This window comes from Spermophilus citellus (genome assembly GCF_964194105.1).
Source record: "Spermophilus citellus genome assembly, chromosome: 13".
Lineage (NCBI taxonomy): Eukaryota > Metazoa > Chordata > Mammalia > Rodentia > Sciuridae > Spermophilus > Spermophilus citellus.
The window spans coordinates 110,823,333-111,111,690 of NC_138193.1; the positions used below are offsets into that span (position 1 = coordinate 110,823,333).

The following is a 288,358-nucleotide window of genomic DNA, read 5'->3' on the forward strand; positions in this document are numbered from 1 at the left end:
AAACTTAAGGCACAGAGGTGTTAAGCCCTTTCTAAAACTCACAGCTATTTGGTGCAAAAGTCAGAATTAGGATTCAGGTATTTGGTTTCCAGCCACATTTCTTCTCTAGCATTTTCTTTCAAAGTTAAAATAATGACCTTACTTAGTAGTTTTCTTGTAACACCTTTCTCTCTGTATGGTTGTTTCTTTTTTCAATTATACACACCAGCCTGGTGTGGTGGTGCATGCCAAATAATATAAAAAAAGGGCTGGGTATGTGGCTCAGTGGTTAAGTGTCCCTGTTCAATCCCCAGCACCAGAAATAAATAAATAAACCAAAAAACACTCAATCAACCAATCAATTAAAGACACTTTCTTTTGACATACTGGGGATCAAACCTAGCACCTTACACATGCTGGGCAAGAACTCTACCATTGAGCTATACCCTCAGTCCCTTTTAAAATTTTATTTTGAGACAGGGTCTCATTAAATTGAAGAGGTGGCCTCAAACTCTGGATCCTCCTGCCTGAGCCTCCTGGTTTGCTGGGATTACAGGCAAGCATCACCAAGCCAGGTGCATTGTTTATTTTTTACAGTATCCCACACAGTTCCTTGAACATAGTAACTACTCAGTAAATATTTTTAAAAGTTATGAATCTGGGAATTTCTTTTATAGGATGGCTGTTATCTGAGGTAGGATGGTGAAACATTACATATAATTAGTTCAATTATTCCCCTTTCATCCCTATTTAATACTGGTTAGAAGGCTTGCATCTAACTTATGCTCTCATCACTGAGTCATTAGTATAAAATGTGGGACTGTTTCCTTATCAGAATGATGAAGGTGTAGTTTTTTTTTTTAAATAAAGATATACTTGACAAATATAGTGTATATTTTTACAGTGTGTGCCAGGTGATGTTTTGATATACATTGTGAAATGGCTAAATCTATATATATATATATATATATATATATATATATATATATATATATATATATTTGCATACTGGGGATTGAACCCAGGGGTGCTCTGTTACAGAGCTGGGGCCTTCCAAGAAACTGAGGCAGCTCCAAGACTCCACTCTTCAAAGCCAATTCTTGCAATCAAGTCAGAAAGATTTAAAACATGTTGCTCAGAGTAACAAGAACAAGTTTATTGAAGGGCTAGGAAAAGGGAAAGGGGACACTCTGAGAGGAGAGGGACATGTGCCTCTCCTACACTCCAGTTTGAGAGGGGATCCCAGAGAAGTTTCCAGAGTCCCACTCAGGTCCACCTCTTGACTTTTGCCTGGCAGCAGGGTGACATCAGACTTTCAAGTCCCCACTGTAATGGCAACTCTAGGTCACCTTGGCCCATGCTGAATGGTTATAATCTGATTTGTAACCACACATTCTTACAAATTTTATAGTTAAGAGGAACTGTCCTTATCTCTCAGAGTTTCAGGATCTGGTCACAAAAGTCTCCTGGGTTCCTCCCACCAACTTTATCTGGAGCCTGCATTTCTCCTTCAGTTAATAGGTAGTTTGCTGAGGAATGTGACATATCCTGTCCATTTAGGCCACATAAGGCTGCAGGTAAATTGCTTCTTAGAAAAGAAAGAATGTGTACAGTAGGCCCATTTTATAGATTTATTCTCTTTACTTCTTGTTCCCACCATCCTCATCTGTTCCCTAGTAGTTTTACCCCTGAGGTATATCCCTAGCCTTTTTTTTTTTCTGTACTGGGTCTGAACCCAGGGCCGCCCAAATGCCAGGCAAATGTTTAACCATTGAGCCACATCACCAGCCCCAAACCCCAGTCCTTTTAAATTTTTATTTTGAAACAGGGTCTCCCTAAGTTGCTGAGGCTGGCCCCAAACTTGTGATCCTCCTCCCTCAGTCTTCAGAGTGAAAGGAAAGTGACCACAACACTCGGAGTGACCAAAAGATCTTTATTGCAGCAGTGCAACAAAGAGAAAAGAAGGAAGAAAAGAGAGAGAGAGAGAGAGAGAGAGAGAGAGAGAAAGAAGAGATGAACAGGGAGAGTGCAAGAGCAAGAGAGAGACAGAGAGCGCGAGCAAGAAAGATAAAGAACAAGAGAGAACAAGAGAGAAAGAGCAAGAGAGAGAGAGAGAGCAAGAGAGAGGGGGGCCTGGCAGGAGGGAGTTTTTATAGCCCAAATCTAATGGGGCCCTCTGGGTCTGCAAGCTGCCTTGTTGGCCCAAGTGGGGTTGAGTGCTCAGCCTTGAGCGGGACTTGACACAAACAGGTGATAAAGGACCAGATAGAGGGGGGTTTGAGTGTGTGGGCTATCTTGCAGCCAACATCTGTTCAGCCTGCCCTGCAGACAACACAGTTCAGCCTGCTCTGCACCCAACACAGAGTAACTGGGATCACAGGCCAGTGCTATCATGACTGTCTCTTGTAACCGGATTGAACTCAGGGACACTCAACTACTGAACCACATCCCCAGCCCTATTTTGTATTATTTATTTAGAGACAAGGTCTCACTGAGTTTCTTAGCGCCTTGCTGTTGCTGTGGCTGGCTGTGAACTTGTGATCCTCCTGCCTCAGCCTCCTGAGCCAGTGGGATTACAGGCATGTGCCATGACACCAGGCTCAGATATATTTTTTAAAATATTTTTTTTAGTTGCATCTCTGTTTATTCTATTGGTTCTCTGGAGAACACTGACTAATGCAGTATTTCTTGCACTTCACTTTGTATCAACCAGAGTACTGAGCTCTTTAGCAAGGTATGCTTTTATCACCCGTGAAACTGGTGGCAATATTATGTTCGTTTCACATGGAAACAGAGGCTGAGAAAGACTTTGCCCAAGATTTTGTAGCTAAGGAGTGAGTGCTGGAGACAGAACCTAGTCTGTCAGACTCCAGAGCTATCACTTATCACCATAGCATTCTGCCCCAGACCTTACGACTGACACACACCAGTTTCCCAGATGGCTGAAATCCTCCCTCTTCTAAAAATTAAGGTAAATAATTTCATGTAGTCACGTCTAATAGAGACAATGATCTCCACCAAAAAAAAAAAAAAAAAAAAAAAAAAAAAAAAAAATTCAGCCCAAGGAAATTTCCTTTTGCAGACAGTATTTGTTCTAGCTCTGGGGCTGTATCTTTATGCTGCCTACTTTAGGTTGCAATATGTTTCCACACCCACCTTTTAAGTTTTTAAAATGGAATTTTAATTTTTTCCTTCAGTTTGTATGCTGAGCCACCTGTACACTTCCTCTACACTTTCCCAAAGTGGAGAAAAGGAGGGGTGGGGAAGAGGGTTATTCTAAGATTATGTTAATAGAGATTATTGGGATAATACATCTCAATGAGCACTTTATTGAACAAGCTTGCCTTCTAATTGGTTACAACTCCCATTGAAACACTATCCCAGAGAGAAGGAAGGTCTTGGTTCTTCATTTTTCCTTACATCCTCTATTCAGGGATGAAACTATCAAATGAGAATTACGTGGACCAATCTAAGAATATTAGACAGGGATTGTAATGATTAGGTAATTCCCCTCTTTTCAGAGAGACAACTGAGGTCTCACTGTGTGTGTCCCTATCTGAACTGTCTTATCCTAGACCCTAGTGTGGTCATCAGCTATGGGAATTTCTAGACAGGGTGTAAACGTGAGGAAGAAGGCCTAGTGTTTAAGTGGTCAGATCTGGAGATTACTTGGCTTCCAATCCCCTGCTATTTAGCTCTTGGTCAAGTTAGTTAATTTTTCTGTAACTCAATTTCTTTGTTAGATCAAAAGTGTCTATGGGACTAAATGATTATCTTACCTTTAAAATATCTAAAGCAGTGTTTACAGCATTGAAGTATGAGGTTAAACGCTAATTAAATGTGTTATTTCTACCTCCAAATTCAAATCCCTTAATTTTGAGCTTTCCTGATAGTCTCCTATAGCACTTCTTTATCCTCTTTTTGAGTTTTTCTAGTAATTGATGCTGGCATTTTCAAGGAGCTCAAATGTTTTACTTTTATTAAGTTTTGGTGAAATAGAGCAAATATACTCATATGACATACAAACGCCCTAGGTTGATAGTGGACACGGTTCCAGAGTGTGGGGAGAACCCGCATGGGTGCAGAGATGCTCGGAAACCACCTTTCTTTCTGAAGGGGCGGGACCTTCAACGTGCAGCTGGCCACCGAGGACTTTTAACACAGAAGAGATGAGACCTGTTACCAGTCGCAGGCGGGTCCGGGCTGGGGGAAGGCCCAGGTGGGGCTGCAGGTGGCCAGAGGGGTGGACCACAGCCACTGTTCTCCAGTCCGGGCTTTTACACAACAGTCTGGGCACAAAGGGACTTCTTAGCTACGCCACTTTTTGGTTTGTCGCCCTCCTGCTCCTGGCTCCAGCTTTGTCCCCAACTTGCCCGTGGGTTGGCTGAGCTGCTTCGACACGTGCCCCCCTTTGTCTAGCCGCTACTCCGCGCCCTTTGTAGTCCAGAGGCCTCATAGAGAAGGGTGGGGGCGCCGCCGACCCCCGGGGCGGAGAGTTAAGGAGGCGAGGGGGGAAGGCACCGCCACTCGCCCGCGCAGTCCTCGCGCGACGCCCGGGGCCGCGCCTCGGCCCCTCGCCCGGGTCCTCGGCACGGGGAGGGGCGCGGCGCGGCCGGCGCCCTCTGATTGGCTGCGGGCGTCGGGGCGCCGCGACGCGATTGGGCCGCGGGGCTGTCTGGCGCGAGAGCGCGTGAGGTGGGGAGGGGGCGCTGGAAGCTGCTGGAAGTCGGGGGGCGGGGGATGCGGCGGGCGGCGGCGGGAGGGGCCGCGCCGGTGCGGGCGGGCGGGCGCGGGCGGCGGGCGCAGGGGAGGGGCGAGCCGGGCGCCGCCCCCGGCCCCTCCCCGGCCCTCCCCACGCCGCTCTCCGACCGCGGGCGGCCCAGGGGCGGTCGCGCCGCTGCATCCCCATCCTCGTCGCCCGGCACAGCGCGAGCCGGCGAACGGCAGCGGGCCGGAGCGGGCGTAGCGCCGAGCCCCGGCCATGGCCACCACCAGCACCACGGGCTCCACCCTGCTGCAGCCCCTAAGCAACGCCGTGCAGCTGCCCATCGACCAGGTACCCGGCGTGCCCAGGGCGTCGCGCCCGGGCCGCCCCGAGTCCCCCGCCGGGCGGGAGGGGTGGGGGTGGGTGTCACGCCGCCCGCCGCCCGGCGGGGAGGGGGCGCCCAGCCTGGCATTGTCGCCTCGCCCGCGAGCGCCGGCCGCCTCCCTCGGGCCGCGGCGCGCCCACCCAGCCCCCCATCGCGGCCCCGGGCGGGGGTGGGCGCGCGGCGTCGCGGGCGACAGCCAGCCGGGAGGGCTCCGCGACCGACGTGCGCGCGGGCATGCCGTCCCTCCCCGGCCCCGCGGTCCCCGGCCCCGCAGGCTGCGCTCGGGGCTTCGGCGGTCCGCGCCCGGGCTCGGCTCGCGCCCCGGCGTGGCTGAAGGGACACCGGAGGCAACAGTTTGGGGGGGGGGCAGAGGTTATGGAGAAAAGTCAGAGCGAGTTCACGAGCCGGGCTCTGCAGCCGAGAAAGTTGCAACCTTGTAGACAGGAGCAGCCACCCTGTCCCCTCAACGACCTGGAACAGCAGCTGACACCGGCCGGGGCGACGGGCGTTTCATCGAGGCCATCGAGTCCGACTGTGGGAAGGGCCTCGGGATTCCCGAGAAGTGAACTGTATGGTGATGGGGAAAGCAGCGCCATTTTTATTCAGAAAGTTTGGAAGTATTTTGTCCTGAGGGTGCGATTTGGGCAGGCGGTGGTACGGTCTGGTGAATCGTCTGGCCCCAGGCGGAAGGTGGTGGCTTTGGGGATTCTGCCGGCCCTTCTTCCTAGTGTTCTTGATCTGAAGGGTTTGCACTTCACTGGGGATACTGGCTCACGGTCCTCAGCCCCACTAGGGATCTGGTCCAGACCCCATCTCAGCGAGGTGGGGAGGACTTCTCTGGGCTTTACTGTTTCAAATAAAAGCCTGAAGTAGGCGGAAGGAGTGTTAAAAAGAAATTCTGCCCTCTGTTTACGTCTAATTGCAGCGTACCTTCCGGTGAATTGTGAAGTACCTGTCCCCCACGTACCTTGAACGGCACTTACGGTGTCCATCCCATGTAGAGGGCCACTAATGAAATTGTGGGTTTTGCAGAGAGAGTCTTCTCTGTTTATTAATAAGTTAATCAGGACTTAAGGTTTTGGGTCTTCTCATCCCTGTGGAGGACTCTGTTTTCCAAACTGGAGTGTGATGCTTGGTCTGTGAGAGTACTGTTGCTGACTTAACCAGGTTGCTGCCCGTGTTTGTGGGCCAGGGTCTGACGAAAAATTTTCTTGCTGATGAGAAGCCAGGGAGAAATGAAGCAAGGCTTGTCATACCTTTTCATTTCTTTTAGGAGATAGGTATATCTCGTCCCTCTCCCTTTCCCTCCCTGCAGTAGTCTTCTTGACTGTGGTGAAATGTTCTTTACTATGCTAATGCCTTTAGAGGTATATGGTGCTTATAACTTTTTAAATGATATAATATTAAAGAACTTATTTAAACATTGCACTAAAGCAGGAGAATCAAGGGAAGATGGCAGGGCCTAAATTTCTTTTTGAGTGTGCTGCTTGACTAGTTAAAGGTCTTGATTTTGTGTCTTGAACAACTTTCATTTTAATGGAACTATTCTAAATTTGTGTAGTCATGTATAGCCCTGAGTTTGGGTGTCTATTTGTGTAGTATTTTGAGTTATTTTCTCTGCTCTTAGCAGGTCTTAAGGATATTGAGTTAATACCACACAACTTTTTATAGTGAGAATAAATACTTTCTTTGAAGCATCAAATAATTGACCTTTTTATTGACGAAACTCTTGCAATAACTGAAAATTCATGTTGTAAAATTAGATGAATAGTCCTTTAGCCATTATTTTAAATTAGGGCGAAGCAAAATTTTTATAAACTAAATAATTGAGAGAAAACCTCAGAATTGGTTGTGATCAAATAGTGTGTGACTCAACAGGAAGCAGTCAGGAAATGAAAAGTGTAATAGTATATAACTTGTCAGCATGTTAATTTTGTATGTGCTAGTAGTGTTTTGAAAATTCAGGAAATCATTCAAGCACGTACTTGATGTCAGGAAGAAAGGGACTGTAGGGTAATAAGACAGTTAACTTTTTTACTAGAGTGGGGAATTTTTTTTTTATTTTTTATTTTTATTTTTTTTTAAAGAGAGAGTGAGAGAGGGGGGAGAGAGAGAGAGAGAGAATTTTTTAATATTTATTTTTTAGTTCTCGGCATACACAACATCTTTGTTGGTATGTGGTGCTGAGGATCGAACCCGGGTCGCACGCATGCCAGGCGAGCGCGCTACCGCTTGAGCCACATCCCCAGCCCTTTTTTTTTTTTTTTTTTAAAGAGAGAGTGAGAGAGGAGAGAGAGAGAGAGAATTTTTAATATTTATTTTTTAGTTCTCGGCGGACACAACATCTTTGTTGGTATGTGGTGCTGAGGATCGAACCCGGGTCACACGCATGCCAGGCGAGTGCGCTACCCCTTGAGCCACATCCCCAGCCCTAGAGTGGGGAATTGATGGGATGACAGCAGTCATTGGTGTTTGTGGAGCATAGGAATGCACCTTTCAGGACTAAGCAGCAGAGAAAGGAAAGAGTGCAGTGAGAGCCAGGCCAGGGAGGGAGAGGCAGCAAGAGATCTTGCTTTGGACCCCTGGATTGTTTAGTCTTCACTGAGAATTCCAGAGTGACCTTGAGGGAGCCCTAGTATTTTTCAGTAGGCCTTAAATTTAAATAAAAATATAAAATCTAGTATCAGGTTGAGGTTTTGTGGTTCTTAAAGATAGCCAGGCAACTTTGTAGAATAATACTTTGTAGGTGGATATGATTGAGGGAATATTTTGAGAGTGGGTTTTGAGGATGGATTTGGACTGAGGGAGAGCTGTGCCAGAGAAAAAGAGCAGATGTGCCACCTAGCAGATGTCAGATACCTCTGGATGGAATTGTGTCCTTAGTATGTTGCTGATCCACAGTGCCTTTTTAAGACACCAAAGTGAATAGTAAAATCAAAAGTCCAAGTCAACATATTTTTTAGAGTGTTCTCTTTCAACATATTGTGTCCTCTGTTGTGGTTTGCCTAGTACTCTTGAGTTACCAGATGAGGTTGCTACTGGCCTTTCCCCTCTTCATCCTTCCCTAGCCTGCCTGCCTGCCTGCCTTCCACCTATCCATCCATTCATCCACTTTTCTTTCCTTATTTCCCATGATGCTGTAATTACCATTATAGATGGAGTGAATTTCCCTAGTGATGTGATGTCCAGGATGGTGTGCTTGGCATAAGGCCAGTTAAGGATGAGTCATTGGACGTAGAGTCCTGTTTTTGGGACAGGTGTTACTGTTTTAGAGTTAATGTGCTGAACTCTTGGGGCAGGGAGAGGGGCAAGAGAGGCAGGCACTGAAGATACTTTGAAAGGTTTGGAGGAGAGAGAAGATGGATGAGGGCAGAAGAAAGAACCCAGTTAGGAATCCTGCAAATTTAGTAATTATAATGCCTAACACTTGACAGTTTTCAGAGCTCTTTCACTACATTACATCCTCACACCACCTTGGGAAGTAAGAGTCAAAGCCCCAAATATTTAGCTTCAGGTATGTCTGCGTGACATGCTATTAAGCCCTTGTATACAAGGTCAGTTTCAGTATAGTTTTAATATATGGCAAATACTTTTTTATACCTTCATTTTAGATCTGGGCCACCAGGTATCTTTTGGAGGGGAAGATGAGAGCATGAACTTTTCACACCCCCACCCCCATACTCGTGCACTGGCCCTTATGGTTTGGATAGGGAATGTGCATGTAAGAGAAAGCAGTGTGGAAGCCTATGAAATCCTTGTTCCTTTGTGGTCAGTTTGCTGATTGCCATTTCCTGTAAGCCCCCACCCTCCCTCCCTGTGCCGCAATTACAATGAAATGAAGCGACGGATCAGGGAAGAGTAGTTTAAAACTTCAGCTTTTTTAATTCCCCTAATTCCCTTATAGGTCTGAACTGTGATGAATCCCATTTTATAGACGAAGAAATAAGTAAAATTCTCAGTGTAGATTCTTTAAAGAGTATGACTTTTAGGAGGAAAGGGACATGCCATGAAGCAGGCAAACCAAGGATTTGTTTTCTTTGAATGTTGCCAGTTGACTGCTCTAAGTTTGGTTCTAGGTTTCGGTTGTAATATTTAACTCATCTGCCTCTCCTGCTTTTACCATTATAATGAGAATCAGTTTCCATCACAGAAACCCTGAGATGCTGCAGTCTGTTGTGGAAGATTCCTTTCAGTCAGAAAGGCATATGGGATTGAGAATCGCCTTGTCAGTTAACAATTTTAGAAACACCACTCTACATAAATGTTTCTTCCTGTATAAGACATGTATTGGGCTTATTTTAAAAATTAACTGATAAAGATGCCCCATGTTAGAGGGAATATAAACAAATGGGAGGAGAGTGGACTAATGCTCTTGAAGCAGTTTTCAGCAATAAAGAGCTGAAACTGACTCTGTAACCAAAGCAGTCCACCTCAGTCCACCTGCTAGGCAGTGGTGCTGCTGTATCTGTCCCTGCATTCCTCTTCCTCATCAACAGGAAGCACTGGTGTGGTGGTGTGGTGGAGAGGTGGGTTTGGAGCCACACTCTGCAAACCTTGTGCCATTAAGCAGATGATTGTTTATTTTTTAAGCCCCAGTTTCCTCACCTGAAAATAAGGATAATAATAAGTATTAGATTCTTGCAGGTTTTTGTGAATGTTAAAACAAAAATCTATGTGAAATGCTTGGCTCCTAGTAGATGTTGCACAGTTCCTCCTCCTTTACAAATTATAAAATATTTAGAATTTACTTTATATTTTTATTTTGAGAAATTAATACTTGTTCGTATATTGCATTTTTAATCCTTAGGACCTCATTTTTAGGAAGGGGAGTATAAGATTCAGGTTCAGTTCAAACTATACTACAGAGCAATAGTAACAAAAACAGCATGGTACTGGTACCAAAACAGGCGGGTGGACCAATGGTACAGAATAGAGGACACAGTAACCAATCCACAAAACTACAACTATCTTATATTTGATAAAGGGGCTAAAAGCATGCAATGGAGGAAGGATAGCATCTTCAACAAATGGTGCTGGGAAAACTGGAAATCCATTTGCATCAAAATGAAACTGAATCCCTTTCTCTTGCCATGCACAAAAGTTAACTCAAAATGGATCAAGGAGCTTGATATTAAATCAGAGACACGGCGTCTGATAGAAGAAAAAGTTGGCTATGATCTACATACTGTGGGGTCGGGCTCCAAATTCCTCAATAGGACACCCATAGCGCAAGAGTTAACAAATAGAATCAACAAATGGGACTTACTCAAACTAAAAAGTTTTTTCTCAGCAAAAGAAACAATAAGAGAGGTAAACAGGGAGCCTACATCCTGGGAACAAATCTTTACTCCACACACTTCAGATAGAGCCCTAATATCCAGAGTATACAAAGAACTCAAAAAATTAGACAATAAGATAACAAATAACCCAATCAACAAATGGGCCAAGGACCCGAACAGACACTTCTCAGAGGAGGACATACAATCAGTTAATAAGTACATGAAAAAATGCTCACCATCGCTAGCAGTCAGAGAAATGCAAATCAAAACCACCCTAAGATACCATCTCACTCCAGTAAGATTGGCAGCCTTTATGAAGTCCAACAACAACAAGTGCTGGAGAGGATGCGGGGAAAAGGGTACACTTGTTCATTGTTGGTGGGACTGCAAATTGGTGCAGCCAATTTGTAAAGCAGTATGGAGATTTCTTGGAAAGCTGGGAATGGAACCACCATTTGACCCAGCTATTCCCCTTCTCAGTCTATTCCCTAAAGACCTAATAAGAGCATGCTACAGGGACACTGCTACATCGATGTTCATAGCAGCACAATTCACGATAGCAAGATTGTGGAACCAACCTAGATGCCCCCCAATAGATGAATGGATAAAAAAAATGTGGCATTTATACACAATGGAGTATTACTCTGCATTAAAAAATGACAAAATCATAGAATTTGGAGGGAAATGGATGGCATTAGAGCAGATTATGCTAAGTGAAGCTAGCCAATCCTTAAAAAACAAATGCCAAATGACTGCTTTGATATAAGGGGAGTAACCAAGGACAGGGTAGGGACGAAGAGCTTGAGAAGAAGATTAACATTAAACAGGGATGAGAGGTGGGAGGGAAAGGGAGTGAGAAGGGAAATCGCATGGAAATGGAAGGTGATCCTCAGGGTTTTACAAAATTACATATAAGAGGAAATGAGGGGTAAGAGAAGAATAATACAAGTGGAAGAAATGATTTACAGTAGAGGGGGTAGAGAGAGAAATGGGGAGGGGAGGGGAGGGGAGGGGAGGGGAGATAGTAGAGAATAGGATAGACAGCAGAATACATCAGACACTAGAATGGCAATATGTAAATCAATGGAAGTGTAACTGATGTGATACAGCAATCTGTATATGGGGTAAAAATGGGAGTTCATAACCCACTTGAATCAAACTGTGAAATATGATATATTAAGAACTATGTAATGTTTTGAACGACCAACAATTAAAAAAAAAAGATTCAGGTTCAGTTACATGCCCACACAGTGATTAAAGTAGGATTAAAATTTAGTTTTGAATTTGGTGATAAAAACAGTTTTCTGCTTCCTTACTGCTTAGCAAACTCTTTGTTTCCAGCTTAAAACTGCTGTGTTGGATGTTATTGCCCCTTGTAAGTACAAAAAGCCCTGGTCTCTGTTTATTGGGTCTGTTCAGGCTGACTTTCCAGGGAGATCCTCAAAACAGCTTGCTCGTAGCTTTGGTCTGCAGTCAGGTTTACAGGTGGGCTTCTACCAGGATACAATGTGAGATTTCTTTAAAATAAAACAAGCCATAGAAATGACTCTCAGCAGAGCGGTCAGTTAATGACTTCATGACTAACATGGGTGCAGATGGAAGTCCTGCTTTAGCCAGGAAGTAGGGTGTAGAACAGGAGGAGAGGCAGCTGATGTATGGAAGGATAGAATCAGGACTGAGGAGGCCCCTCTCCCAGGAGCTAGTGACGGATCCCTTCTGTGGCTTGTCATAGTCCCCCCTACCCCCAGCCTTACAAGCTGACATCCAGTCCCTTTTGCACACAAACCTTTTTGTGAGTCTCATCTGATGTAACTGCTTCCTTACTTGAGCCCCAAGTGAGTTTTGGGTCTGGCACTGTTCTGATGTTTGCATTCTGCTGAACGTTGTATGTATCAGTCAGGCTCCTGGAAGGAGACAGATTGAACCAGGGAGCTGAAGAGACTTGAAGAACTCTTTACAGAGATGTGGGAAGGTTTGGGGAACTCACCAAGAAACAGTAGTTCCCAAACCAGCTGCACTAGGCCAGAGGGCCAGGGGAAGGAAGGAAGGAAGGATCACAGCCCAGGAGGCAGTGGAAGCCTCCAGCGAGGGAGTCTGCCAACCTGCACTGAGCCTGAGGGTCGTGGCACATCTGTCTCTCCTCCTGACCTTTGGTGTCTTGCTGGTGTCTCCTTTTGAGGACTGGGTAATGATGCTTTGGGAGCACAGCAGAGATTAGACCTGGAGGGGAATTTATGTACGAGCCAGAACTGTGTTGCTTCAGTGTTATTCATTTCTCTCCTTGATAAATGCAACTAAAAATCCTGCTATCATGTTCTTTTATGCACATCCTCATTCTCTCTCCTCAGTCATGTTGTTTGAAAGAGTAGGTGACTCTTGCTATTTTCATTTTCCTAATTTCCATTCACCCTGAAAACCGTCCCTATCAGGCTTCTGTCTCCAGCATTAATAGCCAAATCCGGTGACAAATATTGAGAAACACAGCACTCCTCAGTCACTTCCTTGCTCACAACTCTGCACCGCGTCCATGTTGCCTATTGCTGTTTTTCCTGAAGTGACTCTGGGATGACTTGTATCAAAAGCCATTTGGTATTGTTATTAAAAACATACCTTCCCTGGCTCTACCCAGATGGACTAAGTGAGGGCCAGGGAACCCTCACCTCCTTTCCACTCCCCACCACCATTAGAGGCTAGGGCCAAATATCTTAGGCTCTTCATATTATTAAAAGGTTATAAAAATTGGGCATGGTGCTGCATGCCTATAATCCCAGTGGCTTGGGAGGTAGAGGCAGGAGGATCGTGAGTTCAAAGCCAGCCTCAGCAACAGTGAGGCACTAAGCAACTCAGTGAGACCCTGTCTCTAAATAAATTACGAAATAGGGCTGGGGATGTGGCTCAGTGGTCAAGTGCCCCTGAGTTCAATCCTGGGTACCCCCCCAAAAAAAGTTATAAAATATGATGTGGGGTTGGGGTTGTAGCTCAGTGCTTGAGCATTGACCTAGCATGCATGAAGCCCTGGGTAATCCCCAGCACTGCTCCCTCTACCCCCTGCCCATGTATTTTTTTTATCATGTTTGCATGTAACACCCCAGGTACGTCACTCCCCAGGTGTAATGGTGTGGTTGACAATATCACAAGATTTAGGAAAAATAAAATTCATAATGTACTCCTTTCTAAGCAGAGTAGCCCTGAAATGTTTAATAATGTATGCATTTGTCAGTCCTATTACTGTATCCTGTGTGACTTTTTCCACCAGCCCATACATAGAAGCCGTGGAAAGCCTAGGATTGGGATGCCAGTGAGAGGCCTGCCTGCCTTGGGTGAGGCCCACTCCATCCAGTCTCACTGTGAGCTGTTTTTTGAGAATATGAAGCGCTGCCCTGAAGGGCGCCTAGAACCCCTAGAGCAGGGCTGTTCACCCCTGGCCCTGGTGATGCTCCCTTTCTCTCCAGAGAGGCCGAGTAGATTGCCCAAAGCCACGCATGAGCGGAGTGTGACTGCTTGCCTGCTGCTCTGGGGTGTTCTTGCATTCTCAGTTATGTACAGTTTCTTCAGTACAGGTGTCTTTCTTTTAACTCTTTGTGACATCCCCTTCCCCCATTTTGGCCTGGCAGATTTTTCCAATATTCGGCTAAAGACTGTGCCTTCTTGTTGAAGCTTTTGACATGTCTTCTCCTTTTCCAACCATTGGCATTCCATTTGGGGCTTCTTGTGTGTGTGATCTGTCTGTGTGTGCAACATGCGTACTCCAAGTGTGTGCAGTGCTGCTACCTTGGGCTGTGAGCGTCCCTGGTGGTCTGACACCTTGGATCCTTTGCAGAGAGCTGTCTCTTACATCCTGTGTGGCATTTCTGCAATGAGGCCAGGTCTGCGAGACGCGCTGAGAGAAGAGAGAGCTGCAGTCCTGCCCCCTCCAGAGCCGTGGACTCTCAGCCCTTCTTGTTTCTGCCATTAAAAGCCAGGGCCAGCCAGAACTGCCTTTCCTAGCAAGGAGTTCTGGGGAATATTCTTGTGGGCTTCTTGCTCCTTTCCAAGGCTCCTAGTTAAATGTGGATTTCCTTCTGACTCTAGGAAGCAATGTTCAAGGATTCTTCTTACCTTTCCAGGCTACTAGACTTCCCTTTTTGGTCAGGGCCTTCAGAGCAGTGACCTCGGGTCCTTTTCCCATCTTAATGAGCTCTGATGACATCTGGAGCATTTAATTATTTTTTCCCCTCCAATACTAGGGATTGAATCCAGGAGCATTTCTACCCTGAGCTATATCTCCAGTCCTTTAAAGAATTAAAACAATTATATATTTATTTTTGTGGTACTTGGGATTGAACCAAGGGATGGTCTACCACTGAACTACATCCCCCGTCCTTTTTAGTTTTGAGGCAGAGCCTTACTAAGTTGCTGAGGCTGGCCTCGACCTTGTGGTCTTCCTGCCTCAGCCTCCTGAGTAGCTGGGATCACAGGTGCTTGCCACTGTGCCAGCAACATTTGTTTTTTTGCTTACTCAACAAGTCTCTTTACCATGCTATAAATTTCTTAAGAATAGGACCCTTTGTATCCCTCTGCTCGGGACTTGGCTTGGGGTATGTTTGGAGGAAGTGGCACTAATGTGATGAAGGGCAGAGATTGGCTCAGATTCTGATTGTCACTTGTTAGCTTTGTGCTTTGGCAAGTTGCTGATCCTTTGTTAGCTAGCTGCAGTTTCCTGGTGTATAAAATGGGGCGTGTAGTAGGGCCCACTTCGCAGGGTAGAGGTTAGCACTGCAGAGGTAAAGAGGCAGAGGCTGAGTGTGGGCTGGGGATTACTGACGACTGTGATTCTCTTGCAGGGGCTGGAGGCCACAAAATTGTATCTGACCTTAGCCAAGTCCTCAGTTCATGAGGGGTCTACTGGAGTCTTCTCAGTCAGATATTTGACAAGTATTTGAGTGTCTAGCATGGCTGGCAGTGTGCTAGACAAGGGACACTGAGGAGAGTGACTGTGGTCCCATGAGGTGATTGTAAATTAGAACACTGCAGCTCCTTGAAGGAGTTGGTCAGATGGAAAAGAGTCCTGCTCAGGGAGACGGAGAGGCTAGGGACATTCCTGTTGCATCTAGGGCTTCCCTGGCTTCCCCTGGCACCCATGCCCTTCTGGGCTGGAAGGCAGGTTGGGACTGAGAACAAGGAGCCCCACTTCACTGGCCAGGAGCCGCTGGGCTGATGGAGCAGCCCTCGGACTTTCGGTGTGTGCCTCTTGCTCAGCGCTCAGAGGCCCTGGTTGGTCAGGCTTCCTGAAGGACAGATGTACAGCAGATCCTTCTTTTGAGGGAGAAGCCAGTGGTATAAACCTTTTTGGCTGACTTAATTTTCTTCTGTTAGTTTCCTGGGAAGCCAAAGATATGCAAACATTGAGAAATTTTGGGGTGTGTGACTGATTGTTCAAAAAAGAAATGAAGGTAACTCTTGAGGTAAGTCAGTAGTTGCAGCTAAGTGATCACAGTGGCTGGAAAGGGAAGCTTCATCAGCGTTTTAATCAAGAGATTCAAACAAAAGAAGCCCTCTGATCACACAGTTGTCTTTATCTGTAAAGAACAAAGGACTGCCACTTCAAAAAGGACTCCTTTGGCATATCTTCCCCACTCTCAAATCCACCACGTCCTCCTCATCCTCCAAGTCTCCCATCTAGTCCAGGGCAAGCCTGACTCTTGGCCCCCATCAGGTGAGTGATTCATCAGGGGATCCTCCCAGGCCAGATCTAAGGCAGGTGAACTGATGTCCTTGAGAGAAGAAAGCCAGGGGACTGGCCAGCTGCCAACCAGAGAGACCACCCTCTTCTGATCAGTTTGCCTTGCTCCGGTCAAGACATGGGATAAAGACATAACGTACCTCCTGCTTTAATCTGTAATTCTGTAGAAAGTTTTTTAGTTTTTGGAGGTCCTTTTGGGCCAGAGTAGATGTTTGTGGAAAGTTAGAGTTATAAATAATATATATTAAACATAAACATTTTAGGTATATTTAAGTTGTTCAGTCACATGTATGCTAAAGTAGCTCCTTGCTTATGCAAACGAACAAAAGATTCGGACTCGTTTAATTTTCTTTTTGAACTAAATTGTAGGTAGACTATACTGCATACATGATAGATATCCAGATGATACTTCCTTGTGGATACTGAGTGGAGAGAGAGGTATTCCACCTTTTGCAAAACCATTAGTTTCAAAACCACCTATCTACTGGGTGTTCAGTAGAACGTGATTGAATAGAACACATCTCATTTAATCAAGATAAATATTGATACATGCAATTATGTTCTAGAAATTAACTATAGATAGAAAATTGCCTGAAACTAGCAGTACTTCTTAATAGTGAACCATAGCAGTCTGTTTATTTAAGGTGTAGCTTAGCTGACCAGGTCATGGGGTTAGATGAAGTAGCTAATGCCATTTCCATCCCCTGTCGAGACGCCCAGAGGGTACCAGACACGGTACATAAACGAGTGTTAATATTGGTGCCTCGTTTTCTGAGTTGTGCACAGCACGACCATCTGGAAGCTACGTGCAGTCTGAAGGGAAAGCCTCTGCCTGCTTTTCGACTGATCGCCATAAAGAGATGTTGGCTTGCTGCTGCCCAAGTTGATTTTTCAAAGGAAGCTCGGATCTGGATTTTTTTTAATGGAAATACGATTTTTAAAATTCTGGAAAAAAACTTCAAGTTTTTTCTTTTTGAGCCCACATCTAGGCAGATCTCCCAACCAAGAGTTAGGTAGCAGGTTCTATTAGAGTTGATGGTGGTCAGTCCACTCTGAAGTACAGGGTTCTGCTCTGAAACTTTCTAGATTATAACCAGAGCAGGGCAAGTAGGACCAACAAGGAAGGGTTCAGAAGACATGTCAAGCAGTAGCTGACAATGACATTTTTTTATTTTATTATTTGATCATTTCATCCTTTTTCATCCAAAAAATTCAGATTACATTTTATCTGGCTCTTTTCATTTGGAGAGGGTCATGTCCTCAGCATAATCTCGAAGGTTAATACCTCATTACAGTGGAAGGCTGGAATTTTACACTACTATTATTCTTTTTGAAGATTCAGTGTTACAATTGTTAACTGGTATACATTGTTGAGGCTATTTTATGGAGTGTAGCATTTTGAAAAAACAAGTCTGGCTAGTGGGGAATAATAAAATAACTCGGAAAGGTCTAGATTGTCTTACAGTGTGAGTGTGGTGGTGCACGCCCGTGGTCCCAGCTACCCAGGAGACTGAGGCAGAGTCATTGAGAGTTGGAGATGAGTCTGGGCAACATAGTGATACCTGTCTCAAAAAAGAAAAGAAAAAGAAAAAAAAAAGATTGTTTTATAAGCCCTATCAGTTTTTCCAGTTTTCTTAACTGTTTTGGCCAGAGTGTTTTATCATGTGATAGCTACTTAGCTTTGGGGTTTAACTTTAATCTGTAGTCTGCTTCATGATGACCGTGAGCCTGCCTTTGCCTTTTCTAACAGTAGAACTGCACAGCTGTTCGTATTAGCTACGTCCCAAGAATAGAAGTGACAAAGATTTTTGGTGCATGAATAGAGCCAAGAGGATGAGGGCAGAGAACAGGTTGGAGGCACCCTATCTAGTACTTAGTATCCTAGAGATAGTCAAGGGAGTGAGCCATAGGAGAAAATTTAAATTCTAGGTGCCATAATTGTAGTCCCTGTGCATTTCCTGTGGGATCAGGCTGCATAGATCTTTTCCTTTTGTTCTTGGGAAATGTTGTAAATCTGCGTAATAACTTGGCATCAAAACATTGAACTTCAGCTTTCCATTAAACCTGGATGGAGATTCTGATAACACTAATCAAAGTTGAACAGTGGGGTTTGAGTATTGTTAAATTGTATGTAGTTGAATTTTTGATTTGGATTGGGGAGATTCATTTATAAAGCCTGTCTCTTTCTAAGATATAGGAAATATAAATTTATGGAGAAATATGAAGTTCCAAGAATGTTTTTGGCATAGATTGAGAGTTTTACTTCATAGGACTGTAAAATGATCTATAATTTTTTTAAAGGAATATAGCAGTGGGTAGGAAATACTTGAGTAGATTAAAAAAATCCTACTTGGAATATTAAAAATAAAAGGATGTTGGTACAAAGATTAAACTAGTATAGTACAGAAGGCTGGTCTTGGATTGTTTTCCTTTTTCTATTTTATTGCAAGTAGGAACTTCTAGAAAACGATGAAAATATTAGGTGACTTCATTTTGTCCCCACCTCCAGATTTGGTAGGTGCAAAACAAAGGAGAAAGGCAGTGCAGGTCAGTGTGCCCTGACTAGGTTGGTCACACGGATTAGCAGGCAGGTCCATTGTTTTTTTATGCCACCTGTAATCAGTGGGTGCTGGGCGTGGGTAGAAGAGGACATGCAACTGTTTTTTGTGTTACTGTCAGTTAACGTATTGGGAAAGATGGACTATTATAAAATCAAGACCTTTCTCTGAAATTTGACATCATGTAGGCTCTGTAGTACAGAGGACAAAATTTGGTAAGTTGGCATTATTCTGGGACTTGTAGATTTGGAGAGTTTTGTTTTTAATGAATGTTGGTGATTTTAGAACATTTTTGTTTAAAAGGAAAGTGATGGGTTTAGTATTATTCATTTTTTTGGTATCATTTCAGATGTTGAGAATTACCAAGGGGTTTTAGTAGGTCCTGGAGAGAAAAAGATGAACAAGTGCTCTCTGGCCCTTTAGCTTCTAGTCTAGTGGGATGGGAAGACTAACAGATATTTATAGTGTGTCAATGAGTGTTAGAAGACAGATGTGTTGGGATGAGTTTGGATAAGGCTGCTGTGACAGAGTCCCAACATTAATCCAGCTACTTAAAGATGATAGATGTTTTGCCCATGTCCCCCCCCCCCCCAATAACAGTTTTGATGTAAACAGTCCACAGTGTGGGTAACTCCGCTCCACCTGGCTATACTCTAGAGACCTGTGTGCCTCCAGCCTGTGGCTTTGTAACTTGAGGTCTCATTCCTAGCAGCCTGGTTGAGGCTCGCTCACTTAGGACAGTGGGCTTTTTGCATTTTGATTTGCATTTCCCTAATGATTACTGATGTTGAGAATTACCATATGATCCGGCAGTACCACCACTGGGCACCCATCCCAAGAAAATGCTGAAGAGACACCTACAATACCATGAGTATTGCAGCACTCAGCACAATAGCCAAGAAATGGAAGCAACCCAAGTGTCTGTCAGCCTATGAATGGATAAAGAAAATGTGCACACACATGAGGGAATATTATTCAGCCATAAAATGGAATCAAGTTTTGTTGTCTGCAACCGGTGGGTGGGACTGGAGGACATTATTTTACATGAAAGAAGCCAGGCATTGAAAGATACATGTACCACTTACCTCAACCATGTGGAATCTAAAAGTATTGACCTAGAACTTGAGAGTAGAACGGTGGTTACCAGAGACTAAGGAGGAGGTTAGGTAGACGGGAGTGGTGGGCAGAGGTTGATCAGTGGATGCTGATTTGTAGTAGATCCTGGTGGTAGTCTGGTGGGCTAGTGCACAGTGGGGTGACTGTAGATAATGATAATGATCTATATATTTCAAGAGGCTAGATGAAAGAATTTTGAATGTTTCACTGTAAATAAATGGTAAATGAAATAGATATATTTAATCTGATTTAAACATTACACAATGTGTACATGTATTGGAACATCACATGGTACCCCATGGATGTGTACATATTTTTGTTTCTATGTATCAGTTAAAAATATAAAGTAAAAATAGAAAGTCTGGGCTCTACCACAGAGTTGGGTTGGTATCTGTTAGTTTTCAAATCACTGACAGGTTCACAGGCTACGGGAGTGCTAGGGGACTGGGGGACCAGGAGGGTTTCAGCTTCCTGATGAGAAGGCAGAGATTGTCGTAGGTCAGCACATACACTATCACTTCCACTCACATTTCTTCTGTGAGAGCTATGTCATATGGTAGAGGTCACTGCAAGGAGATGGATTGGGGTAGAAGTGGGACGGTGGCTGGGAGCCTTGCCCAGCTACAGTTCTGTTACAAAGGAAGATCATGGCAGGCCTCAAGAATAAATTTTCTTGGTATCCTAAAGAGAAAGTGTGAACAACGCCCCCCCCCCCCACTGTCCCCCAGGGATTGAACCCACAGGCTCTCTACCACTGAGTTGCATTCCCAGCCCTTTTTAAAATTTTGATACAGTCTTAAGTTTCGCAGGCTGGCCTCAAACAAGATCCTCCTGCTTCAGCCTCCCAAGCCTCTGGGAATATGGCTGTGTGCCACTGTGCCCAGCTCAGTACTGGCTCCACGCTAGATTAGGAGAGTGTGCAAAGTAAAGAAAGGGCAGGCTCACTCTTTCAGTAAAGATGGGTGGGTCTCCTGGCTTTGTGCTAGGCTTTGTTTTTTGTTTTTTTTTTTAAATTTATGTATGTCTTTTTATTTTTTGGTTTTGCTTGTTTTGTTTTTGTTTTGTTTTGTTTTTAATTGGTTGTTCACAACATTAATTACTAATAGGGCATTATGTAAAATTGTGGATGTGTAACCCACGTGATTCTGCAATCTGCATTTGGGGTAAAATTGGGGGTTCATAACTCACTTCAATCTAATGTATGAAATATGATATGTGCTAGGCTTTGAATTTCAGAGAGGGTGAAGTGGGCTGGAGTAGATGAGGTAGCTAATTAAAACGTGTTTCCTGTGTTAAGATTGTGGTGCCTGAGGTCAGGGTTCAGGAGTCGGCTTACATTCCCCTTGCCACACCTTCCAGCTGTGTGAGGCCGGGGGCCTGGCTTCTCCTGGACAGGGCCTAGTGCGAGGGAGCACTTGGCAGACATCACTGTGGCCACCTTGTTGCTCCTTTGTAAAGCACTGCTCCTGGGAAACAGAATCTGCTGTGGGTGGGCTGGTTGTTGGTCATCTGGCTGCTACTTGAACACTCAGATGTAGAACCTGTGTCCTGTGTTCTCACCTGCAGAGGGATCGTCCCATGCAGGCTGGCATGTCACAGAAAGCCAGAGCACCCTGGAGGACACCCGGGGTCCAGGGAATGGGAGTGCTCCCTAAAAAGCAGTACTGACCATGGTGGGGAGTCCATACCGCTCTGCGTAAAAGGTGGGGTGCGTAAGTGCTGAGTGGCTACTGGGCTTTCTGTCATGTGGACACTGTGCATGTCACTACTTAGTGCTGTCACTTGGAACTGTGATGTTATTTTACAGCTTACTCCTTAGACTAGATAGAAGCCCCTTGCGGGAGGAGCTAGTCACTCCCCTGACTCTCCAGCACTGGATGAGCTGGTAGTGTTGGCTTGTTAGTGGATAAGTAATGGCTTGAGAATGGCATTGTGGAAAGGAGGTGGATTTTAGAGTCAAAAAAAGAAATTTGCTTTAAATTCTTCCTAGTTCAAGGACAGGATACCAAAAAGTAAGTACCAAGAAAAAAAATGTGGACTAATACATCCACACTTAAAGTTTCTAACAGTAGTAATTAAAATAGTTCTGCATAATCCAAGAACCAAGCTACACAAAATAACACACCCTGAATATTTCCTTTGATCTATATTTTACTGCATTTCTTTTCTCTGCATTAATAGGTAGTGGAGAAGAAGTCAGGTCCTGCTGAGTGATGGAATATTTACAAATGTTAATATTAGAGTGCATTTTCTAATTGAAAAGCAATGACAGGGCTGGGCTGGGGCTCAGTGCAGGGCGCTTGTTTAGCAAGTGTGAGGCGCTGGGTTCGATTCTCAGCACCACATATAAATAAGTGAATAAAATAAACATCATCAACATCTAAATTATTTTTTTAAAAAAGCAATGACAAAGTAGGAGGAATTAATATCGAATAAATACAGTGAAGCTCATTTTGGAGAGGTCTGCACGTAAACAGCAAGTGAATTCTTGGTGGAGAATAACCCTACCTTCTACGCCTGACATTTAAGGTGCAGGTCCCAGTTCCACATCAGATCACTCACAGCCAGTCAGTAGCCGACTTCTGTTCCTCCTGATGGGCGTCCTTGTTGTCCTCCCAGCAGTGTGTTTTGCAGGTTATGCAGCCCTGCCACACCCTGTGTGTTCCCACTGCCCTGCACACCCCTGTGTGTTCCCACCGTGCCTGGTGAGAGGCAGGTTGTAGCTGATGATGCTTACCACCATCACTGTGGATGGTGTCTCCTGCCAGGCAGCTTTTCTGACCTCTGGGCGACCTTACCAGTAGTGAACAATGCTAGGCCATTTCAATCTTCTGATTCCAGAAAGAGCACTTGTATTTTGGAAAACACTAGTCCCACCCCCCCCAATAATTTTTTTTCCTAAAACTTTTGAATTAATTGCATGTGCTTAAGGGGTTGGAGTAGTGGACTAAGCATGGTCATTGGGTTTGGCCTCAGCTTAAAATTCTGGCTCCCATGCTGTGTGACTATAGAAAATTACTTGATTTTTCTGATATTTTGTTTCCTTGCTTTTAAAATGAAAAATTTCCTCATATGAAAAATAGTGTTTTTCCAGGAAAGCAAGAGTATTTTCAATTAATGGAAGCCATCGTAACTGCTTAATAAATGGCATTTACTACTTATCATCCTTTTAGAATGAGGGGAAATTATATGAAATAATTTCCACTTAGTGCTGCACTGTGCTGGCGTACGTTGGCTCCTCCTGTGTCCTGATTGCTCCATTAGTCCTCAAACGACTCTATGTAGTTTTTGTTATGGATTTGACAGCGATGGCCCACCTGCCTGATGGGCAGCTGGTGAGTGGGAGGCCCTAGGCCAGAACTTGGATTGAGGACACATTTGCTGTGAGGCTCTTATTCCAGTGTGTGCATATATGTTGATAGGTGCTTATTTTTTAAATATCAATTTTAAGTTGTAGTTGGATGCAATACCTTTATTTTATTTATTATTTATTTTTATGTGGTGTTGAGGATCGAACTTGGGCGTGCTAAGCAAGCACTCTACCACTGAGCCACAACCCCAGCCCGATAGGTACTTATTTTTGAAATGAGCAAAAACATATAATGAAAAGTATATTTTGTGGGTTTCTGAGTTAGATGTTAATAAAAGACTCAGTTTTTTTTTTTTAGAATTATGTGTTGGTTTTATAAATTACTTATTCTAGAATGCAGAATGGAACTTTTAAAAACTGATAATATAAGTAGGCAAAAAAAAAGTTATTGCCTTTGTTTATGCTGGGGAGTATAAGATTTTAATGATCACTGTTTCTCTTTTGGGAGGGAATTAATTTCCACAGACTTAGTTTTAGGCAAATAAACAGATTTAAAAACCTTTTCTATGTAATTTTCTGACCCTTAAACTTGCTATTTTAAATATTTCTTTATAATTTTTTTTTTTGTTACAAAATTAACAATTTCCATTGTAGAAATTGGGAAAGTATTTTGCTAACTTAAATCTTGAATTCAAATCCGTAGGGGGAAAGTTCCGTCAGTACTTTCAGTCCTTACTTTTCTCCCTTGGGCAACTCCCTTCAGGAGGCTCCCTCTCATCCCCTCTGGACTGGTTGCACCTTCTGCTCTGCTGACTGCAGGTCTCTACTTGTTCTGACTGTGTACAGTAACAAAATGCTTTATTTTCTGAATCCTGTGCCATTCCTTCTTTGGTTAGACTTCTGTTTTGCTGAAGCATATGTCTAAATAACTTCCTAAGAAATTAAACTTTCTAAGTAAATTTCAGTCTTAAGTGTTTGGAGATGTCATCACGGAACTGCAGGTTGTCAGTAACTCCCTGTATAACTTAGGGGTTGTGCCATTACTTTACATCATGCTGCTGGAAGCATGATGCTAGTCTAGTTTTTGTGGCTTTGTAGTTGATCTGATTGTTCTTGAAGATTACTTAAGTTCTTCTGTTTATTTTTGATATTCTTACACTGCATGTTATTGTGTCTCTATGGATAACTTGGTAAATTTTTGTAATGCAAAGATTCATGCTCTTTAGTTCTGGGAAATTTGCTGATTTTTTAAAAAATATTTTCTTCTTTGTTGTTTTCTTTCTGGAATTCTTTATTTGTTAGATGTTGGACCTTTTGGATAAATTCTGTCATGACATGTTCTGTTGTGTTACCCATGTCTTTGAGAGACTTCCTCCTATCATTAACCATTTGACAGGTGATGACTGAGCCTTTAGAGAATTCCAGTCCCTGATGCCAAGTAGAGCTCCAGTTGGTTGTCTCTATTGAACCTTGCCCCAAATGCAGATTTTTAGAGCAAAAGAAATGTTATTATCTTAAGCCACCATGTTCTAGAGTAATGTTTATGTTGAACTTTTTTTTTTTTGCGGGGGGGGGGCGGGTTCCCAAAAACCCAGGGGTGCCTAACCACTGAGCCACATCCCCAATCCTTTCTATTTTTTACTTTGAAGCAGGGTCTTGCTAAGTTGCTTAGGGCCTTGCTAAGTTGCTGAGGCTGACCTCAAACTTTGTATCCTCCTGCCTCAGTCTCCCAAGGCAGGTGTTACAGGTTTGGGCACTGAGCATGGCTAATGTCATCAAAGCTTTCTTTTTGGCAATTATGTTTAAAAAATGTTGAACTTTAATTTCTATATGGTGGAATGCACAGAGCCTCCATGTACAGTTTGAACAATACTCACAAATGTGTGTACATGTCCTCTGAAAACCTTGTGAAAGAAAATGTGGTAGACCAAGGTGAGAACAGTGCAGCATTAGAGGATGAGTTGAAAAGAAATTGGCAGGATCTCTTTTATATTTGGGTATAATCTGAATATGACAGGAAACTATTGTACTTTATTTTAGAATAAACCCTTTATTTTAGAATAATTTTACTTCAAACAAAGTTGTAAAGATAGTACAGAGAATTCCCATAAAGTAGTCCTCTGATGTAATCCTTTTGTTACTATGTTACATTAGTATGGTCATTTACCACAACTACTGAACCAGTGTTGGTACATTATTAACCAAACTGTATACTTTGTTTAGATTTCTTTATTTCTTTTTGGTGGGTGGGGGTGGGGCTGCTGGGAATTGAACCCTGGGCCTTGTGCTTGCTAAATAAGGACTCTACCACTGAACCACATTTCCAGCTCCTTTTTAAAAAATTTTATTCTGAGACGTTTTTTGCTAAGTTGCCTGGGCTGTTGGTGGACTTGTGCTGCTCTGTCCTGAGCCTGCTGAGTGGCAGGATCACAGGTGTGCACCCCTGCACCTGGCTGGGTGGTTCATTGGGATTGGGGCTTCAACAGAGAGCTTTGGGGAACACAGACCCTTAGCCTGTAACAGGATCCTTTTTGTGTTCCAGGATCCATTGCTGTTGCCACTGCATTGAGTCTTCTTGTCTCCTTAGGTTCCTCTAGATGGTGACAGTTCCTTAGGCTTTCTCTGTGACAGTTTTGAGGGATGTTGCCGAATGTCCCTCACGCTGGGTTTGTCTGAGGTTTTTCTACAGTTTGTCTGGGCATGTGTTTGGGGTTGTATTAAACTGCAGTAGAAATATTGTGTAGGCCATTGAAGACTGAATCTGACCTCAGGGAATGTGGCAGGGCTCAAGATTCAATTTGGGGGTTACACTTTGTATCTTTAAATAATTCCATTGTGCTTTCAGGCTACGGATTTGGTTTGGTAGAATAAAGTGCACAGGCATAATTTGGTCAGAGTGATGAAAAAGACTGACATCACACAAATGTAAATAAAAACGATGAGAAACAATGTAGATAACCTTTTAATCAGCATTGGTGGCCTCTCTGTATGATTTTGAGTCCCGGCTAGTATAGCAAGTTGAGCAGTGGACAATTTAGTTTGATTTGATTTAGATACTTCAAAACTACTGGGAGAGAGGCAGTGTCCGTTTCTTCCCCAAGGAATAGTGTGTGTCTGGCCTTGGGGACAGCCGCGTACCAGTGCCTTGTGTCTCCTCCTTTCCAGAGGGTAACCAGTCAGGAGCAGGGGCTTCCCTGGATGTGGGTGGTGACGGCTCTGGCTTTCATGCTTGTCCAGGTGGAAGCCAGTCTTGGTGCCTCTGCCTATGTCCTTCTGCCCTGCCTTCTCCCTTGTCCACTGGGGAGGGCTGGCTTTCTGTCTTGAAGTCTCTCATTGTGATGATGAAGATGGGGAGACTATAACATTTATATTATTTGGCTACATAATAGAACTTTAACATATATGGCAGTTTTGAAAAATGATATTACATTTGACCATAACCATTGAGAACTTAAATTTTAAATTGCTACATAGAAGCAGACCTATTATTTTTATTTATTTTTTATTTTTAAAAATATTTATTTATTTATTTATTTTTAGTTCTCGGCGGACACAACATCTTTGTTGGTATGTGGTGCTGAAGATCGAACCCGGGCCGCACGCATGCCAGGCAAGTGTGCTACGGCTTGAGACATCCCCAGCCCTTATTTTTAGAAAATAAAAATTTAAGTTAATATTATTAGAGGAATTTATGGGTCTTTCTTTTTCTTTCCCCCCAAACTCTTTATTTATTTTTAGAGAGTTTGTACTGGCCCATCATCCCTTTTCTGGGGAGTTGGTTTTAAGAATCAGTTTTGCAGTGGCTGGGGCTGTGGCTCAGCGGTAGCGTACTTGCCTGGCATGTGTGAGGCACTGGGTTTGATTCTCAGCACTGTATATAAATAAATAAAATAAAGGTCTATCAACTACACACACACACACACACACACACACACACACACACACACATATATTCAAGTTTGCAAAATATCTACAAGCATTGTGTACATAGAGGGTGATGAAAAAACTGTCCCCGTCTCTGGCTTAGGAAAACCTCTTCCAACTTTGTGTGCCCCTTCTAGACCCTCGTTCCAGAGAGGAGCAGCTTGGAGATAGGGTACGGTCATTTCTTTGCTTTTCTTCAAACAACAGATGTGCACGTGTGTGTGGTAAAAATGACAGTTTCTCATCTTCGCCATTTTCAGCATACAGTTCAGCAGTGATGAATGCAGTGCACCGTCGCACATAAGATCTCCACAACTTTTGCATTTTGCAAAACTGAAATTGTATGTTCATTGAATAGCTGCCCATTTCCTCTACCCCAGCCCCTGGGAACCACTGTTGTACTTCCTATTTTTATGAAATTGACTATTCTAGATACTGCATTTAAGTGGAAACCTATAGTGTTTGTCTTTTTCTGACTGATTATTTCAGTAGCATGATGCTTCAAAGTTTATCATATGTATCATGTTGTCATATGAACTTGAATTTTCTTCTTTTTAGAGGCTGAATAATATTCCATTGCAATAAGGTCTTATTCAAGTGTGAATGAATTGACAACATTTTATTTATGATTTGCAATTTTTTGAACCTCATGTAGCAAATTTTTCTTTTTGTGTCCATCATAAAGGTATGCTCTTGTATTGTCTCTTGTTTTTGGTACCAGAGATTGAACCCAGAGACATTAACCACTGAGCTACATCCCAGTCCTTTGTAATTTTTATTTTGAAACAGAATCTTACTAAGTTGCTTAGGGCCTTGCTAAGTTGCTGAGGCTGGCTTTGAATTTATAATTCTCCTGCTTCAGCCTCCTGAGATGCTGGGATTACAGGTGTGCAACTGTGTCTGTCTTGTATCGTCTTTTTAAAAAAACAATTTTCCTAACTTTAAAATATGTTATATTTACAGAAAAGTTAAAAGTATAGTTCAGACAATTTTTTTTCCCCTGAACTGTTTGGAAATAAATTGCTGACTTGATGTCACATCACTTCTGAATATTTTTGTAGCATTTCCCATAAATAAGGGAATAATTCTTTATAACCCCCAGATGACCATCAGAAATTAGGAAATATATAATTTCTTCCTCAGATCTTTAGACCTCTTTCAGATATTACCACTCATCCCACTAGGTCCTTTTTAGCAACCGAATCCAATTCAGCGTCACAGTTTGCATTTATTTCTCAAATCTCTTTAATCCCCCTGTGTCTAGGACGTCCCTTTGTTGAACTGGAACATATCCTTTCCTTTTTTTTTTTTTAAAGAAAGTGTGTAAAATTGGTTTTAATTGTTTTCTAAATATTTGGTAGAATTTTCCAATAAAACCATCAAGGCCTGGACAATTTATTTTTTAGAACATTTTAAATTAAAGATTTAGTAATTCTCAGCAAATAAATAATAGTAAATTCAGATTCCTGTTGGGTGAATTATAGCAGTCTGTGCTTTTTATGGAGTTGGTACCTTTCACCTAAGAAATCCCTATTTCTGGCATAAATGCCCTAGGGGGACCTGTGGTCATGGGGTCTAGGGATGTGACAGTGCTTTGTAACTGCATGGACAAGGAGTGCTGAGGGGGACACACACACTGTCTCCATCTTGATAAAAGAGATCATTTTATGAAATATTTTTATGGGTGTGTGTGTAGGTTTTTTTTTTTTTTTTTTTTTTTTTTTTGGTGATAGAGAGGACTGAGGCCAGGAACTCGTGTGCTGAGTTATAATACCCAACCCTGTAAAAAAGTTATTTTGAATATGGTCTTGCTAAGTTTCCCAGGCTGGCCTTGAACTTGCTGGCCTCCTCCCTCTGTCCCCCAGGTAGCTGAAATTACAGGTGGTGCCACCTTGTTCCTGAAAGCCGTGGTCATTAATTAAGGGTAATGCATGGACAGAAGTAAAACAGGGTCAGAGCCTCTTGAGAGAGGTCCAAGACAAGAAGATAATTCAACAGGCAATTACTTTTTAAAAAACTAATATTTATTTTTTTATTTTTATTTTTTATTTTTATAAGGTGCTGAGGATCGAAACCAGTACCTCACATGTGCCAAGTGAGCATCCTACCACTAAGCCCAAGCCTCAGCCCACATGGTGTATTTTTTTTAAAATTGTTTTTAGTTGTAGATGGACACAATATCTTTGTTTATTTATTTTATGTGGTGCTGACAATTGAATCCAGTGCCTCACACATTCGAGGCAAGGACCAGCCCCCACGTGGTGTATTTTTAACGGCTTTATCAAGATATGATTTGTTCTGGGCATGGTGGTGCTTGCCTGTAATTCCAGCAGCTTGGGAGGCTGAGACAGGAGGATCACAAGTTCAGAGTCAGTCTCTGCAACTTAGTGAGGCCCTAAGCAACTTATTGAGTCCCTGCCTCAAAATAAAAAATAATAAGAGCTGGGAATGTGGCTCAGTGGTTAAGTGCTCCTGGGTTCAATCCCAGCTATCTGGAGACTAAGGCAAGAGGATCAAAAGTTTGAGGCTAGCCTCAGCAATTTAGTGAGGCCCTAAGCAATTTAGCAAGACTCAGTCTCAAAATAAAAAGAGCTGGGTTTGTGGATCAGTGGTAAAGAGCCCCTGGGTTCAATCCCTGATTAAAAAAAAAAAAAAAAAAAGCAAACTAACTCTCCCCACAACAGGGAGTTAAAAAAAAGCAACAAAAAAAAAAAAAAAAGGGTATATAATTCAGTGGTTTTAATATTCTCACAGAATTGTGTAACTATCACCACTGATGAATCTGGACCACTTTCATCATGAAAAGAAAGACCACTACTAATGTACTTTCTGTCTACAGAGATGCCTGTTCTAGACGTCTCATAAAATGCCTTTGTGTCTGGATTCTTCCACTTTAATGTAGAGTTTTCAGGGGTTCTCCATGTCTTGGCATGTATCAGAATGCATTTCCTATTATTGCCAGATAATATTCCAGTATATGGATATTCTACATTTATTTATTCTTTCTCAGTGAGAGAGATGAATACCCTTAAATAACAACATTGGGGTGTTTCCACTTTTGGCTATTGTGAATAATGCTGCTGATAACACTTGTGTAGAAATTTTTGGGTGTATTTAAGTTTTCAGGTGTTCTTGCATATGTATGTGGGAGTGGAGTTTCTGGGTTAAACGGCAGCTCTGTGTTTAGTGTTTTGAGGAGCTGGTTTCTAAAGTGGCCTATTCTGTCTTACTTTCTCACTAGCAATGTGCGAAGATCCCAATTTCTCCACATTCTATCAACACTTATGATTATGTGTGTTTTTGATTGTAGGCCATGGTGGTGTGGGTAGTATAATGCATAACATTTTATGATTTTTAAAAAAGGAATTGCCTGTTGAATTATCTTCTTGTCTTGTATTGGACCTCTCTCAAGAGGCTCTGACCCTGTTTTACTTCTGTCCAGCTGTCCAGGCTGGCAAGCTGTGGTGGTGGGGGACTAGAAGCATGCTTGATGAGGGGTTGTGCTTACTATCCTTAAGAAACTAAGGCGTAGAGGTCCTAAGTGCCATAGGTGCTTGGTCAAGGCTGGAGTGAGGGTTCATATTTACAGTTCATGAGGTGATGAGCTGGGACCCAGCATCACCACTCCCATTCTTGTCCCTCCTCAGCACGCCTGAGGCGAAGGGGAGCCATGCTGGTTCACCGTGGGTCAGCGTCGGCACTGACCTCTGGCCTGGACTCGCCACACGTTGCTGTGTGGTGTGAAGCCAGAGACTTGCTTACTGAAGTTTCAAGCAGTAGCAGAAAGAGATGACGTATGTCATCGGCAGTATCCCCAAGTTTGTGATAATGTGTTGATCTCAGGAGGTAAGTGAGCTTTCGGTGTTTGACAGCACATGTCTGTGTCGGGGACTAGGTGCTGGGGGGTCAGGCAGCCAGGCCAAAGCCATTAAATATCCCCATCCTCTTGGAGGGTGCATTTCAGTGATTATGTAATGATTTGTCATCAGATCATTTAGAGAGTATGACATCAAGAAGAAAAGTAACCAATTTTAATCTTTTGGTAATAGTGTCTGAAAACTTTAAAATTGGGAAAAAGTGAGAAATTAAAAATGGTTACATGAGAGCAGTTGGATTCTAGTGTTTAATGTTGAGTGTTCCGAAGGCCAGGTGTCCGGCTCCACGCTGGGCATTGGGAGATAACCCTTTCGTGTCAACAGGATCCCTTATGAAAAGGGCCATGCCAGGCACCTGTAAATTGCCCTTGCATTGAATTGAGATCTGGTGACAATGAGGCAGCTCCGGAGCAGAGTGAGTACTTCAGTTCTTCAGGAGCACCATTTGAAGCCTTGTGAAATTAGTATGAGAGTTGGAATTGATCTTTTTCTTTTGTTAATAGGTTGGGTGCTTTTTAAAAAAATTTTTTTTAAGTTATTGATGGACATTTATTTTTTATTTATTCATTTATATGTGGTGCTGAGACTCGAACCCAGTGCCTCACGCGTGCTAGGCAAGTGCTCTACCACTGAGCCACAAACTAGCCCAGGTTGGTGCTTTTTACACAGTTGGGTGCCCAGAGATGAGTGATTTCACGTTAAATTGGGAAAAGATCATTGTTTTTACTTAAGCTGATGCTTCTGATAGTCATAGCAGGAATGAACCAACAAGTGAATTGTATTAGCAAATATAATAAGTGAGTAAAGAGGTTTATATGAGAATTTTAGATAGGAGTAAGAACCATGAAGTCAGCAAAGTAGGGTCTGTGGTGACAGCAGATGGCGTGAGGCTTTGGCGTTCACGTCTGGAGCTGTGGAGGGACCTTGGGACAGAGGTGTGAGGGTGGAGGTGTGTGTGCCTTCTTGGTGCAGGTAGGCAAGGCCCTGATCTTGCGAGAGGTGAGTGTGGTGTGTAGGTCGACGTGTAGTTGAGGACACACAGTGCCAGGGGACACAAGACTAGGGAGGTGGGGGTGCCCTGGTTCTGTGGGGCAGTGGAAGAGTTAGAGTTTATTTTTGTTATGATGGGCAGTCTAGTTAAGTAGAGTATTTTAAAGCTGAGGATTGATGGCTGCATTTATTGAGTTCCAGAGGATAGTTGCTGAGAGAAACTCTCTGGGAAAAGTGATGGGGATTTTTACTAAAATGCTTCTAGCTTTTCAATCATGAAAATGATGGATGGGAAGAAATACATTTAAGCATTGCACATCTGTGTTCCTCCCCAAATTGCTGGTCCAAAAAGCATGATCTGTGCCAGACATGAAATACCCTTCCCTTAAAAAAAAGTGACATTGTGAGGTTTCCAGTTCAACTCAGGCGATGATCAGTGCTAAATGTTTGTAAAATTAAAACATCTGTGGAGGTATAAGTGACACACCATGAACTGTGCATATCAAAAGTGTACAATGTGATGTTTGACATGGGTGTCCACCCACTGCGATAACGATGATAATCACATCTGTCACCCGCCAGCTTCCTAAGTCCCTTACTGGTACCTCCTCCCTCATACCTTACTGGGAGCCGCCGCCTCCCTCAGCGCCAGGCAACATTGATAGGCTTTCCCCCTGCAGATGAGTTTGCATGTTCTAGAAAGTCCTGTAAGTGGATCGCACGGTAGGCACTCTTCTGGTTTGTTTGTTTTTTTTTTGGCTTCTTTCACTCATTTTGGAGCCTGCCGTGCTGTTGGTGTCAGTAGTTCCCTCCTCGGGTTGCTGAGTGGTACCTGCTGTGCGGACGGATGGAGCAGTGTGCTTTTCCAGTCTTCATGGCTTTTCCCCTTCAGCATGTCTTCTATTTGCTAGTGTGATTTGTGACCATCTGGGAGACATTTAAATGAGCATCCACACTCTCCCACCCTCAGCTCTTCTGATAAGAGGGGTTACCTGCTCCTGTCTTCATCCCATTGCCAGTTCAGGGGTGAAGTGCTTGGTTGTTCATTTGCCAGAACAAGTTTGGCATTGCTGTGAGTGGGAAGCAGACCCATCCTTTCTTGTGTCTGTGTCCTGTGTGATATTTTGGATGTGTGTATATTGAGCTTTATTTATTTTTGATTTTGATTATATTTTTTTCAGCAAATTACCTTACTTTAGCTCCACAGTATAGCAGTTGTGAGGGCAGTAAATCTAGTACCTTTTAACTTCACAAGGGAGTTAAATAAATTCCTTCCTAGTGCATAGGTATTTTATATAGTTGGTTGGGACTAAGATGAAAATAAGATAAGCCTCCATTAATCTGAGAAATAGAAGATACTTCCTTTCATCTGTGGTGTCTTGATTAAGTCACATGCTTTCTGCTTCTGTTCCGTGCACTTGGAAAAGCTTTCTGCTTTTTTTTGTTTCTATGGATGATCTGAGAATATACTTAGGGATTTGCCAGTTGATCAGCCCCTGGAGTCTGGCTTTAGTGTGGAGGAGTTGTTTAGGGGATGCCTGGGTCTAGCCTTGCAGTTTTCTGTGCCCCTAATGGGGGAGAAAGAAAAGAGAATGTTGTGTCTGAGGAGCAGCCGGTATAGGGGGAGAGATTCTTTGCTAGTGCGCACAGTGGGATCAGGTTGGGCAGTTGCCTTGTAGTTCAGGAGACAGGACAGTCCTGAGAGGCATGCCACTCGTCTGTCCTTTGTGTGCTCACAGAGCTGATCTTCCTCCACCCTGAGACTTGGAGATCACGGTTGTTACTGTTGGTTGTCTCTCTAGTTGCTGGCTGCTGGGATTTGTAAGTGCATCTTTATGATTACTATACTTAGTTTAAAATTTCTAGTTATCAGGTTTCTAATTATAGCAATTGATATTAAGAGCTTTATGGCCTTAAGAAAGATGGAAGATAAATAGAAATTGTATTCTTGGTAGATGATGCCCCTTGATTTTTTTTTTAGCAGATGCTTGAGCCAGGAAGTCCACTCAGGGGTGAGTAGAAATGCCTGAATGAATAAAATTTGTTCCTGAGCCCTGAGAAGCTCCCAGTCTGAAGGGAAAGTCAGACTAATAGTCCAGAGAGTGAGTTAAGTGATGGTTTTAAAATATTGTGGAATAAAGGTTCCAGTTGCTGAATGGAAGTGATCTCATTAAAATAGGGAGCCCAGGAGGAAAGAGGCAGGTTTGGTGGTGGGATGACGTGGGGCAGGTGCAGGGATCCAGTTCGGGATATGTTCAGTGTGAATTGTTTGTTGAGGGACAATCTGTAGATGACTGGTATAATCTATGGGCTGATTTATAAAGATTGTGTCCCCAATTTGTAGGTTTGAATTCCTTTGTACTATTAATGGAGAGGTCACAGTTCTTGATTTAAATGTTGTATATTACCTTACCAAAGTTGATTTGTATTTTTCTAAATAAACAGTGGAGTTTAATTACTTTTTGCTTAAAAAGTTGTTTTTCTGTGTCTCTAGAAATGTTTGAAAATGCTCATTATTATTTTTGGTACTGGAGATTAAACCCAGGGACTGTTAACTACTGAGCTACATCCCCAGACCTTTTTTTTTTTTTTTTTTTTTTTTAAAGAGAGAGAGTCAGAGAGAGAGAGAATTTTAATATTTATTTTTTAGTTATCAGTGGACACAGTATCTTTGTTTGTATGTGGTGCTGAGGATCGAACCCAGGACGCATGCATGCCAGGCGAGCGTGCTACCGCTTGAGCCACATCCCCAGCCCAGACCTTTTTTTTTTTTTAATATTTTTTTAGTTGTTGAAGGATAATATTTTTATTTTAATCTATTTATTTTTATGTGGTGCTGAGGATTGAACCCAGTGCCTCAAGCGTGTGAGGCAAGCACTCTACCACTGAGTACAACCCTAGCACCCCTAGACATTTATTTTTTATTTTGAGACAGGGTCTTGGTGTTACTTAGGGCCTTATGTGTTATGGCTGGTTTTAAACTTGTGTTCCTCCTGCCTCAGTCACTCAAGTCACAGATTACAGGTGTGCGCCACTGTTGCCGGCAAATGCTCATGTTCTTTAAGACATAGTTGCTGTTGCATAAAATGTAGTGGGACAAAACTAGAATTGCACATTCAGTGTTAGGAAAATTAGGTAATTACTATCTTAAATCCTGGTGCTGCTTTGTTTAAAGTGTGTTTAACTTTTTAAAAAAAATCATCTATTTAGGAGTAGATGATAAATACCAGTACTGTAAAATATAAACAGATCGGAACACAATGAAACATAAGTCTCCCTTTGTCCCTATCTTTCCCCACCTATGGGTACCTTCCTGAGCCCTTCTCTGGATATGCAGGGACACTGCTTCCAGGATCCCTCATATCAGTAGCTCACACATGCAATCACAACTGCATTCTTTAATCTGTGCATTCTGATTTAATGTGTCTTCCTCTTAAGTTGCTCCTCATTATTCCCAGGTACCTTTCCCTTTAGTGTGTCTCATGTATATGGCAAAGTCCACAAGCAAAAGCCCAGGCTCTTGGCAGTGCCTGTCTTGAGTGAGGACACTCCCAATGGTCTCAAGCCTCATTTTTCATTGATCAGATGCAGCACTGGCACATTTTCTGAATCAGTGGTAGGCACTGATTGGCTGAGGGCACAGGACCAGGGGAGGGTCTGCTTTTCTTGTAGTGAGTGGCTGCCTGGTTATGAACAGAGCCAGGGTTCTCTTGCTGCTAAGAGGTGTCTGGAAGCTCTTCCTACCCAGTCCTTAGGGCTGCCTTGGTCTCGAAGTTGCTCCTTGTTTCCAGTTCTGTTGTCTCAGTGCTGCCCCCGTGCATGGTGTAAACACGCCGGTCCCCGGGCATCCAAGTTGCTCTCCAGCAGCAGTGTATGAAGTAGACTTTCACTGCCAGTGGTGTGTGTGTGTGTGTGTGTGTATCCGGGGGTGTGTGGTGTTGGGGATTGAGCCCAGGACCTAGTGCATGCTCGGCAGACCCTTTACCACTGAACCACATCCCTCACCTTCATTACCAGTGTTTTATTTTTTGTTATTGGGGATTGAACCCAGAGGTGCTTAACCACTGAGCCACGTCCCAGCCATTTTTAATTTTGATTTTGAGACAGGGTCTCGATAAGTTGCTCAGGGCCTTGCTGAGTTGCTGAGGCTGGCCTTGAACTTGTGATCCTCCTGCCTGGGCCTCCCCAATCACTGGGATTACAGGTGTGCACCATGATGTCCAGCAAACTAGTGTTTTAAGAGTGGTGGTTTCCTGTGTGGACAAATGGAAATGTGGGGTGACAGTCTGAGATCTTGCCGCCAAGCTGGGAACTGGAGAGATGGCTGAGACTGATCCCAGGACCATGCTGGACCTCACCTCGGTGGTGCAGACACTCCTGCAGTAGATGCAAGATAAATTTCAGACCATGTCCAACCAGATCATTGGAAGAATTGATGATATGAGTAGTCGCATTGATGATCTGGAGGAAAACAACAGACCTCAGGACACAGGCCGGGGTGGAAGAACTGGAAGGTGAAAACAAGATACCTGCCACATGAAAGAGTCGAAGGTTGCTGATCACCCTGAAATCTGGAACACAGTTTTTCCAGCCAAGAGAAGACTGAGTGGCTTTTTGCAACTAAATACTAAGTGTGGACAGGTTCTATATTACAGTGTGTTCTTACCACATACTGTAGAGTGAGGTTTTAGAGCAATTTTTCTCCCCAGTTTCTCAAACATGGTATCTTCACATCTTGGAAATTTGTCAGTTGTGCTCTTAATTATTAAACACTAAAATTTTGGCAGTTCCTAAAAAAAAAAAAATGTGGTTTCCTTATATGCTTGACAATAGCATGTGCTTTTGAAGTTTTTTATTTTGCCATTCTGATTTTAATTTCCATTTCTCTTATTACAGAGTTTTCTTTAAATGTCTGAGTCATTTGTAATTCCTTTTCAGAGACTAGATCATGCCTGTGTTCTTTTTTTCTATAACAGTGTTTCTCTTTATATGTATCAAGAAAATTTATATATATTATATATATACCTATTAAGGAAATTAGCTTTATATATTGAGGAGCTTTATATATAAGGAAATTAGCTCTGGGTGATGTGACTTATAAATATTCCTTTAAGTTTGTTGTTTGTGTTTAACTCTGATTATTGCATCTTGCCATGAGGGAGTGTTCTTCCTCCTCTGTCCCCAAGCCTCAGTGATTAGCACAGACTTCTGTGGCCAGAAGGGCTCTGGGGACTTCTCCCCACCAGCCCACAAGTAGTTGGTCCTACAGAGACCACATCGAGGTACCCTCTGACTCAGTTCAGTTCTGACACACGTGCTGGAGGTAGTGCCAGCGCCCATCCGTTAGGCGCTCTGCCCGCAGCTCGGCTGCCCTCCCCAGAGTAGGGCTTCCCTGTGCCTCCCACCCCGTGGATCGGGTTCCCACACCTCCTCCTTGAGTTCTGAGTGGATCACAGAACTCAGGGAAACACTTCTGTTTACTGGATTATTATAAAGATAATGCGGAGGATACAAATGAAGAGACGCACAGGGGAAGCATGTGAGAGAGTGTGGCACTTTCAGGACCTCTCTGGGTGTGCACCCTTGCAGAACCTCCTTGGGTGCAGCTAGTCAGAAGTTTGTGAACCCATCCTCTGGCTCTTTGTGGAGACCTCACTGTGGAGACATGACTGCAGCAAGGGTAACTGCGTCTAAATGGGCTTGGACAGAAAGGGTGTGACCTCGCCGCTGACAGCAAGCTGTCTGCACATTCCTCCCTCAGCTGATGGGGGCAGGACCCCTGTGGAATGAGGAGGGTCTCATGACCTACTTTATTTTTATTTTTTTTTAAACATCAGAAATTTATTAGTTGCTCAAAACCTTACATTGATCTTGACATATCATATATCATACATTTGTTTCAAATGGGGTATGAGTTCTTATTATTCCCACGTGTACAGATTGCAGGATCACATTGGTTATACCGCCACGTTTATACATTCTACCATACTAGTGTCTGTTGTATTCTGCTGCCCTTCCTATCCCCCTCCCCTCTCCTCTCCTCCCTCTATCCCATCTACCATAACTCATTTCTCTTTCTCTCTCTTTTTTTTCCTCCCCTTCGCCTCACATCCTCTTATGTATTTTTGTATAACAATGCTGGTCTCCTTCCATCTTCCATGCAATTCCCCTTCTCTCTTCCATTCCCTCCCACCTCTCATCCCTGTTTGATGGTAATCTTTTTCTCATGCTCTTCCTCCCTGCTCTGTTTTGAGTCGCCCCCCCCTTATATCAAAGAAGACATTCGACATTTGTTTTTTAGGGATTGGCTGACTCCCTTAGCATAATCTGCTCTAATGCCATCCATTTCCCTGCAAATGCCATGATTTTATTATTTTTTAGTGCTGAGTAATATTCCATTGTGTATATGCCACGTTTTTTTTTAATCCATTCATCTATTGAAGGGCATCTAGGTTGGTTCCACAGTCTTGCTATTGTGAATTGTGCTGCTATGAACATTGTTGAAGCTGTATCCCTGTAGTATGCTCTTTTTAGGTCTTTTGGGAATAGTACTAGAAGGGGAATAGCTGGGTCGAATGGTGGTTCCATTCCCAGCTTCCGAGGAATCTCCATACTGATTTCCAAATTGGCTGCACCAATTTGTAGTCCCACCAGCAATGTACAAGTGTATCCTTTTCCCCACATCCTTGCCAGCACTTGTTGTTGTTTGACTTCATAATGGCTGCCTTTCTTACTGGGGTGAGATGGTACCTTAGAGTGGCTTTAATTTGCATTTCTCTGATTGCTAGAGATGGTGAGCATTTTTTCATGTACTTGTTGATTGATTGTATATCTTTCTCATGACCTACTTTAAAAGGGTAGTTTCAGGAATTTCTTTATGCCTGACTCCAAAATGAAGTCAGGGAAGATTAGTGTTTTTATGACCTGCCTTGTGAAAGAGACCTTCTGGTTTCCATGGCCTGCTTGGAAAGGGAACTATGAGCCCGACACTGTGCGCAAAACCCAAGATATATGTATCATGATATCACACCACTGGCACGATATCATACCACCATCATGATATCACGCCACTATCATCATACCACCATCATGATATCACACCACGATCATATCACCCCACTGTCATGATATTACACCACTATCGTGATATCATACCACTGTGTTTGGCTGTCTGTAGAATGCCAGTTATATTTTACTTATCTGTCTGTTCATCATTCTAGCTTCTTAAAAAATGTACTTTACTATTGCCCAAATTATGTTTTTTTGCATGTATCAATATGTAATAATGAATTCCACTAATATTTGTAATTATAACGCAACAATAAAATTAAAAATAAATTTTTAATGGAAAAAATGTACTCTCTGAAAGAGAAAGTCTACCTTCTTTATAAATTCCTGGATATTCTCATGTGTTTGTATTTGTCTATTTTAAAGTTAATTTTTCTTAAACCTATTGCCATTTCTATTAAATGTACTTTATAATTAACCTAGGGAAAAACTAACATTTTAATGATATTGAGTCTTTCTATCCAAGTATTTTTTTTTAGTTTACCCAAGTGTTTTTAAATCTTTTTCTGGTATTTAAAATTTTGCTTTTGTAGTTTCCCCCCCCCCCCCTTGGGGGGCACTAGGGATGAACCCAGAGGTGCTACATCCACAACCCTTTTTATTTTGAGACAGGGTCTTGCTAAGTTGCCCATGACCTTACTAAGTTGCTGAGGCTGGCCTCGATTTGTGAGCCTCCAGAGTTGCAGGGATTGCAGATGTGTGTCACCACACCTGCCCTAGATTTGTGTTTTTAAGTTTTTTCAGTGACTTAAATATTTCCTGTTCCTATTGTATTTGGAGTTTTGATCTTCAGTTATGTCTTCTAACTTCTTGTCTGATTTCTGACCTGAATCTGAGAGGTCAGTGAGTTGTCTTAGGGCAGCTGCTAATGAGTCCTCCTCCTGCCATCTCACCTGCTTGCAGTTGTCCATGATGCTCTCCTCGCTTTATGGAACACCAGAGGGTTAAAACCGTCACACGGCAAGAGTTACACTGGTGTGGTCAGGTGACATTTGCTTTTTTTTTTTGTTTGTTTGTTTTAATGATTCCTCAAATAATTTGAAACATGGTCAGTCTCTGAAGTTGATAGATGGGGTGTTTGCTTCTGAGCATGCACCGAGCCCTCCTTCCTCTCATCTGCTTGTGTAGTCATGATCTACCCGCGGTGACACTGGGTCTGATGCTTGCTTGCTGCATGAAAAATCCCATCAAGTTTTTTTTTTTTAATAATTTTATTTTTATGTGGTGCTGAGGATGGGACCCAGTGCCTTACACACAGTAGGCAAGCGCTCTGCCACTGAGCCCCAGCCCCAGCTCCCCCATCCAGTATTATTGTTATGTTTTCTGATAAAGTATTCCAGTTAGCAACTTGGAAAACTGTATTTGGAAATTACTCTGACATTGAATATTTACATTGTTGAATAACAGTATTTCATTTGCAATATGATGTATTTAGTCAGGAGGTTGTCTCTATAGAGATTCTCTTGGTATGGGTATTATTTAAAACATTTGTTTCTAAAATGGAGGTCAAACTAGAGCTTACAGAGTCTTAGTCTGAGGTTGAATATGATAGTTTTTAAATTTGAGAACAATAATTTGAGAGTAGGAATAGTGTTTAATATCTAAAATTGTGTTAGAAGGTTTTTGGTTTTTTTTTTTAATTTTTTTTTTGTCGTAGATGGACACAGTATCTTTATTTATTTTCTTGTGGTGCTAAGGAGGGAACCCAGTGCCTCACACGTTTGAGGCAGGCGCTCTACCATTGAGCTACAGCCCCAGCCCATTTAGTTAAGCTTTATAAAGAGAAGGAACAGTGTATTAAATGTGTCTGGATTCTAGGGCCAGTGGGACATTTATGATTCTTGGCTTTAAGTTGAACATTGTACCTACTGGTACTGGGATTACATAGAAAGTCCTGTTTTCCAGCTTTCTAAGGTGGGATGCATTTGAGACAAGAACAGAACTCTTCTCTTACCCTGCTCTCCAAGCAAAATATTAGGACAAGCTGTTTGTTCATCTTTTTCTTTCTTTTTTTTTTTTTCCATTTATACTTACTTAAATCTTTTTACTTAGAATTTTTTTTTCATGGCTTTTCAATGTTTTTGGTGTCAGAGTAAGTAATAACTTCCTAAGGAATATTTTGCTTTTTAAAAGTAAGATAGGGTCTGACAGTGATTTTAGAACACTAAGCATGGGTATTTTAGAATTTAGAAGTTCTTGTATCAGAAGCAGAGAAACGCCTACTTTTCTTTCTTTAGTGTGTACAAATGAACTGCACAGAGTTGATGGAGAGTCTGGAAATGGTGCTCTCCAAGTAGCATTTGATAAGTTGAACTGGCTTATTGTGGAAAAGAGGGTTGTGGAGCTGGGTTTGAGGAGCTGTCCTTTGGGAAGATGATGAGGCTTATTTTGTATCCTTCTAGAGAAGACACAGTAGGAACACTTCCTTCAGAGTTGAGTGTCGGTGCTTCTTCAGTGCCAGATTCTGTGCTCTGCATGGGAAGTGCAGACAGGAACACCGGCTCTTCCTCCAGCAGGTGGTGGCAGGTCACCTAGATGCTGTGGAGGGGAAGTCAGTAGTGTGGTGTGACCCTAGAGAGGGCACTTGTCTTGGTTTGGCTAGGCAGAGAAGCCAGGTGAATGGCAAGGAGACTTCTCAGAGGAAGTGTCACTGAGGCTGACCACTAGGCCTCAGAAATGACAACCAGACATTTTAGCTTAGCGGGGGATCAGGGAACACAAACAGAGGAACTGCCACTGACTGTGGTGCGAATGTCTTTGGCAAGAGCGGTCAGTGAGGTCAGCAGGCAGGGGCCAGAGTGGGTGTGGGGGAAAGGCGACAAAGTGGCTGGTTCTCACTGCGTCCCTGCTTGTGGCATCAGTAGGAAGTACATATAGAAACATGTTTAAGAGACTCTGGAGACAGCTCCTGCTTGTGTGTTTGAAGCCAAAGGCTAGAAAGAGTCTGAAGATGGCACTGTGGTCCTCGCAGGTGGCAGAAGTGGGGTTGTAAGCCCAGGTGGGGGGAGCAGTGGTGGCCGCTGAGGCCTGCCAGGAAGAACATTCCTAAGTGTGCTGGCTTCCGGTTGGAGCAGACTGACTTGTGGAGTGGCAGAAGGGTGACCATCGTCCACAGCACTCTCCGAGGGCCCTTCTGATTTAGGATTTTGTGTGTTTAAACTTGCATAATGAACTTGTTAATACTGATTGATTCTCAGTGCTACGAATTGCCTTCCTAACTTAACTTGCATATATAAAACAACATTTAGAATTTATATCTCAGGGCAGACTCAGGAGTATTTAGGCAGCAGGTACAGTTTTCATGTTACTTTTTTTTATTGTGAACATGATACAATAGAGGAAAGATATAAAACATGAATAAAGAATGCAGGCTGCCAAAACAAAAGTCTGTTTTTGCATGATGTCCTGGGCCATGGCTCAGTCCCATTTCCCAGCTTGCCTCCCATTTTGGTGGGGTGTTTACTCACTTTGCCTGTGAATGTAAGGAGTGACATGTGACAGCTAGCGACCTGTGTCCTGTGTTTAGACTTGAGCTCTTTAGAGACAAGTGCCTCTTTCTGTGCTCTCATGCTCCCCATTCGATGACGAGGTGCAGCAGTGATGGGGGAACCAGGACCTCTGAACCCCTGAGCCAGCAAGGCAGAGCAGGAGGTCTGCTTTGGACTGCCGTGGGACCTTCTGCTTTGTTAGAGCTGTTTACTATAGCACCTTGTGTTACCATAACTAATCGTGAAGTCTAACAAACTAAGAAATCAATATCCGTGTAACTGCCTTGGGCCAAAAATAAAGCATTAGCAGCCCACGAAAGTCTCTGTATGTCACTCCCTTTTGTAAATTATTCCCCACTCTGTAGATGATGGCTTTGGTGACTTCAGTGATAATCATTTACATGTTCTTCTTTATAGTTTTATCGCTTATATAGGCATTCCCAGACAATATGATTTATTGCTTGCTTTTTGAAACTTTATGAAATATGTTTATATCTTGTATGTATTCTATTGAATGGATTTTAGAGATGTGTGACCTTGTTCATTCAACATTGAAGTCAATGCATACTATTGTAAGAAGTGACAGTTCTTTCATGTTCATTGTTTGCCTAGTTTCCCATTGTTTTAATATGCAACAGTATATTTGGCCATTTTGCTGTTAGTGGTTTTTTCCTTGCATTTGGCTGTTATGAACAACACTGTACTTGAACATTCTTGTACGTGTGTCTCCTGGTCCCCGAGTGTTTGGCCATAGCTGTGTCTTCCATCCTGTGAGGAAAACCAGGCGGCTCTCTGCAGCAGTCATCGGCTGCGCAGGAGGAGTTCCATTACTCTGCATTCATCTGCCCTTGATGATGTCAGACTTTAAAATTTTAGCAAGCCGCTGGGTGTATAGTAGTTTTGTTTGACTTTAGTTTGTATTCTAAAATTTTAAAAAGTGGTTCTTTCCTTTACCTTTGGGCTCTGTCATCTCTGCTTGGCTTTGGTATTGTTTTGTGGCAGATGATGTTGCTGGATGAAACCTTTGTTTTCCAAAAACTACACGTGAGTTTGGCCTGGGGAAGTAAGGGAAAAAAAATAAAGAATTCAAGGTTGCATTTCAAAAATGAGGAGAGATTCTGGGGCTGGTATTTCTAACTAGCTGTCCAGGTGGTTAAGATGCAGTTAGACTTTGGCAGGCAGAATCCCATGGTACCTGGAAGCAGAAGGGGGTTCTAGGTATCTTGGGCTTCTGGCTGTTTGGCTTATTCTTCTCCACGCTCCTTTCTATCTGAGTGGGGTCTCAACTGCCATTCATCTTGGGAGGGATGGGCTGAGAATGAAAGCATGTTATCTAGAATTCATGTATAGTGGTAGAAAATTAGCATTAAAATATATTTTGTATTCCATCAACAGAGATGTGGATGTAACAGATTTTGTTGGTTGCTTTTATTGATTTGTCATGGATTGTAATCATTTTGAGCTGTCTTGAAATTAAAGTGTTTTTTTTCCCTAAAGGTATTTTAAGTCAGTTCTTGGCATATTGTTAAGTGTTTGATACCGAAAGGTAATTAACAAATTTGTTTGGCATGTGTGTCAGTTTAAGTATTTTTTCATAAAAGGAAGAAAAAAGTTTTTTTACCTTTTGAAATAAAGTAGACAAGATATAATGGTTTATCCATTAGAAGTATAATGAACTACAAATGCTGGTCATACATATAATTTTAAACGTTGTTGTAGACAAATCAAAAGTAAAAAGAAGCAAAACTAATGTTTATAATGTGTTTTATTAATGAGTATAAAATATTACTTTTACATGTAATCAATGTGAAGTTATTAATGATGCTTTACATTCTTTTGCTTTTCATACTACATTTCCAAAGTCTTGTGTACACTGGCACTTGAACACATCTCTTTTTAAAATATCCACAGACAAGTGCTCTTGGCCACATGTGGCTGATGGCTGTTAATTAACAGTGCAGATCCATTAGCAAATCGCACAGGTATAAATGCATGGTTTGATTAGCATTTTGAATACCCCAGAACCTTCTGTGTGTTCCAGTAAGGGAGAGGAGATGTAAAGCAGAGAAAATGCAGTCTGTTGTGCAGACAGAATGTGAATATGTGAAATTTTCACATTTCTTTAGTCACATATTATAGTCTAGACACTTAGTAAAATGAGAAAATGGTAAGATCAGGTTTAATTTGGGACTAAAAAGAAAAAAACACAAGATGAGAGCCTGGAGGGCAAGGTTTCGATCCTGCTGTGCTTGCTCTTTGCTCTTAAGTAGAGATGATTTTGACGTCAATGAGCACCAAGGATAACTTAGGTTTAGGAATGGAATGTGGTGTATCACTGAGAATCATAAGACCTTAGTACTGGGAGCACTGAGGTGCTGGGTTTAAAGTGGGGATTGCAGAATTCCTGTTTTCTCTCTGATTTAATCACATTTGAGCCATTTTCTGGTTTTTAAAAAACCCACGTGGATATATGTTCAGATATTCTTGTTTTACAGTTGTGTGTGTGGTGCCAACAGCAAAAGCACAGCTCTGAGAGGAAGTGGCTGTTGGAAGAGACACTGTAAAGAAGGTGAAAGGCAAGCTCAGGGCTGTGACAGATGCTCTTTGCAGCTCAGTTTCTAGATTTTTCTTTCTTTTTGGTGGGGGAGCAACACTGGAGATTGAGCCCAGGGATGTGCCACCACGGAGCTACCTCCCCAGTCCTTTTTTAAGTTTTTGTTTTGAGACAGTGTCTTCCTTAGTTGTCCAGACTGGCCTTGAACTTGCTATCTTCCTGCCTCAGCCTCCTCCTAAGTTGCTGCTGTTATAGGCAGACACCGTTGTGCTTGGCTTGGATAAATATTCTTTTTTTTTTTTTTTTCTTTTGGTGGTGCTGGTAATTGAACCCAGAGTATTGCACACACTAGGCAAATACTCTCCCACTGAGCTACATCCTCAGCCTGAAATAAATGTTCTGTTAAAAAAAAAAAATGAAAAATTCAACATAGTAGAAAATAGGCAGAGGAAGCTAAACATCTAATAAACATGAAAAATGCCTGGCTCTAGTAATCAGGGAAATACAAATTAAAAAAACAGTGAGACAACATTTTATATTCATTAGCTTGGCAAAAATCAAAAGTCTTGACAGTACCACCTGTTATCAAGTGAACAAAGGAGTCCCAGTTTTGCAACATCTAGTCTCTAGATGTTAAAGAGTTTGCTAGTGTCATCATGATGAAGTAGCCAGTAAAATTAGCACGTTTTATACACTTTTGTTGGAATTTGAAGGAAAGCTTGTCCTCTATAAATGACTTTTGGATATGAATTTGTTCTGTCATCTCTAGGGATTGCATATGCCTTCTATTGTTCACGGAAGTGAAGGCATGAAGAAGGAAGTGAGGAGGGAAAGGTTCAAGGCCAAACTGACCCATAGTAGAAGGTAGCTGGGAGCACCACCATGGCCATGTGTGAGTTTTCCACTAGGGCTGTCACACAGCAGGCTTATTCTCATGCAAAATGTCCATTTCTTCTAGATATTTAGAAGTACTTAATATATTTAAAAGTAGAAGTAGTAGAATAAAACTAAAAAAAAAAAAAAAAAAATAGGGACCAGCTGAACTCAGACTTCTGTGGGACTGTAAACAGCCCCCTGCTTCCCGGGAGAGCAATTGAACGTTGCCAGGTGGAGCCCAGTTGCTGACTAGAAGCCTTCCTTCTGGTCAGACACGCACTGTAGCCGCCTGTGCCAGCATGGATGAATAGCAGCAATGTTCAATTGTAAGAGTTTACGGTTAGATTCTCACCATTTTTATAAAGTTAATCTTTCAAAGCAATCCAGTAAGTAAACTATATAGGTGGTGAGAGTGGAAATGTGCAGGAAGCTACTAGCCATCTTAAGGCTGGCAAGTACTCTTATAGGTGGGGAGTGGAGAGGACAGGGTCGGAAAGGAGGGCTTTGCACCAGAGGCTTTGCTGTTCAGAAATGTGGGGAACCCTGGGCTGTTTCCAGTTTGCATCTTTCTTCATTACCTCCCTCCTATAGGTACCGCCTCTGTTGGCTTGCTATCCAAGTTTCCTGGGTCTGAGCGTGTGGAAGCAGAGTAACCTGTGGTTGGTGACATGGGCTCTTGAGTAGGGATGTGCCTGGTTGTGGATTATGTGCTCATTCCTGTGGTTGAGCATGTTGCACATGCCTAGCACACACTTAGGACGTGCTGAGCACCTACCATGAATGAGGGTGGTGTGTATTAATTAATTAATGTCTAGCATGTGGTCAGTGCACAGGAGGCTGCCAGTGAGTACAGATGAATGCATGTTTAATGAACGGGTGTTCATAGATGGGGTTTCCCTCCTGTCCTGCAACTCGCACTTCATTTACTAATACGCTTGCTGATCTTACCTGTTAGAGAGGACAGATCCATATACTTCCCTTTACCACATTTAACAATCTTTTTTAATTGGTAATATCTGTGACTTATATGTTAGTTTCTTTTTCCACATGATGTATTTTTTCTTTTGATTTCTTTTTTTTTAAAGAGAGAGTGAGAATGAGAGAGAGAGAGAATTTTTTAATATTTATTTTTTAGTTTTTGGCGGACACAACATCCTTGTTTGTATGTGGTGCTAAGGATCGAACCCGGGCCGCATGCATGCCAGGCGAGCGCGCTACCGCTTGAGCCACATCCCCAGCCCTTCTTTTGACTTCTTGAAGTTCTTTCTACATATTTTTAATATGCTTTATTATGTGTTTCATGGGGGTATGTGTATATTTTTCTTTGACATTGTTTTAGTTATATATCAAGTCAGGAAAAACTAGCTAGGTTATGCTGCACTAACAGGCCATCCCCAGACCTCACCAGCTTAAATCACCAAGTCTGTCTTGCTCTTTGTGTAATCATGGGCGGATGGAGGGGCCTGCTTTGCTCTCATTTCTGGAACATTGACTACAGAAAGATGGTCCTGAAGATTTCTTTTCTGGCAGTTGAGAGTTCTGGTCCATGCATCATCTTAGCCAGCCGATCCCCAGTGGAGGTGAAATGCAGTGCCTCTTGGTGGTTAATGCACACGTCTTTAGTTAGGGTTGAAAAAGAACATTTCTTAGATCTGAATGAGACATTGACATTTTTAAATTTGCATACCTTTTTGTCCAATTTGCTTTTGGTAGTTCATAATTTTCTCATGGCTATGTAAAAGTTTTCAGTATATTAAATAAATGTCATGTTTTGTAGATATTTTCCCCCACTTTTTGTTTTTTGCTTTTTTTTCTTTGCATTTTCCCGTATGTAGTTAAAAAATCTTTGTATATTCAAAATCTACCGGTCTTTTTTATGTCTGTTTTTTTTTTTCCCCTTGGGAAAGGCTTTCAAATTTCCTCTTAAGGAATCTCTTAAACTTCTTTCAAATTTATTTTGACTTATTATTAAATTCTTTGAATGTCTTTAAAAGATAATCTTGTTGCTATTACTTTGAAGTTTTATGAGCCACTAAGTACTCAGGTGGCTTTCAAACTCCGTGTCAGACACTAACTTACGTGTTAAATTGAACCCAGTCCCTCATTGTTGAAAAAAATACTTCCCTTACACTATGTAGAATAAGCACCCCTCTGTCCTATCTAAATCATGGCTTTTCTAAGTATTTTTAGATGCAGTTTTTTTTTAAAATTTTGTTGTTTTTTAAACAAAAATTTCTTTTGTAAGAAACAGATGTGTTATAAATAAGTCTTCAAAAGGTTTCAGGTTTTCGCTGTTGCCCTCTTTCTCCTTTGCCTGTGCTGTCCACCTTTGCCTCCCACTCCCGCATTACTGAATGCAGTTTGAAGGCTCATTACTTCAGGGGTTAGGTCATTTCAATTCGATAAGACGTGCCTCAGTACTGGGGAGGAGGGTTCCAGAATCCCCCTCACATACCAAAATTCATGGCTGTCAAGTCTCCTATTTAAAATGGTGCAGTATTGAATGTGACTTCCTGTATACTTAGCTCATCTCTGGATGATTTACAATCTTAATACAATGTAAATAGTTGTTATACTACAGTGCTTAGAGAATAATGACAAGAAGAACAGTCTGTGAGTGTTCAGTACACACACACACACACACACACACACACATATACACATTTTCCACCCATGGTTAGTTGAATCTGGTGATTGTGGAACCTGCAGGTATGGAGGCATGTCTTTATTTTCAATAAAATAGTTTTTGAAAGAAGAACATAAAATCTTTTTAGTTTACTTCTTTCCACCTGGAAGAAAACTTATATAGAAAGATAACAGTAACAGGCCAAAACAAGTGTACAGTAATTCCACACGGCATATTTTTGATCATGTTTATTAGCTATGTGAAATGGCCTTTTGTGGGTTTTTTGGAAACAGAACAGCCATACCTAGGAGATAGCATGTCTTTCAGAATCTTGCCTGTAGCAATTGAGTGTGATCTTCAGACTGCCTCTGGAAGCAGAGGCTGGGACAGCGCAGGCTCAGTCAGACTTGGGCTTAAGTCTTCCTTTATGTGACCTTGAGCTTGGTGCTTAGTTGGTTGAGTGGCTTGGGGTGGCAGCTCCCCGTTCTTGGGACTGGATGATGGAGTTAGTGTGAGGAGCACAGTGCGTGGTGGGTAGCACGACCCGCAGCCCTGGGGTCCTGAAGGAGGACCTGTTGGAGGCGCGTGCCTACCTGCACTCTTGCTCTTTCTCCCTCCTCAGAATCCATTTGCCTTTCCAGCCCCACCTGATCTCAGCGACTAAGACAGATAGGATTTCTGTGTGGGGAAGTTTTACATTTAAGAACTTTCAGAGGAGTTATTGGAATTTTGGGTGTGTACGTCTTCTAGTCTCTCCTAGCCAAGTAACAGATAATCTGGGCTTTTCCATCTGGCTGTCCTGCACATCTTGATAGGAATGACGCTGCTCCCCCTCCTTAGAGTTGTACCACTGACGACTGTCCCAATCTTATTCTTCACAGGCAGTTACAAGGCCTGTGGGCCAGGGTTGCCTTCGGGAAGCCTCCCCTCTGCAGGGGGGGGTGGGCGCTGCCCTTTCCTTGGGTTTTCTAGGCCTTAGCACTGGATTCCTGCTCCAGCTCTGGACTGGGACTGTTCCTCATCCTTCCTGAGCAGGACCACATTCTGTGCATCTTCCTGTCTCCCGCATGGTTACCTGGGCAGCTGGTGGGTAAATGTATGAATTCTTAGTCAGGCTCCCTCCACACTGGGACTTAAATCTTCTCATCTATAAGATATGGCTCTGGGGAGTTGTCAGCTACTCTCATCACGATCACCAGTGGTGGCCAGATCAGGAGGCTCCTTTGGACTTTTGACACTTGGCAGTGACCATGGCTGCTTGAGCATTTGCCCCCACTCCAGGACTATTCATTCTTATACTTCTGCTTGCTCCTCTGTTGCTCTTGGTGCTTGGCCTTGGGTGTGAGCTTTGCAGGTCTCTGGGATTTTGCCTAAGGTTTCCTGTCATGCTGAGCTGTGTTTGCACTGTGCCAGCTTGTCCCCTGGGCACTCCCAAGCCAAGAACAGCTAAGATAGAGTCCATTTCCCCTAAACTGCCCTTGCTGCCCACCTTCTCCCCAGCGTCCATCAGCTGTGAGCTGCCTTTCCCACGCTCTAGTCCCTGTCTAGCTACCCACCCTGACCCTCTTCTTTAGCTCACTTCTCTCCCAGCAAGTCTAGGCCTCTGTCCTCCGGGCATTGGAGCAGTGGCCTCCTACAGTGTTTCTACATGCACTTTGTTCTTTTCCTTCCTATGCAGAAGCAGAGTGCAAATCACATTTTCTTAAAAGAAAAAAAATTGTCAGTGGTTTTTCAATGCTATGTTTTATAGCCCCTCCCTCCCTCTCATCTCCATCCCCTGTTCATTTCTCTCCTGCACTTTTTTTTTCTTTTTTCTTGTGGTGCTGGGGTTGAACCCAGAGCCTGTGCATGCGAGCGAGCACTCTACCAACTGAGCTGTATCCCCAGCCCTTCATTTGCACTTTTAATCACTGAGTGCTTCCTTAATGTTGTAGGGTTTCCCCCCTTTTTCTTACTGTCCAGCATGATGGTTCTCATGCCTTGAGGATTGTAAGAATGTGTGCACGTGTGTGTGTTAACAAAGACATTCGGGCACCAAAGATTTTGGTTAGAGTAAGATCTGATCTCCTTTTCTTGATCTAAAAAGATGACAGTTTGAAAATAGATGGTCACAAAGATTCTATAAAATCCGTCTGATATGTCAGTAGTTCTGAAATGTTTCTATAGTAATCATATATTTTTTTTGAGTGTATGTGGTAGTAGCAATTGAATGGGGCTAGGGGGGGCAGCTGCCACTGTGCTACATCCCCATCCCTTCTTAAATTTTGAGGCAGGGTCCCTCTGAGTTGCAGAGGCTGGCCTTGTACTTGTGATCCTCCTGCTTCAGCCTCCCCTGTTACTGGGACGACAGGTCTGCGTCACCATGCCCAGCTTCACAGTTTTTGTTTGTTTCTTTGTTTTTAATATTTTTAGTTGTAGATGGACACAGTACCTGTATTTTATTTATTTCTTTTTATGTGATGCTGAGGATAGAACCTAGTTCCTCACATGTGGTAGGCAAGTGCTCCACGACTGAGCCACCACCCCACCCCCCACACTTTGTTTTAAATTATATTAATATACAAATATGGGAAGAGAGAGAAGGCTGAGGGAGAAGGAGGGAGGTTCCTCAAACAAAGGGATTTGGAACTCCCTGCGCTGTGGCCCAGCATTTCCACCTGCTTGGTGACATTCACCCTCAGGCTTCTCCTTTGCGATGTCCTTAACCACTATCTGCAGACTTTTCAAAGAGGCTGTCTAATATTGATTGAAATCCTGTGCACATGTTTCCTTTGTATATTAGATATCAGAATCACCCTGGGCGGGTGCTGGGCCTGGGCGTTTGTGCGTGCCTGTGGCTGCCCCTTGGGCATGCACGGCGAGGGACTTATAGGTGTCAGACCTTATTTTCCTCAACTCTTGGGTAGACGGTATTAAATTCTTTTTCTAAAATTTCTTATTAGGAAAGAAATTTCTTTTTAAAGAATTTCTTCAAAATCATATCCTAATATTTTTTTTTATTCAGAGATTTGAAAGAAAGAATTGATATATTTGGAAGTTTTTGGACTGTAAAAAGCTATGGAAGTGCGAACAGTTTTTAATATCAAGAATGCTGACTTTTCTGATGTATTTTACTTTGGGTTTGATTTTTCAAAATGCTGTTGGAACCCTTTAGGAGCATAGGCGCTGCAGCCTGTCCGGGACACTGGGCTCAGGCGGGTGTGTCGGAGAGCTGTGCCTCTCGGGGGCAACGTGGTGTCTGGTGCTCACAGATTGAGGGACACAGCTTCCCGGACATCCTGTGAGAATGTGCCTCGCAAGAAAGAAATGGTGGGTTTCCTTGAGGCTCCACGTGCCCGTGAAAACCATGTTTGGAGCCCTTCTGTGGAGCTCTGGGAGAGAGCAGCCAGGGCCCCAGAGCCTTCGCCTCTCCCGGGGCTTTTGTGGTCGCTGGCCATTGTGAGGCCATCTGGAGGTGCTGCTGGGGACTTGGGGAGGTGCTTCCCTGTGGCTTTCTGAAGGCCGCAGGTCTGTTGTCAGTCCTCTTGCTGTCCCTGAGACTAAGCCGCCAGGGCCCTTGGTTCACAGGCATGGTGTTTAGACTGCACAGGCCCCACTCCCACTGTCAGGATGCCCTGGAGCACTGTGGAGGCCAGCTCTTCTTCCCCCAGGAGAGTTAGTGCAGGGCTCCAACGCCTGGGCTCCCTCTGCCACACAGGTGCTCTTCCAGACTCCCCGACCTGGGCCCATCTGACCGTGCCAGGTGCAGTGTGCACAGAGGGTGTCCAAGCTTGAGGTTCCTCCCTGGGCAGGCTGGATTTTTGTTTGTTTTTTAAACTGGAAGCTCTTAATTTTATGTAAACATGATGTTTTTGTCCTGAGAATTTAAATATACCATAAAATGAAAAATTCAAGTCTGTTGCTAATGCAAAATTTTGATTTTTCTTTACAGGTCAACTTTGTAGTGTGCCAACTCTTTGCCTTGTTAGCAGCCATTTGGTTTCGAACTTATCTACATTCAAGCAAAACTAGCTCTTTTATAAGACATATAGTTGCTACCCTTTTGGGCCTTTATCTTGCACTTTTTTGCTTTGGATGGTAAGTATTACTTTGATCACGTTTAAATGAAGACTATTTGGATATATTTGAGAATTGAGCTGCTGAAGATACATTTAAGAGTTTTGTTCTTTTATTTGCTTATAAAGTTTTCTCTCAAGACTTAAATTTTTTATTTTTAATAGCAGAACAAAGAGTGGGGAGTGGGCTCTCACTCTTTGGTTGGTCTTAGAGAGGAATTTACTAAATTGTAACTTATGAAAAAGGACGGATAAAAAAGGATGTAAAAAGACATTTTCATCTGGTTGGGTAGTTCTTTGCAGCATTTTGCAAATCTTTTATGCCAAGACCGAACATTTTAAATGGCTGTGGTGCTGGTGATGGTTTTCTTTCTCTTTTTTCTTTCTTTCTTTTTTTTTTTTTTTTTTTTTTTTTTGGTGCTAGTGGCTTCTAAGAGTCTGGTAATGTCCATATTGAGAGAGCTCTCTTACCATTGTTTAGATTCTACCGTTGGCAAAAAGAGTATGCTCTTGGTGAAGAAAAGTTATTTATGATGGAGAGCTTTATTTATGTCCTTCGTGTGGGCCTGGGTGGTCCTTCAGTGAGCCCCTTCTCTATCTTGGGCTACCTGAGAGCCTTCATCCAGAACAGCGCCTCCTGGGTGCCAGGGAGAGCATCTTAATCAGGTGGACTCTTGGTGAAGGGCTGCTTGGTGCCTTCCTCTGGTGTCCTTTCTAGGACACTTACCTTGCGTGTCACTTGCTGATTGCTCACCACTCCAGGAGGATGCCAGGCTGCTTGAGAGCAGAGTGCGGTGAGGTGGAAGTGCACCCGCGTGATCTGTCCCAGCCACTTGCTCCTGCGGAGTGTGGCACCTGCAGTCTGACACTTCTGTTTGTTCTGGGATGATGTAGCATTCTGGAGTGTGTTAGTATTTCTTAGTCTAATTTTTGCCTCTGGCAATTGCAGGTGTTTCCTAGAAACTCATGAAAAGTCACTGAGGAATAATTTATTGTGTCCCTGCCTGCATGGCCCTGTGGCCAGCCTTGAGTCAGGGTGCTGTCTTGGGCATGCATGTGTGCAGGAGGAGGTGTGAGTTGATCTCCCAGGTGGATCCAAACATGGTCTTTTCCTTCCTTGATGACATCAGATTTGTGTCATCAAAGTTTTCTTGGGTAGAAACCAAGGCTTCTGGTAAATCATGCAATGGGGGAAAAATATAAACATTAATGTGTTTATATTTATTTATGTTTATTTATAAACACCCATTTAAAAAACTTTTTATTATGAAAAATTTTAAGCACAGGAGTACACACTCTCAGGTGCCCATTAACAGCTTCAACAGGTATCAAACCTACCATTCTTACTTATCCCAGTTTATTTTTCTAGAGTGAAGTACTTTTCTGCCTATACATTTTACACATAAGTAACTTGGGTTTTCAATATGTACTTGTAGAATGTTCTCATGAGGGTTGGAGGAGGTTGGCCAGGGCATATCACTCAATTTGTGGCCTGTGGCCTGTGGCAACAGTGGATGATGATGCTGGGGCCCTGTAACATAGAGGTAGGGCCGGTAGGTTTCTCTGCTTCACTGTTCTTTACTGAGGAAGCACTTCCTTGACATGCAAGCTGCCTTGGACGCTTCGTAACATGGTGGCACATGATACCTGGCTTTAATATTGGATAATAGCAAGGGTTTTTTTTGGTACTGGGCATTGAACCCACGGGCGCTCTACCACTGAGCTACATCCTGAACCCTTTTTAATTTTGAGACAGGGTCTTGCTAAGTTGCTGAGGCTGACTCAAATTTTCGATCCTCCTGTCTCATCCTCCTGAGTTGTTGGCATTTCAGCAGGCACTGCCATGCTCAGCTATGTAATCTTAGTATTTCAAGTTATATGTGATAATCAGGATTTTTAAAAATTGAGTTTTCCTTTCTTAAAGGAGAAATCCATTTTGCCCTCCTTCCCTTGGGAAGAGAGGTGTTGATGCCTCTGCATCATGTGTAAGATCACTCTTTGCTAGTTGAATTTAGCTAGTGAGAAGTGAAATATTTTTCTCATTTACATTTTAGCACTTTGTTTTTCAGACTTAAAGGTAATCATCTGCTACTGGTTTTTACAGCTTCCTTTTGGAAGGACATACATTTGTACTCTGTAATGATTGAGTATTTTACCTACTTCTGCTTGTTCTCAATTTTTTTTAAACTATCATCTGTAAGGTTTTTTAAAAAAAACCTGAAAATTAGTTAATAGTTAAAATCATTTAAATACCTTTGGTAACTGTATAGGGTAATGAAATGAAGCTTAGACTTTGAAGTCAGATAGACCCGATAAGGTCTGGGGGCCTTGCCTGTAGTAGTCTGACTTTGGACGTGTTATTTGACCCCTGTTAGCTTCACTTGCTTCTGTGTAAAGTGCAGTCAGTGATTATTCTGAGCACTAAAAGCCAAGGTGCTACAGCAAACGCTGTGAGCAGGGGCCATTACTCAAAGTCACTTATGTGTCACAGGTTGAGTGTCCCTTATCAGAAACGCTTGGGACCAAAAGTGTTTCTGGTTCCATAGTTTTTGAAATAGTTGAGCATCTCAGATCCACAAACCTGTCCTCTGGAATGCTCTGGAGGCAAGCCGTTGGGAGTGAATTTGTAGATTACAAATGCGCAAGCTGGGTTCCTGTCACCTAGTTGGTGATCCAGATTGGAAATTTTTGTGCTTATCCAATTTCTTTGTTAGTGTTTATCATACAGTATTGGAGTCGTGTTCTTGTTTTATTTGTGTTTCTCTCTAGACTGGAAGCTCTCTGAGGCCAGAAATGGTGTCATCTATTCTTATATTTCTAGTGTCTACCACAGTGGTTTTCAGAAAATGGCATTTCAGGGGACGGGGGTTATAGTACAGTGGTAGAGTGCTTACCCCAAAACCTGGAGACCCTGGGTTTAATCGCCAACACTTCAAAATAATAATAATAATAATAATAATAATAATATTCAATAAGTAGTTGAAAAAATCAAATGTTTTCAGCCTTTTTAAAACTTGTGCTCTATTAAATAAATTTATGTCTATCTTTAGTGTGATTTGAAATTCAAAATAAATAACATGTGTTAGTTAAAAACAAATTAAGGCTAGCTGGGTGTGGTGGTGCATGCCTGTAATCCCAGTGGCTCTGGACTGGAGGCTGAGATAGGAGGATCACAAGTTCAAAGCCAGCCTCAGCAATGGTGAGGTGCTAAGCAACTCAATGAGACCCCGTCTCTAAATAAAAAATACAAAATAGGGCTGGGGATGTGGCTCAGTGGTTGAGTGCCCCTGAGTTCAATCCCTTGTACCAGAAAATAAAATAAAATAAAAATAGGGCTAAGCATGTGGCTCAGTGGTGGAGCATTTGCCTAGCATGCATGAGGCCAGCATGGTTCCATCACCAGCGCCTCTATCAATCAGCCAGTCAGTCAATAAAATACTAATACAACTGAAGTAAAAAATAAATTAAAATTTGGGGAGAAAGCATTTATTTTTAAAGTGCTCACACAGCTGAAAAGATTATGATGCACATTCTACCTCAACCCGCCCCTTGAAGAATCAACCAGTGGACAGGTTGGCCAGAGACAACACAAGTTTTCTTGTTGACTAGAATACCAGCTGGGTGTCAGACCTTAGTTTCCTTAACTCTGAAATTATGAGGGTTGGTTAGAGAGCATCTTAAAATTCTTTTTCTAATTTTTTTTCTAGAAAAGAAAACTAAAGAATTTCTTTAAAATTTTCTAATTTTTTTACTTTATTAATAATGCTTACTAGTTGGGTGCTTTCCCTGCCAGGTAACCCGGTCAGTGCTTTCCTTGTATTCGCTCAGTCCTGAAAGACCCAAGTGGCAAAGCACGAGGACATCACAAGTGCAGTGACCATTCGAACAGCAGCTGGTGCTGGATGTGGAGGTGCTCTAGACAGCTGCCCACGCGTTACACTGCACCCACAAGATTGCCAGGCAGGTCGTCAGAATGGCGATGCCAGGAGAGTGGGCACCTGAAAGTGACAGTAGGCACCATAGTGCTGTTTGAGAAATAAAATCATTGGCCTCAGAGTTTTCATGTCTTGTATTCCAAGGAAATTTACTCATAGAAAAGTAAAACTTTCCCCAAAGAATACTACAGCTTATTTTCTTTTCTCTTGTTTAAGATAAGTACCTTTAATGAGCTGTACTCTCAATTTTAAAAGCCCCTGAAAGAATCTAGCAGGCCCTTCAACATGTTTGCTCAAGTCTGTGAGTGAGTTGTTGTGCTGGCAATAAATAGGATGTGGATGATTTTGAGAAGGGTGTGTGTTAACCATGCTTTTCTTTTAAGCCTCTTTATATTTGAATTTGTACTCCTAAAGGTCTTCAGCCATCTCCTAGCGCTCTGACCACGGCAGCACTGCAGGCCAGCATTGTGTCCTGTGTGTGAGAGGCAGGAGCAGAGTGGCCTGCCTGGCCCAGTGGGCAAAGGGAGTTGCTCCTCTGTGCCTGCCTTGGACCTTCTTCCTTACGTATGGAAAGTGTGTTCAAATATTTAAGTAACTTTTCTATATCAGTGGTGGCAGTTATTTCATAATGATTAAGTTAAAAAGTGATTCTAATCATAGGTTTTAGACATTTATTAATACTTCAGTTGTACACAGTGATTTGAAATTTTTATCATGAATTATTGATGCCACCAAAGGAGAAAGATTGAAAGAGGGTGCACGTACATGCGTGACCTCAGTGATGGTGTGATGGATTTTAATCCCAGAGATCCTAATCCTATGTTGCCTGAATTTTGTGAAATGAATGGATAAATTCTCTCATTTGTTGATTTCTACATTAAGATATTAGAAAATGCTTCCATGTAAGCCAGAGTGTCTTGTAGATACATTACAGCAAATTATCAGATGACAAATGTATTCTAAATTTATTAGAATTGTTTTGTGAATAGATTTGGGCATACTCATTTTTTAGTAAGTGCTAATACTCAGTACTTTTTGTTGTTTTGTGAGTACAGTTGTTCAACAGAGAAAGGCAGAGTCAAGCTAGGGTTGGAGAAGGCAGCTTGGGAACAGCGGATGTTGTGCAGGGCTTCCTTGAACGCTGCCCTTCACTCACTGGCTTGAGTAGGAGGAAGGCTGTGGTCCTTGAGCCACAGACCCCACCCTGCTTCCTGTTGCTGGGAGACATGGAATCCTGGGCCACTGAGTGTAGTGTTTAGGGGTTGGTTTCCAGCTTCTGGGGCTGAACATGGGACTACTTCTCCAGTGAATTTTTGGCTTGGTAGGTTTTATTCCTTATTTTTTTAATCTGGGAATGTTCTGGGTTCTGTCTAAGTATTTGTTAGCTTAAGTTATTTGAGCTCGATGTCTGTGACTTCTTCTAATAGGACTCTTACTTTGTTACAGGTATGCCTTACATTTTCTTGTGCAAAGTGGGATTTCCTACTGCATCATGATCATAATAGGAGTGGAGAGCATGCACAAGTGAGTACTCAACTCAGAATTTTATTTGTTATACTAAAAATAATTCTGAATCATGATTCCTTAAGGGGAAAACTGCCGAGTTGGTGCTACGCATCACTTCCAGTCACTTAGAGTGCAGCTGCTCACCTCTGCATTGCTGGCATGTTAGGGTGGCTAGTTCTTTGATGTTCAGGACTGACCTGTGCACTGAAGGACCTTTAGAAGATCTTGGCAGCACCCCCCAAGTGTGACAACCATGAGTCCAGATGTTTTCAGATGTCCTGTGGTGCCATACTGCCTCAACTAGTCGATAGGTGACAGCAGTGAAGTGGGGTGGAGTGAATGAATTGGAGAGAGACTTGGGTAATTTAGGATGGGTAGTGTGGGTAGAAAATAAGGAAGTCCCAGCTTCCATACTTTACTCGAAAGTGGGGGTCATTTTGAGGATATAGAGCATTTCAAGTGGGTATTTATTCAGCCCCTAAAACAATGTTTGGTGTATAGTAAACACTCAATAAGTATTTGTTGAGTAAATAATGTTGACTTTAAGTAACTGGAGACATGTAATGGCAGTTGGATAGCTAGGTCTACACATATTGGGATCTGGATGGGAGGATTATAGATATAAATTTGGAAATAGAGATATGTAAAAGGTACTTAATGTAAAACCCAGGGACAGAGCATACTAGCAGTTCCTGCTGGAGTGTTCTATAATACCTGACAAGTGATATATAATATTTGTTCATTATTTTTCAAAATTTGGAAACACAAATGTCTGCAAGAGTTTTGCACAAGAAATCAGCCCAGCAGCTTTTGATGAGTGCTTTTCTAAGTCTCACTTTATTTTGCATGGTCTGTGTTTACACTATTCATCACCCTTCTGTTGTGTTCTTCACCAATCAACGGTTAAAAGTTCTTGAAGTTTGAGTTAGTTTTTTTTTTTTTTTAATATTTATTTTTTAGTTGTAGTTGGACACCGTACCTTTATTTTATTCATTTATTTTTATGTGGTGCTTTTTTATAGGATCGAACCCAAGGTCTCGCACATGCAAGGCTGAGCCACAATCCCAGCCCTTGAATTAGTTTTTATAAGAGAAAAAAGAACATTTTGGTGGTGTTTTAGGTGAAGCAATCTGTACCTTTATGATCCTGTTTTTAAAACCTTGTATAGATGGCTGGTTCAAAGTAAAACTGCAGTACCCTTGATATCTGATAAAAACTAGCTGTATGTTTTTCATCTGGAGATGGTAGGAGGAAAACCAGATTATGTTACTGAAAACAGGATTTATGTGCTACTTACTTGCTAAAGCAGAAGTAATATGCCTTGGGGTTAGAAGGTTAGTTAATTCATAGCAAGAAAAAGGAACTTATTTCTTTTCTGAACCAATAGAAATCTGTGAAGTTAACTTTCTAGTACTTTGGATGAGTACTGTTCAATATGGTAGCCACTAGCTACATGTGGTTAATGTTAATTTAACGTAATATGTTAATTAAAACTTACAGTTCAGGTCCTTAGTTACACTAGTCACATTTCAGTTGTTATACAGCCACATGTGACTAACATAGAGAACTTTTCTGTTATTCAGAAAATTCTATTGGATAGTGCTGCTTTAGAGACAAATAGTTGGGTAAAATCTTTATGGTAAGACAGATAGTTGTGTGTTTTTTCTTTATGTAAGTTTTCGGAGAGAAAATGATAGTTGTGTATATGTAACTGACATTTAGAACAGAATTCAGGTGTTGGAATCTGACATTGCTGATGGAACAGATTAGGATGAGTTGGGTTTTGCCATCCTAATTGTTATTAGGAAACAAATAGCAGGGGAATAATTAACTGGAAAAAATGTGTGTTTTGGTATTTTAAGGTCTCTTCTGTTTCATTTTATACCCATTTATGTTTTTGTGTTTGACTTTACTTTTTCTTTCTTGTTACTCATATATGCTCATTTAAAAATTTTTTTTTTAGTTGTAGATGGACACAATGTCTTTATTTTTGTTTGTTTATTTTTATGTGGTGCTGAGGATCAAACCCAGGGCCTCACACATATGAAGGAAAAGCTCTGCCACTGAGCTACAACCCAGTCACACTAGATGGATGGGATTTGAACATTCTTATGTGTTGCTCAAAGTTATTGTCCATGTATTATACAATTCTACTTACATCTTTCAGTCTAGTTTTATGTGGTGTGCATATTTTTTGAACAGCCGGGTTTTAAATATTTAAAACGAATAATTTGTACTTCTCCGAGTACTCAACAGTTTTAAATTTCTTGAATCTATCTGCTTTATGATCTTTATGAGGTGTTTATTGTATCGTTGTTCTCTAAAACAGATCCGTGTGTAAATTAAAATCTTTTGACACAATATAAGCTTGATTTTTTTTTTTTTTGTAGCTCCCTTCATTCAACATTCATATACAGGCTGTATTATTCTGGTCCATATTAGGTAATTTACTTGTGAAACTTAACTTATTCTAATATTCAGTGTTTTTTTTAATAGCCAATATTTTCAATAAACTTTAAAAATTTTGAGGAAAAATAATTGAAAAGTTTAGGTGATAAAGACTAAGGAAAAATATTTAGGGAACAGAGTATTCTTACATATCTTATTAGTTAGTTTGGGCTTTTGTGACATAGTACCACAAACTGATAAAAAACGGAAATTTCTCTCACAGTTCTGGAGGCTGAGCAGTCTAAGATCAGGCTCACAGATTTGGTCTGGTGCAGGCTGGCTTCTGACTCATAGTTATTGAGATTCTCTTTGTAACCTCACGTGGTAGAAGGAGCAAGAGAGCTTTCTAGGTCTCTTCTCTATGGGCATCAATTTCATTATGAGGATTCTGCCATATGATCCAATCACATCCCCACGACTCCACCTCCAGATAGCCTCACATTGGGAATTAGGTATCGAGACTGACATTTAAGCAGTGATACAAACATTCTGTAGTGCTACACATTGGATATTAATTCTTCTTAATTTAAGAGAGAGCAATGTTTGCCTGATTCACACAGCAGACTTTGTAAAGGACCAAATAGTGAACTTTGGCTATAGGCTTGTAAAACATATACACTCTACTGTTATGGCTCAAAGACAGCCACAACAAATGAGCATGGCTGTGCTTCAGTTATGTTTTATTTACAAAAGAGGTTGTGAGTTGAATTTGTTCAAACATGAAAACTAAGATTTTTTTTTTAAAGAGAGAGTGAGAGAGGGGGGAGAGAGAGAGAGAATTTTTAATATTTATTTTTTAGTTCTCAGCGGACACAACATCTTTGTTGGTATGTGGTGCTGAGGATCGAACCCGGGTCGCACGCACGCCAGGCGAGCGCGCTACCACTTGCGCCACATCCCCAGCCCGAAAACTAAGATTTTTAAGAGTGGGAAGCAGAGAGACTCTTTATACCAACTTAAAAAAATATGTTATAAGTTTGGTTTTTGCTAAGTGTAATTTTAAATGTTATATGGCACAAATAGTAGACAATCTGAGCTTTGTTTATTAATGGCTCACTTTGAATTACTGTTCTAAACCAGATAGTTTCCTAAAGAGATGGTGGAAATGTTTGCCTTCCTCTTGGTATAACTTATTTTGGTAGAAGGGAAGTGGAGTAATGAGGTTAGAGCTGATATTTAACACTGAAAGTGAAGAATATGTTATTCAAAACAACAAAAAAGGAATATGGTAAAAGTAAAGGCTTATAAACACATAAATTGTTATTTTATTAGAGATGAACAGTCCAGCTGGGCACGGTGGCCATGTTTGTAATCCCAGCGGCTCAGGAGGTAGAGGTAGGAGGATCACAAGATCAAAGCCAGCCTCAGCAATTTAGTGAAGTGGTAAACAACTCAGTGAGACCCTGTCTCTAATAAAATGCAGAATAGGGCTAGGGATGTGGCTCAGTGGTCGAGTGTCCCTGAGTTCAATCCCTGATACTCAAAAAAAAAAAGAGAGAGAGAGAGAGAGAGAGAGATGAACAGTCTAATAGTGAAAATTTTAAATTGATTCACAATAGCAACAAAAAGAAGAATATGCTTAGGAATAAATTTAATGAAGCATGAGACAACTACACTGGAATTGAAAAGCACTGCTGAGTCTAAGTGAAGTTAGCCAGTCCCCAAAAGAACAAATGCCGAATGTTTTTGGGGGTAGGGAGGGAGAGCATAGGAGGAATAGATGAATTCTAGATAGGGAAGAGGGTGGGAGGGGGCAAAGAATTAGCAAGGATGGTGGAATGTGATAGACATCATTATCCAAAGTACACGTATGAAGACTTGGAAAAAAAAAAAAAAAAAGAAAAGCGCTGCTGAGAAAATAAAGAAGTCCTAGATAAATATACCATGATAAATATATGAAGGTATACCATGTTCATGGATTGGAAGTTGTTAAGATGGTATTTTATCTGTATTTGATTAATAAATTCAGTGCATTCCTGTTAAAATTCTTACAGATATCTTTGTAGATGCTGACAAGATGATCTCAAATTTTAAGTGGAAACACAAAGGACCTGGGTTAGCCCCTAAAGAAAAAGTTGGAGGGCTTACAGTACCTCATTTCAAAACTTACCTTAAAGCTCTAGTAATTAAAATAGTGTACAACAGGTGTGGGGGTAGACATGCATATTAGCTGAGCAAAATATGGTCAAATGATTATTGACCAAAGTGCTAGGCCAGTTCACTGTGCCAAAGGATTATCATTTCAAAAGTGGTACTATGACATTTGAACAACACACGCAAACAAATAATCTTTACCTTTACCTTAAAACACACACACACAAATTAACTTAAAATACATTGGAGACTTTCATGTGAGACCAGAAATTCTACCATTTGTAGGAGGAAATATTTTTGACAGTGGATTAGGTGAAGGTGTGATGATATTAAAAACATGAACAACAAAAGTAAAATTGATGGTTTTGACTTTATTTAAAATGAAACAGTTTGCTCTTCAGAAGACACTGTTCATAAACTGAAAAGGCAAGCCACAGACTAAAATAAGTTTGCAAAAATTTATCTGCTAAAGAATTGTACCTGGGGGCTGGGGTTGTAGCTCAGTGGTGGAGTGCTTCCCTTGCATGTGTGAGGCACTGGGTTCAATTCTCAGCACCACATAAAACTAAATAAGCAAAATAAAGATATTGGGTCCATCTACGCCTAAACAAAAAATATTTAAACATAAATTGTATCTGGAATATTTAAAGAACTATTACAGCTCCATATTAAGCAAACAACCCAATCAAGAAAGGGGCAAAAGATTTGAATAGACATGTCATAAGAAAAGATAAACAAATGCAACATAAGCATATGATTACATACTTGGGATCATTGGTCATACAAATTAAAACCACAGCAAGATACCACTTTACAGTCCCTAAGAAGCAGGTGTGGTGATCACATAGAGAAAACAGGACAGGAAGGTATAATGGGGCAGCCCAAGAGGGGAAGAGTTTGGCAGTTTTTTTTAAAAAATTAAGCACATTTTTATCATACAGTTGAGTAATTCTGCTCCCAGAGACAAAAACATATCCACATAGATGCTCGTGTGTGCATGTTCAGTAGCCATTGTGTGCATTCACAATAGCCCAAATTGGAAACAACCCAGATGTGCAGGTCTTTCCGCTGGGCGGAGCGCTGCTGGTCAGTGAGCAGGAGCCTGCCACACAGGAATGGCACCTGGAACCTTCATGCTGAGTGGAAGAACAGGCCAGAGCCCACGTGTGCGGAGTTTCTACAAAAGGAAGACTGTAATGAAAGAGGAAATTAGTGGTTGCTGGGAGCTGGAGCTTGGATTGAGGATTGACTGAAAATGGAAATGAGGGAATTTGTGGGGGCGGGGGTGATGGAAGGATTCTTAAACCGAGCTTAAGGTAAATTTACTAAAATCCATTGAATTTACATTTTATGACATGTAAATTTTACCTCAGTAAAGCAGATGAGAGGCCCTGGGTTCCTGCCCCAGTCCCTGCCTCCCCAACAAAAATGAGCATTATAAAGGGAATTACGTACAGAAAGATCAATATTAAAATTGAGGTACCATTTGGAAATGTTTGTTTTAAGGATTTTTAAAATATTTTCTCATTTTAGCAAATTTAGAAATGTTTATAGGCATCCACATTTTTCCTGAATTTAGTTATAAGAATGAAGGGTCAAAAATAACATTGACCCTCAAAGGGTGGAAACCTAGATGTTAGAGGGGAGACCTGGTAGCGCCCATCTAGTGTTGGAAAGGAGAGGGTTTGTTTGGGCTTTGGATTACTCAGACAGGATTGGATCACTAGTTGAAATGTGAAAAGGCACATTTTTGGTCCAAGGAAGGATGACCTTGATAACAGTGTGATTTGTGGAATATTTCTTTGTCCTTGAGACATTTAAATAGATGCTTTGGGGACAGCTTGGTTTGAATACTGTAGGGGACAGTGCCAGCTGCCCTCCAGATTCTCTTCTGAAAGTCATTCCAGATAAGCTGTGGTTGGAGCTTTCTGGAACCCCAGAATGTGAGATGTTTATGAGTGCCAGTACCTTTCCCCCCTCATACCTATAAAAAGCCCTAAATAAAGTTGAGAGTTCCCATAATTTCAATTTTGACTTTCTCCCTTTTCTCTGCCTTATGCCTCAGTTCATGCACTGCTGCTTTTGGATAGCAGTACTTCATTGTTTCCTGATGCCACCAGAACACATGGAAGGGGAGCTGCCGCGGGCCTCTCGCTCTATGACTGGACAACTGGAGCCAGGCCTGGGGGCTGGGGATTGTGGACTTGTACCCCTGTCCATTACTCCAGGTGTGCTCTTTTAAGTGATTTCATCCTGTGATTAACACTCATTCCTGGCTGTCACAGCCAGTGTGCCCTTTACCCTTTTTGTGAAATGAAAAGCTGTTGCTATTAAAGGAATCACTCATAGCACCTAACAGGAGTCTTTCTAGATAATCAGCAGGACTAGGAAGTACAGGTCGGCTCTTCCTGTTGGTCTGGACATCCTGCTGTGCTTTAGAGCTGTCTCCAAAGTGTGTGCTCTCAGTTTGCCTGGGGAGAGGACTTGCCGCTCTTTCCTGACCTCACCTCTGCTCTTTCAGGGACCATGCCTTGCTGCAGTCTGGCTGGGCACAAATCACGAGTCACTGAAGCAGGAACAAACTTTTATTTCCAAACTCCGCACGGCACGCGACACCACACCAACCGGAAATCCTTCCTCCCGCACTTCCCCAACCAGTGGGAACTCTCCGGGAATCCCCCCAGGAGAACTCCACAGTAGCAGGCTGAGATGGACAGCAGGGGTCTAATATACAATTGAATACACACCATTATCATCTCAACCACTCTGGCAAAAATGCCATGTGTCATTCCAACTTGGCTATGGCTCTCAGCAGTGCCTCCTGGATGGCAGCAGCTGAGGTCCATTGGCCTGGTGGTCTCTAATTGGAGCTTGGGCCCAGAGGCTGGGAGCTGTGTCACCTCCTGGTCTCTGTTCCCTTCCATTCATCTGCCTTAGGACACTTTCTGCCCCGCTCTGCCCCTTGTATGAATTCCGTCTAGCTCTTTCCTGTCCATTCCTTTTGGCCTCAGTGGTCACAGGACTTCTGACTCTGGAGCAGGGGGAGGTGAGTGATGGGATTTGCTGGGGCTTCAAGCTCTAGTGGCTTTGTCAGTGGGACAGGTTTCTCAGGTATGATACGTAGGTGAGAACCAGGGTCACAGCAAATCTCTTGGGGTGCACGGATATCAGCCTCATTTTGTGGGAAGATGACCTGGTGGTTTTGTGGTGGGCAGGACCCCAGCAGGGGCTGTTGGTTGTGCGGTCAGTCTGTTTTGTTTATTGACGTCTGCATCTGTTCTTTTCACCAGACTGACTTGCAACCCTTGCCCGGGGTGCCAGGCTGTCCCTCAGCCTCTTCCCTCAGGGCTGAGGCTGGGGGGAGGTGTGTGAGTGCACACTTTAAGCCTGTGCAGCTTAAAGTAGAAATGGCTGACCCACCCAGGAGCCAGGAGAACAGGGGCAGGGTGCTGTGAGTCAGGGCCTCAGCTGGCCAGAGTGGTAGCCTGGCAGGGCCTGATGCCAGCCAGTAGCCTGCGGGAGGGCCAGAGTGCAAGGCCTGGTGGTTTACTAGGCAGCCGATTGTAAGAGATTATGGGAAGTGTGTGTGAGTGTGAGGTAGGCACAGAGGAAAGGCGAGCTTGGGGAGGGGACAGTGTCACCTCAGATCACACTTGTGAGTGCCTCCCTCTCTTGGGCTGAAGAGCATTGTGTAATAGTCCCCTGTGCTGTCAAGGGAGAAGCAGATGCACCACATTCCCCATCACGTATGAGGAATGTCGACGGGCTGACTTCCTTTGTCTGGCATTTGCTTAGTATATATGATTTAAAAACAGACACATGGCCTTTCTTACAGAAATACACGGTCTGGTAACGGACACACTCCCCACGTGTCTATTAACGTATGGCCCAGCTAGCAGCATTGAAAGGCCTGGTAGTAGGTGTGCTGTGCGTGCGTAGAGCTCCTCCAGCTGAGTGCTGGCTTCATGGTCACGCACCCCTGATTGAAGTTAGTGTGTATGTCACTCTTGGTCTGCCCTCCCCTGTGGATGTGGGTGAGTTGGGGCATGAACCCTTCACTCATACGCTGTTCCACCCCCAGGGCCTAGCAGCGTGCCTGGTACCTGGGGGACTCTCCGTGAGTCAGAAGAATGCGTCCAGGCTGGAGCGTGCTTTCCCTGTCCTTGGCTGGCCACTTGGCCTTGTTCTCCAGGCTGAGCTGCTTTCCTTCCTGGGAGATCCTGTCTTCTTCCGCAGGAGCTTTTCACTGTGCTCTGTCTGGAGAGCCCTTCCCCCTCCCACCGTCTCTCACTGATCTTTGAGATTTTGCCCTCATAGACTACAAGTTCTGTGACGTCGTCTTGTTTTATTTTCCGGGTGTGGTGCAGTACCTAGGAGATTGTACGTTCTCAGTTTGCGGAATGAGTGAATGGACGGAACATGACTTCTGTGTGTCAGCAGACCTGTCAGGTAACCTCCCGGATCTCATTCTGTCCAGCCACAGCCTCTGCTCCTTGAGGACCACTGGCTCATCACAGGCCTGCCCCCAAGGAGTCTGGCCAGCAGTCGCTGCTCCTCCTGCCTTCCTCCGCACCCGGGAGCGCTCCCTCACCTGATTCTTGTATCTGAAGCGTCTGCTGCTGGGCTGTACTTCTGTTCCTGTTTCCAGGGGAGCAGAATTGGGAGAAGCAGTGGGCTAGGGTAAGGAGGGGTGCCTGTAGGGAGCTCCCTACCTAGGCCATGGGAGAGGGAGGGAATAGCAATGGGTTTCAGGCACAGCGAATTGGCATTAGGAAGACAGGGCTTTGTGTATTCTACTGTGCTGAAGAGGAATCAAGGCACCTTCTTGTATTTCATTTTTTCTTTTTTAACTTTTCTATGGGAAAATTTTGAGTTCCAAAAAATAGTCTTGAGATGTTTGGAACACAGCACAAGGGAACTGCCATTGTTTCAGTCTAAATAGCAGAAACGTGGGCCATTAAAATGGAAGAGTGGAGAACCTTCTTTGCCATGAGAAATGGAACTGAAATATTTCTTTGTAATGTTGCAGTTGATTTAAAAAAAAATCTTTAGTTGCAGATGGACACAATACCTTTATTTGATTTGTTTATTTTTATGTGGTGCTGAGGATAGAGCCCAGGGCCTCACAGTGTGCTAGGCAAGCGCTCTGCCACTGAGCCACAACCCCAGCCTGCAACTGTTTTTCAACAACACAAATTATGTAAAAAATGTGAAAGATGTAAGTATATGCAGTCAATTGTGGGTATCTAACATGTTGCCCCCTGGTGGGGGATTATTCTGAGAGAGCTGCAGGAAAGTGACTTCAAACCTCCCCTCAGGTGCCTCAGCTTCCCTCAGGTTGGATCAGTCTTTATCCTGTGACTAAAGATGTCCAGAAGCTCAGGGGTAATGGCCGTGTGGTGCACACCTCTGAACTTGGTTGAGGGCGGTCGTTCATGCAGCAGTACTTTTTGCGCTGACAGTGGTGTCAAAGGCAGCGAGGAGGAGGAGGGATGACTGAGTCCCAGCCATTGACTGTTCAGTGGAGTAAGACAGAAACGGTCACACTACAGGGTGAGTATTTTAAAATATTAGGAAGTAGTAACGTGGTATTTTCCTCAGAAGTCCATTTTATTGACGTTAAAAAAATTGGCGCAGCGTAGTAGGACATGAGAAAAGATCAAACTCGAGCTTTGGCTTCCACAGGGTGGCCTTAGTATGGGTCTTAGGAGCACTGTTTTGAAGCCAGAGAGGAGTTGGGTTTCAAGCTCTGCTAGATTTCCATTAGCTTTGGGATGTGGCCTTCCTGGGCCTGCAGTGGACTCGGTGCCATGTGCAGGAGCACGGTGTGTGCACTGCATGTGTGGGTGGCTCCGTGAGCCCTTGCTGGGTAGAGGTTTGACTACCAGGACCCCGGGTTTGAACTTCTGGATGAACTGTTCTCGGAGGTCATTCTTGGTAGGAAGCATTTCTTTTCTGGGTCTTTTGACTGCTTGATGAAGCCAGCACGGGCTTGTTGAAGGTGCTCATGCTGTCCTGTGACCCCTGTCTGTATCACAGATCCTTGTTGCTTCTCCTCAGAACATGGACACCTTTTCACACTGTTGTTGAACACATAGAAGGTAGCTGCTCAGTACTTGAAATTATCTCTTCCTTGTCTCTTGAATGTAACTGTTTTCCAGATAGCATCTATGCTGGTGGCTTTGAGTGCCCTGTTTGATGGGTGGCTTGCAGTGAGGTGGCTGTCCTGTGTCTCTCTCCCTACTTGCTTTTCCCATCCTGGGCTCACTACAGAACAGTGGACATGACTGGCCAGTGGGTGGAGCTAGAGAAAGTAGGGGCCACCTTAGCTCATGTGGCCTTTTTCTCCACCCACCGTGACCCTGAAAGGCAGATAGCATCAGGGTCTGCCTCAGCACATCACCCATCAGGGCTGAAGAGGCTCCTACATTGCGGGTTCTTAGATAAAGATGTGTCACAACTGCCTGGACTGTGTTAGGAGTGAAGGAGGATCTTGGAACTGTGGTCTGGCAGGCAGAAGCCTGAAGCCATTTGAAAATTTGCTCTCATGAAGCTGATTAGCTGTGGTTAGTTGCTCAGCAGACCCTGAGGGGGACAGTATTACCTTTAGTGAGGACAATCCCATGAGACATAATAAAATGTGCCAGGAAAGAAAGTGGACTTTACGTCTTTTTCTTTTATACTCTTTGTGGACCATATTTAAAAGCCTTTCAAAGGTTTAGAATAAAGGTACAGGTACTTTTGGTATTCCTGATACTAAACTAAAACTGTTAGCAGTGCTAAAATTGATTTGTAGTCTCATCTTGTCCTCATGATTGTTGCTATTCCAGCAGTTCTGTGTCTGCCCTGTGTTTGCATCATCATTCTATCCTGTTAACGATCCTCAGAGGTGGGTGTGGAATATCATCTCACCAGAAGTGGGCATAAGTGGTGGCTGAGGTTGGAGCCTGATTCCATTTGGCCTGTGCTGTCCATCATTGTGCCATGTTAGTTTTAATATTAACTGTGATTATGAAAACATGTTCTTCAAAAAATACCCTAATTGGCCTGTGATCACAGCTGAGGCAGGTTTGAGACTCACCTGGGAAACTTAGGGAGACCCTGTTTCAAAAAAAATAAAAAGGACTGAGGTGTAGTTCATGGGTAGAACCCTGGGGCAGCAAGTGTGAAGGCCTGAGTTCCAGCATTACCAAAGGAAAGAAAATACCTTAAATAGATCGAGGAGAAATGGAGGCGCCAAGACGGTGACTGGGCCCTTGTTGGGTGGGGGTTTGTAGGGTTAGTTATTCTTCCTGAAAGCAAATGTGCGGGTGTCCCTTTTCAAAAGTCTGCAGTTGTCATTTGGCATATTGTGTTTACAGTGTAGGCTTTTCAGATACTGTTAGCTCCCATAGGGAGTCACTTGGCCTAGGGAATTTCTGAAAATCTGTAGAACATACTATTCTTGCATCAGATCGAAGGACATGGCTCAGATTCCTTTATACTGTTAGTCACTATGGAATCTCTTGGGGGTTTTTCAGTTCTAAACTTTATTTCCAGTTGTAAACTGAGTCCCTGTTAAGGAGTTGCCATTCTTGAAAACACGAGGTGAGCATTTTTTATTGAGGTCTGGGCTTGTGAATGAAGTAGGGGTTACATTCACGTAGAGATGCTTGGCAGACTCCAACACCCTCTTTGGTAAAGAAAAGGTTTACTTTGGGTGTTTTACTGTGTCTAAATGTATTATAATAGAAAGAAACCTGCATGTATTACTTATGGGCTGGGGGCTCTACCAGGTCAGGAGTCAAAAATGTTTGTTTAATAGCTAATATGCCAAAGTATCCAATTAAAAATAAAAGAACTTTGAAGATGTTATCTAATTGGATGATATGTCTTTCTGGTCTTGAAAATACCATTATTTTAAAATAATGAGGTAGTTGTAATAATTAAAAATAAGAGTATTATGGTATTAGGTACTTCCTAGAAACTAATCTTACTTTTATATCATGGTCTTAAGTCTGGTCAGGATATTAAAAGAAAAAATAAGAGTCCATCCTTGTGGATAATGAACACTGTCCTTCTGTGACCTTCCTGGACCCCATGCTATTTACATAAAACCTGTGGTCCATGTGGAAGTGTGGTGGGAAGAAAGCATGAGTGACGGCTATTTTACATGATGTGAGAAACTGGGGCTTGCTGGATGAGAGCTCCACCTGGGTGTGGCACTCCTAGGTGGCCAGCCCTGGGGAGTGCGGGTTCCATACTGGAGGCAGTGTGGTTTTACAGGAAGCCTTTGGACTGACTTTGGAACTTGGTGGTTTGACTTCTACAGGCCAGGCACTTTGTTGAGTTTTTGGGTTTTTCTTTTTGTTTTTAAAACAAATATCTTGTTTACCTGTTAGGTTGATCCTATGTGGTAGGAGGTGGTATTTATCTGTACATGTGATGAAACTGAGATTCTTATCACTTGATCCAATCACTTGAACTTGGTCATGAAACTAGTAATTGGCTCCAGACACAGAGGTACTCACCTATAATCTCAGTGGCTCAGGAGGCTGAAGCAGGAGGATCTCAAGTTCAGAGTCAGCCTCAGCAACTTAGTGCAACCCTAAGCAACTCAGTGAGACCCTGTCTCAAAACAAACAAAAAACCCAAAAGAGGATGGGGATGTGGCTCAGTGGTAAAGTATCCCCTGGGTTCAGTCTTGGTTAATAAAACAAAAACAAAAACAAAACTAGAAACTGGCAGCTCTGGAAGTCTGTGGTCCAAGGAACTCACCCTTGTTGCTGGGATGGTTAGATTGCTTTTTTAATGAGATTCTTTTAAAATGATTTTAAAATTTAAGTTGGAGAAACATTTTTTATTTGCTTACCAAATGGCAGAAAAATCTTGATTTTTTTTTTTTTTTGAAAGAGTAAGATACTGTTGAGGTATTGTATGACTGGCATTTTCTTAATCTTTACCAAAATGTGGTATTGGAGGGTCTTTTAATCTTTAGAATTTATTTAAAAATGTCCAGACTTTTATATTTATAAGTGATTTGCTTGAGGTTGATTATTAAAATACTAAAAAACTGACTTCAAAGTAGTATTTTAATGTCATTTGACTAAAATATAATTTTAAAATACTTTTAGATAGATGATCTTTCTTTTCTTTCTTCTTTTTGTTTGGTACTAAACTGCTGAGCCACATTCCCCAGTCCTTTTTATTTTTTAGGGTCTTGCTAATAAGTTGCTGAGGCTGACTTTGAACTTGTGATCTCTTCTTGCTTTTGGCTCCCGAGCTGGCCCCGTGTGACATTGTCTTAATGACAGCTTATCAAACAAAAACTTCTTACGTAGAGCATGTGTTGAAGGACAGACAGTGGTCTGAAGAGCCCCTGGCTTTTTGGTGAACTGCTGTGGCAGGTGAGCTGGGAGAGCATTGCCTGTGGGAAGGAGGGGGGATTACTGGTGTGTCCTGGCCTAGGAACTGACCTTGGGCTTTGCAGATCAGGGTTCCCTGGTGTGCTTTGCCATAGGGAGAAGGTGACAGACCCAGGATGGGGCGGCCGGTATTTGAGAGCTTGTGGTGGGACGCTGTGCTTTCACAGCCCAGGAGGTCAGAGGCTGTTGCGAGAGCAGGAGATGAAGTTTTGCCCTGTTGTCACATTTTTCTTAGACACTGGAGCTTTAAGATGTTTAGAAATGACCTTAAGTTAGGCACTTTGTGTAGCTACTCAAATTTTAAAGTATGAAATCTAAAATCTAAATCTATAGAATTAGGATGATTGAATTGAGCACACTTAGCTCAGAATTCATTTTTGCTCTAGGAAATTGAAGGAGGGGGATCAATTGAAAATAATGTACAAATATAGAAACACATCATTCTCTGTTTCCAGATTATTTAAAACTGTGCAGGATCTTTTTTTGAAACCAGTCTCTGATCTCTCTGGTGTTTGATTCCTGGTCCAGTGATTGCATTTGTGTGCATTTTATGTAAGAATCCCATTTTTGTTTTACACTTAATCGCTTTCATTCCTTGTTTAAATTGTGTGTTTTTGATATCTTATTATCCTGTTTCTTTTCATTCTCATCCTTACATATTTTAAAACAAACAAACAAGCTCAAACAGACAAGGTTTCATTACTCTAAAGGACTGAGCTCCCCGGGGAAACACTAGGGCTGGTTTGATCTTAGGCAGATGGAGCGACACCCGTCCGTCCATGGTGGTTTTCCCAGCCCAGTCCCTCTGTTGTGAGAGTGCGCCCCGTAGCATCCTGCTCCTTGAGACGCTGTCTTCTGGCCGTCACCTGCCATTTTCTATCCTTGCCTGGTTCTTAACGTTTGGGTTCCTGTGTGTCAGTGGGCAGTGTGGGGCCCTGCCACCACCCACAGGGACGCACAGCCTCCCTACCCAGCAGGGTCCTGCCTTGCACTGGATTCTGAGTAACTGTCTGTGGCACAGATGCTGGAAGCTTCTGTATGGCGGCCAGAAGGTCAGCGGGATGTGTGGAGCCTTGCAGGTGAGATGAGTGCTGCTCCGTGACCTCTGGGTTAGGAGACTCTCGTTACCATAGTGACTGGGATGGCAAGCTCTTTCTGTGTGTTGCTTTCAGGAATCCAGTAGGGTTGTCTTCAAGTTCTTACTTAATACGTGGTCTTCTGTTTTCTGTAGATTTCCTAAAAGTAGTTGAATTCAGTTACAAATAAAATCCAGCAAAACAAGGTGAAATCTGTGTAACTCATCACAGCTTTAGTTACTGATAGAGTCTTATTAATAACTAAATTCTATCAGCCCCTAGCATTTGCAGACACTACTGCTATGTCCGTTAACTGACCCCTCTCCTGGCATTTTGTATATGATTGCCCTGGCTAGAGACTGTGACCTCGGCTTTCAGTGGAGAAAAACAGAGTTTGAGTATGTTTGCAGCGTGTCCTCTGTAAAAACTAAGTTGGTACCAGAGTCTGCATGCTGAAGCCACTTGTACCTGGCCACCAGCCTCGGCTCTTCCCATCTCACTGCTGTGTGGATCCTCCCTGTGAATCTCAGTGTTCTATCCTTTTAGGGTTGATTTCCTTTATCATTGCTTGGTTTGTGTGCAAGTAACATGAATGATCTTAGTTTGGTATTGAGTTGAGAAGCTAGAGCTATTCATTCTTTTTGTTTTTAATTTAAATTTTTGAGATGAGGGGAGGACCTTGCACATGCTAGGCAAATGCTCTACCACTGAGCTACCCCCCAGCCCCGAGGGTGGTTCATTCTAATTCCCAAGTTAGTTTCGTGGTTTATCTGGGCCTCGATTGGGTCACGTTAGTGGTTCTTGGTGCTTTCCTCGTCCTGCTCCAGGCGTGGCAAGAGGACTCAGTAGCAGCACTTCTCACCTCTGTGCAGTAAATGGTTTTATCAGAAGTTTGGGGAGTGAGACAGTGATTCTGATATGGCTTACCCTCTCTACACCTGAAAAACAAAAAATAAACACAAATGGTCCTCGCTGTCCTTGCTCGCTCACTGTGCCTGCGACCGACCGTCACGGCGGTTCCCCTATCTCTCCACCACCACTTTCTTCTTACCACTCCTCCAGTCTTGGGGTGCAATCTGACTGCTTTTTTCTTTGTTTCCCTGACTGGGGTGACTTGCCAGCCTCTTGATGAGTTGCTTGACAGTTTGGCCCAGAGACCCTGGAAGTCCCTGAGATCCTTTGGGAGGTAATAAAGTTGAAACTGTTTTGATGTCGACACTTGGACGTTACTGTCTGCCCTCTCCACCTCATTCTCTCCAGGTGGAAGTGGGGCTTTTCGAAGGCAATGGAAGGCTTGATGTTGCAGCAGAACTGTTTTAGAATCCAGCTGTCTATTTTGAGTTAGACGCTAAAGAGAATGTAAAACAGCGCCATTCTTTCCACTAATTTGCTTTTATTTTGGAATATATTTTTCAAAGAAATGTTATTTATGTTGGCCTGTAATAGATTTACTGTCATTTTTATTAACAAATATTTGAATTAAGAAATATTTCTAAATTCTCAGTTTTGTCGGGATGATAAAGCCCAGCAGTTCTCACCTCTGTGAGTGGGTGTGGAGGGGCGTCCCTTCGCTCTCCTGTCCTCCTGCACGTCACCGCTTCTGTTCTGGGGTGCACTTGTCGCCCCCAGGCACCTCATCTTGGGTGCACATGGGCCTCTATTGCGCATGGGCAGCCCTGTGGAGTCAGGGAGAGCAGGCTGAAGCCTCCAGCGCTCTTGAAAGTCATTGTAGTGACACTTTTTCACTTCCCTTTCCTGTTCTTTTCAGAGCTTAGTCTGAATTGTAGCCACCTTGTTCAACCCATTCACTTCTCCCATCCTTGGCAGACAGTATAGATCTGTGATTAAAAGTTGTAAGATGAGGATACAGACAACTGGAAGGTTCAGAGGCAGCTGGAGGAGATGGGGAAGCGACCACAGGGTGGGAGCTGGGAGCTGTGTCTGCAGCTGCCTCTGGGCTGAGGACGCCCCCACTGCGGCTTGTCCTGCACATTCCTCCCCGGCCCCTGCCCTGTGCATCTAAGTCTGAACTCACCCTCGGCCCTGGGTCTCCTGTCGCACACTCAGGCTCTCTGGCTGAGCTCTCCGTCCAGACAGCCAAGCCAGATGGCTGGACGACACCCTCCCCACTCCTCCTCCCGTGGGCAGCCATCACAAGAGCTGTCTGTGCTTCTCTGGCTCTTGGGCCACTTTGAGGACCTGGCATTAGTGAAGCATTCAGAGCTGCACCTGGCAAGTGTTAAGCAGCACCTCCTGGCAGGTAGGGAGGGAGTGCTCAGGAAACAGCTGTGAGCGTGTGCTGCTGTTCTCTCCCTCCTGAAGTCCCCTCACTGCTGCCCCTCAGCTCCTCCTGTGTCTGCTGTTCCCTGGTTCACACCTGGATACCCTCCCTGTGCTCTGCTGTCTGTCTGATTTTGCCTCCTTGGCTTCAAGTCCCATATTGTCCCTGCTGGTGTGGCTGCTTAATGGTGCCCTTGTGACAGCCCCGCCTGCTTTTCCACTCTCCACCAAGACTGCCCACCATAATGAGCCGTTTGTCGCTCCACACACATGCCCCACTGTTTCACATTCGCTCCTTTGTATTTGCAAGCAGCACTGCCCCCGCATAAATTCCTGCGGGGCTTTCACAGCCCTGTCCACTGTGGCTTGGGGGGCGGAGACTTTTCCCCTCTCCCAGGTAGGACCAGTCGCCTCTGCCCCTGTGTGATGTGCTTCACCTGCGTTGTGCATACCTGTTCTTAGACACTGGGGCCCTGGTGACAGTCCCGCCTCCAGAGCCACACCTTTCTCATCCTTGTTCATCTGCACAGTGGGCTTCTCTGGCCTCAATTTTCTCATTTCTAAATTGGGAGTAAGAACAATGTCTACCTTGTGGGATTGTAATGAAAACTGAATGAGATACTGCATTTCATTAAATAGAAGATGCCATTTATTGTCAGATAAACCATTATTTTATGTCCACTAAAGAGGATTTCATGGCATCAGTTGAGAAGGGAGTCTTGATTTTACAGATACTAAGATGCGAAAATAGATGTGTATCAAATGAGGTGAAATAGAGGACACAGAGGCCCAGCAGAGGTGTGCCATGTGCCTGACGACTGTCCGTTTCCCTTTCTAGACTTTGTTCTTAAGAACACGAGGACTAAGTCTTGCTTCATATTGTGTCCTCAGACCCTCACCAGATAGTCGTAGGTAATCAAGATACAGCGACTGCTTATGAGCTGCCCATACCTGCAGAGGGCACACTGATATGTATCCAGCCTCCAAGTCCTGACTTCTCACCATCTGAGCTGCTGGGCTCCTGCTCAGCTGCGGGGTTATCTTCCTCCTCTTTCTCCTTCTCAGACCACTTGCATTATGAGCCAAAATTTGGAATGCAAAGAACTCATGCATTCTTGTCTATTTTTTAACTATACAGAATTGTTTGGGAACCCCCGCCATAATTTTCTACATAAATGTTTTATAAATACTTTTCCTGAAATATAATGGAAGAGAGATGAGTGATTTGTGTGTGTGTGTGAGAGTGAGTGTGTGTGTGTGTATGTGTGTGTGTGTGTGTGGTTATGGAGTGGGAGATCTGGGCAGGAACACTGCTTATTGAAATGTACCCTGAAGGATTATACAGGTGCCTTATCATCTGGTTGTGGTGGCTGTAGACCTTGGAATTGGGACGTGGTTGGGAGACAGAGGAAGTTTTCTCAAAACATTTTTTTGAGTCCTGGTTTTAGCAGCACCTAGAATAAGGTAAAATCTTGTTGTGTGTTTTTGTGGATAATTGCCTTTCTCAGTTGCCCCAATCATTATTGTCAGGCATGATTTATGTTACTAAAAGCTTTAAATTTTGGTTCCTGAGTATTTTTTGAGATACTAGATAAAGCTGGATTGGGAACTATTAGTTGGATGATATATTGAACTACATCAAGAAATCTTAAATGTTGTTGTAAACTATAATATTATTCTTCGTAATCTGAAAGACAAGGTAATCTTACTTAATACCAACAGTCAAAAACCCAATTTTGTTGTATATTTGAGTCAATTTTGGAAATTTTCTTCATAAATGACAGTTAAATGTCTTAATTATGTTACTAAGCCAGGTGTGGGAGCAAAAGTTGAATTTTGTGAAGAAAGAGCTGAATAAGAGGTAGGTGGTTTGGTATGTTTTTGTCATCTGTAAACAAGAAGAGGAAAGAACAGAATGGCTTCATACATCACTATCACTATTTATGTCTCCTTTAGTGCATACAGCTAAGCCTCTTGCCTTTTCTCATGAATAGTGTTTGTAAAAGAACAGACAAAATCCTTTACAACTTTATGTATGTAAAACTTTGAGATCTCTTTATTCTCACTCAGAACACCTGGTCAGACAAGGCAGGGCATGTAACTCGGCACGGCTGACTTCTAAGGAATAGCAGTCTTTATTAAGGAGCACAGGATTATCTTCAGATCTCTAGAAAGGAATCAAATGTGTGTTTTGGTCACTACATCCAAAAACCTGGTGTTGCTGTCTGTATTCAGGGAAACGTCTACTGAGATCTATTTATCAATTAAGTGGTATTAGATGCAAATTGTACGATTCTGTTCTCTCAGTAGGTATTTCTCTTCACTCTGTTGATCGTGGTGCTTATTTACACGGAACAGAGGAGGAAAGCCAGGTGTGGCTCTAGGGTCCCCGCCCCGTACCACAGTATTTCTGTTGTGTGCACTGTACAGAGCTGCTTTTCTGGCCCCCAAATCTGCTCTTTGGCTGAAGTGCAGATGTGTGGGTGCTCTCCAGGACAGGCCAGGCAGAACCAGGGAGGGTGTCTGCTTCGAGTTGGAGCCCTTGTCTTTTTTTGCAGTGGGGGTACTGGGGATTGAACCTGGGGGACTTTACCACTGAGGCATATCCCTTGCTCTTTTTATTTGTTACTTTGAGATGGGGTCTAAGTTGCTCAGGACCTCACTAAATTGCTGAGGCTGGCTTTGAACTTGTGATTCTCCTGCTTCTGTCTCATGCGCTGCTGGGATTAAAGGCATGTGCCATCACTCCTGGCTCAAAACAAAATATTATCCTTTCATATTTAGTTTTGGTACCTAAAAGTGCCCAGCATCGAAGATATGGTATTATTTCTTGGGTCTTAAAATACAGATTAACCTACAACTTTCACATACTTTTTAACATAAGAGTATTTTTAAAATCTGATAGATCTGAGTTTTATGTGCCTCTTGATATACATGACAGAAGGTTCTGAGAAGGAGCAGGTAACTAAAACATGCTTCAGTCAAAATAAGTTTCCTCATACAGTAGTGACAGGCTCCAGGAGGTCACAGGTTTTTTGTTTATTATGTAGGTACAAAGATTGAGGTTTATGGATGGAAGAAAATACAGAAAGTGTCCTTCATGAAATAAAAAGGTTACTGCTGTGCTCATTAGCCGCAGAAGACAAGCAGGGTCACCCCGCTCTCTGATGGTCTTTGGGGATGTTCCCCTTCCTCCGACATCCTACTCAGCCAGCAGCATTCCAGACTTGCCCTGTTCAGTCCTGGCGGCTCCTTTCCATGTTGCTTCCTGTCACTTCTTTCACTGAGCCGCCGGAAGTGCAGAGTCCTGGCAGCAGTCTGTACCCCTTTTCCTGCTGCTCTGACCCCCAGTCCTTGCTTTGCATCCTGCTGTCATATGCTTTTCCTGCTTCTTTGTTTGAGGTCTCTGTGATGTTAATTAACTTTTTGGATGCACATTTGTGAATTCATTCCGTCAGTATCCCCATATCTGCTTTGTGCCACAGTGTGTTCTCTGTTGAGGTGAACTGCTGCCAGTGTTCAGATGGCGGAGACAGACAGTGGGTAGCTGAATTCGGACATGGGGTTAGTTCAGAGTGGTGCCAATGAAGTGTCATGAGAGGTTAGCTAGGACCCTAGAAGGGCTCTCTTGTAGAAGGGTTGAGAACTCAGTGGGGAAGAGCCAGAGAAAGTGCACTTTGGGAGATGGGATAGCTTTCGTGGGATTCAGGAGTCGGGTGTTTGCAGGGCTGGTGAGCCTGGGCCTGGTGAGCCAGGTGCCCAATGGTGTAAGATGAAGTCAAGGCGGCGGGCTGGGCCAGACTATAGTTTTCAGTGCAGTGGGAACCTCCAGGGAGCTATAAGCAAGGTGGTGTTTTTTGTCAAAGTACTATTGCTACTGTGTGTAGGTAGAGGGCGAGCATGGTAGCAAAAATACCGGTAGGAGAATACTCCAACATGTAGACAAGAGATGTTGGTGGCTTCAAGTAGGAAGGCCTCTTTGGAGATAGAGGTGGAGATGAAGGGTCAGTTTTAGAGGCAGACCTAAGAGGATTGACCACTGAGTGTGGGCATGAAGAGAAGGGGGGAATCGCCTTTTCTGGACTCAAACAGCTGATGAGTCCTGCTGTTATTAAGGAGGTGAGAAGGTGGAGGGAGAAATACATTATTGGTCAAGAACCTTTGGGCCAGGTGAAGTTTGGGAGCCTTCTTAGACATTTGGGGCAGTGTCTAGGTGGATCAGTTGGACAGGTCTGGAGTTCAGTGCAAAGGCAGATGGCCTTGGAATTCAATGAAATCATCTAGGAAGAGAGTGCAAATCCACAAGAGAAGAGGGCTGAGGCTCCGTTCAGCCACTCGTCTGAAGTCCTTCTAGGAAGAGGTCAAGCCAGCACCCAGCCAGTGCCAACCTTTACTCCAGTTCTGACCTCAACTTATGTGTTGAGACACCCAAATTTTAAAACTTGACTGGTTCTTAGTTTTTGAAATGTTTATATGTTCCCTTGGAAATCCTTAGTGCTTTTTTTCCTACCAGCACGTCCTTCGTCTTTACTCCATCCCCATTTCTTATGCTGCAGAGCTCTCCTGGCTTCTAATCTCTTTCTCTTACAGTTCACTTTTATGGATTATTCTCCGTTAGTCTCCTAAAAACGATTTCATCATATTACATCGTCACATGGAAATCCTCGCGAGCTCTCTCATGTCACAGAAGAGTAATTAGCATGCGCATTCAAGGAGTTCAGGTCCCTTCAGAATGTCCTGAGCTCCTTCTCACCAACCCACTTGTTTGCCATTGTTTTCCCCAGTTTTTGCTAGATAAATATTGCAGTGGTACCACATGATATGCCGACTCATGGCTCGGAGCATTTCATGGACAGGGAAGACTCTTTCTGTGTCTCTTGCACTGTGTGACGCAGTCTCCATGTTGCCATCTTGGAGGAGCTCGGGCACTGCTGGAGTCTGTGCCATCTCCTCACCGGTCTGTTCTGCCACGAGCTCATCTTTGCCCTGCCCTCTTCCTTGCAGGTGTCTGTTCAGGCCCATGTTCCATGCCGTGGACTTCACAGAAGGCCCACCGTTGGCCAGACTCAGCGCTGGCCCCTCAGAAACTGAGATTTTTGAGCTCTTGGAGGAGCTCAGTCTAGTGAAGGATGAGGATGTGCGATAAACCAGTTTATCACAAAACGTGATAGACATTCTGGATGGAACACAGTGGATTATAGGGACGGATGGGATGGTGGCATTTTGATAGCAGCAATACAGTTTTTTGGATGTCTGATTCAATTGCAGGTTCTTGAAGTGGACAGGTTGTATCTTGCTGTTGTTTCTATTCAGTCCTGTAAAAGGCACGTGTATTGTGTCAAAGTGACATTTTTAACAAACCAACTCTAAGGAAAAAGATGAGAAATGCTGTCTTCAATTGTAAAGACTGGCTGCTGGGTATCTGTGAAGAGGGTATGTTTGAGTGTGGGAGCAGTGGGAGGGCCTTGAAACTTGGCCCTTAGAGACTACATGACATGGCTGGTTAGTTGATTTATCACCTGCTAGTAATTAGTTGTGATAATGTAATAGAAACAGTGTGTGTTAGGATGTATTCCTGCACACAAAGAGTGAGAAGTGTTCCGTTTCAAATTTATAAAAATTCCATCAAATACAAGTGGATTGTTACTAAAAGTCAGGGAATTACCAAGAAGAGTTTAGAAATTCGATACTCTGGGGCTGGGATGTGGCTCAATCGGTAGCGCGCTCGCCTTGCATGCGTGCAGCCCGGGTTCGATCCTCAGCACCACATACAAACAAAGATGTTGTGTCCGCCGAAAAGTAAAATAAATAAATAAATACTTAAAAAAAAAAGAAATTCGATACTCTGATAGTGGTTTTAAGATGAAATTCTGATATTTTCAGGTAATTGCAGCAGAGTAAACACAAATATTTCTGCTTTCTTTTGAAATTCCGTGTTCTGAAATTCCACTTAAGGAGTGTAAGCTCACAAGGAGGCTGGAATTCCAAGTGCTCACAGAGGGTGGTGATGCCAAGGAGCCAGGCTATTGGTGTGGCTGAGCCCAGTGCTGAACACTGGAGGAAACAGCCCTCTGGCTGGGAGAGCGGCCTCCTGCCTGCAAGGGTGAGCCGGTTACCGGCAGAGACCGAGCCTGTCTGGTTGGCCAGGTTTTACCCTTTGACTGGTAAACTCTGTACACCTACAATTTTCATAAAAGTATAGCAGAGACAAGCTCACTTTGGAATGCTGACTTCAGAATAATAGCATACATTCAGATGGTATCTCATGGAAGAATAATTCTTCAGATTGCCTTGCACGTATTACTTCATGAAAGTGGACCAACTTCACTAATGATAAATTCTTCAATAAAATACATGAGTAAATTTTAAGCAATCTAGATCTCTGATTTTGTTAGATTTCAGATCCTCTTTTGAACTATACCCACGAATAGGATGTTCATGGTTCATTTCCTTTATTCCATTCATTTTTGGGTCAACACATTTTTTATGTCAACATTTTCACTAACATGACTTATATTTTTAGGTTAAAAAATACATGTCTATATTTAGCATGTTAGTAAATTGTGTGTCTACTAATGTCATGTGTGTGGTATTTTTTCTAGTTAATTATTACTAAGATCCCATAAATTATTTGCTGAATATCTCTCAGATTAGTGGCATCTTTAAGTTTAATGTGTCCTCACTTTATTTTCTACCCCAATAGTATTTACCCCCTTATTAATTTGAGGTTTTAGGTTTATGTTTGTTACTGTTTAAATAGATAAGAAATAATGGGCTAGGATTGTGGCTCAGTGGTGGAGCACTTACCTAGCACGTGCAAGGCTCTGGGTTTGATCCTCAGTACCATATAAAAATTAAAAAAAAAATAAAGGTATTGTGTCCAATTACAACTAAAAAATAAATATTTAAAAAAGAAATAAAGGACAGTCAGGTGCATTGACGCACACCTGTAATCCCAGTGGCGTAAGAGGCCGAGTCAGGAGGACTGCAAGTTCAAGGCCAGCCCCGGCAACTTTGCCCTAAACACTCAGTGAGATCTGTCTCAAAATAAAATATAAAAAAGATCTGGGGATGTGGCTCAGTGGTTGAAGTGTCTCTGGAATCAATCCCTGGTACCAAAAGCAAAACAAAACAAAGAAAAAGAAAAAAGAAAGGACAGACATTGTGGCATGTGCCTATAGTTCTGGCTACACAGGTAGGAGAAGGCAGGAGGATCACTGGAGCCCAGGAGTTCAAGATTAGCCTGGGCAACATAGTGAGAGCCTGTCTCAAAACATAAAAAGAAGTAGATGTTCTAGCTAGATTGCGTGAGTTATAATTTAAATTATTTAATTGTTGAAATGGGGTATTCTAGAAACAGAAATGTGTAATTGTGCTTAGAAATTTCAGAATAGCTTTCGAGAGGAATGGCCTTAAGATGTGGGTTTGGAGAATTATTGGCTTAGAGGTAAGTAAAGTCTCTTCACGGTCACACAGATACACACAGGATGCAAGTTGATATGCCGAGAGGTGAGAGAGGCTTGTACCTAACAGCACACATTAGACCGACCCTGTCTTTAGAGTTTCTGTGAGCCCCTAGAAGTTTGAACCTGATCTTTCCTTTCTGTCTAGACCACTGTTTCCACTTGGTAGTCCCCAAAACATGGAGGAAAGGGAGAGAAAACAAGCAAGGCTCAGAATGGCATAGCAAGAAGTAGTTAAACAAGAACAAAATTGTCTTTAATTACTTTGCTCCATTCCACCTTAATGTAAAAACAACACTGATTGAAAATTGTACCTAACTTGAGATGACACTTGTGGTAACTTAACCTTCCCCCATCCTTGCTGGGATTCCAGTGGTCTACCCAAGTGATGGGTACTTTGAGTGTTGCTGAGCTTCTCTAAGCACCAATAGATTTCTTGTTTTACTGGTCTCAAAATATACACATGTAAATGTGTATCATTCTTCCATAAAAATCAAAGAAAAGACTTAATTAAAAAAAAAACTGTCTGGGGATGTGGCTCAAGCAGTAGCGCGCTCGCCTGGCATGCGTGCGGCCCGGGTTCGATCCTCAGCACCACATACCAACAAAGACGTTGTGTCCGCCGAGAACTAAAAAATAAATATTAAAAATTCTCTCTCTCTCTCTCTCTCTCTCTCTCTCTCTCTCTCACTCTCTCTTAAAAAAAAAAAAAAAAAAACTTGGCCAGGTACACTGGCACACACCTGTAATCCCAATGGTTTGGGAGGCTGAGACAGGAAGATTTCGAGATCAAAAGCAGTCTCAGCAATCATAAGACACTAAGCAATTAAATGAGACCCTGTCTTTAAATAAAATACAAAATAGGGCTGGGGTTGTAGCTTAGTGGTAGAGTGTTTGCCTAGAATGTGTGAGGCCCTGGGTTCAATTTTCAGCACCACATATAAATAAATAAAATAAAGGTCTATTAATAACTAAAAAAAAATGTGTGTGTGTGTGTGTATGTTAACAACTTATATATGTGTGTGTGTATAAATAGGGCTGGGATGTGTCTCAGTGGTTGAGTGTCCCTGAGTTTAATCCCCAGCCCCCCCCCCATTAAAACAAACAAAGAAACAAAAAACAAAAACCTGGATTCCAGACCATTCTTTTTTTTTTTTTAGTTATAGATGGACACAGTACCTTCATATTTTATTTATTTATTTTTACGTGGTGCTGAGGATTGAACCCAGTGCCTCACAAGTATGAACAAAGCGTTCTACCACTGAGCCACAACCCCAGTCCCATCCTGAACCATTCTTTTTTTTTTTTAATATTTATTTTTTAGTTATTGGCGGATACAACATCTTTGTATGTGGTGCTGAGGATCAAACCCAGGCCGCACGCATGCCAGGCGAGCGCGCTACCGCTTGAGCCACATCCCCAGCCCCTGGACCATTCTTAAGAAACATGGATTTTATTCTAGTGTGGTGGATAGCTGTTAGAAGTCTTGAGCACCTGCATGCTCTGTGAACCGCAGATTAGGGGTGAGAAGACAGGTAGACTAGTCAGGACATTGTGATGATGGTCCTAGCCTGGATGAGCTTAAGTAGAAACTATTTGGTCCAGGGTGAATTTTGAAGGTAGACTTGGGTTTGAGTCATATTTGATGTGAGATAGGAAAATAGCTTTGAAGATTGGGCATGGGATGATAAGTCATAAAGATATATTAAGATGACTTTAGTATTTGGGGCAGAGCAATTGGGTAAAAGAATGATCCCTTTACCAAGAGACGAGTGGGAAGCTTCTAGTTTGAGATACCATTAGACAACCAAGTAGAGAAGTTACGTAGTTTGTTGCTTTGAGTTTGGGCATCAGTAGACATGTCCAGTTAGACATATAGAATTTGGGAGCTATCCTTATTGAGCGGGTATTTTAAATGATGGGATAGATGAAATCCTGGGAAGATGAGTATAAATGGACAAAAGAAAGAAACTGGACCCTGGGGCCCCAGGATGAGAAGGAATCTGCAAAGGGATTCTATAAAATTTGATTGTTTCCAAATAATTTTTTTATACTTTTTTTTTTAAAGAGAGAGAGAGAGAGAGAATTTTTTTTTAAATATTTATTTTTTAGTTTTTGGCGGACACAACATCTTTGTTTGTATGTGGTGCTGAGGATTGAACCCGGGCCACACGCATGCCAGGCGAGCACGCTACCACTTGAGCCACATCCCCAGCCCTCCAAATAATTTTTAATCTACTTTATTTAGATATACTTTACTAAAGTATATCTGTTCCGTGAATCTGGACAGATGTGTAGATCACCACCCCTCAGGCTTTTCACTCATCCCCAAAACTTGCTCTATTCCCTGTACAGCCAACCCCCGCTCCCTGCAGACAGTGATCAGTTATCACCATAGTTCTGCCCGCTCTAGAATTTCAAATAATCTGAATCATAGTCTGGTCTTTTGTGTCTAGCTTTCTTTTCTTTTTTTTTTTTAACTTAATGTTAAAGAAATTCATTCATGTTGTGTTTATTAAAAGTTTGTTCCTGTTTGTTGTCGAGTAGCATTCCATTGTCTGGATGTACCACAATTCATGTATCTTTATTCCTACCAATGGACATTTCAGTTATTTCAAAATCTGGGCTATTAGGAATAAAACTCATAGAACATTCTTATAAGAGTCTTTTTGTGGATATGTTTTTATTTGGAAAAGGAATTGCTAGGGCAAAAGATAAAAGTATTTTAATCATATAAGAGATTGAGAAACTTTCCAGAGTGGTCATAACACTTTATGCCTGCTACCAAAGTGTGAGAGTACATCTCACTGTCCTGTGGTATTGGTCTTATCTTTCCTGCCACCTGATTTCTCTGATGATTAGTGATGAGGCGTGCATCTTTCTTGTGCTGATTGACTAATTGTGCATCTCTTGGCAGATATTTTATTCAAATCTTTTACTGCTGGACTTTTCTTGTTATAATTCTTTCTGTATTGTGGACCTCTGTCCTTTGCCAGGTAGATAAGTTCTGAATTTTTTGGAAAAGCAGAACCTTTATATTTTGATGAAGTCAATTTAGCTTTTTTTTAAAAAAAAAAAAAATTATAGTATTTTTGTTGTTTTTGTTTGTTTGTTTCTGTTTGCAGTGCTGGGGATGGAACCCAGGGCCTTGTGTGTGCTAGCCAGGCACTCTACCACTGAGCCACATCCCCACCTGCAGGATAACAACTTTTTAAAGATCACACAGGCAAAAGAAAAAGGTTGGTATATAAGCTTGAGAATCTCGAAAAGTAAACTGTTTAATTTGACTTCAGCACAATAAAACAAGTATTTGTTGTTAATTTTTTATTCCCCCCTTCATTCATGTATTTGTTTATTCGGTACTGGGACTGAACCTCAGGGTTTTGTCTGGACTTTTGGTGAGAGCTCTGCCCTGAGCTGCATCCCCAGCCCATGTCCCATCAGAATTCAAAATCTTTGGATGATCTTACCTGTTTTCCTTGCTTGGGAAGAATTCTTCTGTGTCCTCAGCGTTTTGAGTTCATTAATTCCCTGAGCACCTTGTTTTTTCCTGAACAATTTTAGTTGTGTCTGATACCTAAATGAACAGCTGTTAGAAATGTCATTTTAGCTTTTGAAGCAAAGCAGTAATTCAACATGTGTATTTTTTCATGAATTAAAAAAATGTTCTGTTCTGGAACTTTTCATTTGCTGTTGACTTAATTTTTATATTAGTAATAATTGTATTGGAACACTTTTAGCTACACAGAGCAAGAATACCATGTCAGTGGTACTGTGGTGTAAACTGTAGAAAGTATCACCTCTCAAAGCTAGAAGTTTTGAGGCAGGGCAATTCGTTTTAGCTAATTTAGGATTGATGAGAGCATCAAAAATGCATATTCTGCTTAATTTTGTATTTTGCCATCCCAGCACATTGAGTATTCCTTAAGCGTTCTCCTCTTATCAGCGGAAGTGGCTGCTATATTCTCATATGTCAGACAGTAGCAGATGCCCCATGTTCAGAGTGAGAATTGCCCAGAATCTGTGCATCATGTCTCACTGACCAGATCTAAGCTTCCTGTCAGTTGTCAGGAGGGTTGGGGCACTGGTGGTGTCAGAGTTGGTGGGACGGACTCATCGGGCATCTGCCCATTAGGAGGAGAGAGCCAGGCTGTTGTCTAAATCCAGCTCAGGTTTGTCCAGGTCTTATTTGTTTGTGCATATTATTTTTTGAAGATGTTCAGTGAAGTTCATACTTGGACCATAGCACTTAAAATGCTCATGTGCACATTGGCTAATACATCTGCTTTTTCTGCTGATGTATGAACTTAAAGAATCAAAGCTTTGCCCAACATCCTTCCTGCAATCTTTCTCAAAAGATAACAAAATTTGATGTGCTCTTTATCAGTTGCAAAGAGTAGAAAAGAAGCTCTCCACCTATAATTTTTTCTGGAATTAGGGTTTTCCAGAGACCAGGTTTCTGGTTCTGCTGTGCCGTCCTCATGCATGCAGCGCGTTGCTGGGGCAACTGTCACATCCATGTGCAGGGCCCAAAGAACGATAAAAGTGGGAAGAGCCATGCTGGCTGTCTCGCTCCCCTTTTCAAGAACACCTAGCCTCTGTGGTGGACGGGTAATGTGAGCCAATTTTAAATTTTCTAGTAGTCATAGTTTAAAAAACTGCAAAGAAATACATTGTTTATTTTAGTAATATGTTTTATTTTACCCAGTATATCCAAACCATTACCATTTTTAAAGTGAGTCAAAAAAATTATTAGATATTTTAATTTTGTTTTTATTATTGGTCTTCAGAATCTGGGGCATATTTTCTAATTATAGCAGATCTCAGTTTCAAGAGCTCAGCAATCACATGTGGCTAGTAATTAATCAGTTAACAACTAACTGACTTTTGAGGAAAAATATATGTAAAAGTACACAGTTGGGCTTTTGCATATGTGAGCCCCATATCTGTGGATTCAACCAATTATGAATAGAAAATATTTGGAAAAAATGCTTTTGTACTGAACATGTACAGACTCTATTCCTTGTTATTATTCCCTAAACAACACAGAGTAGCAGCAATTTATATAACATTTATATTGTACTAGGTATTATAAATAAGGTAGAGAGGATTTAAAGTGCACAGAAAGATGAGTGTGGATTATATGCAAATCCATTTTATATAAGAGACTGGAGAAGCTGGATTTTGTTGTCTCTGGGGGATACTGGGGGATAGTGGTATACATGAATTTATTATGTAATTATAAATTTAGTGGATTTTTTCCACATAATTTACAGATAAAATGTGTAATCCTCTTTACTATAAATTTTACACAGCCAGTTGACACCCATAGAATGCTTCTGGACTTTTGCCAAATTCTTGGTGTAAGTACTTCCACTTTGATAAGATTTAAAACCACTAACTTTAAATTCATAAATGCAAAGTTTTAAAGAAATTCTCAGCAGCAGACATGTAGTATTTCCACCATTACATCTTTGTAAGTAAACTTTGTTGTAAGTGTATTAAGTGAAATAAGAAAGTGAAATTGGCACTTCAGAGAACATGTACACATTCTAATGTGTTCTGCAGAATCGCCTGCCCAGAAGAGGCTGTTCCAGTGGTGTCCACTAGCTATGTTGGAGTAGCCTGTCTTCCCCAGCCACGGGGACCATGTGTGCTTTAACTTGCTAGTCCTTCATTGGACAGATATTTTCATCCTAATATGCATTTCCAGGCTTTTACTGTTTATTCCTGTCCTGAGTTTCATTTATTTTTCTAAAGGAACTGGTGGTTAGTTTTTTCTTCTATAATTTTTCTCTTTATGTTGTCATCCATTTTTTACTTAAATTCTTACTATTTCACATTGACTTGCAGGATTTGTTAAAAACATTAACCTATAGATAGTAAATAATTTTTGTTACATATTTAATCTTTCGTCCTTGTCATCTGTAAGTTTCTATGTTTATGTCAGACTAATGTTCAGGCAATTGTGATTTTTGTTGTGCTTACAAAGTTATTTCCACAGTAGGATTTTGAGGGTGTTTTCTTGTTTCTTATTATTTTACTTTTTAAGGTATTGTTTTAACACTTGGGTCTTCCATAATCTTACTGGATTGTTTTTACATTTGTGCATGCTGTGAACTGGGAAACTTTCTGAAATATGAGCTAATTTTTTAACCTCATCCATCTCCCCACTAATTAAATGTGCCAGCATTATAATAAACAGGCTCTCCATTTTACAATGAGTCTTTTTCTGAACTTTCTCCCAAAGTTTGCTCAATCTTTTGATCTATTTTTGAAACAATACTACATTATAAATTACCATGGCATATTCTCTTATCTGCTGGGCTAGGACAAGTCTTCCTTGGCTTATGTTTATTTAGTTTTCCGGAGGACCTTGGAAATCAGCTAGTTTGGCCCCACCAAAAGTATCGTTGGAATTTTGATTAGGATTGCGATGCTAAATTTAGAGACCAGTTTCAGTAGAGTGGACTTCCGTGTTTCCTGCGTCATCCACCTGAGTGGGGCTGGAGCTGTGCTGACACATGTGTTCTCCTTCCTTCATCAGCACCTGTCTCCTGCTCCCCTTGTGGGCTAGATACTGAATGTTTAGGTAGACTTTTTTTTTTTTTAATGTTAAGGAAGTGACTTTTTCCCTTAGTTCACTAAGAGTTTTGTGTTGAAATATATTTGAATCTTCATAAATGCCCTTCTAATCTATTGTTTCCTTTGATGTATCACTGTGATTTTATACACACACACACACACACACACAAAATATTCCTTCCTTTTTCCTAATATATAATTACTAGTCCTCATAGAATCATAAAATACGCTTCTCTGAGATAGCTGATTATTTTAATGACAGTTATGGTTTTCCTTGGTTGTGTGTATCAGCTAGGCTTCGGTGGATATTTTGCTTGGGGTCTTATATGGCTGCTGTAAATGTTGGCCAAGGCCGCAGTCATTTGAAAGCTTGACTGCTTCATATCCACCATGGTTTCCTTGTGTGTCTGAGCTGATATTGGCTGAGCAGTTGATGATCAGATGAATTGTTGACTGGCACTTCCTTGTGGCCTCTGCATGTGGCCTCAGCCCTCTCACCTGTGGTGCCAAGGCTCAGAGAGAGCACTCAGGGCCAGCCTTTCAGGAAGACCAGAGCTAAACCTGCAAGCCTTCCTAGGATGTAGCCTTAAGATTTCAGAAACTAAATGCCCACTGTATTCTGTGGATAAACCAAGTAATTGAGTCCCGCATAGGTTAAAGAAGAAGAGAATTATGTTTCTGCTCTTTATTCTAAGAGCAGCGTGTGCAACAGGGGGGTTGTCATGGATGGCAGCAGTCTTCAGAGACAGTCTCCATAGTCCACATATATACCATGAGAAAAGGACACTTGCTGTCTTCCCAGAATCCTCAGGGTCTTGTCTCATCGCAGCATCAGGCTCATGTGCTCTGACTTCTCATCCGTGTCAGATCTAGTATGAATGAGCCTCTCTGGGGTGGGACCTCAAGTACAGTTCTCCATGGAGGAGTTGAAGAGGGAGGTTTTGCCTCTCGAACACCTGGTGTTTAGTGGTGAACAGTGGTAGATAACTGCAGAAGATGCTTCTGTTCAAAGAAGGTGGGAATGGAAGGCCCCATCAGTCTGTGGTCCAGAGCAATTGTGAAGTCCAGACAGATGTGAATTCCTTCCTTTTTCATAAAAATTAACCTGCTTTACAGTTGAAAAGCTCTCCTAGTCTACTACCTACCAGTAGAAAATTGGGGACCCAAATCAATCAATCTGTCTATCTATTTCTCTCTCTCTCTCTCTCTCTCTCTCTCTCTCTCTCTCTCTCTCTCTCTCTATTTATTTTGCTTATTGATTTTTTATGTGGTGCTGAGGATTGAACCCAGTACCTCACAAGTGCGAGGCAAGCTCTCTACCGCTGAACTATAACCCCAGCCCCTCTCTTTTTGTTTTGAACTATTTATAATGCCTTTAAAAAACCTTTTGGGCTTCCTGTACTTTTAATTACAATCTATTACTTTAGACAGAAACCACACTCATAAACCTCTTTAAGTCAATATCCTTGCCACCATGGTCTGAAAGTCAGAGTGTCCAGGAACAACAATACACCTGGGTTCTTGAATGCCTTTCTTGTTGCTTCTTCTGCCATCTTGGAGCCTGCAGAAGCCTGCTGGGAACGGGACTTCTCATGGGCAGGTATGGAAGGCTAGGGTGCAAGACCATTTTTGCTGTCTGTAAGCAAGGAATTCTGGAACCAAAGAGCACAGAGCTCTTCCTAATACTGAAGGTGTTTAGGCCTGAGATAAAAATGAATTATACTTGGGCAAGAAATATGCTTAAATAAAAACACAGTGACTCTCAGTGACCAGCCGGACAAAACCAGAGTTATCTGGGCAAAGAGAACTCATGCCTGTGGTGTGGTTCATGCCAAATTCCAAAGCCACCCTTTGAAATGCTAGGGCCTCTTGAAAGGGAATCTGTGATGTGTGATGCCGTACTGTCTGGGGGTTTAAAGTAATGAAAAGTAAATAAAAGTGGATGGCGGGAGACTTCCTTTTGTAACAGATGGTTGACAAGCCCTGCCCTGGAGATTGTCAGAAACTAGCTTTTACTGGAGAACTTCTGTGAAGGTGTGCCTTTTCAGTCTTGCTGAGGGGTCATTGGAGAAGACACTTGACTTCGTCTTCACCTTGACTAAGAACATTTTGCTGACTGGAGGGCCTCCCCGTTTTGTACATCCCCATTAACACCTGAACACTCATTTTACTTTCTGCCTGGGTCCGCACCTTGCGATGGCACCTGAAAGAATCAGGCTAATGCTGACCTTAGGTGTGTTTCCTGTTCTCTGCTTCGCAGCTGCCTGCTTAGCCTTGCTCTGGCTCCGTCCAGCTCCCTCTCTGGCCTTCCTGCCTAAGCCCACATCTCCTGGGGCTTTTCTGCCTCTAAGCACAACCCAGTCCCCAAACCTGTGCTGTGTCTCATGTTTTTGTTTCCAAAGTGCTTCACAGTCTGTTGTGATGATGTCACTAGATCAGAGCACAGTGGCTTTAAAATAGTGACTTGTTTTGCTGTGTTTCTGTGGCTCGGGAAAGTCAGCTGAATGGTCCTCTCTTTCTTCTGTGCCATTGGCTTATTCGCTCACCGCCTGATGACTCTCCAGTCCCCCTGCCTGGTGTCTGCCCCCCTTACCCTTCTCCACAGTCTCACGCTGCAGAACCCCCACATGCAGTGGTCTCATGAGTGTCACTTTTCTCTCATCACAACTAACCATCAAAAGAACAAGAAGTAGCAACTGTCAGGACAATTAGGGGCCGTGTGTGGAATTCACAGTATGTTTCATATAATCTGGTCAGTGTGGTTAGAAGACTGGCCCAGACTGAGGTGGACAGAGAAATAGACTGTCCCGGGGCTAGGGATGTGGCTCAAGCGGTAGCGCGCTCGCCTGGCATGCGTGCGGCCCGGGTTCGATCCTCAGCACCACATACCAGCAAAGATGTTGTGTCCGCCAAAAACTGAAAAATAAATATCAAAAAGTTCTCCCCCCCCCCATCTCGCTTAAAAAAAAAAAAAAAAGAAAAAGACTATCCCGTTGTCAGGAAGCAGGCAAACTTGCAGAAAACTTATGATGAGAGATGTTGTCACTAGGAAATGAGTGGTTTCTAGAAATTATTTTAAGTTTTAGTTTGTGAGCGCTTGGTGATCACATGTGCACACAGGTGTAATGATTGTGAGGTGTAATGATCATGGTTTGTTAACTTCGTACAGCATTTGAATTAGGAAATCGTCCTCCCTTTGTCCTTGTTCAAAGTTTGGGAAAAAAAACAGTTTCATAAAATCACCTAAATTGCCTACATGAGAAGCTTTTAGTTTAGTCAAATACACTACTTTTCATTTTCATTTCTCTGTATTGTATATGTTTAGAAGGTCCTTCCTGAATTGAGAACATTTGAATCTTTGGCCACAGTTCCTGTTTGATATATATTTTGTTTTATTCTGTAGTCCATTGTCATAGTGTGGAGTGAAGGCAGAACTTCCTCACATTGTAGACTCATGTTTTTATTGCACTGTATAATGTTATATATTCTAAAATATGTTCCTGCTCTTTTCTATTGATATGTGAATTATTTTTCATACTGTTTATTATAACTCCAACCCAGATGTCTTAAATTGGTGAAGGTCACTAAGTGTTCATACATCTAAATGTGGCTAAATGCCACCTAACCCACACCAAAGATGTATGATTATGATTTTAGATTACTGAGGACATTTTTGGACTCCTGTTAAGAATTTGTTTTAATGTATATCTGAGCCAAGTATTTTTGTGCTAAATTTTGTTTTCTAGAATATAAGAATCAGTAGACACAGCAGATGTCAATAATTACAATTTTATGCTCGTAATTATAACTTTCAAATATGTAACTTGATGTGTGGATGTCTTTCACAAGTAAATGAATAAAGGCAGTAATTGATTGCATTTACCATTGAAGATGTAGCCAAGTAAACTAAAGCAGATAACTAGGGAAGAGTTTTCTTAATTTATGAAGTTACTTGAGCTAGCTGCAACTGCCTGTAACCAGCCTGTACTCCCAGCAACCTAGGAGCCTGAGGCAGGACAGTCACAAGTTCAAGACCAACCTTTGTCACTTAGTGAGACACTGTCTCAACAAAAGTAGGGCTGGGCATATAGCTTCCTGGTAGAGTGCTCTTGGGCCCGTTATTTGAAAGTAGATCTAGTAAGATTTAATCATTCAACCATATCATTTAATTAATGAATTACTTTAAAATATACTCTTTAAGTGACTTTTTTATCATTATTAATCTGGCTTTTCTTTTTTCTTTTTTTTTTTTTTCCAGATACTGTTTTGTGTTTGCTTTGGGGTACCTCACAGTGTGCCAAATCACTAGAGTCTATATCTTTGATTATGGACAATATTCTGCTGATTTTTCAGGGTAAGATTAAAACTTTGATTCAGCACTCCAATTTATCTTTTGTAACTCTTGGTTAAAATAAAACAAAATATAGTTGCATTTACTAGTTCCAGTGAAAAACTATCATTAAACATTTGAGTTCAAAATTCCTTTATGAATTTAGAATTTTTCTTATCATAGTTGGTTTCTTTATAATACTTTATGTCACAAAATATTATTCTAAATATATTACAATTTAATTTCTTACATAACATTCTGATATTGAAAGCGTTTTCTAATTCTGATAGAGATTTCAGCAATAATTAATGATTCTGGAAATTTAGCCCCCTGGAGCCCATATTCTTGCTGCTTGCCCTCTCCCTCCCCCACCCGCTCACCCCCTTACCCCCTCTCCCCCTTCCCTCTCCCTTTCCCACTATCTCCACTCCACTCATCCGACATTAGTTTCAACAGTAGTGGAGGTGCCTTCAGGCTTCCGTTGCCGCAGAGGGGGCTCATTCCCTCCCTGGCCAGTTAGGTCTGTCCTGTTCTGGTAGCTGTTGGAGTTTCTGTTAAGACACCCTGCTGCACAAGCCCTTGTCTCCTGATTCACTCCCCCTTCTACACAGGGGTGTCTTCATTCACAGTGGGCCAGGTGGGGAGGGGGAGAATTTAAACCTCAGTGTTCTTTATGTCAGGCTCTACAGCTTTCTCCATGGACAGCATACAGAAGATGCTAGGTCAGTCTTGAGTCATTGGACAGCACAATAATCAGTAATAGATCCAATTTAAGAATAAGTAAATTGGAAAAAAATTAGACAAAACAGGTTATAATACTTCTGGAGAAAAAAATTGCTTGACAATAGTAATGGGCCCAAATTGATGAAAAAAAAAATCACTTCTGTGAAACAGAAGATGACCCATCTTTTTCTCCCTAAAGAGACCAAGTGGGTTTTACTGTACACATATAAAAGTAGTCTTGAATGGAAGTAGGTTGCATGAGAAACAAAACCAAGTGAAAACAGAAGGATGCCATAAAAACCAATTAAACCAACTAACTAGCAATTTCACTCAAAATGAGTGAAATTGAGATGCATACCTAGAACGCAGAAAAGGAAAACAGACTGTCAGTCTTCTTATGAGTAGTAGGTGTTCTCGAAGAAATTGAGCTGTGGCTGGGTGCAGTGGCCATGGGTATAATCCCAGCTGCTCTGGAGGTTGAGATAGGAGGATGGCAAGCTCAAGGACAGCCTGGGCAGCTTAGCGAAACCCTGTCCCAAAAAGGGGCTGGGGATGTATGTAGCTCAGTGGTAGAGTACCCTTGGGGTCAGTCTTTAGTTTGACTGTGTGTGTGTGTGTGTGTACACATGTGTGTACAAACATATGTATATGGATGAATGAATAGATAAGTAGAAAGAAATTGAGCTCCTAAACAGAATCACACGTTGTCACATGTTGTCATCATAGTGTAATGAAGTTAGGAAGTATTTAAAATGTATCATAGTCACTGCAAAAATTAACCTAAGAATAGTGATCATGTTGCCCTTATTCATCTTATATCCTTAGTGTAGTAGCACACAATTGTATTAAATATTTAATTGAATTAGAAATAATACTTAAGGGAAAAAGTAGAAAATACAATAGGAAAGGGAAAAACCCAAATAGGGAAACAGGAACCATGCAGACAAACTGAATCGAGAGGTGAATTCATAGCTTTGAATACTTGCATTGTAATAAATGAGAAATAAATTAGGCATTTAATATAAAATAGAAACAAAAAGAATTTTCTCAACTAATTTAGTTTATGAATGTTGAAAACAGAAATGTTAACATCAGCAACTAAGCTGACAGTGCCGTGCAGTCATTACTTTTCAACCCCTGGAGTCCTAGGACTCCATGGTAAGTTCTGCAGGCAGTGCAAGAGGATAAGGAGCTAAGCCACTGAGGTTCTAGGTCTCCCAGTCTTGTTTCAACCCCAATTAAGGTTTTGCTAGTTAATATTTTAGGATTCTACATACTTCATTAAGAAGTCTTTTCTTTATTTTTTAAAACCACCAGATATAAAAGTAATTTAGTATAATCCAGTTGAATTGATCATACAACCAAGTGGGTTGATGCTAATACAGCTTTGTGTGACCAGTCCAGAGAGACCCTTACTACCTTTTCTTCAGTTTGAAATTAGTCATTACCCTTTTCATTTCTCTCATCTGCTGCTCCAAACTCTTTTCATTTTCTAGTCCTCCACCTAACATCTCACCCTATTAGCTAGTGATAGGCTACCTGCTGTTACACAGTCACATAACTTCAGTGGAATAACATAAGACTTTACTTCTCATTCACGTTACAGTTCACTGAGCATGGCGCTTCCATTCCACACAATATCTTAGGGGACCAGGTCCTTTCTTTCTTGTATTTCCACCTCCTTCAGGCTCTCTGGCAACTTCTTCTAAGTTGATGGGGCAGGTGGTGTCTTTGCACAACGTATGTACACATACAATTCAGGATATGTTTAAAACATTAATTAGAAAAGGGGAACTTTTTAAAAAAAAATATTATTGTAGTTGTCAGTGGACCTTTACTTTTTGTTTACATGTGGTGCTGAGAATCGAACCCAGTGTGTCACACATGCTAGGTAAGCACTAGCATTACTGAGCTACAACCCCAGTCCAAGAGGAACTCTTTTTTAAAAGATATTTTTAGTTGTAGATGGCCACAATAACTTTATTTTTTGATGTGGTGCCGAGGATCGAACTCAGTGCCTCACATATGCTAGATAAGTGCTCTACCCGTGAGCTACAACCCCAGCCCCTAAAAGGGTCTGTTAATAGAAGTTTCTATTTATGGAAAGATTGAAAGCTGAAATTGTTAGAGCTTAGATTAGCCTTAGAAAATAGATATAAGAGCTGGGTACTGTGGCACATGTCTGTAATCCTAGCGGTTGGGGAGGCTGAGGCAGGAGGATCATAAGTTCAAGGCCAGCCTCAGCAAAAGCAAGGCACTGGGCTGGGGATGTGGCTCAAGCGGTAGCGCACTCGCCTGGCATGCGTGCGGCCCGGGTTCGATCCTCAGCACCACATACCAACAAAGATGTTGTGTCCGCCGAGAATTAAAAAATAAATATTAAAAATTCTCTCTCTCTCTCTCTCTCTCTCTCTCTCTCTCTCTCTCTCTCTCTCTCTCTCTCTCTCTCTCCCTCTCTCCTCTCTCACTCTCTATTTAAAAAAAAAAAAAGCAAGGCACTTAGCAACTCAGTGAGACTCTAAATAAAAATACAAAAAATAGGACTGGGGATGTGACTCAATGTGAGTTCAATTCCCAGTACCAAAAGAAAAAGAAAATAGATACAAGAGAAATATAAATCAACAAAATAGTTTTCCTTTATACCAACAATAATCAATTAGAAAACATAGAAGTTTCAGAAGCAATAAAAACTAAGAAATATCTAGGAATACATGTTTTAAAAAAGGAGCAGGATTTCTGTGTGAAAACTAAAACTTTTATTTTAGGACATTGAATACTAACTTGAGAATCATTCATTTATAAGAATAGTAAAATTCAGTTTTGTAAGGATGGTAGGTAATTTTCCTGTTGTTAACCTGACACTGAATGTGGTAAAAGTTGGGGTTTTGATAGAGATAAGATAAAGTGATTGAAAAGTTTGTCTGGAAGGTTAAATTCTTGAGAGTAGTAAACTCAGTATAAAGATTGCTACTGTCTATAAAATAAGAATCATTAAGCCAGGTGCAATGGTGCACACCTGTAATCCCAGTGACCTGAAGAGGAGGCAGGTGCATGGTATGTTCAAGGTCAAGAACTTGTCTTAAAGTAAAAAGGACTGGGGGTGTAGCTCAGGGGTAGAATACCCCTGGGTTCAATCCCCAGTAACCCCCCTCTCAAAAGGACAAGAGTCATTAAAATACTATGGAACTGACATAGGAGTAGACAAATCAAGAAAGCCAGGGTAGCGGACCTAGAAGGAGAGACCCAGGGATTTAAGAATAAAAATACAGAATAGCAATGGTGGGATCAAAACCAGTGGGCAAGCCTGGCCCAGTTCTTCAGTACCAGGACATCAGGAGGAGGAGGGAAAGGCACATCCTTACCTCACATGGAGATTGACAAATTGTAGATGGAGGCAAGAGCAGTTTTTCTGGCAGAAGGATAATGAATTCTGATTGAAATATGTTGATTTTTGTGATGCCAAAGAGATTTTTTAATATGTCTACCAAAAAAAGCTATGTGTGACATAATTTTCCATTCAAATCCAGACTCTGTCTCAGCAGAGCAGACGGAAACAGATGCTCAGTAAGCTACTCGCTGTGGCTTAGCTGGGCCTGTCCTTGGTGGGGGTGGTGTGCCTTCTGGTAGGTGCTTTTGTAGGTGACAGTTCTGTTAAGCACATGCAATGACAGGCCCTGGTCCCAGAACTGCAGATGTGATTGTCCCCTTCATTACTCTCTTCAGCTGTATCTAGGTGCAGAGTCTAAGTTTGGGGATCTCTTCGCCTTCTGTGAAAGGAGGACAAAGGCCCTTGCTGCTCTTTGTGACCCTCCTCTGCCTCGCAGTGCACCCAGAAGCAGCTGTCAATGGGGTGACTAAATTATTCAAGTGCTCGCAAGCCGTGGTGTTCCACCTGTCCTGGTTCATCCTGTGGGAGTATCTCCCAACCCCTTGACCTATATTTGTCTACAGGAACTATCCTGTGTAGCTGCTGCTAATAGGGCTCAGGTGACTGTGGGTGAAGAGACACAACCTGTTTATCATTTGTCTGTCCCCCACCCATGCCTGGGCTTTTCCTCTGAGTTTATGGATGTTACAAGGCAGTGCAGCATAACCTCTATCAGAAACATACCGTGCTGAGGGGACCAGGGGCTGAAATGGAGTATCAAATTCCTTGCATGTATAGTTTTATCAAAATGAACCCAACTTCTATGTATAACTATAATGTTCTAATTAAAAAAAAATAAACACAGTGCTTCTTAACACAGGCCTGCAGAGCCCCTCACAGCTTTTCAGGTCTGTCTCTCCTGTTCTTTCTTTGGCAGTATTTTTTTTCACCCTGTTCTCTGCTTGGAACAGCTTTCCAACCATATCTTCCTGTTGAAACCTCCCAAATCTTAAAGGACTGAATCAAATAACTTATTTGAGATATTTCCCCCTTGGCTCTGTCGGTGTGAAGTTTCACTCACCTCTGCACATTTCTTCAGTATTGTGCTTTGCACTTGACACTTGTTTATGTAGTTACAGTAGCCCCTTTACCCATAGGAGGCACCCCAAGACCCACAGGAGGTGTCTGGAACCACAGTAGCACCAGACCCTCCATGCACTGTGCCTCTTCCTATATCTACAGAGCTGTGATCAGCTTTGACATTCACTAAGGGAAGTACCTTACAGCTTTTCTTGGGCATATCTGAAATTCTGTCAGCACTACTTGTGTACTTGTGGACATTATCAACTAAAGTAAGACTTACTCAGGCACAGCTAGGAAAGGACTGATGGATTGGTGATGCATGCAGCATGGACAGAGGAGTGGCTCGCAACCCCAGTGAGACACAAGGGAAAGGCACAAGATTTCATCCTGTTACGTAGAACTACATGTAGTTTAAAGCCTAGGAAGTGTATATTTGTGGAAATTTCCATTTGGTGTTTTCAGATTTTGTTTGGCAATTGGTAATCAAAACTACAGAAATCGTAACCGAGGGTGAGGAGGCCACTGCACTCGTGCCCCTGCTGATGCTGCTCTAGGCAGGAGGCCTCTTTAGGAGCAGCGCTGCCACGGGATGGTTGTGTCCCTCCAGTGCCTTGCTCTCGGTAGCAGTTCCAACATGGGCTAGAAGAAGGCTGGATGTCGGACAGGGCTAGCGCTTAGCAACATCTGTGACTTAGATACTGTCTAAGAGCTTTGTTGTATTGCCATTTCATTTAACCCCACGGTGGCAGTATGGTCCCCTTTTTATAGACAAGGACAGTTGTGAAAAATGTTAACTAAGGCCCTCTTCCACGAGGGTGAGTGGTGGAGTTGGGTTTGTGTTTTCTGACCTCAGTGTCCAAATGCCTCCTCAGCACATCCCACGTGTCCTCCTGTGGGCATCACTCTGGGCACACCTCGCCCCAGCTGGCTCCCCTTCTCTATGGTCTCCGCTCCCTGCCTTCCTCCCCAGTCAGCCCTGTTCTTATAGTTGATATCCCTGTTCAAAAACCTTGGTGGCGTCGGGTGTTGATCTCAGCATCAGATGCAGTGTCAAAGCTCATTCAGCCCTGTTTGCCTTTACCTTCAGAATATACCTGGAATGGACTGCAGACACCTGTCCTGTTCCCTGGTCTGAGCCACCGTCCCTTCCTACCTGCCCTCTACCCCTCTGTCACTGTTCAACCCAGAGTCAGAATGGTTCTGTTTAAAACCTGATCACCTCATGGCCTAAATTAGCCTGCCAGCTCTGTTTCCTCCTGCCTGTCTTAGTGTCCTGTCCTCCTCAATCCCTGTGCAGTCAGACTCTGTCCATGGGCTGCTGAACTTGCTTCTCTCTCCTGGATATTCACCCCAGGTGTCCATGGGCTTGTTCTCTGTTAGGAGCCACTTTCCAGATGTGGCCAGTGCCCACCTGTGTCCTGCACTCCCTGCTTCTTTTACTGTGCAGCTCTTGGTGACATCTGGCATGCTGTATGTTTACCTGCTTCTTCATTATAATCTCTGTCTCTCCACTGCTGTCCACCACGGGACGGACTTTGTCTTGTCCACACTCTGTCTCCAGCACCTGGAGTGGTGCTTGGTGCATTTTAGATGCCCACTAATGCTTGTTTTCTAGATGAGAGAACAGGTAGATGATGTGTGCAGGACTCTGATCTCAGCGAGCCTTCCAGCCTGCGTTTGGCATTAGGCAAGTGGGGTTGGTTTGGTGTGAGCCCCACTTTTTGTGGATAAAGAGTACTTGTGTCCCTAGGGATGACTGAGAGTGGGTGATTGACAGTTTGCCTTGTGCTGAGGTGATTGATATCCTAGTCTCAAGCTGACCATTTACCTAGTAGGTCTCTGTAGAAGCTTTGTAAGATTAACATACAAGCATCACTTGAGTTCCATCCATAGTCTGGGAGAGATAATGGAGCACTTCTTCAGAAAGCATGTGTTCATTTAACCCTTCCTTCTCCAATAGTGTATAACGACAGCTGAGGGTCCATTGTTATAGAACCACTTCTACTATTCTTGTTCTTTGTAGGGAAACATGTAAATATTTTTAAATTTTTTTACAGCCTTTCCTCCTTTTTGTTTTAGAAAGTCTGGAGTTTCAAAATTCTGTACCTCGTGAGTATTTTAATTTATATTAGCTGAAACTGTTCCATTAGTTTATTTATTTGACTAGTTAGATTCCATGTTTTCCTACATTCCTAGCAGAGTCTCCCTGGAAGAAAATTTCTGTAATACTATTTAAATACAGTGATGCTGTGACACACAGAAGGAAGAGGAAGTCCCACTGACTCTTCCTTGGTGGGTCCTGGAGCCCTCTGCTCCCCTGCCTGCCCTCCAGCTCCCAGCCTACCCCTGGGAAACAGGCGTGGTTATCTCAGGCTTTCCTGGGACCTGGGAGGGGAACATGTCAAGAATGCCTTTCTACACAAATCCAGTGGAGAGTTAAAAGTATCAGTAAAGGTGAGAATGAAATAATTGGGAGAGTTACTCTGATTGTCCTGAAAAAGATATTTGGGAACATATTGTGCTGTTGAAATCTGCAGCTTGCTTCTGTGGCTAGTTGTGTTGGTTTTACTGGGGGGTGCCTCTCTGTCCAGCAGCGTCTGCTGACAGGGCAAGGCCCACACATTCCCTTGGCTCTGTTCTGCCTCCTCGTGGTGCCTGTGCTGGGCTGCAGTCATCTGTTTACCTGCCGCTTGCTTCTTAACTCTTCTTAGACCTTTTATCCCACCCTGACTTTCCCTTTGTAGTCACTCTATGATTAATTTTACCTTCTGTTCTTAAATTCACCATTGCCCTGAAGACAGGTTGTGAGACCCTGGGTTGGATCCTCAGCATCACATTTAAAAAAAAAAAAAAGATATTGTGTCTATCTTTATCTTTAAAAAATAAATAATCAATTAATTAAAAACAAAGGGAATGTTTGGGGCTGATGATCACCAGTAAAGGAAACAGAAACAACTATGAGAGGGTTTCATAAACCAGGCAGTACTTTGTGTATCAGGTGTCAGTTTCTGAAGGCACAAAGATATGGCAGCGTTCCTGCTGTTGAATAGTTCATGGGTATTTTTGTGGTGACAGAGAAGTAAACAGTCTTACTTTAGTATGACAAATGCTTTCAATGGTGACAGTGGACAGATGGAGAGGAGTGTCACTGCCTGTAGGAGACACCTTGGGTAGACACCTAGCAGGGTCACTTCATTTTGTGTTTTTACAGTATTCCTGTCTGGTACCAGGCTGAACTGTGTGTTGGAGGTTCAGTATGGAGGGCGTTGGGCTTCCCTGCTTCATGGGCTTCTAAAGAGAGAGATTGCTGGGCACAGTGGAGCACCCTGTAATCCCAGCTACTTAGGAGGCTGAGACAGGAGGATTGCAAGTTCAAAGCCAGCCCAGCAATTGAGCGAGACTCTGACTCAAAATTTCAAAAAAGGACTGGAGATGTGACTTGGTGGTAGAGCACCTCTGGGTTCAGTCCCCAGTATCACCACCAAAAAAAAAAAAAAAAAAAAAAAAGAAGAAGAAGAAGAAGGGAGACACTTTAAAAATAACCATTGTAATTTAATGAATATAAGAACTGCAAACATGAGAAACACCTTGAAAGAAACAGACAAGAAGCTGAGATGAGGTGGAATGTGTGAGTGTGGGCATCTGTGCAGCTGATGAGGTGGAGTGTCTGAGTGTGGGCATCTGTGCGTGGAGCTGTTTGACATAGGGCCTCTTGGACAGAGAGTAACTTTCAGGCTGAAACTTGAAGGAGGGGCTGTAGGTCTTTTTGCATCACAGCTCCAGAAGAGTAACCCACATGCACCCATGTGCCAACTCTTCTCCCAGCTGAGCATGACATCCTGAGGTTCTGCATCCCTTGCATCTGGTGAAATAGAAGTTGCATGAAGGTGCAGAGTGTGGTTGGGGACATTGTGGACAAGTATTCAGAAAGCATTTTGAACATCTTACATATGATACCTGGAAGCTTACCATGTCACTGAGTTGATTAAATTTAATAATTATCAGTTAATTATGTTTTAAGGTGACTTGAGGATTAGACTTTAGAACTGAAATGGCTTTCATAATTTACTGGTAGGATAAACTAAGAAGAGAATTAGGCAGGGTGAGAAAAATGGTACTTTTTTCCCAGGGGAATGGAAGAGGTAGAGCAGGTTTATGGTCCTTAAGATCATGCTGGGCAAGCACTCCACCCCTGAACCACACCCACATTCCTATCTGTGCTTCCTGTGTAGCTCATTTTTTTCCTTTCCAAATTATCCATTTAATTAGAACACTTTCAAAAAATGGGGGAAGTGTTGCCATTGGCTTGCAACTTGATTTTGAAGTCCTCTTTTCCTTCAAATAAGCCTCAGCTCCTGTGCCTGGCCTGCCCTGCTCGGTGGCTGGCATGCACTACTTTGAGAGCAGGGAAGGGGCAGCAGTCCCTGTTCTCTTTTCCTTCCTCCCTGTGCTGTTGCCCTCACCTCTCCCACTTCTCACCCAGAAGCCCTTGTCTCCCACCCCTTCGCCTTTCCCAAGCAGTCATGTCCTACCTTCCCCCACCCGGGGCTGGAGGCAGCAGCTGGCAGTGTGGTGTTGAAGGAGGTGCTGGGTCACAAGAGGCCAGGTGTGTGACCTCTGGACCTCCTTTTCTGGGGCATGAAATGAAGAGATAGGACCTTATCACTGGCTCATAGAAGACCCCTGGTCTTGGAAATCCCTTTTATGGTAGAAATGTCATCATTTTGTAGTCCCTAAGAGGAATGAACTCTCTTTACATGCCTTTAGTGCTTGGACTTTCCTCATTTAAACCTCCTGCCTTTTGTCTGTTGTAGCCCGATGATGATCATCACTCAGAAGATCACCAGTTTGGCTTATGAAATTCATGATGGTAAGAATTCTGAAATTAATTCTTCATTTCTGAATATAGTCCCATTCAAATAATCTTTTGCTTGAGGTACTACCACAGTTCTCTGCTCCCCGCAGAGTGCCAGGACAGCATGGGGTGAGGTGGGGGTTTGACAGGGCTTGGGCTGCCTGAGCAGGCTTGCTGCCCTGGTGGCTTCTTTGTTCTGCTTTGTTGGCTTGTTTGCAGTCCTGCAGTTGGAACTTGGAGCCTTGCAGACGCCGGGCAAGTGCTATACCCTAGAGCTACATCCCAACCCTACCTTGATTTTTTTTTTTAATATTTATTTTTAGATGTATGTGGTCACACAATATCTTTATTTCATTTTTATGTGGTGCTAAGGATTGAACCCGGCAATCACGTAACACAGAACGGGTCCAAGAGAGTCTCCTTTAAGCCCATTTCTACTTTCCTTGGCTCGTTTGCTACTCTAAAATGATAGTAGCCTCCCCGGTCAGGATAGCAACCCAAATGGACACAGAAGCCCACGACACCAAAGGCGTGGAAATGCTGACAAAACAGCACAAATATGACATGGAGCATGGCTTGGCCTCCCCAATGGGGCTGTTACCGTGGCCCCTTCCTGGTAAAAGGAGCAATGTCCCTGCCCACAGAATGGGAAGGAGTTTTTCTAAAAAATACTGATCCTCATTTCAAGAGAGAGCCCTTGGTTTCTTTTTGTTTTGTTTTTAAGAAAATGGTGGACAGGGGCTGGGATTGTGGCTCAGTGGTGGAACGCTTGCCTGGCATGTGTGAAGCTTGGTTTGATCCTCAGCACCACATAAAAATAAATAAATAGAGATATTGTGTCCACTATAACTAAAAAATATAGAGACTATTAACAAAAAAAAAAAAAAAAGAAAGAAAAGAAAAGAAAGAAAGAAAATGCTGGACAGCAGAGTTTCTGATCTGGGGAAGAAAGCAGAGTTTAAAGTCCCAGAAGTCTTCCTTGGCTTCTTCCTGACCACTGTTCACCTTTCTCTGGTCTACAGTTTTAAGGCTTTTTCCTTTTGATTACAAAATGTAGGTTTATATTCACTGAAGGAAATTTGAGAATACAAATTAAATCCAAAGAAAAAAATAATGATCCTTTGTGTCTCTCTGCCAGAGCTCTTCAGAGCCAGAGCTGCTTTGTACTAATGTTTCCTTTGTGTTCTTAGGAAGCCTGGTTCTCTTTTAAATATTTTTGTTGTTGTAGTTGGACACAGTACCTTTATTTAATTTATTTATTATTTATCTGTGGTGTTGAGGATCAAACCCAGTGCCTCGTATGTGCTAGGTGAGCGCTACCTCTGAGCCACAACCCCAGGCCCCTGGTTTTCTTTTTATATAATTATCAAAAGTAAATGTGGGGGCTGGGGTTGTGGCTCAGCGGTAAAGTGCTCGCCTGGCATATGCAAGGCCCTGGGTTCAATCTTCAGCACCACATAAAATAAATAAATAAAATAAAGGTATTGTCAACTACAACTAAAAAATATTTTTTAAAAAAGGTAAATGTGCAGTTATTTGCCCATTCCCTAATTGTTGGTAGTTTGTTTCTTTTTTTGTCCCCCCCCTATTATGTACAAGGCTGTGGTGATCCATAGTATAGTTCAAATCACACCTTTGTGTCATTTCCTTACATTAGAGTCCTGGTGCTTTTCTCCACTGGTGGAGAGGAAGATGACATGGGTTTTTCTTAGTAGTTCATTTATTTTTTATTTATATTCTTTCTCCCTACCAGAATATAAGTGCTGCAACTCTTACATTCTGTTTTCTTCTGCTTTTACCCCAGTGCCTAGGATAGTTCCTAGGCATTTTAGATTCCTAGGCCGTAGGATAGTTCCTAGGCATTTTTTTTTTAAAGAGAGAGTGAGAGAGGAGAGAGAGTGAGAGAGAGAGAATTTTTAATATTTATTTTTTAGTTCTCGGCGGACACAACATCTTTGTTTGTATGTGGTGCTGAGGATCGAACCCGGGCCGCACGCATGCCAGGCGAGCGCGCCACCGCTTGAGCCACATCCCCAGCCCCTCCTGTGGCATTTTAAGACTCACAATTTTCTTCTTATCTTTGTTTTGTATACACACATAATAATATTAAAATGTGTTACATAATTGAGATCATGTTATATGATCACATTTTCATTGTTAATGAAATTACAAATCTGTCATCATCATTAATCATAAAGGTAGCATTTTATACATTAATTGAATGCTTGTTTCTTGTATGGTTTGTTTTTCATGTTTTCCTGTCCGCCTTAATGTGTTTTGGTTGGTTTGGTTTTGATTCTTAGGGGTATATTAACATTGTATCATATTTGCTGTAAATATTTCCTAAGTCTGTTATTTGCTTCTTAATTTAGTCCCCTTTTGGTCTTTAGATTGGATTTAGGGCATATATATTTTAAAGGATATAGATCTAGTAAACTGATATGTAGCCATAGCAATAACTTCCTATTTGGGAAGAAATATATATTTGAATACAATTTTGATTTGAGTTTTCGTTCATTGGAGTCATGTGGGGTAAGGAAATTATTCCTTGCTTTATGTTGAGATTCTACTTTGTAGCACAGATGTTTAGTGATTTAAATCATCCAATAATCAAAAAAAAATTAAGGCTGCTTTTTTGAAAAGTCGTAGCATTTACTGTTAAGAATAATACATTTGTAAGTTTAAAAAGTAGCAGCATGGGGCTGGGCCTGGGGCTCAGCAGGAGCACACTTGCCTGGCATGTTTGAGGCACTAGGTTCGATTCTCAGCACCGGATATAAATAAATAAAATAAAGGTCTATCAACAACTAAAAATTTTTTTTGTTGTTTAAAAAGTACTAGCATATCGGAATTTTTAAAATTTAGACAGCAGTCATGTTAGTGGCTTTGTTTGCTGACAGTGTGCTGTTTATCTTATAGAGACCTGGGTATGTTGGACTGCATGATGGTCCTTTCACATGATTGAAACTGTTGCCATGAGAAAGAAAGGGACAGTTGTTGAATATAGCATGAATTTCAAGTGATGTAAGCATGAATGGGGAAAAGTGCCCTCTTGGGAGAATTCATAATTGATAAAATCACCTGTTTGTTTCTCAGGGATGTTTCGAAAGGATGAAGAACTGACTCCATCACAGAGGGTCTTGGCTGTAAGGTTTGTGCCTTTGTATTATGTCCTGCCACGTTGGTGGACCACCTCTGCCTAGAATATGCATCACTTGTGCGGCCAAGGTTTCTTGGTCCTTCTAGAGGTATCTGGTTCAGGAAAGCCCAGGCAAGCCCAAGCTGCTTCCCTCTCCTACCTTCCTGCCACTACACATTGCCATGTGAGACTAGCTCCCCTAGACCCTTGCCCCTGGGTATTCATAGAGTACACAGCTCCTGTGGACCAGGAGGCCATCTGCTAAGTTTTTCTCCCTGGGACTCTTGAGTTCCTTTAAGGCAGATGATACTATGTCTCCCACGTAGTAATTATTAGTAGTAGTCGTAGCCACCATTCGTAGACCAGTAACTTGATAGCAGGCATTGGCCAAGACAGAATATATCAATATAACACACAAGTGCCACATTTTGAAAAAATGAAGGACCATTCAGATATTGCTTATTGTTAACTTGAGGCATTAATTCTGGCACAGGCTGCTTCTTCATTTGTTACCAATACTCTGAAGCATAATCTAAAGAATAGCTTAATGTCTGGCAAGGTCTGTCTCAACTAATATAGTTAGAGATCAGATACTCAATTTACTTAAAGAAAAATTTCCTATGGAATACTTATTCCTGAGTCTTCAGCTGGTAAGTACACATCTGCTAGCAGAATGAGATGACGTTTGTGACAGTAGACAGACCTGTAACAGATGTTCCCCTTGGATCCCAAGGAGCATGCCTTAGGATTCTTCTTATGTTTTCCCCACCTTTAAAAATGTTCTGTTTTATAGATAAAAGAAATTGTGGTATGTATACACACACACACACACACACACACATTGGAATGTTACTCAGCCTTAAAGAAGAATGAAATTATGGCATTTGCTGTTAAGTGGGTAGAACTGGAAAATATTGTGCTATGCGAAATAAGACAGTCCCGAAGAACCAAAGACCGAAAGTTTTCTCTGATATGTGGATACTAATTCACAATAAGGGTCAGGGCCTAGGGAAGAATTGAGGTAATTTAGATTAGACAGAGGGGAATGAAGGAAGGAGAGGGGGCTGGGGGGTAGGAACGATAGTAGAATGAATCAGACATTATTACCCTATGTACACATGACTACATGTAGACCTGTGTAACACTACGTCATATACAACCAGAGAATGAGAGGTTGTATTCTATTTATGGATATTGTGTCAAAATGCAAATTCTTCAAAATTAAAACCCCCCTCCCAAAAAGGAAAAAAATCAGCATTAAAAAAAAAATGTTTTATTCTGATGTTCTCTTCTTGTTACCAGTACCCAGCTCCTCGAGGGCACTGACTGATGAGGGTTAATTGGATCTGGTTCTCCAGCCTTTCCGAGTTCCTGGTCCAGCACCCTGTGCTCTGTTTCCCCTTTCCCTCTTGAATAGCCACCTGACGGACCCCCAGACCTGGTTCAGTTCAGCTCTCCCCCGCCAAACAGTGGAGGGAGCTGGGGGAAGACCCTGGCTGTGGCTGTTCTGGTTTTGAATCTGTCACGGGCTGTCAGTGCCGTCCTTCGTTTCCGCAGCTCTCCCTCTCTTGTGACATTACACAGTCTCCTTTCTCCCAGACTCCCCAAGCTTTATTTTTTGGAGAAAATAAAAGCAGCTCTACTTTATCCTACGATCCCAGAGCCTATTAGGTGGGCTGGGAACGTGGCTCAGCAGAACTGTGGACCTACACGGGTGGGGACCCATCCTTAGCACCACAAAAACACAAAGCAAACGAAAGTGCCCCTCAGAACCGCCTGAGATCTGAAAAGAAATTCTCTACTTTCTTTCCTAGAGCCAGGAATTAACTGTCTGTAATCTACTGTTCACTTCCACACTGACTCTGCCCCGTTCCTCCTTTTTTCTCCCCCTCCGTGTGGATCATTCCCACCAGCCTAAGGGAAGAGGCTGGCTTCAGGGTGTTGTTGTTTACATCCCCCCACCCCCTTTCTCTCACCTGCCCCTGCAGTCAGTTTTTTGTCCCCGTTCTTTCCACGTTGCTCATAGTCTTAGCAAATTTCACTGTTAGCTTGTTTTTTGTGGTGTTCAACCATTTGGTGGTAGTTGCCTGCTGACCCCTGACTTTGAGATGCCCTCCTTGCCAGCCTTCCAGGATACTGCATCATGTGATCTTCCTCTTCCATCTCTGTTCCTTCATCTCCTGCACTGTTGGTGTGCTCCACGACTCAGGCCAGATATCTCATGTTTTTCCAGGTGCTCACCTGCAGCCCAGTTCCTCTGCGTACCACCTACGTGTTGCTGTCTCTCCTGAGCCCCGGCCTCATTATCAGTGTCTCTGCACTGACAGTGATAGCCGTGTTCAGCACAGAACTCTGGTCTGTCTCTCTTCCTTCCCCCACTCCTGTTTCTCACCATTGTTGCCTTGTAGTTAATTACAGTGCCCGCCATCAGTGGTGCCTTTCGGGAGGATTTTCTTAGTATAAATGCACTTTAGCAGTGAGTCAAGGTCCTTTCGACTTGATGTCCTCCTGTCTCTTGAACCTGACCATGGCTCACCGTTCCCACTGCTCTCAGCCCTGCCCAGACCCTCATTTTCTACTTGGCAGGTTTTCTAACTTAGTCTCCCTATTTCCCTAACTTAGTCTTTCTATTTTCTTTCCTGTCCTTTGTAGCTTACTTTCTACTTAGCAGCCAGAGAGTCTTTATGTGCTTTGGGTTATATTATTGCCTTTCCTGATGAAAACCTCCAATGGTTTCCCATGTAATTTAGAATAAAATTTCAGACATCTAACCACAACACATAAGGCCCAATAGGAACCCAGAGAGCTACCACATTTCTTTTTTTTTTTTTCTCTCTCCTTTCCTGGTTTTGCAGTTTGAACCCAGGGCCTTGCACATGCTAGGCAAGTGCTCTCCCACTGAGCTACATCCCTAGCCCTGTTTATATTTTTTATTTTGAGACAGCTTCATTCTAGGTTGCTAAATCTGGCCCCAACCTGATATCCTCCTGCCTCACCCTCCCAGGTCACTGGGACGACAGGTGTGCACTCTTAACTCTACAGACCACCCTATCAAAAATTCCTTCCCTACCCTCCTTTCACTTTCTAGCCCCTCGCATGTCCTTGATTTTCTTCCTAATATGTATTACTGTCAGATTTTACACAGCATTATTTAATTGTCACTCTCCCTCTCCCCCAAACATAAAGTCATTAAGGACATGAACTTTGGTTTGTCAGTCATCTGAAAACCTATCACCTAAGTAGTGATTTACTAATTAAAGTGATTCTTCCTTCAGAGACATTTGACAAGGTCAAGAGGCATTTTGGATTGTCTCAACTGGGGGTGGTGTTACTGACATCATATGGGTACGGGCCAGGGTTGCTGTCAGACGTTCTGTGTGCACAGGGCAGTCCCCACAACAAGGAATTGTTGCCAAAAGATGTCTGTAATTCAAGTGCTGAGAAATCTTAACGTAAGACCACGCATAGCTGGTATCACGTCAGCATTGATGGAATGAAAGAATGAGTACTTGATTTTGTATCATAAAGAAGTATCACGGGGCTTCAGTTTTCATTTTAATAGCAGAGATTATGTCAGTGCACAAAACTACTCATTCAACATGACAGTTGAGTGGGAAGCACTTCAGCAAGTTTCCTGGTTAAGCATTTCTCCTGTCCTTGTGCATTGCAAGACAGTGAGATTGAGCCGTGCTGGGTCAGCCTGACCCAGGTTTGGGTCTAAAAGAATTGATGCTAAGAGTGGAGCTGTGCAGCCGGGGGACATGGAGTGTCTATGTTCCTCAGAGATTGAAGGTGCCTGTCTAGTGTTTGGTGCGGTGGGAAAGTGTTTTGTGTCAGTATTATGCAGGACAAGCCAATGGTGAATGCTAGAAACATTCTCACCCATCAGCTTTGAGCTCAAAGGGGAAAATATTTAAGATTCCAAATACTTAAATGTAGAACAATAATTCTGAAAAAATTATAAAAGGAGTTTTGGCTGTTCATCTAAACAGTGTCAAAGGGCAGGATGTAGTGTGTTGTTCTATAGGTTAGTTTTACATAAACATAATTCATTCTCTCTCTCTCTCTCTCTCTCTCTCTCTCTCTCTCTCTCTCTCTCGTTGTCCAGAGTGTGTTTTTAAGAGTGATCATGTCTCATTTAGAGAAAAGATCATAGCTTGTTCAAGAACACTGTTCACTGCCCCCAGGTTCTTCTTTTATCTGTGATGGTTTGTAACTGGCAGCAAACAGTAGACTTGCTTAGTAGAACTGGTGTTAAGAAATAAACACATGCCCCTTACTCATTTATATGATAACGTGTAGTCTGTAGTTGTTTGTATTGAGCACTCACTTTTACCCTGCTGTTTGCATTGAGAACTAGGATGTACTTCTTTTTGTCCTTTATTTATTTATGTTTTTGTACTAGCGATTATGCCCAGGAATGCTCTACCACTGAGCTATATCCCTAGTCCTTTTTATTTTTTGAGACAGGGTCTCTCTAAATTGCTTAGGGCTTTACTAAGTTGCTAAGGCTGCCTCTGAACTCCTCACCATCCTCCTACCTCAGCCTCCTGAGTTGCTGGATTACAGGTGTGCACCATTGCAACAAGCTTCTGACTTCCTAATATTATAAAGTACCACCTTCTCTTTGGAGCACTTAGCATTTCTGGAAATAATATATTTATGTATTTGATCATCTATTTTCTGTAGCTGGTAAGTAAGCTTCATGATGCAGAATTTCCATTTGTTGACTGCTGTATCTGAAGACACTGGAGCATGCTGGGCACATGCTGGTAGTTGATACCCACATGTATTTGTTGAATGAGTGAGCAAGTGACTAGGAATAGATGACTCTAAGCCATGTTGTGTCTGTCTTAGGTTTCTTTCTCAGTGAGAAATCTATGTAGAAATGTAGTTGCTAATACAGGTGCTCATAGAAACTCTCAAACCCAGAAATACTGTTGGGCCTTACCACATCCCAGTCTTTTAAGTTTTTACTGTGTGGGTGCAGATGAAAATTTAATCTTTTATTGTGAACATGGTGAAAACAGAGAAGTAGATGATATTATTCCTGTGAAATCTTTCAAACGGTTTCATCTCACAGTTGCACGTCTTTTCCTTGCAGGCGCATGCCAAGCCTCCTGGAGTATGTAAGTTACAACTGTAACTTCATGGGCATCCTGGCGGGCCCACTCTGCTCTTACAAAGACTACATTACTTTCATTGAAGGCAGGTCGTACCACATGACACAGTCAGGTGAAAACGGAAAAGAAGAGGTGCAGTATGAGAGAACAGAGCCATCTCCAAACGTAAGACCACGACATGTATCTGGAGCTTTTATGAAAACACGTGTTCATTCATCTTATTTTAAAATGATGATGTTTTCACATTTTGAATTTCCCTATTTCTTTATAAATATTTTTCAAGATAAACGATTCTTCACATTATACTTAGTAGTGATGCCTTGTAGAACCTCCTGTCTGGGCCTTTGAGCTGCTGGGATTACAGGCGTGCTATGCTATACCTGGCTATTTTAATAGATTCTGATGCATAAATCTTGGTGCATATGTCCGACATGGACATGAGGTGACTATGTTTAAAGGAATGCTTTAAATATTTAGACCCATGGCATCTATTTGTGGTCTGTCTGTGCCCCCAGATCTTAGGGATCTGTTTGGCTGACAAGACTTAGATAATGTATTTAGTCCCAGGTAGAAGTGCAGTCATGATTAAAGAACAGACTCTCCGTGCTGAATCCCTTAGTGAGAATGACGTGGTGTAAGGGTGTGGCGTTGTTTTACATGAGAGCCCTCCCTTCTGGACTGGACCTGGATCACCTTCCAGGCTGCTGCCTTGGCCTGTGCCTTGTGATTCGCATGTAGGAAGCACTGTTCTCCTTTTGTTTACCTGCTTTACCCTCCTCATCCTAATTGTTGCCAGTCAAGATCTTGTTCCTTTTTAAATGGCTGCTTCACATGAAGCTGTTTCTGGTCCCTGCAGTAAAGTGATGCTAGTAATTCTCACTTGGCCGGGCTCTGCAAAGCCCCTCCCTGGCAGCTGCTACGCAGCCTTCCCAGCAGTCCTGGGAGGTGTTCGCTCTCCTCACTGCCTTGGGGGAGAGTACTGACAGGAAGGCGCAGCCCTTAGACCAGGCTTTCCTGGGTGGCTGGAGGAGAATTGGAATTCAGACCCAGACAGCCTGGCTCTGGAGTTTGTACTTAAATGGCCTCCCAAATGAATACAATTTTATGTCCTTTGAACTGCAGTTGTGTTTGGACTGCACAGTTAGAGCATTTTAAAGAATGCTCTAAGGCATCCAGGCTTCCTATAGGCTTTTCCCCTTGCATTCAATCAAGTATTCCCTGGGAAATCATAGGCTAATCAGAAAGTTTGTGTGATGGAGAAGAGGGGCTCCTGTGCTTCCTCTGCATGTGGCTTGGAGCAAAGGGTCACCACCTTTCCTCTCAGAGCCACCGATCTGCATGTGTGCAGGCAGCAAAGTGTGAGTGAAAAACTGTGGAACCTTTTGCAGAACTTCTTCTGTACCATGTGGCTCATTGGGTTTCGTGCCAGAAGGATGTTTTATTCAGCATATTTTTCATTATTGGTTAAGTACTAATTGAGAAATGCCAGATCAAACTAGGTTGGATTCAGACTTGAAATTGGAATCTCTGCCACTGAGTATTTCATGTGTCCATTCTGAGACTTAATCCTTCAGAGGCCTCACTTCTGTAACAGAAAGTGAAGGTAATTATAGTTGGCCCTTGAGATCTGAGGATTCTATAGGCACAGGTTGAACCAGAAATATTTTTTAATTGCATCTGTATTGAGCATGTCCAGATTTGTCCTTACTCCCTCATCAATACAGTATTACAGCTATTTATCAGCACCTTGTGGTAGCTGTTGTAAGTTATCCAGAGATGATCTGAAGCATATGGGAGGATGTGCATAGCCTCTATTCAAATATTACACCATTATATATAAGGTGCTTGTGCATCTGCAGGTTTTGGTATTTGGAAGGAGTCCTGGAACCCCTGTGGACACTGAGGGAGAACTGTACAGACAACTTGCATGGAAACCTGGGGGTCACGATGCTGGACACTTAGTGATGGGTTCAGCTTTATCATGTGAGCACATGAGTTAATGTTGAGTCCCTTTCTTCATGTCTTCCCCACTTTAGGGAGTATCTGAAGAGCAAGGAATTTTGTAAAATATTTGAAAAAATATCAAGAACTATAAACATGTGAGTGTAGTAGTGAATCAAACCCAACAATAATACAGGCTTATATCACCTCACTTTATTTGTGTGGAATTTACTCTTATAAAATCTTGCTTTCCTTTTGGGCTATAGACATTATCAGAAGTTGTTGACAGTGACAAATATTATTTTAAAATTTCTCATCATTTTAATATATTTTGTGTAAATTCCATAGGCATATAGTTGGCAAAGTCAAATAGCAGTAATTACTTATAAATCCCTCAAGTTGCGTTTGGAAGCTCTTTGTGCCTCCATGGGCTATGCATACTCTTAGAGTCCAAAGTAGGATAGTCAGGTAGCCAGTTGGCTCTTTGGTTGGTTCATCCCAGTTGTCTTTATCTACATTAGTTAATGTAGGACAAAGTAATAGTTGATTTTAAATGAAGTTATCTCAACGTGGCAGCTTGGGTGTCGCAGTCTATGGATATCATGGTGCCCCCACGGAGTTTCTCACATTCCCTTGATCAAAATTAATTGCATAGTTTCACTCGGCTCCAAGAGGCTGAGAGATGCATCTTGAGCTGGACTTGCCTGTGCCTAAGTGCCATTTCCTCTGCTCTGTGGAGGAGGATAGCTCCCAGGCAACACTGGCCAGCCCCCTCCTGATGTCTGTGGGCCTTTGCTCTGGGGCTGTTTGGTTTCTAGAGTAAGAGATCTCCCAATCTTCTGTGCATCACAGACTTGACTGGTGGTCATGGAGGGGGGCAGGAGCAGGGGCAGAGGGTATCCCTTGGGAGGTGGACTTTTTCCAGGCTCTCCACGTTCATTCTAGCATCTTACCCAGCCTACTCCAGACCTGTCTCTAAGCCTGGATATTTCCAGCGTCCTGCTAGAAAGATGGAGGGGTATCTGCCTCTCTAAGTTAAGGCATCTTCTCTGTGTAAATCAGGTGTATATGGGGGTGGTATACACACACCACATACTCCCACTTTGCGAAGCAGGTGGCTAGAGAAACCTGGCTAAAACTGCCTTTCCACAAGCTCTTCTCCCAGGTTTAGGCCTCCTGCTTTTCCCCCAGCTTTTCAAAGATACCTGATGCCTGCACTGATTGGTTCTCACTGCTATCTATGCCTCTTGGAAGTTGAGATCACATCTATGGTACTTTAATTTTCTTTTCTTCCTTCTTTTCCTCCCTCCCTTCCTTCCTTCCTCCCTCCCTCCCTCCCTCCCTTCCTTCCTTCCTTCCTTCCCTCCCTCCCTCCCTCCCTTCCTTCCCTCCCTCCCTCCCTCCCTCCCTTCCTTCCTTCCTTCCTTCCCCTAGACATAGTATAATGGCCACAGTATTTTATACCTCATTTTTAGGCTAATATATAGGGTCATTTATGTCATCTGACTTCATTTTCAATTTTTAGTTTTTCTCTGTTTTTTAAAATGCCTTTATTCAAATGTATAGGTAAGCTATTTGGAGACTGTATAAAGAAAGAGTAGCCTTGCTGAGTGTGATGGTACATACCTGGAATCCCAGCTTTTTGGGAGACTGAGGCAGGAGGATTTTTTGTTAAGAGGCCAGGGAAACTTATCAAGATCCTGTCTCAAAAAAATAAAAGAGTTGGGATGTAGATTAGTGGTAGAGTGCTTGCCTAATGTGGGAGCTTAGGTTTAGTTCCCAGTACAAAAAGGTGCAGCAAGAAGTCCTTGATCAGTGAGATCCTGTCTCTAAATAAAATACAAAATAGGGCTGGGGATGTGACTCAGTGGCCGAGTACCTCTGAGTTCAATCCCTAGTACCCCCCCTCCCAAAAAAAGTCCTTGAGCCCTCAATACCACGAAGGAGCAACTAAGAATAAAATGAATAGTTTTTTTAAGAACTGCAAAGAATTTAACATATGCTTTTTTGGGAGGGGCAGTGGGGGTGTACCTGGGATAGAACTCAGGAGCACTAAACCACTGAGTCACGTCCCCATTCCTATTTTATTTAGAGACAGGACTTCACTGAATTGCTTAGCACCTCCCTTTTGCTGAGGCTGGCTTTCAACTTGAAATCCTTCTGCCTCAGCCTCCCAAGCCACTGGGGTTATAGGTATGTGCTACTGTGCTCAACTAGCATATGTTTTAACTCTTGCCTTTGAGTTACTCTTTTGGCATTGTTACAAAAAAATAGTAAAACATAGATGTTCTTTTATAAATTACTTGATTTGAATTTTACTTGGCTATTTATAGTACAGAGCACTCTAAATCTAGGTATTCTGTTATACATTTCTTTATTTGGATATAGCTTTTTCTTTTTTCCACTTATGTCTTTTCCTTCATGACCTGAACCATCTCTTTTATACTGAATGAGTTTGAAATATTCTGGTCTTCTAAAAGTACAGAAGTAGTATGAATTTTAAATCCACAGAACACCAAGAGATCTGGGGTATAGTTCATTGGTAGAGCACTTGCCTAGCAAGTTCTGAGCCCTGGGTCTTCTCCCTAATACTGCAAAAAGAAAAAAAAAATTTTTTTCACCATTAAAGAAATGTCTATTATATAAATAATGTTCATGAAATGCCTAGAACCTGGAAAGTATATGAAGCACAATAAAATATTCACATGTGTAAATACACATAAAAATATAAATATACATACACACATAGATGTTTATATATTTATATAGAAAAAAGATACAAGTGGAAAAAAGATAAAGGAATATATATATATATATGAATGTGTGTGTGTGTGTGTGTGTGTATATTATATCCAGATAAAGGAATGTATAACAGAATACCTGGATTTAGAGTGCTCTGTACTTTAAATAGCCAAATAAAATTCAAGTTAAGTAATTTAGGGACTGGGGATGTGGCTCAAGTGGTAGCGCGCTCGCCTGGCATGCGTGCGGCCTGGGTTCGATCCTCAGCAGCACATACAAACAAAGATGTTGTGCCCGCCGAAAACTAAAAAATAAAGATTAAAAAATTCTCTTTCTCTCTCTCTCTCTCTCTCTCTCTCTGTCTCTCACTCTCTCTTTAAAAAAAAAAAAGTTAAGTAATTTATAAAAGAACATGTTTATTTTAATACTTTTTATAACAATGCCATGCCAAAAAAAAAAAAAAATGATTCAAAAGCAAGAGTCAAAGGACTTAACAGCATACCACAGGGACACAGCCACATTAATGTTTGTAGCAGTATAATTCACAATAGCTAAACTGTGGAACCAACCTAGATGCTCCTCAGTAGATGAATGGATTAAAAAATGTGACATGTATACACAATGGAATATTACTCAGCAGTAAAAGAGAATAAAATCATGGCATTTGCAGGTAGATGGATGGCGTTGGAGAAAATAATGCTAAGTGAAGTTAGCCAATCCCCCCGCCAAAAAAATAATTAATGTTTTCTCTGATATAAGGTGATTGACCCATAATTGGGTAGGGAGAGGGAACATGGGAGGAATAGATCGGGCAGAGGGGTGGGAGGGTAAGGGTGGGGTCAGGGGGTTAGCAATGATGATGGTGGACTGACATCATTATCTAAAGTACATGTGTGAAGACATGAACTGGTGTGAACACACTTTTAAATATACAAACAGATATGAAAAATTGTGCTCTACATGTGTAATAAGAATTGTAATGCATTCTACTGTCATTTAAAAAATAAAAAATAAAATCAATAATAAAAAAACGATACAGTTCCCTCTGCCAAATGTCCCTGTGCTAAGTAGGAAAATAAGCACAGCCCAAAACAAAAAGGACAAACAAGCAAGAGTCAAAGCGTGTATGTCTGTATGTTTGTTTGTCTATTTATGATTGTGTACACATACACACACACATTTTAAAAACAGAAGAGAGGGCTGAGGTTGTGGCTCAGCGGTAGAGCACTTGCCTAGCATGTGCGAGGCCCTGGGTTTGAACCTCAGCACCACATAAAAACAAACAAAATAAAGGTATTGTGTACAACTAAAAAGTAAATATTAAAAAAAAAAACAGAAGAGAATTGGGGAGATAAATCTGGAGGTGTCAACCTCCATGTCCCCCATCCCCCCTTCTCCCGTCACAGATGCAGCCAGGTCTGTACCTTGGGCAACCTGCCTCCCAGGAAATTTGCAAGTGTTTCTTAGTGTGGAAATGAATTTAGCAATTTGTGATTCCAAATAACATACATTAATATCAATTTTAACTTTTACATAAAAATCTACCAAACGTTATAGTGTTAATATTTTTTGGTATCCATTTGCATTCACATCTTTAGCCTTTTGCATGCTTTTAGATTTTTTTATTCCCTGAAAGTTCTGAAAACACAAACTGGGGTTCTGGTCTGAGTTGTGGTTTCGTTCCTGCTGCCTCCTATGGGACAATGGGTCACCTGAGACCCTGAGTGCTGTGCAACTCCTGCCTTGGGCTGGTGCTGGTGGAGGATGCGAATCAGTGATAACATGTAAGAGCTCTTCAGGGGGTTTGGATACAGGTGGTGACTCTGCCTCACACCTTGCAGGAAGCCGTGGTTCAGAAACTCCTGGTGTGTGGGCTCTCCTTGCTCGTTCACTTGACCATCTCCAACATGTTGCCTGTGGAGTACAACATCGACGAGCGCTTTCAAGCCACAGCTTCATGGCCAACCAAGATTACCTATCTGTACGTGTCTCTACTGGCTGCTAGACCTAAATACTATTTTGCATGGACCTTAGGTAAGTAACATGTAAATAGACTTCTCTGTTTCTGTGTTATAATGTATCTTATAGCTAATCATGAGAGTGTCTTCATTGTTTTGTTTTTTTGTGATGGGGCTTCTATGTGTTGCCCAAACTGGCTTTATATTCTTAAACTCAAGCTGCCCCTGCCTCAGCCTTCCCAGGAACTGGGCCTACAGGCACACCAACCATACCTGGCGCAAGAGTACCCTCTTGAGGATGTATAATTAAAGACCAATTCGAAAAATGGGAGTTGTCTGGGTAGAAGACACAAGCCCCACCATTTACATATGGGGATATACTCTCTCCCCTCAAAATCTGAGTATATTAAGCTTCCATTAAGATTAAGTAGATTGTTAAACATATGATAAGGACTTTATCAGCAAAGTGAACAAAATTATATTGGTACACTGAAAAGAGGTTGTTGGTTATCCCCAACAGGTAAAGCAGGTATTAGAGAAAAGATAACCCTCAATTGTGGTTTTTACGATTGAATGTGACTTTAGCATGTGAAAAATGGCTAGTTTTTTAAAAATACTTTTTAGTTGATGTACTTTTATTTATTTATTTACTTACTTATGTATGGTGCTAAGGATTGAACCCAGTACCTCACGCTGCTAGGCAAGTGCTCTGCCACTGTGTCACAACCTCAGCCCTAAAAAATGGCTAGTTTTACATGCATGAGCCAAGAATTGTGGAAGTACCTAATCTTTGACAGGTGTAGCTGGGGCCACACAGGAAGGAGGAAACTGGGATTGAGAAACAGTGCTTTCCCAAGATCCTGCCACCCTGCTGAAAGGAGCCTTAGCAGACCTCTGAGGCTGACAGCTGAGGCCAGCTCCTGTCCTGGTAAAGAGACAGAGATACATGTCCCAGGACAAATCAAAACCTCTTGGATATGTGTCATCTTGTGCTTGGACTCACTGGTTACGGACCCTCTGTTCTCAACACTGTGTCCATCTGCCTTGTGTTTGGTACTTGGTGGCTGAGTGAACACTTGAAGAAGCATGTCAGTCACCTGATGCTGGGAGCAGGCTGAGCACTGGCATTTACTACGTGCTTTGTTTAGTGGTGAACAAACACTTCTGAAGATGTTTTTTTACACCTGTGAAACCACTTAAATTCTATCTATAAACTGGGTATAGTAGTGGAGCAGTCCTGTAATCCCAGCAGCTCAAGAGACTGAGGCAGGAAGACCACAAGTTCAGGCCAACATCAGCAATTTAGTGAGACCCTGTTTCAGAATAAAGAGGACTGGGATTGTAGCCCAGTGGTAGAGCACCCCTGAGTTCGATCCCCAGTACCACCAAAATAAATAAATAAATAAGTATTCTGTCTTTAAATTGAGACTGAATTTTCTCCATACCCACCCAGCATTTGTAGGATTTCATTAAGAAATGCATAAGAATGCCAGACATGGTGGTACAGGCCTGTAATCCCAGCACTGTGGGAGGCCAAGACAGGAGGGTCGAAAGTTCAAGGCCCATGTGGGCAATCTAGTAAGACCATCTCCAGATACAGAAACCAAAAGGGCTGGGAGTGTAGCACCACTGAAAGTGTTTGCCCAGCACATGGGCCCTTGGGTTCCATTCCCAGTATCACACATGAAAGAGAAAAAGAGATTCATTACTAATTATTTCTTTGCTGATTGTGACAATTAGAAGAAACCTTGAAATGAAAAATTAGAAGATTAGAAGATTCTATACCCCCATCCCAATATTTGGTTTGATAAGCCAGGAAAAGATTATTTTCTTTTTTCCCAGTTCCTCTTTGAGGAAATAATTTGATCAGAACAATTTGAAGTGGAGCTACATTCAAAGAATTTTTGCCGTGAGCTTATAAGGCTATTTATTCATTCAACAAATGCTTTAACTTTGTAGTGTGCTATACTATTATAGGTGCTAGTGATGGTTAACATCTGCAATCTAATTTGCAGTTTGGGATCAGGCAAGGAGCAGAGTGAGGCTTATTTCAGCATCTGAATGGGCCCATCCCCTCTCCTCCCAAGCCTTGTTTTTTTTTTTTTTTTTAATTGTCCATTTGGTTCTTAAATTGGAGTTCTGTGATATCTGGAGGTCCAGGGTATTTGCAGGAATCGAAGATTTCCAGTATCATCCTTTAATATAGTTTTTGCATTATGATCATAATTTTTAAAAGAAGAATGGATCATGTGGGTAATTACTTTGGTGGGTTCTTGTAAATAAATGTTTTTAAATTTAGTTTCTTTGATACTAAATGGCTACCTCAACAGTAATGTTTAATTTTTCATTTCAAGGTTTCTCAAAATAGGAATCAGGCTTCTAGATTTCCCACCTGCCCTCTTCTCACCCCTTCAAATAGATCATTTCTTGGAATTTGAACAGTTTTTTGCTTTTAACTCAAGTTGGCATAGCCCTGACTTGGTCTGTATAGGGACAGGTCAAAGTTGAGTTGATGCCAGTGGTTGGCTCTTTGGAGTCATGGGTCACTCACCTCACCTCACCCTGAGGAACCTCGGGCCACCTGAGGTGCAGGCCAGGCTCTTGTTGGGGGCTGGGTAAAGGTAGGCCTCACCTGCCGTTTGGTCTCTGAGCCAGTCCCCTTGGGAGAGGAGCCATTGGTGAGGAGTTACTTCCAGATGGCAGCAGGCCAGAAAAGATGGCAAAAGTGAGCAAGTTAAGAAACCAGAGGTGGCAGCCTCCATGGAGCAGGGCCTCAGCGCAGACGTGCTGCCGTGCTGGTTGTGAGTGTTGCCCTATCAGTAGGCTTACCTGAAAGGCTCCTGTATCAATAGGCTTACCTGAAAGGCTCCTGTATCAGTAGGCTTACCTGAAAGGCTCCTGTTTACTGGACCAAAGGAAGCTAAGCTCTTTAACCCTGACAAAGGGATCAGTCTAGCTCATGTGTTCTTTTTTCCTCCAAAGTGTAAATTTCGAAAATCCTGTTTGATATACTAAAACACTAATATGGAATGAAAACAACTTAAGGATGGGGTGCATAGCTATAGTCTTCGGTTGGTTTTTGGTGGATTTCAGCTTACTCTTGGTTGTAGCAGAAACAGCATAAGTTATAAAGTTTTCCAATTGATTGGGAAAGGGCTTATTTGAGGGAGAATTCAAGCAGATATGTAAATCAAAGATAACTAATTGAGCATTGTGGTGAAAAGGATTAAAAAACAGATTTTGGAGACGTAGAGTGGATTCTAATGAATAAGAAAGAAGAAAATTGAAATGAAAACATGCCTCATCTATATATTCTTCTTTATAGTATAGTCAAATATGTGTCTAAAAGGAACATGGTGATCTCACAGTGGAGCATCTCCTAGCAGTTTGGTGCTGAATGCTTTTGGCTGTGTTCCAGGAAGCATTCTAGAGTTTCAAAGTTATTTTCTACACACTGTATGTACCTTTAGCCTGTTGGTGCCAGCAGGTCTTAAATTGCACCTGCCCTTTACTCATGCTTAATGTGTTATGTTTCATTGATTATTCAAATTGCCCTTATTGGGGTAGTTATTTTCAATGTGTGTGATAATGTTTCTAACCTTCCTTAAAATTAGAATACATCTATTTATACTGTTTATTAGTAAGAGATACATAAAGCACAACACACATCTGGGAGGATATAGATTGCTACAAAAGTTCTTAATACTTTTTTTTTTTTAACTTTGCTACAGCTGATGCTATTAACAATGCTGCAGGCTTTGGTTTCAGAGCATATGACAGAAATGGAGCAGCTCATTGGGACTTGATTTCCAATTTGAGAATTCAGCAAATAGAGGTGAGTAAATCATGAAGAAGTTATCATTCTGTCACTCTACCAGTATTTACTGATGACCAGCCCTGTGCCAAGGAACCAAGGAATAAGATGGGTACCAGAGGGCCCTCCACCAGTGCCATCAGGTTTCTGATCAGAGAGGGCTAGGCATATAGTGTTCTTCAGACTGGGGCTTAGCTTAGTGCGGGTGTCTGAGGGACAGATGTCTTAAGCAGGAGACTGCCAGGTACTCCAGGTAGGAGGAACAGCCTGAGAAGATGAGAGGTTTAGGCAGTTGTGAGGGCTCCTTGTGCTCAAGGTGTGCAAGGTCAGGTATGCCCAGCACGGTCTTAGAGGCCATATGAGGGGTTTGAACTTTCTTGCAGGAGCAGTGGTGGAGCACTGCGGGTATGTTACAGGGGCAGGTGAGTGAGCTGAAACCAGAGACATGTTCTAGAAGGATCCAGCATGTAGAACTTGTTGTCCTTACAGGCAGAGATCTGCTGGGAGATATAGTATTAATCCAAGATGCTGGTGCCTTAAACTAGGAAACTCCCAGAGGGAATAGAAAGAAAGGAGTTCTCAGAGCGCTGTGTGTGAGACTCAACAGAACTTGGTAATGAATTGGAACCAGTAGAGAAACAAGGTGCAGGTCAAGCATAGCTGCTTTAAGCAACCAGGGTTATGGTGATGCCTCTCCCTGAGATAGGAAACAAAGATGCACAGGTTTGGAGAGAGAGAGAGTGTGTGTAAATCTCAGACTCGCTAAGTTGTCCAGCAGGCAGACAAATGGTCAATCAGCAGAGACACCTGAGCCCAGAATTGTAATTTGGGAACTCGAACTCATAGCCCTGGGGGAAGCTAAGAGCAAGGCCAGCAGAGACCACTGAGAGAAGAGAAGGTGCATCTGAAAGAGCACTTGAGGCCAGACAAGGAGGCCATCAGGAAAATAAGCAGGGAGAGGAGGGAAAGCCAGGCAGATGCTTCGCCAGCCTGTGAGAAGCTTTATTCCAAACAGGAGAAATTGCAAGACTGTAGGTAAAACGTCAACAGGGAACTTTATGAAAATGGCCCAGGCTGGACCCACCCAAGATCCCAGGCATGGTCAGCAGGCTCGAGGCACTGCAGTGAGGAGCTGAGGGAAGCAGAGCGCTGGCCCTGGGGAAGTTTCCCACGGTAACTAAACCTGAGTGGGGCCTCTGGGTCTTTCTCAGTTTAGAGGGAATGTGGAATAGAGAGGAGTCAGTCAACTGTCAGATCCAGAATTAGGAAATTTCACAGGACATAAGACATATGACCTGTGGGGTTGTTTTTTAAAACATATTAGTGGCATAGAAAAAGTAGAGGGTGGGAAGGGACTATTACAGATTAAAGGAGACTGTGGCCAACCACACCGCACAAATCAAAAAGGTATTAAATGATGCTAAATCTTTTGAGCAGGGTGTAGTGGGTGGTATATATCTGAAGTCTCACCTGCTTGGGGTGCTGAGGCAGGAAGATTGCTTGAACCCAGAAGTTCAAGACTGTCCTAAAAAAGAAAAATTATTATTAATTTTGTTAGATCTAATAATGGTTTCTAAAATGTCCTTGTTGGGCATCAATTTTACATTATTTCCACGTGAAATGCGATTGTAGTAATTGTTTTGAAATCTTCCTAATAATGTGAGGAATAAAACATGGAGAAGAGGAAGGGAAGATGGGTTCGTGCGGAGCTAGGGACGGACGTGTGGTGGTGGTCCAGGCTTCGGTTTGCTGTCACCACCTGCAGAGCCTTCCCAGCACTTTGTTCCCTGGTTGTCCCCCTGCAGTGTTAGTGCTGTGGACATACTGTGTGTCTCTTGGTCCACTGTGTGTATGCACGTGGTTTATACAGGAAAGGACGGGATTTATGTACCCCACTAGGACAGTTTTCATCCTCTTGGGGGCGCTGTGTGGAATAACATCAAGAAAAGCATTAGTTTTTCCAAGGAGAATATGGACAGCTCTGCTAAGTGTCCTTGAGGTGTCAACTGAGATAAGGACAGATAAGTGTCCCATAGGTTGCTTTAATTGAGAACCATGAGCCTGGAGGTCTAGAATGCCCCTGCTGTTCCAGGCTTGGCTTGCAGATATGCCTGTGGGGAAGGAGGAAGCTTGCTGTCAGGGGCTGGGGTTATGATGGGCATGCAGGTTGAAAGGAAAAGAGACAAAGGCCTCAGGGATTTTGATAAGACAACAGTAAATAATGGACCATGGAGTCTAAAATGGTAGAAGAGGGCTGGTGATGTAGCTCAGAGGTAGAGTGTTTTGCATGCACAAGACCCTTGGTTCAATCCCCAACACCGCCCCAAATAAATGTTAATTAAAATAAAATAAAAAGGGCTGGGGACGTGGCTCAAGCGGTAGCGCGCTCGCCTGGTGTGCGTGCGGCCCGGGTTCGATCCTCAGCACCACATACCAACAAAGATGTTGTGTCCGCCGAGAACTAAAAAATAAATATTAAAAAAAAAAAAAATTCTCTCTCTCTCTCCTCTCTCACTCTCTCTTAAAATAAAAAAAATAAAATAAAATAAAACACAGTCTTCCTCTCCCACTTCACCCAGACAGTGGCAGGGATTGGGAGAAAGGAAGATGATGAGGTAGACACTCTAGTCCTTGGTGTTGGACAAAGGTGTTTGTATACTCAGCAGGACTTTCTTTGTAGTAATTTCATGACAAGCTTTGTAAATATTGACACACAGGAGAAAGAGTGCATTTATTCATTTCCCAAAATTAACTCCTTTTAAGAATGATGTTATTACTATCTGCAAAAAATAGCATCAAGGAATGAGGAATCTTTTGCTATCATCATTATGCGGAAGTTTTAGTTTTAATTTTTCAGCATAATATTTATAGCTTCATTGTTTTGTTGGCCAATGAAAAGTTTCCTTTGTTTTTCAGATGTCAACAAGTTTCAAGATGTTTCTTGATAATTGGAATATCCAGACAGCTCTTTGGCTCAAAAGGTATGTTTCTTCAAGAACGTTTTTATAGATATATTTTGGCATCTAGTACTTGAAGTTGAACTTCGTCGAATTCATGTTCTTAATTAAATTCATGGTGTGTTAAGTGACATTGTGGCTTTGGTATCAACCTAGGAAAGACTGTTAGCACCCACCTGATCAGGACAGTTGGGCCTGAGTCACGGTTCTCTATCACCACCTGCTCAGCCAGTTTTCTGCTCCTCTGCCCCAGTCCTCAGTGCCTCTGCTGCCATCCCCAGAGATGTGGAGTGGTTTTTTTGTTTTTGGTTTTGGTTTTGGATTTTTGATGCTGGGGATTGAACCCATGGCCTGGGCCTGCGAGGCAAGCATTCTACCAACTGAGCTATATCCCAAGCCCAAGATGTGATTTTAAAGAAACTCTGTACATATCCACTCTACATGTGCTGCAGGTTTTCTGGAACAGTTCCAGTTTGAATATTCCAGTCTGACAGATCTTTATGTTTTAGGCACGGGCCCAAAGATAGGCCAGTCCCCCCAGAGGTCTCAGAGCACAGCAGTGGACCAGGCACCTGCTGATCCCTGTGGGGGTTATTGTGAGAGAGCAGGAGCAGCATGGCACGCAGGGAAACAAGGGGACATTTCTCAGAATCCTGAGCCAGGATGTCAGTTAGGATGTGTGGCCCGGAAGGGGAGGGCACCAGCCCTGGGCAGAGCAGGGCCTGTCCAGTCTAGGATGACACCAGAACATCCAGGTTCTCTCTCCAGTGTCCACAGGCACCTGCTCAGTCTTGAATTTATTCTTAAAGTATTGTTCCTGTTCAGAGAGGGCTCAAAGTCGCCTGCCTTTGTAGTGTTTCTTTAAGACAATTGAATATCTTACCCCTTGAGATACCTCATTTTTACCATGCCTTCCTGATCCCAGCCAGGCCCCCAGCAGTGTCAGATTCTCTGAACTCATCTGTTGTGTGATGTTATTGTTGTTATTTATATATTTATACTTATGTTTAATTCTAAATTTGATACCTTAGTAAAAGCTCATTTCCATCTGAATTATATGCCCTATTATAGGAGAATTTCAGACTAAGCATAGCCTATTTAATTTACCAGAAAGAATCATGTTCAATTGAAAGTTTTGAGTGTTTTTAACGAAAGCAATAAAATCACTCATGGCTGGGATCCTACTCCTTGACCCCAAGCTCAAGGCCAGCCTGAGCAGCTCAGTGAGACCCTGTCTCAAAGTAAAAAATAAAAACAAACCAAAAAGGGCTGGGACATAGCTCAGAGGTAGATCGCATGGCGGAAAGAAGCCTTGGGTTCAGTCCCCAGTGCCATCCAAAAAGGGGAGGAGGGGAGACAAAGAAAAAAAAATATGTAGAATAAAACCTCTAACTTTAATATTAATTGTAAATTTTAGGGACTCCCAAATAGTAGAAATGATAATTTAGTGGTTGTGGGAAAGTAGGAATTGAATTTGTTTCTAAATTTGATACTTAATAACCGTAACATCCCTGAGATTCCAGACCAAGTTATTACCCAAGATAGATAGTATTTGTTCTTCTGGCTACTAAAATCCTGCCAGGTACTGGGAGAATGATCAGTGTAGGGTTGGTAAGCTCAGATCCACTCACTCCTCTTGATTCTCTGTGTTTTTTGTGGATTTTAGGGTGTGTTATGAACGGGCCTCCATCAGTCCAACCATCCAGACTTTCTTTCTCTCTGCCATTTGGCATGGGGTATACCCAGGATACTATCTGACCTTTTTAACAGGGGTATTGATGACATTAGCAGCACGAGCTGTAAGTATCAAGAATTTTAATTATAATTCAGTGACCCTACTTCTTTAGCCTTGATTAGCACAGTCCTCTGCAGTGGAGCCCACATACGTAGCGAGTCTCCCTGCACACGGCCTTCCGTGCTTTACCTGAGAAGCACACAGGAGGCACTCACATATTATACTTATTTTTACAGAATTTTCTGAGGGAAAGAGAAAAATAGTTAAATAAAGATGATCAGAATGATAGGTTTGTTTCAGAAGTGCTTTCTGAAAGCCGAGACCTTTGAGTCACTTGAGGTGGAGAGCCGAGTGTGGGTCAGCCTGAGGAGCGTGCTGGGCACGCCCAGCAGAGGGTCCACTTAGGAGCTTGGAGTCTTCTCTACAGCAGTTTGCCTTGTTGGATCCTAGAGCAGCATTATGGGAAACAGTCAAGACAGATCAGGTGACATGTAGAGGAAAGGAGAAAGATGAATTAGTGTTGTATCCTTGAGAGTCAGAGGAAAGCCATGTGACAAAACTGACCTTTGAACTAGCTGTGGTAGCACTCAGAGGTAAGGTGGCTTCATTTAACAAACAGCAAGTGTTGACTGTTAAGTTTTAAGGTAGCATGATGGTGTACGAGGGAAGTCAGGAAGCTAAAGGCTGTGCCTTTGATAGTTTGGTGAAATCGGGTATCGAGTGTGTGTACGTTGTGAGTGGTTATATGCACATACCAATGCATGTTTCCCGAGGCATGTATGATAGGCTCCATGGTTTTTTTTAAGATGGTAAGTATCAGAGATGAAAGAAATATTTCTTCGTTGAGATCCAAAGCATTTAGTCTGGGCTTTGAAAGATGAAAGGTAGAGCTGGGCATGGTGGCGGATACCTGTCATCCCAGCAACTCAGGAGGCTGAGGCAGGGAGATCACACGTCAGGGCTAAAAAAAGGAAATTATTATTTCAATACTGAGTGAGATGTGGGGGAGATATGGGGGAGAAAATGTTATTCTAGGCATGGAATGACATTAACAAAACTGTGGTTAAAATGTCATGCTATATTTGGAGAACAGTAACTAAATCTAATTGAAGAGGAGAATTGTATTCATAAACAGTGGATAATTCTGGATAGGTACAGAGGGGAGAGGAGGAGAGCAATAATGGGAGAACTTGAATATCAAACTGGGGAAGAACCTAAGCCTGTTCCGTTTGCAATATTAGGTAGTTAAGGTAAGGTTTGCTTTTCATTGTCTTTCGGTTTTTTATTTTTATTTTTGCAGTGCTGGGTATTATACTTAATGCCTTGCAAATGCTTGGCAAGCACTCTGCCAGGGAGCCAGCTCCCCAGCTGGGTAAGGTTTGTAAGAATACTGACCACCATACGTGAAGAAATGGGTTTGTCATTAATGGGCAGAGTGGACTAGATAATAGGTATCCCGCTGGTGAGGTAGGCAAGAAGTCACAGGCAGGATTTGGTTTTGGCCACTAAGAATGATGGTCTTTTCGTGGAAGAACCATTTCTCATGTGCCAGCTCCACTCTAAAGGAGTAAGACGGCATCTGGAGAACAGGGCTGTGCGTCCCATAAACATACTAGACGAGAAGAGTGAGGAACGCAGGAGAAGAGACAGCACCATGATTGGGTTGAAAAGGTTGAGATGTTTTCACTACCTTGAAAACTTTAAAAAGTCATCAAAATAGTGAAGATTAGAAAACACCAGTTTTTTGAGAGGCTCTTTCAGCTTCCATTTGTGAGTGATGTGTGTGGTTGCTGTTTGTTTCTGGTGAGTGCTGTTTAACCTGAGCTCAGTGCACGGGATCTATTTGTTCACATGTGTAGAGGTTAAAGAGAGAGGTGACGAATATACCTTTCATAGTGGCAGGAGAAACTGAAGATAGGTTGAACTCTTGTTTATATTCTGTCCTCTCCCAAGTACCAGTTAAGGAGCTTTGCGTAGTATTGTTTTTAACTCTTTGGGGAAATTTTTCATTTTAATGCAACTTCAGATCAACTAAGAAGTTGCACAGAGCTCCTGTAGGCCCTAGGCCCAGATCCATGAGTTCATGTCTTGCCTGGATGCCTTCTTTCCCACCTCCACGGCTTACGCCCAAGTGTGTTCAATTTTTCAGAACCAGCTTTTCTCACAGTGGTAGTATCATTTTAGACTCATGCCAGCTGCTTGCAAGTTCAACATTCTTGATATAGTCACTGCCAGTATAATTGTGTAAGTAATGTTAATTTAAAGATATAGTAAGTGTTTTTTGTTTATTTTTTATTTCAGATGAGAAACAACTTTAGACATTATTTCCTCAAAACTCCCCAACTTAAATTATTTTATGACATCATAACATGGGCAGTAACTCAAATAGCAATAAGTTATACAGTTGTGCCATTTGTGCTTCTTTCTATAAAACCATCATTCATGTTTTACAGGTAAGTGTTACTCATAAGATTTGTCAGGAAAGAAAGTTCCTTGCTATTGCATGAGATATGAAAATAGTACTGTACCTCATTTTCTGCTGGTAGAAGCATGACAGTTACTTCTTAATCCTGAACCAAGCAATCTCAAATCTTCATGGGATGGCTCACATTCCTGAAGGTGAGGAAAGTGCCAGCTGGTAACTGCTGCCTTAGCTTTCAGGGACGTTGAACTGGAAACCTCCTGGCCTGATTGTCCAGGACCTGGTTGGGAAAAAAGTTGGGTCTTTACAAAGAATGATTAATTATCTTGGTTTCTTTAATCAAAGGAAAATAAGTTACTTAGATTTTTACTTATTTGTTTCTTTTCACTCTTTTGTTTCATTAGTACTATGGTCATCACTGTAGTATTAGAAATTGTTAATTTGAATTCCATATATTTTATTTGTTTATCTCCTCCCCTTGCCCCATCTAATTCCACTCCCCCATAATAGTGATAGCTTAGAGATCAAAACTTGATCCTTTCATAAATTCTTTAGATTTTGGGGGACTTAGGACAGAATGTGCAGCTGGAAAATTGTCAAATACAATATTACAAAAATCATACATACAGAAAGACATTTCTACTTTAACAGAATCATTTCTTACTTTAAAATGCAGTGAATTGGGCTATTCGATGCATCTCAGGTACTTCTCTCAATCACTTGAACTTCCAACTATTATAGAGCAGTTGAGGTCACATTTGGTTTATATTTGATTTGGGGAATAATGTTTCTGAGTATCTTAAATAACATGGCCTTTCTTTACGTGTGGAAGTCACCACCAGGCACTGTTGCTTATCTGTTGCTTTCCTCCTCAGAATCCCTGTGACTCAGGGAGAGACAGTGGACAGCAGGGGGCATGGCCAAGCCAGGCTCTACTGTCCTTATTGTCTCTTTGGTGACTCAGAATTAGAGTCTCTGGATTGAAGAGATTATTTTCAGATCACTACCACTGTTAATAAGTACCTTTCTTCTTGTCCTGTTCCAAGCTGTGTAATCTACCCTCATGCTCAGGGGAGCAGAGCTCTGTAGAGACCCTGGGCCGCAGTGTGGAGGTCCACCTTGAAGGGGAGGGAGCAGTGACGCAGGTGTCCGAAGGGTGCAGTGAAAGATTACTAGTGTCTGGGGCTGGGGATGTGGCTCAAGCGGTAGCGCGCTCGCCTGGCATGCGTGTGGCCCGGGTTCGATCCTCAGCACCACATACAAACAAAGATGTTGTGTCCGCCAATAACTAAAAAATAAATATTAAAAAACTTCTCTCTCTCTCTCTCTCTCTCTCTCTCAAAAAAAAAAAAGTTTAAAATAAATAAATAAATAAGGATTACTAGTGTCCAAATTTAATACAACTAACTTTTCCTTTTTCTTTTAGCTCCTGGTATTACTGCCTTCACGTCTGTAGTATCTTAGTATTATGGTTGTTGCCAGTGAAAAAGACTCAAAAAGGAAAGAATATACATGAAAACCATCAGCTCTCACAGTCCAGAAAGGTTGACGAAAGAGAAAATTCTTTGGGAGAGGACAGTTTCTCCACAACAAACAGCATTTGCAATCAGAACCAAGAAAAAGCCTCTAGACCACCTTCCTCAAGGCAGTGACTGCCTTTCTTGTGTTCACAGAAACCAGTCTTAGCACCTTCGCAAGGGGTTTGTGTTTGTTTGAAAAGAGATTAGCGGGGGAAATGGGACAGCTATAGGTAGGGAATTTCCTGTAAACCATAGTGGAAACGGAAAGAAGCAGCCCTCCCATGCCATGTCCCTGTGGGCCACGCCTTATATAAAAATATTTTCATATTTCATGGGGCATTCCAACCTCAGCATATGTCCACAAGGTCATATGTGTGCCCTGTGGCCGAATGTATGTTGTGTACCCCAAGGCACTGCAGAGGTGGAAAACTTATCGTATCCGTCTGAATGATTGAGGGGGTTAACTTTTCCAAATGAATGTCTTGCCTTAAACCCTCTATTTCCTAAAATATTGTTCCTAAATGGTATTTTCAAGTGTAATAGTATGAGAAGATTATTTCAATATTTGATGTTGTATAATGTAAAGGAATTTAGAAGGAATTTGAAACAGGATATTTAAGATGGTAGATACTTTAAAAATGCAATAAACATCTCAGTATTTGAAGGGTTTTCTTAAAGTATCTCAAATGACTACAGTACATAGTGAAACTGTAAGCAGTAATGGATGCCAAATTATAGGTAGCTTATTTTGCTGGAGAGCTTAATTACCTTGTGTTAGTCAGAGAGTCCTTCCAGGAGGAACTTCTTAAACATAATTAAAGGTTGGTAATGTGATATTTTAAGCTTATTTTCTTAAAAAAGAAAATGAGGCAGGAAAGTAGGAATGAAGAAAGCTCTGTGAGACTTGGAGCTAGAAACAGTTCCCCCTTTCTGCATGGGGTTCTGTGTGACTGTCTAAGACATAAAAGTTTAAAAACTGGGTAATACTTTGGACTTTCAAGTGAAATTTATCAAGCATAAATTATATAGAATTAGAAGAGATAATGAGAGTAACAGTGATAGACTGCTTTTTTTTGAAAGAAGTCTCTAGTAATTAGGGTTCTGTCTGGCTAATCAATTTCCTATCCTTGTCACTTTAATTCCTATGTGGAAAAGTTTTAGGGAATCAAAAACTTAAAAGACATGGAGACTGAATGACATTTTTGAGACTAATAGAAATTAGTTTCCAGATGCTTTTAAATTTCTCACATTAAAATTTTGTTGTTAACTCCTGCTAAGATGAGTTTTAGATTCTGTAAGAAGCAAACTGTGATTTCTTCTTATGGGCCATTTCTACCATGAATAATCTTGCCTTGAATTCCTGGGCATCTCCTTTAGTCTGCAGAGTATTGAGCAGGAGCTGGGACTGGAGGCCTGGTGGTACAGCTGGGCCCAGCCACAGATGGTCGGTCACCCTGTGGCAGGGAAGGCAGACGAGGCCTTCCAACCTCACCGTTGCTTGACCAATCTTTGGAACTTTTCTTTTTGCCTTAAATTTTTATGAAATGAAATTATGTCTATGATGAGTCTCTTTTTCTGATCACTAATAAACTTATAAATGAAGTAAAGACAAAACAAAAATCTGACATAAGCTCTGTAGTATTTCATGTAAAGAAATGAAAAGTCAATGCACTTGGAACTTCTGTGGTCTCAAAAAGTCAGTGTATTGTCTTAGAACTTTTAGAAACACACTTGCTTTTCTAAAGGCTTATGTTTTTCTCTTTGATGAGGTAAACCCCACTTCTTCCTCCCAGGCCAGGGTAGATAGCTAAGTAACTTTTGTCTGTTTTCCCGTACATTGAAATTAAGCTAGCTGCATAATGTGAGGTTAAAAACGAATGTTCATGGAAAGTGTCTCCTCTTAAAACATCTTCTCAGTTTAATCAATGCTGCAGAGAATCTGCTCACTGTTTAGAGTAACCAGAAAGCTCTGCAAAAACTTTTGTGTTTTTTGTTTTCTTGGTTCTCTCTATCCAGCTACTTACAGAGAGTCACCATTTATTTCTGTTGCCCGAGTATATTTCATCTCTCAGCTTTAGCCCACATCATGGCCCCTGCTTTTTGCTGACTGAACATCTAACTGCAGCTCTGTCTGCAAAGAGCAAAGTGTTGGGCTGGCTCCTGGATTCCCATCAGGATGGCACTGAGCTGTCCTGGTGGGCTAATTTTTACCCCCCTGAATCTACTAGTGCTTTTTATGAAATGTTTTTTGAATACCTCTCATCTGATTTGGAGAAATAATCACAAATATGCAATCTAAAAGAAAAACTAGGATTCTAATTCTCACCTTGATTTTTCTCCAAGAAAAAAAAAAGTTTTACAAAATGAATATTCTCTTTGGAGTGATGTGAAGATTAATTTTTTGCTTCTACCTATGGTAGAAGAATTAAAATCTAGCATATCTCTACTGCTGTCAAGTATAAAGGGATTCATTGTGATGTGTGCTTGCTTTTTTTTTTTTTCCTTCAGCAGCAGAATAGGATTCAGTGTGTATTTATATTATTTTCCCACTCTTCAGATATCATGAAACCACACCAGAGATGATCAGTCAACATCATATTTATACTTCTGGGTAATTACATACTACTCAGGGAAAAAAATGAACAAAAATAATTATTCTTCCCTCAATTTCATTTTCTTGAAACAATAATAGTTACTTTGACATGTCTCAACTGTCATCATTTTATAAGTGGCTCATTCTGTTTTTAAAATTAGCATTTTTGCTGGAACTCAGGGTAATAGGGGATGTTTATTTAGCTTCTGAAATATCCAGAGTAATCGACAAGATTTATTTGGCTTCAAAAATGTCCAGCCACCACTTCTCCTATCAGCCTCCACCTTCCACTTGTTTAACATGTTGCCATTGGTCCCCACCATGTTGACACTCACACAGGGACTTACATACACACCGCTTTTGAGAAACCTTTGCAGTGAAAGGTGGTTTCTGGAGGTAAGGGAAGTTCCTCCTGTGAGCACTGCCTGACCTGGAGGAGGAACTGGACTCTCTGGCTCTGCCTGTTGAGTGCCTGTTCTCTAGCGCTCATTCTCCCTTCCCTTGCAAGGGAGAGGAACGAGGACCCAGAAGGGGAGCCAAGTGCAAGGACATGGGCAGATTCACAAGGAGAACTATTGTGGTTGCTGATTTTCATTACTGACGCTCAAAGCCATGACTTTTTTAAAGGTTGTCATAGCAACAGAGTATTTGTGAGTGTGTATGTGTGTGTGGTACTGGGAATTGAACCCAGGGATGCTCTACCACACCCTCCAACTGTTTTATTTTTGTTTTTAGGCAGGGACTCACTAGTTTATTGAGGCTGGCCTTGAACTTCTGATTCTTCTGTCTCAGCCTCTTGAATCAGTGGGATCATAAGTGTGCACCACTGCACCTGGCCAGAAGAAAACCTTTTTAGTTGTTGTTTGATTGTTTTAGTTGTGGTTTGGATCTTTTAAATTTTATTTTGTTTTGCCTTTGGTACTGAGGGTTGGACCCAGGAGCGCTTTACCACTGAACTACATCCCTAGCCCTCCTTTTGATCCTCCTGCCTCAGCCTCCTCAGTCACTGGGATTATAGGAGTGTGCCACCTTTCCCGGCTCAGAGGGCAAACAATCCATTAGATCAGAAGGTGTGGCAATATACTATTTCTACTGAACATAGCCCTTAAAAATGACTTTCATAGTGAAATGGTCTCTATTGAAGAAAACATTTATTTTTTATTTTTGGTACTGGGGATTGCCGCTTTATTTTAAACTACAGAAAATAATTAAAATTTTTGCCATTAAAATGATTATATAAGTCATTCTTTATTTGTTGACTTTAGGACAAACATTTCCTGTTTAAAATTCATACCTTTTAAATATTTAATTTGCATATTCTTGAACAAATTGGACATTTATACTTTTTGTTTCCTAATTCATAATTATTGGATAATTGGTTTTATGAGTTCTACATAAGATTGAAAAAAATTACTTGAGAGAATGATTATCTCAAAATGGTACCGTATTGCTGTCAGCTAAGGATTTGTCCAAACTTCTAGATATCGGTCAGTATTTTGAGGGTTAGTCAGACATTAATAGTGCATTCTGCTGAAATTTAATGCATCAAATTTAACATAGGTGCAGGATTCTGAATAACACTGTGAATGCAATCTTAACTACCCTCGAGGCCCTTACACACCTGTTGCACTTGACCCAGAGGCACCCAATGAGTGGTTGATCATCATGTTCTTTCTTTGGATGCTAAATTTCTGCTAATAAAAGTGGGTTTGTACCACTGTGGTTGAAGGAACAGATTGCATTTAAAAAAAATAATAATAAATCCACACTGAAATTTGAGTTTGAAGGATTAGAATGTAAAGGGTCTCTGCAGTGTTTTTCTGCAACACCATGTTACTATTTATAGTAATTCTCCTTACAGAAGAAAATTTAAAATGAAATTTTCCACATTGATATTTTGTAGGAATGCACTTCTAATCAGTGATTAAGCTGCTTTTTGAGGCTCTTGTTGTACAGAGGATGCAGCCACTTGCATTTTAATTGATAGGCTGCTTAATAATATTTTATATGTTTTAAAATAATATTTATTTTAATAGGTTTTTAACATAAAGTTAAACCCCAGTAAAGAACTGACAAGGGCTGGGGATGTGGCTCAAGCGGTAGCGCGCTCGCCTGGCATGCGTGCGGCCCGGGTTCGATCCTCAGCACCACATACCAACAAAGATGTTGTGTCCGCCAAGAACTAAAAAATAAATATTAAAAATTCTCTCTCTCTCTCTCTCTCTCTCTCTCTCTCTCTCTCTCTCTCTCTCTCTCTCTCCTCTCTCACTCTCTCTTTAAAAAAAACAAAAACAAAAACAGAACTGACAAGCTTCAGGTCATTGATTGGGAAAATTTTGTGAACCAAAAGTAAAGACACATTTTTATGCCAACTAAATTGTCTTGCCTTTAAAACTGATTGTATAACTCTTCTTTTAGTATGACTTTTATAAAGCAAAAAGAAAAACAAACCCAAGACTCTGTGTTCTATAAAGATCCATGTAAAACTGCTGTCTGACACTTACCAGTGGTACACAGCCATCTCTCCAGCCATGTTTTATCAAATTTTGCAACTATAAAAAGAAACAAAAATATAATGAAAAACGGAAAGTTACAGAGCAACATAAGCAAAATGACTAACCAATTTCTTAATAGCATGTTTGAAGTGGAAAAAGTGGCTGCTGTTTACTGTTTCCAGCTATAGTTTGGATTTTCTTTGAGAAATTGATTTGTTAATATTCCTTTCCGTCCCTTCCCAGGAAAGGGCAAACTTAAGTACTGAGGCATTTTAAATATGCTTCTTTCCCAATTTAAGTATTTTTAGTTGGATTTGTCAATGAAGTACATTTGCTACTGACTTTTTATTGCAAGGAAAAAAATGTTGAACACTATGTTCCAAACCATTCTTGTCTGTCTTCTGTCACCTTTACGGGATTGCCTCTCAAACCAGAAGGGGCATAATATAAGGCAGAGGGAAGGAGGTAAAAATACTTGAGGTAAAGCAAAGGGTTGTGTCCCACACAGGGAGGTGTGTGATTCATCCTGCCCTCCCTTCGGAGCGCGTCTGGACCTCTGCCTGGAAGTTGCCGAGTTTCTGTTACTGGATTGTGAGGGGAGTATGGCTGCAGCAGCCACCGTCAGCAGTGTTTTCTCCCCTTCCCAGGCAAGAATGCCATGTGGTGTTCTGTGCTGCTTGTTTTTATTATCCAAAAATATTTTTTTAAAGAAGTGTTATTTTTCAACAGATCCATAAGTCAGTTCTTGTTGTACAGTGAGTTGCAACCACCACTGTCAGTTCAATGTGGTGTCTTGAGTTCTTACCACTTGTTCCTGACCTGTGTCCCCAGAGCTCTTCTGGTGGCTTAACTGCTGGGTTTGAAGGTGTGTTGAATGTACATGTTTTCTTTTTCTAATTTGTGTGTCTTTAAAACTGATTAAACAGTAGTTTAAAAGAAATGGTGTGTGTTTGCTTATTTTAGACTTTAAATTCCATCTGCAGAATGGAGCACTGTCATAAGAATGAACAGTTTTTTTTCTTGAAGGAGTCTTCAATATCATGATGATGTTCTTAAGAATCATTGGCTCTTTAATTGCCTAAACATTAGTTTTATAAATCTACTGTCACATAAGCACTTGAGAGGAAATTAAAACCACCCTTAAGTTCGCATTTAGCATTTGTGTTCTCTCCTCAGTCAGAGAGTGAAGAAGTTACTGACTTTGCCTAACAGGGAGAGTCGGCCTTCCGAGCTCTGTATGGTCTCTTTCCCAGCCCTCGCATCTGGACCTGGGTTTTGCTTCTTAGAAGCAGAACACTGTGACCCCTGCAGACATGGTGACTGGAGATTTAGGTGCAGACTCAGGGACTCTGCATGCTGCGGCTGTGGGAAAGATGCCTCGTGTTGACTTTTTGCACTGATGCACAGCCAGTGGGCAGGAGAGGTAGCCAGTGTTCTTCAAGGTGCTGTGTACCTGGATGTCCCGCCAGGCTTGCTCATTCCCTTAACTTAGCTAGGGTTTGGGGAATGGCAAGGAGGGGGCGTTGAGAGGCATGGTGCTTTAAACTGCCCCCTTTCTTTAACAGGATGCAGACTGGTTCTGTTGTCCACTTGTTGCTGCTGCCAAGCGTCAGATTTGTGTGTTCCCCCCACCGACCCTGAGGTAGTGGGGGTCTAATCCATGCTCTTGGCTTGCTAGACCAGCGTTCCGTCACTGAGCTGCATCCCCAGCCAGCAGCTTAGATTTTCAGTCAATGAAAAATCACATTTCTCCATAAACCTTATCTTACCGTGTAGCTTTTGTTGTCCAAGTAGGCTTGGCTCTGTGCTTCTTTTTTCCGTCATCTCCTCTGGACAGAACCAGTGGTATCTTGGTACAGGCTGGCTCGCCTCCAGCAGGGGGTCTGGTCCTAGATGAGACGGACACCCTGGGGCAGGAGCCCTTCACTGGTTGCCATCCATTTGTGGAAGGTGAACAGGAGAGTGACCTTAAATGCTGGCCTGCAATTGGAGCATAGACGTCAGTGTTAACATTCGCTCCTGGGAAAGTCTTTGCCCAGTGCCCAGGGACTGGAAAGTGGAGTTCTTGTTTGTCACCCCATACTCCTTGAATGCATATTGTAAGCTTCAAGAGAGGTTGTCTTGTGGGAAGGAGACATCTGTCAACAGCTCATGGAAGCTGTCCACAGTCTCAGCCTCTCAGGCTGCTTGGAAGGAAGTCAGCATGGTAGCTCTGTTTGCTCACTCTCCCCAGCACTTCATGCGCCACTTACTGGGGTTGGCCTCTTTCTTGATGAATCTCCTGAGTTTTTGTCTATATCACTTGATCTCTGTAGCATTTGACCAGGTCAGCTCTTTTCTTGAGATGCATTCTTGGCTTTTGTGTGATTTCTGCCTTGCTTCTCTCTCTGCCTCTGATTAATCCTTCCCAATCCAGGTTCCTCTAACCAGCTTACACCCTTAACACCTCCCATGTTTTCTGCTCTGCAGAGCCTGCCTCCCACACATCTCCATCAGACTCCACCTTCCTCCAGCCTCTCCCCACCCCAACCTAATGTATGAGTCATTCCTGCTAAGTATTTGCGTGGGCACCTTCAAGCTCAACACATCAGACCAAATTGCCTTCTCATTACACCATTGCCCAAGCTTGAATTCCTCTGGGGTCTCCATCTCAAAAATTATGACTTGCACCTGGTGCAGTGGCACATGCACATTGCAGGTTCAAAGCCGTCCTCAGTAATTTGGTAAGGCCCTAAGCCACTTAATGAGACCCTTTCTCAAAATTTTAAAAAGTACTGGGGATGTGGCTCAGTTGGCTAAACACCCCTGGTATCAAAATAATAATAATAATAACTTTCCCTGGTTAACACAAATCAGAGACTGATTTCCATCCTTGCCTTTGTCAGCTGTGTCCCTGCCGCAGGATGACTGTCTTCCCCACCCTGGCCTCCCAGTTGCTCAGTTACAGCAGCAGCCTCCCGACCCAGCATCTACTCCTCAGTCCTGTTGCCACCCAGCCCATGCTCTGAAAAGCAACCTGGAGGCCTTTTGGAAGTCACGGATCAGATTTTTATTCTCTTGCTTCAAAAATGAAACTTGCTGGGCACAGTGGCACACGCCTATAACTCTAGCAGACTGGGAGGCTAATGCAGGAAGATCACAAGTTCAGAGCCAGCCTCAGCAACTTAGACCCAGTCTCAAAAAAGGGGTGGGTGGGTGGGTATGTGGTTCAGTAGTTAGGCTCCTCTGGGTTCAATCCCCAGTATCAAAGAAGAAAGAAACTGTTCCCTGAAGCCTTCATGATAAACTCTTTGAGAACAGCATGAAGTCTAAGGTGATCTAGTACCTGCTTATCCTCATGCATCTCTGCCCCAGTTCGGCCCCTCCCCCTACACAGCTCACCATGGCCTCTACCCACTGAGTCACCCTGACTTTTCCGTCTGTCGGTCCCCTTGCTCCTTTTGCTGCTGAGTTCCCTTTCATCAGTATTACTGGGGAAGTGTTTAGTGAGCTCACACCACAGACCACAGGCTATGATGGAGGCAGAGGCATTTAAAGCCATGGTACCCTTCCATCTTCCCCTGAACCTCCCACAGCCAAGTTCTATGCTCATTGTTCCTGTGCATGCCTTAAAGTGGCCACAGGGTGATTATAATGTTAGTAAATGCTAGATGTAGCTGGAAGTTGAAAATCATAACCAAATGTGGAGTAACGAATGTAGAACAATGCACTATTTGGTGCTTACTCCACACTATGGTGCCTGCGGCCATGGGACTTCATTTCCACAGGCAGCAGCACATTTCAGCAGCCATAAGTTGGTTGATATACAGGTACAATTCCCAAGTCTCTGTATTTCGTGGTAGAGAGCCAAACAGCCCAAACATTTTAAGTCCTGAGGGCCGTGCTTAGGATGGGAGGACCATGTCAACATGTGCTAAGTAATAAACCATTACTCAGCAAATAAATTATTTCTTTATGTTTAATAAACTAAATCTCGATACAAATAATTCCAAGTTTGTACAATGCAAGAAAGTTGTGAAATTTGATGAATTTTAGAAAACCCACTTATAATTCCCCCCAAAATAAAACAAAAACATAAGACTTAGGGTGTACCATAGACAGATAATTTATGTCCAGACCCTCTGATTAGAAATTATTTTATAGTTGTCCACATCCACACTAACTTGTTCCCTCCATCATCTTCACATTGGCTTGACATGAGTAGTAAAATGCATTCAAGTGAATGAAGCCCCCCAAACCCATGAGTCATTCTATCACAGATGGTTTTCACATTTTGGTGTGTTTCTTTCTGGTCTTTTGCCTATTAATTGGTAGAGACGTATTTTGCAAAATAGTTTTTAAACTTCCTGTTGAACCTCCTTTGAGCCTCTCTCTACCTGTTTCACCTATCTTACTTGAAAGGACAAGAAGAAAAAGAAAATTCACCGGATATGTTGGTGTATGCCTCTAATCCCAGCGACCCATGAGGCTGAGGCAGGGGGATCAGAAGCTCAAGGCCAGTCTCCCCAACTTAACAGCACCTGTCTCAAAATAGAAAGGTCTTGGGGTATAGCTCAGCACTAGACACTTGCCCAGCTTGTAGCCATGTATATAGTCCCCAGTATCATAAGAAAAAAAAGAAGAAAAGGGATTTATGGGCGTGACTAATACGCAGATTGAGGAAAGTCCATGTTAGCCCTACTCCAACCCATAAGAACAAAATAGGGGGCTGGGATGCAGCTCAGTGACAAAGCATCTGCCTTGCATTCGCAATGCCCTGAGTTCGACCCCCAGTTCCCCACCCCCCCCCCAAAAAAAAAGAAAAAAAATAGGTTGTTCAGTTAGTTGCATTTATAGACTTTGAAGCAGTAAGAGGGTCGGGACCTGTATGTCTCTTCACTTAGATGATGTTTTCCTGGAAGTAATTTTCTTCAAGTGACTGTAAGGCCATACCCAGATAAAATAAGTCTTTTATTCAGCCAGAATGTTAGGAATGTTACCCAGAATGTTAGGAAAGTAGACAACAGCACATCAAGATACTTCCCCTATTAGGAGCCAGCTGGGTGACTCCCAGTTTGTTCCTGGAGGAACTGACTAGCACCAAGTAGGGGCTTGACACCATGTCATGTGCGCCTGGCAGCTTAGTCCATGTGGACTGGACCTGGAAACCACCGTGTGAGTAGGTGTTCTTGCTGTATCATCAGGTGCCTTTTGCTGGGACTTCCTGTGTGAATGGTTAACCACCTGAACTTGATGCTGCTATCGTGATCATGTGGGGTTTTCTAATGTCATACTCAACACTCATGTATTTGTTTGCCAAACTGTCCACCACCTGCCTTTCTGCCTTTCTTTCCAGGGATTGAACCCACTTGTGCTTAACCACTGAGCCACATCCCCAGCCCATTTTATTTTTTATTTTGAGACAGAGTCTAAGCTGCTGAGGCTGGCTTTGAACTTGTGATCCTCCTGCCTCAGCCTCCAGAGCTGCTGGGATTATAGGCGTGCGCCACCTCGCCTGGCACAACATATTCTTACTGATTTCAATGTCCTTCTATAAAGACCCATCCAATATGGCCTTTCAGTTCCCTGACCTGTTGTCCTCTGATGGTCTTGTCCCCTTTCCTACATGGGACACAAATAGCATGTTTTAGACCCAACTGTTACCAGAGGTCTCATTTTAGGCATTCCTTCTGAACCATCTCCTACTTTCCCCTCCCCTCCCTCTAGTATACAGCTTCCATTGTCCCTTGACACTTTTATTCCCAGTGGGGGATTCTAACCATCCGTGGCACATGCCTTCAACTCCTTTTTTCCTGTTTCCCTTTTCAGATTCATCCAGCAAAGCTAAACAAGTCCTTTTAAGTGGCTTCCTCCACCACAACTGCCCCTGGGCACCTGATGGTTCTGCTGACTAGTTTGACCTTGGCAACTTCCAGCAAGGTCAGGCAGTTCTCCACCTCACTCACTCTGCCTTCCCGACCTGCAAGTGTCCCCACCCCTAACTTTGTCCCTTTCATTACTGATGATTATCTGAAGAGCAAAACCTGGTTTGGGGGGGAACCTAAAATTGATGAGATTCTAGAAAATAAAAGTGACAATATTAGTTTAAAAAAACATTTGCTTTTTTATATTTAAGGTAGAAAAAGAAGTCATAAGTTTTTAAAATACTAGCAATACTATAAATAAAATCTAGAAATTTTTTTACTTATATTTTTAGATTGTTAGTATCTATGATCTGATATTTTAAATAGTTATTTGGTTGATTTTTTTTCCTTAAATGTTTTAGACATATACTCTGCATTTTAAAATGCTTGATTTTGTAATTAGACACTTAATTCACACTTTCCACTAGCATGTTTGATTGAAATTTGTCTTTTAGTATTGATTACTAGGATGCATAAAATATTCACCTTTGCATATAGATATACTCTACTATATATATCTAATACTAAAAATCACATGAATTCTATAAGATTCATCAAAAAAAGTGTAGGGCATTGTAAATATACTGAATCATTGAAGAAATATAAATATATTCAACGAAAGTTTAATTTTAGAACAGTTTTAGATTTTCAGAAAAGCTTTTCAAGGCTGGGCATGGTGGTGCACGCCTATAATCCCAGCAACTCCGAAGGTTGAGGCAGGAGGATTTCGAGTTCAAAACCAGCCTCAGCAACTTAGCAAGATCCTGTCTCTTTTTAAAAGAGTGGGGATGTAGCTCAGTGGTTAAGTGCCTCTGGGTTCAATCCTCAGTATCAAAAAGGAAAAGGGGTGAGGGGGAAGCTTGTCAGGATAGTATAGTGTCCCACTCATGCAACATTTTCCCAGTAAATATTTGTCAAATGAGAGAGTCCTACAGTGGCTCACTCATCCATCCAAGGGGTGTTTGATGCCGGGTGTGGTGGCACCCACTGGTAATCCCAGCTACTCAGGAGGCTGAGGCCTAAGGATCACAAATCCAAGGCCAGCCTCAACAACTTTGTGAGACCTGTCTCAAAATGAAAGGACTGGGATGTAGCTCAGTGGTAGAGTATACCCTGGTTCAATCCTAAATACACCCGCCACCCCCAACCCCACACAAAAGTGGTATTTGGCACATAATAGGCTCATTGATTTGCATGAGTAAAATGAATGAATGAGTGAATGGAGGCTCACCCACAACCCGCTGTCTGTAATGATATCCTATAGCTTCCCCATTATTTTCCCATAGTAGCAGTCTCTCCTACTATGCCTCCAGGAAGTTCTAGTAGGTAAGTAGAGAGAATGTCAGAAAACTTTCTGACATTAATGGGAGGCACCAAGAACTAACCTCCAAGGAGGCCAAATAGTAGAAATTCACAGGGCCTAGAAGGATAATATTGGAGGACTTATTCTACAAAATATTAGGACTTGGGGCTGGGGTTGTGGCTCAGCGGTAGAGCGCTTGCCTAGCATGTGTGAGGCACTGGGTTCGATTCTCAGCACCACATAAAAAATAAATAAAGACAAAATATTAGGACTAATTATAAAACTAGAGTGATTTATACCATGCTATATTGATTCAAAGATGCCCAGGTGCTGGGGCTGTAGCTCACCAGGAAAGGACTGGTCTAGACTGTAATCTCAGGGACTGGGGAGGCTGAGGCGGGAGGATTGCAAGTTTGAGCCCATCCTGGGCAATTTAGCAAGGCACTGTCTCAAAATTAAAAAGGTCTGGCAATGCAGCTCAGCGGTAGAGCACGGAGGATTCGATCCCCAGTGTAGGGAAAGAAAGAAAATACAAACCCAAGGAAGCACGTGATGGGCAATTTGGAAGTAAAGAAAAGATTTAATACTTCAAGAGAAGCAGATGGAAAAGCAACTTTCTTTAGGTTAAACTTTGGTTTTAGAGAAAGATATGGGGGAAAAAGTACAGAGAGAAGTAGAATAATTAATAATAAAAGAAGTTGGGGCTGGGGTTGTAGTTTAGTTGTAGAGAGATTGCCTAGCACGTGTGAGGCACTGGGTTCCATCCTCAGCACCACATAAAAATAAATATAGGTATGGTATTCATCTCAACTAAAAATTTTTTTAAAAAGTTATTGAATCTAATGCTGCCAAATAATATGCTGGCAAAAAAAATAATATGCTGGCCTAAGTTTTTAATATGTCTTTAGCAAGGAAAAATTGCTGATTTAAGATATGATAAAATGAAACTAAATTTTAGATGAAGATACAGCATAGATAAAATTTAAAAATGTACCAACTAGCAGATCTGGATTTTACATTCATTCTTTCTATCTATCTATCTCTTTTTTTTTAGAGAGAGAGAGAGAGAATTTTTTTAATATTTATTTTTTAGTTTTCAGCGGACACAACATCTTTGTTTGTATGTGGTGCTGAGGATCGAACCCGGGCCGCACGCATGCGAGGCGAGCGCGCTACTGCTTGAGCCATATCCCCAGCCCCTATCTATCTATATCTTGCACTGGAGATTGAACCCAGGAATGCTCTACCACTGAGCTACATCCCCAGTCCATTTAAAAAATACTTTTTTATTTTGAGACCACATCTGAGTTGCCCAAGCTGTCCTAGAACTTGGGATCCTTCTGCCTCAACCTTTAGAAAAAGGTTAGAAAAGCTGGGATTATAGGCATGCACCAACACAACTGAAATTCCCTCTCTCTCTCTCTGTCTCTCTCTCTCTCTCTCTCTTACACACACACACACACACACACACACACTCACGACATAGTAAAATTCAACATTAACATGTCTCCTAGAAGTGAAGGGGCTAAAAATATTAACCAGTGAATCTAATGCAATATTAACTACCTCTTCTCTTTGTATTCCAGCTATTTTTTTCCTTTTATGGGAATCTGTACTTGTGAATGAAATTTGGCTTTGGAGACTAATGGGATTGCACATTTTGCTTGGATGAGATAGGAAGACACTGTAAATGAGTAGTGATTCCAGTTTTCGAGAAGGGAAGGAAGAGGGAGTGGAGTGGGTGGCTCAGGGGTAGATCAGTCGCCTAGCACCAGCAGGGTGCGGGGTTTGATTCTCAGGACCACATAAAAATAAAAAAATAAAGGTATAGTGTCCAACTACAACTAAAAAAAAATGTTAAAAAAAAAAAAAAAGAAGGGAAGGAAGGATCCCTACACTGGGGATCGAATCCTCTGTGCTCTACCGCTGAGCTGCATTGCCAAGCCCTTTTTAATTTTGAGACAGTGTCTTGCTAAATTGCCCTGGATGGGCTCAAACTTGCAATCCTCCCACCTCAACAGGGAAGGAAGGATCCCAAGTTCTAGGAGATTGGGCAATTCAGTGAGATGTGGTCTCAAATAAAAAGAATTTTTTAAATGGACTTTAGCTAAATTGATATTGCCCTAAAAATACTTTAGATAGGGCTGGGTTTGTGGCTCTGTGATAGAGCACTCGCCTTGCATGTGTCAAGTGCTGGGTTTGATCCTCAGCAACACATAAAATAAAATAAGTAAATAAAATAAAGATATTGCAAAAAATACTTTAAATATAAGCCTTTAAACCAATGGTGTTGGATGTGAATCCCGAGTGGTTCCTAACACCACAATGCCCATTTACATCTCTTGGTGCACATAATTCCCCTAATCAGGCTTGTCTCTTTTTTGGAAGACATTGGTCAAACCCACCAACCTCCAGAGACCTTTCACTCAACCTTTCTTTCACTCTTCTGAACTACCACTTACTTTCTCCACCCAGCTTTGGTATTGGGGATTGAAACCAGGGGTGCTTTACCACTGAGCCACATTCATAGTTCCTTTTATTTTTTATTTAAGACAGGGTCTCACTTAGTTGCTTAGGGCCTTGGTAAGTTGCTGAGGCTGGCCTCAAACATGCAATCCTGCCTCCCGAGTTGCTAGGATTACAGGTGTGCTATCTTCATGTCTGCCCTGAACCAGCACTTCTTTGGCTCTTAGCCTATCTCGTACTGATAACATTCCCCACTAGCATATCACCTTTCTCCCTAATTAGATTGTATTCTCATAATACAAGCTCTGAATTTTTAATTTCTATTAGTGAGACAGAATTTGGTGATGACAAAAGGTTGAGTGTGTCACACCTGTGGCCAGTCAGTGGGCTGGCAGCATGAACGGGTCTGCTCTGCTCGCTGAGCTTGTGATGGGCTTTTCCACCTGAGGTCTTTTCCACCTGAGCTTAGTTATAACTCTTTCCCATCCAATTTTAACCATACTGCAATGTGAGGTTTTGCATTGACCCTTCCTGTGTTGCATCTCAGGTCTGACCTTAACTGTCCTCTTGTGTGTTCCTTTTCTTTCTGGGACCATCCCAGAGTTGAAGAAACTTCCTTTCACATTTTTTTTTTTTTTAATGTGGAAGGAATATGCTGATCAAATAGGCCAGAGAGGAGAGCATCCCCATCACTCAAACAATGAGTGTTAAAATGAGTTTGATCAATAAAGTTTTTTTCAAATTTCTATTTAAAAAGTCAGAGGACTTGGGTTGGGGTTGTGGCTCAGTGGTAGGGTGCTCATCTAGCATGTTTGAGGCACTGGGTTCAATCCTCAGTACCATATAAAAATAAATAAACAAAATAAGGGTATTGTGTCCATCTGCAACTGAAAAAAAAAGAACTCAGTGGTGAGAACAGGGGAATTATCTCCAAATTTTTATATATTTTTCAAATTCTTTATGATGAATACATATTTGTATAATCAGAACAATTTTTAAAGTGATGTGGTATGCAAAAATATTGAAATTTTTACAGAAAATATGACAGTGAAATTGAAGCCATAGAAAAATGCTGGACTACTGAAATCACCATCCCAATTGCTGATCCTGTGGAAAAAGATGAAAGGGTGATTAAATTACAGTTTTGATGGGGAGAGTGGTGAGGAATGGAAAAATAACTCCTATTTTTCCTTCTACACAAAACCACATGACAAGTAGAAAAGTCAGAGTCTCAGAGTGAGTCTGCTGGAGTAAAAGCTTGGGGATGCCTTTGCCAGAAAGTTTTAGGCAAGCTACATAAAACACAAAAGACTTATAAATAACATGGAGAGAGGCTTGTTCTTTGAAATAAAACTGAGGACAAAGCATTTGGTTACCTTGTGTAACAGTTCTGCCTTTGCAAGTTAGGGCCAGTAAATAGGAAAGGAATCAGCAGCATTTGACCTCAGGAAATATTTATTATCAAAATAGAGATAATTTACTCAATGTAACCATATTCAAGGCAAGAGAATGCAGCAGAGTAGGATTACAGTCAACCTTCATTTTTCCTAGGGATGGCTTCTGCAAATGCCCTGTCTCCCCTTGCTTCCTGTCCCTGGATGGCGTTTTGAGTAGATCTCATAATTTTCATGTTACCTTTAGATCATAAAATGTTATCTAGTAATTTTTCATCATCAAAAACCCTCATTTTACTATTGAAGTACGTGGCTCATATAATAATAAAAAAAAATGTGAACTTAGAATTTCTCCCCTCCCCAGGCCTTTAGTGGGGCCTGGGCTAGTTGACAAAGTTGTCCTCTGTTATGGTGACTGTCCTCACCCCACCAGCCCGGGCATGATATCAGCCCATACCATTAAAGTGTGGGCTGATATCAAGACTGTTTCTCATTGCTTTTTCCCAGGCTGGCACTTGACCTGCTCTCAGAAACATCCCCACAGGAGACCAGCTTACAGGGGTTTTCATTTGGTGGAGAAGGAGTAAGTCCAGGTAGCAGGCGCCAGCTTCTGGGGCTGAGATGGGAATTGGCAAAGATCTTCACTGAGAATGCCCCGGCTTAGTTCAGCACTGCTGGGCTGCCTGGGCTGGAGAGCCCCCACTCCCCTTCTGCCGCCTTACTTACAGCTGCATTCCAGAGGCCTGAAGGAAGGTGCTTTGCTTGTGTGGGTTCCTCCCCACCAGGGTAGCTCACTGCTGGTGGGCAGAGTTTGGCCTACTTACCAGTCTGGACCTGCCTAAAGCCCTTCTCCCAGGCTTGCTGTGGAATGGCAGTTTCTATAACCAAGCAGTACTGCTGGAGTTAACAGAAATTCTGGGGGCACCTGGGCTGGGGGTGCATGCCTGCAATCCCAGCTCCATGGGAAGCTGAAGTAGGACAATTGCAAGTGTAAAGCCAGCCTGGGAAACTTTGTGAGACCCTGTCTCAAAGTAATTTAAAAAATAAAAAAGTAAAAAGCTTGGGGATAGGGGTTGGGGCTATGGCTCAATGGTAGAGTGCTTCCCTAGCATGCATGAAGCACTGGATTTGATCCCCAGCCCCACATAAAAATAAACAAATAAAATAAAGGTATTGTGTCCATCTTCAACTAAATAATAATAATATTAATAATAGCTTGGGACATAGTTCAGTGACAGAGCATTCCTGGATTCAATCCCAGTACCACAAATAAATAAATAAATGTAAATTTAAAAATTCACATTTCTTTTCTCGCCCCAACAAGTGTAGAGTCTTGATTTTTAAAAAGCTCCACAGAAGGCACAGTGGTGGCTCATACTTGTAATCCCAGTGACTTGGGAGGCTGGGACAAGAGAATTGCACGTTCAAAGCCAGACTCAGCAACTTAGTGAAGCTCTGTGTCAAAAATAAAAAGGACTGGGAATGTGGCCAGCCCTTGGGTTAAATGCCCCTGGGTTCATGCTCTGGTTAAAAAAAAAAAAAAAAAAAATCCACAGATGATTCTGATTGATATTCCACCAATGTGTCAACCTGTCCACTCATGAGAAAAGCCAAAAAGGAGTGTGGCTTCCTCAGAAGCTGGTGTGACCCTCCTGAAACAATAAGAGAATACTCCAACAGCATACAATAAAGAGCTAAAATGTATGGCTTCTTCTATGGTGGCTTGCTGAGGCCAGACACCATTCTACACTAGGTGAGGGGAGTTGATGGCGCCCTGGAATCTAAGGATGGAGCAACCTCAGAGTGGGGGTGACCCACAGAGAGTCTTGCCAACAAAGTACCATTGGGAACTAACTTTAAAGAAGTGGAAAGCTACAAGAGCTTTAAAGGAAGTGACCTAGCAAGCTCCTGGAGAAATAGTGAGTAATGCCAGCATGAACACAGGAGAGAATCTGGGGATAGGGTAGTCCTGGTATGTGTGTTGCTTTGGGCACCTTTAAATACATCAGAGAGGATGAATGTTCCTAGTCAGGGGTGGTCCGATCAGATAATATGGGAGCCAGTATGTAAAATGACCTCAAACTTCCTGTCTTCTTTGTGGGGTAGGGAGCCAGGTCACCTGGGACTAGCCACACTAGAGACAGAGTTAGACAGGCAGTCAGTAGATAGGTAAATCGAGTCAGGTCCCTCAAAGAGGCCAATTTTGAGTGAATCCGGGAAGTTGGAGACTGTCCCTGAGGGATCTTATCAAGAACCTGCCCCTGCTCCAACCTGTTGCCAAGATAACCTGTCCCAGGAATTTTCCCTCTCTACAGCTTAATGTGTCCTTGTCTACTCCATCCTGCCCTTCCCCTTCCAGCCCACCTATTTCCCACCCTTTGGCCATCCCTGGGCCTAAAGGAAAGAGATAAGGAGGAAAAGCAGGAGAACAAAGGAATCCTAGGACATATAAAAAGGGCAGAACACCTCCTTTCTTGGGGTACCATGATACCAGCTAGGGCCCCCTTCTCCCTCGCTGGAGAAGTCTATGTCACCCCTTTTTAAATAAACCCTGCTTCATATGCTTGCCTCCGGTGCTTCTCTATAATGTTCAAACTTCAACACGTGGAGAAGCAGGACTTGCCACTGACCACGGGCAGTATCAAGGTGATGAGTTCAGCTTGTTCACAAGGTTAAGGGAGGTGGAGTCTGAGAAGGAGCAGCCGGAAGAATGGGAGGAAAACTAGGAGAATTAGTAAGTACAACGAAGGGAATATTTGTAGCAGGGAGTCGCATCCAGTTTTCCATGGATGGAAGGCTATCCATCACATTTGGTCTCTGGACAGTCACAAGTACCTTTTGCAGACTCCCGAGCAACAGAAAATGGAAGGGAGGATGGGGGCGGGAGTTGCAGGGCCAGGAGGATGGAGGGGGCGGCGGTGGGGGAGGTGGCGAAGGAGGCTGTGTGGCTCTGGCAGATCCGCAGCACAGAGATCTGTCTTCTGGACTCTGGGAGGAATTGAGCGGGTCTCCATTTGCATTGTCATTGGAAGTTTAATTGTTTATTTTCTGAATAATCTTGACTATAGGGGCAGATAGGATTTATAAATTAACTATAATAGGAAGAGAAACATTTACAGTGAAAAAATGTTGCTTGGGCAGTTGTCAAAAATACGCCCTTTTGGAGACCAGAGAGCCAGCGCCCGGGGCAGTCACCTGGCGCTCGGCCGCGCCGGCCCCTCCAGCCCCGCCTCCGCCGGGCTCCTCCCGCCACGCCCCGGGGGCGTGGCCACCAAGGCTCCGCCCAGGTTCCAGCCACGTGATCTGTCAGTTCAGGGGCAGACGGAAAATGGCCGCCGGGTGTGGTGAGGGCGACGCGTCTAATGCTGCGGTCTTTTTCTCCTTCGTCCTCTGACACCGCCGGCGGCCCAGCGGACGGGTTCTTCCGAGCTGAGGGCGCTGTTCTCAGGCCACGTTGTGAGACGGTCAGTGTGGGCCGTCTCGGGGCCAGCGTGGCGGAGGGGTGCGCAGGCCGCGGGGAAGGGGCGAGCCGCTCGGGGAGGGCGGTGTCCAGGCCGCGGGGAAGGGGCGAGCCGAGCGGGGAGGGCGGTGTCCAGGCCGCGGGGAAGGGGCGAGCCGTGCGGGGAGGGCGGTGTCCAGGCCGCGGGGAAGGGGCGAGCCGTGCGGGGAGGGCGGTGTCCAGGCCGCGGGGAAGGGGCGAGCCGTGCGGGGAGGGCGGTGTCCAGGCCGCCGGGAAGGGGCGAGCCGCGCGGGGAAGGGAGGGGACAAGGTCCTGCGCGCGAGCTGGGCGAGCGAGGCTGGGCGGGGCGCTTGGGTGCGGCTTTCAGGGCGAGTGACCGCTGGCTGGACGCGGGAAAGGTCTCCGGACTGGGTGTTTCTGTTGGTCAGTCTTCCAGGGTGCGGAGGTGAAAGCTGTTAGGAAAACGGTTCTGCGGAGCAGATGCTTGCATACCCACTCCCTTGAGGATTCCTGTAGCAGGTGCAGCAAAGGAAGACGGTCTAGGTTTCTTTTCCTAGGGTTCCTTTGCGAGGTGGTGTTATTTTCTCCTCTGCTTTATTCCGGGCTCCATTGCTCCATTGTCCTGTGCAGGCTTTTAAACGCCTTGCAAACTACCAGCAAGCCATTGGTTATCAGGCGTCCAAGATTTGTCAGCCAGCGATTTTGGGGTTTTTATTCTTTGAGGTTGTTTCGACATATAGAAAAGATTTAATAAAATTAAAAGTATTTATTAATAACTGTGGAGCCATCTCTGCTCCCTAGAGGGACTGTTAAAATGCAGCTCTCTTAGCCTTTCAGAGATTACTATTCATTTGACGTGGGGTGTGGCTCAGGAGTCACCTCTTGGGGTGATTCTAGTAGATTAGTCCCTGCCCACATTTTGGCAACACTGAGAACCAGACATCTGTAGGTTATTTGGTTGATAGACTGCTGCGTCAAAGTGTATTCTTTGTTCTCTATCTTTGCCAGAGTGGGCTACTTAATCAGAATTTTGGGGTGCTTGTTTAAATATTAGTTTCTGGGCCCACCACTGATCTACTAAACGGGATTCTGTGGGGAAGGAGACAGTGTATAGTATTTGACAAGCTTCACAGATAATTTTAGTGCACGCCAGTTTGAGAATCTTTTTCTACACACTATGTGATTGATTTCAAAGTCTGTTTTTTCCAAACACTGGATGGATTTTTTCAACCCAACCTTTTTTGAGCTGTTCACCTTTAGCACCACACAGCTTCCTTCATCAAGCTGGGGAGGTAGGGAGGAAGCCAGCATAACCATGCAGAGGTATGTCTCCTCTTTTTCCTGGCTGCTCTTTTTTCATTAAGAGCAAAACCAACCTCTAGTCATGTGCATGTGCCATCTAGTCATCTCTGACCCCTTCTTTTCTTCTCCAGCCATATGCTTTCTTTTACTTATTTTTTTCATTCAGAATATCTCTTCTATATATTTTGGTGGATCAAACAGGTCAAATATTGGGGATTTTATATTGTTCAAGCTAATAGCTTCTCCATTCCCAGTGCCCAATCCTTCTGCTGTGGCCTATTTTGGTGGATTCCTGACTGGTCCTATAGTTCTATTTTTTTGTGTGTGTTTTTCTAGTCTGAGCTGCTAGGAAGTTTAATTTTTATAGGATTGCATATGAGTGTGTCATTCTTCTCTTTGTGCTTTTGCTCAAGAACTGTCAGATTGTCTACTCATACGCTATTGTAGTAGAGGTATATAGAAGGCAAGGAACAGAAACCTCAGGGAAATTGAGACATTCAAGACCATGTGGGAAGTCAGGATCCCAGGCAATTTAATCTTCTGCATCTTTCTTGGGGGCCACATTTGTTCTCTTACTAAGGAGGAGTTCGTTTGATTATTCATAGCTGTTGTTCTCTCTCTGCTGATTGGCACAAAATTGCCTTTTAAAAAATAGTTTTATTAGTTGTTGACGGACCTTTGTTTATTTTTTTATTTATTTATACACAGTGCTGAGAATTGAACCCAGTACCTCACACATGCTAGGCAAGGGCTCTATCACTGAGTCACAACCCCAGCCCCAAGTTGCCGCCTTCTTCTTCTTCTTCTTCTTCTTCTTCTTCTTCTTCTTCTTCTTCTTCTTCTTCTTCGGGGGTGGGGAGGGGGTGCCAGGGATTGAACTCAGGGGCACTTGACCACTGAGCCACATCCCCACCCCTATTTTGTATTTTATTTAGAGACAGAGTCTCACTGAGTTGCTTAGTGCCTTGCTTTTGTTGTTGATGGCTTCCAGATCCTCCTGCCTCAGCCTCCTGAACTGCTAGGATTACAGGTGTGTGCCAGCCACCGTGCCTGGCCCCAAATGCATTATTTTATACATGGTCCCTAATAACTGGCATAGTTTGGAATTCCAATTCTACGTTGGCCCAACTTATCTTTTTGAGCATCACTTGTAGTGATTGCATACCCATCCCTGGTTGTGGCTGAAGGTAGCTGTTGAGGATAGCAAGGGATGTGGGAGGGCAAAGAAGATACATCTTTAGTATACCTCTGCAGTTACTCAGTTTGATAATTCTCTATTAAGTTTCTGTTTTTTTCTAGACCTGTAATAGGTTCTAGGGTTAGATAGCCTTTTATCATTGAAGAGATGACAGATCTAACCCACCTTAACTTTCTGGTGTTGGCTCTCACTTCACACTTAAACATCCCAGTCCTATCATTCATCATATCCTGGGCAGACAGCACATAACCACTCATCTACACCCTCCTCATCTGTTTTCAGCCTTTTCCCTCTGCTTGGTGTGCCCTTTGTTCGTTTCCCACCTAGTGGACCTGCTGGTTCTTCAGGGATCTACACAGAATCATGATGCTTCCATGATTCCCCAGCTGGAGCAGAAACTTCTCAGAACTCTCAGGGCACTGTTCTACTTTGAATTACAGCTTGGGTTCATCTAGTTTCTATACCACTTGCTATTTGTATCATGTTAGGCACAGTACTTATTTATGCAAACCTTTTTTGTCATCTGTAAAATGAAAAACTAAAATGAAAAACTAAAGTGATGCTGTTTTCCTGAAGATGTCTTAGGGTGTACTGTAACCTTATTGAGGGAACGATTGCAATCTACTGCAGGCCAGCATGGTCTTGAACATAATACTGCCCAATACATACTTATAAAACAGATAAGACTGCCCTCTGGGCTTTCTTTGTTCACCTTAGGTCTGTTGACCCTATTGTATGTTTCAGGCTATGTGTCAGGCACTGAGCAAATGTTGGAGGAGGGGGAGGAGGCCCTCACCTTGCTCTGGAGGGATAGGACCTTGACAGGGAAGTCTCACTGTAGAATTGACTTTGAAATTCAAAGCTGAAGACTGTATAGAGATTCGTTGGGCCCAAGTCAGGTGCTAGTGAAGGTAAAGGGGAGAATGACTTGAAACTGATGGGATTTCTGGGAATGACAAGAGGAGTATGAATATGAGCTTGAGGTTTTTTAAATTTTTTTAGTTGTCAATGGATATTTATTTTATTTATTGATATGCAGTACTGATAATTGAACCCAGTGCCTCATACATGCTAGGCAAGCGCTCCGCCACTGAGTCCCAGCCCCAGCGCCAAGGGTTTTTATTCTAAGATAGCTAAGAATAGAGCTTGCTTCAAGTGAGAGAAAGTGGGACTGACCAGAAGTGAAGCCTCTGAGGGAAGGATAGGGAGATTTGACCTTTGAGAACATAATCTGATTTACTGGGTACACTTGGAAGCAAACCTGCTTCACTTATTGTTAGAAGTCTGGATGATGGGAGTCATTTTGTTGCCTACAATTTTGGCAAACTCTTTTTCTCCTGTTAAACATAAATGTATTTATGTGATTTGATCAAATTCAGTTCAGCATCCATGTATCAGTTAATATGTGCAAGGAAGTGTTTAAGGTGCTTCTGAACTTGTGAAGTTCCTACTATCAGGAAACTTATAATAATATGGAAGGAAAGAATGGAGGAATGCAGAGATTACCAGATTTCAAAGCTTATAATGTTGGTGGTCCGCAAGGCCTCCTATATTATTTTTTCCCTCAAAGTACACAAAGGAAAGAATGATGTCGTGAGTGTTCATGACACTCTTAACAACTACGAATGTTTTGCCAACTTTATTTCCAGGAATTTTCCTCTTCCCCTGTTACCCTTCCCTGTGCCCTCATTCTTTAAAGAGACTTGACCCTCCATAGGCAGGAATAATGTCTTATCCAGCTTGTCAGTCAGAATCCATAACACAGGGTCTTGCAGATTTTAGGCTGCCAATGGACTGTTGATAGAACTTCACAAGTTCAGAAGCACCTGAACTGTGTGAATTGTATACATTTTCACATAATTATATGACAAAATAGGTCATTTTTCCGTAAGAGATCAGGCTCACATTCTTATCATTACTTTGTGGTGAGAACATTTAAAATTCACTCTTCTAGCAATTTTGAAATACACGTTATTATTAACTACAATCCCCATGCTATGCAATAGATTAATGACACTTCTTTCTCCTATCTAACTAGCCCTTTGCATTCTTGGACCAACAGCTCCTTTTCCTGACCACCCCCACATTCCTTCAGCCTTTAGTAGCTCTGGTCCAGCTTATGTTCTCAGACAATCACTATAAGTATGTTGTGGTGGATAGTGGGAAGGGCAGGCAGAGCAAAAGCAAGGGAAGGAAGCTGTGCTTGTTCAGGTGAGGTCAGGGTGGTTGTCCAGTGTGGTAGTGTGATAGTCAAATGTGAAATATTTGCTCTACCTATAAAATATGTAGGTAATATATTGAATGTAGGGTATAAGAGGAAGAGAAGTCATGTACAATTCAAAGATTTTTGGCCTTGGAAGAATGGAGCTGGAGCTGCCATGTACTGAGATACAGACAATAAGAGGAGCAGTGAATCATGTCTTTGTATTTGAGTTGATGGTGAGGGTTTGGGGGATGTATCTGGAGTTTGAGGTTTGAATGATTAAGTTTGAGATAAGTGTGAGTTTTGGGAAAAGACATCATGTCAGCATTTTAATTGCTCAGCTATGGGGCATTGTTTTTCTTCTTGCCACTTGGTTAAGACTGATAATATTTTCATAAGAACTTAGTTTTTTCCCTTACCACAAATTATACATCTTTTGTCAAATTTACTTCTAACAGGTATTGAAATAAAGATAACTACAGCTTTCTGTGAAAATGTCAGTTCTGATATCACAGAGTGTAATAAATTATGTGGAAGAAGAAAACGTTCCTGCTTTGAAAGCTCTTCTTGAAAAATGCAAGGATGTAGATGAGAGAAATGAGGTAAGGCCACATTTCTATAATTAAGTTCTTTGTTTTTGTTTTTTATTTTTGTTACTGGGTATTGAACCCAGGGGTACTTAACCATTGAGCCTCATCACAATCCCTCTTATTTTTTATTTTCGGACAGAATCTCGCTAGATTACTTGGGACCTCACTAAGTTTCTAAGGCTGGCTTTGAACTTGCAGTCCTTCTGCCTCAGACTTCCAGGTCTCTGGAGTTACAGGCATGTGCTACCATGCCCTCCTTACAATTAAATTCTTTCAGAGATATTTTCTGGCTAACCCGCAGGCACTATGCTTAGGATAGAAGTGAGTAGGAATGGCAGTTCTCAGCCATGTCTTATCGGACTTATGATGTGACATTATTGTTGAAAATACTCGATGTAGTAGTCCATGTTTTTGGACTACATTTTAACTTATATAAATGATTAAATGAATGTAGGTTGATGATTGATTGATTTTACCCTGATGTAATAATCAATATTCAGGAAGTTTGATTCTTTGAAAATTAAAGTGTTTCTAGGAAGCTTTAGAGAGCATATAGACCTGCTCTTCCTACAAGTAGACTAAACAGACAAAAATTAGGAATTTAAAAATATTTTCTTCAATGGAGTCCTAACTTTTGTCCTTAATTTTTCATTCTACACACTGAGGAATTTTAAGTGCAATGTCTTTAAAAGAGAGTTAAATAAGTTATATGTTATTGTTTAATTAATTCATAAACATTAACAAATTAGATATTTCTATTTATTGATATGAGTACAAAATGTTGATCTTATTTTATCATGTACAGCCAATCTGAAGATTAATTGGCATGCCATTTTAAAGATGAATAAACTTTTTGTGTGAATTTTGTAACTGGCAAAATATGTGTGTATTTTATAAAACCTCAGGAAAATAAACATTTCATAGAACTGTATTTTCAATAGTGCTTTTTTTTTGTTAGCAGAAAAGCTGAATAAGGAATAATTTTTTAATGTAATGTAAGTATACATGTGTAAAATGTGTGTATGTACTTGGATTTACATGTGTCCTTATGCATTTCTGTGTATACACATGTAAAAAATACTTGTTTTTTATTATAGTAAAAAAACAACATAATATGAAATTTATCATCTTAACTATTTTTAATTTTATTTATTAACCTTTTTTTGGCGGTACTAAGGATTGAATGTAGGCCCTCCCACTTGCTAGGCAATCACTAAGCTGTATCCTAGCCCCTTTTATTCATTTTCAAAACAGGGTCTTACTAAGTTGCCCAAACTGATCTTGAACTTGAGATTCTCCTACCTTGGCTTCCAGCATAACTGGGATTACAGGCATGTGACATTACGCCTGGCCCATCTGAATTTTTAAACATACAGTTCTCATCATAAGTATTTCTACTTTGTTGTGCAACAGATCTCCAGAATGTTTGGATCTTGCAAAACCAAAGCTCTGCATATTGGACAACTTTCCATGGGGATGCGGGTGCAGCTCAGTAGTAGCACTTGCTTAGCATGCATGAGGCCCTGGGTTTGATCTAATGATAATGCCTATATTTTCAATGTTTTTGTGTTGAACAAAATATAATATAGTTAACATTTGTTAACCCTTTTTGATTATGAATAGTCAAGAATTATCATAAAGAGATAAGATTAAAACTTGGCGATTATTGTTATAAAAGAATTACCTGAAGAAGTATTTTATTAGTATATATTAGTTTATTTAGAATAACAAAATAGTTTGAAAAGAAATCTTTTGTTCTTAATACTGAAAGAACACCTTCACTGGGAAGGAGACAAATAGCACATCAGTAAGTATAAGATTATATTACTCTTATTGCCTTAAGGAGTGAAGCATTTTTGGCATTGAGCTAACTTAACATCATACATGAAAAAAAAAAATCATACATGAGATAGCATTCAATGGCAATTAGTTATCAGTATAGCTAGTTTAATATTGTGTCAATTTTAATTCAAAACCCCTTGATATTTTGGCTCCATGTGAAGATTTTGGGTGAAGTAGCTTTCTTTCTTTTTTTTTTAATTGGCTTTAATTAGTTATACATGACAGTAGGATGCACTTATATACTTTGATGTATCATACATAGGTGGGATATGATTTCTCATTTTTCTGAGTATACATATTGTAGAATCACATTGGTCATACAGCCTCATTGAAGTAGCTTTCTTAAGGCCTTTTTCTGTTTTTTTAATTCTTAGCACTTTACATCTACAACTTTTTTCTTTTTTGCAGTGCTGGGGATAATACCCAGGATCTCATGCATGTCAGGCAAGCACTGTACTACTGAGCTACATCCACTGCCCAACAGCTTATAAAATTTAATCTTTATAGATTTTTTTTAAAAGTTTTTTGAATTTTCTCACTTCTATTTTGTTCTTGAAAGTATTTAAGTAACTTCATAGTAATGTATTTTAATTATTACTTCTGAAAAGGATTCTTAAATATCAGATCAATTTAATAAAGTAATGTAGATAAAATAGTCTGAAACTGTGCTTAGAATATAATCAGCCATAATCAGTAAATTCTAGCCTCCTCCTTTGTTTTCTTCCTACTTTATTGATAAACTAGATAAATTTCTTGGCTTTGTAAATAGTCTCAATGATGGTATATCTTTGCCCTTTTTGAACAGTGAAAGACTTATTTTTGGAAAGAACAAAGTCACTTTTGGCTCTCATTTGTACATGAGGTAGAGTTGAGGCTGGACATTATTCTACTGGTTAGGAAAATGAAATGGGACTTAAAGAGATACACTGTATGTGTTTATAAATAGCTGCTAAAGAAAATAAAGTAGAAATTGGAATGTAGGAATTATAAAGAACAAAAAGAATATGGAATAGTGGGTGTTTCTGCATTGTAGTCTTTTGAGAAATTGAAAGAAATGATGGTACCTATTAGGACTTTGAATTTGGGCTGAGTGTTCAGTTTTGTGTTTGGTGTCTTGGCTTGAGGTCATTGTGTAGTGGAGCAGGGATACCTTAGTCTGTCTGTGCTGCATTCAGAATAGAATACCACACACTGGGTAATTTCTCAACAGCAGAAGTTCACTGCGCATGCTTTTGGAGGCTAGGAAGTTCAAGATCAAGGAGATGGCATCTGATGAGGCAACATAACAGTAGCCATTCCATGGGTAAGAGATAACATGAAAGAGAATGAGAGAAGAGGGAAAGGAACCAAACTCATTCTTTTATCCTTTTATTAGGAACGTATTCCTTTCACAATGGTGGCATCAATCCATTTGTGTGGATTGTACTCTCATTACCTAATTTCCCCCCAACACTGTTGCTTTGAGGATTAAGTTTTCCTGCCAATTACCTGCGCAGGTGGTAGAAATGGGGTTCCTCTTCGTGGAATGGGTTGGCTGTGAAATAAAGGCTAATAAAGACAGAAGGGTGAAAGAACCACAGAACACAAGAAGTACTTTTAAAAAGCTGGGGTGGGACAGGTTTGCTGATCTTAGGGATTGAGCTTCCACACTGGAAAAAGAGTGGGCAAGCAAAATGGAGCCCTGGCTTGCTTTTTTAATATTGGGGAACATCAAAGGTTTTTCATGAAATATTCTTTGCCAAATAAGGTAGGAGCTGGGCTGTCCAGTTCCCCATGGGTTATGCCCAACTCCAGAGCTACAAGAGGGGTCTTCCTAGTAGAGCAGAGATAGAGGTCATGTGCATTGGGCAATCTAATGCCTGCTGGGGGAGCCAGGATCATTTCCAAGGAAAGACCTAAATCTCCATGACTGGATACCAAGTGAAGATCCTCATGTAATTCACGGTGGCTCCCCGTATGGTTTCCAGCACGCAAACTTAAGGGAACACTCAAACCATAACGGGGGGTTGTGGATTATGAAATCTTGTGCTTTTTGGAAAGAGTTAGGTTCAGGGTTTGATGGGGGCATCTGGGCTTAGATATGGAAGGGAACTTCAGTGGTTCATTTTTAGGTGGAATGGTGAAGTTGTCATAATATAATAAGTTAGTCCTTATTTCTGCAACTGTAGTTACTGGATTGGTTAAGCAAGAACCAGGAGAGTCCAAAGATAGGTTTTGTTGTAAGACAATTTATAAGGTAGCTATCCTTCTCTTGGAATCTAATAAAACTTTATGGCAGCCTTTCCTGAATTTCTTTTACTTTTTTGGATAGTGTAGCTACGAAGGTTTACCAGTGAAGATTTGCTTTGAACTGTGTCTAATAGCTCTCAGGACAATGGTTTAAAATTAAAGGTTTTATTTTTCTCACATAATGACAAGCTACAAACAGAGGAGCCAGTCCAAGACTGGTGTGGTGGATTCAGGACATCTCAAGGACCCAGGCTTTTTGTACTTTTCCGGCCACTCCTCATTGTCCCAGTTACTCACCTCAACTTCAGCATTCTGTCTGCATATTGGGCAAGAAATGAGAAAAAGGATACAAGCCACCTGAACTAGTCCCCCCACAGCCAAAGAGCAGTGTCATGGGATCATTTCTGGCCACAAGGGGGGCTTTTTAGCCAGCACATTGCCACCCCAGCCAAATGTGGTTCCTCTGGATACTGGAAGACAGTTCAGAGTTTCTGCAAGAGAAAATTGTGACTATTTAAAGTCATGTGGCATATAATTCTAGTAAATCAGGTTTATACCATCTTTCTTTGCGTTTGGGTACTAATGCACATTTACATTATTTTTGAAGATCTTATTTCATGAAACTCTTTAACTGTGTGAACCATCTGAGGTGCAGCAGTGACTCCAGAATGTAAACAGAATGTGCCTCTGAGTCTTTGCTATTACTGTTTTGGAAATGGTGATGTAAGATTCATGCATTCTTAGTGTCTTGGATTCATTTTGTTAGCTTTAATTTCTGTATTTTACCAGGGACTTTGATATCTCACTCTTCATCTGAGTAGATTAGAAGGGAAAAGCATGCTGTAGAGTATACACTGAACAATTTAGAGCTGACAGAGGCATGTGTGGTATAGTAATTGATGTCTGTACTCTGACTCAGAACCATAAACATAATTTTTAAGATAATCTGTTTAACAAGTAGCAGTATGTGCACTTGCTTTTTAGAATGGTGATTATCAAATTTAATGTTTAAAGGATTAACTTTTTCACCTGTAAAATCTGTTTATTTGTAACCCCTCCTTCCCTAATGACTCCAGTTGAATGATGTGGTAGCCATATATAGTTTAGTATTAATCATTTACTAAGAATGTCTATATTTAAATGTGAGTTCCTTTTGCATTTATTAGTACCAGTATTTGTGTTAAACTCTTTATTTGTATTATCTTTGCAGTAGTTTTTAATTGTACTTGACAGTTATTATTATAATCATTTGCTTGTTTCTGTGTTGCTCTTAATTGATTTTTAAATTTTTTAAGACTTGGCTCACTTATATACTTGAAAAAATTGGAGCACCTGGTTGGTGTCAGCTGTCCCTTATATTCCATTACAATATATTTTTTATTTGTTCTTTTTTAAATATACACGACAGTAGAGAATATTTTGATATTTTAATTAAGATCCCATTCTTGTGGTTGTATATGATATGGAGGTTCACTGTGGTGTATTCATATATGAACATCGGAAAGTTATGTTCAATTCATTCCACTGTCTTTCCATGTACGATATTATACACATGAACAAAATAGATACATTTCCTCAGGGAGTATAGAGCCTTTAGGGAAGATAGACAAAAATCAGTTGTTAATCACACAAATAAAAATGTATCGCCAAGCAAGGATTAAATGGTAAAGGGCAATCCCAGCATCAGGGCAGGCCTGTCTCTCTATCATTCAGGGCTTCTGTAGGCCTTGGTGAGTTCTTATCCAGAAGATCAGTGGGGAAACATTGAAGGGTTTGAAGCAAAGAAATGACATCAAATTGGCATTAAAAAAAAAAATTACAGATTTTTCCTCCATGCTGATACACAGTACACATCCACATAAGTAGGTGCATAAGTATTTTTAAGTTTTGGTGTAAAGTTTTCTCTTATTCCTTTGTTTTAGTATCTTTAGAATTATCTGGTGATTTCCTAATCTGTACTGCAATTTCAGTGGAGAAAGTGACCTGTCCCAGAGCCAGCTGCAGGACCCTACCCTGTTTCCAGGGCCAAGGAAGCTACCCACTGCATTTACTTTTGGGAAGACTGGAAACATTGACTCAACTAGCCCAGACTTTATTTTAATGAGTAAAGGTTGTAAGGAAAGGCTTAAATTACATATGTGTATTGTATAAGTAGCACTTATGTTGCTTTTATATTTTGCTTTAGATAAAACAAGTGTGATTAAAACCTCATTCTACATCATATTTTGCCTATGTTGTTTGCTGCAGTCTGGCTGGGCACAAATCATAAGCCACTGAAGCAGGAACAAACTTTATTTCTGAACTCCACCAGCACACTCCACACACGCTCCCCGGGAATTCTCCCGATGCCACGTGGCTCGTCCAGGAACCAGCAACCGGAAATATCCCTCCTCCGGCACTTCCCCAACCAATGGGAACTCTCTGGGAATCCCCGCAGAGCTCAACTGGAACTCAACAGGAACTCTGCGAGAACTCTCAACCACTACTTCTGGCAAAAATGCCATGTGTCATCCCGACTCCGCTGTGGCCCTCAACAGTTGTTAGAGTATTTGGTTACAATAGTTAATGTAGCCTTTTGGAATGATGCATATTTGGTTACATGCATTGTGGGAATTAACTTTCCAGATCTTAATGCTATGCATGTTTACTGAGTTTGAATGAATTCATAGTGTCAAAATCAGATTATTAACATCTTGGAAAGAAAAATATTTGATTTAATTATTTCTTTGACTTTTAAATTGTCAGTAAACCAAAAGTAAATGTCCTGCTGGGCACGGTGATGCACACCTGTAATCCTGGTGGCTCAGGAGCTGAAGCAGGAGGATTGTGAGTTTAAAGCCAGCCTCAGCAAAAACGAGGCACTAAGCAACTCAGTGAGACCCTGTCTCTAAATAAAATACAAAATAGGGCTGGGGATGTGGCTCAGTGGTTCAGTGCCCTTGAGTTCAATCCCCAGTAGCCCTCCCCCCTCCACACAAAACAAAAACAAAAAACAAAAAACAAAGCAACAACAAAAAAAAACTAAAAATTTAAAGCTGTTTCTAAATGAAAGAAATATAGTAAAAACAAGTAGTCCTTAACATACTTCATGAAAATACAAGTGTGGTGAATCTAACTGTAGTGTGAAAGTATATCATCCTGGTGTGTTTTATATCCTCCAGTGTGGCCAGACTCCACTGATGATAGCTGCTCAGCAAGGCAATCTGGAAATTGTGAAAGAATTGATCAAGAATGGAGCTAACTGCAATTTGGAAGATTTGGTATTTATAGACATAATTTATTCTTTGGTCTTTTTTTTTCCTTTAACTGTGTTTCTTCAGTTTTAAGAAATGATTCAAAAGTAATTGATTAAATTTGTACTTTCAGGTAACTTTGTCTAGTGTGCTACATCAGTTTTTTAAAGAGTATTTTAGGAGAAAAAAGTTTGCTTTCAAAATGAAGGATGTCAGCTCTTTTTGTTTTTCTTACATAGATGGTGATGGCTGAATAGAGAGCACATATTCATACAGTTAAATGCCTGCCTAGAAAATATCCCCTAATGATGCTTTACTGCAAATATCACATTTGATAACAGTCAGAGGTGGTCCCTTCTGATGTCACTTCTGGGGGATAAATCGTCATTCCAAAAGGTTACATTATCTCTAATTCTTAGAATCACTTTGAGGGTCACATGGCTACATATTTTTTCAAATTGAATGATCATTTAAATTGCTCTCATGAATAAAAGTTAAAATAGTATACTTGTATCCTTTGTTTTAAAAATAAAGGATAGCTTTTTTTTTATTATGTAGTTTCTGTATTCATCACGTGGACTCACTCTAATTTAATGGCCTGTGTATGTGCTCTCAGATCTGATTATAGGCTTTTTAATTTCAATTTATAGTAAAGATTGCTAGCCACAGGATTAGCCTTAAGGTTTAGTTGGTCTCATCTTTTCTCCCTTTTAAAAAACACCGTATGCGATTAGAAGTCCAGTGAGAAGACTGAACAAGCTTTGTGAAACCATTTCTGCATCATTAGTAGTGATAGAGGTAGATAAATTCTTAAGAGAAACTTAGCATTATTTTATAGAAGTTTAAAGTGGGCCGCATCATGGCAATTTGGTATGATCATTTGGTATGTAAATTCAAATTTGTTTTTCCTCACCTTGGAATGTTATTTTTGGCTTTAAAACCCACCATTATTTTTATGTGTTCAAGGATAATTGGACAGCACTTATATCTGCATCAAAAGAAGGGCACGTGCACATTGTGGAAGAACTGCTTAAATGTGGGGTTAATCTGGAGCACCGTGATATGGTATGTACATTTTCTTTGTTATGATATTAATTATCTGAAATCTTATCAGGAATAACAGATACTTGTGAAGTCCTATTTTTTTTTTTTTTTAAAGAGAGAGAGGGAGAGAGAGAGAATTTTTTAGTATTTATTTATTTTTTTAGTTTTCGGCGGACACAACATCTTTGTTTGTATGTGGTGCTGAGGATCGAACCCGGGCCGCACGCATGCCAGGCGAGCGCGCTACCGCTTGAGCCACAATCCCAGCCCCTGAAGTCCTATGTTTTTATGTGTGAGGTGATATCATTATGACTTCAGGATTTGGGATTGGACCTTCAAGGGTGTTTTGAACCCAAGCATAATAATGTCCCTCTTTTAGAACGCATCATCTTTAGTTTATTTCAGAGTTTAAAATTCTGAAATATTGTTAAAAAAACTTATTCTTCCACATGTCGATATTTTATAACTTTTGAAAAATTGTTGCCTTTAGACACAACTTTAAGAAGGACGTTGTAGAGTTTTAAAAATATTTTTGTCACTTATAACTTTCAGAATAATACTTATACTTTTGTTTATAAAATGTAATTTTGTTCAGGCTTGCTATCTGTGCACATTACAAATTTAACAAGCTGAGGTCCTTAATTGTCACTTAGCTTTTATTTGATCTTGGCATCTGGTTAAAGCATAAAAGTAAAATGTGTTATTCTGTAAAATGCTTAATCTTTTTAAAAGTTAATTCTAATAGGAGAAGAAAGGAATGAGATGATCTGGCTTGACATATAATACATTACTTAGCTGATGGTGCTTTACGAAGTACAGGTGGTCTGAGTTTAAAAAAAAAACTACTGCATTTCCCCATTTTGCACTTAATAGCATATTATGATTTATGTATGGGTTTTCTCTCTTTAGTCTTATATTCTTAAAACATAGCAGAATAGGTGGTATACTTACTTTTATAAGAAGATACTGTTATATTTTGTATCTAAAATGTCCCTCAAAGACTGCAGTATTAAGTGCTTGGTTCCCAGCCATGGCCCTAGGGATGTGGTGGAACCTTTAAGAGGTGGGGCCTAGTGGAAGGCAGTCAAGTTACTGGAGATGTGCCCTTGGAAAGAACATTGGGATTCTGGTCCCTTCTTCTTTCTCTTTGCTTCCTGCAAAGGTCTCTGCTGTGTGCTCCTCCCATAATGTGCTGTGCTCCACTGCCACAGCCCAAAAGCAATGGGCCAGGTGACCGTGGACTGAAACCTTTGAAAACATGAGCCAAAATAAACCTTTCTAGCTAGGGCTGTAGCTCAGTGTTAGAGCACAGAAGAAGCACTGGTTCGATCCTCAGCACCGCATAAAAATAAGCAAGTAAAATAAAAGTATTGTGTCCATCTATGACTAAAAAACAAAACAAACCCAAAATTAACCTTTCCTTCTCAAGGAGTTTATCTCAGATCTGAGGTGTTTTTTTTTTGTTTTTGTCACAGTGATGGAAAGCTCACTAACATATTCAGAGAAATGTTTATGTTGTACAATTTCCAAAAAGATGTTTGAGTTTAATCAATAGAAGTTTAGGGAGAGAAGATAATAATGTCAGTAGCCTAGGCAAAGGATGGATATAGCAGCTGAGAGTAAAAGGTGGTGCTCTTACTTTATTGGTATATAAGGTATCTTGTTGTTCTCAATATTTTATTAAAGGGAGCATACCAGTTTACCATGTTTTGAATATATTAGGTACCAGTTTTGTGACTGTCATTTTTAGGTGCTTTATGGCCTCTGTATCATTTAATTGACTTCTCAGACAATCCCATGAACTAAAGGTTGATTTTTATTTTCAGTGTATAGTTGAGGAAATTGGGGCTGGAAGAGGTGAGTCTTTGTCCAAAGTCACAGAACTACTACTAAGCAGTACTAAGCAGTCAGTGTGGGTGGGTTTTGAGTCCAGCTCTGCCTTCTCCAAAGCCTTTCTCCTCTATCATTCTTCTATATACGTCTGCAAGGAAGTTAAGATTTAGGAATTTTGATAAGATTTCTAAAGAATGATTTGTTAAACTTTTTTTGGTTTTCCCGATTTCTCCTATTTCCCCAAAGTAATGATCATACAATTTTTAACATTTAAAGGATCTTTGTGTTTGGCTTTAAAATGCCACAAGTTGGGGAAACTGGGGACCCTATCTCTCTCAGTAGTTATTGTGGCAACTTAACATCAAAGGATTGGCAGATGGTAGTAGCTACCAACGTAGGGAAGACAGTGTCCTGGGACTTGTGCAAGGAGAGGAGAGTGATTATTGGGGTCCTGTGGGATTCAGAAAGAATTCCACGGTATATTGTCAAGAAGTCTCGGGAAGTTTCTTTCTTTCTTTTTTTAATATATATATTTTTAGTTGTCCGTTGACATAATATCTCTATTTGTTTTTATGTGGTGCCGAGGTGTGTTAATTCTCTAACATTTTTAAGTAGCCAAAATTACTACAAAATTACTACAAAACAACAACTACCTTATATACCAGTGCCTCACACATGCTAGGCAAGCACTCTACCACTGAGCCACAACCCCAGCCCTCAGGAGGATTCTTTCTGTAGGCACTAAGCTGAATGAGTTTAATGAAATATAAAACTATTTCTATAATTGGCCACAGTCTTTTGATTTTTACAAATTTAGGTGTTGTTTCTTGAAATTAATTCTCTAACATTTTTAAGTAACCAAAATTAATGTAGAAATTTGGAATTGTCCAACAAAAATGTTCCCCATTTCAATATTTGTGATATAGCATAAACTTTAGAGTCATTTGAGAATGTAAGAGATTTGACTCATTTCATGTACAATTGTGTATGTTTCTGGGAATATTGTAAAATTACATAGTACTACCTTCATGAAACAATGGTTCATAAAGATATACACAGAAGTACCTTGATTAGTGGTAGTATTTTTATGCTTGGAAAATATCCAGTTTTATCCTGCCCTTTTTTTTTCTCCTATTTTCTTTAGGGGGGATGGACTGCTCTCATGTGGGCATGTTACAAAGGTCGTACTGAAGTAGTAGAGTTGCTTCTTTCTCATGGTGCCAATCCAAATGTCACTGGTCTGGTAAGCAGTAACAAAAAAGCTCATTTGTGACTAAGGGGTAAATTTTCTTATGGGATGCATTAGACTGTTTACATGTGACTTCCAGGTGGATGGAGATTTTTCTAGGTCATATTAAATATAGAATGTGATTTCTAAACAAAATAAGAATTTTGTAAGCTAAGTTTATTTCTCAATTTTTGTCAACATAAAAGTAAATCTTAGAACTCGAATGTTAACATTAACTTTACTTAGCAGATGTGTTTTGTGAATATCCACCTAAAAGATTTTCTCTATTTCTCCCTCCTTCCCTCCCTTTTTCTTTTTCCTTCTTTCTATCCCTCCCTCCTTCCTATCTATCTGTCCATCCCAGCAGTACAGTGTTTATCCAATCATTTGGGCAGCGGGGAGAGGTCATGCAGATATAGTGCATATCTTACTGCAAAATGGTGCTAAAGTCAACTGCTCTGATAAGGTAAGTTGGTAGGATGTGGCCAGATTCCAGTCTGTATTTTGTCCACTTGAGGTATCTAAGTTATAAACATTTTCAAGTGTAATTGCTCTAATGTATCTCATATTTTTGTATATCATTGTATTTTTAGATAGATATATATTTCATGGATGAATCCCTTGTATGTATTTTTACTAAATATCCTTTTGATGTTTATTTTGTTGCATTCCTTATTCTTAAGGAGATAGACAGGGATAATGGATTCACTGTTCTCATCATTTGAGATTTTCTGTTATAACTGTTCCTCCCACCTTCAGTCCTGTCTGCTTTCTCTGTATTGTTGCAAGAATGATCTTTCTAAAATTCAGGTTTGGTTGTCTCTGTCTTGTGCTTAAGATCCTAAAGACTATCCCTGGTATTATGGATGGAATAGACTGTGCCTCCTTTCTCCCTTTTCCCCTGCTACCTGTACCCCAACTACCTTGTGTGCAAGCTAGCCAAATGACATGGTTTCCTAAGCTCCTATGCTCTTTCCCAGGGAACCTCTTTCTCAGTGTGTCCTTTCCTCCTTATCTGCCATAGCTTGTATTAATTCTGGAGGCTTGGCTCATCTCTAGAAAAGCTTCCTACATTGTTGTTCTATTCCTTTTTTTTTTTTTAACCCTTAACACTCCTCTCAAACATTGAATAGATGCTAGTCTAATCCTCTTATTCTTCCATGCTCTTGAAGAGCTTTGGTAACTTTCACTGTTTCTGGGTAAAGCCCAGTCAGATGTCTCAGTTTGGCTTTAGTCTGTCTTCCTAGGCTAAACTCTTGCCATTCATTTCTATATACACTATGGTTTTAGATACAACAGCTTGTCTCACATTCTGTGACCTTTATTCTGTTCCCTCTCTTAGGAATGATATTATTACCTCCTCTGATTGATGGACTCCTGTTTATTTTTCAAGGCTTATTTGAGCTGTTACCTGCCTGGTTAAGTCTCCTCCTTGGTGCCCTTTCTCTGTACTATCAGTGCTTTCTATGCATCCTTCCATCAGTGCACACAAACTATTGTCTCATAATGATTGATTTTTATGTCTTTCTTACCACTGGAGAGTACATTTCATGAAGATAAGGAATATGCTCCTCACTTTTTTTTTGGGGGGGGTGTTATTTTTTACCTCCATTATTTTCACTGGGTAACTTAGAGCTTAGCATATTGTTGTGATGATTATATTCTTTTCAGATTAATAACTGTGTATCTGAACATAGAAAAGAGTAGTTATTTCCTGAAGACTTTTTTTTTTTTTTTTTGTAATTGGAATAGATTCTGAGCATTATCTTCTTTAAGTACACATTATTGCTTACTTGGGAATCGCCCATGTCTTGATCTGGATGGTGGTCATACAGGTGTGTACACATATGAATCTTCAAGTAGTGTATTCAGGATTAGTTTATTTTTATACTTTATGGTTTCTGTGCCTTGGTTTTTAAAAAATATTCCATAAAATAATAGGTTAATGAGGAGGGTAAGCCTATTCAAACATTTATAATGTGGCATTTAGGAATATTGGCTACTTTAGATTGAGGTTTGAGGCATGTGTACAAGGGGCACAGTTCTGTCTGTTGTCTTCTTATGTTAATATAGACAAACCTTTATTTTTTCCTTCTGGCCTATTGAAAATTATTTATATATAACCTGACATTCTAGGCCCTCCAGAATAATTTATGATGCTACTCAATCTGTTACTCTTTAGCATTTTGAGAAGATGTTTGCTACCTGCTATGTGCAGTGTCCTGTCCCCACACTTAATACAGAAGATTCAAAAACAAAAACAAAAAATGTTCTATGTTTAGAGAAGCAGGTAGATAAATGGGAGTATAAAATGTGAAGCTAAGTGTCAGGTGACTTAGGAGTTTGAAGATAGGAGAATCCATAGAAGAACTGACACTTAGTGTAGCCTTAAAGAAACGGCAGAACTTATATCCATGGACAGTATGGGAGGAAACCTTACTAGGCATAGGAATAAATGAAAGCAGAAAGCCCCAGAACGTGACTTCATATGGCATGTTCATGTGACTTCACTGCTCATGCTGAGCAGACCAGTGTGGGTAGAGCTGAGCCAGGTGTGAAGAGAAGAGCTGTGGGAGGAAGCCATGGCCCTAGAAGGAGCCAACTTCTGGTCGGCCTTGAACACCTGACTGAGGAAGTGGTTGTCTCTCCTGCAGATAATGAAAAACATTGGAGAATTTGAGTAGTTAATTGATACAAACTAGTATTTTAGAAAAAATCATCACTTAATAGTGCACAGTGGGATGCATCAAAGACCAAGGGAGTATTGTTATTCTGACAAAAAATAGGTTTTTATGGTAACTAATTTTTAAAAAAAGGAAATGAAGTTACTTTTTATTTTTATTTATTTTTATTTTTTTTTAAAGAGAGAGTGAGAGAGAGGGGGACAGAGAGAGAGAGAGAGAGAATTTTTAATATTTATTTATTTTTTCTTAGTTCTCGGCGGACACAACATCTTTGTTTGTATGTGGTGCTGAGGATCGAACCCGGGCCGCACGCACGCCAGGCGAGCGCGCTACCGCTTGAGCCACATCCCCAGCCCCTGAAGTTACTTTTTAGATGTGTTAACTTTGAAGCAATGGTGCATCGGTAGTTAAAGGTGTCTGTCCCGCTGGGTAGTAGGCATAGAGATTTGGGCTGCTGGTGATGAAGGAATTGCATAGAGGAGATTCTTGAAATTTTGGGAACATGGATTTGATAACTAAGATTCATAGTAATATATTGTGATGACTAGAGGGCTGATTATTAGGAGTGTTTCCAGAGGAAGGAGAATTTGGCTGGCAAAAAAGTCAAAGGCGATGAATGAATTGGATGTTCAAGGTCAAAGATACAGTCAGACACATGCCTGTAATCCCAGTGGCTGGGGAGCCTGAGGCAGGAGGATCGTAAGCTCAAGCTAGCCTCAGCAATTTAGTAAGGCACTAAGCAACTAAGTGAGACCCTGTCTCTAAATAAAGTAGAGAAAAGGGCTAGGAATGTGGCTCAGTGGGTTAAGTGTCCCTGAGTTCAGTCCCCTGTACCAAAAGATATAGTCAGAAGTTCAGAACACTGCAGAACATTCAGGAAAAGAAAGAACTGAGTTAAAGATATGTGATAGATCTGGGATTCAGATAACTATTGGTGAACTCAGGAATACTGATTTTGTAATATTTATAGTAAAAACTAGTTTTTGAGAGGGTTTTGGTGAGGAATTAGAAATAGGCATTATACATTATTTTGAAAAGTATGAAAGAAAGGGCAAGGATGAATATATTGATTAATATATATTTATATTCATATAAATATGATTGTAAATATATTTAATAATATATTTAATATATTCATATAAAATAAGCTACCCTCTCAATATTGAGAGGGTAGCTTATTTTGGAAAAGTTTGTTTGGATAGGAGAACCTAAAGAGGAAGAACTTAAGTTGGGTGCCTAACAGGAAAGGGGAATAGGAAAAGACTGATGATGTGGGAGGAGATCTCTAAGTAAGGGTCTGGGTGAAGAAGGAAAGATGGGATCAAGAGTGCATCGAGGTATTCTGTTTAGGAGGAATAGAGGCCAGAATGTGAGGAGAAGAGAAGAGAGAGAGGCTTAGTAAGGTGATTGGCTGCAGAGCTGTTTTGAAGTAGACAGGAAGCATGGCAAAGAAGGTCTTGCTGGATCTTAAGAGCTCTTTGTGATGTTTCAAGGGAGATGTCAGCTGAACTTATGAGTGAGGTCCGGGGACTGGTGCGAAGGGGAGGGGAGCAGGCAGCAGGCACAATGGCATACAACTTTCCACAGTTCTCCAAGGATTGTGAAAATCAAATGTAATAGGTTTTCACAGGATGAGATTTTAATTATAATTAGAATATTTAAAGAAGGCTTGATGAGTGGTAAATGGGTATGTGTGCTACCTTGGCAGATCTAGGATCTTGCTTGTAGGGCAGGAGAGGGCATTTCAGTAAGAAAAAATTTTATCCACAAAGGAGCAGGCTAGAAAAGAGAATTTAATTCTGGGCGAAGACTGTGGATGCAGGAGTAGAATTGGGAAGTTCTTCCTGTAGCCCTTATTCCATCTCTCTGAGTTTATTTGGAGGCAGTGATGGTGACAGCTATTCTCTTTATGGCCTTTCTCCTTTTTGTCAGGCCTCCCCTCCCATATGCCGTATTTGCAGCCCTGTGATTCTGCCTGTCACAAGGTCACATACATCAAGGGAGAGAGCCAGCTGCTACAGCTTGCAACAATGTTGTTGATGGGGTGTCTTTCATATTTGTAGAGAGGTGCTACCCAGTGTCATAGTCACTAGGTACATATGGCTAGTTAGACTTAAATTGAGTAAAATTAAAAATTTAGTTCCTCAGTCACATTAGCCATATTTCAGTACATAATAGACATGATGACTAGTGTCGGCTATGTTGGGCAGTATGGAATTACAGAGCATTTTCATCAACACAGAACATCCTACGGACAGGGCTGGGGTAAAGAGTTCATTAAATGTTGATTCCCACCTGTAGGTTCCCTGTTCTTAAAGGTCTTCATGGGTTTTCATTTGTTTATTGATGTCCAGACTCCCCAAAGCCTCAACATTCCCTTTATGCATGATTTAGGTTTTCTGATGTCTTTTGAATCAAGTTCCAGAAAAAAGGTCCATTTGAGCACAGTCTCTGTAGGCTGAAAGTGGTCAAGAATAGAGGCTGATGTGGGATGGTGGTTAAGAGAGTGGACTCTGGAGCCAGGCTTGTTGGGTTCATAGATCTTGTTCCACTTCTTAAGCTTTGTGACCTCAGCCTTGGTAATGGCCTCACTTTCCTCATCTGTGAAAATGTGATACTATGAATTGCACAGATTCTGTAAGAAGGATATGTGCATTAACCATTTAAGCCTCATAAATTGCTTTTTCTTTTTTTTTTTAATATTTATTATTTTTTAGTTCTCGGCGGACACAACATCTTTGTTGGTATGTGGTGCTGAGGATCGAACCCGGGCCGCACGCATGCCAGGCGAGCGCGCTACCGCTTGAGCCACATCCCCAGCCCGATAAATTGCTTTTTCTTTGAGCTTAAAAGAATATACAGGATACCAAGATTTATGTGTAAAGAAACCATATTGATAGAACTGTTGGGCTCATGGTTGTTATTCTTTGTTCCTCTAGTAGACTGTTGCACTTTAAATTCTGTTTCGTAAGATATGGGAAGAAGTGAAAGCTTGTTAAATTAGCGACTGTGTGAATTTATGATGGAAAAATTATCATTGATTATAATAAATATGTAAAGTTGGTTAAAAGACATTCTCTGATTTACCATTCAGAAAAAGTAAAATGGGGGACGTAGAATTTATCTAAAATTACAATTATGACTGCTACAAAAACTTATCTAAAGAACACTGAAATTATGATTTCATCAGAATTCATGCTGTAATCTAGTTTCTTTTAGTATATTTCTGATGATAATTTTACATTTATTGTTTGATAGTATGGAACCACCCCCTTGGTTTGGGCTGCCCGAAAGGGTCATTTGGAGTGTGTAAAGCATTTATTGGCCATGGGAGCTGATGTTGATCAAGAGGGAGCTGTAAGTATCTTTCATATCTTAACCCCTGATTTTAGGAGAGAGAATATTTTTCCTTAGTATATGCCTATAAATATTTCCTTCCAGTTCTTAGAAAAACAAGCATTTTTTTCCCTGTTATCCTAAGTATGTTATAAAATGAAAAACTTAAGAATCAGGTACTTTTAAGAATCAGGTGCTAATGCATACAAATTTTGAGAGGCTAAAACTACTAAGTATGATTTTCAGTAATCTAATTGTTTGAAAAACTCTTCAAATTGAATAGTTTTTTAATATTTATTTTTTAGTTGTAGTTGGACACAATACCTTTATTTTATTCATATATTTTTATGTGGTGCTGAGGATCGAACCCAGGGTTTCGAGTGTGCAGGGCCAGTGCGCTACCGCTGAGCCACAACTCCAGCCTCTTGGATATTTTTTTTAAAGTATTTTTTTCAGTTGTGGATGGACACAATCCCTTTATTTTATTTAATTTTAATTATTTTTAGTTGTAGATAGACATAATACCTTTATTTTTTTTAGACATAATACCTTTATTTTATTTATTTAATTTGTTTATGTGGTGCTGGAGATCGAACCCAGGGCATCACGCATGCTAGGCAAGCATTCTACCACGAGCCATAACCCCAGCCCCCCTTTATTTTATTTCTTTTGTGGTGCTAAGGATCGAACCCAGTGCCTCACACATGCCAAGCAAGTGTCCTACCACTGAGCCACAACTCCAGCCCCAAATTGAATAGTTTTTTTTTTTTTAAAGAGAGAGAGAATTTTTTAATATTTATTTTTTAGTTTTCTGCAGACACAACATCTTTGTGTGTATGTGGTGCTGAGGATCAAACCCGGGTCACATGCATGCCAGGCGAGCGTGCTACCGCTTGAGCCACATCCCCAGCCCTGAATAGTTTTTTTTATCTTAGTTGTAGGAAAAAAGCTTATGCTCTATTAAAATGCTTTTTCCTTAAAAACTTAATATAGTATTATAATTTTTTTGAATTTTTTAGCTGTACTTTATTCTCCCTGATCTTCAGTAAAAAAAATAATAAATCAGAAGTCAGCTGTTAAAACCTAGAAAGTTCAAAATTAGTTTAATACTGCTTACTGACTAGCAGTTGTTAATTCCTAACTGAGCACCAGCTGAGTACCCAGCCTGTGGTATTAGTACTGGGAAGACCAGAGAAGCCTCATAAATTGCTTTTTCTTTGAGCTTATAAGAATATACAGGATACCAAGATTTATGTGTAAAGAAACAGTTAAAATAATGTAGACTGCTGTTTACATAACTACCTTGTGTGAGCTGAACAATAAATTATCTGAGAAGATATACTACCAAATCTCCAGCTACATAAAACAAGAGTAAACTCTCCACAACTGCACTGGAATAATGGCAACTCTTCCTCCTGTTTTCCATCTTGTCACAAGCCTCTATTTACCTACCTTTAAGGACTATATAGTATTTTCATGCTGTTTGGAAACAGCACGATTCGTAGGCAGCCGCAAACATCATGCCTTCCACTTGACTCGTTTCTGGACAGTTTGTCAAGTGGGTGAGTGGCTTGTCTCTGTGATGATGGACTGCTAAGGAATTTGAAAAGTCTGTGTTTTTCACATGTGAGAGAATTATGGCTTAATGGGATGTGTGATTTTTAGAATTACTTAAGTGATTTTTATCTATTTTTGAAAATGTGGTTTTTAGATTACTGTGAAGAACATACATTATGCTTTTTCTTGAAATATTCCATAGCGGGGCTGGGGATGTGGCTCAAGCGGTAGTGTGCTCGCCTGGCATGTGTGCGGCCCGGGTTCGATCCTCAGCACCACATACAAACAAAGATGTTGTGTCTGCTGAGAACTGAAAAATAAATATTAAAAAATTCTCTCTCTCTTTAAAAAAAAAGAAATATTTCATAGCATTAATTCATTTTTTAAAGAGAGAGAGAGAATTTTTTTTAATATTTATTTTTTAGTTTTTGGTGGATGCATATCTTTATTTTATTTTTACATGGTGCTGAGGATCAAACCCAGTGCCCCACACATGCCAGGCGAGCGCACTACCGCTTGAGCCACATCCCCAGCCCAAATTCATTGTTTTATTTCAGTTTTTCCTATAGGCTTATTATAAAGCATTCTTAGTTTGGAATTTGATTCACCTTTTTTCAGTTATTTAATTTAGAATGTTTAATTCTGAGTCATTCTATCAACTGCAACTTCATCACATTAATAAGAGGGTTCATTCATTGAAAATGAGTCTAGTGTATGATTATCATTTAAATGAACTGAATCTCCTACTAATTCTAATGACTCAAGAGGATTACATATTTCACAAACTTGAAGCATGCCTCCTGTCATTTTTTGGTATGTGTTTGATTATGTTGGCATTTCATCATCGGAAATAGCTGTTAAGAATAGGCTATTTGAAAACATCAATTTTCTGATTATGACAGCAATTATGTTTTCTAGGTATGCTAATTTCTTGGACTTTTTTTTAGAATTCAATGACTGCACTTATCGTGGCAGTGAAAGGAGGCTACACACAGTCAGTAAAAGAAATTTTAAAGAGGAATCCAAATGTAAACTTAACAGATAAAGATGGAAATACAGCCTTAATGATTGCATCGAAGGAGGGACATACGGAGATTGTACAGGACCTGCTTGATGCTGGAACATACGTAAATATACCTGACAGGGTAAGTTACCTATTTCAGATTTGTTTATAGTGGTGATGTGGGTAGAAGATTACCTTCATTGCTGGCTTCTTCTCTTTCAAGTTCCTCATGCATGATATATATTGTTTAAAGATAAGTTTATTTCTACCTTTGAAACTAATACATTTAAAACCATTTATTTTTTTTGAAGAATATCCTTTTTTATTTTTCTCAGTTTTGTTATTGAAAAATGTCACATGCTGTAATGCATTCCGCTGTCATATATAAATAAATAAATAAAAAAGAATGTCACATGTTACAATTAGCCTTGTAACTATTCTTGATGTATCACTGTGGGTATTTTTCACATATGATGTTATTCATTATCCTAGGACTTAAAGTACCATTTTTTACAGTTAAGATTTTCACAGTTCTTTCTCTTGTCCTGATTTCTTTTCCGAGTTCACACTTACATACCCAGCTTCATCTGAAGTCTCCTTGTCGTTTTCCCTCAACGTAAATCTGCTTCCTCAGAAAGGACTACTTAATCCAAAGTAGCTATCCAGTCATTTTCTGTCACCTTATTCTAATATTTTTGTATAGCAGCTATCTTTTGTTTAATGTGTGTTGTCTTTCTCTGCTTGATTAACTTTGCTCAGAGTTGGGACCTTGTCTGTCTTATTTCCCAGTGCCTAGAATGGTCTGTGGCACATTGTAAGCAGTGAAATTGTTATAGTCCTTTGTGTTTCTCACTTATATTAAATGGTAACAATCTCAACTAAAATCTGTCGGTCTTTAGTTTGGTTCTGCTGTTAATGAGCCAGTTACTATAACACACCATGGTATTAAACTTAGTAGTCCTCAGGGATGTCGTGTTGACTTTGCAGCCCATTGGGGCTTTCTCGGGATTGAATCGAGTCACAGCTTTTAAGCTCACCCAGTTTAAAAGCCTACAACTGATTTGTAAATCAGTAATAAATAACAAGATATTTGTGTCCATTGCCAAAACAGTATTTGAATTAATGGGAAAATAGGATTAAAAATGCCTGTTGTTTGGTTAATACAATTTCAAGGCAAAGAGTTGTGCTCATAAGGTAGTCAACTTGGTCTGAGTCTTGTGCTGGGGAATGAAGCAGTCTTGTCTACTGACCTTTTACTGTCCAGTTGACCAAATAGTTATGGATGCTAGTCTGAGGACCAGACTTACCCCTTAAATAAATGTGGCTATTTTACCACTGATGGTATTAGCTTTACAAAATCCTTTTTCTAGAATCTATGACTATTTTTTTCATATGGCATTATTCCAAGGAATTTTTATCATATAATTTCCAAATGTTCATTTGGTTTATTGACAGCTAAGGCATTATTTTATTTAAAATTTGTGAATTACGTTCAGAGAGAATAGATTCTTGTCTTGGTACTTTGTCTTCCTAAATTTTTGTCATGAAATTTCACAAGTCCTTGTTTTGAGGCATACCATCCTCTGTCCCTTACTCTGAAGACTATTGATATCAGATATTATGATCAGTTAATTCAGAAGTTTCATTTATTTGGAAATAGAGACTTTTTCCAAGAAATATTTGAAACAAATCTATCATATTAATAAATGAATAACCTTAACTTCAGAACAGTTCTTATTCTCATCAAATAACTTGTGTTTTGTCTTTTTAGAGTGGGGATACTGTACTGATTGGTGCTGTCAGAGGTGGTCATGTTGAAATTGTTCGTGCACTTCTCCAAAAATATGCTGATATAGACATTAGAGGACAGGTATGTATGATTATAGTGCAGTTGTTATCTTGGAGCATAATTGGTTGTATATATTGACTGATCATAATGTTATTCTTCCAGCCTTCCTATGGGGATGAAAGCTGGTAAACTGTAATACATTTCATGGGTAATATGCTATTACTACAAAATTTCTGAGTTAATGTTGAATTATTTTCAGATTGAAGGCAATCAAAAGCTCATGTTTTTAGAATATACTGGTTTTACTAACAAAAACATTTGATTCTGAAATTTTCTGAGGTATCGAGACAGTGGTATTTGAGTATATGATTTCTTTTTTGTTGTTGTTTTTAAGTGTTTTTCTTGTTTCGTTTTCTTCATTCATGTACTGCTGTTCTTTCATTTGTGTTTTGTTTTCTCTTCTTTCCCATTCTGGTCACCTCTTTGGGACCACCTGGAAGTGCCTGTGAACTTTGCTTCAGATGGTCAGAATTCAAGGCTAGAAAGGTTATTAATTTTTGACAGGGACTCAGGGCTTCACTCAGTGGTAGAGTGCTTACCTTCCATGTGCAAGGTCTGGGTTCCATGTCTAGCACTGGAAAAAAAAAAATCTAGATTGTATAAAAGCCTTGCCCAAACTTGTGAATAGATCTCTACTTCAAGAGCTTTAGAGTTATGAAATTTTGTTTTGGTAACCCATTTTGGACAGTCTGCCTTTCTGCCCTGGTTTTTTTTTTTTTTTTTTTTTTTTTTTTGGTTCTGGAGATTGAACCCAGAAGTACTCTACTACTGTACTACGTCCTCAGCCCTTTTTGTTTTTTATTTTGAGGCAGTTTCTTTTTCTTTTTTTTTTTAATATTTATTTTTTAGTTGTAGTTGGACACAATGCCTTTATTTTATTTATTTATTTTTATGTGGTGCTGAGGATCAAACCCAGGGTCTTGCACATACAAGGTGAGCGCTCTACCACTAAGCCATGACCCTAGCCCATTGAGACAGTTTCTTGCTAGTTTCTTAGAGCCTTGCTAAGTTGCTGAGGCTGGTCTCAAACTTCTGATCCTCCTGCCTTAGCCTCCTGAGTTGCTGGGATTGTACAGCCAAAAATCTCTTGTATCCAAAGTCTTTTTTTTTTTTTTTAAAATCAATAACTGTTATGCCTCATGCTACAGAGAAATTAACATGGGACCTTGGCCTTTAAGAAACAAATATTTTCGGGCTGCTTTAGTTTATTTTTATGCTTTTTTTTTTTTTTTGGTACTGGGAATTAAACCCAGGGCCACTCAACCACTGAGCCACATCCCCAGTCCTTTTTTGTATTTTATTTAGAGACAGGGTCTCACTGAGTTGCTTATGGCCTTGCTAAGTTGCTGAGGCTGGCTTTCTTTTCTTTTCTTTCTTTATTTTTTTATTAGCTACACATGACATTACAATGATCTTGGCAATTCATACATTTGAATCATTGGGGTATAATTTCTCATTTTTCTGATTGTACAGATTGCAGAATCACACTGGTCATAGAGTCACCTATATACATACAGCAATCATAATGTCTGTTCTATTCTGCTGCCTTTCCTATCCCCCCTATTCCTCCCCCCACCATCATTTCTCTCTATCCAGTCTAATGTGACACACTTTTTTTTTCTTTTACTTATCACAACATCATACATGTATTCTATATAACAATGAGGGTCTCCTTCCATCTTCTGTGCAATTCCCCTTCTCCCTCTTTTTCCCTCCCATCTCTCTTCCCTATTTAGTGGTAGTCTTCTTCTCATGTTCTTCCTCCCTATCCCATTTTGAGTCACCCCCCTTATATCAGAGAAGACATTCGGCATTTGTTTTTTAGGGATTGGCCAACTTCACTTAGCATAATCTGCTCTAATGCCAACCATTTCCCTGCAAATGCTGATGCTGGCTTTCAACCTGCAATCCTCCTGCATCAGCCTCCCAAGCTGCTGGGATTACAGGTGTATACCACTGAGATATTTTTATGCTTTTATATAAACATAAAAGGTGAAGTGACAGGATGATATATTATTGATTGTTTATCTAATGGAAGGTTCAAATATGGGAGTCTTGAGGTAAGGAAAGAGAATATTAAAGAAGGTTTTCAAAAAAGGTAGAATTTGTATTAAATTTGAAGATGAGTTTGATTTTAATAGGTAGAAAAAAAGGAAGGCGGGGTATTTTAGGCAAAGGCTGGGGAAATAATAAAAGAAAATGTAAAAGTTAAAGGTTGTTCTATAGCTAGTGAATAAATCAGTTGACACTGAGGTATTGGGGTATTGGGGTAGAAGATAGGGATAGAAATGGAAAGGAAGTAGGGGCAGAGGTTTGAGTGATGCACTAAGGAAATTGGACAGCTAGTGATCATTTTAGAATGAGAACTCCACTGGAGACATTTTGGAATAGTAAATGTAATGTAGCAGCTGTAAGAAGTCATTATCTTCTGGATTAAAGTAATATTTTCATGAAAAGATGGTTTCTAGATCATTTGTTTTAGTTTTGCCAAACTACTTTGTATCTATCAATCCTATTTTCTGTTTTAATCAGTGTTTCTTTGTTTTCTAGTTCTTCTTTTCAGGTCTGTGTGGATTGATTTTTTTGTTTTTGATTTAGATAGGATATTAAGGGATCTAATCAAGACAGTATAGAGTGCAGGGAATGTGGAGATTAAGAAAGCTAAAGATGGTAATCCTGTTGTTTGTAAAGTATGTCCTTTGCATTTTCTTAGAAAAACTGGGCAGGTATACTCATTTCATATTACAGATGAAAATCCATGGGTCAGAATATTTAGGTGACTTCTCTAGGTTACTGAGCTCAGGTATTGATTATTTCTAACCCCTTGCGTGCTTCTGAAATCTGATTGCATTACAAAAGTGTAGTTTATTAACTATGTGGGATTGCTACTTTTAAGTCAAGTAATATTTTCCTCATCTTCTTTCATGAAGAATTTCTCAAAAGTAAATCCCAGATAGCAAAAGAATTAATATCATTTTCCACCAATGACACCTGTTGCAATGGTTTCTGGTAGAAATGTTAATGATATTTTATATTTATAGATAGCAGTTTTTAACATTTTATGTTAAATAAAGTGATTATTGATTTTTTTTAATTATGTAGGACAATAAAACTGCTCTATATTGGGCTGTTGAAAAGGGAAATGCAACCATGGTGAGAGACATCTTACAGTGTAATCCTGATACTGAAATATGCACAAAGGTAAAAATTAGCATTTCTATTCTGTTAGCAATACTAATGCTGAATATTAGTACTGCTTTTTTTTCAATCATTGTGTTTGATTTTAGTGTTATATTGATTTTATTCTATGTTAAATTGAAGAGTAACTGTATTCTTCGGAGAGTTCTACATTCATAACAAAATACAGTGTATAATTTGTTACTTTTCAGAAAGTACTATCAACTATTCATAAATTGTGGGCATTTCTCCCAAATTCTTTCAGGCTCCTGTTTGAAATGCAGAACATATTTTCTTTTAAAGACCATTGTGAGTAGTTGTTTGCTCTTCAAATCAGCCATTTTAGTTTATTTTACACAAAACACAAAGAATAGAAAGCTAAATCTGACTTTGGTGATTATATTTAGCTGTATGTGTAATTGTTTTCCATGGGAAAAATATATTTGGAATTCTGGATTGAAATGGTAGGAATTCTTAATGAATAAAGCAAAATTATGGACTCATCCATAAGATCATCCTATTTCATCTGCTTTACCTGGACCAGCATATTTCTAAATCAGTGATGGTCACTTCAGTTCCCTGGGGGAAAAATTACCTGGGATATCTGCTTCTTTGTGTGGCTCTTTTTTTTTTTTTTAAATATATATATTTTTAGTTGTAGATGGACACAATACCTTCATTTTTCTGTTTGTTTTTATGTGGTGCCGAGGATCGAACCCAGTCCCTTACCCATGCCAGTCCCTTACCCATGCAAGACAAGTGCTGTACCACTGAGCCACAACCCCAGCCCCATGTGGGTGGCTCCTTGATCATCTTTTTTTGGGGGGAGGGGGTGGGTACTAGGGATTGAATTCAGGGCACTCACCACTAAGCCACATCCTCAGCCCTACTGGGTCTCACTGAGTTGCTTAACACCTCACTGTTGCTGTGGCTGGCTTTGAACTTGCCATCCTCCTGTCTCAGCCTGTCAAGCCGCTGGGACTACACGCGAGCACCACCAGGCTCAGCTGTTGATCATCTTTTTTCTTTTTCTTCTGGAACCCATGTCAACTACTGTAACTTTGTGGCTTCTGTCTAGTTTCTTGTCTTTCCAAATTTAGTGCTGCATTGTAATCTGTTGTTTTGCTTCATTTGATTCTGGAGGCTACCATGAACTCTTTCAAAGTTTTCCCAAGGCAGGTTGCTTGCATCAAATGTTTTTTCCAGTAATACAAATTTCTTGGGTTATATATATTCCTTGGGTTCTCATGTTTCTTCTAAACAGACTCTAGACACAGAACATTGACAGGTGGACTATGTGTTAGTTGGTGGGGGAGTGTAAGAACACCTCTCTGGAGGCTGCCCCAGAGGTCACATTTGGAGCCTGGGGACCTGGCTGGAGCAGCCACTGCAGCAAGTGTTGTTTGGGAGCAAGTTGAGTACAGCCCATATTTGGCTAAGTGATGCAATTATTTAGTACCAGTATGTGATTGTGAAAGGAAATTCATTTTTCTTGTTAATTTTTAAAATGTATTTTCCTGAGAACATTGTAAATATAGCCTGTTAACCATTGTCAGATATTTCGTGACAGCTACGTTTGTTTGATGTTCAACACTTAGGAGTAAGCTGTGAATGAGATAAACCTTTTTATCTGTGCCCACAGGATGGTGAAACACCACTGATAAAGGCCACCAAGATGAGGAATATTGAAGTAGTAGAGCTGCTGCTAGATAAAGGAGCCAAGGTGTCTGCTGTAGATAAGGTAAAGCATTTGTGCAGAGGTGTGCTTTCTGGAGAGGCCTTGGTAGACTGGCCTCTATGTCTGGTGGACTCACTGGAGTCTGATTTTCTTGTATGTAGGAGAGATGACCTGCTGGGGTGTCTGTGCTGAGGAGTGGGTAGGTTCAGTGTCCTGTTGGGGAAGCTGCTTCATATTTTCCTTCTGTGGCTCATACCCGTGTGGTCGCTGCCCTTGACACAAGGAGGACATTATTAGGGATAGAGCATGTTGCAGAGGAAAGAGGCCAAAGGGTCTGCAAAGAATAGACCCTCAAAGCTTATTGGCATTAACATTCACTAACAGGAGACGGAATGTTCCGCTGTGTGTCCTTACTATAATTTTTTTTATAGAGTTTTCATGGTGAAATCCCTCCAAATTGCTTAATACTTTATGTAGAATCCATTCCTGGTTTTAGTTTGCTTTCAATTTAAACAGGCTTAGAATGTTAGGTGTATTCATGTTTTCCTTGTCTTTTCAGAAATTTGTGTCTGGTGGAAGGCTACTGCTAATGTTTTTCCTTCTCACAGGTTTGAGATGAGAAATGGAGTTGAGTGGGGAAATGAAGAGGGTGAAATCAGGTTCAGATATGTTTAATTTGAGGATTGATAAGACATTCAGGAAGCTGTGGGAATCGAGGGACTAGAATCTGAGTGGGAAATTTAGTCTGGGAATGGAAATTCGGCAGTTAATTTCCAGAACATGAGGGTTGCCTGGGAATAACAAAGATAATCATTGTGAAGAATGATGAAAGTTATGGTCAAAATTCACCTCTTTTATGCTGAGTGTTATCATAGTTTACTCTATTGTGCTTATTCTATTTATTTTATTGTATTATCATAGTTTACTAATTTATTCCTTTTATAACGTTAGCTGTTTAAGGCTAGAACTGTCTTATTTTCTCCAAGCCACCCAGCGCAAAAAGTGCTGTGTACAGTAGTGAGATCAGTTATTGTGCTGCATTTAGAACATGGGAAGGGAATCTAGAGAGGAAGTAGGCCTGAGAAAGAAGAGGAAAAATCAAGATGAGATTGTGCCATGGCAGCCACAGGAAAAATGTTGAAGGTCAATTTCACTTAGTGTCACAGAGTGATCACAGTGGACGAGAACTGGGAATTTAAATTTGGGGTCATTAGTAGTTGGCAAGAGGTATTTGTGAAGGAATAAATAGAAGAGCATTTTGCAGAATGAAGAGGTTGTTTGTTTTTTATATTAAAGTTTTCTTATTATTGGATATAACCACTAACATATGGGATTCTAATAAGAGAAGAAGGTAGGTTGATGTTAGGGAAAGTGAAAGATGAGGAGAGTGGAAGAGATTCTAGTGGTCAGAGAAAGACAGATTGACAGAGGGCTCAGAGGTGGAGAATGTAGAGTAATGGGATTTAAGGGCTGACTGTAAGGACAGGAGGTTGACCAAAGTTCATAGCTGATGAAAAAAAGCTGTGAAATGAACTACAAATTTGATGAGAAAGATGACTGATGTCCTTGGGCAATGAAGATTTGGATGGCAGAAGGATTCTGAGGAAGCAGATCCTGGCCTGGGAGGAATATGGGGAGAAAGCTTGTGTCCTTTTTCAGTGAGCTGCAATGAGGAGGAAGATGGCCTTCATTCTAGAGGGCTAGGGCAGAAATAGTTTCTGAGAAAATCTAAAGAAATTGTGAGGAAGCTAGAGATAAAAATTCCTATTATGTATATACTCTGAAAAATATGAAAAGTTCAGACTTTCTGGTATTTTGTAGAAGCAGGAAAATTGTTGTCTATTTGCAATAGACATGAAAATGTGAAAGATCAGTTTTCCTGTTGCTGTTTTATAGAAAGGAGATACTCCCTTGCATATCGCTATTCGAGGAAGGAGTCGGAGACTGGCAGAACTTCTTTTAAGAAATCCTAAAGATGGGCGGTTACTTTATAGGCCGAACAAAGCTGGCGAGACTCCTTATAACATCGACTGTAGCCATCAGAAAAGCATTCTAACTCAGATATTTGGAGCCAGTAAGTACTGGGTTTTGTCCCTGACAAAGCTTTTATTTATTTATTTATTTTTAAATATTTATTTTTTAGCTTTTGGGTGTACACAATATCTTTATTTTTATGTGGAGCTGAGGATTGAACCCAGTGCCTCACGCATGCCAGGCGAGCACTTGCGCTACTACTTGAGCCATATCCCCAGCCCCCCGACAAAGCTTTTAAATAAAGAATGTTCAATTAAAAACTAAGAAAAATTTTTAAAAAGCCAACTTTTTGGTGGTGTCATTTAACTAGAGAATTTGAAGTTTAAAAAGTTATTATTTGTTGAGGAATAGTCCTTCCTATCTAAAAGTATCTTGCATTGTAGTCAGTATTCTAAGTTACATACACTGAGTCATCAGTTTTTTTTTTAATTTTTATTTATTTTTGTTGTTGTTGATGGACCTTTATCTTCATTTATTATATGCGGTGCTGAGAATCGAACCCAGTGCCTCACACATGCCAGGAAGTGCGTTACCGCTGAGCCACAGCCACAGCCCCCATCAGTCAATTTTTAAGACTTCTGAAAACCCAGCTTGCTTCTCCCCCAGTCTTTCCCCCATTGTTCCCCCAGGTTTACTTTGTGCTCTCATCAGATGTACTCTGTTATCTGAGGAAGCATGGGGATGTACAGTTCTCTTTGTTTTGTCTACAAAAAGCCATGTTCTCTATCCCTGTGAATAATCTGTTCTTAATAAAACCATCTTTTCCAAAGTTTGTTTCATATCCACTCTCCCCTTCTCCATGACTTTTTAACTGATCTGCCTAATCAGAAAAAAATGTTGTCTCATTATAATCTTAAGTACTTGTGTTTATATTTTCTTATTTTTCAACTCTGGGCATTGAACCCAGGGACTCCAACCACTCTACCACTGAGCTACACCCCAGCCCATTTTATTTTTATTTTGAGACAGGGTCTCACTAAGTTGCTTAAGTCCTCGCTAAATTGCTGAGACTGGCTGTGGACTTGCAATCCTCCTGCCCCATCCTCCAGAGCCATTGGGATTGATTATAGGCGTGCACCACCATGCCTGGCCTAAAGTAGCTTTTAACTGAAAAGGATACACATGAGAATGTAATCATTAATATATGATGTTTTGAAATACAGAATTATTTTTTACTAAAAAAAAAAAAGTTCCAGAAACCAAAAGGAGATAGAATTCTCTCACTTTCCTGTTTGACTTCTTACTCATATCTTGTTTTATGATTCTAATGTGTTATGTCTTTTTGAGTTTTAAAATATTAGTCTAATTATAATAGTAATACAGAGTCATTAAATTTTGAAAAATGAAGACATGAATTTAGCAGAAAAGCAAATTCTTCATTGTCTTCTACCTTCAACTTATAATTAATTGAATGACCCTCCAGGCTTTTCTTTACATTTATGAAGATTTTTTAAAGCCAGGTGTTGTGGCACATGCCTGTAATCCTAGCTATTTGGGAGGCGAGATGGAGGGTCACAAGTATAAGACCAGCTTGGGCAACTTGGTGAGCCATTGTCTCAGAATAAAAAATAAAAAAAGAGCTGTGGGTATAGCTCAGTGGTAGAAGGCCCCTGAGTTCAATCACCAGTGCATCAAAAAACAACAAAACAAAACAAAACAAAAAAACACGTATAAAATGTTTTATACTATTTGTATAGCTTAAAAAAAAATCAGACCATGTTATGTTAGAAAAGTTTTTAATAATGAACTTTTGTAATTTAATTATTATATAATCTTTCATCATAAAATTCTAATAATATGCTCAGTTCTGTATTGATGAACATTTGGATGTTTTGCTGTTGCCAACTAGTACTACAATGAACGATTTGTACCCATTGACTTTTATTTTTAATATTCTCTTTTTGGTTCTAAGGATTGAATCCAGGGTCTCACACATGCTAAGCAACTGCTCTACTATTGGGCTACTATATCCCTTAACTTTTTTCTAAATCTTTTTTTTTAAAATTTGTTCTTTTAGATACACATGACAGTAGAGTATATTTTGACACACATATAGATACAAATAAATATGGAATATAACTTATTCTAATTAGAACCCATTCTTATGGTTGAACACTTTGTGGAGTTACACTGGTTGTATATTCATATACAAACATAAGAAAGTTATGTCCAATTCTTTTTTTCTCATTCTGTTTTGAAGCAGAGTTTCAATAAGTCGCCCAGGCTGGCCTCAAACTTTTGATCCTCCTGACTCAGTTGCTGGAATTATAGGAATGTGCCACCAGTCTAGCTAGGATTCTTTTCTTTTTTCTTTTTCTTTTTTGGTACTGGGAATTGAACCCAGAGGCCCTTTACCACTGAGCTACATCCCCAACTCTCTTTATTTTTTGAGACAGGGTTTCACTAAGTGACTTAGGCGCTTAATTGCTAAGTTGCAATCCTCCTGCATCTACCTCCTGTATCATATCACTGGGATTATAGGTGTGCACCTTACCTAGTTTGTGTTTTTATTTTCATTTTACTGACTCGAAATGCACATTATTCCATATTTTAATATCTCTGAGGTTGGAATGTGTCTTGTAAGTGATGGATAAAAAAGCATTGTCACAATTTGGTGGCTTTTTTTCTTAGATGTACATAAAAATAATGTATCTTGTATTGGTAGGTAGCTTAAATTCCATGAAATGTGGTATTTACATCAGAGTCTCTGGACCTATTTTTACAGCGATCTAAACATTTCACAATAAGTTTAGAATTGATGTTTCTTCCAACAGGTAATACCACTGTTTAATGTAAGGGTCTGGTGTGTTTCTAATTGCAGGACACTTGTCCCCTACTGAAACAGATGGTGACATGCTTGGCTATGATTTATATAGCAGTGCCCTGGCAGATATTCTCAGTGAACCTACCATGCAGCCACCCATTTGTGTGGGGCTATATGCACAGTGGGGAAGTGGAAAATCTTTCTTACTTAAGAAACTAGAAGGTAAAGTACATGTACAAAATCTGTTTATTTAACAAGTTTTTCTCTGTAGTAAAGAAAAAGAGCTCTATGTATGGGTGCGTATGTTACATGATTTGCTAAAATGAATTTTTTTGGGTTTTACTTCCCTCTCATTTGTCCTCCCCATGGTCCTTGGCGCTTTCTTTCAAAAACGTCCAGGTCAAACCCTTGGTGCAGGCTCCTCAGGCCCTTCACGTTCTTGTCAGTTTGCACCTCTGGTGCACTCTGCTGCAGTTGACCAGACATTTTGGGTCAGCAGACCAGACATTTTTCCTGACTTGGTCCCTCTTTCAGGAGCTTCCTACACAGCTAACCCCCCACACCCAACACACACACCTTTTGCTTGGCAAAATGTACTCATTCTTTGAGGACAGGTTTTAGTATTGCCTGTAAAGATTGCTCCAAGTTTTATAGAAAAAACAGCTTGCATGGTGTGCATTTGGGCTCCACACACCTTTAAGAGCTGTGATTCTGGAGTGTGATTGGAGGGAGAGGGTCAGGGGATCAGAGAAGAATGCTGGTGAAATGTAGTTTGAAGACACAGAATATTATTTTTACTTTTGCATATGGAAACAAAATTATATATTTGTTTATATAATACAAAACACAAAAATATCAATAAAATCTTGACAGATGGAAAAGGATTTTGTGTATCCTCAGTGTGAAGCAGGACAGTGGGTAAGACAGGTAGTTGAGGCTCTGGAAAATGAGGTGCTGTGTTTATGGAATGAGACCATTGGTTCAAATGATTGAGTAACAGCATTCTATTTATGGACTTAGTGCCTAATAAAAGTTTATCTTGGAAATGTGAAAATTGAAAATCAAGCTAAAATTTGTATTTCTTGAAACAGGAATAAAGTTATTATATTAATTTCTCTTTCAGATGAAATGAAGACATTTGCAGGACAACAGATTGAACCCCTTTTTCAGTTTTCATGGCTTATAGTATTTATTACAATGCTACTGTGTGGAAGTGTTGGCTTACTGTTTGCTTTTACGGTTGACCCAAATCTTGGAATAGCAGTGTCATTGAGCTTCCTGGCTCTCTTATATATTTTCTTCAGTAAGTCTTTACTTTTCAAAAATGGAAAAAGTATCAAAACTAATTGTTTTAATGTAAAACATTATCTGTATCTGTCTCTTAAAACCTATATGTGAATTTCATAATTGGATGAAAAAATTGATGTTTTTTACTATTTTTTAAGTTGGCCTAGAGGAACATTGTTCACAGCATGGCTAGAGTACCTTTAAAAACTAGTGTGCTTGTTAAAAACTAGTGTGCTTGTTAATATTGAAGCAGGAATTACTCTCATACATGTTAATTAATGACCCATTTTTGTCTTTTCTGAAGAGAAAACTTCGTAGGCATCACTAGCATGCTCTTAAGCATTTTGACAATCACTATAATTTTTATTTTCTAAAACCAGAGTAAGAAGAAATATAAGGGCTGGGGATGTAGCTCAATGGTAGAGTACTTGCCTGGTGTGTATAAGGCAAGAGTTTGATTTCCAGCACTGAAAAACAAAATCTCTGGTCTTGGGGTGCCTTCCATTGCAAGAAAGGAAATAGATTCACCTTTGGAGGAACTGGCAGCTTCAACAGCTGGAAACTATGATAAACTCAAAGTTGTTTCCATTTGACTCTGAACTGTGAGCATATCTCTGTTTAAGACATTATCTTTCTGATTGTAATTCTTAGGTCATATTTCAGTCAGTTTCCTTTTGTTTTTTTCACACATCTTCTGTTTGTTGGGGGGTTGGTGTTAATTGAGGAATTCTTTGAGGAGTAGTTAGGAAATACTATCGTGCCATAAAATGTTAAGTAAGCTTAGCTGTTGTTACTTCATAATTGACTATTTGGTGAAAAGAAACCACCTCACTAATGATTGTTTTCAATACTTTTTAAAAACTGTGCATTTCAGTTGTCATTTATTTTGGTGGACGAAGGGAAGGAGAGAGGTGGAATTGGGCCTGGGTCCTGAGTACCAGATTGGCAAGACACATTGGGTATTTGGAACTCCTCTTCAAATTGATGTTTGTGAACCCACCTGAACTGCCAGAGCAAACTACGAAAGCTTTACCTGTGAGGTAGGTCAGTCCCTTTGACAGAGTAACTTTTATTAGATAAGGCAGAAAAAAATTTTTAAATTAAAAAAATTTACTTAATAAAGTTTATAATGCTCAGTACTTTGAACCTTTTATATGAACAAAGTGAAAACATAAACATTTCCTGGTCAAATGCATTTAGGAAATTTACTTTACAGTCTCTCTCTCTCTCTCTCTGTATATATGTGTGTGTGTGTGTGTGTGTGTGTGTGTGTGTGTGTATTTGTTGTTGTTGTTGTTGTTGTAAATGGAAACATTTACTTTCTTTATATGGTGCTGAGGATCAAACCCAGTGCCTCACACGTGCTAGGCAGGTGCTCTACCACTGAGCTACAACCCCATATTAAATCATTTTTCCATAAAGAAGCCTGTTTAACTTTGGCCACATATTATTTGTGCATAAACCTTTTCCTCCCTTGTCACCTGTTATCATCCTTTGGTGCACTCTGAAGAGAGCATTAGATTGAGGATGGAGTCCTGGCATCAAGAGCTCCAGTCTGGAGACCCAATACCTTCTTCAATGAATGTGTAACCTCAGGAAACCCAGCTTGCTTCTCTGAGAGGCTCTTTCCTCATCTGTCTATAATTATTATATCAAATAGGAAATTTATGAGAAAATTGAAAAACAGTTAAGCCAAGGAATAGGGGAAAGATATAGGGCTCCTGATGAAAATAAAATGACAAAGAAGGGAGAAAAAAGGTAATAAAATTAAAAGAAATTCAATAAGAATTAGGGAAAGAAAGGAAGGGGAGGAGGTATGGGCATAGGAAGGATAGTAGAATGAATGGGACATTATTACCCTATGTGTGTATATGATTACATGACTGTTCTAATTCTACACCATGTACAACAGAATAAGTTATACTCCATTTATGCATGATATGTCAAAATGCATTCTCTTGTCATGTATAACTAATTAAACAAATTTAAAAAATTAAGGAAAGAATTAAAAGTGTATTTAAGGATTAAGAATTTTTTTATTTTGGGGGGTGTACCAGGGATTGAGCTCAGGAGTGCTCAATCACTGAGCCACATCCTCAGCCCTATTTTGTATTTTATTTAAAGACAGGGACTCACAGAGTTGTCTAGCACCTTGCTTTTGCTGAGGTTGGCTTTGAACTCACTATTCTCCTGTCTCAGCCTCCTGAGTTTCTGGGATTACAGGTGTGCACCACCAAGCCCAGCTAGGGAATTAAGGATTTTTAAAGATAAAATATGTATAATTTGAAGATGAAAATAAAAAGACCAAATCAAATGAAATATCCATACTATGAATATGAGGGCGAAAAATAAAAGTAAAAGCTTTCAAGAGCAATGAGATCTCTGTGTCCTTGGGTAAATTCAACCAACCATGGTTTAAAAATACACTTATACTGAAAATGTACAGACTTTTTTTTTGTCATTATTCCCTAAATGGTATAATAATCATTTGCAAATCATTTGCATTATATTGAGTATTTCACATAATTTAGACATGATTTAAAGTATGTGGAAGGATGTGTATAGGTTATATGAAAATAGTGCTATGCCATTTTATGTAAGGGATCTGAGCTAGTTCTGGAACAGCCCCCACAAGTACTGAAGGTCTACTGTAGCTAGCAGGTTGGATCAAGTATTAAGAAAAAAGTTAAGAAATGAGAAGTTTAAGGGCTGGGGATATGGCTCAATCTGTAGCGTGCTCGCCTGGCATGCATGCGGCCCGGGTTCGATCCTCAGCACCACATACAAAAACAAAGATGTTATGTCCGCCGAAAACTAAAAAAATAAAATAAAATTCTCTCTCTCTCTCTTTAAAAAAAAAAAAAAAGAAATGAGAAGTTTAAAAAGAAAAAGATCAAAGGAAGACCCAACAATAGAATAAAATACATGGGTAATTATTTTTATAGAAAACAAGAAAAACACTTTAATGAGAATATTTTTTAAACTTTGAACAATTAAAATAGTATCAGTCAAGACCATACAGTATAGTATAATGTGATCCTAAATTATATTTTGAAAGCAATGCTTATTTTCTGGATTGAGATGAGAGTTTAATTTAGAGATGGAAGGGGAGAGCAAAGGAACTAATTATTCAGAAACTCAAGATGCAAATAATTCAGTTATTCTGAAGAGCAATTATGAAAAGAATGTTTTATAACTATTTCTAAATCCTTGTTAGATGTCAAAGCTATAAATAAAATGAGATGCTTGAAAACCTTGAGTTTTCAAATGGGTTTAAAATACTTAATGACTCTAAGGAATATTTTTTTGTTGTTGTTCCCATCTCTTCAGTTGGTATTAGAAAGCTTGCTTTGTGCAGCTCTTTTGGCTGTATTTTCACATGGAGAACAGTGAGCTCTGCTCAGGTGTCTGATATTCTTTGCCCAAGCTCCGTCATTGCTGTTTCCCCTCTGCCCTTGAGTTACTTTATGTAACTCTCCTACATTTAGCATTTATTCTGCCCCTCCATAGAGAAGTATGTAAAATGTTGAAAGCAGAAGATACCTACTTACAGGTTATTCCCTCTTCAGAATTTTAAAAGCAATATTTTGAAAGGAACATTTAAAAAAAAAAAGTAAAGGATGTAGAGCTTGACGTGTGTTAAAGTTCATTGTTGGGGGCTGGGATTGTGACTCAACAGTAGAGCGTTCGCCTAGCACGGGCGGGTCCTGGGCTCGAACTTCTTCACCACATAAAAATAAAGGCATTGTGTTGTGTCCATCTACACCTTAAAAAATAAATATTTTTTTAAAAAAGTTCATTGTTGCTTTAGACAGCTGAGTCATGTTTTGTTTGCTCTTTCCCCCAGGTTTTTGTTTACAGATTATAATAGGCTGTCCAGTGTAGGTGGAGAAACTTCTTTGGCTGAGATGATTGCAACCCTCTCAGATGCTTGTGAAAGAGAGTTTGGCTTTTTGGCAACCAGGCTTTTTCGAGTATTCAAGACCGAAGATGCTCAGGGTAGGATTCCATTCCTTCTTCTGTGTTCATGTCTAGAGCATTAAAATGGATGAATGTTCAGTTTATTTTCATGAAAACATGAATTGAACATCAGAATCATCCATGCTGTGACTGTAATGATTAGGGTTTTTCTAGATACTTGATATGTTAATAATTGTTAAAACCATTTGTTGTATTACAGGTAAAAAGAAATGGAAAAAAACATGCTGTCTCCCATCTTTTGTCATCTTCCTTTTTATCTTTGGCTGCATTATTGCTGGGATCACTCTGCTGGCCATATTCAGAGTTGACCCAAAACACATGACAGTGAATGCTGTCCTCATATCAATTGCATCTATAGTGGGGCTGGCTTTTGTGCTTAACTGCCGTACATGGTGGCAAGTATTGGACTCTCTGCTGAATTCTCAAAGAAAACGCCTTCATAATGCTGCCTCCAAAATGCACAAATTGAAAAGTGAAGGATTCATGAAAGTAAGCACTCATTTAATATTAGAAAAAAATTGTAACATGAATATGCTACTCCTACCATGATCATTTGGGCTTTAGGGAGTATGATCTTCAAATTTTAAGGTGTTGCATTTAGTGTGTTTATTTATTCAAGACTATTTTCTTAAAGCAGTTTTAAGGTTTACAGGTAAATGAAGAGGAAAATACAGATACTCCATTTGCCCCTCACCCCCTGCATATGCACCATCTCTTCTATCACTGTCATCCCCATCCGGTGATACATTTGTTAAAACTGATGAACCTACATAGACCCATCATAATCACCCTGTTTGTAGTTTACATTAGGGTTTGCTCTTGGTGTTGTACATTCTATGGATTTGGACAAATATACAATGATGTATAGTATCATACAGAGTATTTCCACTGTCAATAAAAGCCTTTGCAATCCACCTATATCTCTCTGTCCACCTAACACTGGCAACCACTGATCTGTATACTGTCTCTGTGGTTGTGCCTTTTCCAGAATGTCATATCAATGGTATCATACAGTGGAGAGCCTCTTCAGATTGGCTTTTGTCACTTAGTAATATGTATTTATGTGCCCTCCATATCTTTTTGTGGCTTGGAAGCACGTCGTCTTTTAGCACTGAATAATATTCCATTGCCCAGATGTACCACAGTTGATTTATTCATTCACCTATTGAAAGACATCTTTTTTGCTTCAAATTTTAGCAGTTAAGAGTAAAGCTGCTATAAATATCTGTGTGCACATTTTTGGGTAGAAATGTCTCAGCTTCTTTGGGTAAATACCAAGGAACATGATCACTGGATGGCAAGAGTGTGTTTAATTTTGTTAAAAACCACCAAATTGTCTTCCAAAGTGGCTATGCCATTTTGCATTCCCATTAGCAATGAATGAACTTCCCATTGTTTCATATCCTTGTCATCATCTGGTGTAACCAGTCTTGTGGATTTTGACCCTTCTGGTAGGTGTGTAGTGGCATATCATTATTTGAATTTGCATTTCCCTGATGACATATGTTGTGTAGCTTCTTTTCATGTGCTTATTTTGCCATCTGTAAATATTTGATAAAGTGTCTGTTGTGGTCTTCAGGATAAGACATAACCAAAACCTATCCAAAACATTCCTTGCTTTGAAGTCTTTGAAGTCCCTTCTGTCTTCTATATCATTGCTGTCTTTAATTTCACACATGCACATGCAGACACATAACTACACATGCATACATAGAAATATGTGCACAACTGTACACGCATACAATATCCAGCTACACACATATGCACAACTACACACACACACACGCACACACACACATACACACACTAGGAGTAATGACTTCCAGAGTGCTTTTATGCTGAACCATAAACCAGACATTACTACATTTGTAGTTTTATTATATTTTCCTGTGGAAATATATATTTAGAGTGAAAAAGGTTATCACAATGGCATGTTTTTATAAAGTAGACTTTTATAGGCTATTCAAAGGAGTTAGTAGATTATTCCATAGGTGTAGTTACTACTAGAGCCTAGTAATCAGATTTGTTTTAAAAAATAGCAAATTGAACCATGGAAACATAGGGTGCACTGTGAAGTATTGGGTACAGTTTCTAGTGGGACTACAGGTGGCAGCAAGGACTGTGCCTCTCTTTCCTCCTACTGGATGACATTCTGTCATGCTTTTCAAGAATGTACTTTACCTTCTCATATCTTCAGTGCTTTCTGTCAATTTTGCTTTGTGCAGGTTCTGAAGTGTGAAGTGGAATTGATGGCCAAGATGGCTAAGACCATCGACAGCTTCACCCAGAATCAGACAAGGCTGGTGGTTATCATTGATGGACTCGATGCCTGTGAGCAGGACAAAGTGCTTCAGATGCTGGACACAGTATGTTTCAAGTGCCTTGAAGCTTGTCATTGTCGTCTATAGCCTGGCAGTGGGGGGATAACATGACTTCATGAAAATGTGCTTGTTATGGGAGTAGTACTGTTTTTCTCTCCTGATTTTTCCTCTGAAAACAACCATTCCTTTTTTTAAAAATATTTTTTTAGTTGTAGTTGGACACAATACCTTTATTTTTATTTGTTTGTATTTTTATGTGGTGCTGAGGATTGAACCCAGGGCCTTGCACGTGCTAGGTGAACGCTCTTCCGCTGAGCCACAGCCTCAGCCCCTGGAAACAACCATTCTTTATGCAGAGACATAGAAGAGTAAATGTTTCATTGTGAAGTCATTTGCATAATTTTTACATAAAGGCAGTTTGAGGAAAACCACAAATGTATCTCTTAAGTCTAGAGTGTGAACCCACCTTTGCTTTACAAATAGTTATGAATAGATTCTGATATAATGTAAGGAATCTACAGAATGTGCAGGGTTTTTTGTTGTTGTTGTTGTTAAAGAGAGGCACATTGCTGACTTTCTGTAAGGTATCTTTTTTTAATATTTTTATTTCTTAGGTATAGGTGGATACAATATCTTTATTTATTTTTAAATTTTTATGTGGTGCTGAGGATTGAACCCAGTGCCTCACGCATGCTAGGCGAATGCTCTGCCACTGAGCCCCAGCCTCAGCCCTGGAAGGTGTCTTATAAAGAGCGGCAGTGTATGAGCAAGGGCTGGTGTGCCCGGCACCTCACATGTTCACGGTTATTTTTCACCTGTGTTGATATTACCTCCTGTGTAGACTGTAGTGCTTCAATGGAGAACTGTGTTGCTTTCTTTTCAGGTTTTGTTGCTGTCAGATGTGACAAACCCAGATCAAGCCATCAGTAAAATTTGTTTTCTTGTAGAATACATTATGACAAAAAATGAATTCTGTTTTATAGTCATCAGAGGAAAGCACAGTATTAAGAAGCTATTTTATTATTTGGGGTAACTTAAACTCTCTGACACATTGTACGTTTCTTTTGCTTCAGGTCCGAGTTCTGTTTTCAAAAGGCCCTTTTATTGCCATTTTTGCAAGTGACCCACATATTATCATAAAGGCTATCAACCAGAACCTCAGTAGTGTGCTTCGCGACTCAAATATAAACGGGCACGACTATATGCGCAACATAGTTCACTTACCTGTTTTCCTTAATAGTCGTGGACTCAGCAATGCAAGGAAATTTCTTGTAACTTCAACAGCAAATGGTGACATTTCATGTTCAGATACTACAGGTAAAAATCAAGCTCCTAAAGTGTTTAAAAGAGTTTTTTAGTTTTGTAGTTTTTTTTTTCTACCTTGAAAAATATTATTAGTATTTTATACCTTTGTAATACATAGAGAGCAAATGGTACTCTCTTGGTACATTCTTTCAGGGATTCAGGAAGATGCTGACAGGAGAGTTTCACAAAACAGCCTTGGGGAGATGACAAAACTTGGTAGCAGGACAGCTCTCAATAGACGGGTAAGATGCCATTTGCTTTACTAGATTTAATTAATTAATTAAATAGTCTTACAGCACTCAGGATGGAAGCAGGTCTTTGCACGTGCCAGGCAAGCACTTCAACACTGAGGGCATCCCCAGTCCAGTTTGTTATCAGCGCTGTGTGTATTGCTGTTGTTCAGATGAGATTAAAGATGCCACCTCAACCGTCTGTGGTGTTACCTGAAACTCTTCAGCCAAACACTAGACATGATTGCTGGTTTTCTTTCCCTTGCAGTGTCTTGGGGAGTGTCTGCATCTGCATCCCTGGCAGCCCTAAATGGGAGGAGCCCTTCTTCTTTCCCAGCATAGTCTCAGCCCAAGTGCTGACCCAGATCCTAAGCCAGTTGAATAGAAAGCTCAGAGTGAGATTTTAAAGTACACCTAATGACTTCCCCTGGTTGAGATGTTCCTATTGCCACTGTAACTGTAGGGGAGAGAAAGCTCCTGGCTTTGTCTTCTAACCTGCCTTCCTCTTTCCTGAGATTTGCAGGAAGTACTTGCTCCTTTGTGGTACCCATAGTGATTCTGTGCCTTTTCCTTCTACCTTGTGTTTCTCTTCTGACACTTTGGTTGTCCCTGTTTGCCTCCGTCTTGTTTATGTGGAACAGGAGTGTGTTCCATGTCTGTCTACATATGATAAGGCAGGAAGATGTCTACCTGCAGGAATTGTGCCACTTAGGGCCAGCTAACTTGATTTAGCACCTTGTCTTTTTTCTGGTTTGCTACTATTAAATTTAGATACTTGACTTTTTTTTTTTTAATGTGTCCGGTAATATTTTGACCATTTGATTTTATGTCTCTGCCCTTCCTGGTTGTGGATGGAAGTTAATATGACAAATGACTTTTGATAGCACTAAATTCAGAGGGGTCTGCAATAATCTTTTGAATGTCTCCCCTGGGAGTTGGAATCTTGGTCACCTCGTGGTTGCATCCACTGTTCTCTTACACCAGGACTTAGGTGAGGGACCATGCTTGTGTGAGATGGAATTCCTTAGTGCACCCCCCCCCCCCGCCCCTTGTAGAGTGTCTTTTATTCTTATGGAGCTCTGTGAGGAGAGTAGTTAGAGTGCCAGTGTCTGGGAGTCCTTGGAAACGAGCATAATTCCTTTATTTTTCTAGGCTTCCTGTAATACTGAGCCTCCATAGAGTTTGAATATAATTCTCTTTACTGGATTCTGTTTGCTAATTATCTTAAAGGCATTGAGCTTTCTCTGACTGTACAACTGTAAACCACAGTACATGTGAAGCTAAACCGTAGCATAGGATGCAGTTGTCAGTAATGCGGCTCTTATCTGTGACGTTTCTCCTCAGGGGGTGGTAATAATAATGCTTAATTAGCATATCATCTTCCTCTTTGACTAAAGTAGTGCATTTTGCTGTTGCTGTAAACATATATTAACTTCTTAAAAAGCCCTGTATTCTCAGACTGGAAGTGTGGGCACAGTCTCACTGATGATATTCTGTTTCAGGACACTTACCGAAGAAGGCAGATGCAGAGGACCATCACTCGGCAGATGTCCTTTGATCTCACAAAATTGCTGGTTACTGAAGACTGGTTCAGTGATATCAGTCCCCAGACCATGAGAAGATTACTTAATATCGTATCTGTGACAGGTGAATTTTGTTTCTTACTGTCTCTGACAGATAGTAAGCTTTAAAGTAAACAAAGTGGTTTCATTTGAGAAGCAAAGGCATGTGTTAGATTTATATTTTTACATTGCTGAATAACAGCTTTGTATCAAATGGATCTGATAAGTCAGTGTTTAGTTGAGATGAAAATCGGCCATTAGTTGTACACTGTTATTATTTTTCTTTTGTAAAAAAATTATTTTAGTTATACATGACAGTAGAATGCACTTTGATATATCATATGTAGATGGAGTACAACTTCTCATTCTTCTGTTTATACATGATGTGGAATCCCACCGGTCTTATATGTGTACATAGGGTAATAATGACTGATCATTCTACTATTCTTCCTACCCCCATATCTCCTCTCCTACCTTCACTCCCCTGTACCTAAAGTAATTCTGTTCTTCCCCCCACCCTACTCATTGTGAATTAGCATCCACCTATCGGAGAAAACACTGGCCTTGATTTTTTGAGATTGGCTTATTTTGCTTAGCATGATATTCTTTAGCTCCATCCATTTACAGGCAAATGACAAGATTCATTCTTTTTTTAAGGCTGAGTAATATTCCATCACATATATACACCACATTTTCATTATCCATTCATTTGTTGAAGGGCATTTAGGTTGGTTCCATAGTTTAGCCATTGTGAGTTGAGCTGCTATAAACATTGATGTGGCTGCATCACTGAAGTATGCTGATTTTAAGTCCTTTGGGTAGAAACGAAGCATAGAATAGCTGGATCAAATGGTGGTTCATTCCAACCTTTCTGAGGAATCTCCATACTGCTTTCCATAATGATCGCACCAATTTGCATTCACACCACAATGTATGAATGTACCTTTTCCCCCACATGTTCACCAACATTTATTGTTGTTTGTATTCTTGATAATTGCCATTCTGACTGGGGTGAGATGAAATCTTAGATGGTTTTATAAATTTTTTTTAAAGCTAATTTGATTTAGTAGTATTTTTTTAATATTTTATTTTTTTAGTTTTCAGTGGACACAACATCTTTGTTTGTATGTGGTGCTGAGGATCGAACCTGGGCCGCATGCATGCCAGGCGAGCGCGCTACCGCTTGAGCCATATCCCCAGCCCTTATAAATTTTTTTTGTCTCTGGTTTAATTTTTCCCTGTGTATAAAGATAATTTTATGCTGATTTATGTAATTGATTATACTTATAATTTAAAATGTTGAAATTTAGATTTTATATACTATTATGCTGTTTTCATTTTCATATACTATTTGAATAAAAGGTATTGACAACAAAATTGAGGATTATTGCCCTATGACTAAATTCTTTGCATAGAATTCTGCTCTCCGTTTTGTTAAGACTTAATTACTAATCAGCATTTGGGCAGTCATATAAATATTTGTAATTCAGTTTGTAAAGTGTATCTCTTACTTTGCATGGTATTAACTGGTAATATTGACTCTGCATTATATTTTATACTAAGGTTGAGGTTCATAATGTGAACTGTGTTACAAATGAAGCTATGAGGGTTGGAAGTGTAGCTAAGCAGTAGAGCACTTGCTAGCATACCCATAGTCCTGTGTTCAATCCCCAGCACAGCAGAAAACAAAAAGATAAGTGAGGTTGTATCTGATATATTACAATATTTTTGATCATTAAATCTTTTTAAATGAGGTCTCAACCTCACTAGGCCATGTTTAACAATGGGACTGTTCATTATGTCACCAAAAGCATTTATATACTCGTTTAACAAATACGTAGTGAATCTGCCTTAGGCCAGTATTGGTCTAGATGTTGCAGGGATAATGCAGTGAGCATGACAGAGTCCCTTTCCTGAGTGGAAAGACTGGAGGCTTCATGTCATGTCTTGTAAGGAAAGTGCCATGAACATATGGTGGTGAAATGGCGATCGCACCCCCACACACGTGGAAATCACTCCTGTGGATCCACAGATTGTTCTCCCTTTCCAAGAAGAGCTCTCCTTCCCTTCCCTTGCCTCTAGTTCCTGTCCCATTTCTCAGCAGAATTCTTTGAAAGAGTTGACTGTCCCTGGTCTCAAACTATTCATCCTCTAAGCATGCTCCAATACTCTTTGCTTTTAGAACTTGAGCACAATTGCATTTTCAAGGTGGCTTCCATGTGACAAGTCCAGGGGCCAGGTCTCAGTCCTCATTATTTGCCCCCTTCTGGCTTCCAGAGAGCTGCATGTACCGTATTTCCCTCTTGCACGCTGTGGTTATCTCCCTCTCTCCTTACCTTTACATTGGACACCCTTGGCCTTAGTTAGCTCTCGGAGCTTTCTCTTCTGCCTAGAACAGCTCCTTTAGTGATCCTGTCTCATCTTGAATACCTTAGACTGTATGCCTTAGACTCTTAAATCTGTATCTTTCACCCTGTAGCTCTCCAGTGGCCCATTTGATGTCTGACACTTCATATGTCCAAAATTGAACTTTTGATTCTTTGCCCCCAAATTAATCTAGTCTTTCCCATTTGTTAATCCAACTTTTTTTAAAATCCAACTTTTTTTTAATGATCCTACTATTCCTTGTTTTTCTAGTGTTTTGAACATGAAGAAGTGATGTATTTTATCAAATGCTTTTTCAGCATCTGTTTATTTATTTATTTGTATTAATCCAACTTTTTCCCTACACCCTTGAGGGAAAAATAAAACCTTATTATCTACCTCCAGTTTATTAAAAAATTTCCCCCTGGGGTACTGGGGCTTGAACCAGGGCCTAGGCAAGCACTCCCCCTCTGAACTACGTCCCAGTCCTCTGTTGGTTAGTTCTTTACTGTCGGTCTGACCGAGTTTCATTGTAGCAGTCTGCCCTTATCTGATGTACTGTTGTGTCTCACCGCTGTTGATTTAATGGTTGCACCAGTCTTCTAACTGGTCCCTGCTCTTATCTTTTTCTTTCTACTGTCTAGAGATGTGGCAGTCACAGTAATTCTTATAAATTGAAACTGTCATGCTATTTCTCTGCTTAAAACTCTTGTTATGTGTCCCCATTTTCCTAAAAGTGAAATTCCAAGTCCTTACAGTTTCTTAGAAGGCCCTTTAGGATCTGTCTTTCTCTCTCCCCTCCAACCTCTTCTCCTCCTCTCCCTCCCTTTATCTCTTGCTGGCTTCCTTTGTTGTTCTGGAAAATGCCAGGAATGTTCCCACTTAAGGGCTTCCCACTTTTGTTTTGAAGAAATGAAAATTGTATTGATTATTCTTTAGATCTGTGCATACTGGGTTTTCTTCCTTCTTTTAAAATTTTGGATTAATTGTCTGCTTTTCAGTGAGCTCTTCCTGCACTGTCTTACACAGAATGACCTCCCCTCATTGACCCGCCTTGCTGTATCCCTTTCCTGCTTGATTTCACTCTGTCTTCCAGTACATTCTATTATTTACCTTTTTTTGGCCCATCTCTCCTCAGAAGAATGTAAAACACATGGCAAGGATTTTTGCTTCTCTTGTTTATTGCTGTTTCCTTAATACCCACCATATCTGTGACACACTGTTGTGAATGAATGAGAGAGACCTGAATGAAGTGAGAACTAAGTTTTACATATTTCTTAAGAAAAGCTTCCTAAGCAGAAGGAGGAACAAGTATAAAGGCCCTGAAGTGGGCTCCAGGAATAGCTGGAGGTCACAGTGGTTGGAGTTTGGAGAGTAAAAGAGGAAAGGGGTAGAAGTGGTGTGAGAGAGACAACCAGTGGCCTAAAATCTGTAGGAAGAACTTCGGATTATGTTTATATGATAGACATTTGGGGACACTCTAAAGAGGCTGAAATTATCAATATCATTTAACAATTGATATGGAGATTTGCATTTTAAAAATACTGATGTTTATATATTTCAGAGTAGAAACAAAACCACATCTTAAATCTAAGAACTTCTCTAATATTAGTCTTTTTTAAAAAATATTTTTTAGTTGTGGCTGACACGATACCTTTATTTACTTATTTATTTTATATATGGTGCTGAGGATCGAACCCAGGGCCTCGCATGTGCTAGGTGAGCACTCCACCGCAGAGCCACAACCCCAGCCCCATCTAATATTAGTCTTTAATGGGAAACTTTTTATCCTATCACACCAGAAATATTTTTATTCTATGTTTCATCAGCTCTAAACCTGCCTGAAAATTAAAGATTTCTTGGTAAAATTTCCATTTCATAAAAGCATCGAATGCCATTTGTTTAATTGCTTAAAATTAAAAGTATTATAGTAACAAGAACTTACAGACTGAAATCTTTGTATTTTAATGGAATTTTTTATTGTTTTAATGATGAATTTTACATGTAATTGGGGAAAATTAGTTGGAAGTGTATAAGGAAATATATTTTATTGGGAAGGGCAGGACAATGTACAGGTCTTGGGTTTGAGCCCTGGGATTTTATCCTTAGCCTCTTGAAGATGCCATTCCCATTTATGTAAAAACACGTGCTGTCTGTTAGCACTCTGCAAATGGTTGTCATTCTTAGAAAAGACCTGTGACAGACAGGCTCATATCAGAAAATAATTTGGGGTTTTAGTAGATAAGTTTTGGTAAGTATTTACTTGAGTGGTTTCCTGTTTAAAAAGCATGTTTTATTTTGTGCAATGTGCTTTATTTTATGGGTAAAGTTGGAGAATTAAATTAAAAATAATCTTAAAAACCTACACTGAACAGAATTTTCTCTTGCTGTAATCTTATTTCTTAACTAATTCAGGGTAGATATATTCTTAAGGAAGAAGGCTTGTTTCTTCCACTTACACTTTTCCAGTTGTGTGTGTGATCAGTTAGTTCCTTCACAGCTCAGCCCAGGCGGGTCCCTGGGCTTCTCCTCCACCTCCCTCAGTGGGCTCACTGCTCCTCTCTCAGAGCTTCCTTCGGGAGGTTCCCCTGGGGCGGCCTTCCCCCAGCTGCTGCTTCTGGATTGTGCTGATTGGGTCTTCCAGTGTGTGTGCGTCCCATGGTTTTATAACTGATTTTCTCTCCTTCTCTTACTCAGTCCAGCCTTGAGTTCTTTTAGAATGTAGACGTAATGATGTCTCTGTCATCAGTCACTAACATGCTCAATGAGTGAATTTTAAAACTCAATGAAGCAACTGGTTATTTTGAGGATCAAATCCAGCCATTAGGGGATGAAGTTTCATCCTACATTTCTGTAACTTACCAGTACAATTAACTTCTAATGTTTTTCAAAGATTTTTTAGTTCAGAAGTTTTAGTCTAAGTATATTAACAGTGTTGCAGGTATATTTTAACTTTTTGCTTTTCATTGCCTGTTTTTTTTTTTTTTGTAAACATTTAGTTCTATGAGTACTTTTCTATTGAGAGTAGATCTCCACATCTTTCGTTATGATTTTTGATTAATTCATTTCATACTTTTTTGGTTGTTGTTTGATTTATTGTCTGTTCCACTGAGAATAGGCTTCATGTAGTTTGGGAGCAAATCTATTTTGTTAAGCATTTTATCCCTAGCATTGGTTTATCACCGATTATGAAATTCTTAAGTTTTCATAGCTCTCAAATGCTTATGACCATAGCTGATAAGCTATAGAACGTAATGACCCTGTTGCTGTTCTGGCAGACCAAACCTCACCTTCCAGAGAAAAAGAGTTCAGGAATGAAAATGTAGTTTGCATGTAGAAGCAGATTTGCTGAAGGAATGAGGGACTGGAGATTTGGGAAGAATTGGGTTGGGGTTTATATATCTATATCTATTAGCAGCAAGAAGAGGGATGCTTCATATTTGAACTGAAGCAAATAGCTATCTTAGTCCAGACAAACTAAATTGATGATAATGAAAATAAAACTAACAGTATCTTAAAAGAAAAAAGCAAAAATACCAGCAATTCAGGATCCTTACCAAATGACAGTGAAGCTGACAGTGCAATGAGAGGAAGCACTGGTGTGAAAGTCTAAGGATCGCAGCCACCCGTGGTGGAACAAGAGTCCTCGGAAAACTCCAGCAGCAGGCAGGCTTGTTCTATTAGATACGTAGACAGCATATCTTGGACACATAGCTCAGTTGTTACGTCATTTACATAGGCTGCCCTTAGTACATAAAAATGAAAGTGTACGGGGTTGCACATTCAGCCATGGTAAAACAATGGGCTAGCGTTTTTGGATCGTAGGATCTTAGCTGATGGTACTTTAAAGGATGGGATTGCCGTGGATGAATTGATGCTCCACTGTATGTTTGTAGGAAGCATTGAGATTATGTGATACACAGCTTGAAAGATTTTTGCCAGCATGTATGTGGTCAAAGAAGTGTATTTCACTAATATCAAATTAAACAAAAAATAATTTTGAATTAAATAAAATAATGCTTAAGTCTTTATCTTTAAAATCTGAATTTTAGTGTATAAATACTAGTTATGAATTTGTAATATAACCAAATGGCAAATTTTAAAAGTTTAAGTTATTTGTGAATAACTGTTTTATTTGACATAATATTACACATATATTAATATTTAAATGTTTCTGTGTTCTTCAAAGGGCGATTACTGAGAGCCAATCAGATTAGTTTCAACTGGGACAGGCTTGCTAGCTGGATCAACCTTACTGAGCAGTGGCCATATCGGACTTCATGGCTAATATTGTATTTGGAAGAGACCGAAGGTGTTCCAGATCAAATGACATTAAAAACCATCTATGAAAGGTAATTTGTTTGTCTTCTTTGTATTTAAGTTCATCTAAGTTGAAATTTTAGAATAAAATTAAACATACATAAAGCAAACAGAATACAAAATCATGTATAAAATGAATACTTCTGAATTCAACTACTTATTAATTCCATTATAATTTTGGAGTGGTATTAGCACAGGTATATTTTCTTTCATGTAAAATTTACATCTTTATTTGGACTTATTTTTCCTTTTCCCGGTATGTAAAGTTTTTAGAGTTACTGGTTTCTTATCAAATTCAAAAATAAAGTCAGTGCTTTTTATTACAAAAGCACTTCAATACCTTTAAAAACTTTAATTCCTATTCCTATTCTATAAAAACTCTCTCTTTAGAAAAAAAAGATATTACAAAGGAACTATACAGTTTGATATAATTGGGTTAAAACTGTTTTGAAAATGTAAATGAAATATTAAATCGAACAAAATATTTAGCATATAGCTCATATATTAAAACTTTTAAGATTTCAAGTAATTTTTATTCCCTTAAAGTATTGTCAGCAAATGGTTTTCCTAATTTTCCAATCCCTATTGTTATGCACATCTTATTAAATGTTTTCTAGGTAAATAACTGGTTTTAGAATTTTAGAAGTTTGTTATTGTATTCATCTAAAGATTTTGAGCTGTTCTAAGTTTTGCTATATAATTTATGTAGTTTGATCAGTAGATTAAACCCAGAGTACCAGATTTAGCAGGTGTTCCAGTAGCAGCAGGTAGAGTGGTACACGATTCCCTTAGGCTTGTGAAGGTGGCACCAAATTGTTTCTGGTCTTTGATCTTTTGGAAATCATAGTATTATGAGACACATGAGTCTGTTTTTCCTTTGGTTTTGCAGTAATTACTAACTTTATTTCTTGAAAAAATTGGTCTATCAGAACATAGAAGCTGTGAAATTATGAATGCTTGCTAGGTAAGCACAGTTATTAAATAGTTAAAAATTTTTAAAAAGTATTACTGCTTAATAATAATTAATACCAATATCATGGGATTTATTTTTCTCATGATCTCATAAAACCGTATTTAACATGAACAACAGTTCTTTGAGAACTTTCATTTATCCTTGAGAAATTTGTGTTATCATTTGTGTGTAAATAAGAATATGTCAGAGAAAAGGATAAATCTTCCTTAGAACTGTACTGAATTTGAAGTTAGGAAAAAAAAGCTTTATTCAAACTGGAAGGATGACTTCAGAAGGAGTAGCAGAAGTAATTTGAGAGTTGACATAGTTCTTAGACTAATGCATTAATCTAGCAATGCATTTCTAGTTTTTAAGAAATTTGAATACTTACAGGGAGCTAATTCTCTCACAGGACTATTTAAGTACGGCAGGTTGTTTAGCATCACCAGCCTTTTTTCCCTAGCACCAGAAGCTCTGCCTGGTCCCTTATATATTTCTGTCTCTTTATAAAGTTCAGAGAGGTGGTTAGAATGGGTCCATGATGTCATTATGCTGGGTGTCACATTAAAGTGAATTCACACTGTGATAGCACCTGTCACAGCCAGCCCAGCAGCCTGATTTAGTGAACAGAGCAATGACTCAGAAGTCTAGGTCCCTTCGCTCCAGTCCTTACTCTGCTAATAATCACCAGAGTAATACTGGACGGGGTGTTCATATGTGTGTGCCTCAGTTTACATATTTCATAATCTAAAAGATTATCATTTTTATTTTTATTCTTTTTAGTTATATATGACAGTATAATCTATTTTGATATATTTATACAAGCATGGAATATAGCTTATTCTAATTAGGATCCCAGACTGGTGGATGTACACAATGTTGAGATTCACTGTGGCATAGTCATATATGTACAAAGGCAAGTTATGTCAGATTCATCCCACTGTCTTTTCTGTTCCTATCCCCCCTCCCTTCTCTTCATTCTCCTTTATCTAATCCACTGAATTTATATTCTTTCCCTCCCCTGATGTGGGTTAGCATTCACATGTCAGAGAGAAAACATTCAACCTTTGGTTTGAGAGGATTAAGCCATTATCTTAATGGTAGGCTCCAAAAGTTACTAAATGCTTGAGTTTTGAGGAACCTGAATTCTGATTAAAAGAAAACACATTTGAAGCAACTGGAGGAAAGCTAAAATAAGATGGCTTATGCAATTAGCAGTTAAATTTAATTGGTATCAGATTGAATCTTAGTCTAAAACTTCATAGTCTAAAACCACTGTTCTTTGCCAGTAGAAAATTGCCTGACCTTTTAAAAATTTTCATCCTAATTTCCAGGATTTTGAGCCTTGTAGAAAATTTTCAAAAAATTGTTTTTAAATTAATTGAAATGTATTTTATAGTAAAAGAATAAATAACATATAGTTTGAAGGTAATAGTAATTATTGTACCCTGCTTGTAAAAAGTAGAATATTTGTGAAATAACTATTTTGGGGGGTGTGGGCATTTTTCATCATATAACAAAAATAACTCAGAGTGAATTTTTTTTTAAATATTTATTTATTTATTAGTTATTGGCGGACACAACATCTTTGTTTGTATGTGTATGTGGTGCTGGAGGATCGAACCCGGGCCGCACGCATGCCAGGCGAGCGCGCTACTGCTTGAGCCACATCCCCAGCCCCAGAGTGAATTTTTTGTAAGGGATTTTTTGTTGTTGTTGTTCAAGTCAATATAGAATATCGTATGTTGGAGGCATAATGAAGTGAGGTCAACTTTGTTTTGTGATGAAACCAGTAAGAGACTGGTTTTTTACCTCAGCCCTTGCAGCTCATAGTCCTTGAGTCAGTTGGATTCAAGGTGACTTTTTTCTTTTTGGAGAAATAAGTCTGTCTTATATGCTAACAAATACTTACGAAGAATATTTGTAGCCAGGCCAAGAAAAAGTGTAGAAAGTAGTCTTTGAGAATTCATGAGGAGTTGACTTAAGATAATTAAATATAATGAAATGATTTGGAATGAAAAACTATAGGATGGGGCTGGGGATGTGGCTCAAGCGGTTGCGCCCTCGCCTGGCGTGCGTGCGGCCCGGGTTCGATCCTCAGCACCACATACAAAGATGTTGTGTCCACCGAGAACTAAGAAAAAATAAATAAATATTAAAATTCTCCCTCTCTCTGCCCCCCTCTCTCTCTCACTCTCTCTTAAAAAAAAAAGAAAAGAAAAACTATAGGAAGATAGTTTTATCAGCATATTGAAAGACTATATATTGGAGGATGTTACAGTAATTTAGATAACTGTTTCTAGTTAGCTGTGGTTGAGTTCTTTGATGCTTGTCATTTGAATAATAAAAAGTTTTATTTACAGCCATAAAAAGCAGCAGTATATAATTGATATTCATTTATTTTATTAAAGAAATCTGATTTGGTAAAAACAATCAGAAAATAGTATTTTTAACGTTAGTAGTAAAATTTATTTTTTTAATCCATAAAAAGCCTCATTTATTTTTATAGCAATTTGATGACACATCTGCTTGCTTTATTCATCTGAGAAAGAAAATGTTGGTTCTTGGTGTTTGGTAAAATTGCTTTGTTAAATTATTTTCTAAATTGTTCAACTTTTAACAAATGACATTTGATACTAACACTGGAAAGCAATTTCAGCTAATTAAGTAGATCCCTCTATAAACCATTGGAACATTAAGATGACATACTGTTCATTCAAGATTATTTTAATTGGTACAATTATTGTAATTTTCTTGCAATTATGTGTTGAGTTAAAAGCTTTTGTCTAGATCATTTGAGAGAGTTTTTTTTTTTTTTTGTTAACATACATTTAGTAAGAAGAATGAGAGTAAAATAAAAACTAGATAGATTTCTGTGGACTTTTTATTGCAGCACTTTAGATAACTGTTAAAATATTTTAGGATAAAAGTTTATTTCTTGCATTTTAAGCAATGATAAAGGTTTTTAAAAGATCAATTTAAGTATAGTTTTTGTGAAGATAATGTTTTAAATTTTTATTTTGGCTCTGCTCAATCCGTCTTTTACTCAGGATGATATGGTCAGAATCATTTTGTGTAAAAGATAACATATTTCATTTTTTACTCGTTCAATTTTTTTTAAGAAACAATTGGACAAGTTTTGAGGCAGCTTGAGAATGGTAGTCATTTTCCATTTCATTAAAATAGCTGTTTGCTGAATGGATACTGTGGATGTCTAAGTTTTGGCCTTTAGACCTATTTAATATTTTAAAATTATTCCATCATGTCTTATGAATGAATGTCATGTCTTAGGATGTTTCCTTCTGGTGTTCACACAAAGCTTTCAAAAGCTTAATTTGATTGTTTCCAGTCATCTCATACCTCTTTTTGCTCTTTCTTTCTTTTTTTTTTTTTTTTCATTTTTACTCTTCATCATTTGGAGTGGATTTCGCACAGGCTTGTTTCCTTTTCATATGGACTTAAACTTTAAATTTGAATGGCATGAAAAATTAGACCTTAGTTAGTTTGTGAAATTTTGTCTCACCTGTCTTGTAGTACAAAGAACATCGTTTTGCCAGGCACAGGGGCACATGCCTATAATCCTATCAACTTGGGAGCTGAAGAAGGAGGATCACAAGTTTAAGGCCAGTGTGGGCAACTTAGTGAGAACCCTAAGCAATTTAGTAGGACTCTGTTCCAAAATAAAAAAAATTAAAAAAGACTGCAGTGAGTCTCAGTAGTAAAGTATCCCTGGGTTCAGTACCAAAAAAATTAAAAAGATAAGTACATCATTTTTGTATTGATAAATTTCTCTTAATTAATATTTTCAGACACTAGAAACATTTATTGCAGACATCGTTTCATGCATGCTGTTTAGCTTTTTTTTTTTTTTTTTTTTTTTTTTTTTTTTAATGTATAGCTTGGAACCTTACTGAAATTCTGTGTTATTGATGTGATGGGACCTCTCTGTAGATATGGTGTTGTCAACATTCAAAATTTATAAAATTACTATCTTGTACATAATTATTATTTCCATTCTTATTTCCAAAACACATTTGCTTGGAATGCAGAGGTTCAATATTTTATCATTATCTTCTTAAAGAAATAGCCCTATCTTATTCTTTGCAAAAATCATGTTTCATAATTCTCCATCTAGAAGAGGAAAGTAAGCAAGTTTATACTGAAATCAAGATTACATAATTAATAATAGAAACCACATTTTATATGGATAGAAATAAATAATAGTATACTTGCCAAGTTCAGTGTGGAAAGTGAGCCTGCAAACCATGAACAGAAGATGTAGAGGAGAGTTAGGGAGAGGGGGAGTAGGGCAGGTTTCACTTTATGTACAGGTCAGACAGTCCTCGTTGGGAAAGGAAGGCATGGAGGCCAGAGATTTAGCCAAGCAGAGTTCTAGGGAAGTGTTTTCGGGCAGAGCGGATGATTTAGACAAATGTCCTAAGGCCAGAGAGCACATGGAATCAATGTTGGAGAAACAGTAACAACAAAGGAGCTGACTTGTTGAGAAGGGATGCAGTGAGGGTAGGTGGGGAGAGGAGAGCTTAGGGAGGTCGGAGGAGTGGGGTCATGGGCCACTTCTGGAAGATCACTATAAGGACTTTGGTTTTTGCTCTGAGAGAAATGAAGTTTCATTGCAGGGTTAAGAAAAAATGGTGTCAGGACTGGGGTTGTGGCTCAGCGGTAGAGCGCTCGCCTTGCACGTGCAAGGTCCTGGGTTCGATCCTCAGCACCACATAAAAATAAATGAATAAATAAAATAAAGTTATTAAAAAAAACCCACATTAAAATAAGAAAGAAAAAATGGTGTCCATTTCCCCGATGCTGTAATGTTTACTATTTGGTTGTTCAGACTTGTCCTAGGGAACCCTGTTGATTAAGAGAAGCATATTTTATGAATGTCTTGCTGGGAAGGGATAGGAGTGAATCTTGGTGGGAAAATTAAGATAAGTAGAGGTACAGAAAATGGTCTGCCAACTACTTAGCTCATAATAAAGATGAAATGAGTGGGAGGAAATGGCATGGGTGGCACTCCATGACTATGCCAGAGCTGGGTAGTAACCTCAGTGCACTGAAAGAAAATCCTGTAGTTATTCTGTACATCTGTCAGAATTTATGGGACCAATTTCCCTGTGTATCTCTCCTGTCGAAATAGTTTCTGGTGTCTCAGGTTCACTTTATTCTTTATTTTCTAATAAAATGGTGGGTTTAGGGCCTACTTTTTGGATCATATTTTAAAGTTGCCTTCTTCCTTGTAGCTGGTTTCATGATCTGCCCTCCTAGTACTTAAACCCCTACTTGAGAGTGAAAGCTGATGTTTAGTATTATTGAGGACTTCTAGGTGTAGGAAGATATTGTAGGCAGTAGAACAATTGATGAACTACTTTTAGAGTAACACTGAATTTAATTTGTGGCAGTGTAAAGTGGAAATGATGGAATTTGCATAACACACTGGATTCTAAGAATAAAGGGAAATAAGTACTCAAAAATTGCCACGCATGACTCAGGTTTTTACTGGAGTTTCAAGCAACCTTACCAAGGTTCACCAGTTCTTTTTTCTTCTCACTTACTCTTCACTTTTCCACACTCTCCTGTCTCTGGCCCATACTCCTCTCCATCCCACCTCATTATTCTGGTCTCATCTTAATTGCCACTATCTCAGGAAGCCCAGATACCCCACATCTCTGAGATATATCCATTGTGTACTAAGATGCTTGCCATAGGTACTCTCTTACAAATATTTGCATTGCTCTTTTTGCACTGTAGCTTTTTAAATACATTTTTGCTGAAATTTTTACAGTGACTTGGTATAGAGAAGACAGTAGTGAGTATTCATGAAAGAATAAAGAAATCTGATGCTGACATTTGGATTGAGGAATGGAAGAGAAGACTCACTTCATTTTGAAAAGAACACTGTCAGTCTAGACTTGGTTCATTGGTTCTAAATGTGGATAAAATGTTTCTTATGTTGTCGCCCCAGTAGGTCCCAGGTACATAATAAGGTCGAGGGCCATATAAATTGAGTGGTGATTGGGTACTTCACCTCACACTGAATGGCTTCTGCTTTTTTGTCAGGTGATGCTAAAATCACAGTCATTTTTTTCTTGAGCATTTACCTGTAACTTTGAGTTCAGCTGCCTTTCTGAGGTTCTCATGTTTATAATCCTTTCATGAAGGTCATGGTAGAGTTGCTTTGTGTTGGCAGACTTAGATGGATCCTTCCCCCTTCAATTTTTTTCTTATAGATTTTCAGTGTGATTTTAAAGGATAAAACATTTTGTGTTCATTCATTAAACATATACAGAGTTTGTTTTGTGCTGGGCACATTCTAGAAAAAGTACTAGCTGATATATTATTTGATCCCTCTGTATGTTCTGTGCATTGGATTAAGCACTTTAATATATTCTCTTTATCGCCTAGGAGGCGGAGCAGGAGGGAGATATAGCAGCCACTGTGTGGAGCTTCTCCAGGCCTGTTTTTCAGAGCCAGGAGCCAGCCTTTGTAGCCACATGGATAGTAGAAACACAAGATTAAACTGATTTTATTTCCAGATATATTTTATTCAATTCTCATTGATAAGCCCATAAATATTTATAATAGTTAATACATATCAGTAGGAAGGTACCTCAGGTAGAAATTTTTCTAAATAATTTAAGTTTGTCATTTCTATTGGAAAAAAAAATGCAAGCTTCTTATCAACTTGTAGAAAATTCCAAATAAATGCCTAGTAACTGCAGTAGATTTTGTAAGGAAAGCTTTAAAAATATCAATTGTGGTAATTTAGTACTTTAACAGCTGGTACATCTGTTTATTTAATCCTTTGAACTATTATTCTTTTTAGTAAGTGGCTATAATTTTTTTCCTATGTAGCTTTTTCAATAGCTTTTCTTTCACTTTCTATAGAAAAAATTGATTTTTAAAATATTTTCTGAACTTTTAACTCAATGTCATTTTTAGCATTTCATGCAAAATGTAAAACAAAGAATTTTAAATGTTCCAAAGTTGTGTGTTTCTAATTTCAACAAGAAAAACTCAAATATATTAACTAAAGCTTTTTAGAAACAAGTGACAAGGTCAGTTTTTCTAAAATAGGTTTTAATATGTTAAAAAATACATTTAATATATAAAATTAACTATTTATTATTATATATTTTTATAATGCAAAATATTTTGTAAGTATATTTTTAGACACATCTAATTATTGAAGAATTCAAATTTACCACCCCAAAATAATATGCCTTCAGAGATCAGTTAACTTTTCTTTTTCTGAAGTTAATTTTTTCAGTGGAGGTTTGTGATTTCAGATTTTCAAATCAAAATATTTTAAACTATTTTAAAATACAAGAAAAACTAGAATAATATGCCACAAAAATCCATAGCCATTACAAGGCTAAAATAACATGAAGTGCTAATGCTAATGGAAGACCACCTGCAGAAGTGGCTTCTGTTAGCAATGTTCAGCAAGTCCACAAGATGGGAGTGTGGCACTGCAAACACCATCAGCACGTTTGGCTATGAAATGTTTTTTTGTGATGCTTTTTGTTCCCCCTTTCCATAGCAGAAAAACAAGGGAAAATGATTTAATGAAAGGTTGAATTTTCATATACTTCCTTCCCTCTCCTCTCTCTTTACTCACCTCCTTTCCCTACTTCCCTCCCTCCCAACATTTACCAGCACTGAGAATCATGACCATAGGCAAATGAATCTAATCATGTGGTATAGTTTTAAAGTTTGCTAATAGCTTTTTCTCCTAAAATTAATTAATTCCTCCCTTCCTCCCTTGGTTACCCTTAGTGGAAACCTATGCTGGGCAGGTGCTCTACAACTGAGCTATGCCCCAGCTCTCTCCTAGAAATCTTTTGAATTAATATTTGGGCAGAGGGTGGATTTGAAAAAAAAAAGATTTTTAAAAACATCTTTTTATTAGTTTGTATTTAGATTTAAAAATATTAAATACTAATTTAAAAAAAATTATTCTTTTTAGTTATACATGACAGTAGAATGTATTTTGACATATCATACATACATGGAGTATAACTTCCTGTTCTTGCGGTTGTACATGATTTGGAGTTACACTGGTCATATATTCATATATGAACATAGGAAAGTGGTGTCTGATTCATTCTACTGTCTTTCCCATTCCTACCCCTCCCCCACCTATTGTGAGTCAGCATTCACACATCAGAGAGATCATTTAACCTTTGTTTTTTTGGGATTGGCTTATTTCCCTTAGCTTGATAGTCTCCAGTTCCATCCATTTACTGGCAAATGCCATATAAATACTAATATTTTAAGATACTTTGTGTAATTAAGGTTTTGCTTCAAATATTCATTAGTTGACTTTGCTTCAAATATTCATAGTTGACTTCTATTCTCTGTGCTTGTTATTCAGGGTTTTATTACAAAACATTTGTTTCCATATATATGATTAAGTGATGGATATCTTATCACCTGGTCTCAACATGCAGTATTATTAGTGTTGCCTCAAACAGCTAAAAAAATTTGATCTCATTTACTTACATCTGAGCATTTAAAAATTGATATCATACCATAGACTCTGGATACCAGAATCAGGCTGTGTTTTTTAATGACAAATACTATTTTCATATTGAATCACTTGTGAATTATTTTGCTTCTTTTTACTTAAATCATCTCTTACTCTAGATTTGAATTTTTGTTTTGTCATCTGAGTTGCTGTTACCTGATCACTTACATTTGTAACTGGGTAGGCATCATCCTGTAATGCACTTATTTTTATAGTTTTACCATCAGTGGAAACCTTTTTCCAAATGAAATCTTTTGTAGAATTTTATTAAGTAAAGCGGAATTAATATAAATCAATTTATTCAAATTATAACATTTTAAAACAAATGTAATTAGAAAAATGGGCTGCTCTGAAGGATATTATAAAATTGTTGTGATCCTACCTCAGTTTAAACACCTCTTTGTTTCTCTGGTTTGTTCTAACCTGGGAGAGTGAGCATCACCTGGAGGAGAGGCCATTGTGCTGCTCAGGTGTGCATGGACACGTGGTGCTTCTGCCACGGTGTGGTACTTAGCACCTAGCTAGGGCCTAGCCAGAGTGTCGCTGTGGAGAAAACTGGTGTGTGATAGCCTTCTCCTGAGTTTGCATACTGAACATTTTATTTATCCTTTAAATTGCATGCCTACTTGTTTCCCCCATTTGTATGAAAAAAGCAATTTTGGGCCCTAATGTTTTGGCCAAGTAGATTATCTTGGAAATATATACCCTTAGTGGAAAATAATGTTTTAAAATGTGAAGTTCTGGGCTGGGATTGTGGCTCAGTGGTAGAGCGCTTGCCTGATATGTATGAGGCACTGGGTTCGATTCTCAGCACCACGCATAAGTAAATGAATAAAATAAAGGTCTATCAACAACTAAAAAATATTAAAAAAATGTGAAGTTCTAGTAAGTAAAAGAATAATATTGTTAAGCTCTGTCAGTCGTTTCTGTGGCAACTTAGGTAAGCACCTTTAAGGTTTGCATTATTTAATTAGACCATCCTTAATTAAACAATGCGAAACACATTAAATACTTGCAAAAGCCTTTTTTAAAACCAGAAACGCACACACTTGAATTATTGTTGTGACTATTCTCTGTGCTTGTTTCCTAGTGTAGGTGCTGAATAGGATGCCTGTGAAATGCTGACTTCTTTGTGTAGGTTCTGGACAGTGAATACTAGAGAGAACACCTGTCGCTGTTCCCAGGGCTGTCTCTCGAGCGCCTAGCTGGCCGCTTCAAGTGTGCAGGTGCCTCTATGCTTTCTCTGCCAGCGAGGCTTTGCTTCTTTGATCTACTGAGCAGTGTTCACTCTGGATAGACTGTGTGGACAATTTCAGCTTTGGTTACTTTCTTACTTTTATTACTTTAGGTATAGTGAGGTGTCTATTTTCTGACCTCTAGGCTAATGTGTGAAAGGTGACTCATGGAATAGTTATCAAAGCATCTTTCCAAGGATCTTAGAGATGAGTAAAACTTACAGGTTGTAGCAAAGGCAGTGCTGAAAGGGAAATTTATTGCTGTTAATGCATACATTAAAAAAGAAGAGAGCAGGCTGGGGTGTAGCTCTGTGGTAGAGCACTTGGCCTGGCATACACAAGGCCCTGGCCTCAGTCCCCAACACCACCAAGAAAGGGAGGGAGGGAGGAAGGAAGGACGGAGAAAAAGAAAAGAGATCTTGCATTCATAGTCTAACTTTAAACCTTGCGGAATTAGAAAAAGAAAAGCAAGGGAGGAGGAAACTCAAGGGTGGTAGGAGGAAAGAAATAATAAAGGTTAAAACCGAGATGAATAAAGTGCAAAACAGAGTAACAGTAAAACAGTAAAAACAATGAAACCAAAAATTGTTTCTTTGAAAAGATAACAAATTTGATGAGTAATATGGAAGTCCAGGTTCGAAGCTCAATTTGGAGGCCAGGATGAGCAGAGGTGGCTCAAATAGCTGTTTCCGAGGATTGATGAGGACAACAGCTATTTGATGGTAGACTCTTCTCATGTATTTTATCCAGTCTGTTTGGAATTTAGGAAATGAGGGTTTTAATTTGAGGGTTAGATGAGTTGGAAAACCCACAATATTTATGCAATTATAGGCTGAAAAAGTCACCACCACTGTTCCTACTTTTTGGATTTATTATACACACACACACACACACACACACACACACACTTTTTTTTTTCTTTTTCTTTTTCTTCTTCTTCTTTAAGTTCCAAGATCCAAGTCTGGAATTTAAAAGGACAGAGCCATACTGGAGATGTTATTATCCAAACATAGATGCAGTTGTTTATATAGTAAACAGCTGTTACCAATACCAAACTGGCATTTCCAAATCAGAGTTGTTGCCATATCAGAAGGTGAAGAACTTCAAAGCCATCTTAGTGATATTTGCAAATAAGCAGAACATGGAACAGGCTGTAACTCTCCCTGAGATAGCACCTTCACTTGGGTTACCTGCTTTGAAGGGCTGAAAATGACAAATATTGCCAACTTTAGCAAGCAAAGTCACTAGCCTTTGTGAGGTGGTAGAATGATGAACTGAAACATTAAAGAGCAGATAGCAGTTCAGTTGCTGATCATCTGAAGTGATTGTGTCATGTATCATTTTGCAAACAGGTGTGCTTCACTTTACTAAATGTTAAAGTTATGTGATTGTCGACACATGCTAGGTGTAATGCATAATAAATGATAAGGATATGGTTGGAAAGATAAATCATCTTGATTGAACCAACTGATTATTTGTTTTGGTGATGTAGGTATTACTTCCTTGTTTTCTTATATTAAAATATATATATTTGTATGGAATTCTATTCCCATAGTTCTATTAAAGAATGCACTCTTCTTGGGAAAAACTTTTCTATTTTTGAATTAATGGCTGCAACTTATTTGTGTAAACACTAATAAATACCTTTTTTATTTTTTTTTTATTATTAGTTGTTCAAAACATTACAAAGCTCTTGACATATCATATTTCATACATTTGATTCAAGCAGATTATGAACTCCCATTTTTACCCCGTATACATATTGCAGATTCACATCGGTTCCACATCCACTTTTTTACATACTGCCATAACTAATAAATACCTTAACTCTTATTTTTACACCTAAAGTGAGTTAAACAAGATTGGTTTTAATTGAGTAGCCTAGGAACATAGTGTGGCTAATATAGTCTTTATTTGCTTACCTGAGCCCTTTTAGCTATTTTATTTAAAAGGATTTGGTTATAGGCATCAAGTTGAGATAATTATTTTGGTGGTTAATCTTGCTAACTTTATCTGTTATTATCATTTTATAGTACTTTATAGGTATCTAAAATATGTACATATGTTGACCCTGTGAGGTAGGTAGGACAGTTACTATTGCCTTCATCTTTTTTTTTTTTTTAAGAGAGAGTGAGGGGGGGGGAGAGAGAGAGAGAGAGAATTTTTAATATTTATTTTTTAGTTCTCGGCGGACACAACATCTTTGTTGGTATGTGGTGCTGAGGATCGAACCCGGGCCACACGCATGCCAGTCGAGCGTGCTACCGCTTGAGCCACATCCCCAGCCCATATTGCCTTCATCTTATGAATGTGGATCCGAGGTTCTGCAGATTGGCTTGCCTGAGATCACTTGCTGGAGGTAGAAGTAAGAGCCAAAATGAAACTTCTGGGTCAGTAGCTTGTCTCATAATGTATACCACATATTCCTGAAATTGCCAACACTCACATCACACACACACACAGCTTAACTCTTTTTTTAAAAATTATTATTATTATTATTATTTAGTTGTAATTGGACACATACCTTTATTTTATTTATTTTTATGTGGTGCTGAGGATCGAACACAGGGCCTTGCACTTGGTAGGCGAGTGCTCTACTGCTGAGCCACAACCCTAGCCCCACAGCCTAACTCTTAAATAAAATAATGCTAATCAAAGAAATCATAGCAAGTACATTCAAAATATGAATATCTGAACTTTTTTTACCACACTAGTAGAGATGCTCAATGATGTAGGCAGTAAAAACAATCCTAAGTGGTTTTGTTTGCTGAAATTTACAACACATTGAAGAAAAAAATTCACATTAGAGGAAATTTTTAAAAGTCTATTTTAAGAAAAAAATGTTGGCTTGGATATTGCTCAGTGGTAAACATTTGCCTAGCATGAATGTGAGTTCAATCCCTAGCTCGACGGGGGGGGGGGGGGGGGGGGGGGGGGGGGGGGGGGGGAGGAAGGGAAAAAGAAAATAAAGTTGGCAATCTCTTATTAGGCTGATGAAGAAAAAAAAGGGCAAGATAATAATTAAAGTTAGCACATGGGAGGAATAAATGAATTCTAGTTAGGGCAGAATGGTGGGAGGCAAAGGGCGGGGGCAGGGGATTACCAATGATGGTGGAATGTGATAAACATCATTATCCAAGTAAATGTATGAAGACACAAATTGGTGTTAACATATTTTATATACAACCAGAGATATGAAAATTGTGCTATATGTGTGTAATAAGAATTGTAATGCATTCCACTGTCATGTATTTTAAAAAAATCAATAAAAAATAATTAAAGTTAGCAATTGGGACATTACTGCCACCCTTAAGGAAATAAAAAGGATTACAAGAGATGCTCAGTTAATGCAGAAAAGGCATTTGACAACATCCAGTATGTTAATCAAAAATACTCAGGAGGGCTGGGGATGTGGCTCAAGCGATAGCGCGCTTGCCTGGCATGCGTGCGGCCCGGTTCAATCCTCAGCACCACATACAAAGATGTTGTGTCTGCCGAAAACTAAAAAATAAATATTAAAGAGTTCTCTCTCTCTCTCTCTCTCTCTCTCTCTCAAAAAAAAAAAAATTTAAAAAAATACTCAGGAAACTAGTAATAGAACGAGACTTTTCATAAAGAGCATTTATGAAAAGCACAGTGGTGAAAAACTTATAGCTGGGCTGGGGATATAGCTCAGTTGGTAAAGTGTTTGGGTTGCCCTGGGTTTAAACCCCAGCACCACACACCACACCCACTCCAAACACATACAAAACCAAAACCAAAAAAAAAAAAAAACAAAAAACAAAAAAAAAAACCAAACCACCTGATAGCTCATCCCTGAAAACAGGAACAAGACAAGGATGCCAGCTGTGTGTGGACTGAACGTTTGTGTCACACCAGAACTCATTTGTGAAGCCCTAACCTCAATGTGTGGTGTTTGGAGTTGGGCCTTTGGGCAGCAATTAGGTTTTGGTGAGGTTAGTGGGGTGGAAAGCTCCTGATGGGATTTGTGCTCTTACTAAAAAGACACCAAGAGAGCCACATTCATCTATGTGAAGACACAGCAAGAGGAGAGACTTAGTTCTTTGCAAACCAAGAAGAGGCCCACATCAAAACTGGGCCATTTGGCATCCTAATCTCAGACTTCCCAGTTCTCCAGAACTGTGAGAAATGTCTGCTGTTTGAGACACCTGTGTGGTATTCTGTAGTAACAGCCTGAACTCATTAAGATACCCTCTCTTCATCCACTGTATGCAACATTGTACTAAAGTTCTATCCAGAGCAATTAGATAGGAAAAATAAATGAGAGGATTCCTATCAGCTTGGATAGGAAGTAGTAAAACCGTTTCTAATCATAGATGACGTAATGCTATCCAAAGGAAATCCCATAAGAACTAATAAATTCAGCAAAATGTACAGAGTACAGATCAATACAAAAAACAATTGTATTTCTGTTCACTTGCAGTGAACAATCTGAAAGAGAATTTCTATTTATAATAACATCTTAAAAAATAAAGTGCCTAGGAATAAATTTAACCCAGGAGGGGCTGGGGTTGTGGCTCAGCAGCAGAGCGCTCACCTCATACATGAGGGGTCCTGGGTTCGATCCTTACCACCACATAAAAATAAATAAACGAAATAAAGGTATTGTGTCCAACTACAACTAAAAATAAATAAATATTTAAAAAAATTTAACCCAGGAGATTAAAGACATATACCCCAAAAACTAGAAAGCAATACTAAAGGGCTGGCGGTGCTCAGTGGTAGAGCATTTGCCTATCACGCACAAGGTCCTGAGTTTGATCCTTGGAACCACATGCACACAAAATCACTAAAATTAAAGAAGACCTAGGTAAATAGGAAGACATTCTATGTTTATGAATAGGAAAACTAAATGATAGAATGTCAGTACTACCCAAAGTAATTTACAGATTCAACACAATCTCTATCAGACTTCCAGTAGCCTTTTTTGCAGAAATGAAAAGCTGATACTTAAATTCATATGGAGCTGCAAGGTATAACTCAAATAACTGAAAGAGTCTTGAAAAAGAACAAAACTGTAAGGCTCACACTTCCCAGTTTCAAACTCATTTCCAAGCTGTAATAATCAAAACACTGTCACTGGAGAGACATAGAGACCAAATGGAACTGAGAGTCCGGAAATAAACCCAAACATCTATGGCCAATCAAGTTTTGACAAATGACAAGAGTGTCACTTCCTTCATTAGAAAGAATGTCTCTTCAACAAATGGTGCTGGCACAATTAAATTTCCACACATAAGAAGAAATGAAATTGAACCCTCAACTCACACTATGTGCAAAAATTAACTCAAAATGGATCAACCTGCACTTTCCCAAGCACAAGGCTATGTCAGTATCAGAAAAGATACAAGTGAAAATCATTTCATTCTGAAAGAATAGAATTCTTTAAGAAGAACATATTTTTTTGTGCGTAATTTATTTACTCTTCCAATATTTATTGAACAACAGTGTTGTGACAGTTTTCATACCATGGTGAACAAACCAAACTTGTTCCCAGCTTTGATAGAACTTATAGTTTGGAGAAGGATATGGACATTAAGAAGATAATTCTACTAGTGAATGTTCAGTTCCAGTTGTGATATGTAATATGCAGGAAATATATGTGCTCTGGGCCTGTAGTAGAGGAGTATGTGCTGCTCTCAGAAGACCAACCTGATGAGGGGCAAGTTTTGCTGATATACAGGATATACAGGGTATTAACTGGGTGAAAATGGGGGTGGGTGGGGGGTGGATAGTTAGCTCCTGAGGAGTCTAGGGGTTTTGGTTGTATTTCCAGAGATAGCAGTAGTCATCCAAGTGAATTTCATGTTCCTGTTTATTCCTGACCCTTCAACTATAGTGCTCAGTGGCTGTTTTCTATCTGTGTGTTCCATCCGTCTCCCAGAATCTCCATTATTTATGGCATAGAGGGTATTGAATAAGTGGGCAATCCATGGTAGAAGGTATTTGAGAGTCTACTAGAAATTAAATTTGTTTCAAGGTCATAAAATTCTAAGGCATTTAAGAATTTTTAAAGAAAAATTGGCTGGGGTTTAGCTCCTGGTGGACTGCTTGCCCAGAAGTGTGAGGCTCTGGGTTTGGTTCCTAAGCACACACACACACACAAAAATAGAGATTAAAAAATTTATCTTAAATTTTAACTTCCTTTTAACTAATGACGTTACTAGGCAGTTTTCTTCAGAAAAAGTATGATAAACAATACCTTCTTCATAAATTATGCTCTAAGAACCTACTTATATTTTTCAAATAGAATTTTTTTCCACATATTTTAATCTTCATTTTGGATGGAAGTGATCTGAATGGTTTATGTAAATTCTGCAAGAAATTAATAAGGACTTCTACAAATCACTGTCATTTGTAATTAAAATGCTTTAACTTACATTGATGTTGGCATTAACAAGTGCTGCTCCATTGGTGGCATAGAAAGAAATTGCATTTAAACTTACCAGGAGCTCATTGATGCCCAAGTTTTTAAATGCTTTCTGTGGGCTGTTTAACTGCTGGCAACTGTAGTTCACATGATTCATAATAATGGAAATTTAAATTTATTTTTAATTGAAAAGTGAAGTTACTTAAATTCTTTAAATGTTAACCTTTAGAAAAACATCTAAAAAATAAAGGCCCATATGATTTTGATGGCCCTCTGCCAAAAGATTATAATTTACATAAATATCTCTTTTAGCTGAAGAGTTTAATGCATTGAGCTCAGAAGGTTAGAAGAGAGACTTCAATCTGGAACCCGGCAGTAGTAGCTGGCTTGTGAGCAGTACCATTGTTCATGGCATTGAGAACACTGTTCGCTTTCAGGCCTAAACAGCGCTGGCATTTAAATGCAGTTAATTTGTTTCATGTGACTTGTCAGCTGTGTGTTTTTATCTAAATCTTTCTAGTCCTAGTCTCTCCCCCCACCCACCCCCTGTGGGTTAAACTTCTGAAATAAGTGAACTACCTTTTAACTATTTACGTTCTGGTATACTTTGGTCACTTTTGCAAATGATGCTTCTGCAGTCAATCTTTGGGTTTTCCATCCACTTTAAGTTTATCTAATAATCAGTTTGAATGCCATTTTACTTTATTAAAAGTAATCCCATTTCAGAAAACTTTTTCTGTTTCATGCAGGTATGTATGTCTACAGAAGGACTTCTTGAAATTCATTAAGACAGAATTACTGTCTTTATTTTCTCAGCAGCACCCTATTCTTTCGTTTGCTAATTTTGTTCTCTAGATTTTTCCTTAAATGACTTTTAATATTTGGCTTCTTTCCGAGTACTGGGTCTGAGTGGTAATGTGCTGATTCCAAAGAAATAGTATAACTGTTACAATTATTTAAGGAAGATTCCCATTTCATTTTTGAAGGGAATGAAGATCTTTTTTAAAAAACTTTTTTAGTTGTAGATTGTCACAATACCTTTAATTTATGTATTTATTTTTATGTGGTGCCTAAGATCGAACCCAGTGCCTCACATGCTTAGGCAAACACCCTACCATTGAGCCACAACCCCAGCCTGGGCATGAAAACCTTACTGCTCCTCTGAAATTGTACTCATTTAATACAGCCTAGCAGTTCATATTCTTGATTGGGAAATGAGTATCTTTGAAGATAGTGCCAGTGATTTTGAAACAGTTTTTTGAGGTACAATTGATACATGGCAAACTGCCATTTTATAATTGCAGTTTCAAAATTCAGTGGTGAAGCACTCCTGGGTTTAATCCCCAGTTCTGCAAAAACAAACAAATAAATAGTATAGTTTTACTAGCTTAATATTTTTATTTATTCACAAAATCACCATCATCCGTCAGGAAAGTGGACAAATCCATCATTTCTAGAAGTTTCCTACTGGTACTTTGTAATCCCTTTCTGTCACCCACCTGCCTCCCTCATCCCCAACTTCACAAGGACCTTGACCTGCTTGCTATGGATTGGTTTATACTTGCTACTTTAATATAAATGAAAACAAACAACTATGCATTCTTTATTGGCTGGATTCTTTTACTCAGCATCATTTAATGAGATTTACCCATGCTGTTGTGTGTATCGATGGTTCACTCCTTTTTATTGCTGGGATGTGTTCTGTTGTATGAATATACCATCGTTTATCCATTCTCCCATTGGTGAATGTTGGGGATGTTTCCAGTTCTCCTCATCCACCTTTCTGTCTCAGCCCCTCTCTCCTTTTTTTTTTTTTTTTCATCTCTGTCTCTCTGGTGCATTTTCCAGTGTAGCCTCAGATCAGCCTGCTGCCTGGCATCTGCTGGGTGGACCCTGCAGAGTTATCTGTTTGTCACCATTTGAACCTACAAAAGCAACGTTTCACGCAGTTTGATGTAGAATGTGTAATAAGTATTTTTAATGAACAAGTGTTACTTGTTTTACTTTCAAGAATCTCTATCTCATACAACATTGTTTACTTTCTGTGTGAACTCAACTCTCCACAAACTTCTACTTAATAAAAGACTAATACATTTTATTAACAGTTACTGTGTCTGATTGATAAATGTGTTTTTTTCCCAGTTCACTTTTCTGTATTTCTCTCATATTAATGCTTATATAGTAAGCATATATACTTTTACAATAGAAAATAAAATCATCTTTTTGTTTAAGAAAAACCTGTGCTAACATTTTTCCAGTTTGTCTAATTTATTTAAAAGTTCTTTGTTTGGGGGCTGGAGTGTGTAGTTCAATGCTTGAGCACTTGCCTAGTATGCACAGGGTCCTGGGTTCAATTCCTAGTACTAGGGGGGAAAAAGAAAAAAAAATTCTGCAAAGCGAAGAACAGTGATTGTCTATTTAAAAATCATGAGTTTCAGAGCCACGACTCCCTCTCCTGTGTCAGAGGCCTATGTCCTCATCTGTACACCAATAACTTATTTTGTCATCCCTGAGAGGTAGCCACTAGTGTGTGGCATACCTGGCTCATGTGTTACTGTTCTACCTGTGTTTCCCTGTCAAGTCTGCCTTTGGCTAAAGACAACATGGTTCTGACCTCAGTCATTGTTACCTTAGTAATTTTGTAACTATACCACTTTTTGGGTTTCTTTAAAAAACAATTTTAAATAAGAACAAGTGTGTAATGTGTTAGTTGTATAAGTAACAAGTTTTTAATTTGTACAGTATTTGTTTCTTATAATGACATTAATGAAAATTTTCATTTATTTCTTATTTGAAGAATATCAAAGAATATTCCAACAACTAAAGATGTTGAACCACTGCTTGAAATTGATGGAGATATAAGAAATTTCGAAGTATTTTTGTCTTCAAGGACCCCAGTTCTTGTGGCTCGAGATGTAAAGACATTTCTGCCTTGCACTGTAAACTTAGATCCCAAATTACGGGAGATTATTGCAGGTGGGTGTTGATACTACATTTAATTTTTCTTCCCTAAGGTCCTCAGATGTTTCCCTGTTTCTATGTTGCCATATAAGTTTCTTTTGCTTCATGAAAAAACAAGAAATTTGAACCAAGCATCACACAGGAGAATTACTGCCATTAAGGACTAGGAGTCTTATTCTTTTGGGAATGTTAAGAAAATGTTTCAACTTACTTTATTATAATCTCCTCCCCAAATTCTTACTTTGGAACTTTGGAATCAGATTTTTATTCACATATGGTTGTGACATTTAGATGTGAATCCATTATCATTTCCTGTCACCAGTCTTCTGTTCCTAAAAGGGCTCTCTCCAGAAGATTAAGGAAATCTTTCTATTACTTTTAAGTTTCTAACTTAAATTTGTATACTTGAGGATCATAACATTAAGATTTTGAAATAGAAGAAGTTCTTGGGGTACCACTGTGTACATATACACATATATACCACAACTTTATTGAAACACACTTTCTGCTCTGCTGGCTTATCCTTGAGTATTCCAGGAATTAAATTAGTACGCTATGTAAGGAAGTAAGCCAGATACAGAAAGACAAACACTGCTTGGTCCCACACATGTGTAATCTGGAGAACTGTTTTCATAGAGAAGTAGAGTCAACAGTGCTTACCAGAGCCTGGGAGGATAAGGAGAAAGGGACTGGAAGAGATGTGGTGAGTACGAAGGTACAGCGAAGTAGGAAGAATAAGTTCTGACTTTGATCACACAGTAGCAGGGTGCCTATAGTTAACCATAACTTAATATTTATTTCAAAATACCTAGAAGAGGAGATTTTGTATGGTCTTACCACAGAGATATGATGAATGTTTGAGGTGTGATGGATATGCTAATATCCCACACAATAGATACATGTATTAGAGTAGCATAGTGTACCCCATAAATGTGTACATTTATTATGTGGCAATTAAAAATAAACTACTACTGCAATTTTTATAGGTATTAGTCATAAGCCTGATGTAAAATGTGTGTTTGGGTCTATGGAATCTTTTGTTTGGACAGGGTTGATTCTACAAACCTGTAGTCTTATTTAACTTTGTGTTGATACTAGATGAATCTGGGTTATTACAGTTGGTAATACTTCATGCATTATAAAAATTGTTAACATATCTTAAAAAATCTTTAAAAAGAAGAATTAGCAGGCTTGATAACTTAAGAACAGAATCCATATGTTGGTGACTTTTCAAATGGTGAAAAACTTTTTATAAACATTAATTGAGCTTTTTTAACTGAAAGATCAGTACGACATTCAAGATTTCTATTTCCTGTTGGAATCCCTGACAAGAGTGATATAGCCATGTTTCTGTCTAGTAAAGAAAGCTGGAATGGTGATTGGACTAATAACTACTACCCTGTTTTCTTTGGCTTTCTGGAATATGGTGGAATCTTTCAGATGTCCGTGCTGCGAGAGAGCAGATCAATATAGGAGGACTTGCATACCCTCCACTTCCACTACATGAAGCTCCTCCTCGGGCACCCTCTGGCTACAGTCAGCCCCCATCTGTCTGCTCTTCCTCTACTTCCTTCAACGGGCCATTTGCAGGTGGGGTGGTATCACCACAACCTCACAGCAGCTATTACAGCGGCATGACGGGCCCTCAGCATCCCTTCTACAACAGGGTAAGGACACAGTGGTATCTTTGCTTTTAAGAATTTGTTTCAGGAAAATCTCAGGACTTTTCTTCTTGTGGATTCTATTATTGTTTTGAAACTGTACATTGGCTTTAAAATAGGAAACTGAGGTTTAAATGTAAAATATATGTTTTTAAAAATCAGCAGAACTTTGGAGTTTAGCATATTACAGATCTCAAAAGAGTCTGAATATTAGAGATGCTTTTTATTTATTTTCTTGATAAGAAAGTGTATACTACAGCAGTGACTATTCTGTGCTCTAAAGGAATGTATTTCTTTTTGTTTATAAACAAATGTTCCTTTGGTATATCTTGTATAATTCATTCTAGCATTTACAACAATGATAAACTTAAATTCCTATAGTAGTTTGTTATACCTCTACTTACTAAGATTTATACCTTTGAAATGTGAGATAATAATGGGAAAATACTGTTTGTAAGACTCAGGTGTAATCGCCAATTAATACCACTATAGCCTGTTTTTAGTTTTATTTCAAATTGTCTTATATACTTAATATAAATATGCAATTTTTAAATGAGAAGATGAGAGTATAATTAATTATCAATGGTGTTAAAATACTGTGAGGTTTAGTGGGCTCAGCCTACAGCTTATCTATTCTCATGTTAATGACATTAAACACTAATATTTCCTACCAGAAAATGGAGCATGAACCATAGAATTATGTTTCCTGGACTGTACTCTAAGATCCATCGCAATTCCTTATTTTTGTTATCTTCCTATTTTGTCGAATTCAAGAAAATATAGGGGCTAGTATTCACAGACTTCAACTGCCTAGCTAAATAAATGTAATAGGAGCTAAGAAGAAAGAGAAGTTTAAAATAAATGTGGCAAAAAAGGACTTTCAGAATTTAAATTAAATTTTCAATTTTTAAAAACTGTTGGCCATATTAGTAATTAGGTATTCTGTTCATAAAGAATTAGGTATTCTTTATGAACAGAATACCTAATTACCCTAGGAATGTTATTTCTTTTTTCATATGGACAAAGAGACAAAGGTAGAACAATAGCATTTTATAGTGTATTTTTCCTTGTAAAATTTAACATGTAATAGGCAATGTCAAATGCAGATTTTTAATCACATTCTTAAAATTGGCTATAATTTTACAGAAACTCATTCAATTAATACCATTTGAAGTTTTGAGACCAAGAAGTTTATTTTAAAAAATTATCAGATCATTTAGGCCAATTTCTTATATTTACTAACTTAAACAATAACAATAATATGATAATGCTTTAATAATATTATTTTTAAAACATTTAATTTTCTTTTTAGGTTTAGTAGTTATTGTTATAGTTATTTGAGGTTTTTAATCTCAAAGTTAAAAACAGAATAATTCTCTTAAACCATCAGAGGTAAAGAAGGTGGGAGAAGATGCTATATTAGTGTAACATCCGAGTGAATTGTAGTTTTGCCCAGATAATCTGATATGTGAAGCTGATTAAAAGTAAATGCTGTAGTTCTGGGTTTCATGTAAACAGGATTCTCCACCTATTTTTAAGAAATATAATTTCTTATTTAGAAATAGAGCACACTCCAGGATGGTTAGGATATAAGGAAGCTCCAGGAACTTGGAGTGATGCTATTCCTGAATTTCATACTGGAGTGTTCTCATATGATCCAGACTTTTCTGGGTCTTATTTGAGCTAATCTTTTTTTTTTTTTTTTTTGTAAGTAATAGTATTCTAATAAGATACCAGTCTGCTTTTTAAAAAGACATTGACTTAATATATGTAATCACTTTGAACTTGTCACTTGACAAGTCTGTACACGTTAAACATGTCGAAACTGTAAGGTACAAAAATTCAGTTGCTTTCTTTAAAAACGCTTATAATTAAATGAATAATATAAAATGTAAAAAATGTCTTAAATTTTGGTTTTATATCTTACAGAATATGAGGGAGGCATTTTTGTTCTTTTGTCACTTGCACTAAAAGTTTTGGAGTTGTGTTTGGTTAGTTTCATTTGATAACTCTCATTACACTTTTATTTCTATAATTGTTCATGCCCTTTTTTGTTACATGTTTTTCCATAGCCATTCTTTGCCCCATACCTTTACACGCCAAGGTATTACCCTGGCAGTTCCCACCATCTCATCTCACGTCCATCAGTAAAAACGAATTTGCCCAGAGATCAGAACAATGGCCTAGTAAGTATGTAAAAGGGTAACTAAAATATTAATCTCATAATAAACATAGATAGCACTATAAATTGGGTTTTTTTCCTTTCCAGAGTAAAAGAGTGCAACTTATTTTATAAATAGTTTTAAGAAATGTAAGATATTACTAACACAAAATGTATTTTGTTTTTGTTTCTGGTAAAATCTGTAGAAGGAAAATGACTAGCAATCTCAGTGATTAATGTTAAGTTTTTTACAACCAGAGATTTCTGGCTTGTAAACTAATGTTTGTTACCAAAAATTTTAAAACTAAATCTTTACCTCTAATAATTTCTAATATTTTTTGAAGGCTATACATATGTGATATCTGCATAATTATGTATTAGCACCATGAAAAACATAGATTCAGGCAATGAAAACATTTCAGTCTAATGTCACAAACTAAACAGGATAAGGAGAAATTGCTCAAAGGTACTATTGAATCTAATGAATCCAAAACAAAATACATTTTTGCCTAATATATTAGGAGTTCCTGATGATAAACTAGTTTAAGTAACAAGTAAAAACAAACTCCCTGTTAATATAATTTAAATTAAATTTTAAAATGTCATGAAGGGAAAATCTAGTCATAGAAATGATTCAATGTTGTATGTATTATTATTTTAACATCATGTTCATTCATCAGAGTCTGGCTTATCTCTGCACCGTTTCACCCATGCTTTCCTGTTTTATGTTGTTAGGAAGTTATCAAGGAGGATGCTGCTGAGGGGCTTCCTTCACCCACAGACTCCTCGAGGGTAATGGAGTAGTCTTGTGGTGTGGAACCTAGCATCTCATTGCTTCTGCAGCAGTAATGACATCTTAATCGCCACGGCAGCAGTTCACTAACTCTGCATTTGTGTGATGGCAGCTAGTGCAGAATAGCTGAATACTAATAATTACAGCTCATGAATTAATTCAAAAGCTGATATTTACCCTTTTCTTCCTCCTGCTTTTCCCTTTTATCACTGGCATGGGATGAGGATTTTTATTCTCCCATAAGTTTTTCCCAGCAGCCATCAGAAGCATTCAGGTGTTGGTTTCTTAGTGTTGAACTCTGTTTTTACCTTTGATTGTTTTTATGAAGAATATAGCTGGTAATGCACATGTAGAAGAGTTTTGAAAATATCTAAAATCACCTTTGAGACTATAAGAAGACATGAACCAGATAGTATGCACCTAAAATGCATATTCTCAATGTGGGCATCCATAGGTAATAGAGTCTCTTAACCTGTGTGTCCACAGGTAGTCTTAAGTCTTTGTGCAGTACTAATTTTCTTTCTGTTTATTAAAATAAAATTTCCAGACAAATGCACAGCTGGTTCAGGATGTAAAGGAAGTTACTCAAACCTCCCCTTAAGGCAGGTTCTTACTAACAAGCAAAAACTTTGTAGAGGAAATAACTTTTATTGTTTTATTTACAGAATATATTATCCCAAGTAAATATGATCAATTTAATCTAAAACTATGCTGAAATGTGACATAGTACTTTGAGTCAGAGGGTGAAATATTGCATCCTAATGTTATCAGCAATTTTTGACTTAAAGCATGCATTTGGGTAGGCAATAGTTTTTTAAACTTTATTTTCCTTTGAGTTTATGTCAGTAAGAGAGAAGAAGAACCATTTTGTTTGCTTTTAGGGGTTGACGATTCTTAAGTCATTAACATTTCAGCTCAAGTGTTTGAGTAACTTCAATTATCCCCAAATGATAGATGTAGCAAACCATAATAGTTCTCTTTGGATGCTTAGGGAATCTTAAATCCATGGATCATCACTGCTGTATGCAAGAGTGGGTTTTTGTTTTGTACGAGAGCCTTTAATACAGAGTTTCATGCATGCAGTGCAATTCTCTGAGCTAAAATTCCTCAGCAATTTTTTGATGAAAATAAGTGACTGTGAAGAATTTGATAGACTTAATGGCACAGATATGCTGAAACAGTAGCTATTACCATGCCAAAAAGTATAGGGGCACACTGGTAATCAGAAGTGTCAGTAGAAAAGGAGCATTAGGCAAAATTAAAATGAGTTTTTGGGAAGGTAAAATAATACAGTATCTAAGACATGGTTAGAAGCCCAGTAACAAAGTGTAAAGGTACTCTGCCTGTATTTAGTGCCTTTGTTTAGTAAAATAACCAAACTATTTGTTGTTTTTATAATAGTAAAAGATAGTTTTGTAACTGACATAGTCGGATTAGGTACTTACCACGCTTTCTTTGCTTTTAAGAAATTAACAATGACAATAACGTGTAAAATGTGTTTTGTAAAAAAAACTCGTAAAAAGTAGACATGTAGTTCAAAGGTATATTGAAAACAGTGGTGGAAATGTGAAGAACTTGTATGTGGGAACATTGTTGGGGACCAAAAGGCTTCTCAGTGCAAAAATATTTAGTCCTTCTGCTCCTAAGGCTTTCCAGTTCTGTCTTAGGCAACAGTATGGACACCATGTCCACATGGTCAGCTATCCCCAGCATGTGCTATTGATGGGGGAGGGCTGCTCACAGACCAAAAAGTATTAGCCGGCTCTGGTCTTTTCAAATAGAGGTAGACCCATCTTTTTTTTTTTTTTTTTTTAACCACAAAGAGTTTCTGATAAGCCATTATAAAGCATATTCTTATGAAAACAATTGGGTTTTCTCATATGACATAGTTTAGATTATACCTTGTGAAGCCTAGCCAAGGACTTAAATGTAGACATATGCAAGTGTTTCTCAAAGGTGAGGATTTCAAATATACGCTTCCATGCTTGCTATATTTTTCCTAGAATTTTATGACTGAGAAAAATTAAGTGCCAAATCTTGAAAAAATGGGGAAAATATTAGACCTAAGGTATGCTCTCCAGAATATTAGAGCTGAAAAGAACCAGTTATTTTCACCTTTTAGGCAGAGAAGCCTTTTTTAGAAATGAAGTCTCATCAGAACTCTAGTTCATAAAATCAGGGAGAGCAGACTTCTGGCCCCACCTGTACTTGCCTTTCCTCCTGAGGTTTCCTCAGGGACAGCTAATAACCTGAAGTCAAGGGTAAATGACTCCATCACAGTTGAACCCTGTGAGGCTCAGCTAGAGGTACAGGAGGGGAGTACCAGATTAAGGGCCAGAATGAGCATGTCCCATGTCCCAGCCTGTTGTTCTCCAGCACCCTGCTGCCTGCTTTGCCCCTATTTCTGTTGTGGGTGAAGAAGGGCTTTGGTCTTTGAGTTAAATAGATGCTGATGATGAACTCTTAGCCTTGGACAAGTTTATTCACCTCTCTGATTCTCAACTTTTTTAATCTAGAAAAAGCCCACCTTCCTCTTAGGTCTCAGTTAAGAGTTACTCAGCTTTAGCATACTTTTAAGTACATTATTATTATTACAACTACTCCAAAGCCAAACTCCACAGAGCTTTAAAGACTCAGAACTAAAAAGTTTCAGATTAAATAACCTTTGTCTCAGTAGTGGGAGCAGTGTACAAATAACTCCAGTCAATCTAGGTACACTCAAGACAGTTTACTTGTTATTACTTCTTAGACTCAAAAGATGTAATTTGGTTTGTGTTCTTAGAATTTAGAAGAATTTCTAGGTTTTTTTTTTTAATACTTAGTCATGCATCACTTAATGAGAGCAGTTTGCTCTGAATATTGCAGTAATAGGCAATTTTGTTGTAGTGTAAAACAGCCTAGAATGTACTTATACAAACTAGAACAGCTATGACATCACCAGATGGTACAACATCATGGGATCAACCAATAATATGAGGTCCCATGTTGACTGAAATGTTACACATGTATGACTGTACTTTAAAATTTTGAAAGCTTTTCAGGGAAATTTTACTTGGTGTGTTTAGCCTCTTTAGTGCAGTTTTCACTGATAATTACAGTTGACTCTGAACAACACAGATTTGGACTATGTGGGTCCATTTATGTGCTCATTGGGATTTGCAACACTTTGAAAAACCTTTACAAACTGTAATCTAGAAATATTGAAAAATTAAGAAAATATGGTGTATCATGAATACATAAAGTATGCATAGATAAGTCTATTTTATCATTTACTTCCACAAAATATATACAAATCTATTATAGTTAAAATTTATTCAAACTTATGCATACCAAGACTATCCATGGTGCATTTACAATGAGAGAAATATAAAAAAAAGACGCAGTATAAAATCATAACTACGTAAAATTAACCGTAATACTTACTGCAATAATTTTGTAGCAATCTCCTGTTGCTCTTGTCAGGAGCTCAAGTGTTGGGACACTCTGCTTAAAATACTGTGGGATGCTGGCCAGCTTGGTGTGAGCAGTTGTCTGTCCAGTCAGCTGCTTACCAAGGTGACTGGACAGACACAAGGTGCTCATGTATGTATGTAATCCATACAGCAACCAAAATGTATTAATCAGCCGTCATTGGTAAGCCTCCAGTCAACAGCAGGCTATTGGCGGTTAAGTTTTGGGGGAGTCAGAAATTCTCTGAATTTTTGACGGTGTGTGGAGTCAGTGTCCTTAATCCCCTTATTGCTCAAGGGTCAGCTGTAGTGGCACTGAGATCATTTTGTGACAGCTTAGGAAGGCTGGGTTGGGCCAGGTCTCTCTCCCATTCCCCCATGGCAGTGACTTAGAGTTTGCTGCTCCTGTGGTAACAGCATTTCACTGACAAACATTTTTCAAAGGAAGGAATAACATGGCATTTTTTATCCTTTTACCCTTCCCTGACTCACGGAGCCTGGAGTACCGCAGTGCCTGTGTGGTCATTCATTGTTCAGCACACATTAATTGAGCATGCAAGGCACTGCCAGCCAGGGTACAGCAGGTAACACAACTGCTAGAAGTCCTGCCCTCTACGGCTGGCTGAGGCCTTGAAGGCCCCCAAGGGAGTTAGCAATATTAAGAAGTCATTCTTTCTTGCCTTCTTGACATTTTGAGACATCTTTAGATCACTTTATGCCTTGTTGAAAAAGCATGACAATAAATAGCACCAAATTTAAACATAAAGAACTTCAGAATTACAAATGCAGCTTTAATACAATAACACAGCTTCCACTGTGCTCTTACATGCAGAGATTGAAGAAAACTATTGTTTAATAAAGGCATTAAAAATGAAGGTCTTGATTTTCATTAAACAGGATCCATTTCATGGAGTGACCAAGTAAAAAAAGATGGGGCTCACTTGTAGACAATTCATATTTCCACCACTGGCTTAGAACTTACATCCTGTTTTCAAAGTATGTGTCCAAATCAAGATGTCTCTCATTGTTCAGGAGAAGACTTGGATAAGAAAGTTAAAGATGCTGTGAGTAAGGAGTTGGGACAATAGGTTTTACTTAGACCAGGTGCTCTGGACAGGGGTCCTGGGAGCTGGTGGCAAAACCAACATGGGCATCATTCACACTTTTAGAAACGAGTTTTCATTTGAATAATTTCAGTTCATTTTTTCCTTTATTAAAGTGTAGCAAAAAGTATATTTACTTCCTGCTTCAAAGTCTTTCCTGTCAGATTTCAATTAAGAAACCTTTTTCCTAAACAATTGATAAACTTCAATTAAATTCACCAGAAATATTACAGTAATGTTACCATTTATAGCTGAGAGTACATGTAAAAGTTTAAAAAATAACAAATCATATTCATTGTAATTGTGTAGTACCTGTGTTTTAAAAAATATTTCCCTTGGAATGTACTAAACTTTATCTGTCAACTTTGACAAGATTATTATTTCTCAGTTACTTTGGAGAGTACATTTTCCAACTAAGTTAAGAGTAGCATTCTCTTGTGATTTGAGTATGTTATAGTGAAGCATAATTTCATTAGCACTCCTTTTATGACATTTTTGCAAATATCCATAGATAGTCACTTTTTGAAATTTTATTTATAATCAGCTTGATAATATAAATGTAAAAATGGGATTCTCATGATGAGTTCCAGATATTATGTTAAAAGAAAGACATCTGACATTAGACCAGCAGAACTCCTGACTGTTGTTTTACTAAAGTGATGTTGTAAATGAAAAATATTGTCATCATCTTTAGACTGTTTTAAACATACCAAGAGTACTTTCCACCAATTAAATACATATAGAAAAAATTAACAGCAGTTGTTATTTGCTTTGAATTAGAATTTTAAAAAATTCATGTATCTAATACTATGTTAATCATAGTATGTGGGTTCTCTCCATCACATTTGTGATTTCTTGGACTGTGAGACTCTTAAGGCCTTTCTTTTGATATGGTGTTATAGGTCATCTGTTATGATCTACATACCCAATGAAACAAACCTCCATTTAAAAGTGTTTCTCTGACAATTAACTACAATGCAGCTAGATATTTGTTTTGGGTTTTCTTTTGGCAATTAAAAATTACTTTTTAGTATATTTTAATCATACACAATAAAGGATTTCATTGTGGCATATTCTTATATGCATATAACATGGTTTGATCTTATCCACATGATATTTCATTTTATAAGTTAATCATATAATAAGCTAAATAAGCCCTTTTATTAAATGTTTTTAATTTCTAAGCTTATATATAGGAGGAATATTGACTTTTTATAGCAGATTTAATTTCCCAGTTTTCTTTTTGACTATATGGTACATGATTAATAATAGAAAATATGAATTTTAAATAGAAAAATAATAGAAAATAGAAAAAAAATTTTGAGAAATTTTATAACTTTAAAATTACCAAGTGCATGTTGATGAAAATAAGTGTGTGTGGGTACGCGCGCACACATGTGCGCGCATGTATGCATCATCTGCTCTGTGATGCTGTCGGGGTGGTTTGTTCAAAGTGAAGGGGAAATATGAGGCATGCCAAGGGTGCTGCCTGGGTTCACAGTGCTTGTGGTTGTGATGTTGTCCTCGTGTCCTTCACTCTGTTTTATTCCTTCCTTAAAGCCGAGTGACTCTGGGTTTAACAGACAGAGACAGGTACAGCAACTCTGAGTGAGCTCTCCTTCTCTCCTTACTAGACTATTAAAAGCAGTCACTGGCCTCTTCATGCTTGGCTGTTAACAAACCTCTGCTTGTTTTGGTACCTCGGATGTATTTTAACAGTTGCTTTCAGCCTTTGCATGGCATTCATTTCTGCCTAATCAATTTTAAGCTCATTTAATAAATTTACCAAAGCTGGTAACATTTCAGAGTACAATTTTAATCTACTTACAATATAAAATGAAACATTTACCCAAAAATAATTTTAATATTTTGTTGCTTATTTATACCTGGAGAAATTCTAATTTGTTCACATTTTGAAGTTTATATTTAACAGTTTAAATTAACATTTGCTACATTGCACTTTACAATTTAGAAAATTTTAAAAAATATTTTGTATAGTTGTAGATGGATACAACACCTTCACTCTATTTGCTTATTTATTTGTGGTGCTGAATATCGACCCCAGGGCCTAAACATGTGAGGCAAGCGCTCTACCACCTAGCCATAACCCCAGTCCCCAAATTAGAAAATATTTTAAAAAGTAAATTCTTCTTTATAAAATCAATATGCCAAAGTGATCTGTTTTTTGCTTATAACAGGTAAATTTTAAGTAAGAATGCATGGTAAATATTAAAATATATCATTTGAGTTATTTTTTGTATTTGAAAAGTAATATATTTAGTTTCTATTAAGAATTTGCCTACTGAATTATTGAATATGCTTTTTGTTATTTCCTTATCACTTTTATACTCTTTTCTCCTTTTTTTTTAAAAAAAATGGAATTTCTAACCAAAAATCATTATTTTGGTTATAAGATTTATTTGATTTCAAAATAATTTTATCATTTATGATTATTTTAGGAAAAAAGACCTAGCAGGTAATTACTGGTTTTTCTTTATTCAAAGAAACATTATAACACAGTTTTGCTAATTGATAATTTCTCCCTTGATAAAGCCCAACTTTATATAAATAGATAATCAAAAGTCAGACTGTAGTTTTGATGGAATTATGGGAATCTTATTCTGCGTGTATGTCTGTCATTTTATACTTTTTACCCTAGTTGACAGAGTTAATATGGTCTATTTCTGTTATACTTGTCTGTCTTAGCTTTATCTGAAAGAGAGTTCTTTTGGAATTTTTTATTTGGCCTCATACATTGTCTAACACTGAGCTATGTCCCCAGGTCACTCTTGGGATTTTTTTAAACAATATTTTACTATAAAAATAATTTTAGACCTAAAGAAAAGATGTAAAAATGGTATACCCTTAATATTAGTGAATTTTATAACTCCACAATTATCAAAGGCAGAAATTAAAACGAGTACAATACTATGCACTACACCAAGACTTGCTGGCATTTCATCAGTTTTTCCACTTATATTATTTTCTGGTCAGGAGCCTCTCCAGTTATGTTCTGTTATTTCTCCTTGGTCTCCTCTAATCTGTGATAGTTCTCTGATCTTACCTCGTTTTCATAACATTTATTAACACTTTTGAATAATACTGGTCAGTTAGTTTATAGGGCCTCCCTCAATTTGAGTTTCTCTGATGTTTCTACATGGTTGGAAGGAGGTTGTGTATGGCAAGAAGACCACAGAGTGGCCTCCCAGTGCCTCATGGTAGAGGGTTTCTGACACTCACAAGCCTTGCCACTGGGGAAGCTAACCTGGGTAACTTGGTTGAGGTGACATCTACCAGGTTTCAACACTGTAAGGCTTTATTTTTTCTTTACATATTAACAAATATTTTGGAGTAGATACTTGGAAACTCCAAAAATGTCCTGTTTCTATTTATTCTTACCCATGATTTTTAACATCCTTTGGTGGATCTTGAGTACAACCTCCATTATTGTGATGTTTGACTGGTGGTCATTTTCTGCTTCTCTCTTCACATTTATTAATTGGATTTCTAAAAGTATTAAGTATTTATTTATATCAGTAGGGAGTGTGAATATTTATTTCATATATGAATTATAATCCAGCACATCAATCATTTATTATGTTGCTTAAACTATTGTGATTTTTTTAACAACAAAAAAAGCAAATGTGTCCAGAGCAAGGAAACAGATTGAGGAATAAAATCATTTGAAAGACAGAATTAAAGATTATTTAAAAGATAAATGTAGTCATACAGTGGTGGCACATGCCTGTAATCCCAGGATTTTAGGAGGCTGAAGCAGGAGCATCAAAAAAGGTCAGCCTTGGCAATTTAGCAAGACCCTGTCTCAAACTTTAAGAATAGATCAAGCTAAGTGAAGTAAGTCAATCCCAAAAAACCAAGGGCCAAATCTTCTCTCTGATAGTGGATGCTGATCCATAATCAGGGGGAGGGCATGGGAAGAATGGAGGAATTTTGGTTGGGCAAAGGGGAGGATGGGGTAGGGTGAGGGCAAGAAAGATGGTGGAATGAGTTGGACACCATTACCCTAGGTACATGTATGACTGCACCTATGGTGCAACGCTACATCGTGTGCAACCAGAGAAGTGAAATGTTGTGCTGTAGTTGTATGCAATGAATCAAAATGCATTCTGCTGTCATATATACCTAATTAGAATTAATTAATTAATATTAAAATCTAAAAATAAGGGCTAGGAATGTAGCTTGATGGTAGCGCACCCTGGGTCAATCTACAGTACCACACACACACACGCAGAGTAAATACTATTCAGCAATAAAAAAAATAAAGTATTGATTGTTATATGTTGTAACATGGATGAACCCTGAAAACATCATGGTAAGAAAAAGAAGTCAGATACAAAAGGTCACATAGGATTCTGCTGGTATAAAGTGTCTAGAATAAATATTGCATGTAATGAAAATGTTCTAAAATTGTAGTCATGGTTCACAATGATATAAATATTAACCTAATAATCATTGAATTGAATATTTTAAATGAGAATATTATATAGCATGTAAATTATTTCTCAGTAAAGCTGTTTAAAAGAAAAATTTAAAAAACAAGTTTGGCACTAAAAATCCATAGAAAATATTGCCATAGTAGATAGTAGACAGTTAATACTTTGAATATTGGCTGTACTCATCCAGGCAGAAAACAGAACTCTGTATAGAGATATTAAAACTAAATTATGGAAGAACTAGTGTTTTGCCATTCATATTTTAAAAGCAGTTCAGCCCTGGACAGTATAATATATGGAACATTTTAAATTTGTAATCAATTTAAAACAAACTTAAGTAAATGTGTCTAGAGAAATGTGTATTCTAGGTCATTATTTATAAACTTTTATGAGCCTGTAAAATTCTTCATAAACTTGATAAGACTTCCTAACACTTAGAAAATTACTACTCCAACTGTCTATTCAATAGCATCTGCTTCCCTGGCTGTATTTATGCTTATATGTAATATTTGCATGTGCTGTATCTATACTGTGTATATGTATTTGTCAGTTAGTAGTAAGAATACTATGTTATGTTTTCACATGACAAATAATGTTTATCAAGTGCCTAACAGGCATTTTTAACTACGCAGTAGTCTACTTTTTGTCCAGATACTGATAAAAGCAGTAGAAAATATTAATAAATTAATATACCCTTGAGGATATGATAAACCTTATTTATCATTTGAAGATTAGATTGAACGGTAAACAGGAAGATTCTTTGAAATGTCATTATCTTTATCCTTTATATCAGTTGGTTTATCTTCTCTGGATTATGGTTATAGTTCCCAAAACATCTTCAAAAATAGTTGTATGAAAGAAAATAGGAAATTATAAAACCTCATCAGTTGGGTTCTGGTCCAAATCCAGCACGGTTTATGCTGCTCCTGGGCTTCCATGTGCACAACCATAATTGAAGAGAGCACCACAGGCGAATCCATAGTATGTCATCACAACAGGTGTTTTCTTCATCTGAGTACTAGAATTATTATTTTGACTTTTCTTTTTAAATGAGAACAGCTCTAGATTCTATTTACTTTCACATGTGTTTAGCAGTAATACTGTTGAGAGTTACATGATCATTGTACATATTCTAGAAGGGAAAGTTTTAGATCCCTTGATCTTTTTTAGTCCTATAATGTAAGCATCACTAATTTTTCATGTTTTTTTTTCCTTTTAACCTCTCACATCTCTCCCCACCCCTCTTTTTGCAGTACTGGGGATTGAACCCAGGGGGCACTCTTCTACCACTGAGCTACATACATCCCCAGACCTTTTTATTTTGAAACAGGTTCTTGCTACATTGCTGAGGCTGGCCTTGAATTTGTGATCCTCCCTTCTCAGCCTCCAGAGTCGCAGGGATTATGGGCATATACCACTATAACCAGTTGTCCTTTCTCTTATTGAAGACCCTTCTCTCTTGAGAATAGGCTATAAACCTTGGAGAACTTGGTGTAGGCCATATCCTAGTTTAGAAAAGTGGTTTTGATCAGGCTGTGTCTGCTATAATAAAAGCTACTTGTTAAGGTAAAACAGTAGCTAAATCTGTTCCCAGTGGTGTTTCCTTACCATGTTACATGCATTTGTTGTGTTTATTTCAGAAATGTAACTGAATGATTTTTCTGTCACATGACCTCATGTATCTGGCATTAGATGGTATTCATGCATGTATTTTTCCTTGACCTATCTAGGGATCAGGCCCAGGCACAGGAACCGTGCTGTCATTGAATTCCATGAATGTGGATGCAGTATGTGAGAAACTGAAACAAATAGAAGGGCTGGAGCAGAGCATGCTGCCTCAGTACTGTGCTACCATCAAAAAGGTGATACGCGCAACCTTATGCCCAGTGGAGACGGCCTGCGGGTGTGGAAGACAAGGGGCGTACTTCAAACCAAGCCTCTCAAAGAGGGGCTATCTGCTGAAATAGGAAGGCTGTAAATGAAAAGCAGGAGCCATGATTTTGTGTCCTAAAAATTGCCCTTTTAGCTCTTATTTTACAAATGGACAAAAGAAAGTAGCTGAGTTACAATGCTATTTTTTTAAAAAATGCCCTAATATAAGTAAAAAAAAAAATGCCTTGATGAGAAATTGAAAGTTCTAGGGGACTGCACATTTAGGTGAACATCTTTTCCCATGAGGCTTGAGAATAACCGTTGAAGTGTTCCTTAAAACCCAAAATCCAAAATCCTCTGAAGTCTGAAGCTTCTTGGACATGGGGATCAATATAAGTTTCAGATTTCAGAACATTTCAGATTTCAGATTCTCAGGTTAGGACTACTCAATGCCAAAAGCCCATGCTAGTATTCCCAAATTTGGAAACTCTGAAATGTGAAATACTTTTGGTCAAAAGTGTTTTGGATAAGAATACTTGGCCTATAATTATATTTGTATATTTAATAATTATCAGAGTAGGTCACACTAGCAACACATTTCCCATAACTTCACATTTTTGTGACATATAAGATTTATGATCCTGTCACAATGAATGAAAGCATGTAGATTTGGACTTGCAAAGCTAATGCATTCATGGAAGTCTCTTTTGAGATCCTGTTTCTGCCACACAGTTTGATGATGCCTGGGGTTGCAGGGAAGTCATTGATGATGCCTGGGGTTGCAGGGAATTCATCTCCTATCTGAGGTCAACCAAGTCCAGATATAGTCAGTTTTTCCACAGTTACATTTATATATATACCATAACATTTTTCTTGCTACCCATGGCAGGGTAAATAGTTTTGGAGTTAGCTGGGAGAGTTAGCTTGTGGGTGGATCTCTGAAGGGTGATGTTTTATGTGAATGCTTGACACTTGGGAAAAGATGAGTGGCTTTTGTTATGCAAATTCAGCTTGTTTGTTACTATCTTGTGGATGATAACCTTTTAGAGGTAGTCTTTAATGACTCTAAAACCAAATATAAGAGTACTTGTTAATCACTAGTGATTCAGAATATTTTACACTTTGTCTTTATACTTGATTTTATTTTTACTCAGGCAAACATAAATGGCCGGGTATTAGCTCAGTGTAATATTGATGAACTGAAGAAAGAAATGAGTATGAATTTTGGAGACTGGCACCTTTTCAGAAGCACAGTAAGATATTTATTATGATATGGATAACACTGTTATTAAAACATTAAATTATTTACAACATTGTATAAAACCAGAACCAACAAGCACTGGCCTAAACTGGTGTGGTGGTGTATATCTGTAATCCCATCTACTGGGGAGCCAGAGGCAAGGAGGATTGCAAGTTCCAGGCCAACCTAGGCAATTTATTGAGACACTGTCTCAAAATAAAATTTATAAAGGGCTGGGGGTGCACCCAAACACTAGAACACTAACCTGGTATGTACTGAGCCCTGGGTTCAAGTCCCAACACTACACAAAAAGTGTTTTTAATTGAATTTTATACTTATGTAACATCCTGTGTTATGTAGAGTACACACAGCAGTATGTGGCAATCTTTGCCTTTTGGGGCATTTCTCCCAGAAATCTGAGGAAGAGACTACTCTCCAACTCTCCATGCTTTCACTTGCCAAAGTGTGTGTCTGTCTGTCTGTTGTCTCTGTCTCTTTTTCTCTCTCTCTTTCTTTCTCTCTCTCTCTCTCTCTCTCTCTCTCTCTCTCTGTTTCTATTTATTTATTTTTAACTAACATGGACTTTTTATTTTTTTTTAATTTGTTCTAATTTGTTATACATGGCAGTAGAATGCATTTTGACATATTGTACACAAATGAAGCACAACTTCTCATTCCTCTGGCTGTGCATGGTGCAGAGTCACTCCAGTAGTGTAATCATACATGTATATAGGGTGATAATGTCTGTCTCATTCTACTGTCCTTCCCATCCTTACAGCCCCACCCCTCCCCTCCCTCCCCTCTGCACAATCCAAAGTTCCTTCATTTTTCCCTACTTAATCAGGCCCCTATGTGCCCTCCAGGCCTCAACCCTCAGTGTCCAACATTACCAGGCCTACTTGGCTGTGTTCTAGCAAGAATCCCTGTTAATTGGTTTAGAAGGAACCCCTGGCCTTAACATGTGATTGCTTTTGGTATCTGATCAGATTCCTCATTGCCTACCAACCTCCCCTCCCCTGCCTTCATCAAGCATTCTGTAAAATCTGTTGAGTCAGAATCCTCTTTACAACCAAACCCTCCCTGCTCCTTGGCTGTGAATTTCCACTTGGCCTTGCTGTGATGAGCCAGCTCTAGACTGAGGCTATCTTCCTCACTGTAATAGTTTCTGATTGAAATCTACCTTTAATGCTTTGACTATACCCCAGCTCTGGGTTTCTTTGACACACTCCAGTTGCATTTTTTTTGCTCTCAGATTTTTAACTAAACTAATGATGTAATGGACAAATTAAGAGTAAGAACTGTATATATTTTAGATGATTTCTGCCATTCTTTCAGTGTTATTAAAGTACAAATTCATTAGAAATTCACTTAGAGTATGTGTGCCTTCTCATTCCCGTTATATCTTTATATTGTTATATTTTTAAAAACGATTTGTAAAGCTTTTAATTGTGATTTGTCAATGTAGACATGATGTCTTTTCTTCTGTTAAGGTGTTAGAAATGAGAAATGCAGAAAACCAAGTGGTCCCTGAAGACCCCCGTTTTCTTAATGAAAACACCAGTGCCCCAATTCCTCATGGGGAATCTGCTCGTCGGTCTTCACACAGCGAATTGCCCCATACTGAACTTTCCAATCAGACTCCTTACACACTGAACTTCAGCTTTGAAGAACTGAACACACTTGGTCTAGATGAAGGCGCCCCGCGTCACAGTAATCTAAGTTGGCAGGTATTTACTGCATGGCATATGTCATAATATTGAAGAATAAGGGCAGTATTTGATTCACTGAGAATACAGTAGTATGCTAATAGAGTCACCTCTGAAAATGCTTAATGAGTACCCAAGTGGGCAAGATAGAGGAGTGCCTTCTCTCAGGCAGCTGTGTTCACCTGGTAAGGGACATTCAGTAAAATAGGGAAAAATAAGAGGTTTCAAAAATTGACAAGAACTGTGAAAATAAAGTAGGGCAATGGTGTGGAGAGTAAGAAGGACTGGGCTGCAGTGCTGAGGGTGCTTGCAGATTCGCCTTTCCCTTGCTGTGTTCCTGGGAGGGCAGTTCATCATTGCCTGAAGCACATCTTCATTGACAGTTAGCCCCGTCCTCCCAGTGAACCCAGCCTATAATTTGATTTTCCAGGATACACACACTCCTTGTGGGTATTGTCCTCCCTTTGTCACCTGCTGTTGGACATAAGTGAGATCTCCCTTGGGATAGTCTTAGAAAAGGGAGGATAGGTGAGAAGCAAGAACTGAAATACAAGTGAGAGACCCAGGAGGAGTAAGCAGAATAAGAAGAGGAACTAGTGGAAAACAGCAGGGTCCAGAAGCTGGCAAGGGAGGAAAACAGCAAAATCATAAGGAACCTCTGCTGACGAGGGAGTAGTGTTCAGGAAGAGCAGTACCTGGCAGGGCCACCATTCTTAAGAGTGTTTTGTTTAGTAGTAAAAATACTTTTTTCATCCTTTTTCTTCTTTCTGTCTTATTTAAGTTGAGAAACCATTTTATTATTGAATATTAACACAGGTAAAATTATGTATTTTATAATAAACAAAGCCCACATTTTATTCTTTTATCTGTGTTTCAATAGTGCCTTTGGTTTCCCTAGGATTCCTTTTAAAACTTCTTAAGAAATCTCAGCCTCAGCTCTACTATTCCTGGTATTTCCGTCTGTACTCGGAAAGTTCTTTGTTTCCCATTCATGTGGCAGTCCTCAAAGTGTTCTTAGGATCTCTTTATACTCTTAAAAATCATTGAGGACCCCAAAGAATTTTGTTTATATGTTTTACTATAAATATTTATTGTGTTAAAAATATAAACCAAAATTTTTTCTAAATATTTATTAATTTATTTTAAAATAAACTAAATACATGTTAAGATAATTAATATTTTTCTGAAGAATGGCTGTTTTCCAAAACAAAACAAAATCTAGTGAGAACGGGATTATTTTGCGCATCTCTTTAAAGCCTGGCTTCGTAGAAGAACGTTGGGTCCCCTGAGTGCTGCTGCCTTGAGCACTGTTCTGTCTCCTGCCTGAGGTTTGGCAGCTCCGTGGGCACTGCTGGGAGGATGAAGGTGGGTGGGGGAGAGAGCATTGTCAGGGCCACACTCTGCCTTTGGGAACAGCTGTACTGTGGATGAGGATGGCACTGTCCTTCCTGTCTGACAGTGTCCGGAGCCTTCTCAAGGGTCCAGGACCTTCCACAGAGCAGGCTTTGCCCTGCTTCCTGTCCAGGATCAGGCTTTGCTCTTGCCCCTTTCTAAACTCTTGTGATGCCTCTTCTTCCATAGCCCACTGCTGTTTCCCAGTCTGTACTTTGTAGATTGCTCATTTATTAGCTTTCGTGGGATCTAAAGCAATTTTAATCCCAAAACTTTATTTTGGAAGTCAGACTTTTAAAATTATTTCATTTTCTGTGTTGACTAGGGCCCAGCTTCTGGCCTCGGCTTTCATTGCAGTTTTAGAAATCTTTGTCTTCTCTGTTACACTCTATTCCTTTTAAATCCTTCCCCTTTGGCATTTGAAGTACATTTTCTTCCTCTAGATTGAAATTTGACAGAAACTTCCATGTCTCACAAGTTGAGGCAGGTTCCTTCTATCATGTCTTGAAGACGCAAGTGTTTTGTCTTGAGATATGTCTTAACTCTCATTGTCCTTCTTTCTTCCAAGAGGAGTTGTTATCAGTGAGGTGACTTTACCTGAAATAAAATTTGAAAATGTAACATTATGAAGATAAATGCTAGTATTATTTGTTAATATAAACTTTAATTATACTTTTAAATATTAATGATAAATTACTTTTATTAAAATTTGCATAAAACTTCCTAATAACAGTAGAATCAGTCGTAAGTTCACACTTTTGTTAACATGTGTTAGGTAGAGTTCTTTTAAAAGAACTTGGTATTTTGATGATTTAAAATTGTTATTGTGTATATATATATGTTTTCTAAGCTGATGTTTGTTATGTCTTTCTTTTTTCTTTTTTTCTTTTTTCTTTTTTTTGCTTATTTGAATTCTTAATTTTTTTTTTCTGTCTTCACAGTCACAAACTCGCAGAACCCCAAGTCTTTCGAGTCTCAATTCCCAGGATTCCAGTATTGAAATTTCAAAGCTTACTGATAAGGTGCAGGCCGAGTATAGAGATGCATATAGAGAATATATTGCTCAAATGTCCCAATTAGAAGGGGGCACAGGGTCTACAACAATTAGTGGCAGATCTTCTCCACATAGTACGTATTACATGGGTCAGAGTTCATCAGGGGGCTCTATTCATTCTAATCTAGAACAAGAAAAGGGGAAGGAAAGTGAGCCAAAGCAAGAGGATGGGAGGAAATCATTTTTAATGAAGAGGGGGGACGTTATAGATTATTCATCATCAGGGGTTTCCACTAATGATGCCTCGCCCCTGGATCCTATTACTGAAGAGGATGAAAAATCTGACCAGTCGGGTAGTAAGCTACTTCTAGGCAAGAAATCCTCAGAAAGGTCCAGTCTCTTCCAGACAGATCTGAAGCTTAAGGGAAGTGGACTGCGCTATCAGAAACTTCCAAGTGATGAAGATGAATCTGGTGCAGAAGAATCAGATAATACTCCACTGCTTAAGGATGACAAAGAGAAAAAAGCTGAAGGCAAAGCAGAGAGAGCTTCTAAGTCTCCAGAACACAGCACGGAGCCAATCAGAACCTTCATTAAAGCTAAGGAATATTTATCTGATGCCCTCCTTGACAAAAAGGATTCATCGGATTCAGGAGTGAGATCCAACGAAAGTTCTCCCAATCACTCTCTGCACAATGAAGCAGCTGATGATTCTCAGCTTGAAAAGGCAAACCTCATCGAGCTGGAAGATGACAGTCATAGTGGGAAGAGGGGAATACCACATAGCTTGAGTGGCCTGCAAGATCCAGTTATAGCTCGGATGTCCATTTGCTCAGAAGACAAGAAAAGCCCTTCTGAATGTAGCCTGATAGCTAGCAGCCCTGAAGAGAGCTGGCCTGCGTGCCAGAAGACCTATAATCTGAATCGAACCCCGAGTACCATGACCCTGAACAACAACACTGCTCCAGCTAATAGAGCCAATCAAAATTTTGATGAAATGGAGGGAATGAGGGAGACTTCTCAAGTCATTCTGAGGCCTGGATCCAGTCCCAACCCAACTGCTGTTCAGAATGAAAATCTAAAAAGCATGACACACAAGCGTAGCCAGCGTTCAAGTTACACAAGGCTCTCGAAAGATTCTCCGGAGCTCCATACAGTGGCACCTTCTGATAGTACAGGTTTCGGAGAAGAAAGAGAAAGCATTCTTTAAGAAAAGCAAGGAAAAGTGGAATAGTATTACTATACTTATAACAAAATTGTCCTATATTTTGAAACCATCATGTATATCACCTGTATGCATTTCATTTATAATTTGTTAATAGGTGGTCAAGCCTTTGGTGAAAGAAGTATGTGCTTTACAACAGAGGACACCTAAGAAATGGCAGTTCACCAGCCAGCCTCTATTGTGTCTATATTTAGCAGCATAAAACCTTACTTTTAAAAGTCTTTTGTTGGCACATAACTCCATAAAACTTTTTGAGACAAGATCATGCTATAAAGATAGATCAGAAATGTTTTATTGAATTTAAAGGGCTTAATTTGCAAAAGAAAAAACTAGTGCTCCCTGTTGTAGAACATTCATTCATCAAACATTTAAGGAAAATCATGCTGTTAGATGAAGCAGAAAAGCAAATTTTGTTTTTAAGGGGTTTAATCTAGGAAAGAATTTATATATTTTAGAGTATCCCAGATATTAAAGGTGAAGGAATACTTAGTAGATTGAGAATCAGTATTCTATATAGTGTCAAATTGCTTATCAAAGAAGTTTAAATTTTAATTAGAACCATATAATATATAACAAGAAGGGCTTTAAAAATTGACAAGAAAGTGAGCCAACAGTACCCATAGTAGTATAAGTAGGCCATTATGAGCTGTTCGGATACTGGGGGTGGGGGCGGGCAGACTGATAACCTCCATAGTGTCTGAGTTCTCTTCAAATCCCAGCACCATCCACCTGTGCCCTAGAAGCCACCCTAGTCTGTTCTCACCTATGCCCAACTTTTCTTAGTGAGCTTAGCAGTGAGAGGGAAAGAAACATGAATTCTTTCTCTGGAGAATTAGGGGTACATGAATAATAGGCACTAATTATTAATGAAATGAGCGCATGAAGAAATCAGGTTGGTGACAAATAGCAAGGCAATATTAGGTAAAACTGAATAATTTCTAAATTAGGGCAGAATTTGTCTACTTCATCTGTTCCTAAATCAGCATGTTAATTCCAGGGAAAAATTATAAAAAATAAAATGCATTTTAAAAAAATTAAAGACGTGTAACAAAGCAAGAATTTAAAAAAAGGTAAAACTAATATGACTATGGAACTCTATACTTTCCATTTATTGTTAGCAGAGTGAAGAGAATGATCACATTTAAGTTTTGTGTAGACCAGAGAAGTATAGCCTATCATCATGCATTAAAATTTTTTGTCGGTTTAACATAACTTCTTTATGGAGAATTAATCTGGCAGTAGATCCTAAGTCACAGGTAGGATTGTAGATGGTGAGATCACAGATGCGTGACCTAGATTTAGTGTTATATTTGTGATGTTTATCACTTAATCAATTTTATTAATATGCTATGCTGATTAAATTATTTATGTGCCCAGTCATTGTGCAGATAGTTGCTTTTTTGGGTTTCATTACCTTGATGTTTGAGTGTCATGGAGCATTTTCCTGAAGTGTTTATTCTGCATGATCTTTTAACAAATATTTTAAATGTTTAAAAAGGCAGACGTGTTAAAGTTTTAATATTTTAACATTTACAGTGTTTATTCATTTTCAATATTGTGTAATTAGTAAATATTTCAGAGGCAGAGTTTTGTTCCTTTTTAGGTGAGTGGTTGCAGTTTACTGTCACTGGGGAGGATATTCTTTATATTGTTCGTGAAATTAATACTGGAGTATTAAGTGTACAAATAGATTTAGAAAATAATAAAAAATTGCATGCTATTCTGACTCATGGATTTATGCTCACTACAGTGACGATGATTCATCTTTTGATTAAAAATAAAGTAATTTGTGTGTGTGTTTTGTTCATGTCTAAAGTTTGTAAAGACTTTAGGTTCACAACATACAGTCACATAGTTGGCAGAGTGTTGTAAACTGCCTCTGTGAGTCTTTTTGAGAGAATCTGGCTCTGAGGTCCCAGTGCCTCAATGGTGTGTTCCAGAAACTTCAGGGACCAAGAGCATGTTGATATCAAGAGCACTAGATGGTGCTTTTCTGCAGCTCCAAGGGGCAGGTTATCCAGATCTCTGGAGGATATCAGCTTATTACTGAATGTTCAGGACAAGTTTGCTTTTTCACACTGAGCAGAAATCGACAAACCAGATGGGTTATTGAGTCACCATCATCCCTTTGAGTTTGTGTCAGTGTGTGTGTGTCTATATCTATTTATAATGCAGAGCTCAGTCTGATTCACATGTATGCACAATTCTGCTTTAAGCTGGATGAAAAATGATAGAAAATTGATGCTGTAGTCCTGCTGATCCCTGAGGTTCTGCCTCATTTAGGAGTGTTATATTTTAGGAATCATTCTCCCCCCACCATAGGCCTCAGGTCTGTTGGTGCAGCACCCTCTCAAGCCAGATGTGCTCACTGTGGCCTTACGGAGTGCTACCTCTGAGTGTAGCCTCTTCAATGGAGAAGACTGGGAATGAAAAGAAACTGTTGATATTTTTCAATTGAGACAAGTTTCACGTTGCTGAGTGTTCTGAGGATCAGCTTTCTTATACTGCGAAATTTAAGCATTCATAGCTGTACCAACATTTTCAATATTAAAAGGAAAATTTGTCTTCAGGTTATATTTTACCTCTGTAAATTTTATTTATGTAGTGGTCAGAATGATTTTAATTGCCTAGCCAAGTAATTTTAGAATATATTCACAGTTCTCTTCTTGAGAACTCTTTTGCATGCTGTAGTGCTACAGTACAATGTATTTCTTGTCATGATTTTTTTTTCCTTACAAATACTAATTGGTAGAAATTTTTGAATGAAATTAAATCCTTTCTTTTTCTGGCTAAAATACTAAATTCAAAATGTTTTAAGACCACATAATTTTTGGCTATACCAGGAATTCTCAGCCTGTTTTAGAAATATCCCAGAGTTTAAGAATTCATGGATTCCTGGCTAACTCCTGAGTAACTCACCTGCACTGCTAGGAAAAGGGAGGACTAAAGGGCACGGCCTCTTTACTTCCTGGGTGAGTGACCTTGGGAATAAACAGGCAGAGGGAAGGGCAATAAAATTGGAATTTTTGGCAAACACCTGAGACTGGGCAGCAGGCTCCTTGGTCCCCCAGCTTCTCTCGGGGACCTGCTGACACCGGCACAGGGAAGCAACAAGTAGGGGTGCTTTTCTGCTTGTGACGGTGCAGCGAGGAAGGGCCTGGCCAAGTTGTCCGAAATGCTTGCATTATTAGTTTCCAGGTTGTGGTGCCCCCTGCCATTCCCTCAGAATGTAAGCATAGGCCATGATTATACAAATGAACTGGGAAAATAGAAATTTATCCATAACAGTGAGCCAGCAATGGATGGTTTTTAAAAGGCTCATCACTTATCAAAGGTTGAGAATCCCTGGTTGAGATTGATTAAATAGAGACTTAAAAATCTTATGTAATTCTAAACCCTTTCATACCTAGGAAGAAAATGCTGTTCTTGAGATAGATAGATCTTCAGAGGATCCAGTTTAAACACAGGTATGTAAAAAAAAAAAAAAAAAAGTTTTCAAGGTCTACTAGTTATAAGCCAGTTACTGAAAAACAGTTCTTACCAACTATAGAATTTGTGTTTTCGCTACTATTCCACATAGACAAGAAGCATCTAGAATGATTGCTAGGAATTAACCATGGTCATCTACATGGTCAAAGTGTTTCTGTGCAAGGAGTGGCAAGCCGGAGCCCTGCTACACCTTCCTCAGTGTCTGAAGCTCAGGGCTGTGGGCAGGTCGCTTCACAGGCGCTTTCTGGAATTTGGGCTGAAACCCTTTTTGAGTGGGGCCTCAGTGGCTATAGAATGAACAGTGTCCTAATTTTCCAGTACAGTGAAGCATTCTGGAAAATAATGTAGAAGAATAGATGGGTGCCCTCCTGTAATCCCAGGGACTCAGGAGACTGAGGTAGGAGGATTGCAAGTTTGAGGTCAGCCTCAATAATTTCTTGAGACCCTGTCTCAAAAAGGGCCAGGGATGTAGCTCAGTCGTAGAATGCCCCTGGGTCTAACCCCTAGTACCAAAAAAAAAAAAAAAAAAAAAAAGGAGAGGGGAGCTAGTCAAGAAGGAAGAATGATCATAGATATTCCTTGACTTGGGGCAGGATCACTTCCTGGTAGGAGCACTGTACAGTGACTCCTCTGTCAAGGTGCAGCAAACAGTCCTGACCTACTGAACATCACAGCCTAGCGACAGCGTGACTGGAATGTCAGTGTCCACCGTGGCCTAGGTGACTACCTGGGCCAGGCGGCTGCTGCCACTGCCGAGCATCGTGAGGGAGTGTGTGGCCACATCTCACTAGCCCAAGAGAAGATCCACATTGAAAGTTCCAAATAGGGTTTTCCATCCAGTGTACCATTTAAGTTGGAAGATCCTAAAAGGGACCATCTGTTTTTCCAAAGCAGTGGGACAGCTATTTAAAAGTCAATAAAACCTAGCTGGAGTGAATACCTCCCTAACTTAGCAAGAAGCACGGATGACACCATGCTGTGGAATAAAGGCAGTGAGAGCACGTGTTCCTATCTGCCTTTGGAGATCAGCTGTCAGGTGGATCATGGATACACCCAGGTCCTGACCTTTCTGGTTCTTTTGTAGTGTAGTTTATTTTAGTGATGTGTTAGGAGTCCTTTCTTAATTTTGCCGGGCTTCTAGCAAGACATGGAATAACATTAAAGTGAATTAGTAAAACACAAATAAATGAAATTGTTTTAAAAATGTAGGACTGTGAACTCCTTATCCAAATTAAGAAGCTGTTTGAAATAATTAAGCTTGTCTTGATTATTCACTACCATTTTCTAATTTTAACATTTTATACTCATTTACTTCATTTTCTTTCAAGGCAAAAGGGACTCTAGATCCCAATACCCTGCCCATAGACCCACGCAACACTTCCTCTCACTTCTCCTGACTGTTCGGTTAACTTCTCACAGCCGCCTTCCTCACCAAGTGGGGTGAAGAAGACACAGTCCACCATTTGGTGACCACGCTATCCTGTTGACTGGATGAGAGAGTTGTTCACCTCTACCGGTTTTCTTTGTTCTCAGTAGTTGTAGATTTTTAACTAGTTTTAATGAAGTTTCTTTTTATGAAATTTTAGGTAAAAGCCCGAATGTACAGCAAAAAGCATGTAAATAATCTACAAAACCTGACATATCAGGTCTCACAGCATCTTCTTGGTCAGATATCTAATAAAAAGTTAGGTGGTTATTTTCAAAATTATCATAGTTCTTGACACTTGCACTTTTTAGCTGTATTTCTGAGCATATGTAGACTGCATATTGTTATGCTTAATGCAAATTAAACTTTTTATTTTGAGGGTTTTTTTTTTTTTTAGTTCTTTGCGGTTTTTCTCCCTCTTTTACCTAAGTTCAGTCTTTTTGTGTTGGGAGTCTCCCCACCCCTGCCCCAGTTGCTTTGTGCTCATCCTGTACCACAGGAGAATGCCAAACCTCAGCAAGCATTCAGGCCAGACCCTAGATTTCAGAGAGCCACAGGGATATAGCTCAGTTGATAGAGTGCTTAACCTGCATGCACAGCACCAAAAAAAAGAATGAAAAATTCAGAGAGCCTGTGCACGTCAGCACATGCTCAAGTGAATTTTAATGAAGCACATCTAAACCAAGGCAGCAAAGCTGGGGACTCTGTTCCCAGATCCCACATGGGGTCTTGAGGGACCGATGGTGAGTGCCTTAAAACTATCTGTGCCCTACTTCTTTATAGGCCCCTCCTTCTCAGTTTATACCCACCCTGTCATAAGCTTTCCTATTGGTGATTCCAGTGATCTTTCAAGAAAGAATACTATGCTGTGTTAAAGGCTCCCAGGATGGATCTCCACAGCCCGTCTTGATAAGCTTCGTCACTTTAAAGTGCTAGGTGAGGTGTCCTACTGGATGTATTTGAAAATCCTCTCTTGTGCCTTAAGCCCTTTGGTTGGTCCTTCATAGAGATTCTGACCTTATAAATCAATATAATTGTAGAATCAAACTAAAGTGGTTCAATTTTGTATTTTACATTAGAATATGTTCTAATACAAATGTTGAAATATGAATACATGTTAAAATATGTTGAAGTTCAACTTAGCCATGTTGGGCGTGTTTTCTCTGAGCCCCCAAATGGGATATGTAATGAGAATATTTAATATCAGGACCAGTGCAGAGTCTGAGATGGAGGTTTACCCTATCTAGTTCAGTTTTGCAACCTGAAACCTAACCTAAGGCTAGTTGTTCTTTTCAGTGACCACCCCCACCCATCTCTGCCATTTCCCATCTCAAACCACTGATCAGGTTTGACCTAGGATTCCATATCGAATATTTTATAATGAATGGACCGCTATGTATTTGAAAATCTATCGTGTTGAGGTTGACAAACCACTGTAACAACAATCCTCAAATCTCATTGATTGAATACATTTGAAGTTTATTTCCTGTTTGTGTAAATTCAGTATTACCTAAGTTCACATCCAGACGTAAGGACCTGGCTTTTTGGTCTTGTGGCTCTGCCATCCTCCAAGGCTGTGGAGCCCTGTGGCCCACCTCCTGCGCTCAGTCAATCCATAGGAGAAGAGAGGGAGGCAGGGATGTTAATGCTGGCCAAGGCTGGCCTGATACACCCAATGCTTTCTGCCCCTGTCCACATGGCTTCCTACGTCACTGGCCCCTGTGAGCATCAAGGGAGACTCAGAAGCTGGGTGTGGCCATGTGTGCTGGAGGAAGGGGACCATTCAGGTGAGCACTGAGAGTTGACATGAATTATCCATAGCCTTTAAACATGGTGGTTTTCTACTATTAAACAGTAGCGGCAATTAATTCTTTCTGTTGATGTCTCTTAAATGTTACTTTAGTTTTTATTCTGTTAGGAAAGTCTGTTAAAATCAAGAAAGACTTTTGGAGAGTGTAGTTTTCAGGAAGTTGGTTCTTTCCTTGCTTCTGAGAAGCTTAATATGTTTCCAATGTGGCATAATTTGTAGGAAGACCAAGATTCACAACCCCTAGAATTCCTCTCATTCAAAGAACTCTCAGACAATCAAATCCACCCAGAATCTGCTTGATTTTGAGATTTAATTACAAATATTGATAATATAAACATTCTATTGCTATGGATTCTTTAACCTCTGGCCCTCCCCAGCCCTTAGCAATGGCAATGGTGAACCATGGTGGCTTCTGGTAGCTCTACATGTAGCAGTTGTGCATCTGGTAGCCTTCACCCCAGCTGCCTGCCCTATCCCTATCTGAAGCAGGGATGGTCCTCAGTGAGAAGCTAAACCCTCCTCGACTGAGCACTCCTGTCCTGGAAATACAGCCCCACCCCCGCAATGGGCAATCAGGCACAGTCTGCACTTTTGATTGCAAACAAACTCTTCTGCCATCTAACTCTATGAATTACTTCCCAGGGTTGGTTTTTTGTTTGTTTGTTTGTTTTGTATCAGAATTTCTTTTAATTCTAAGATGCATTGGGATTTTCTTTTTACATTTTGACCTGTCTGAAAGTAGAATGTGTTTTACAATCAATAGAAGCAATGACAGCATATTTTTCTTAATGATCCCTAAATTAATAAGACACTCTATATGTGACGGTGTCTTTCTTGGATTTAATAAATTATGATATTAATGTATGGCATGGTCACATTCACTTGCATCTTTAGCAATATAATGGGTTAATGGTGACTCATGATCAGCTGATCCTTCAAATTCAACTTTTTATGCTAAGTATTTTATCAGTTATTTGTCATTCTGCATTCATTTAGATATTTGAAGTATCATTATACATTCATTATAATAAAAATACCTGTGTGCCTGACAATATTCTTAGACATTTATACATACGTGGCTAATTTAGTTTTCATGACAATCTTATAACAATAGTCATGACTATGCTCAATTCATTTTTGAGAAACTGAGACACAAAGAGGGTTAAATGGTTTCGCAAAGTCACACAGCTCCTAAGTGGTAGAGCCAGGATTCAGGCCCAGGCAGTGTAGCTACATAATGCTCACTCTTGAGAAAATATTTGTTCTTAATGTTCTTTACCAGTTATAGAAAAGTCAATTCTTACATATTCCCAAGATATATTTGAATTTTAGTTTTATTTGTTATAACACCACCAGCAGCATTATCTACTTGTTTTAAAATAGGGTTTGGCAATAATAAGGACTGGAGAGGGTGTGGGGGAAAGGAGCACTCTTATACTGTTCGTGAAATTGTCAATTAGACAAGCGCTAGGGAATCAATGTGGAGGTTCCTCAAAAGACTAAGCGTGGAACCACCAACTGTGTCACTCCTCGGTGCTTATCCTAAAGAATTAAAGTCATCTTCCTACAGTGATACATGCATAACCATGTTTGTAGCAGCACGATTCCCAATAGCTAAACTATGGAACCAGCCTAGGTGACCATCAACACATAAATGGATAAGTAAAATGTGGTATATTTGTACAATGGAGTTTTATTCAGCCATAAAGAAAAATTAAGTCCTTTGCAGTAAAGTGATAAAACTTGAGAACATTGTGTTAGGCAAAGTAAGTCAAACTCAGAAGGTCAAGGATCCCATTTTATCTCATATGTGAAAGGTAGAGAGGAAAAGAAAGCAGGGGGTGAGGGTGGGAGGATATCATGAAAATCAAAGGGAGATCAGGAAAGGAACTGGACTGGGGCGAAAGGAGGGGAGGGAAGGGGAAATATTGGAGAATGATATTGGCCAAATTATATTGCTGTATTGTGTGCATGTATGAAGATGTAACAACAAGTCTCACTATTATGTACAACTATAATGCACCAATAAAAATATGGAAAAAATAGAAATAGGCTTTGGGTTTTCCCAAAGGGTTGTTTTAGAAAAGTCTCTTAAAAAATTTACAGCCATGGGCTGGGGCTGAGGCTCAGCGATGGAGCGCTCACCCAGCACATGCGAGGCCCTGGGCTTGAGCCTCAGCACCACATAAGAATGAGTAAATAAAATAAAGGTGTTGTGTCCAACTACAACTAAAAAATAAATATTAAAAAAATTATAGCCATGTAAATTATATTTATAGAGAAAAGGAATCTTGATATTTTTAACACCAAACATCTTTGTCCCTACCAATTATTTTGGAACATTTAATTTTTGATTTAAAAAGTAATGACTATATTTTTATGTCCCTCATCCCACTATTATTCACGGATTAAACTACTATTTTAAAGTTTGTGCATAATGCTGAATATATTTATTGTCTACACAGTCTTACTGTTGTCTGGCTCTCCTACACCTGCCCTTTATCATGCCCATTTGTCAGTATGGTGTGTGAGATTATAATCCTAAATGTCACTGTATGTATTTTCTTTACACTTTACTATTGAACAATATTAGTGCTCAATAAATGTTAATAGATAATATCTACTTAAAAATCATTGCAGAGTTGTTGTTTTTTTTTTTAATGATTTTGGTCACTGTGTTTAAGGAAAGAGAAAGAGGCAAAATGAGTACCCTTTCCCTTCCTGATGACAAAACTGTCACCAAAGCCAAGAAACCATCAGATACATCAACAATGACAGTGGGTTGAGATGGTCTAGCGACATTTCAGTTTCATAGGATCGGCTTTCTGATCATTTGAGTGCTTGCCCTGAGCCAGAGCTGCCTGTCACATGGGTTGATTCATAAGTCCTGTGACCACATAAAGGAAGTATCCTGACGACCCCCAGTTACAGGAGAGTGACTGCAGAGAGGCACAAAAGTGAAAGCTTTTACATAATAATGCATTTGGATTTCTGTGACTGTCCTCTAAGTGACCCTGTGCAGCAGCATCTTTATACGGAAGAAGACTGAAGATTCAGGTCACCCAGCTAGTCAACAGAGCGACCCCTGACGTTAGGATCTTCGGCACACTTGGCCATGCCGACTGAGGTGCCGGCTACAATGCTCCCCACTCCTGCAGCACCCCCTACTCCTGCAGCACCCCCCACTCCTGCAGTGCTCTGCACAGTGCCCCTGGGAGCCAGGCTAGTGGAAGCACTGAGCGCACGGGAGTCCTCGTTTTGGTGGCATCAGTGCCGGGCTTCCTCATCATCCTCTGCTTCCTCTGATGACACCCCACTCCTGTGCCTCACTGCCTACAGCTGGGAGTCCAGACCCAAGGCCCTCCTGACCTTGAGTTTCTCTCCATATCCCTCTGGCTACACGGTCGTCGCTGACAGGGTCCCCTCCACTGAGCTGGTACCCACTGGTACCCACATAACTAACTTGAATAGCTTTAAATGGGTGTCTGTGTATGTGTTTAAATTTTGCCTTCCCAGATAACTGATTTGATCAAACCCATCATGGAATTAGAGGGTCGATTGGCCAATAAATTGTGGTTGAACACAGAGCTGAGTGTCCAGGCCTGACTTATTTATTAAATGGTCACTTGTTTGTTGGCCTCACTTCTTCATCTACAAAAAACAAAAATGAGGAAGGGGAGGTGATTCTGTGATAACTGGTGCTGCCTAAGCAGCACTCGCACAGCGTGCCAAGGCAGGAGAAGTCACTTTGCAAACATTCCCTGTCTCGCCTTTGCCAGGGACACTCGGAGCAGAGCAGGGACCTGAACCAGCATGCAGCACAAGGGCCCGTGAACTGCTACCCTTGCTGTGCCTTTCTGTCTATCCAACAAGGTCTGTGGCTGGGTCTTCAGACCCCCACTTGGTGTTCAAGGGACAGTCACAGACAAGTGGAGTGAGAAGAAAAGTGGTCACTCGGTTCGGCCCTTCTGTGAGCAGGGAGGAAGTTGTAGATTGGTCATGTTATTACAAACTAGAATGCTTTGCTTAAAATATTATTTGATCTACCTGTTGTAAATTTAATGGACTTTTTATGTTGAAGGAGAGGGAGGGAAATGTTTCACGAAGACACATAAACAGGGAGACAAACAGATGCAGGACAGAGGAAGAGGCAGGAAGGTCACAGGCTACCTGATTCCAGGACTTGATATAAAACCACAGCAACCATGGTGGTAAGATAGTGGTGCAAGAGATCACTGGAGCACAGGGGGAGCAGAGAGAGAACCCTGAGTGTAGTCACACTGATTTTTATTGTAATTGTTAACACACATTAATTGTGCAGATAGCTGGGGCTCCCCGTGGCATTTCCATACAGGCACACGTTGTGTCATGTCCGTCCTTCTCCCCAGTCCCCCCTTTCCCAGTCCCTAATAATCCTCCCTCCATTTTCAGGTCATCCTTTTTGTTTGTTTCCACATATAAGATAAAACACATGACACTAGTGCTTCTGAGTCCAGCTTTTTCACTTAGCATAACACCTTTCAGTTTCACCCATTTTCCTATAAATGATGAGGTTTCTTTCTTCTTTATGGCTGAAAAACACTCCATTGTGTATATATGCCATATTGTCTTTATTCACTCATCAGTTGATGGGTACCTACCCTGATTCAAAATCTTTTTTTAAATTTTTTATTTTTTTTAATTATAGTGGACACAATATCTCTATTTTTATTTGCTTATTTTTATGTAGTGCTAGGGATCGAACCCAAGGCCTCACGCTTGCCTTGCATGTAGTTTTATTCCAACATACAAAGCTCAGTACTCATGTACAGAAAAGAGAATGTAAGTGTTTTTAAAAAGGAAGAAAAAAAGAAGACTGAAAAGGGAGGGATCTAGACCAGGAGCCATTAAGGTAGGAGAAGAACCTCAGGGTGATAATCAGCAGGAAGATCCCTGGGCACTTCTGTTGCAGGGAAGGCCCTCCGCCTGGCCCTCTCCAGAGCTGCGTTGGTGAGAAGTCTGCAGTACTTGCATCATCTGTTTTGTGAGTTCCTCCATGAATCCTAAGAAGACATAGATTTCTTTAACAAATTCTTTACATAACAATAATTTTAACATTCAAGTACTTTAGAACTTCAAGTGTGTTTTATGACTTCTATTAGGTTTCAGAATCACAAAATAATCATCAATTGATTTGGGATGCTAAGGAAATTCGTTTAAGTATAAACTGCATGGAAATCATGGTAAAGAGAATAGAAAGCTGAAGAATAGATCATGGAAATAAAGATCATTTTATAGCTTCTCCTGAGAGGATGTTTTCACCATGCCATTTTACGTTTTGGGTTTTTCTTTGATGTGTATTGTGAAATTTTAGAGCACACCACAGAATTGTAACTGAAAAGTAAAAGTGACCAAGATTCAAATATTTTGTAAATGGCTTTTGGGTTATTTCTGCCATTGCTCCCCACCTTTAGCAGAATTAAGAATGAATGTAAAACATTGCCTGAAATTTAGTGTGATAGTTAATTTCATGTGTCAGCTCTTCTAGGCCATGGGTTGCCCATTTAGTCAAACATTTTTTGTGTCTGTGAAAGTGGTTTTGGTTGAGATTATGTCTAAATTGATAGACTGGGTCAGGTGGATGCAATCAATTGAAGTCCTGAATAGAACAAAAAGGCTGAGTTAGGGGGACTCCTGCTGCCTGGCTGCTGGAATTGGGACAGTGGTGTCCTTTAGCCTTTGGACTTGGACTGAAGTGTTGGTTTCTTTTGGGTCTGAAGCTGTCCAGCTTTTGGACTGGAAATCATACCCCTTCAATCCTGGTTCTCAGACAGGAACTACACATCAGCTCTGTTGGCTCTTAGGCTTCTCAACTGCAGATCTTGGGACTTCTCAGCCTCTATAATCCCACAAGTCAATTTCTTATAGTAACCCCCCACACACACACACCCCTCATTGGTTCTGGTTCTCTAAAGAACCTGACTTTGATATTGAGAGTGGAGGAACATAATTTTTTTATATCTTTATTTTATTTTATTTTTTATGTGGTGCTGAGGATCAAACCCAGCACCTTGCACATGCTAGGCAAGCACTCTACTGCTGAGCCCCAGCCACAGCCCAGAGGAACATAATTTTAAGGATGAGTTTTCTGAATGGTGCTGAATAGGTTTTGGGGTGGGGAAAAATTCATGCAAGTGTGGTTTTATCTTTCCAATCTTATTAGATTTAAAGATGCTGTGGTTCTTTCCATTAGCAAAGAGACTACTACTAGTCCATAGTATGGTGGCAATAGAGATATGCAAAATATCATCATTGGATGCTCCCAATCAACCATTAACAAAAAGTAAAGATTTGGGTGAGTGTGTATATGACACCTCCTAAAATTTTTGACAAATTGTCAACTGTAATGAAATTGGCTGGTTGTTCCTAGTGTCACCAGACAAAATGGGGAAAGAAAAAGGTTCAAATGCTGCACAAATGACCTAAATCTTCTATGTTGCTCTCAAGGAAAGCTATACCTCCTGTAGCTTGAGAGCTGAGATTGCTGAAAATCAAATGCAGAAACTCACCCTGCAACTGGCTGAATTGCACTGCAAATTGAACTCCCTGTCTTTCAGGGTGTCTGCTGTTAAAGTGAGGGCATTTATTGCAAGAGGTTGGGATCCTGAAAGTTGGAATGGAGACATGTGGGAAGACCCTGATGAAGCCATGGTTCTGAGCACCTATGTTCTGATGTCTTCTTTGCTGTGGAACAGGTGCTCTCTAACATCCAATGGGACTAACTCTTCATCGTCTGAGGAATTGATAAAGGCCTCCCCCAGACAGTTGCTGTGCAAGAAAGTGCTGATTCTTCTCAGGACCCCACCCTACTCTTTGCTTCAAGATCTTTAACTAAACCCAGGAGGGTTTATTTCAGGAAGTTCCTAAAGGTGGGGTACAAAGTATGACCCATGAGAAAATATGCTACAATCCAAAATAACTACTTGAGTTTTCTAATTCATACAGATGGAAATCTGGGAAGTCCATATGGGGATGATGTTAAGAGTGTGGGATAATGGTAAAGAGACATAAAGTTGGATCAGGCCAAATTATTTGACATAAGCTTACCGAACAGAGATCTGCATTTAATGTTGTAGCTTGGGAAGTTCTGAAGGCTTTAACAATCTGATTGGTTTGCTGGCTGAAACAGAACCAAGGATGGCCTACAGTGGGCAAGCTGCAAATGCTAGGCCAAGTAGATATTTCTTACTCTGTCAGAATAATAAGGTAAGCATCCATGCTATTTCAGCAAGGCTAAGAAACAGAAGCTGCCAGCATCTTGGAAGTGTCTTAGGTGCCTCTTCTGTAAGTACCCTTAAGTGCCATTGCCTTGACTTTTGTGATAATCATTTCCTTGCTTTCCTTTATGGTTTTACCACCTACATATTTATGCTTGAGCAATGTTACCAGGCTTTGATCTTGTGTAAATAAAATCATGCTGCTCGCTTAACCTGACTTGCCTCTTTCACAGGCTCTGTTTGTGAGGCTTATCTCTAACCATGTATGTCATTGCGATTCATTAATTTTCACTGCAGAAAATAGTCTACTGTACAAATATTTATAATTTATGTATTTACATTATTATCTATTCAGGTTGCTTCCAATTTTCATGGACATGTTTGTATGAATATGTATTTACAAATCTCCAGATGTACGAATGTGTGATTACCTGTGCTTACTTGCTTACATGTGCAAGAGTGTGGATCTACATTTTTTATGTACAAAGTTCTAGGCTAGAGATATATACAAGAAACATGTACTTTTATAATCAGAAGGAATATGCAAAAAAAAAAATCTTTTAGGTGGATTGCCTCTTTGGGCTCCCAGACAAGTCTACCCTTCTACTACGCCAAGCTGGAAAACCCTGACACAGGCCCCTGGAGCTGGCAGCACGAGGACTGTGAGTAGGAGCTTGGGAAGTTGCTTAGAAACAGAACAAAACCAGGACTTTGTAGTCTGGAAGGATACAAGGAGATCACAAGTGTGACCTGGGCATTGACGTTGTGACGGGCAGACTGGGGCAAACCAGTGCTCAGCAAGACCCAGAACTCTGGGGTCTCAGGCCTTCCCTTCCCTGGCACCAGCTGAACTTGTCCACCTGGACATTGGTTGTCACCTCACACAGCCTGCCTAAAAGAGAACTTGTCGCACCTCAGACCAACTGTCCAGGCTGTGTCCTCCTCCTTGCTGTGGCACCATGATTATTCCTGTTACCCAGGTTCAGAAATGGCGTTCGCTTTGCCTCTGCTCCCTCAGGCCTTCAGCCCATCAATAGCCAAGCCCAGAGCTTTCTTTCTGCAGCCTCTTTGCAGACTGTCACCTTGGGAGCCCTCTACCTGCAGTGAGCCAGCAAGTCACTGGCCTCCAGCCCCTCCCCTCTGGCTCCAGGCTGGGGAGCAATGTGGAAGGAGCCTCCTGCTCAGCACTGTCCTGTGTAGTATGAAATCTAATGACCCTCCACAGCTGTTCAAGGCCCTGCAGAATCCGAATCCAACCGACTCCTGTACAGGCTGACTCCTCAGCTGAAGCTCTTCACTTACTGGTTGTTCCTTCGGGTTGCACAGATCTTCAGGAGCCCACGCACACGTCCTTAGCTCTAAGTCTGCCCTTCACTCCTACTCCTCTTTCCTCTTCAGTATTGAAACACTGTCCCTTCTAGGCACAATATTGTCTATTGAAATGCAATAGAAAACTATCCTTGAGACTTAAAAACTTAGCACAACCCACTGAGGTGTTCATTCTGCAGCCACTGCTCTGTGGAAGGCACAGGGCCAAGGTCAAACTTGAACGTGGTCTGTAGCAAGTTCACAGAATTTATTACTAACACTGCCATAGGCTGAAAACTAATCGAATCTCAGGAATTTTTGGTAAATATGATAAATGCTCAGTTATTAAGAATGTTCTTGTATACCTCATGGAAATAGACATATCCTGAGCTTAGCAATACCCAGAAGAATAAAGGTCTCTAAAAGGGCTTCAGAGATTCTAGTCCAAAACCCTCAATTTGCAAATTAAAAAATCTAGGCTCAAAGTGTTTTCCAGCATGTTGCAGCTTGTTTTAACTTGCAGCAGCATTAATCTCTACGGTGTCTAAATTAATCCTGTTCTAGCAGCCTTAAAAAATAGAAGGCATTATTAATGCATTGGCTTAAAAGGAAAGGACCATTATTTGGAGCCAAGAATTAATATCAAGGTTTATGTGAAATAAATTTCTCATATAAAATTAAAATAAATGAAAAGGGGACTTGATTGGAATAAAATGACACCAAAAGTGAGTGTGGCATGCAAAATTAAATAGGTACAGAAGGTATCAATGACAATCGAAATAAAAAGTCAGTTACTCACAGGATCATGAAATAAATAAGATCAGTGAATTTAGCAAAATGACGAATCCCGGGAGAATAACTTTTACACAAGTAAGACTAAAAATCTGCACCATGAATTTAGTGAAAAGTAGTGAGCCCAAAAGCTTAGCATTTGTTCTGGTCTTTCAAAGGAAACTGGACAAAAATAGTATATATTTGAGGAAAACAGTAATTGATGATCAAAGGTGGTGTTTTCTGTGTGACCCAGAAACAAAGTGTCAAAGTTTACACAGGAAAATTATAACATTCCCCAGATCCCAAGAGTGCATGTAAAAAGCACAAATAAAGACCACATTGCCTTATCCTGCTGACATCTGTGGAATTGTTCAAAGTCCTTCCATTTCCAAGTGTACATGTCCTGAAGCAGGTGAAGCATGAATCACAGAAGGAGAGCTGCTGGGGCCCGCTGGGCCCCTGCCTGCTGGCCTTACCAAGGTGCAGGCCCAGTTGAAAGTGGGTGTGCTGAGCAACAGTTTCTGGCAAGGTCTGCTACCAGGTCTATCACTGAGCCACTCTCCTGGCATGTTCTGCGGAAGTCAGAGTAGAAAGTGTCATGTCAAAAAACTGGATCCATGGTCAATGAGTTTGGAATATCCAATTAAATTGGCTACTGGAAATTTATTAGAACTTTTAACCATTAATCTTGAAACTCCAAGAAGAGAAAATGTTTTGCAATCTCTTTTAAATATCTTCTGTACCTAACCTTTCTCTGCATTGACCCCTCACCCCCAGCAACACATAGGACAGCATTCCATGGAACATCCTCTAAAGGGATCTTGCTTAATTAAGGCCTTTCCTCTGAATGACTTTTGGCAATTTCTATAAATCAAATCCATGGGATGTTGCTGTTTAAATTAATTCCAAAAGAAGAACACCATCCAAAGTTCTTCTTCACTGCATTGTATACTCATTTGAGCCAGCTGAGTACAAATTACTGACTCCCTGTTAAGAATGGGAGAATGATCATGAGTGTTTCTTTCCATCCTGACACAGGTATCAGCCTACAGGGGAAAGGGCACAGGTAAAACATGTTACCTCAATTGACTCTACTCCGAGGCTACTGGAGGATGCACTCTGGCAAAACAAGATAGTAAAACAAGAAAGAGAAAGACACATGGTCCAGGAAATAGGATCCCAAAGATAAGAAGGGTGTGTATAAGTCAAGATTATAGCAAAGGGGTAATCCACACCAGCACCCATGTATCCATACTGAGGCAGAAGGACAAAAATCTTCATTAGAAGAACAAAAGAAAAAGAAAGGGAATCAATATATTTGCATGTATGGAAAAATCAGAAAACAGGAGACAGATGTAGTGAAAATTTTGGGGGAAATAAGTTTATTAGAAAGAAGACATATAAGCCAGGCACAGTGGCAGATGCCTGTAATGCCAATGACTTGGGAAGTTGAGGCTTATCATTGCAAGTTCCTGGCCAACCTTAGCAACTTAGCAAGACCCCTGTCTCAAAATAAAACGTAAAAAGGACTGGTGATGTAGCTCAATGGTGGACATCCCTGGGTTCAATCACCAGTTAAACAGACAAACAAAACAAAACGACAATTGAACAAACATGAAAATCATCTTTAGAAAAACTGAAGTATATGCAACAAGAAGCAGGCTCTTGGTTTGCCACTTGGTGCAATGCAATTTTAATAATATAAATACTGTTTTAGTTATGATCATAACTCCTTGGAAATATAAGCCAGAGGGGAAATGTGTATACATATATGTGTAATGTGAGGGAAACCTCGGTTCTCATCTACTCTAGCACAAGTGAACACAGGATGTCTACACTGGAAGGAGGGTCAGTGTTCGCACGGTTCAGTTAAGTGGGGGTGAACAGGAGAGCAGCAGGCCGAGCTGAGGGCTGCCTTTGGGAACAAGACTAGGGTTTTCCATTATAAACCTTTCGGTGTTCATGTATTACCCTGATTAAAAATGAAACAAACAAAATTTACATATAAAGCTATCCAGGTCTCTTTCCTTTATACCTCCCCTGATTGTTCAGGTCAGCTGCGGAAGGCACACCTCTCCTATCTTCCCGTTGGTCTTGGGGAGGCCAGGAAGACGGCCACCCCACAAGGGCCTCTTGGGCCACAACAAGCAGTACGTGGTTTGGCCAGAAGCTGCCTCCCTACGTATTGTAAGTTTGCCCTGAGGATTCTTCTGTGCACTGTGAACGGTGACCTTACTTGAGGTCTGCACATGCTGTACCCTACTCTAGGGGCTATCCTCCTTTGTGCATCAGGAGGAGCTACTGTACTAACCTATTTATTTGAATTGGAAAAAAAAGTTTATCTTATTAATGAAAAAAATAAGTAAGTCGGTTGATTTGTTTCACAGTGAGGACTCTTTACCAATTAATTGCCAATTAGCTTTTATGGGTGACATTTTGCATTATAGTACAAGCATTCTTTTGTGGCTTCAGTTTTGATGAATTTAAAGCACATAAGATAAAAAGCATTCCGTCAAAAATATTGCTTGGGAAAGGTTTTTTGAAGGGGTTGATCTTTCAGTTTTCTTAATCCTGAGTATCAACAGTTAAAGAGGGTGCTTCTAAGTGAAAGAGTCAAGGTAAAGTTAATTGTTACTTGATAAATCCCTATACCTTTTTTTCCCCCTAATTCCCAGAAATGGAAAAAGTGTGACTCCAACTAGGGAAATGTCCAAGCCAGGTTATTTCAAATAGCCTTGCATACTCAGGCAGCACCCGCTCTGGGTCCCCTTTTGCTCCTGTAAGAGTTCTCTTTCTATTCTTCACACTTGAACAAATCCTACAAGCTGGATTTGCAGGGCAAAGAACCTGGAAAGAAGTCGGGGGTGATCTGCTGGCGCCTGTTGCCCACTGGAGGACCCAGCCTGCCATCTAGAGTGGCAACCGCCGCAGCGTGGCCGGAGGAGAATCAGGCCTTTCTGCCTGCCACCCCCATGGCTGAGGCAGGCAGGTGTCCCTCCTATGATGAGCAGGGGCTTCCAGAAACACAACTCTTGCGGGTGAGAAGGGACCCCCAGGGGTTGCTGCCGGAGTGTGCTTGTCCAGGGGTTTACTTGGGTCAACGCTATTGGCCCAAACTTATGCAAATCAGCTTTTGGGAAATCACTAACGTATCTGCCGACCCTTGAGCCCGAGCATCCATTCTGGTCTGCCCCACCTCCTCTTACTAGAGGCTACTCCGGGAGCAAGGTGGATGCTGGGGACCAGGGCTGCAGTGTCGGGCATAGCAGGTGTCCGTGCTGGCCGGGTCCCTGCAGTGTGACCTGTTGGCATGCCCTGGCTTGCGCACTTTAGGACCCTGCCGGTCACTGTGGGCTACACATGTCCACTGCCTGTGCTTGCTGCCCACGCCCCAGCCCACCTGGGCCTCTCTCTGGAGCTCTGGGAAGGCTTCAATACTGAAAACGATATTTGATGATCAATCACCATGGAATTTCTAGCAAATTACTTGTTTCTTTTGAATTTATTTTTATTTTTAATTTTTGGAAGTAGGGATGAATCCAGGGGCACTTTACTACTGAGCTATATCCTCAGCCTTTCTTGTGTTTTAAGACAGGGTCCCACTAAGTTCCTTAGGGCGTCACCAGATTGCTGAGGCTGGCTTTGAACCTGAGATCCTCCTGCCTCAGCCTCCTGAGTTGCTGGGATGACAGGCATGAGCCCCAACCCCCAGTTCTTGTATTTTAAACATGGGTGATTAAAATACAATATGGCTATTAAATGGCATTGACACACCAGTGGATGCATTTAAGAGAATAATATAATTTCTACATGAAAATTTATTTTGCAGGCATTTAAACTGATAAAGATTTAAGATGATTTAAGATGGCAACAAAAATGTGTGAGCACATACACATTTTTTCCAAAATATGTTAAGGAGATTACACAAACCAAAATGTTTGGAGATTATAATTTTAAACTGTTTGATCTCATTCCTCTTCAGACCATGTTCAGCTTGTCAGTTGTCATAAAAATTTACCCCAACTGACATAAAAAATCACATTTTATGATACGGATGTTTAGTATTTTGTCTTACAATTCCATAGTTATGCGGGCTGACTAGCCTCTACTAGGTGTGAGGATCTTTCGGCCAGATGGTGGCCAGGGTTGGAGGCATCTCAACATTGCTCTCACTTGCATGTCTGGTGGTGGCGTTCACTATCAGTTGAGATGGAAAGTGTTGGTGGCAACCCTTACACATGAGTTCTCTCTGCAGCTTGGGCTTCCTCACAAAATGGCAGTGCTATACCAAGCACAGATACCAGAAAGAGAACCAGGCAGAAAGTATCTCACCTTTTATGACTTTGGAAGTCACATGGAATCTCTTTCATTGCATTTTACTGAAGGTGATTCCAAATTCCAGTCTGGGTACAGGGTAGAAGACACATACAACCCCCAGCCTTTGTGTGGAGACGGAAAAATTCTAGAACAGCACGTGGGACCAGAAATATTTTTGCAGCTATTTTTGCAAAGTACCCCAGATCACTCCAGGAAGGAAGACAAGTACACTCCCAGGCTGGTTCCATCAGGTCAGAAAATGAATGGGAAAATACTTCTGTTGCATGCTGGGTGCAACTCAGCCTGGGTTTTGAAAACATAATCTCCTGGGGCAGGAGAAGAAATCACAGGTCACATGACGGAGCCTAAAGGGTTCTTTCATTGTCCTTCCAGGGAGACTGAGAGGTGTGACACCTGCTCACACCCAGGGGGAATGGCAGGAGAGGGGAAGACACCGCACACCCTTCCTAAGCTTGGGTTCCTCAGAGCGCCTGTGGAACAAGAGAGTCCCGGAAGCTGTCTTGGTGGAAAGATTTGAAATCAAGTAGATATTTTCCTTCCACACGGAGGCCTTCAGAGTTCTTTTGTTATCTGATTGCTTCCATCTCCATGCCCCTCCCCACCAACGGTTTTCACTTAGTTGGAAAATGTCACTTAAAAATCACACCCTTACTCTAGTGAAAGAGATGTAAAAAATAGAAATGGCTTTCTTTTCAGACACCGTCACCGTGTCTCTCTTGCATATGGCTTCCAGTAAGAATTTTTTCTTCCATTTCACTGATGATTTGGCTATGGAACCTCAGAAAACTTGGGCTCTTGCCTATAACTAAGAATATAAAGGCCCTGCACAGAAAATGTTGAATGTATAAAAATCTTCAATATATACTATTTTTGGATTGCATATCAACATAAAATTAGGATGCAAGTCCCTGTCTTTGTCTAGTTACAAAAAAGCTACCACCTTCCTAGGTATACATGTGTGGAAATGGTTCCAAGGTGTGTTGAACATTTCCAGAACTTGGGTCCTTTTGTGTACTTCAACCAATCGCTAGAACTTGAAGGCTGTTACCTTCAACAATGAAATCAAAGATTGCCATCCACTGTGCACACGTTTCCAGTAATTAGAAGTTTCTCCCACAGGTAAGCTTTATCCATAGTAGAGGTGGCATGAGGTGGGGAGGAAAGAGCTCCTGAATTTTGTCCTTGGCTGTTATACCTGGGAACTCTTTTCACCTCACCACTTCATTAATTATTAAAATAATCATTTCAAATTCAAAACATTTGAGAGTAGGATTTTCTAAACAGAAGCATATGTACACACACACACACACACACACACATATATATATCCACTCTACAACGACAGGGATAATTTTGTCATATCTGAAAGATACCCATTTTTATATGTATCATGTAATTTATATTATTAAATATGATACATATTATATCTTTCTGATATGCCAGAACTCTCTCTGCAACATAGGAGTGGAAATATTCTATTATTGTCTATTTCAGCCCAAGGTTCTGCTAAAGGTCAGGTAATTCAATCAGCTGGGAATAATATTTGGGAAAAATAAAATAATTTAATGAACTGTGATGCTGCATGATGGGTGATTACTTAATATGCTATTTTCTTGGGTTAAAAACCAAGCTAATTTTGGTCTAGTAAATCAGTTTGAAATATCTTGGCGATAACTGAAGAAGACACATACACTGCGACACCTAGACATTTCAGCAGCTGGAGGAAATGCCAGCGTTATTCCTAAATGGAGAGCTTTAGTGGCAAAGCGAGATAAGCCTGGAGGAGTTACATGGCCAAAATTATCCCTGCCATTTCCACCAAATGTTTCCGCAGAGCCTCCAGCGGGTGTCTGCAGTGGGGAGTTAGCCTTTTTTAAAGAGGCAGCTCCTCCCGGCAGGGCCTGAGAATGTGGCACACGCCCACCATCCCCCCACAAGCCCAAGTTCCTTGTGGTCTCCAGCCTCGACATGGGCCCAGAACGGCCCCCAGGGATGCTGCCTCCGGCTTCACAACCTGCACCCTGTGGGGTCCCTCCAGGGCTGGTCTGTGTGACCAGAGTGAGGTGGGTCACTTCTGAGATTAGGCAATAAAAGTGCAGTTTCTGCCTAGAGCATTTTGTCTGTCTGTCTGTCTCTTACTTTCTCCGTTTCACTCTGGGCAGCCCTCTGGAGAGGCCTGTGTACTGAGGAATTGAAACCCTTGGCCTTCACCTGAGGTGGGCAGTTACATCAGTGAGGGTGAAAGTCAGTTCTGCCTAGTCGACCCTTGAGATGACCTTGGCCTGGGAGAGATGCTGGGCCAGAACCACCTAACAAGGCTGCTCCCAGATTCCTGACCCTCAGAAACAGGGCAAGAGAATAAATGTGTGTTGTTTTAAGCTACAAATTTTGGGGTGACTTGTTATGCAGCAGTAAATAACTAATACACGATTAAAATTCCATTTCAGATCTGACACTGGATGAGCCTCCGAGTTTCTCCTCCGAGCAGTGTGGGCTTTACTCACACAGGAGAAGGTGGGGGAGCCCCTGCACAGGGGAAGGAGGGGACACTCTGAAGGCCGACTGTGCTCTCAGGCTCCACGGCACAGCTGCAGCCAGATAGCAGGGCAGGGGCAGGCCCCACCTGTGGGGTCCCAGTGAGCTCCTGCTGTCGGCCTGGCGGTGGGCTGGACACTTCCCTGGCTTCACTGCATTAGTCTTTATAGCATCTGCTCAAGGTCGATGTTGAGACCGGCACACTGAACCCACAAGACAGTGTCCCTGAGTCTCATCCTCAGTAACGGCTTAGCCAGGAGTCAAAGTCAGGTTTACTGGCTTAGAGCACAGGTCCCCTCACCCCGTGTGTTAGGATGACTTACACAGGGCATGTGGGGCTGGGAAGAGGGTACCAAGGGTGGGATAGTGAGAGAGGGCCTGGGTCTGGCTCCCACCTCTTCCCTGCCTGGGCCGGGCAAGGGGCTGCGGCTTTGGAAGCCTCAGGGTTAAAGAGCTGCTGAGATGCCTGCCTGGGGTAGGGGTGGCCTGTTTGTGGGAGAGCAGCCACCCAGTGATTTGGGCTGGTGACTTTATTTTCCTGCAGGCGTGCTTCACACAGGGCGGGGTTTCTCAAGACAGCTCTGAATACTCTTTGCAGGGCTGGCGATTGCACAGTAAGTATGGACTTTGGCTCTAGATTGTTCTGGAAAGAAAGATTGAATCCATCTTGGTTGGGACCTTTACACAACTAGAAAACTCAGGTGAGGACCTCGGTTAGCCAGCTCCTGTGTCTGAGCCCAGCTGACCGCAGGATCAGGACTGATGGCCCTCCCTGCTCTCGGGGCTGTCCCTCCTCCTGTGTGTGTGCAAGAGTTTGCTGGTCAACAGAGGAGGCTCGGCCCAGACGGACACCACGCTCATGCTACCCTGGCAACCGCTGCAATATTCCCTCGTGTCCTGGGTGCCAAGAGCCTCTAATTCCTTGGGCCTGTGGCTGGGAGGTGCTGGTCCACTCTGACCACCGGTGCTTCAGTGCCTGCGCTGGCGTGCTGCGGCCTCTGTGCTCTCAGCCCTAAGGACCGTGTCGAGGTGAGCCCTGCTCTCTGACGCGGAATGATGGGCTCCACAACAGAGACTCTGTAGCCTTCCACTTTTTCTCTTGACAGAGTGAGTAGTGGGCACATAAATCCTGGAGGAGCATTGGCACTTTCTGACTAGCCAGAATAAATCTGTGAAGGACAAAAAAGGCATGCGATGGTGATTCTGGGGACACAGTGGTCGCCTTAACATCGCTGCATCAATCAGCCAGTTAGTGCTTGTAGTTGATTGTCATGAATGAAACATTTGCTGATTACAAATACTAGGTGTTGGTGAAAATCCTGAAAATGAAAATCACCCAGCCACCCTGAACAGAGGAGCCATAGTTAATTTTTAAAAATACTTTTCTCCAGCCATAGCTTGCCCCTGCCCGGAGTCCTCTTTCTTCACATAAATAAAAAGCGTGCATATATTTAACAAAAACAGACTTATGCAACCTTGCAGGTAAGTAACAAAATGAAAGGTAGGAGAATACTACTGTAAGAAATTTTAAAATTGAAAATACATATTTTGGAAAGGGAAGAAGTTTTGAGAAAGATTATTTTGGAGTAACAATAGAAATGTATTATAAATGAGACATTCCAGTTTAGGCTCATTGCAATATAGTAATTACAGTTACTAAAATACTAAGAGAAACAATCCAAATCAGATGTAAAAACACGTTTGCCTAATATGCAAGGTTTGTGCAAACAAAGTTTATCTACTGGTTAATAACTCGGTCCGTTTTGCCGAGAGTCTATGGGTTGGTAAGCGCGGCTTCCACTCCCTCCACAGAAACAGCCTGTATTGTTGCTTAGCAAGTTCTTCTGACAAGTGTGTTCATTTTACTTCGTCCTTTGATACAGAGATCCCTAAAACAGCAGTGACAAACTGTCCATTGTGCCAAACATGGCCAAGAACTTGTGGGGCACCTGCAGTTTTCTTCGTTTTTTTGGTTATAACATCCTTAATGTCAGTCGAGGTAAACTTGTTGCAATAAAACAAGTCGTGATGGAGATTTTGTAATGTGATGCTTGGGTGTTGCAATTTTGACAACTTATCTTTCATATCATTATTAAACCAAGAATATGAATAGTGTGTGAATTATGATTAAGAAACAAGAGAAACAAGAGAAATTTGGCTGCTTATTAGTTTGATTCCATTTCTCTCTGTTCAAAACTCTCCAACAGTTACAACTCATGCAGGCACAGAAGCTGAAGCTCTTATAGTGGCCTGCGGGCTGGCTTCTTGTTCTGTCTGTTCTTTCTCAATCACTCTGTCTTTACTGCCTGGCAGTAGCCCCTGGCCTTCTCTCTGTGCTGAACTTCTCAGGGAAACTGTGCCTCAGGGCCTTTCCACTTGATGTATCTGATGCCGGGTTCCTGTTCCTGTAGATTTCAGGTGGTTTGGCCCCTCAAGTCTTGTTCAAGTCTGCTTCAATGACCTCTATTGTGCTAGGCAGGGTCTAGTCAGACAGAATACAATTGTTAACTAAGTATAAAGTGTTAACTAGGCAACTGAAAGAGCAAACAAGCACTTTAAGGTATCAGAGAGGAACTCTGCAGGAAACCTTTCCAACCCCAGGGCTGTGGCAACAAGGGGTAAAGGGGAATTATTAAAGTGGGAAGGGTAAGGAGGCCCCGTGGGCCTGGGGCCAGGTATATGATAAATGGGTGCTGCTGGGCTAGTGGAGGAGTCTGGGGCCAGTGCAGTCACTAGGCCAACTCCTTGAGTCCTAGAAAAACTGCGGTCTGGATTGGGTGCTGCCATAGCAAGGCCAGGGTGAAGAAGTACCGGGTGGGGCTCCTGGGAGCCCCTGGACGGAAGTCCCAGGAAGTAAAGCAGCAGCAGCCCGTGTCCTGAGGGACCCCAGGGTTGCCGGCTTGCTTGCTCCTGGCAGAGGCCCGCAGAGCTCCTGCACCTCAGGTCTAGGACAGAGGGGCAGGCTTGGAGACAAGGTCGCTCCCTGGCTCCCTGCTTCAATTCCTCAGAGCACTGAGCACCCCAACGCACACGCACACACACACACACGCACACACACGTCATACTTAACTTGCTCATGGCCGTCTCCTGCTTTTGAAACATGAGCCCCCGGGACAGGGATCCTGCTGGCCTGGCTGCTGTGGCGAAGCACTGTGCGAGAGGCATCTGATAGACTATGTTGAATAAATGGATCAGAAAATCAGTGGACACACCAGAGCGTGCGAGCAGGAGTGGCCTCCGAGGGTGGGTGTTTCCTTCCTGCAGATAGTAAGGTCTCCAGCGAAAAGAATCAGTAGTAAGGTCTCCAGCGAAAAGAATCAGCAGAGTCTTGATGCATGGTCTCCATTGTCCTCCCTGGGTGCCTTCCACAATCCCGGTGACCTGTGGGCATCTGGAGCTGCCGATACTACAGAACCCTATCTATCCTATACATACGTGTGATAAAGTTTAACTTATAAATGTGATTAACTACCAATAAAATAGAACAAGTCTGACCACAGGCTACAGTAAAAGTGATTTGAAGCTTTTTTTTTTTTTTTTAAGAGAGAGTGAGAGAGGAGAGAGAGAGAGAGAATTTTTAATATTTATTTTTTAGTTCTCGGCCGACACAACATCTTTGTTGGTATGTGGTGCTGAGGGTCGAACCTGGGTCACACGCATGCCAGGCGAGCGCGCTACCGCTTGAGCCACATGCCTAGCCCGACACTCTTCATTTTGGTCACTGACTTTGGAACTCTGTTTCTCTGTTGACGTTGTCTTTCTGTTCCGTCAAGACACTTCACGGGGTTGAGTCCCATCTTCTTCTTCTTGGCCCTCTGTGATTTGGGATCCTCCCGCACAGGAAGCCTGCGGGACAGCACCTGGGGCTGTGTCAGGGGCCACCGTCAGGCACAGAACCAGGGCTTGACAAATCCACCCAGAAATTTCCTTCCCAGTCAAGACGTTTTTAAATTGGATCCACTCAATAAGTTTGGATCAAATTTAAACTTGAGATTTTTCACTCTTTTAAATATTTTACTTTAGGGAATGAAATTTTCAGTTGACATTTTTTAATGAGTTTTCTTTTTGTGATAGGCTTTGGCAAACTCTGGTAAAATTAGAACCGGAAGAGTGGTCTTTCCCTTTCTGTTGCTTGCTTTGCTCTCTAGGGTTTTTTGAGCCATAAAGAGTTGAAGAACTGTGTGCGTCTTCAAGAACTTTCCTCCAGAGCAGATGCGACTTACTTAGAGCTTATTTAGGAGACCGTGTTTATAAAACAAAGTTCATGGCTGTTTCCAGGTGGAGACCCGTGTCCACCTAAGCCTGCATCCCGAGAAGAGGCCTGCAGGGCTCCTGTGGCTGGGAACGGCCCCCTTGAATGGCAGCGGGGCAAGGCAAGGAAGGGCTTTTTCTGTGTGGCCAAATGGTGAGACCCACGCGGGGTGGCCCAGCACAGGTCCCAGTGGGGGCGGAGACAGCTCAGAGCCTTGAGAGTGGGAGGTCCATGCCCTGCAATTTAAGGTCAGCCTGGAGGGGGCCCATGAGGAGCTACAGCGCTGAGGGAGGCTGGAGCCCTGGTAGAGAGGGGCAGCGGAGGGAGTGGGCATGGGGTGGGTTTCTTTTGTTGTCCTCTGACTGACTTTACTGAACATTCCAAGCACATCTGAAAGCAGAGTGAGCAAGCTCCCCGTGGGCTGCGGCTTGGTGCCGACAGTAGCAGCACTTGCTGTCTCTGTCCATCTATCCTTACCCCTCTTTTCTTTTTCTGAGATATTTTAAAGTGAATGCTAGAGAGTGCGTCATTCCTCTTGAAGATACTCGGGATGCATTTAGAATGCCGATTTCACACCTGACAACGAGTCTTTAACATCATCTAATGAACACCCCCCGCCGGCCCGCATTCAAATAGAAAACCAGGTCCATTCAGAGTGCAGGAGCCCAAATCAGTCCCTCTGCTATCACATTTGGTCATTTCATCTGTGATTCTTGTAGGTGCCCAGCCTCTGCTTCTTTGAGGACACACTGGCTTGCTGGAGAAGCCGGGCAGAAGGCCTGGGACAGCCCCACTCTGGCTTTGCTGGGCACCGTAAGACGCCGCACCGCACTGCAAATGGGAGACACCTCACGACACAGATCACCGGAGAGGCTCCCTTTCTTACCAAAGGCTGCGTGTTTATATAGGTCTAAGAGAGGTCGCAGGGCTGAGGTAGATCACAGGTCGCCCGTTTATTGGCAAGCTCTAACACATGTCAGTTCCGGAGCCCAAGAAGTTAATTCTTATTGGGGCTAAGGCTTCCCACCGGCAGGGTTTGAACATTGGCCCCGGTGGGAATGTTTTGCGCCAGTGAAAGAAAAAAGAGGAGAAAGAGGGTCGTTAGGCGCCATGCTGGGGTTTTTCTCTGGGGTGCTGTTTTCCCAACAGGCACTCCCTGGGCTCTCCTGTCACTTGCCCTCTCTGTTTCCCACAGTCAAGAAGTTAGATCTCCTCAAGGCTTTGTGTTGTTTCAAAGTGAGTTATTACTCTTTTCTTTTTCCTAAGACTACGTGTATCACAGAAGGTGAACTCCACAGAATTGCATCAGGATGTTTGTATCATTAGTGCTTATCAGGGTTCAGGTAATCATCTCCTTATAAAGCCCCGTTGTTTCATTACGTCACACCCCCCACCCCCGTCCCTTGACATTACATTCTACAAACCCAGTAACAGTGTAGAAGGATATTTTTAAAAGTATATCATCATGGAGGACATACCATAGATTTTTCAACCAGTCCCTACGGGTGAACAATGGGGTTGTCTCCAATAGTTAGTTTTTTTTTTGTTTGTTTGTTTTGTGCTGGGAATTGAACTCAGGGGCACTTTACCACTGAGCCACATCCACAGCCCTTGAGAGCTTCCCATGATGCCAAATCTGTCAATCCAGTGCATGCTTTATTTCATATTTTTACAAATGTAACTTTGGGGTAGATTCCTAAGCAGCTGGGTTAATTAATAAATGCCTATGTGATTTTGCTAGATATCACATTCTTCTGCATATTGGTTGTGCAATGTACCATTAGCAATATTGGAAGGCTGGGGTTGTGGCTCAGTGGTAGAGCACTTGCCTAGCAGGTATGAGGCACTGTGTTCAATTCTCAGCACTGCATTTAAATAAATAAATTAAATAAAGTCCCATCAACAACTATATCTATCTATCTATATATATATTTTTAAATATTTATTTATTTTTTCTTAGTTCTCGGCAGACACAACATCTTTGTTTGTATGTGGTGCTGAGGATCGAACCCGGGCCGCAGGCACACCAGGCGAGCGCGCTACCGCTTGAGACACATCCCTAGCCCTATATATTTTTTTTTTAAAGAGAGAGTGAGAGAGAGGGGGACAGAGAAAGAGAGAGAATTTTTTAATATTTATTTATTTTTTCTTAGTTATTGGCGGACACAACATCTTGTTGGTATGTGGTGCTGAGGATCGAACCCGGGCCGCACGCACTCCAGGCGAGTGCGCTACCGCTGAGCCACATCCCCAGCCCTATCTATATATATATTTAAAACAATATTGGAGATTGTTTTCTCTAGGTTTGTCAGTAGTATCTTGTCAAAATTTGGACTTCTGTCACTGTGTTAGGTAAGAACTTATATTTCCTGTTATTACCATTTATAGTCATCTTATGAGTGAAGTTGACTCTTTTATTTTGTATTTATAAAGGCTACTGCATGACTTTGTCTATGCACTCTTACTACTTCTTGCCCATTGTTAATTGTGCAGTTGGACTTGGGTGGTCTTGCTGTGGAATATTAGCTTGACTAAGAGCTTTTAAGAGCAGAGTGTCGGGCTGGGCATGTGGCTCAAGCGGTAGCCCGCTCGCCTGGCATGCGTGCGGCCCAGGTTCGATACTCAGCACCACATACCAACAAAGATGTTGTGTCCACCGAGAACTAAAAAATAAATATTAAAATTTCTCTCTCTCCCTATTTATTTATTTATTTTTTAAAGCGAGAGTGAGAGGGAGGGAGAGAAAGAGAGAACTTTTTTTAATATTTATTTTTTTTAGTATTTGGCGGACACAACATCTTTGTATGTGGTGCTGAGGATCGAACCCGGGCCACACGCATGTCAGGCGGGCGTGCTACCGCTTGAGCCACATCCCCAGCCCTCTCTCCCTCTTTAAAAAAAAAAAAAAAAAAGAGCGGAGTGTCCAGCGATCAAGTTGCTAGCCCTGATGAACGCCCTTCTGTTGCTGAGACCTTGGGCAAAATCTGCCTCATGTGTTAGACCTCCTCTTCATATCCTTTATGCCTCTCTCTTTGACCTCTTACATGTGATAACTTTCTGTTATTTTTCTGTGCTGTATTCTGGGTAATTTTCTCAGAAACCTTTTCCAGTTCATTAATTTTCTCTTCAGTAGTTTTAAAACTTTTTAAAATAGTTATAGATGGACACAATACCTTTATTTTATTTATTTTTATGTCATGCTGAGGATCAAACTCAGTGCCTCACCCACGCTATGCAAGCACTCTACTAATCAGCCTCAATTCCAGCCCTTTAAACTGAGTTTTAACATTTTCATTGAATTTTTAATTTCAAGAATTATATCACTTCTACTTTATTCATTTCCAAATCTTCCTATTCTTTTTACATAGTACCTTGTGACCTTCTTATGTTTTGTTTAATTTCTCTACTCATTTTTGTTGCTCTTAGAGTCTTTGTAGTTCTTTGACTTCTAATCTTTCTCTCCATTGTATCTACTGATTCTCTTACACAGTAACTTGTTTCCATTGTCTGTTAGGTTTTGAATTGTAAATCATTGTCCCTCAGCCATTGACTGAGAGCATTCTGTGTGGCCTGGAGTGAGGACATTTCTCTCCAGGGAGCTTTGTCAGGCACCCTCAGGTTATCACCAGTCAGAAACCCAAACCAGTAAGTAGTATATATTTGCATCTCCATCCACCATAAGGGCAGATCTATGGTTATAAATTTGAAAAGAGGCCTTTTTGTTCCTACCCTGCGCTCAGGATATTGAATTCCTTACCATCTTCCTGTGGGTGAGGTTTTTCCTCCTAGTCTATAACTGAGATCTCAGACCTTCAGAGGTCCTGTTGGTGGTGGTCTCAGTTCGAATCCCTGTTCCACAAGGTCGCAAAATCTTGACCCTGATTCCTGTTTGCCAAAGTCCCCGTTTACTGAGTGCAGCATCCTACGCCCAGGACTGCCACAAATTCTGTGCACTCTGCTCACTCATGACTCTCTTTTGTCTCTTTATGTGTATCCTCTGGAAAACCCCTTCCTCTTGCAACCCTGGGTGGTACTGTCCATGTGCCTACTTCAGTGGTTGCACTAAACCAAATGCCTGCTGCTTGTCTTCTCAGCTTGTTTCCTTTGGCCAAAATTTTCTTTATGATGAAACAAAGACATCCAAGGTCCAGGTGAAGTCCAGGCATCTTTCATCCAGAAAGACATCCAAATCCATCAGCAACTGGAATAATGTGTGGTGGGTCAAGCTAAAGGAGATCTGGATAGTCCAGGGCTGTGCCCCTAACTGTGGAGGGCCCATACATGACTATCCTTAAGTTTCAAAAGCTCTCACAAAGCAGCTGGCTATTGACAAGAGTACTGTTTTCTATAAGATTCCACATCTCTGCCCTGTATGTGGAAACTCCTCTGACATTCTGGAAACAGCTGGGGACTGAGTTAGTTTGTCTACTACCCGTGGCTGTGTGCAATGGATCCCTCACTGTATATCTGAGTACAGTTTCTATAAAATGAAGAGACTACACGTCTGCTTACTTCTAAGGAGTTAGCCATGGCTTCAAAAACTTAAAACAAACGTAAACTGACTTATACATTTATTCTTTGAGGTTAGTGTGATTTTCATTCTAATCCAGATAAGGACAGTTCAAGAAAATAAATCAGTTCATTTCTAAAATTCATATAAAATAATTGGAAGAGAATCCAAAATGGACATAAAAAGTAATACTACATCATGTTCAAGTAGGAATTCTTTCAGAAATGTCTTAGCAGCAGAAAAATCAGTGTAATCTACCAGAGAAAAGTAATATTGACAAATGCAGTAAAATAATTTTACTAAATTCACCCTCAAATTATAATGTAAAATTCTCAACCCCAAACCAACCTAGCAATTGAAGGGTTCTCCCCAAATTCAATAAACAAATGTATGTTTTTCCCCACACGGAGAAAAACTGACATATTTTCATTATGATTTAGAATAAGAAAAGGGTGCCCGCTCATCCCCATTCCAATAACAAACACTGGAGGTTCTGGTGAATGTCATGCAAAAACTGAGAAAAAAGATTAGATACAAATTTAGGGGAAGAGAAGGGAAATCGACCTGGCCTGCCTTCTTCTGACCACACAGTTTATCTACCCCCACGCTCCAATGTCCACCTCTTTAAGGCCCAGCATCCTGTCTGAACTTTTTTCAAAATCCAGGACAGCATCTAGTGTCACTAGTGGGTGTGAATTTGCGAAGGGGATCCCACCCCGGTTCTGAGGTGGTAAAAAGATGAGAGCGGCAGGTGGAAATGACTGTCCACGCGCTAGAGACGCGACCTTCCGTGACCCTGTCAGTTTTGGAAGTTGCATTGCCCTGTTCCTGGGTCTCAGCGCCCAGGCCCGAGGCCCACCAGGACAGAGCGGCGAGCCGCGGTCCTCACGCCGGCCAGCAGGTGGCGCCCGGCCTCCACTGAGCGACCCTGGAAGGGCGTGCGAGCTCCGCGTAGCAGAGTGCCCCCGAAAGGTGCCGCTTGTCCTGCGCTGCGCAACTCTAGGTCGTGGTCCAAGCGCTGCAAACTGTGTCCGGCGCCCGCCCCGCCCGGCGGCCCCGAGGCCCCGACTTCTAGGCTCCCGGCCGAGGACTGACTCCATGGGTTCGAGCCGACTATGCGCGGGTCCCCGAGGTCGGGGGCGACGAGGGGCTGGCGTCTGGAGGAAAGGACAAGGGGCCCGGCAGCGACCTGTCTTCGCACTTCTTGCGCCCGTCCCGCAGGGCCCCAGCGCGCAGGGTGGCGGGTTGTGCTGGGCCTGCAGCTGGCGACAGGTGGCGGGACCGCAGGTGACCGGTCTAGAGGGCGGCCGACATCGGCCCTGGCCCCGCTGCCCAGGTGCGGCGGCCACAGCCCGCTTCCCTGGGGGTGTGACTGCCAACCACGATCACCCCGATCACCCCGCGGGGCGGTTCGGCGCGGGGTCCGAGCCCCGGTGGCCCGCAGCCGCCCGCCCGCCGGCCGGTCCCAAGCGCGGCGAGGCCCTGGCCGCCGCTCCCCTCCCCCGCAGTGATGGATTCGGTGTCAGGGGCCAGGAAACGCCAACGCCGCCGGGTAGACTCGGTGGCGCCACCCAAACACCTGCTCGGGCGAGAAAGTGGCTCCAGGTGAGACTCGTACAACCCCCGCCCTGGACCCGCTTCCTTCCCCAGGTCCGTCCTCCTCGCACCAGCCTTCCAGACCCCCCCCCCCCCAGTCGTTTCACCGCGGGACGGAACAAACACGTGGGCTCTAATCACCTACCAGAGTTTCATACACACTCGAAGGCAGGGTCCCAATGTCGCCACCCGAGGGGGGAGAGAACAGCCATGGTCCACTTCCCTGACTTGGACGGCCTTTCTCTCCCCACCCTCCTTCCGTTACAGTCCAGGGCGGCAGCGAAGGGTGAAGGGCGCTTTAAGTTGTCAGTCTGGGAAAGAAGCCGGCCCAGCCTGGGTGAGCTACAGGTAGAGGACCAGGGGAGGCCCAAGGAGGCTGCTGACTGCAGGGCCCGCCGGGGTGCAGCCGAATTCCCACGGGCAAACAGTGAGACCCAGAATTCCGGAGAGCGGATGCTTTCGGAGGAAGGAGCACTTTCACCTATTCCAAGGGGCCTTCACACCTACTGTCTCCCTAGATCCCACATTTGGGTGACCTAACCCGTAGGAGCCACAGCTCACAACTCATTCTTAAAATCTGCCCCGCAGCACAGAATCAAGTTGTCCCTTGAGGACTAACTGAAAACTTTTGGGTGTACCACCTTCCCAGTGCCCATCGATTCTCCTAAACAGTAGCAGCAATCCTTTGCTCCAAGGTGCTGGAACCGATCACACATGTGATAAGGACATTCTCTGCACACAAGTCCCGAGGTGTGAGCAGCAGAGGAAGAAGGGGTTCCATCAAATGATGAGAGTGAGAACAGCCACGGACAGAGCAAGAGACCTTAAAAATAATCCGGAATTCAGGTATTGACTTCAGACACATTTTATTATAATCTTAATACAGTCTACATAAATTTGAACTTGTATTTATTTGGGTTCAGTTATAACATAGCATAATAAAAATCAAAGCACTGGTCCTCTGAAATAAAGCAGGCATCACCATTCAATAAACACACTTGATTTATTTTGTATAAAAGGGTTAAGTTTACAACTAAACTTTTATAAAAAGTTTAGCATGAATAAGTACATCATTACACTTTTAATGCAGAAATATACATCTCTGCCACTATACAAGAAAACTCTAATTAAAGAGTTCACAAGGTTTCACTCAATATATATATATATTTATGTATAAATATATACACAGCATTCAGTAGGCTTGCGTCAAAAAGGTAATTTCTGACCAAAAGACTTCATTTAAGTAACTGAATACTGACTCCTTCTGGTATTCACGCTCCACCTTTGAAAAAAGGCAAAGTCTGCTTAGATTGGGCAATTCCTTGTGATTTTAACGTTTTCGCTCCCCATGGTGGGAATAGTATATAAAGAAAACCTTCCAACTGCAGAAAGGGCATTTAAAAGTCTTTTTCATAAATAACGAGTATCACAGTCCAGGACAGAGAACACCCTGGGAAGATGATCATTCTTAGTTTTCCTTCCATTTGTTTTTCTTTTTAAAAACATCCATTCAATTTGTCCTCCTGGTGAAATGGTTGAAAAATAAGTTCAGCGCCTTAAAAGATCCTGTGGATTTGTTGTTGCTGTTGTGCAAAAAGAAAAAAAGAATAAAAAGAAAAAAAAGTCATGAACACCTGCAAAAGATCGGGAGAGAAAGGCATGTTTAGGAGAATGTAACCCAAGGGCAGAGGCCGGCAGACTGGCGCCGAGGAAGCCACAGTTTGAACATTTAACCAAACACTGGGAGATTGGGCAAACCCTGGCGTCCAGATGCAACACACACACTCGGCCTCAAGACAGCACAAATTAAACATGAAAATAGCAGAGACTCAAGGGAAAAACTTCCCAACCCAATCTCCTATTTGGATCTCCAACAGCAGTGCTCACAGGCGCCAGTCTGCTTCTTGTAACAATTATTTGATTGAAAACAGCCCTTTAGTTAACAGATAGGGAAGTCTGCGATCCCAAAGCAAAGGGGCTAAGGCATAGGGTAGCAGTCCTCAGCTAGTCCAGAGAATCCCAGAGAACTGCAGTTTTAGGGAAGGAGGATCACTAAGGAATTTGTGGCGATAAGATTAATTACAGTGGAGGTTAGTACCTCATAGTACTGGAGAATAGTGGGAAGAACCAGGGCATTGCATTCGCTACAAAAGCCAATACACACTCCTTAGCCACCGCCAAGGTAAGTTACTGGCATCATTTTTTTTTTTCTTTTCTTTTCTAAGGAAGCAGAGTGACAAGCCCCTTCACATATGGCGAGAAAATGTAGTGCCCTTCACACAGCGAAATAAGCATGGGTTTACTAAATCAAACATTTTACAGATACACAAGCAACATGGCCCAAGCAAATTACAAAAAACGTATGCACTTGTGCGAGCACACAACACACACACACACACACACATTAAGAGGCACAAGCAACACTCACCATTTATTCAGCCACAGAGTGCTTTGCTGTCATTTGACATTAACTCAGAAGGGAATTCAGAAGCCTGGAGAGGAAAAGGATAAAAGGCACGAGGTTAGACAATCTTAAGGAGAAAGGATCTCGCATTAAAATTATTATAATTAAGGTACTCCACAGAGCAGCAAGTTCCCTTAAACACGTTTTTGCTACAATTCAGACTCATGCATTAACATGTCAGAACTTATTAGCGATTTCACACACGGCTCGATCTAGAGCTATTTTTGAGAAAATAAAGTTAATTAGCTCATGTGTAAGTCACGGTCTTGACAATGGACCGAGTAGTGACAGCCCTGAGGATCGCTGGAGTGTGGGGCGGCAGAGAGAGGGCATCAGGGGCAGTCTTACCTGCAAGGATAGGATGCTGATGTCCGTGTTTAGGGTGGTCAGCGGCGTCCTGGACGCCTGGTTCTGTCCGGGTCTCTGGTGGTGCAGGCTAACAATAGTGGGGTGCGAGTCCAGGGCGATCTGCAGGTCCAAGATGTAGTCGATGACGTGCTGCAGGATTTCCATCTTGCTCACCTTCTTGTTCTGGGGGATGCTGGGCACCAGCTCCTTGAGCTTGGAGTAACAGTCGTTCATGTTGTACAGCAGGCTCATCGGGTCGTCCACCGGGGTTTTGCTCCGGGAGATGCCCAGGCTGTGGTCTGACAGACTGTTTTTCCTAACGGACCTCACCGGACTGAAGGCTTTCATGCTGACCGCAGTGGAAGGAGAGACCGGGAGGGAGCGGGCTGCCCTGGAGCTCAGGCCGCCGCCGCCTGCTGAGCTGGCTGCGCTCGGCGCCAGGATCTGCTCAGAATGAAGCGCGAGCCCGGCAGGGCGGCTTTTATCCGCCCTCGCCGGGGCCACACGCTCGGTCTTCCCTTCGTCTCCATTGGCGGAAGGCGGCGAGTCCATCAGACTGAGCGAGCGCTCCCATTGGCGGGCGCGGGCGCGGGGCGAGCGCTCGGTCCTTCCGCGTTCGCAGCCAATCCCCGCGGGGTGGGCGGGGCGGGCGCGAGCCCAGCTGGGCTGGTAAATAGAGTACTGTAAACCCCGGGCTCGGAACGGCGCCCGTCATTCTCATTCCAAATGCCCGACTGGACGCTCGCTCCGGGGTATGCCCCTAGAAGCCTTTCACACCTTGGAGATTTCAGCAGCCTAAAGTAACGACTAGGGCAAGTTCAGCACAGCCTGGGGAAAGTCACCGTTCACTGCAGCCCACGGGATAACGTCCCGAGAAAGACTGCAAGCAGTTCAGAAAGAGAAAACGCAAATAAGTGTGCCACTGAAAAGTCACATTTGTAGAGTGAGTTCCGTCTTTTAGGATGAGGAAAGCTATGTTTAAGAAAAAACACCCATGCATGCATTAAAGGACGGGTTTAGTGTGGGATTTTGCAAGCTGGAGCAACTGGGTAAGCACTATTGGAAACTCAGTAAAATGAGTACTTATTGGAAACCAAGCCTAACCTTGCCCTGACCTCTGAGGAGCTGTGAGGGGCTTGATACTTATAAGTTTTTTTTTTCCCCAAGAACGAGGCAAGACTATTATAATGATCCTATTAATCGGAAATCATTAGCAGAATTTGCATATTGAAAGTATATTTACATACACTGCCCTTGCTGTGGGTCTATGCCCTTCAGTGTAGGTGGCAAAGTAATGTGATTAATTATTCACATGCAGTGATTCCTGGTGTCACATTCCAGCACCTACAGTATTTCTAAAACTCTGGGGTGTGCCCCAAGAAACCTTTCACCCTTGGAGATTTCACAAGGCCCTGGTAGGTGGCCTTTAGCCCACTGACATCTTAACACTTATTTTTAAAGAAAATTATGTTATTATGAGGATTGGAATCTTTTGAGTACTGGTACTAGATGGGTTTTCAGGGTTGGTTCGTTTGGCTGTAAATCCTTAAAAACATAGTCTTTCAGTCCAATTAAAAATATTCATACTATTGATTCAAATATTTTAATTCACACATAATTCTAGCTCAACTTAGGACCACAAAAATCATATTCCTCTAGAAAATAATAAACTAGAAACCCCCAGAAAACGTAATATTTGTTTTTTGCTTACTTTTTGTTTCAATCTCCCTGTCCTCTGCATTTCAGAAAGAGGAAGAGGCTGAACTGGCGACTAGAAGCAAAGCCCAATAATAGGGAAACGGTATTTCTTCCTTCAATTAATGATTAATTCCTCAGCTGGTGGGCCAGGCGGTCTCTGACCTCCACGTGACAGCCATGTGCCCCAGGGCTTCTCTCTTGGGAGGCAGATTTGGTGGCCACCTCACTTTGGAGGATGAAGGTGGAGGATTCCTACCCACGGAGAGATCTGCTGAGTGCCTTCACGAGGCCCTGAAAGCCTAGCCTGCAATTCTGTTCCTGACAGAGTTCGATTAACGTTGCCTCTGATATTAAGTCTGGAAGTGATTTACTACCCGAGTCCCCCCACAGTTCGAGCCTTTTGATGTACTTTGTGTGCATGTGTTTCTGTCACATACGTGCCACAGTGGAACAGATTTTGTTTTGACACTATTTTGGTTCATGATGTTATACTTTGACTATTTTACAATAATAGCCAATGTAAACAAACATCTTTGGGATTCTCAAATTATTACTTATGATTCTTGGACATTGCAGCTCCGCGATACTGACGCATTCCTAGCTTTTTCCAAGGACACCGTATGTTAACATCCGTGCCAGCCTCATTATCCCAACAGTGAGGCTCTGGGCTGATGGTAATGAGCATTGTGCGGTATTACTTTACGCACTTGCAGAGTTGATTCAGGCAGTGCCTTCTCCCATGATCATTTTTGTACCCTGATGTAGTAAAATTGCTAAATATGGTGAAAGTTTTCTGGTGTTTCTTTCTTTAGCTGCCATGTCGGAGTCCAGTCTGCTCGGCTGTGTTGAATTCGATTTTATTGGCATGCTACCCAGTTTAACACTCATTTAAAGATCATTTTAAGGGGATTATGAAGCTGTATAAGTTAATGATTGAAAAATGCCTGAATGAGAGTATGTCTATCTCAGCAAGCCCAAGACGAAATCAACCTTTAAGATTATGTTTTCGTGGGGAAAGCGGGTTGAAGCACTTTCGGGGTGGCTTAAAAAGGCATGAAAAAACTTGCCAACTGGTGTCTATGTGGGTTTGCATTTGAGGGCTCTAAAGTTCAAATGGTCCCAGCTGCGAGAAGGACCCAGCTGCAGGAAGGGCTGGATCCGTGGGTGGTGGGAAGGTGTGAAGGGCTTCCGGGCGGGGAGTGGCGAGGCTGGCCCCCCCTGGCTTACCCACGGGGTCACCCCCCATTTAAAGCTACAGACCTGCTCTGGAAGTTCCCTGAGCTGGGTCCCGGGCTTGCTCCCTCACTCAGCCTCCGTTCCAGGCCCCGCCGGCGGCCCCGCCGGCGCCCCCACCACGTCCAGGCCGCTCGCGGTAATCAGAAGCAGCTATGGGCCGCCGCGGCCCGGCCGCCCTGGCTAAGGTCCCCGCGTGATGCCGCGGGGGCGGAGGAGCCGGTGGGGCGGGGGCGAGCCTCAAGGTCCTCTCTGCACATCTGGCGCAATGGGGAGCCTCGCCTTTCTTCCCCGGTTTTGTTCTCACAGCTGTGTCCATTCCGCCCGTGACCCCCCGAGTGATCCCTGACAGGTGATGAATTGGCAGCGGCGGCGGCGGCGGCGGCGCGCGGGCCAGGCCGCGGAGGGGCCGGAGCCGGAGCCCCGGAGCAGACTCTCTGGCGCCAGGCGCGTGACGCCGCCCATTCACGCCGCCCTGCCGCCTTGTCCTCGCGGCGCCGCTCAGGCGGCTGCCATAGCAACCGCGCCGTCACTCAGCGCGCGCGCCCAGCTGATCAATGCCTGCGAGGCCCGGGCGTCCTCGGCTCGCCCGGCCCGGCCGCCGGCCCGCGCGCACCTGCAGGCTGCGCACGTCTTAAGTTTCGAGTGATTTGGGGGAAGGAAGGAGGGCCGAGAGAAAAGAAAAGGCAGGCGGGCGGGGCGAGGGAAAACCGGGAGAGGGAGAAGAAAGAAATCGTCCCTTCGCAAAAGGAGGCGTAATGTGGCTTAGAGGTTGGCAAAGCAAAAGGTTTTGCTTTATTTCATTTGTTTTTGCAACCGAGGCATTCCGGGTGGGTCCGGCACGAGGGAAGGGTGGATGGGAAGAAGGTCACTGTCTCGGCTCTGGGCGAGATTGATTTATCCCTCTGGTTCTTCTCGGTCTTTGCCGGGATGGCTTTGATCCCGGACTCCTAAAAATACCTTTGAAGGACCCCCACCCCGCCCCCCACTGTCCTACTGCCTTCCTCTTTGGGAGGTTACGAAAGAAAGAAAAAAACACCTTTAGAGGGCTGGGAATGTGGCTCAGGAGGTAGCGCGCTCGCCTGGCATGCGTGCGGCCCGGGTTCGATCCTCAGCACCACATACCAACAAAGATGTTGTGTCCGCCGAGAACTAAAAATAAATATTAAAAAAAAAAACCACCATTAGACTTTTCCAGAAGGCCCCCCCGCTGCCCCTGGGGAGGCGGGAGGATGTGCAGCCCCCGACCTCGGCTCCTCGGAGCCTCAGCGTGCCCGCATTTGCGTCCTCATTACCACTACAAAGCCGGGACCAGACTGAGCCCCTTTATAATGCTTCATTTTCGACTGAGAGCATCTAGAGGCCAGAAGCTCGAGTCAGCCTGCAGACGCCTCCTCGGTCCCGGCTTTATCTCCAGGGAAAGTTCCATTTTAAGAACCAGATGCCAACATTCCCGGACAGTTTATGGCATCCGGATCCCTCAAGGGTGCTCATCTGCAGTTCAGAGTGTTGGTAGCAATTATTTATCGTCTGTCCTGGAGAGGAGTTCCTGAACATAAATGTCCTCTGCTGGCCCTAAAAACGGAAAGGGGGGGGGGGACGACGACGACGCACAACTGGCCTGTCCTGTTATCTGGTTTCGCAGAGTTTGTTGTGGTTTTCGAGGAAACAGCATCTGGATTGCATAAGGATTCGAGTTTTTTTGCTTTACTTGTTTATTTAATACCTTGGCAAGAGGGAGCCTTTACCCTGAAACCAGATAACCGAATTTGGGTTTAAATCAGCCTTCCATAAGGGCAACGCTAAGGGGGGGAAATGAGAAAAGCCACGAAAAGCAAACAAGAGGATGTTTATTTTTCTCCCTTTGGGTATTCTGAAGACCTGCCTAACCTCTTACACTTCTTGTCGCACACAGCTAATAAATGGCATTAGCAAAGGGCTCCGGCTACTACAATGGCTTAACAGCCCTTCCTTCCCCCGCCCTGCCACGATCCTGGCCCTAATTCCTTATAGGATTCCCCCTTGGTCCTATTTGCCCAGAGCTCTCTAGAGCCCCAGGTAAAACGCCGTAGCAAATCCAATTGGTGACAACAGTCTGATCCCCTTTTAGGGGGATCACTTTTCAGCTCGGTTCAAAGAAAGCAATGTTTGGGAAGTTTGGTGAAGGGGCCGATTTAACTACGGTACTGCAAAATATTTTGTTACAGATGCTGTGAAGTGCACCGATTTGTGGTCCTGTTTGGCTTTCACAAAGGATTTTCCTGTGCCTTTTGTTCCGGTCACCAAATTAAAAAAGAAAATTAACTCGAGTGAGAGATAAGGTCTTGGAAAACAATCTCAGGCCGCCCGCGAGCTGGTGGGAGCGGGGCTGGCGTCGCAGAGTCTGCGCCGCCCGGAGGCGCGCGTCGCGGG

The 288,358-nt window shown here is 40.8% G+C and overlaps 3 protein-coding genes and 1 pseudogene across 18 annotated transcripts; 3 read left to right on the forward strand and 1 right to left on the reverse strand.

The window, feature by feature from the left end:
* The first annotated feature begins 4,739 nt into the window (after window positions 1-4,739).
* Window positions 4,740-132,401, forward strand: MBOAT2 (membrane bound glycerophospholipid O-acyltransferase 2). Of its 3 annotated transcripts, XM_081264556.1 has the most exons (13): window positions 4,740-5,035; window positions 52,387-52,532; window positions 57,892-57,969; window positions 93,560-93,655; window positions 103,619-103,674; window positions 106,756-106,810; window positions 111,903-112,086; window positions 118,446-118,638; window positions 122,294-122,397; window positions 125,293-125,357; window positions 127,000-127,132; window positions 129,370-129,521; window positions 130,917-132,401. In XM_081264556.1, exons 1-13 carry the CDS (start codon window positions 4,961-4,963, stop codon window positions 131,140-131,142), a joined length of 1,563 nt encoding a protein of 520 aa, XP_081120682.1. In that variant the 5' UTR covers window positions 4,740-4,960; the 3' UTR covers window positions 131,143-132,401. The 3 variants fall into 3 exon arrangements, with proteins under 3 accessions (XP_081120682.1, XP_081120683.1, XP_081120684.1); XM_081264557.1 differs by lacking the exon at window positions 52,387-52,532 and having other exon boundaries at window positions 4,943-5,035; XM_081264558.1 differs by lacking the exons at window positions 4,740-5,035; window positions 52,387-52,532; window positions 57,892-57,969 and adding an exon at window positions 64,640-64,721.
* Window positions 36,164-36,383, forward strand: LOC308632949 (heat shock factor-binding protein 1-like; annotated as a pseudogene). The gene has a single exon. The product of its transcript is annotated as a heat shock factor-binding protein 1-like (transcript).
* An 18,074-nt stretch (window positions 132,402-150,475) lies between the features above and the next one.
* Window positions 150,476-252,416, forward strand: KIDINS220 (kinase D interacting substrate 220; the record flags this gene model as incomplete). 12 transcript variants are annotated; one of them, XR_014018435.1, is made up of 33 exons in its annotated part: window positions 150,476-150,628; window positions 155,786-155,929; window positions 163,150-163,248; window positions 164,188-164,286; window positions 167,243-167,341; window positions 167,691-167,792; window positions 173,269-173,367; window positions 175,851-176,048; window positions 177,678-177,776; window positions 180,858-180,956; window positions 182,575-182,673; window positions 184,507-184,684; window positions 187,466-187,630; window positions 188,532-188,711; window positions 189,570-189,735; window positions 192,543-192,694; window positions 192,876-193,165; window positions 194,902-195,042; window positions 196,071-196,314; window positions 196,456-196,544; window positions 198,035-198,179; window positions 204,648-204,810; window positions 224,696-224,874; window positions 226,300-226,526; window positions 228,593-228,706; window positions 229,417-229,473; window positions 235,587-235,619; window positions 240,211-240,342; window positions 241,507-241,605; window positions 243,083-243,319; window positions 245,632-248,165; window positions 250,320-250,376; window positions 251,727-252,416. XR_014018435.1 is itself a non-coding variant. In XM_081263855.1 (31 exons), the coding sequence occupies exons 2-31, from the start codon at window positions 155,822-155,824 to the stop codon at window positions 246,892-246,894; spliced, it is 5,355 nt and encodes a 1,784-aa protein (XP_081119981.1). In that variant the 5' UTR covers window positions 150,476-150,628; window positions 155,786-155,821. The 12 variants fall into 12 exon arrangements, 11 of the variants coding, with proteins under 11 accessions (XP_081119981.1, XP_081119985.1, XP_081119986.1 ...); XM_081263855.1 differs by lacking the exons at window positions 250,320-250,376; window positions 251,727-252,416 and having other exon boundaries at window positions 245,632-249,080; XM_081263859.1 differs by lacking the exons at window positions 250,320-250,376; window positions 251,727-252,416 and having other exon boundaries at window positions 167,694-167,792; window positions 245,632-249,080.
* A 28,636-nt stretch (window positions 252,417-281,052) lies between these two features.
* On the reverse strand, window positions 281,053-286,240 carry ID2 (inhibitor of DNA binding 2). Of its 2 annotated transcripts, none has more exons than XM_081265471.1 (4): window positions 285,974-286,240; window positions 283,016-283,895; window positions 282,632-282,695; window positions 281,053-281,786 (listed from the first exon to the last, which is right to left on the reverse strand). In XM_081265471.1, the coding sequence occupies exons 2-3, from the start codon at window positions 283,565-283,567 to the stop codon at window positions 282,639-282,641; spliced, it is 609 nt and encodes a 202-aa protein (XP_081121597.1). In that variant the 5' UTR covers window positions 283,568-283,895; window positions 285,974-286,240; the 3' UTR covers window positions 281,053-281,786; window positions 282,632-282,638. The 2 variants fall into 2 exon arrangements, with proteins under 2 accessions (XP_081121597.1, XP_081121596.1); XM_081265470.1 differs by having other exon boundaries at window positions 281,053-281,837; window positions 285,974-286,239.
* Between the last annotated feature and the right edge of the window lie 2,118 nt (window positions 286,241-288,358).

Excerpts from the sequence above, each read along its gene's own strand:
- MBOAT2 (XM_081264556.1), top strand. The coding sequence starts at position 4,961 with ATGGCCACCACCAGCACCACGGGCTCCACCCTGCTGCAGCCCCTAAGC. Across the intron at positions 122,398-125,292 it reads TGAGAATTCAGCAAATAGAG|ATGTCAACAAGTTTCAAGAT; the intron begins GTGAGTAAATCA and ends TTTGTTTTTCAG. Across the intron at positions 127,133-129,369 it reads TGACATTAGCAGCACGAGCT|ATGAGAAACAACTTTAGACA; the intron begins GTAAGTATCAAG and ends TTTTTATTTCAG.
- ID2 (XM_081265471.1), bottom strand. The coding sequence starts at position 283,567 with ATGGACTCGCCGCCTTCCGCCAATGGAGACGAAGGGAAGACCGAGCGT. Across the intron at positions 282,696-283,015 it reads TCAGCATCCTATCCTTGCAG|GCTTCTGAATTCCCTTCTGA; the intron begins GTAAGACTGCCC and ends TTTCCTCTCCAG.